This window comes from Bos indicus x Bos taurus, chromosome 2 (genome assembly GCF_003369695.1).
Source record: "Bos indicus x Bos taurus breed Angus x Brahman F1 hybrid chromosome 2, Bos_hybrid_MaternalHap_v2.0, whole genome shotgun sequence".
NCBI classification, from domain to species: domain Eukaryota; kingdom Metazoa; phylum Chordata; class Mammalia; order Artiodactyla; family Bovidae; genus Bos; species Bos indicus x Bos taurus.
The window spans coordinates 107,219,570-107,466,187 of NC_040077.1; the positions used below are offsets into that span (position 1 = coordinate 107,219,570).

At 54.9% G+C, this 246,618-nt stretch overlaps 13 protein-coding genes across 46 annotated transcripts in view; 9 read left to right on the forward strand and 4 right to left on the reverse strand.

Annotated features, from left to right (window-relative positions):
* The window catches only part of DNPEP (aspartyl aminopeptidase), a 12,935-nt gene extending 10,921 nt beyond the window's left edge, over positions 1–2,014 (reverse strand). The window contains exons 1-6 of the mRNA XM_027514155.1: positions 1,928–2,014; positions 1,232–1,325; positions 1,057–1,145; positions 848–961; positions 549–674; positions 198–328 (exon numbers count right to left, since the gene is read on the reverse strand). Of these exons, the coding sequence (XP_027369956.1) occupies positions 198–328; positions 549–674; positions 848–961; positions 1,057–1,145; positions 1,232–1,325; positions 1,928–1,933 (560 nt within the window). The 5' untranslated portion in view covers positions 1,934–2,014. The remainder of the gene's footprint in view (positions 1–197; positions 329–548; positions 675–847; positions 962–1,056; positions 1,146–1,231; positions 1,326–1,927) is intronic.
* Positions 2,015–32,948: 30,934 nt separating this feature from the next.
* Positions 32,949–40,156, forward strand: DES (desmin). The gene is made up of 9 exons (XM_027514159.1): positions 32,949–33,723; positions 34,709–34,769; positions 34,891–34,986; positions 35,106–35,267; positions 35,438–35,563; positions 35,975–36,195; positions 37,481–37,524; positions 39,062–39,144; positions 39,356–40,156. The coding sequence occupies exons 1-9, from the start codon at positions 33,146–33,148 to the stop codon at positions 39,395–39,397; spliced, it is 1,413 nt and encodes a 470-aa protein (XP_027369960.1). The 5' UTR covers positions 32,949–33,145; the 3' UTR covers positions 39,398–40,156.
* A 6,552-nt stretch (positions 40,157–46,708) lies between these two features.
* Positions 46,709–105,463, forward strand: SPEG (striated muscle enriched protein kinase). Of its 13 annotated transcripts, none has more exons than XM_027514163.1 (43): positions 46,709–47,336; positions 55,055–55,097; positions 56,027–56,061; positions 56,628–56,717; positions 56,800–57,136; positions 59,972–61,272; positions 63,325–63,468; positions 63,849–64,031; positions 74,027–74,202; positions 74,431–74,519; positions 75,566–75,741; positions 78,205–78,465; positions 79,599–79,757; positions 79,858–80,047; positions 80,162–80,385; positions 83,090–83,209; positions 83,448–83,552; positions 84,142–84,348; positions 84,739–84,862; positions 84,975–85,150; positions 87,698–87,810; positions 88,099–88,267; positions 88,510–88,606; positions 88,707–88,907; positions 90,213–90,270; positions 90,821–90,898; positions 91,005–91,183; positions 91,712–91,738; positions 92,355–92,507; positions 92,670–92,712; positions 93,987–94,055; positions 94,293–96,294; positions 96,792–96,923; positions 99,999–100,115; positions 100,267–100,434; positions 100,533–100,655; positions 100,805–100,972; positions 101,098–101,713; positions 102,188–102,427; positions 102,508–102,731; positions 103,566–103,641; positions 103,866–104,015; positions 104,390–105,463. In XM_027514163.1, the coding sequence occupies exons 1-43, from the start codon at positions 46,949–46,951 to the stop codon at positions 104,580–104,582; spliced, it is 9,924 nt and encodes a 3,307-aa protein (XP_027369964.1). In that variant the 5' UTR covers positions 46,709–46,948; the 3' UTR covers positions 104,583–105,463. The 13 variants fall into 13 exon arrangements, with proteins under 13 accessions (XP_027369964.1, XP_027369982.1, XP_027370067.1 ...); XM_027514181.1 differs by having other exon boundaries at positions 46,710–47,336; positions 56,800–56,959; XM_027514192.1 differs by lacking the exon at positions 46,709–47,336 and adding an exon at positions 53,974–54,054 and having other exon boundaries at positions 56,032–56,061.
* Positions 105,464–105,902: 439 nt separating this feature from the next.
* Positions 105,903–110,082, forward strand: SPEGNB (SPEG neighbor). Its single transcript, XM_027554097.1, is given in 8 exon segments — positions 105,903–105,912; positions 107,674–107,769; positions 107,877–108,006; positions 108,629–108,939; positions 109,539–109,567; positions 109,569–109,683; positions 109,863–109,967; positions 109,970–110,082. Coding segments are annotated over 8 exon segments (825 nt in total). The 3' UTR covers positions 109,999–110,082.
* Positions 110,083–110,666: 584 nt separating this feature from the next.
* Positions 110,667–117,670, forward strand: GMPPA (GDP-mannose pyrophosphorylase A). 5 transcript variants are annotated; one of them, XM_027514398.1, is made up of 14 exons: positions 110,667–111,025; positions 111,605–111,665; positions 111,771–111,868; positions 112,785–112,888; positions 113,151–113,337; positions 113,700–113,759; positions 114,821–114,951; positions 115,611–115,625; positions 115,982–116,116; positions 116,223–116,320; positions 116,487–116,533; positions 116,742–116,834; positions 116,945–117,113; positions 117,385–117,670. In XM_027514398.1, exons 2-14 carry the CDS (start codon positions 111,626–111,628, stop codon positions 117,483–117,485), a joined length of 1,278 nt encoding a protein of 425 aa, XP_027370199.1. In that variant the 5' UTR covers positions 110,667–111,025; positions 111,605–111,625; the 3' UTR covers positions 117,486–117,670. The 5 variants fall into 5 exon arrangements, with proteins under 5 accessions (XP_027370199.1, XP_027370204.1, XP_027370190.1 ...); XM_027514403.1 differs by having other exon boundaries at positions 111,611–111,665; XM_027514389.1 differs by having other exon boundaries at positions 110,667–110,962.
* Positions 117,671–122,840: 5,170 nt separating this feature from the next.
* Positions 122,841–147,956, forward strand: ASIC4 (acid sensing ion channel subunit family member 4). Its single transcript, XM_027514375.1, is given in 13 exon segments — positions 122,841–125,420; positions 125,422–125,502; positions 125,505–126,128; positions 141,736–141,802; positions 141,805–141,879; positions 141,968–142,095; positions 142,285–142,447; positions 142,939–142,995; positions 144,672–144,825; positions 146,241–146,332; positions 146,408–146,487; positions 146,804–146,908; positions 147,091–147,956. Coding segments are annotated over 13 exon segments (2,001 nt in total). The 5' UTR covers positions 122,841–125,159; the 3' UTR covers positions 147,205–147,956.
* Positions 147,957–148,117: 161 nt separating this feature from the next.
* Positions 148,118–153,644, reverse strand: CHPF (chondroitin polymerizing factor). Its single transcript, XM_027514362.1, has 4 exons — positions 152,939–153,644; positions 150,907–151,480; positions 150,230–150,409; positions 148,118–149,818 (listed from the first exon to the last, which is right to left on the reverse strand). The coding sequence occupies exons 1-4, from the start codon at positions 153,250–153,252 to the stop codon at positions 148,559–148,561; spliced, it is 2,328 nt and encodes a 775-aa protein (XP_027370163.1). The 5' UTR covers positions 153,253–153,644; the 3' UTR covers positions 148,118–148,558.
* Positions 153,645–153,660: 16 nt separating this feature from the next.
* TMEM198 (transmembrane protein 198) lies at positions 153,661–159,803 on the forward strand. 2 transcript variants are annotated; one of them, XM_027514431.1, is made up of 6 exons: positions 153,661–153,744; positions 153,863–154,094; positions 154,408–154,612; positions 156,769–157,344; positions 158,339–158,541; positions 158,916–159,792. In XM_027514431.1, exons 3-6 carry the CDS (start codon positions 154,447–154,449, stop codon positions 159,051–159,053), a joined length of 1,083 nt encoding a protein of 360 aa, XP_027370232.1. In that variant the 5' UTR covers positions 153,661–153,744; positions 153,863–154,094; positions 154,408–154,446; the 3' UTR covers positions 159,054–159,792. The 2 variants fall into 2 exon arrangements, with proteins under 2 accessions (XP_027370232.1, XP_027370238.1); XM_027514437.1 differs by lacking the exon at positions 153,661–153,744 and having other exon boundaries at positions 153,751–154,094; positions 154,443–154,612; positions 158,916–159,803.
* Positions 159,804–159,939: 136 nt separating this feature from the next.
* OBSL1 (obscurin like 1) lies at positions 159,940–182,662 on the reverse strand. Of its 8 annotated transcripts, none has more exons than XM_027514302.1 (21): positions 180,935–182,662; positions 179,089–179,358; positions 178,745–178,996; positions 178,277–178,579; positions 177,801–178,097; positions 175,616–175,888; positions 174,267–174,539; positions 173,381–173,653; positions 167,996–168,268; positions 166,944–167,219; positions 166,576–166,863; positions 166,108–166,383; positions 165,235–165,504; positions 164,819–165,091; positions 163,552–163,818; positions 162,765–162,877; positions 162,075–162,231; positions 161,742–161,903; positions 161,353–161,457; positions 160,780–161,049; positions 159,940–160,302 (listed from the first exon to the last, which is right to left on the reverse strand). In XM_027514302.1, the coding sequence occupies exons 1-21, from the start codon at positions 181,944–181,946 to the stop codon at positions 160,280–160,282; spliced, it is 5,706 nt and encodes a 1,901-aa protein (XP_027370103.1). In that variant the 5' UTR covers positions 181,947–182,662; the 3' UTR covers positions 159,940–160,279. The 8 variants fall into 8 exon arrangements, 7 of the variants coding, with proteins under 7 accessions (XP_027370103.1, XP_027370093.1, XP_027370132.1 ...); XM_027514292.1 differs by having other exon boundaries at positions 159,940–160,687; XM_027514331.1 differs by lacking the exon at positions 166,108–166,383.
* A 201-nt stretch (positions 182,663–182,863) lies between these two features.
* INHA (inhibin subunit alpha) lies at positions 182,864–185,936 on the forward strand. Its single transcript, XM_027514423.1, has 2 exons — positions 182,864–183,236; positions 185,076–185,936. The coding sequence occupies exons 1-2, from the start codon at positions 182,975–182,977 to the stop codon at positions 185,894–185,896; spliced, it is 1,083 nt and encodes a 360-aa protein (XP_027370224.1). The 5' UTR covers positions 182,864–182,974; the 3' UTR covers positions 185,897–185,936.
* Positions 185,937–202,059: 16,123 nt separating this feature from the next.
* On the forward strand, positions 202,060–216,903 carry STK11IP (serine/threonine kinase 11 interacting protein). Of its 4 annotated transcripts, XM_027514458.1 has the most exons (25): positions 202,063–202,141; positions 202,322–202,394; positions 205,080–205,285; positions 205,500–205,574; positions 205,851–205,946; positions 206,326–206,433; positions 206,559–206,630; positions 207,667–207,793; positions 208,055–208,158; positions 208,273–208,368; positions 208,618–208,659; positions 208,844–208,990; positions 209,161–209,245; positions 209,793–210,101; positions 210,244–210,449; positions 210,753–210,869; positions 210,968–211,142; positions 212,736–212,966; positions 213,055–213,158; positions 214,074–214,171; positions 214,270–214,448; positions 214,656–214,737; positions 214,942–215,012; positions 215,511–215,758; positions 216,475–216,903. In XM_027514458.1, exons 2-25 carry the CDS (start codon positions 202,334–202,336, stop codon positions 216,622–216,624), a joined length of 3,189 nt encoding a protein of 1,062 aa, XP_027370259.1. In that variant the 5' UTR covers positions 202,063–202,141; positions 202,322–202,333; the 3' UTR covers positions 216,625–216,903. The 4 variants fall into 4 exon arrangements, with proteins under 4 accessions (XP_027370261.1, XP_027370253.1, XP_027370259.1 ...); XM_027514445.1 differs by lacking the exons at positions 202,063–202,141; positions 202,322–202,394 and adding an exon at positions 202,506–204,721; XM_027514452.1 differs by lacking the exon at positions 208,618–208,659 and having other exon boundaries at positions 202,062–202,394.
* An 11,418-nt stretch (positions 216,904–228,321) lies between these two features.
* SLC4A3 (solute carrier family 4 member 3) lies at positions 228,322–243,008 on the forward strand. 7 transcript variants are annotated; one of them, XM_027514472.1, is made up of 23 exons: positions 228,322–228,414; positions 229,147–229,290; positions 229,630–229,792; positions 230,379–230,653; positions 230,777–230,892; positions 231,291–231,490; positions 233,095–233,243; positions 233,401–233,581; positions 233,991–234,126; positions 234,409–234,592; positions 234,978–235,077; positions 235,541–235,725; positions 236,316–236,541; positions 236,726–236,944; positions 237,464–237,612; positions 237,782–237,976; positions 238,437–238,655; positions 239,226–239,315; positions 239,826–239,992; positions 240,450–240,703; positions 241,046–241,215; positions 241,370–241,543; positions 242,673–242,999. In XM_027514472.1, the coding sequence occupies exons 2-23, from the start codon at positions 229,240–229,242 to the stop codon at positions 242,748–242,750; spliced, it is 3,681 nt and encodes a 1,226-aa protein (XP_027370273.1). In that variant the 5' UTR covers positions 228,322–228,414; positions 229,147–229,239; the 3' UTR covers positions 242,751–242,999. The 7 variants fall into 7 exon arrangements, with proteins under 7 accessions (XP_027370273.1, XP_027370277.1, XP_027370283.1 ...); XM_027514476.1 differs by lacking the exon at positions 228,322–228,414 and adding an exon at positions 228,452–228,514; XM_027514467.1 differs by lacking the exon at positions 228,322–228,414 and adding an exon at positions 228,788–228,989 and having other exon boundaries at positions 242,673–243,008.
* LOC113900378 (translation initiation factor IF-2-like) lies at positions 228,596–229,156 on the reverse strand. The gene has a single exon (XM_027554107.1). The coding sequence runs from the start codon at positions 229,154–229,156 to the stop codon at positions 228,596–228,598; it is 561 nt and encodes a 186-aa protein (XP_027409908.1).
* Positions 243,009–246,618: the final 3,610 nt, after the last annotated feature.

Sequence of the window (246,618 nt, forward strand, 5' to 3'; positions counted from 1 at the left end):
CTGGTCCCTCAATTCCCAGCTCCCTCTCAGCAAAGCAGAGCTCTCAGGGCCCTGGACATCTGCTGGGTCCCTGGGGTAGAACTTGACCATGGCCACTGTTAGGGAGTGGTCTCTGAGATCCCAGCAGGCACCCCCCACCATCACCCACGCCACACCCTCCCCAGCTCCAGGCCACCACCACCTTCACCCTGTCTCACAAGTGCATCTCCATGTTGGGCCCAAAATTCTCATTGACATTTCTCTGCAGGTGGATGGCCAGGTGCGGGATGCGAAGAATGGGCCTGTCCACGTGCACCAGCCGCTGCTCCAGCCGGCCTGAGGTAGGGCACTGTGGCCAAACAGGCAGGGTCAGCCCAGGCTGGGGGGCCCTGCGTCCGCAGCTGGTTAAATCCCCTACTTCACCCAGACTAACCAAGGTGGTCCTCTGACCCAGGCTGCCCCTTCCCCCCTTCCCTGGGGGGCTCTCTGCAGGTTCCCTGAAGGGGGGTGACAGTCATTCTTCAGGCAGCTGAAGCTCAGGGCCTCCCAGATCCAACCCCAGTCCCCACCTTGACAATGACACGTCCAGCCAAGGTCAGGTCACGGTCAAACCAGGTGCTCCAGATCCCACCACCATAGGTCTCCACACCAACCTGCTGGAAGCCCACCTGGCTGCGGCGAGAGCGCCGTTTCACCTGAGTGGGACAGCCGGGAACAAGTATTCAGAAAAGGCCAGGCGGCATGATTTGGCGCCGAGAGGACGGGTAGTGTGACACAGAAGGGCCCCAAGAGTGGAGGAAGGAGCTGACAAGTCTTCTCTGCACACCCCCTGATGCCTCCCTTCTCCCGGGAAGCCCCTCTTCCTTACCCGGAGGCAGGGACTGTCCGTGTGGGCCCCAATGAGGCTGAAACCATTGCCGGGAACGTACTGGCCCCCCACAGCAAATGCGATGATGGTGGAGGAGTTCCTGGTCAGGAAGTACTGGGGTGGGGGTTTCGAGCTGGATTAGCCAGAGCACAGGACTTAGAGCCCCAGCCCAGGTTCCTACCTCTCCGCCCCCACCCCATCCCCAGTACCTTGCTCTCCGGCTTGATATCCCAGCTCTCGGTCTCCTTGAGTTCATGGAAGCCGGCCTGGAGGAGGCGACTGCGGCACTCGGCCACCGCTGTAGGGAAAGAACCCTCTCACGGTTGATCGAAGCCGGGAGGAGGCACACCGGCTCCCTACCCGCCCCCTGCCCTGGTCACTCACCGTGGAAAGGAGAGGGGCTCCGGTTGACGAACTTGAGCAGTTCCCGGGCCGCGGCCTGAACCGCCTCTTTGCGGGCCCTGCCGCTCATGGCCACCTAGGGGACGGGGGTCGGGGGGGGCGCTCATACGCTTACGAGGTCTAAGACCCCTGACCCATCTCGGCTTCGGGAACCTCTCCAGCCAATCCCCACCGAGTGAGGGCTCGCAGGCTCAGACCTCGGCTTCCGCCCCTTTCCCCACACCAAGAGACGCAGAAGGCCGGGCTCCAACCCACCGGAAAGTATCACAACCCTCCCGCTGCGCTCCGGGCCCAGCCGGTCCCAGACGGCCCGCCCCCTAATCCGAGTTTCAGTCCGGCCCCACCAAGTCCATCCCCACGTGACCGACTAGCTGGAAATCCCGGTCAGTTCCCAAACTCTGAGCTCGCAATCAGAGGCCCCTAACTCTGAGCGGGCCCGTACACCACGTGCGTGACCCCACCCCAGAACCAAAGCCCTGTCCCCTAGGGAACACCCCACCTGGGTCTCACCCCTGAACAACCCGGGAAGGTAAAGTCACTTGGGATCAGACTTTCGGTTTCGTTTAGGGTCGAGGGGAGCCCCCCACGTCAGCAAGCGCGCTGCTGAGCTTGGACCCGGGCGGGCACCTGGGCGGGTCTAGGATCGAAGTTCGTCGGGGACGAACAGAGGCCACCTACCTGCATGGCCTTACTTGTGGGCCTGCGTCCGAGTGCCCGGCCCCTGCGCACAGCCCGCCCCGACTCCCGCCGCTATAGCCCCGCCCCGGCCCTGAGGCTCGCCCCGCCCCGCCCTCCGCCCCTTCTACGGGGGTGGCGGACGCCCTCTGCCGACCCGGAGGTGCTAGGACAGCCTGGAACGGCCGGCCCGATTCTTTAACCCCCAACCCCCAAGTTAGGGAGTCCAGGAGAAAACGCCTCCGCCAGCTCACCTGGTCACCTGGGTGTTGTACAAAGTGCTCTCTCTCCCCACAGGCACTCTGGTGGTAATAAAAGCAACATGGTTAATGTTTATGGAGGGCTGACGATAAGTTTTAGCTTTATAATAAAGCTTAATGCGCTAGGTAGTTTAATCTTCATTGCCCTTTCAACTTTATATCTTTACCGTCCCTGGTCAGTGAACTAGATCTCGAAAGCAGCTGTGAAGAGAAAAAAAAAGGACAGAAAAAGACAAACTCCATATATTCTTGTAGGCAATTCCAATATTCCTATGTCAAGAGTGTTAAGTAGCAATTTTTAAAACCCAGGAACACATTTGGTTATAATGGCCATCACTTTAAAATCTACAATCAATGCTGCAGAGGGTGTGGAGAAAAGGGAATCCCCTTACACTGTTGGTGGGAATGTAAATTGGTCTATCCACTAGGGAGAACAGTATGGAGGTTCCTTAGAAAACTAAAAGTAGAGCTAACATACGGCATATGCCCAGCAATCCCACTCCTGGCCATATATCTGGAGAAAGTCATATTTCAAAAGATACATGGGACTTCCCTGGTGCTTCCGTGGTTAACCAGACTCTGCCTTCCAGTGCAGCGGATGTGGTTTTGATCCGTGGTCGGAAACTAAGATCCCACATGTTGCAGACAACTAAGCCTGCGCCACTACTCAGCAACAAAAAGATTCCACATGCCACAACTAAGACCCAGCACAGCCAAATCAGTATTTTAAAAAAAGAGAGAGAGAGAAAAGATGCATGCATCCCAATGTTCACTGCAGCCCTATTTCCAATAGCTGGGACATGGATGCTACCTAAATGTGCATCGATGGATAAAGAAGATGTGGTACATATATACAATGGAATATTACCCAGTCATAAAAAAACCCAATAATACAATGCCATTTGCAATGAGAAGGATGGACCCAGAGATTGTCATACTTAGTGAGGTAAGGCAAAGAAAGGCAAATATATGACATCACTTATATGTGGAATCTAAAAATATGCTACAAATCAACTTATTTACAAAACAGAACTATGGTCACAAATGTAGAAAACAAACTTATGGTTCCCAAGGAGGAAGGAGGGGAGGGATAAGATCAGAGATTGGGATTGACGTATAAACACTGCTGCTGCTGTTACTGCTAAGTCGAATCAGTCGTGTCCAACTCTGTTCGACCCCATAGATGGAAGCCCACCAGGCTCCTCTGTCCCTGGGATTCTCCAGGCAAGAACACTGGAGTGGGTTGCCATTTCCTCCTCCAATGCATGAAAGTGAAAAGTGAAAGTGAAGTCGCTCAGTCGTGTCCAACTCTTAGCAACCCCATGGACTGTAGCCTACCAGGCTCCTCCGTCCATGGGATTTTCCAGGCAAGAGTACTGGAGTGGGGTGCCATTGCCTTCTCCAATATAAACACTACTGTATATAAAATAGATAATAAGCACCTACTGTATAGCACAGGGAACTCTACTCAGTACTCTGTAATGATCTATATGGGAAAAGAATCTTAAAAAGGAGTGTATATATGTATATGTATAACATTCACTTGCTGTACAGCAGAAAGTAACACAACATTGTAAACTATACTCCAATTTTTACTGGAGTATAGTTAACATTAAAAAAAAAAAAAAAAAACCCAGGTCCTTGCCTAGCCATTGACTCTGATCAGGACTCTTGATGGTCCCTAGGTTCAACATAGGGGCCAATTACCAGGGGTGTTAAAAACATTCCAGGGATTTCAGGTTGATGGAGCAATCTGCTGTTTATGTACTGGAGTAGGAATATCAATGGCAACCCACTCCAGTATTCTTGCCTGGAGAATCCCAGGGACGGGAGCCTGGTGGGCTGCCATCTATGGGGTCGCACAGAGTCAGACACAACTGATGTGACTTAGCAGTAGCAGTAGCAGGAATGTCAAGGGAGTGAGGAGTAGTTGGAAAGATCCTGCGGCCCTCAATTCAAAGGAATAGATATTGCAATGTCGTATTCAGGAATATGAGCTTCCCTGGTAGCTCAGCTGTTAAAGAATCCACCTGCAATGCAGGAGACTGTGGTTCAATTCCTGGGTTGGGAAGATTCCCCTGGAGCAGGGCATGGCAACCCACTCCAGTATTCTTGCCTGGAGAATCCCCATGGGCAGAGGAGCCTGGCGGGCTACAGTCCATGGGGTTGCAAAGAGTAGGACCCAACAGAGCGACTAAGCACATTCAGGAATATACACACTAGGTGATGGGTTAAATTCATGGCGTTCCCTCATTGTTCCCTGGAATGCCATTATGTATAAAAATTCACTGCTGAGTGGGACATGAAGAGAACATTCTTGCTCTCTGAGGAGCCAGAGGCTGGCTACTGGTGGAGGAACACATTCAAGGACAGTGACAAGAGCAAAAACAGGGATGCAAACAGGGTAAGGGAGGGAGACTTAGCTCAGAACTCTTTAATGTTCTGATCACAAAGAAGAGTACTTGTTCACAGCAATTGCAAATCAATTGTACTTGAATAAAAAATAAATAAAAACAATTCAAATAAGTAAAATGTATCATGTTTTTAAAAAAATACACGTTAATGTGAGCAATTCAAATATCAATAAAATGCAAAACTTAAAAAGTGAAAGTGAAAGTAAATGTTTGAAAAATTGAACATCCAGTCTTAATAAAAACAAAACCAGGGAATTCCCTAGCGGTCCAGTGGTTAGGACTCCACACTTTCACTGCCAAGAGTGCAGGTTCAAGCACAGCCGAAAAAAAAAAAAGAACCACCAAAAAACCAAACAAAAAACAAAACCAAAATCCTCTCAAGAAAACGAGAAGAGAAAGGATAAAGGCTGTTTTCCAGAAATCTAGAGCAGACATTGTGGGGAAATACAGAAGTATCCCTGTTCAAATCAGAAGCTGATGAGCTGTTATCACTGGTAATCAATGTGGATCCGAAGTCAGAGCCAGTGCCAGAAAACGATTTTATATGTAAAAGCATAATCTGTCCCTATTTGTGGGTTATATTTTTTTTACCAAGGGCTTCCCTTGTGACTCAGCTTGTAAAGAATCCGTCTGCAATACAGGAGGATCTTGCTTTGATCCCTGGGTTGGGAAGATCCCCTGGAGAAGGGAATGGCTACCCACTCCAGTGTTCTGGCCTGGAGAATTCCATGGACTGTATGGGGTTGCAAAAGTTGGACAGGACTGAGCAACTTCCACTTTCACTTTCGTAATTACCAAGACAATAAACTGACGAGCTGTTAGAACTGGAAGAAGGGGTGGCCTGATTTGAAAAATCATCGGCTTTCCTGTACAATAATCAAACAGAAAATATAATCATAAAAAGGTCCTATTTACCAGAACAAGAGAAACTGTTAAATTACTAGGAATGAGCATCTGTGTGACCCAATCTCAAGTAGCCAGGGAAATGCATGTTAAAAGTGAGATAGCATTTTTGATTTGTCAGATTAGCAAAAATGAAAAAGATTGGTAATATCAAATGCAGGAGAAAGCCTGGGGTCATGTATGTCTTTCTACCCAATTCTGTGGTATAAACACTCCCTATGGCTAATTCTAGACTGCCAACATGAACTGAAAGTGGAATTGAGAAGGAATTTGGAAAAGCAAACCATTGTGTAGATTTCTACCAAACGGATGCAAATAGACACAAATAACCTCAGGAACATAGATTTGTAGTAAAATAATTAAGAAAGTGATGATTTTTGAGTATTTATAACCTCTATTTCAATATAATTTCTTTGGTTGTTAAGTTTATATAATTTCATTTTTAAGGATTGCTGTGTTTAACAATAGGATCACAAAATTCCTAGAAATTTGACGGTCAGTTCTTATGAGCTGGTCCAAGCTGACTCTAACACACCACTTCGCCCATACTCTACACCTCTGTTCTGCAAGGTGTGATTGGTTGACCTGGGAATTTTTCAGAAATTCAGAATCTCAGGGCTTACCTCAGATCTACCAAATCAGAGCTGCATGTTAAGGAGATCCCTAGATGATTTGTATTCACATAAAAGTTTGAGACAAAATGTTTCAGATTTCCTTGTGGCACTAAGAAATGATGTGAGGTCAATCTTGATGTATTATGATAGGAAAAAGTACCAAATATACTGTTGAGGGAGGAAAAGAGCAATTTCCAGAATAATGTTTATAGGACAAGAGTATTTTGGTAAAACTCACACAATGAGCTAAATTTCTAGATTTTATATAAATATGTATGTAAATTCATGGCAATGTGTTTGGAAGGAGAGTGGCCATCTCTGGATAAGGAAATGGCATTGGGTGTGAAGTGAAGAGTCAAGAAGGGACCTCATCTATCCAAAAAATGTCTCTGAGAATCAGTCTTGCCTTCAGCCTCCTCAAGAAAATCTTCCCCACCAGTCCTTATCTGGTGTTTACAATGCTACCATTTATTATTTATCTTTTTGGTTGAACAACTATTTAAGTGCAAATGCCTGTGTTAACACAGCAATCTGTTACACATTTCAGTGTGAGTTGATTTGATATGTGTGTCCTTTCTGATCAGTTTATGAGAGATGGTTCCTACGTAGTAATTTGTCACATAATACATTTGGGATAGAGAAGACCAAAGCAATGCTGTAGGGAGAAGGCATTTAGAGTGAGTGTGAGTGTGTGTGTGTGTGTGTGTGTGTGTGTGTGTCCTGCCCTGTCTGCTAAAATGGGTACAGTGAGAAGCTAAATCAGAAGACCTTGATTTCCTGATGCTAAGACAGTCCTGGGTACCTCATAGCTGGTAGATATCTCGGTTGTTTAACTAAGTAAATAATTCACTTCTGGGTCTTGCATAACACGGCACAATTTGTTCTCTTACGTCGTTGTTGGATGGCCACTTAAGTTTCCAACACGTGTTTTCTGCTCAAGTCCTGTTTTCCGAGCAAGACTCAGCTGTGTAAGATCTACAAATCCCAGAGTGCCTGGAGGAGAGTTGCTCAGGCAAGATTATAATTTTCAACCAAGGCTGCAGGAGGGAGGTTTGAAAAAGCATTTTATTTAGTTAAAAAGAATGAGTGCCTGTACAGGTACAACTTCCAAGATATATTATTAAGTGAAAAAACAAGTGGTGCAGAATGGCAGTTATGGTGTGCTGTCATTCATGTGTATAAATATCCGACTACATATTCCTACATGTTTAAGACATGTCAGGAAACACACAAAAAATGGTAACTGACTCTAGGAAGGAGAAAAGTGATAGGTGAGAGTTGAGGGTAGAGGGAAACTTCCTTTATCCTATGAAAAGGATTCCTATAAATCCTTCTGCAGTTTTTGAATTTTTTTCTATGTGTGTACATAGTAAAGCTTTTAAAAAGTAAATACGAAAAAGTTTTTTTAAAAAAAACTAAAACTGAAACTAAGAAGTAACAGGTGGCAAAATAATCTTTGAGTGCTTTCTGTGACTAAATGTTTGTCGTTTCTGCACCGTGATTGAGTTGGTAGCATTTGTTGGTTAGGGTTTAACCCTACAGCTTTCAGTTAAAAAAAAAAGCCCCACGTGAGGCTTCCCTGGTGATCCAGTGGCCAAGACGCTGCACTCAATGCAGAGGGCTTGGATTCGACCCCTGATCAAGGAACTAGATTTCACATGTCACAATTAAGAGTTCCCAGGTCCCAACTAAAGATCCTGCATGCCACAACAAAGACTGAAGATTCCACACGCTGCAGCTAACACCTGGCACAGGGTAATACATAAATACATATTTTTAAAAATTAAAAAATGCCCCCCCCAAAGCTGTATTACCCTCTGATATGGAAATTGTCTTTTGATATTGATATTTTAAACAAAAAATAAATTGGGAATGAGACAGGAAAAGCTTCAGAAAAATGTACTCAACTCTGTTAATTCCTTACCCGCACATGAGCTAAAAACTATTGATCCTACCTCTTCCCTATTCCTCACTCCCCTCCTCTTCACTCACCTCCAACTCGGTACAACTCATCTGCTCCATCATTGTAATCACTCCCTTGCACACGCCTCCAGTCCTTGGCTCACTCTAGGTTTGCTTACTTGCCTGGCGAAAACCCTGACTGACTCAGCCAGCTCCCCATGCCTCATGTCTGTACCTGGCACATAGTAGATGAATAATGAATATTTATTAGGTGAATTAATTTTATTTTATTTTTTCTCTGCACTATGTGGCTTGTGGGATCTTAGTTCCCTGACCAAGGATTGAACCCGGGCGCCAGGAGTGAAAGTGTGGAGTCTTAACCACTGGATATTGACAACTGTGTGCATGCTCAGTCGTGTCTGATTCTCTTCAACCCCATGGGCTGTAGCCTGCCAGGCTCCTCTGTCCATGGAATTCTCTAGGCAAGAATCCTAGTGTGGGTTGCCATGCCCTTCTCCAGGGGATCATCCTGACCCAGGGATCTAACCCAGGCCTCCTGCATTTTGGGCAGATTCTTTACTGTCTAAGCCATCAGGGACTCTATCCTTTGATACAGCAACTCAAACCTTAACATTTATCTTCAGGATTGAAATGCAGGTACACAGATTCAGATGTAAACTGCTTTTTCAGTGTAGTGTCATTCAGAATAGTGAACTGAAACAACTTAAGTGTCCAACTACAAATGACTGGCAAAAGTATTATATAGCCATGTGAGAAAATATTCCACAGTCTTCTAATTATTGTTGTTATTTAGTCGCTCAGTTGTGTCCAACACTTTTGCGACCGCATGAACTATAGCCCGCCAGGCTCCTCTGTCCATGGGATTTCCCAGGCAAAGATACTGGAGTGGGTAGCCATTCCCTTCTCCAGGGAATCTTCCTGACCCAGGGATCAAACCCTTGTCTTTTGCGTCTCCTGCAATGGCTAGTGGATTCTTTACTAACTGCGCCACCTGGAAAGCCCCTTAACCACAGGACTGTTGAGGAATAAAATTTCTGTTATTTGTGAGAAGTGCCTCTCATCCCACCACAAGGAGAAGTCCTTGGGCCACAGCTAGAGTAAGCCTGCGCACCCCAGTGAAGCACCCACAGCCCACAACTAAGACCCAGTGCAGCCAAAAAGTAATAACAAGAAATGGTCCTCATAGAATAATCCCCAGCAATAAAAAGGAACAAACTACCGCTAACCACAGCAACTTGGATGGATCTCACAGGCATTACGCTAAGCTAAGAAAATGACAAAATTATAGACTTGGAGAACAGAGGAGTGGTTGCCAAGGGCCAAGGAAGGCGGAGAAAGGGATGGGCGTGACTCTCAAAGAGCACCACAGGGAATAACTTGATGGTGGTGGAATGGTTCCACACCTTGATTATGATAGTGGTTGCATGATTACACATGTGATAAAGTTTGAGAGATACCTGTTGAAATACAGGACACCCAGTGAAGTTTGAATTCCAGATAAACAAAGGATAACTTCTTAATCTAAGTGTGTCCCAAAGAGTGCATGGGATTCCCTGGTGGCTCAGACGGTAAAGAATCTGCCTGCAATTCAGGAGAGCTGGGTTCATCCCTGGGTTGGGAAGATCCCTGGAGGGGGGCATGGCAACCCACTCCAGTATTCTTGCCCGGAAAATTCCATGGACAGAGGAGCCTGGTGGGCTACAGTCCATAGGGTCACAAAGAGTTGGACACAATCAAGCAAGTAACACTTGCACTTTCACACTTACACCAAAAACAAATTTTTAACTGAGTGTCCTGTATTTGTAATATCTGGTAATCTTGGATAACATGACATAGAACTATACACACACACTTCCCCAACATCATCGGCCCGGTTGTGGTATTGTATTGTAGTCGTGTAACAGGGAACCACTGGGGGATATCTGATGAAGAGTACATGGGGCCTCTCTATTTCTGCAGATGTGTAATTGTTTCAAGATAAAAAGTTTTTTTTTTTTCCATGACCCTCCAAAGAAAAACAACTGTTTCTGTTGGTGATTAAAACAAAGAGATACAGGGAAGTGCTGCTTATTAACCTTGGGAGTTTTACGGGGCACTGTAAAACCAGAACTTCACACCAGTCTTGAGGTGTTTCCCTCTCAAATGTCAGTGACCTTGTTTAGTTACTGACAGTGTAACAGAGTGGTTATGTGCGAGGGCTCAGGATCAAACACCCCTAGGTTCAAGTTCTGGCTCCTCTGTCGATTGGCCATTGCAGTGCTATGCTGGAGGCAGCTCACGCTCCCACCCCTTCCAACTCCACATTCAGTGACAGCAGGCTGGTGGCTTGAGACTGGCCTGGGAGAATCCACACTACGGTGACTAGCACATCCTACAAACCAGGGCTTTGTTTTCCTCCAGAAAGCAAGCTGTTAAACATTTACCATCATACCAACATCAACAGATGCTGAACCTCAATTCCCTCATCTGTAAAATGGGGGAAAGTGAAAGTGAAAGTTGCTCGGTCGTGTCTGACTCTTTGTGACCCCATGGACTGTACAGTCCCTGGAATTCTCCAGGCCAGAATACTGGAGTGGGTAGCCCTTCCCTTCTCCAGGGCATCTTCTCACCCAGGGATCGAACCCAGGTGTCCTCCATTGCAGCCAGATTCTTTACCAGCTGGACCACAAGGGAAGCAAAATGAGGAAAAGTAAGAGTAATAAGATAACGTTAGGAGGATTAAATGACATAATGTGTGTGAGGTGCTTATCATTAAGCCTGGTCAAATAATAAATGATCAATAAATGTTAGCTATGCTTACACCCTGCTATATGGAAAGTAGGTGAACAATAAGGACCGGAACTATATTCAATATCTTGTAATAACCTATCATGGAGAAGAATCTGAAAAGGAATATATATATATATAACTGAATCATTTTGCTATACACCTGAAATTAACACAGAATTGTAAATTTATACTTCAATTAAAAAAAGATTAAGAAAAGCATGTTGCTTTTTAAGCATGTTGCATGCATGCTAAGTCACTTCAGTTGTGTCCGACTCTTTGTGACCCTATGGACTGTAGCCCACCAGGCTTGTCCATGGGATTCTCCAGGCAAGAACACTGGAGTGGGTTGCCATGCCCTCTTCTGGGAATCTTCCCAACCTGGGGATCAAACCCACGTCTCTTACGTCTCCTGCATTGTCAGGCAGGTTCTTTAACACTAGCACCAACTAGGCAGCCCAAGAAAAAGTTAGCTATTATTATTTCCTCAGTCTTATCTCTCATACTAAACTGTGAGCAACTTGAGAGCAGGTTTATGCCTTACTCACCTTGATATCTTTAGTGACTGGCACAGGGCCTGAAACACAGTAAGTGCTAAACAAACATTTGGGAAATTAATGAATAAATCACAAATAGTAGTGACTTGAGGTGCTATACCTCCAGAAAATGTGCATTTTACCAGAGGCCTTTAATCTTGGAGGTTTCAGGCCCTGTGGCAGGCTGCCAGGGAGTTCTGGGAAGCACTCACACCCCCAAAACTACTGTCTGCCCTTGGAGACCTGACCCTGACCTCCTAATGTCCCTCCCTGCCCCCTGCTGCCCCAGCTGATGCCCCCAGGTGGTGGGGACAGGCCCTTAGCTCCCCTTCTTCCGGGAGCCAAGATGGAGTGAGCATTGCTGGCTCTGAGCCTCTCTTACTGGAGGTCATTTAATCCTTGCAGGATTTGTCCTGTTTATTTTAGTGAACAGGGCTGTTTACTTTCAGTTCGTATTTCTAGGGGTGCTGCTCATTTTGCTTCCCTATTATTTACTCTTTGCAAGCACTTGGGTTTGAGTAAATATGTCTATAAAGTCCCAGAGACTGGCTTATTCTGTGTCTGGTATTTTAATGGCCTTTAAACAGTGTCTGCTCAGGTAAGCATTTTATAGATGAGTCGAAAAGATAGAGAATTCTGTTCTCGGTGGCCACTGATTCCTTCCAAGTGACGGCTGGCCGCCAGTAGCCTCTAAATCATGGCTTTTCATCAGTAATACAATATCAAAAGCCGATACCCATCTCTGGACAGAGAAACTAGCCAACCCTGGTCAGTCAGACATGGGACTCGGGGACTCTGGTAGGTATTTCCACCCTAGGACAGTGCTTAAGGTAAGAATTACTGAGTGTTTTTTAAAATGCAGATTCATGAGCCCTACCCTTGAAAATTCTGCTTTGAAAGATTTACACGAAGGCCCAGTGATGTGCGTTTTTAACCATGCTGCAAATAATTCTATCTTTAGACATTCTGAGAAACACTAGATTCTCCAAACCAAGAGTGTCAAGGGCAGCCCTTGAGCACAGTGCAATGCTCAGGGATGACACGGGAGAAGCCAGGGAACGAGATGGGGCTGTATGGAGTTATTTCCATTTTTTTTTTTTTTTGGCCATGCTATGAGGCTTTTGGGACCTTAGTTTCCCAACCAGGGATTGAACCCACACCCTCAGCAGTGAAAGCGCCGAGTCCTAACCACTGGACTGGAGTTATTTTCATCACCACTTAGCTCACCGCTATGCCCAAGTTAGCCAAGAGGACAGTGATTATGTTCTGGGAAGCCACTTGCTCAAGGTCTAGTGTGTCAGCAACTTGAGGGTCCCTGCCTGAAGTCCTGGTCATCTTTTTATCCCCCAGGCAGTGCATGGCTCACAGCTTGGCGCTCTGGACTGGCTGGGGTGCTCCCACCAAGACAGCCTTAGGACACAGGCCTGGTTACCTCAGGGTAGCCTGGGAGCCAGTTGTTGGGAATGGACGTGGCAGAGAGGCTGAGTGCCATGGTCACCTGCTGCCTCCTCTGGAGCTGAAGCTAGGTCTGTTGGAGGTCGAATGGGCACCACCAGCTCCTTCTCCTGCTTTGGCTCCTCTGCTGCGACCTGCAGGGTCCTCGGTCCATCCCACAGGGCCCATTATGACATCATCAATGCAATCTGAAATAGTAAGGGCCTCACAGCACCCGGGCTTCAGGGGGTAGCCTACTGTGGCCCAGGGTCTAAAGGATAACCCTTGACCTGGGGGAGGCTGTCCTGTATTCCGGGGGCTCCATGGGTCCATATCCAACCCCCCTACCTGCAGAATGCGAGCTCCAGGAGGGCACAGCCCACATCCACTTTGTTCAGGCTGAATCCTTAGTATCTACTGACACATAGTAAGCACTCAAAGATTTTTCTGGGTACAAGAGTATGTGAATGAGAGGTTTGGCTGGCTCCAGCCATCCATTCATTTATTCACTCGACAAGCATGTTCTGTGGCATCTGTTGCAGGTCAGGCTCTTGTCCATCTGAATAAAACTCGTTTCCTGCCCAGAGGAGCTCCCAGCCTGCTGGGAGGATGCTGGAGACACATCCTTTGTGTAATGTTCCCTGACAAGGGCTCTGAGATCTAAGGGAGATGGGGTTGTAGGGAGGAGCACACAGTAGCAACGACAGGCCCTGAAGACAGAAAAATGGTATGTGGTCTGGCAGGATTTCCCCTGCCTGAGTCGGCGAGCCCCATCTGCCCCAGGCCCCCGTCTGTGCTGACAACCAGGCTGCTTGTTTCTGCTAATATTGCAGCAGGGTGCATCTATAGAGGCAATCTATAATACACCATTTACAGCCATAACTAAACCACAAAAATCAATTCCCAGCGCTCACTCCCATCAACAAACATGCTTGCAGGGCCTCGTGAGTGTGGCACACAGCTTTAAGGAACCACAGGAGATACAGGGATGAAAAAGTGAGGATTCTGACCCAGGAGGCTTTGAATCTCGCTGGGGAGACATGACACATGGAAATGAGATGATGAGCCATACCGAGTGAGAGAGTGTATGCCAAGAAGTGGATGAAGGTTCTAGAACTGCAACACGCTAGCCACCAGCCACCTGAGCATCTTGAAATGTGGCCAGTCCCAATTGAGAGGTGCTATAATGGCAACCCACTCCAGTACCCTTGCCTAGAAAATTCTGTGGATGGAGGAGCCTGGTGGGCTACAGTTCCTGGGGTTGCAAAGTGTCAGACACGACTGAGCGACTTCACTTTCACTTTTCACTTTCACTTTCATACGTGTAAAATAATGTATACATTGGATTATGACAAAATATATATCTCAATTTTTGACCACTGCTTACATGCTTGAAATAATGTTTTGGGTGTATGTGCGTGCTTAGTTGCGTCTGACTCTGTGACCCCATGGACTGCAGCCTGCCAGACTCCTCCGTCTATGGAATTTTCCAGGCAAGAATATTGGGATAGATTGCCATTCCCTTTTCTACTCCAGGGGATCTTCCTGGCCCAGGGATCCAACCGGCATCTCCTGTATTGGCAGGTAGATTCTTTACCACTACACCATCTGGGAAGCCCAATGTTTTGGATACATTGTGTTAAATATATGATCAAATTAACCTCACTGGTTTCTTTTACTATTTTAAGATGTAGCTGCTAGAACATTTGAAATGATGCATATGGCTCCCTTACATTTCTGTAGACAGCACTGGTCTAGGAGTTGAGGGGACCCAGCGAGGGACCCTGTGCTACTAGATTTGAGAAGAATTCTGAGGAAATGCAACAATGAGGAGCAAGCAACAGGACACTGAGGACAGGTGTGGGAAGACATTTGAGCAGTTTGATCATGAAGGAGGGAGGAGGGCAGCTCGAGGAGGCAACAGAGGCCCATGAACCATGCACGCATCACTGTGCCCTCCCTTCCTTCCGTTCCTGACATCTTCCAAAAACATCGTGGTACCTCCAGCCACCCTCCGACTCAGTGACTCCAGAAGGCTCCTTCCTCTCCATCCTGGACAATGGGGAGCTGGCCTGTGAGCTGGGCTTACATGCTAAGTATTGGCTGACTCCCAGCCCTGGGGAAAAGGGCAGTGGTGGGGGAAGGTAAGGGAGCTCGGGTATCCCCACGCTGGTGGAGCTGGGAGTGTGGTCAGTGTTTGCTATGGGAAGCAGTGTGGCCTGGGAGGAGGCAGTCAGCCCTCAAATCTGGCCAGACAAAGCTTCCCCTGTGGACACATTTCATTAGAGGAAATCAGGCAGCCTGGATCTGATGTTCCTGTGTCTTCCCTCCCACTCAGCCACACAGAGAAGCCATAAACACTCAAATGCAAGGATTAACTCTGCGTGTGGTGTCTGGGACACTGTGCACAACTCTTGGTGGCTGTGTTTGTGTCTCTGTTAAGATTGATCTTTTTAACCCCCAGCACCTAGGATGTGGGGCTTGCTACACAGCCAGTGTTCAATAAATATCGATGTATGGAGGAAGGAAGGAAGAAAACAAGATGGGGAGTGGGGAGAGGGTGAGGGTGGAAGGAAAGATAAAACACTCATCTGTCACAGCGCAGAAGTAGCCAGTTGGAAGGGGTACACTGTTCTCCGTTAGTCTTGGATGTGGGCAGCATGAGGGGTCTCAGGCCAGATCCCACGTGTCCAGGTCAGAGCAGAATGGATGCTCTCCATCACCCTACCTCCCTGTCACATGGCCTTGGGCCCCCAAGCTTGGAGACAGTGTCTGTCCAGGCTGTAACCTTCCTGGGATAAAGCTCTGCTCCTAGTCTCTTAAGGCCTCTGTAAAAGGAAAGATAACGTGAAGAAATCGGGGAGGGCTATAAGCCTGATCTGGAGGTAGGGCTGGCTTGAGTTAGTTCCTGGACCAGCAAAGGAAGGACTCCCCAAGCACACCGGAAGCCTGCAGTTTTTCCACACGGCCACTGGAGGGCACTTCAACCTTGAAATAGCAGTTGTCCGCCTCGAGTCTTTGGAGAGCCCAGATTCAACAAACGTTTTAAAATTATCACAATAATGATAGCTCTCCTGGTTGAATATCCAATGAGGGCCTCAACGCCTTAAACATATAGCATCTCGTTTAATATTCACTACGATTATGTTCAATTAGCTATTTAGTAAAAATCGAGGCTTAAAGGAGCCAAAGAATTTACCTAACCACCCCCTGCTGCTGCTGCTGCTAAATCGCTTCAGTCGAGTCGGACTCTGTGCGACCCCACAGACGGCAGCCCACCAGACTCCCCCATCCCTGGGATTCTCCAGGCAAGAACACTGGAGTGGGTTGCCATTTCCTTCTCCAGTGCATGAAAGTGAAAAGTGAAAGTGAAGTCGCTCAGTCGTGTCCGACTCCTAGCGACCCCATGGACTGCAGCAGACCAGGCTCCTCCGTCCATGGGATTTGCCCCTAGCTAAATGCAATTTGGGAATAAGAACTTGAACCCAAGCCCTTGGACACCCATCATAAATAATGAATATACATGAAGCTGAAAAGGAGACTGGACAGAAGCAGAGAGTCTGCCACACAAATATTGTCACTGAACAATTTACACATACATGAAGTTGGAAGATGGCTTACAGATACTTTGTACATTTTACGTGGTATTGTTCCTTTTTTTCCACTGGAAATGATGTTATTGAATAAATGAAGTATTTCACAATTTATGATGTCTTAACTTGGAGAAGGCAATGGCACCCTACTCCAGTACTCTTGCCTGGAAAATCCCATGGATGGAGGAGCCTGGTGGGCTGCAGTCCATGGGGTCAGGACTGAGCGACTTCACTTTCACTTTTCACATTCATGCATTGGAGAAGGAAATGGCAACCCACTCCAGTGTTCTTGCCTGGAGAATCCCAGGGACAGCAGAGCCTGGTGGGCTGCCGTCTATGGGGTCGCACACAGTCAGACACGACTGAAGCGACTTAGCAGCAGCAGCAGCAACTTGGAGGAAATGAAGTCATTGTAATACAAGGCAGTTAAAGATAGTTTCATCAAACACTTAAACAGCACTTACCATTCTCTGGGAATTGTTCTAACCACCTTGTGTCAGGTAACTCATAGCCACTCTGTGAGGAATGCACTATTATGATCCCCATTTACAGATGAGGAAATGGAGACCTAGAGAGGGAAGCAACCTGCCTAGGGCCACATGGCTGGTTTCAGCCAGACCTGGGATCAGCGGCCCAGGCAGTCTCCAGAATGAATTTGGGAAACCAGGCTGGAGCTGGCCCTTGAGAGAAGAGAGGGTAAGAGTTTCCTAGGAAGTGCGCTGTGGAGGGGAGGGTGTTTCAGGAGGAGGGAATTAGCACCAAGCGAAAGCTCCGACTAGCTGGGGAAACAGGCGGTCAGCAGTCAGGATCGTCTCAGGCCTGGGCTTAGGAGGCCAGATGGCTAGGCTTGCACAGCCAGAGCTCCCTGGGGCCTCCTAAGGCTGGGGAAAAGAAGAGGGGTGCAGCAGGAGTGCCTAGGATGGGGCCAGGACGGGGGTGCTCCGATGCAGGGACGAGCCGAGCCGCCCTTCCCCCACCCCACCCCTCTCCAGGGACTAACAGTTTGGGAAGTGCGGCGTGTGCTCAGGAAACGGTCGGATTGGATTACAGGGAAGATTAAAGGAGCTAAATCGGGCTTGGGGCTGGGGGAGGTGTCAGAGAAGGGAGCTGCAAAGGGCCAGCGGCTGGACGATCGGGGTGGGGGCAGGGATCCCACATCGGGCCGGAAGCCCTCTTGACCCCAGTAAGGCTGGAATGTGGGATCACCAAGCCAGGGCCTTCCCATTTTGAGGGAGCTGGGGGAGGGGAGGGGCAGAGACCCGGAGAACCCGGGAGGGAGTTGGCGGGCTGAGTCCCTGGAGGATGTGGACGCAGACCTAGAGGTCGAGGAGGCGGGGAGAGAAAGAGGAGTGACCTGGAGGGGAGGGGAGGCGAGCTGAGACCAAAGATGGGGCCAGAGATCGGGGGCGGGGTGGGGGGCGAGGGAGGATCAGAGGGCGGGGGGGGGGGAGACAACTGGGGGGCGGGGGGAGGTAGAGGGGGCGGGGGGGGGGCGAGGTAGAGGGGGCGGGGGGGGGGGCGGGGGGCGGAGACCGCCTGAACTGAGAGGGCTTCTAGCGATTCCAGCTTGTCCGGCTGGCAAGTAGGGGGCACAGGTTGCCTGTCCAGAGTCGGTAGGGAACCCGTTGCACTCCACAGAGAAGCAGCTGGAACTGGGCCCCCGGGGCGCCCTCCTGCCGTCCTCGCCCCCACCTTTTCCATCCCCTACCCCAGCCTGAGTGGCAGCACCGGCTGCGGCCCCTCCTAGCCCCCAGGGCAGGTGGTCAGTGGTCTATTCTGGTACCCAGGGTGGCTGGGGAGCCAGAAGAAAGGCGGAGGGGGTGAGGTGGGGGTGGGGGAGGGTGTGCTGGCCCTTCTTTTCGAGGCTGGATGGGGAGGGGGCAATGGGGAGGGCTCTTTGGGACAGTAGGGGAGGTAGATTTCTGACCACTGCCGGCTGGGGAGAAAAAAAATTATAGTGCTGTTTTCAACAAATTGTATCTCTCAGGACCTTTAAAATTGGGAAGCAGAATGTATGCCCGGCCTGAGAGCCGGGACAATGGAATCCCCAGCAGCTGACAGTGGACCCCAGAGTTTCTTTAGAACTTGGAGGACACAGGACCAAGCCCAGCCCCCAGTCCCAGTCTTCCAGGCAGCCTCTCAGAGAGAACTGTGGGTGCTGTTGTCCCAAACCTCCTCCCAGGCCAGCGGGGGGCAGTCTGGGGCCAGGGTGCACTCAGGGGAGCCTCTCCAGCCTGGGGGGGAGCCCCAGTGCCTGATCGGCCTCAGGGTGGCACAGGGCAGAGTGGTCCCTATATTTCCCAGATAGAAAATCTTTAGTGCTCCACCCCAGTTCCTGTGAGATGAAGGCCAGAGTCTGCTGCTCTTTCCAAGCCCAGCTCCATATCTGAGGGCAGTGGGGTTGGGGAGAGAAGCAGGGCCGAATGTCGAGAGAGACTTGTCCACTGGACAAGGGACTTTTCAGTGGAGATCCCCAGCTAGGGCCAAGTTAAAAGGGGAAGGACCTAGAGCTGAGCCTGCCAACGCGGTTTATGGCAAGGCCTTACTGACCACACAGAGAAATGAACTGGGTTTCTAGGAACCATGGGCTAAGATTTGAACCTTAGTTCAAGTCCAGACTTTGTTTTTACTTCCTGTATAACCTTAGGGAACTAATCTAACCTCTTTGAGCATAATGTCTATAACTGAAAAATGAGGTTAATAGTTACTTCCCAGTGTCATGAAGATTGGAGATAGTAATTTTTACATAGCAGGTATACAGAATACCATGCCAAATATACAGTTCAGTTCAGTTCAGTCACTCAGTCGTGTCCAACTCTTTGTGACCCCATGGACTGCAGCACGCCAGGCTTCCCTGTCCATCACCAACTTCCAGAGCTTACTCAAACTCATGTCCACCGAGACGGTGATGCCATTTAACCATCTCATCCTCTGTCATCCCTTTCTCCTCCCACCTTCAATCTTTCCCAGGATCAGGGTCTTTTCCAGTGAGTCAGGTCTTCGCCTCAGGTAGCCAAAGTATAGGAGTTTCAGCTTCAGCATCAGTCCTTCCAATGAATATTCAGGACTGATTTCCTTTAAGATTGACTGGTTGGATCTCCTTGCAGTACAAGGGACTCTCAAGAGTCTTTTTCAACACCACAGTACAAAAGCATCAATTCTTCCGCGCTCAGCTTTCTTTATAGTCCAACTCTCATATCCATACATGACTACTGGAAAAACCATACCTTTGACTAAACAGACTTTTGTTGGTAAAGTAATGTCTCTGCTTTTTAATATGCTGTCTAGGTTGGTCATAGCTTTTCTTCCGAAGAGCAAGTGTCTTAATTTCATGGCTGCAGTCACCATCGATAGTGATTTTGGAGTGCCCCCAAATAAAGTCTCTCACTGTTTCCATTATTTCCCCATCGATTTGCCATGAAGTGATGGTACCGGATGCCATGATCTTAGTTTTCTGAATGTTGAGCTTTAGCCAACTTTTTCATTCTCCTCTTTCACTTTCATCAAGAGGCTCTTTAGTTCTTCTTCACTTTCTGCCATAAGGGTGGTGTCATCTGCATATCTGAGGTTATTGATATTTCTCCCAGCAATCTTGATTTCAGCTTGTGCTTCATTCAGCTGGAATAATGCATGATGTCCTCTGTAATAAGTTAAATAAGCAGGGTGACAATATACAGCCTTAACGTACTCCTTTCCCGATTGGAACCAGTCTGTTAGTCCATGTCCAGTTCAAACTGTTGCTTCTTGACCTGCATACAGATATCTCAAGGGGCAGGTCAGGTGGTCTGATATTCCCATCTCTTTAAGAATTTTCTATAGTTTGTTATGATCCATACAGTCAAAGACTTTTGCATAGTCAATGAAGCAGAGGTAGATGTTTTTCTGGAACTCTCGTGCTTTTTCAATGATCCAGTGGATGTCAACAATTTGATCTCTGGTTCCTCTGCCTTTTCTAAATTCAGCTTGAACATCTGGAAGTTCACGGTTCACATACTCTTGAAGCCTGGCTTGGAGAATTTTGAGCATTACTTGGCTAGTGTGTGAGATGAGTGCAATTGTGTGGTAGTTTGAGCAATCTTTGGCATTCCCTTTCTTTGGGATTGGGATGAAAACTGACCTTTTCCAGTCCTCTGGCTGCTGCTGAGTTTTCCAAATTTGCTGGAATACCGAGTGCAGCATTTTCACAGCATCATCTTTCAGGATTTGAAATAGTTCAACTGGAATTCCATCACCTCCAGTAACTTTGTTCACAGTGATGCTTCCTAAGGCCCACTGGACTTCATATTCCAGGATGTCTGGCTCTAGGTGAGTGATTACACCATCGTCGTTATCTGGGTCATGACGATCTTTTTTGTATAGTTCTTCTGTGTATTCTTGCTACCTCTTCTTAATATCTTCTGCTTCTGTTAGGTCCCTACCATTTCTGTCCTTTATTGTGCCCATCTTTGCATAAAATGTTCCCTTGGTATCTCTAATTTTCTTGAAGAGATCTCTAGTCTTTCCCATTCTATTGTTTTCCTCTATTTCTTTGCATTGACCACTGAGGAAGGCTTTCTTATCTCTCCATGCTATTCTTTGGAACTCTGCATTCAAATGGATATATCTTTCCTTTTCTCCTTTGCCTTTAGCTTCTCTTCTTTTCACGTCTATTTGTAAGGTCTCCTCAGACAACCATTTTGCCTTTTTGCATTTCTTTTTCTTGAAAATGGTCTTGATCACTGCCTCCTGTACAATGTCACGAACCTCCATCCATAGTTCTTCAGGCACTCTGTCTATCAGATCTAATCCCTTGAATCTGTTTGTCACTTCCATTGTATAATTGTAAGGGACTTGAGTTAGGTCATACCTGAATGGTCTAGTGGTTTTCCCTACTTTCTTCAACTTAAGTCTGAATTTGGCAATAAGGAGTTCATGATCTGAGCCACAGTCAGCTCCCAGTCTTGTTTTTGCTGACTGTATAGATAGAGCTTCTCCATCTTTGGCTGCAAAGAATATAATCAATCTGATTTCGGTATTAACCATCTGGTGATGTCCATGTGTAGAGTCTTCTCTTGTGTTGTTGGAAGAGGGTGTTTGCTATGATCAGTGTGTTCTCTTGGCAAAACTCTGTTAGCCTTTGACATGCTTCGTTTTGTACTCCAAGGCCAAATTTGCCTGTTACTCCAGGTATCTCTTGACTTCCTACTTTTGTGTTCCAGTCCCCTATGATAAAAAGATATCTTTTTTGGCTGTTAGTTCTAGAAGATCTTGTAGGTCTTCATAGAACCGTTCAGCTTCAGCTTCTTCAGCATTACAGGTCAGGGCATAGACTTGGATTACTGTGATATTGAATGGTTTGCCTTGGAAACAAACAGAGATCATTCTGTCGTTTTTGACATTGCATCCAAGTACTGCATTTCAGACTCTTTTGTTGACTATGATGGCTACTCCATTTTTTCTAAGGGATTCTTGCCCATAGTAGTAGATATAATGGTCATCTGAGTTAAATTCACCCATTCCAGTCCATTTTAGTTCACTGATTTCTAAAATGTCGATGTTCACTCTTGCCATCTCCTGTTTGACCACTTCTAATTTGCCCTGATTCATGGACCTAACATTCCAGGTTCCTGTGCAATATTGTTCTTTACAGCGCCGATTTTACTTCCATTACCAGTCACATCCACAACTGGGTGTTGTTTTTGCTTTGATTCTGTCTCTTCATTCCTTCTGGAGTTAGTTCTCCACTGATCTCCAGTAGCATATTGGGCACCTACTGACCTGGGGACTTCATCTTTCAGTATCCTATCTTTTTGCCTTTTCATACTGCTCATGGGGTTCTCAAGGCAAGAATACTGAAGTGGTTTGCCATTCCCTCCTCCAGTGGACCACATTTTGTCAGAACTCTCCACCTGACCTGTCCATTTTGGGTGGGCCTATATGGCATGGCTCATAGTTTCATTGAGTTAGACAAGGCTGTGGTCTATGTAATCAGTTTGATTAGTTTTCTGTGATTGTTTTCATTCTCTTGGCCCTCTGATGGGTAAGGATAAGCTTATGGAAACTTCCTGATGGGAGAGACTGACTGAGGGGGAAACTGGGCCTTGTTATGATGAGTGGGGCAATGTTCAGTTCAGTTCAGTCACTCAGTTGTGTCTGACTCTTTGTGATCCCATGACTGCAGCACGCCAGGCTTCCCTGTCCATCACCAACTCCTGGAGCTTACTCAAACTCACATCCATCGAGTCAGTGATGCCATCCAACCATCTCACCCTCTGTCATCCCCTTCTCCTCCTGCCTTCGATCTTTCCCAGCATCAAGGTCTTTTCCAATGAGTCAGTTCTTCGCATCAAGTGGCCAAAATATTGGAACTTCAGCTTCAGCATCAGTCCTTCCAATGAATATTCAGGACTGATTTCCTTTAGGATTGATTGGTTGGATCTCCTTGCAGTCCAAGGGACTCTCAAGAGTCTTCTCCAACACCACAGTTGAGTAAATCTTTAATCCATTTTCTGTTGATGGGCGGGGCTGTGTTCCCTCCCTGGTTTTTGACCTGAGGCCAAACTATGGTGGAGGTAATGAAGATAATGGCAACCTCCTTCAAAAGGTCCCATGCATGTGCTGCTGCACTGAGTGCCCCCGACCCTGTAGCAGGCCACTGCCCACCCATGCCTCTGCCAGAGACTCCTGGGCACTCGCAGGCAAGTCTGGATCAGTCTCTTTTGGGGTCACTGCTCCTTTCTCCTGGGTCCTGGTGCACACAAAGAGTCTGTTTTGTTTGTGCCCTCAAAGAGTCTGTTTCCTCAGTCCTGTGTAAGTTCTGGTGGCTCTATGGTGGCGTTAATGGATACCTCTTCCAAGAGAGCTTATGCCATACCCAGGTCTGTTGCACCCAGAGACCCTCTCTCTGCGGCAGGCCACTGCTGACCCAAATCTCTGCAGGAGACACTCAAACACAGGTCTGGCTCAGTCTCTGTGGGGTCTCTGGGTTCTGGTGTGCACAAGGTTTGTTTGAGCCCTCCACATGAGGGTATGGGTTTTGATTCTAAAAGCAATTTCGCCCCTCCTACCATCTTCCTGGGGCTTCTCCTTTGCCTTTGGACATGGGGTATCTTTGTTTGGTGGTATCCAATATTCTCCTGTCAATGGTTGTTCAGCAGCGAGTTGTGATTTTGGAGTTCTCTCAGGAGAAGATGTGTGCACGTCCTTCTACTTCATTATATTCTTCTGACGTATACAGTAGGTGCTCAATAAGTGGTGTGTGCTCAGTTGTTCAGTCTTGTTTGACTCTTTGGAACCCTATGGACTGTAGCCCACCAGGCTCCTCTGTCCATGGAGTTTTCCAGGGAAGAATATTGGAGCAGGTTGCCCTTTTCTCCTCTAGGAAATCTTCCTGACCCAGGGATCAAACCCGAGTCTTCTGCATTGATAGGTGGATTCTTTACCACTGAACCACATGGAAAGCCCTCAGTAAGTGGTACCTCTGCTATTATCAGAGGCAGCATAGCCTGTGATAGAGAGCTTTGGAGTTAGGCAGTCTTGGCTATGAATCTTGGCCTCTACCTGCTGTCCTAAAGCAAGAACTCAAGCCAGACTGGACCTCCAGGAATCAATTTCCTGTCGGTCCAAACAGGATAAAATATTAGTAATGGCTGGCACTTACTTCACACTCACTGTGTGCTAGGCTGAGTGCTAAGTGCTTTACAGTCCATTTCTCATTCAGTCTTCCCCAAACCCTATGCTATTATAATCATTTTACAGATGAGGAAACTGAGGCTCAGAGGGGTGAAGCAACTCACCCAAGAGTGGTAGATCCAATCTGAACCCAGGCAGTGGCCCAGGAGCTGCTCCCCAAATTCCTCCCTTTGTCCCATACCCCTGCAAAGTCGAATGGAACTTGGGCCATTGGCTGGCTGTCTGGACAGGTGTGAGAAGAGTTCTGTCTGGGGCTATAAAAACACTGAAGGTTCAAGAATGGGTATCTTCTGGGACTTCTCTGGTGGTCCAGTGGTTAAGGCTCTGCATTTCCACTCAAGAGGCTCAGGTTTGATGCCTGGGCGGGGAACTAATCCTGCGTGCCTCGTGCAGTGCACCCCTCCCCCAATTAATTAGTTAATTTTTTTTAATGGCCATTTTCTGGAACCCAAGACTCACTTTCATTGTGTATTTGGAAAATTTGAAGAATAAGCATCTGACCCAGCAGTGAAAACAGCTCAGGATGCTGTAATGGGCTGTGGTCTGGAGTGGCAGAGAAGACCGTGGGGTCTGAGTGGACCCCAAGCTGACTGTGACTCAGCTGGCTGGAGGAAGAGGAGGATGATCCTATAAGGCTATAGATAGCAACTGTGCATAGTGGCCCCGTGAGGTCATTGCCAGCCTGCTCAGGCTCTGTTTAAAGCACTCCACAGCCTCAGAGGGATGTAGGAAACCTGGAAAGCGCCCAGGACGGCAGGGATATGACCAAACTGGAGGGGTTGAAACCAAAAACAGCCTATGAAGAAAGATAAAAGGAATGGGGATAAATCAGGCAGAAGAGAGGGGTGAGTGATGGCACTAAGAATGGCAGGAGAATCCTGGGGAAGAAGGGAAGCTCTATTTCTATATCTGGGTTAAGGTCTAAGAAAGAAGGAACTTACATTTCAGCAGACAGGTTAGAGTTAGGCCCTGAGTGACTCTCTAGAGTGTGAGTCCATAGGTAGGCAGAGAAACCCATGAAATCTCCTTTCACAGAGGTTGGAGCAGGGCTGGGTGCCACCCTACACCAAGCTCAGCTGCTCCCAACTCACCCTGACACCTTCCCACCCCAGTTCTCACACCCCTGCCCCTCCTCCACCCTGATAAACCCTGGTCTGATCAAGGACAGTTTTCTCTTATTCTCCTTGGGTTTCAGCTGAGGGGACGGTGCATATTTGTGTTGGAAAGAGAGGGCTCCCCTGCCTCTTCAGGAAATGGCTCAGGACTGAGGGGACTTGGAGAATTCAGGGGTATCCCCCCAGATGGCTGGGAACTGTGGGGAGGTGGCTGGATGTGGTGGGGGCAGCAGTGTACCAGGACAGCTGAGACGCCAGGAACCCATGAGGAGGTGGGGGCTGTGTCTGTTCTGTGGGGCAGGAACAGGTGCTCACACAGTGAGGACGGAGCCAACAGAGACAGGGGAGGCAGGAGGAACCTGCGGGGAGGGAGAATGTGTCTCTACGGAGGAGGCTGAGTCCATTTCTGCTGGCAGGTGTAGCTGCCTCTCATCAACACACGGTGGGGTTGGGTGTGTTCTAGGTACGCGCCAGTGTTTGGATTTGGCTTGATAGGAGTCTGTCTGAGCAAAAAGGCTTCAGATGAGGCAGCCCAGGGAGGCACCTTTTCATAAGAAAGGGCCTCTCTCCCTCCTCTTCTGGGGGTCAGAATAGGGAGGGACATCCAGGATATTTCATTTTAAGCAAGGAGACACTGCAACCCAGAGAGGAGATGCAACCAGTCCAAGGTCACACAGCTTATCTGGGGCTGGCCAAGACTCTGGCCTCCTAAACTCCCAGCCATATGCTGCTCCCAGGGCACCAGGGTGCCTTCTTGGGGACCTTCCCTTCATGCTAGCAAAGCTCCCTCCTCTTCCTTCAAACTGACTTCCGTCTCCATCCTCCTCGCCTCAAACCTCTTACTGATTCAAATAACACCTGAAAGCTACCAGATGCTCAGAGTCCACAAAGCACTTTCACCTCCATTTACTAGCTCCTCCCTTTGAGGTTCAGCCTCCCTGTCCCCACTGCCTCCTCCCCAGCCTGCAAGGCAGCCTATAAGGAGGAGGTGAGATCAGCCTCAGACTTCTCCTACTTTGGCAGAAAACCCGCAGCACTCCATGTCTGTAAAAGGAGCGTGGGTCAGGAGGGGGTTGGAGCCAGCCTGTGAGGCCTCCCCAGAGAAGGAGCTAGGTCAGGGGTGTGGGGTTGACGAGGAGGAGATGTGGGAGGAATTTATAAGAGCTGGGGTGGGGGTACCATGAAGGAGGGGTCCCAAGAGAGGGTCTAGGGTCAGAAGGTGGAGAGAGGTGGGAGAGGGAGGCCTGGAGGTCTTAAACCAGTGAGATGCAGAGGGTGGTGGATGAGAGGGGTGATTGCTGGCTGTGGGGCCAGGGGGCCAGTGCAGGGGGGAGGCCGGGGTGGCGGGGGATGAGTCTCAGGGATAATCCTGACGCCACCGTTCCAGCTGGGCCCCCCAACCCAACCTCCCCCGCGGTGATATCAGGAAGAAACAATTGCCTCTGGACATTCCTTCCCTTTTACAGTCACTCTAGCTCCTCAGCCGCCTGTGGAGGTTAAGCAGCCCTACAGCTGAGAGGAAGATGGGGGGGCAGCATGGAAGGGACTGTTGAGGGCCGGGTCTCTGGGAGCACTGAGGCGGGGATGACTCTGCCAGGGACCACTCAGTGTCCCACCCCCTGGGCCCAGAGACTCAGGATGTCAGAAGCTGAGGGGGCTCTGGAGATGACCCGGCCCAATCCCCTTTCACACCTGGACATGTGAGACTAGGCAGGAAATGGGACTTGCCCAGGGGGCACAGATGGTTAGTTGGTGAACCTCCATGATAAGCATCCATATCTTAGCCTCTGGCTGACTGCCCCACCTCCAGACCCCCTTGCTTGGGTCTCCCACCTGCCCACCAAGTGCTGAAGCTCAGGCAAGAGCCAGGGTCCCAGAATCCACACCTGCCATACTGTCCCCAAGCTCTGACGCGGTGGCTGTCTCCTGACCCAACCCAGCTTGGAATAGAAGCACCAAGATGCTGGGAAATAGAAAGAGGAGGGTGGGCCCTGGACAAAGGGACACAGGCAACCCTGGAGGTGGGGGTCAGCTGGTGGAGAGGGGGTGCACGGTGGGGAGGCACCAGCACTGTCTTGCGTCTGGGATCCTGGAGTAGACCGGGGCTGGGGGATGCTCCCAGACAGGGCAAGGTGGAAAAGTCACTTCTGGTTGTCTCCTTTTTGACCTCTTTCATTTTTTCCCTCAATTCAGATGCCCTGTGGTGGCCAAGTCGGTATCCCCATCCTGGTGATTCATCCATATCAGCTGCCTGCCCCCTATCCATGCCATCCATGGGGCCTGGGAGGCCCTATGGTACCAGGGCCCTTGTCTTCTAGGGCACCCTCCATGAGGTTCAGAGATCTACCCAGGCATCCACAAGCCCTCCAGTCACTGAGTTTAGAGGAAGGCAGGGAAAAGCTTGGCAGTGTCACCCAACAAAAAAGAGGCTGTGTGAGGTGAGCCCAAAGGAGAGGTGAGTGAGCTAAGGTTAGCAAGATGGGCCAGTTTGGTGGGGCTTTGGAGGCTAGGATGAATCTGGGTTTTGCTGGTCCATTAGTTTAGGGAAGGGAGAGAATTGGGAATGGTGAAATAGGCAAAGTCTCCAAAAGATGTGAGCACTACCCCGAAATATTTGAAGTTGGATCTCTGAAAGGGATTTCTTTTCGCTCTGTTTGGTTCCCAGGGCAGAGTAATAGGTATAGCAGAGACATCTCCTGGGTTCAAATATAAGGAAATGTTTCAAACAGCAGGGCTGTCTGTTGTCCCATGACCAAGGCATGTTATTTACCCAATACTCTTTGTGGAGTGGAGTGGGCACCCTGGAGACACTGTGTCCCCAGGCAGTAGAGGGATTCAAAGTGGAGCAGTGCTTGCTTGAGTCACAGTAGAAACGATTTAAGCCTTAACTGAGAAGTGGGTGTGTGGGACTGGTTGACCTCATGACCTATGAAGTTACTTCCAACCTTAAGTTTCCAAGACTCTCCAAGGTTGGAGTAATGTGGGAAGATTTCAAGCAAACATCAGGACTGACTTCCTTCTTTAACTGATTCAACAAAATATATTGGTAATGTGCATTGTATTAAATACAAGGGGACTGTACCATGAACACACATTTATAAATTGTCCCCCTTTTCTGGCAAATGATGAATGAAAAGGTCTGTCTTGGTGGACCTTCCCATTTCCAATATCACTTAGCTCCAGTGAGAGATATGACCATAAAATAATGTGATACCTTACCAAAAGAATAAAATGCCTTACCAAACTTTATATATTCAGAAGTTTGTCCCGGGACTTTCCTGGTGGTCCAGTAGTTAAGAATCCACCTTGTAATACAGGGGACATGGGTTTGACTCCTGGTCAGGGAACTAAGATCCCACATGCCAAGGAGCAACTAAGCCTGTGTACCACGACAGAAGAGCCCATGCACCACAGCTAGAGAAAGATCTCTCATGATGTAATGAATATCCGATGTACTGCAACTAAGACTTGACAGCCAAATAAGTAAATATTTTTTAAAAGTTTTGTTCCAAGGATGTTCATAGCAGCATTGTTTATAGTAGCAAAAGATTGGAAATGTTTATCAATAAAAAATTGGCCAAATATGGTAAATACGAATACAAATGTGAAATACAAATGAGGATATTAAGAAGAATGATTAAGAAGAATGACTCAAAATCTCCCAATAAAGAAAAGAGTAAGACAAGATGACTTCCTTGTTGAATTCTACCAAACATTTCGGAATTAACACCAACCCTTCTCAAAATCTTCTAAAAATTTGAAAAGGAAGTATTTCTTAACACATCCTATGAGGCCAGCATTAGTCTGATACCACAGCCAGACAAAGACATACAAGAAAACAAAGCTACAGATGTATATTCCTTACAAATATTAATGTTAAACTTCTCAACAAAATGCTAGCAAACCAAAATTCAACAGCATATTAAAAGCATTATACACATGTTGACATGGGACTTTTTTCTGGAATGCAGGAATGGTTAAATACATGAAAACCAATCAGTATAATATATCACATTAACAGAATAAAGGGAAAAACCCTCATTATCAACTTCATCTATAATAGCATCAAAAAGAATAAAATACCTAGAAATAAACATAACTAGGGAAGAGTACTGTTGCCTGGAAAATCCCATGGATGGAGGAGCCTGGTGGGCTGCAGTCCATGGGGTCGAGAAGAGTCGGACATGACTGAAGTGACTTAAGAGTAAGGCTTGTACATTGAAAGCTACAAAACATTTCTGAAATGAAGACACAAAAATTGAAAGATATCCAGTATTTATTGATTGGAAGACTTAATATTGTTAAGCTTTCAATACTACCCAAAGTGATCGGCAGATTCAGTGCAACCCCTATAAAAATCCCACCAAAAATTTTTTTAAGAAATAGAAAAATTCATTCCATTTAAAATTCAAAATGGAATCTCAATGGACCCCTCATAGCCAAAACATCTTGAAAAAAACAACAAAGTTGGAGGAGTCACACTTCTTGATTTCAAAACTTATTACAAAGCTATAGTAATCAAGGCAGTATGGTACTGGTGTGAGTACAGATACCTAGGTCAATGGACCATAACAGAGAGCCCAGAGGAAAAAAAAAACTTCAAATATATGGCTAAATTGTTTTCAATAAGAGGAAAAGGACAGTCTTGTCAACAAATGGTGCTGGGGAAATTATCTATCATATAATACTCATATAACGTATTAATATGAAAAAGAATGAAGTTGGACCCTTATACTGTGTATGAAAATTAATTCATAATGGATCAAAGACTTAAAACTGTAAAGCTCTCAGAAGAAAACACAGGGGATAACATTCTTCACATTGATTTGGCAATGATTTCTTGGATATGACACCCAAAGCATAGGCAATAAAAGAATCCATAGATAAACTGGACTTTATCAAAATTAAAAACTTTTGTGCATCAAAGGATACTATCAAGAGAGTGAAAAAGCAACCCACAGAATGATACCTTCTGCATTTTATGCTAAGTGCATTACCCATCCAGATAAATTATCATTATTTTTAGCATGTCTAGTTCTAAGAAGTCCCAAGGGGAGTCTAAACTCTTCCTTCAGTGGTGCTGCCTGGTTAGGAACATGCTCTGGAATGCTGCTCTTTCACCTGCCTTCCAAGCCTCCAAGTGTTGTTTTGCTGCCCTCCATGGTAGCAAATCCTTAGGGGTGGAACCAAATTTTGGAAACAGCTCCAAGTGGTTCAGAGCCAAGTCTGGTAGATGTTGATTTTGACTAGAGAATACATGGTATAATTTATTTATTTGCTTTCTGTCTCATTTCACTAAGGAACTGAGGCCTCAGGCTGGTCCAAAGGGCAATTTCCTTATGTGGTCTGGAGACTGTTCACAGACAGGAGTCCCAAAAGTGTTCTGGCCTCTTTAGTGTTGTGGAAATGGGCGCACAGTCTCCTTACAGCATATTAGCCAGGGTTGTTTTGATTACAAATGGCAGTAGCCAATACCAAGTCTCTGCAGTTTAAAAAAAAAAAGATAAGTTTATTGGCCCCAAACCCAGGAAGGATACTGGGGGAGCTCACAAAATGGAGAACTGAAGAACCAGGGTCCCGGGAGATGGAATTTAGGACTTCCAGCCTCACATTCTCCTTTTCTCTGGGTGTCTCTGCTGCTCCCGGCATGCTGACCTTTTTTTCCCTATGCCAGAAAGACCTCCCCAGTGGGTAGGAAACATGGTTGCCAGGCTCCAGTTTAGTAATCCCAGTTCCATGTATAAATTCCAAGGTGGGTCTCTGATTGGCCCTGGTCAGGTCCAGGCCTGCCCCTTGAGCCAACTGCTGCAGTCAGAGGGATTCAGTTATAAGAGTGGCTGGGAGCTGACTCACCTGTCCACTCATGGACAGGTGTGTCTCATGGACATGTGTGTTTGTGTGCACGCAGCGTATGTTAACAAAATAAGGGGATGGGAAAGAAATCTTTCAGGCTACTTTGAACAAGGACAGTGCTGCCTGTCCAAAGGGACATGCAAAGGAGTCACATGGTCTCCCCAAAATTCTCCAGGAGCCTACAATCTAGTTTGGGAGACGAGACACAAAAATAACCAGAACACAACAGCTTGCACTGACTCGAAGGCTGGATAAGAATATCTGGAACTCCCCACCCACCTCATAAGCTTGTCTCTTGGATAAAAATTAGAAACTGAATGTGAAAGGGCTTTGCAAAGACAGCAGCAACAAAGCTCTTTGCAGTTAACCTGGCACATTCACACATACCCTGGGGACAAAGCATGGGCTCTGGAGTCAGACTGCCTCAGCTTCCTGAGCTGCAACATGGGAAGGGTACTAGCTCTTACCTCACAGGGGTGTCAAGAGAATTGGGGATCACGGGTGGGAAGTGCTTAGCAGAGTGACACACGGTGGGTGCTCAGAATACACAAGGTAGTAATTGTTACTTGAGCCTCTTCAAACCCATAGTCGGTAGACACCGCCAGGGTGACCATTCATACATTATAGTGACGACACAGAGAAGGGAAGGACTTGCCTGCTTGTAATTACATCTTCAGGTGATGGCAGAGCTAAGATAAGACCAGACCTCTATTTCCAAACTTTGCATTCCTAAAGGGTCAGGCCTAAGAGAGACCTGAATAGTGCCAGGTGGAGCTTTGGAGAAACAGCCAATATTCATGGAGAAGCGGAAATGTCCTTAGGGGTCAGCCAGTGCCTTGTACTAAGGAGGAGACCTTAGTACAAGGGATGGACAAGCCCTATTCAGGGCTTCTCTGCTGGGGGCTTGGAGCATGAAGAGGGTGGGAAGTGATTGGGGCTCATCGCCTCAAGCCTTCCTCCACCATCTGATACCCATGTCTCCTCAGGTACCCGACCCCCACCCCCCCAGAGCTCCTCTCCTGTGTGCTTGTTTCCCGGACTGATGCATTCTCCTCTATAAATACCAGCTCTGGTATTTGGGGTTGGCAGCTGTTGCTGCCAGGGAGATGGCTGGGTTGACATGAGGCTCCTGACAAAACACAAACCCCTGGGGGTGGGGGTGGTGTGAGGAAGGGGGATGAATCAGAGAGGGGGTGGGGGTGGGCTCACAGGGACAGAAGCCCAGAGAAGTTGGCAGTGTGGGGGTGAGAGGACACAGTTATAATTGTTATAATTGGAAACTGAGAGCCTACCAGGCCCTTTCTGGAAATCACCCTGTTGTTTGTAAACTTGAGGCTGCACCCTCACTGGCTCACTGGTAGGGGTGGGGTGGAAAAGGACCTTCATGAATCCAGAGGGAAACTGAGGCTGGGAGCTGGAACTCAGATGCTAGTGGACATACCTGAGGAGGTGGGCTCTGGTGGGGATGGCTGCCTATCCCAGGGAGGCCTTCCCATCCTCCCTGCCTGTCAGAGACGCTCCTCCACTAGGCCTGGCTGGGGCATTCCTGGTCTTTGTCTGAGCCCTCCTAAATGTTTGCCACTTTCGGAGAATCTTTAGGGAAAAAAAAAAAGGTGATTTGCAGACTGTCTTGGAAATAGGCCTTGTCTCTTCAGGAAATGACCCAAAGTATCTCTTTGGAGCCAAAAGAAGCCCCTCAAACTAAATAGAAGCCTCTCCCCAGCTCTCTCCGCTGATCACCCCAGGACCAGGGAGGCAAGGACTGAAAGGGGGCTGGCCGGGGGCTCCAGACATGTTTGCGCCCGGGTGAAGCGGCTGGCAGGCCTGCCCACCTTCTGCCCTCCTAGGTCCGCCAGCCTCTCCCACACCCCGCAGGGGCCCCCACCCACCCGCCCGCTGAGGGGCTCAGTCCTACTGCGGGGGAGCTGGCCTCCCCGCCCCCACGCCAGGGGCCGCCCTTTCCTGGCAGGACAGCGGGATCCTGCAGCTGTCAGGGGAGGGGCGGCGGGGGCTGATGTCAGGAGGGATACAAATAGTGCGGACGGCCGGGGGCCCTGTCTCCCCTCGCCACATCCACTCTCCGGCCGGCCGCCCGCCGCCTCCTTCTCCGCGCCGCCCAGCCTCGCCCGCGCCGCCACTATGAGCCAGGCCTACTCGTCCAGCCAGCGGGTGTCGTCCTACCGCCGCACCTTCGGCGGGGCCCCCAGCTTCCCGCTCGGCTCCCCGCTGAGCTCGCCGGTGTTCCCGCGCGCGGGCTTCGGCACCAAGGGCTCCTCGAGCTCGGTGACGTCCCGCGTGTACCAGGTGTCGCGCACGTCGGGCGGGGCCGGGGGCCTGGGGGCGCTGCGGGCCAGCCGGCTGGGTTCGACCCGCGTGCCCTCCTCCTATGGCGCGGGCGAGCTGCTGGACTTCTCGCTGGCCGATGCCGTGAACCAGGAGTTCCTGACCACGCGCACCAACGAGAAGGTGGAGCTGCAGGAGCTCAATGATCGCTTCGCCAACTACATCGAGAAGGTGCGCTTCCTGGAGCAGCAGAACGCGGCGCTTGCTGCGGAGGTGAACCGGCTCAAGGGCCGGGAGCCGACGCGCGTGGCCGAGATCTACGAGGAGGAGCTGCGCGAGCTGCGGCGCCAGGTGGAGGTGCTCACCAACCAGCGCGCCCGCGTCGACGTCGAGCGGGACAACCTGCTGGACGACCTGCAGCGGCTCAAGGCCAAGTGAGCACCCGCAAGCGCCCTCAGAACCCTCTCCCTCTCCAGGGGCCGGGCACGGGAGGCTAAGGCCTGGGGCTGGGTCCAGTGGTCAGTACCCCATCGTACCCAGGATGAGGATGGTCTAGCTGTGTCTCCGGGGGAGGGGGAAGAGACGCCATGCCTCTCCCTGTGCTCTCAGGCTGCAGACGAGGCTACGGTCCCAATTTTCTTGGGGACATCGTGGAGTGGAAATGGGCGACCTTGGGAGACCAGGTGCTTCTTACAAAGCATCTTAAGATGCTCGGGGTTTGTTTCTGGGTTCAGGTGGGCACATGGAAGGAGAAAGGAGGCCCATAGGCAGTGGGAGGGAGAGGACAGGTTGGTAGGAGACAAGGAAATCTGGGGCCAGCAGTAGCTCTCAGTTCTTCTGTGATGAAGCCCTGTGGTTGGGGGTAGAGAGCGGATCTTGACCCCTGGGCCAGACTTAAGCTTTATAGGGAGGATGGATAAGCTGGAGGAAAGGAGAGAGTGAGTTGGGGGGGCGGGGGGAGAGGGGGAGACGCAGCCCTCAGACAGATTGGAACACTGATTGTGGCTCCACCAGGCTCCCTGTGCTTCAGGCAGCAAGAATAGAGCAAATACTGGTGGGTCCTGCTTTTCTGTCCAAGTGATCACTGTTCTACCACCCAGGTCACAAACGTTAAATGAGCACCTACATGCGCCAGGCTGGGGCTGGGGCCTGGGAACCCAGAGGTGGATAAAATAAGAACCGGGAGGTGGACAAAATAAGACGCAGTTCTTAATCCCAGGGAGGTCACAAACTAGCGAGGACATGGACTTCCAGGGTGTGGCTCCAGGGCAGAGATTGGGCCACTTCCTGTCCCCTCCCTGTGTGGGCGGGCCCTCCTCACTCTATTCTGAGCCCACTCCCTGGGCAGCCCCCAGTCAGTCTTCTCCCCAGCCTGTTTCATCCTCACCATCTGTCTGTCCTTCTGCCTGTGTCTACCAGGCTGCAAGAGGAAATTCAGCTGAAAGAAGAAGCGGAGAACAATTTGGCTGCCTTCCGAGCCGTGAGTCCTCTTGGGTCTCCCAGCTGCCTTACCCCTTCTGTCCCCTCTGTGTCACGCCTGGTCTCCCTCTGCAATGCCCGGGTGATCAGTGTCCCTCTCCCTCTCACTTGACCTTTCCCAGGACGTGGATGCAGCCACTCTAGCTCGAATTGACCTGGAGCGCAGGATTGAATCTCTCAACGAGGAAATCGCGTTCCTTAAGAAAGTTCACGAAGAGGTACTATGCCCTGGTGAAAGCGGCTGGAGCGGATGGTGGTGGTGCTGGACTCGGGGAGTGGGGTTGTGAGGGTACGTGTTGGGGCTGGTTGGGGACTGAAGCCTAGCCATACCCTGCAGGAGATCCGCGAGCTACAGGCCCAGCTTCAGGAACAGCAGGTCCAGGTGGAGATGGACATGTCGAAACCAGACCTCACAGCTGCCCTCAGGGACATCCGTGCTCAGTATGAGACCATCGCGGCCAAGAATATCTCGGAAGCCGAGGAATGGTACAAGTCAAAGGTGAGACTCTGGCAGCCCCTCTGTCCCCTCAATCCCAGTTTGGAGGTATTTCCTATGGCTCCATCTCTGGGGAGGAAGGTGAGCCCAGGGTCTCCATGCTTCTTTGCCCACCCCTTCCTGTATCCTGCATCCTCCCTGTCATCTCAGGGACCCTCTCTCTTTGCCCATAGGTGTCTGACCTGACCCAGGCAGCCAACAAGAACAATGACGCTCTGCGCCAGGCCAAGCAGGAGATGATGGAGTACCGCCACCAGATCCAGTCCTACACCTGCGAGATCGACGCCCTCAAGGGCACCGTGAGTCCCTGCCCACCTTGCCTGGCCCAGCCCTTCCCATCTGCAGCTTACGCTCTGTGACCTCAGGCGCATCACACACCCTCTCTGGGCCTCTGTCTCCTCATATCTACCACAGGGGTAGAAACAGACAGGTGGACTCCCAGGGGGGCTCTCAGGAATCGTGGGACTCCTGCGTGGAGGCAGGAAGGGTGGACAGCCATGTTCCCTTGTATCAGCTGTATTCTCTGATATTCCACATAAGGCTTCATTTGAGTTCCGAGTTCCCTGGCTCAGAGGACTTTGACAAGTCCTCGGCTTGGCTATCTGGGGTACCTCCCAGCCCGGAGACTGTGCCTCTGTCCATCCTGGGCCCCCCGTGTCCCCTCGACCACCAGCACAGCCCGTCCTTGACCTGGGCACCCCCTCCTGCAGAACGACTCACTGATGAGGCAGATGAGGGAGCTAGAGGACCGCTTTGCTAGTGAGGCCAGCGGCTACCAGGACAACATTGCCCGCCTGGAGGAGGAGATCCGACACCTCAAGGATGAGATGGCCCGCCACCTGCGCGAGTACCAGGACCTGCTCAATGTCAAGATGGCCTTGGACGTGGAGATTGCCACCTACCGGAAGCTGCTGGAGGGCGAGGAGAGCCGGTGAGGGGCCAGGCAGAGGCTGGCCGTGGGCTCCTGGAGGGGGGTGCATTGAGGGCCCCTTCCTGCCCTGAAGCGGGGCTCAGGATCACCATCACAAGATCTAGAAGCAATATTATACAAGAGGCCACCACTGCGCTGATTACAGAGAATTAACCAAAGCCACCTGGGTAAAAAGTGATTTAATTAATAGCTTTTATAAAAAGAGAAATATAAGTATTCCCATATCCACCTTCAGAATTAAGAACCAGCAGCATAAAACCATATTCAGCAACTAGTAATAAAACATTACTGCCAGTCAAGGGAGAGATGGAAGCAGAGCTGGGAGTGATGAGGAAGGAAAGGGAGGGGGCAGATAGAGATGAATAGAGACAGATGGAGCTGGGACATGATAGGCTAAGAGAGAAGGTGCAGAGATTCATGCTCAGAGGGTGCACACACATGCATGTGTACACACACACGTGCTCACAGGAAAAGATGCAATGACGTGCTCAGAACAAATCACCTTTAGACACAAAAACACCATGCAACCAGAAAGGGACACAAGGGAACCTTCTTCGTTGATGGAAATGTTCTATATCTTGATTTGGACTGGTGGTTACATGGATGTAGACACTGATCAAAACTCACTGGATTGCACTCTAAAGATCTGTGCATTTCACTATATAAACTTAACATCAATTCAAAACAGATCATGTACTCAACAAAATGATGCCCACTGATGCTCACAAAAATGATAAAATCTGAAGTTTACAAAAATCAGCTGACATATTTAGATACAGATTTATAGAGAGGAAGATTTCAGATACTGTAGAATAATATCCTCATATAATGACCCCTTCAGGTAGCTAAGGTCACACTGCATTTTCCCAGCTGTAGGCATAAAGGGCGGGTGGCAGTTCCTGGAACTTGCCTTCCTGTGAGTGGGCCAGAGATTCCCAGACTGACTGGAGGGTGGGCACATGCAGTGGATGTCATCCACAGCTCTTGTTGATACACCCTGCAATGCCAAGGGCAAGAAAGGAATCTGGGTACAGTGGAGGGTGCAGTGGGGGTCCTGGTGTCATACCAGCAGGTCAGAGAAGGACTGGGGTGATCCTTCCAGAAGGGACAGTTCCTGGGACAGCTCGAGTGGGCCTTTGGCCCCATGCCCCAAGCAGTGTTGAAGTCAGTGGGACTGGGACAGCTGAGGATGGTGTTTACAGAGGATCAGGGCAAGTTTTGAGGGGTGGTGACGAGAGAGATGGCGGGTCCTAACCCTTTGGGGGCCTGGTCTCTCTCCTTTTAGGATCAACCTCCCTATCCAGACCTTCTCTGCCCTCAACTTCCGAGGTGAGTGCGTGTTGGCAAGTGGAGGCTGGAGTGGCAGAGGGTAGGAGACCAGCATGAGCACTGCCCAAGGCCAGCCAGGAAGGGAGGATACACCATAGGGACAGGGATGGGGTCTGGGGAACAGAAAGGGGGCTGCAACGGGAGAATGGGGACATTTAGGTAGAGGCATCTTCTGACAAAGGGAGCTTTTTATTTTATTTTTTTAAATTTCACGGTGTTGTATTGTATGACCATGTCCCCTGCATCTTCTGGGAATATTAAGTGGCCAACAGTTTCTTTTTCCTAATATACCCAAACTCTGAGGAAGTACCAGGGTATCCTTGGGGACCTGGCGGCAGAAGCATCTAGAACCCTATGCCTGAGCTACAAGGCACCCACCACTTATTGTCTGTTTGACAAGTTGCCAAGCACCCCCCACTGCCCTCCAGCTGCTTATTGAGCATTTCCAGCTTTCTGGAGCAAGATGTTGGGTGCTTGCTTTAAAAAATGAAGCCAAACCTTAGCAAAGCCAAACAATTAAAAGAACGAACTCCTAGGGCATTCTGCCATTCTGACATTAGTAATATGCAGATCGAGTGGCTTTCCAACCCCAGAGAGCAGAAAAACATGCTCTAATGATACATTAGGAAAGTAAGTTGGAGTCCTTGGCAGCTTCGCCTTTCCTAGATCAAATCTTTTATATATTCGATGTTCATTTTCATCAGAAAAAAATACATGCTGTGCTCCACCGAGTTGCAATGTTCATCACAGGCTGGCTGACTGCTAAGGAGATTTATGAACACCAAACTCATAACACCAAGGACCTAAATTTGACCCTTCCAATAAAACTCAGAATGGCTCTTTTCGGTTAGCAGTTTATGCAGATATCAAGTGTGAGCCTTGCATTTAAAATCGCTTAATGCTTTTTCAAGTCAATAGTTCTGGGCCATGACAGGGCAAGTACTGCTGTTAACGTTCATTTCACAGTGGGGAAACTGAGGCATGGAGGGACAAGTGACTGGCCATCCGCGCAATAAATCAGTGACTGATTCCTGTCCATCTCTCTTTCATTAAGACATCAAGTTGTTCATCCGGAGATAAAGGAGGCTGGGTACCAAGAGATCCTTCAAAAGAGTGCCTTGGTTCTGGGCTCTAGGGTCCTAACTGTCAGGGTACCCTGCAGGGATTCCTGCAGGGATCTCTTGGGGACCAAGGGTGGAGGGGGAGTGAGGAGGGGTGTCGGTGGAGGGGGGACTGCTGGGTGGCCTGGGGCCTACGTGATCCCTCACCCTCTTGAACCTGCCAACACCTGGAGCACACCCCTTGGCTCCTTGTCTTATCTCAGCCCTGGGACAGCCCCTTGGGTCTGCAGAGCCACCTACTGGGTGCTGGGCACAAGGACAGGTGAAGATGTTTTGCTGAAAAAGTAACAGGCCCATATTGAGGGGGTGGGCATCTTCCGGGCTTTGCCCAGTGAGACCAGGGAAGGACTCCCAGCCACAGGAACAGCCCAGGCCTGGCCTTGGTCAGGCTGAGTGTGTGGATGAATCTGTTACAGAAACAAGCCCCGAGCAGAGGGGTTCTGAGGTCCATACCAAGAAGACGGTGATGATCAAGACCATTGAGACCCGGGACGGGGAGGTGAGTGGTCTGCCTGGTCCCCTTACCCCTGAGGTGGGGGGGCCTGTGGGGTGTGTCTGGGGGGGCTGTCAGCCAGGTGTCTTCTACCAGCCGTGCTGCTGGTTCTGCCTGGGGGCAGAGGGGTCTGCCACTCTGGGGAGGAGGTGTCCCGGGGTCATGACTCCATTCTCTGGCCAGCCCTGGGTTAGACTGGGTTTCTCTTCCTCTCCAGGTCGTCAGTGAGGCCACACAACAGCAGCATGAGGTGCTCTAAAGCCAGAGGCTTCTCTGCTGCCAGAGACCGTGCTCACCTCTGTCCTCACTGCCTCCTAAAGCCAGCCTCCCTCCATCCCAGGGCACCACCCCCAGCCACAGTGCTCCCCTCACAGCCTCTGACCCCTGCTCACTGCGACCACCCTTCCTGGTCCCCACAGGGGACATGGCCCAACCCTCCCAGGCACAGGGAACCCCTGCCGTGTGAGGTCTGGATTTTGAAGTGAGGGGGCCTGGCCCTGGGCCGCCCTTGGAGTGTGCTAGACAGGGCCAGGCTGGAGCCAAGACATGGCAGTGACCCTACCCTTCCCACCTCCGTGACCTCAGGCTCTAGCATATGGCTTTGGAGGGGACTCCAGAGTAGGATGTAGGAACCCCTCAGGGTCAGGTCAAGCCCTGTGGACCTCCCCACTGCCCCCGCCCCGGCCTGAGTCAGAAAGGCAGCATCCTCAGCAAGCCAGGCAGGTAACTGGGGACATAGCCCCCCTGTGGTTACTGGGGGGCTTGAGACTGACCCCATGGTCCCTTACTTTCCCAAGGTGGGCTTACAAAGCAGGGGCTGCAAGAGAGAACCCCCGAAGGTGCCAGATGTGGGAGCAGGAGATGCAGAAAGAGAGAGGGTGGGCGAGATGCTGGAGCGAAGAGGAGAGAGGAGAGAGCGGTCTCAGGCAGGTGGTAGGGGGGCCCACCTCCCCGTGCCTGCCCCTTCCCCGCTGCAGGGGCTCTGAACAGAAACAATAAAAAGATAAGCACAAGCCTAGCACGGCCCCTGCTGTTTTGACTGCCAGGTCTTCTCTGAGAGAGCCCTGTCACACTATGTCTTTTTTTTTTTTTTTTTTTAATATTTTTTGGCCACATAACACAGCATGTGAGATCTTAGTTCCCTGACCAGGGATCAAACCTGTGCCCTTGCAAGGGAAGCATGGAGTCCTAACCACTGGACCACCAGGAAATTCCTTGTATCACCTCTTGAGGTGAACTGTGTGCTGCCCTCCTGACCAGCCAGACTGTCCCCCAGGGCCTGCCACCCCTTCTATTCCCAGAGCTTTGCAGCCTGGCTGTATGTGTGTAGCATATGGGGGAGGGGGCTTTTGTTGGGGACTCACACATACCTCTTGTTACGCCCCATTACCAGGACTGCCCCCACACACTGCTCTGAAGTAGGGCTCCTGTGGTCCTTGCCTAAGGTAGCTTACACCCTCTTCCCACTAAACCTGGATCTTCGAAGCTCCAAGGCCAAGTCAGGAAAAATAACCTTGTTAAGAAAAATAGAAAGCTCTATCTCATCCTTGGAGAAGAAGACTCACTGCTCTAAAAAAGATGTCAAGTCATCCTATGTTAGCTTATAATTTCAGTGTAATACAATCTTAATTAAAATGACAAAGGGAAATTTTGGGAGTATTTGGAAAGATAGGAGGGAATGTAGGACATATGGGAAAAAAAATCATAAAACATTAACACAGATATCTTAAAGGTTTCCATGGGGAAACCTTAATTATTCAGTACTGGGCATGGTAGCCATGGACAGGGGCAGCAGTGAAATCTGTCTTTTCACTCCTTTCAAAAAATAAATTCCAGGTGGATCAGAGATTTAGGAAGCTTGATGGATCCATGTAGGTCTCTGTCTTCCAACCACCCCTCATATTTAAGAGGTTACCCTTTAGAAGCGGGAAGAGGGTAGAGATCACAAACATGATAAATTCGGACAGTTTGTAAGGGAAATAAATCCAACAGAGCTTTAGTCCTAAAGTCCTTAGTATGCTGTTCCTAACTGGCTTTTTCCAGAAGCTTCCAAAAGCCTTTCTGGTGTCTCTTTCTCCCCCTTCTTGGATGCAGCCCTGGCTCATGAGTTGCCAGCCCCCCCACCCCCACCCCGTAACTTGTGTGGTCCCTCCCTCCAGGGCTCCAGGAAGGACCCCCTTCTTCAAGGTATGCTATCCTTCATCTTGCCCCGGGAGCATCTGGGGCTAAACCCCATGTCCCCCACCCTCCCTTCCTTTCCCTGCAATCCTCCAACAGAGTGAACCCTGAAGGCCCCAGAACACCCCCCCACAATCAACCCGTGGTGGACCCCCAACAGAAATGAGCAGGAGCATTTCCTGTGCACACTGGGATAGAGGGGGGCAGCGCCTTCTTATCCTGAGCCTATGAGGGGCCCTGGAATCTGAGCTCCTCTCTGTGTGAGAGAGACTCCTGGGTGAGGTGGGCCCACGTGGGCATGGTGGTGTTCGTGTATCTGTGAGTAACCTCCGGAGGCTCTCAGCTTGCTCTTCCCCCTGAATGAGTTCTGAGCACTCATCTACCCCACAAAGGATAAAGGGACATGAGGTCAGAGAAAGGCTTAGGGGCTTCCTTACCTTCCCAAAAAAGGCTTAGGTGCAGACTGGTCACTAGAAGGAGAAAGTGGAGGACTCTTTAAGACTGGCAGACCCAGATCTCAAAGGCCCCCAGGCCATGACTTGCCCCCCAGAAAGTCCCACATCTTGACCAGCTGTCCTAAGGCTACACTTGAGTGTCTCTGGGGTCTAAGAACACACTGCCTCTTAGGGGGCCCCTTCTTGCTGGGACAGCTCTGAAGGTCAGAAAGTCCTTCCTTCTCACACACATTTGTCCCTGTGATGGCTACCCATCTGTCCTCAGAGAAGGGAGGAGGCCCAGGGGAAAGCATGGTCTGAGTCAAGCCTTCCTGGACTGGAGCTTCTGGTTCTAAGCCCTCTGCTTTGTCTGTCTCCTTGTGGGTTGGACCGTGACCTAGAAATCTGGGGCAGAGGAGATGCATGTGGCCTGATCCCAGAGAATGGACAAAAATAAACTGAAAAAGATCTGGGTCTCTGGTGGTCATACACATACACCCAGATCTTCAGTCTGCACCCACACACACTGTGTGTATCCCTGTCCCCTCCATGGCTAAACCTCTCCCTACTCTTTGGGAACTGGCATCTGAACACTGAGAAATAAGATGGTTCAGAGGGCTGACCAGCTTCCCACCATGGGAGCAGCTCCAGACCAACTCAGACCCTACCTGAGCAGGTGGAGTGGGAAGGATTGTGGAGGCAAATATGTCTATAAGCCAAGAACTGACGTCTCAGCAGGCCCTTTCCTATCCTGTCTGTCCACTCTGGCTATCCCGCCACCCCTGCGCCTGGAGACAAAGCATTCCACTCACTCACCACTTCTCTCGCTCCTCCTCTGACCACCAGCCTGCCCAGGACTCATATGCAAATCATTGACCTTTGATTCAACACCTAAAATGTCAGCTAACCAAGGGCAAGGTTTTCATTCATTTTATTCACTACTCTTGGTGCCTGGAAGAGGGCTTTGTCCATAGAAGGTGCCCATCAAATATTTAAATACGTGTTGAATGAATACCCGCTGGGCACTTTTATTTACTTTTCTCTAAATTAAATATTTACCAGAAAGGTTGACGGTCCCCACTTCATTCACTGATTCATCAAACAGTGAGCTTTTGCCATGTGCCAGGCACATGGTGCCTCATTATGACTTGGAGGAATCTCCCGCGGCCCAGAGAGATGGGTGAACTGCCAAGGTCACACAGTGTATCATTGGCAGAGGAGGACGGGGGCCCCTGCTCCTTGGCCTCCAGAGAGCAGATTTCTTTCCATGACACCACAGGCTTGTGATTGCAAAGCAGGGCAGACTGGCAGCACACACCAGCTGGGCGCCAGGCCGCGGGGCACTGTGGGGCCGCTCTGAGGGACAGATGAGCGCCTTGTAGCCAGCTGGTCTAGGTGTGGGCCCTGGCAAGGGCTGGAGGGCTTCCGGCGTCACAGCCAGTGCGGGCTCTGCCAGGAGAGGGCGCCCGCGACTTGCCAGGGCCTGTGCCCTCCTGACCCAGGCCCGCACACTCATTGCCCACACCTCAGCGAAAGCCCCCATTATGCTCATTCAACCAGGAGAGAACGAGCCACGTTCCAGGCTCTGTGCCAGGCCCTTTTAAATAGTTAATATTTGTTTTAATATTTAATATAATAATTTAAAGCCATCACAACAACCTAAGTCAGATCATGTAATTCCTCAGCTCAGAATCCTCTGAGATGGCTTCTCGTTTCACTAGAAATAAAAGGGTCATGGCCTACAAGATGCTAGGCTATCTGGCCCCCGCTGCGTGTCTGAACTCATGTCCCTCTAGCTCCCCCACACTCCCCCCAGCCCTGCTCTTCTGGAGCCTACAGGGCATATGCTTCCTGGAGCAGTCCTGCCCAGACTTCTGCTCCATTTGGTCCTCACCCCTTCAAGATTGGCTCAACAATTTCTTGTGAGGCCAATTCCTACCACTCTGTTTCAAACTGCAAGCCCCCCATCACACTCCCATCTTCCATGTGTGTGTGTGAAGTCACTTCAGTTGTGTCCAGCCCTTCATGATGTTGTGGACTGTAGCCCACCAGGTTCCTCTGTCCATAGGATTCTCCAGGCAAGAATACTGGAATAGGTTGCCATTTCCTCCTCCAGGGGTTCTTTCTGATCCAGGGATCGAAACCGAGTTTCCCGTGCCTCCTGCATTGGCAGGTGGATCCTTTACCACACTAGCGCCACCTGGGAAGTACCCCCTCCCATCTCTCTTACCCTGCTTCATTGCCCCAGAATACTTATCTTCTACTGATCTTTATAATTTGTTTCCCTATAGTTGTCTCCTTCCTTGAATATAAGCAACACGGGGGTAGGAACCCTTGTCTGTTTCTTTTTTTAAAATTTATTTATTTTTGGCTGTGCTGGGTCTTTGTTGCTGTGTGCAGTCTTTGGGGTTACTCTCTAGCTGCGGTACATGGGCTTTTCCTTGTGGCGGCTTCCCTTGTTGCGGAACACGGGCTCGAGAGCACAGGCTCTGGTAGTTGTGGCATGGGATTAGCTGCCCTTTGGCAAATGGAAATCTTCCTGGACTAGGGATCAAACCCATGTACCCTGCATTGGCAGGCGGATTCCCAGTGACTGGACCACCAGGGAAGTCTCCTTTGTCTGTTTTGTTCCCTGCTATTTCTCTAGAGGCCAGCACAGTGCCGGGCACACAGGAGGAACTAAAAAATGTTTGTTGAATGAATGAATAAACCCTGAGTTGGGCTACTCCCAATTTATAATTGAGGAAACTGAGGCTTAGGGATGTTAAATAACTTGATCAAGATCACAGAGTTAATTTATTCAACCAACCAGCCGACCACCTACCACAGTCCATGCAAACTGTTGAGGTATAATGCTAGGAAGTTTGGGGTTATTGGTTTTTTAAAAATAGTCTCAAATCTTTCTTTTAGTCTTGGTGTTCCATGTGCTTACAATGTCTTCCCCCGCTCCCCATTTTTACTTTATAGAATTCAATTTACGTTTGAGAATTCAACATCTGTGGTAGCCTGAGTTGGTGGAGAGGGCATGGTTGACTATGAAGGAGATGCTCAGGCCCATCTTTAGGGTGATGAGACTGTTCTGTACGGTCCTGGGGAACCAGGTGCACAGTCGTCCGCATTTGTCAAAACCAGCAGAACTGCACATCACGAAAAGTAAGCGTTAATGTACGTAAACTAAAGCCAAAGATTTCATTCCTCAAGGCTCTCGTCCCTGTAGATATGATCCAGTGTTTACACGGTTTCTTCTCTGCCCTCTCCGTGTACACACAGACACAAGCACACTTAGCCTGCCAGAATGACAGTGGGGGTGGGGAGGGTTGGCAGGGAGGGGAAAGGGTAACTTTCTCCCTCTAATGACTCCCAGCTCCTCCCTGCTTTTCCCAAGCCCATCCCTCAGGGCTCAAAGTCAGGTCTGGCTCTCTCACCTAAACTTTTTTTAAGCTTTTTATTTTGAGATCATTGTAGGTTCACTTGCAGTTATAAGAAACAGTACAGAGAGATCCTGTGTATCAGTCACCTGGTTTCCTCGAATGGTAACATCTTAGATAACTCTAGTACAGTATCACAGCCAGGAAACTGACATTGATACAGTCCACCATCTTCTTCAGATTTTATCAGTTTGTGCTCTCATTAGTGTGTGTGTGTGTGTGCAGATATTTGGTTCTATGAAATTTTATTACATGTGTAGATTCACACGACTACCACCAGAGTCAAGACACAGATCGTCTCATCATAAAACTCTCACTTAGACTTTTAAAAGCAATAATGTCCTCGCTTGACATTTCTCAAAGTACAGTTCTCAGGTGCATCAGAGTAACTGGGCCAATTCCGGGGCCCTCCCAGGGCCCCATACTTTACATGCACCTCTGGGAGTGGAGCTCGGAAAGCTGTGCTTTTAACAGAGGCCCATGGACAGGGGAGCCTGGCGGGCCATGGGGTCGCAAAGAGTCAGACACGATGGAAGCGACCTAGCACAGTACACAATACTTTAAGAACCACAGGTTCTAACTGGCTTCCAAGCCTCCCATCTCAAATCCACCCTCCCCACTGTGGCTGCCAGAGGGATCCTTCTAAAAATCAGCTCTGACCATATTATCCTACTGCTTAATGCCCTGCAGTGCCCTACCTGCATCCCCCACCCCCACCCCAGGGCCATCAGGATAGAGACTTTAGGGAGCAAAGGGTCTCCTGTCAGGACCCACCTCTCACCTCGCCCACTGGGGTTCAATCCTTGCAGACTCCTCTGATTCTCCTTTTGGCTTGCTGGGTGGCTTGTGAGATCTTCCTTCCCCTACCAGAGCTCAAACCCTGTGCGCTTGGCAATCAAAGTGTGGAGTTCTAACCACTGGACAGCCAGGGAATTCCCCAGACTCCTCTCATTCTTAGCACACATCATCTCCTTTCATCATGCTCTGATTTTGGTCAGGCTGTTCCCTCTGCCTGGAACCTCCTTCCCACTCTTCTCTGCTTGTTGCAACTCTGTACAACGACTCAGTTCTTACAAATGAGGATGTGGAGGTTGAGAGATGTTTGATGTCATCCAGCAAGTAAGGGCAGGGACTAGCTGGGCGGTCCACCTGACTCCCTGCTCCAGGTCTTACTGTTCACCACGGCTGTCATGGAGGCTGGGGGAAGCCACTGGTCCCTCCTCCCCAGCCTCTGCTCACCTCCACTTGGGCCTGCTTGCCCATCTGCCTCTCAGAGGTCTCACCCGGGACCGTCTCTCTCTCTCTCCCCCAGCCGCTTGAGGCTGGGAATCAGAGACCCAGGAGGAGGGAGGAAGGGAAATGGGATTTAGCCCAAGGGTAATCCGACTCCATGAGTGGGTGGCTGGGGGGCGGGGCACACCGCAGGGTAGGGGGCTTGGAAAAGGCCTCAGGGACCCATATAAGCCAAGGGAGGGGGGCGACGGGGACTCCTAAAGGGGGGAGAAGAAGCAGAGTAGAGTCCAAGTCCCCTCCTCTGCTGCCCCCTTCCTGCACTGCTCCCTCGCAACCCGAGCCGGGGGGCCTAAAAATAGCCCCCGAGGCGCAACCGCGGCCGCCCCGGTGACCTTCTGTGTAGCACAGGCCGAAGGCGGGCGGGCGGCAGGAAGGCAGGGCGCCGGCCCCCCAGGACTCATCTCCCAGGGCAACATCCCCCGGGTGCCCCCGTGGCCGTCCAGTTCCGGCGTCTCCCCAGCTCAACTCGCAGAGGCCATGCAGAAAGCCCGGGGCACGCGAGGCGAGGACGCGGGCACGAGGGCACCCCCCAGCCCCGGGGTGCCCCCGAAGAGGGCCAAAGTGGGGGCCGGCGGAGGGGCGGCGGCCGCGGTGGCCGGGGCGCCGGTCTTCCTACGGCCCCTGAAGGACGCGGCGGTGTCTGCGGGCAGCGACGTGCGGCTGCGGGTGGTGGTGAGCGGGACGCCCCAGCCCAGCCTCAGCTGGTTCCGGGATGGGCAGCGCTTGCCCCCGCCGGCCCCTGAGCCCAGCTGCCTGTGGCTGCGAAGCTGCGGGCCGCGGGATGCCGGCGTGTACAGCTGCAGGGCCCAGAACGAGCTGGGCCAGGCCTCCTGCGAGGCGGTTCTCACCGTGCTGGAGGTCGGAGGTAATGGGGAGGTGGGGGCCAAGCCGGGGGGAGGGGGGTGCTCACAGGTAGAGAAGGTTACCCGGGCCGCCGCTGGCTCGGGGGAGGCATCTGTTCATCCAGCCTTTTTCCGGGTGCTCTGGCTTCTCAGATGTGCTGACCCAGGAGTGCCCGTCAAGAGGAAAGTGCAGGGAAAGCGGGTGTGAAGATAGAGAGGCTCCCCACAGGAAGGTCAGAGGTTAAGGGTCAGCGTTTGGTAAGCCAAGCCTGAGCCCCACTCAGGCCTCTCTGAGCATTGCATAGTGGGAACTCTCCTAGTTTCCCTGTAGAGAGGGGCCTCCTGGGGAAACTGTTTTCACCGGCTCTGATAATTTAGATTCGGAATCCACCTCTTCAGACATGCCTGCATGTCTGAAGGAGGAGGCGGGCTCCCCTGATCTGGCTGTGGTGTTGAGGGGATGGGTCAGAACTCCTCATAGTCCATTGCCAGGCCAGGTTTGTGTGGTCAGCACTAGGCAGGTTGGAAGGGGCCAGTGGGTGGACAAGTACGGATAGGGTGCAGAGCAGCAGGACAGGGTGCAGAGCAGCAGGAGGCAGAGCCTGGGTTGAGGGTTCCCAGCACATATGGAGGGGAGTGCCTGAGAATCCACACGCAAGCCCGCCGTGTGCATGTGCATGGGCGGGCAGTGCAGGCGTCTGGTGGTGCCAGCAGATGAGGGGCTTGTGGAATTGGTATGGGAAGTGCATGGGCCATGTCTCCCCCAGGTTCAGAGGGCATGGAAGGGGGCATGGCCCTGCCTGTGTGTGTGAAGGGGTGGGTGATTGTCCTAGGTGGAAGGGAAGGGGCATAAGACTGAGCCCTGTGCTCAGGGTCCTGCTGGGGCTGGTGTGGGTGCAGGCCAGGGCCGAATTTCCTTGGGTCAGTGTTTTCGGCTTCCTTTTTGACTTCCTCAGCCCCTAAACCAGTTCTTCTCTAGGCTGAAGACAGAATCTCAGCAGATTGAGTCTTAAGCAATAGAATTCTGAGGAAGAAAGCTGCAATTGGGGGAGATGGCAAAGAGCTTGAAGATCATGAGTTTGTCCTGGTTCAAGAGGGAATTCTCACTCCGGCTGGGTAGTGTCACATAGGGGGACATGCTGAGGGGCTGAGGAGGAGGCATACCGTGCTCCCTGGGTATAGCGAGCTGCACAGCTCCAGCATCCTGAAGGAACTCAGCAGCTGGAGGGTAAAGAAGGCTGCAGGGTGCAGCTGTCGGAAGCTGGAAAAGAGGCTCGGCCTCCCTCTGCCAGCATCTCCACTCTCTCCCTAGCTCTGCCTTGCCCACCTTCCTCTTCAATGACCGAGAGGGCCGAGGCTGGCTTGTCTTGGTTGGCTTCACACCTGGCCAGGTACAGGCTTTCCTCGTACCTGCTCTGGGGTCAGGGGCTGGGGCTCGTCCTGGCAGAACTCTAAGCTGGGAGACGATGGGACTCCTTGGGGGCCTTTGTTCAGGGGCAAAGGGGACTGAAAACAGAACATAAATAAAGGCACAATTGATAGGTTGATGAGAACACAACTTGGAGGAGAGAGATACGGGACAGAGAAGAAGTGCTGAGAAGGATCCTGGTGTCATTATGTTTGTTTAGAGTCAGAAAGGACCACAGAGAACTGCAGGTCCACAGGCTGCAGCTTTAAGGGTGAGGATGCTGTGGTCCAGAGCAGAGGGGGAGGCCACGACTAGCTGTCTGCTTAAAGACAAACAGCTAGTTATGCCCATCCCAGATCTCAGAACCCAGTCCTCTGAGTTTGGGCTCTTGGGGCCTTTTTACCTCTTAAGTTCTGGAGGGAGGAGAGAGAAAAGGGAGAAGGAGCTGTCTGTTGTACGGAGGACCTTTCTGAAGATGAGAACCTCCTTGCCTGCCCTGGTCCCCCAGAGTGGGAAGGGTGACAGGATGCTAGAGCCTCCCAGCCCCTCTGGAATCCAGGTGGCAGGGTCAGCAGAGCTAAGCCCTGGCTGGGCAAACCTAGCCAGAGGCCCGGAGGCCAGAGGCCCGTCTGCAGGCTCTCTAATGGAACAGCATGTTTGAAAGGCTGGGGTGAGGAAAGGATCCTGGGTGCTCGGGGACTAGATTGGAGACCTTTTGCCACTCATGTCAAAACAAGAAGAGGGGCTGCAGCAAGTCACATCTGAGAACTTTTTCATACTGGTAGAAGCTTTGCCCCAGTAGCAGCTTTGCAATTATGATTCATTGGTAATAAGTCTTAGTAGCAATTTTTAATAGTATGAATAGCCACTATGCTGCTGTGTGGCAGGCAATATGCTATCGTACCCTTTGATATATCATTTAAGTCCCACAGCAACCCTAGGGAACCTGAGGCCCAGAGGGATTAAATGAAGCACCTTGGTTGTACTGATAGGAGGTGGCAAGGCAGGAATGGAAGCCTGGGTCTGTCCCACTGCCAAAAACCACATGCTTGACTACTATGCCCCTCCCACCTGATTGGTGAGGGAGGGGCTTTGCTTTGGTGATGTTGGCTGAGTCTGGCTTCCTCCTCTTCCTACTGCCCACCCTCCACCAATCCCTGCCCAGTGAGAGGTCTCCATCAAGGTCAGTTGGGCAAGCAGCTCAGCATTGCTCAGACTTCCTCATGGAAAACTTTCTTGGTTGGGATCAATAGCAGGAGGACTTCAGGGTTCTCGAGGAAGTCCAGCCAGGATCTGGCTGCAGAGAGAAGCAGGCAGTTTCCTGGCTGGGATTGCCGTCTGGCTCGGCAAGACGGGGTGATGCTAAGGTTCCTGGCACTTCTGAAGCCCAAGATGTTAGCTCAGGGATAGAGGGATATTGGCATGGTTGGGGAAGCTGGGGCCTTGAGAAGACAAGAGGGCTGCAGGCTGGAGAATTTGAAGGATGCGAAATAGGAGGGTGGGATTTGGGGGTATAGAAATGAGGAAAGACTAGGAATAGTGACGATGGCAGAGATGCAGGATACTTGTAGAGTATTTAACATGTGTAAAGCACCCTATCTCATTTCAGTATTTAGTCTTCTAAGTTCCAGGTTACTGTTATGACCATTATACATAGAAGAAAACTGAGGTTCAAAGAGGGAATTTACCCAATGTCACCTGGTGAGTGAGGTGGCAGACCCAGATCTGAGTCTAGGTCCACAGTGCCTGTCCTCAGAAAGAGAAGCGTGGGGAGACTGAGGCCAGGATCTAGCATTGTAACTATCCCTCTTGTCAGTATCCCCAAGTACCCTTCTGCCAGCATCTCCACTCTCTCCCTAGCCTCTGCTGTCTCCAAAATAGGCAGGCATTCTTCTCTGTCAAAACATCAGGCTCCCATTTGGATGGGCTGAGAAGCTATGTGCCAGTCAAGTAATCAGGGCAAGTGCCACCCTCAAAGCTTGGGGCATGTGTGACTGGAGAGGGAGGCCTATACTGAAGGGTGGGGGTTAAGGAGGAGAGAGCACAGCCAAGGGAAGGCGCAAGCTGACAATGCTCACCGTGTTTGGCAGTCAGAAGTCTCATAGCCAGGGCCTGGGGGACCCTGGTGCCAATCAGAAGGGCCAAAGTCAACAGATGGTAGTAAACCACGCAGGGGACTTGAAGGCATGGAGAGGAGAGATTAGAGAGAAGGAGGCATTTAGCAAGAGAAAGGTTGGGGACTCCAGCAGGAGCTGCCTGCAGCTAGATGGTGCAGGATCATCTTTTTCACCTAGAATGTGGACAGTGTGGAAGAAAAGCTAGGAGGAAGCCAGCATGGAGTTGGGAATGGGTATGGAGAGTGGCCCCTCCATTCATGCTAAGTCCTAATTAGGGAGAGGAGGAGGGGCCAGATCAGGAGCAGTGAGGAGCCCTGGAAGGGAAAAAAGAGAATAGAGAGGCTGTAAAGTCAGCCAAAGCCCACACAAGAGAACTTTCCTAAAGTGAGGGTAGCCCTCCCAGGAAGATCCTGGGTGGAAACAAGATGGTCACGTCTCCAGTTTCTAGAAAAGGGTCTGGGTCAGAACAGAGATGGGAGGAAGGCTGGAGAATGACCTGCTCCAGCAAGACTCATAGTCCCCATCCCCCCACCCCCATCCTCACTACCAGCAGCTCTGTGCCCCCACCCATGTGCCACGTGTATGGAGTGCCCACCGAGTGCCCGTCACTGTGCTAGGTGCTTGAGATTTATAAGTCAGGGGAGGGGGAAAGACCAAAATCCCTGTCCTCTTAGAGATGACATTCCAGGGAGGGAACACATTATGCATGCAAAAATCGTAACTATATGAAAATTATATAGTATGTCAGAAAATCAGAGCAGGGTGAGCAGGAGGAAGGAAGGGAGAAGACTAGAACAAGGCAGGGAAGAGTGGGGTGTGGGTATCTGGCTCAATGGAGGCTCTTTGTGAGAGATGAGGCGTGGCTTTTCTCTGGTTAAGGGGACCTGCAAGCGGGGCAGAAGTTGGAAGTCTGGTTTGGAGAAATGGCAGGGTGGCCCAGCTGCCCAGCCTTGGAAGAAAATGGGGCGTTTAGGGGCCAGCTCGGGGAGGCCCACCCTGAAAGTATGCTCCAGGCTGGCCTGTGTGGGTGAGCGGTGCAAGCCCAGAGCAGGAACAGAGTCTCATGGGCCCCTCTTCGGCCCAGCTGTCCCGTCACTCACGCCTGCTGCCCATTGGTTATTTTTGCTACGGAATGTGCCAGCCCCTCGGATTCTCCTGGGGAACAGGGGCTCAAGTTACCCCCTCTCCTCACTCAGCTCCCACATCTGTGAGTGGGTGTGTTTGGGGGTGGGCAGGGAAATCGCCTATGTGTGTCCCGAGTCCTCCGGCTGGAATTGATAAAGACATACACGTGTCCCCCTCTCACTGCATGTCCTGTGTGTGTGTCTGTAGGTGCAACCTCTGCTTCTGGGGGTCTGGGTAACAGGACCACCTGCAGGCACTCAGAACGTATAAGACATGACCTAAAACTTTCAAATAAAGAGCCATACAACTCAAACAACTTCAGGAGCCAAGTAGAAACTGAAAAGGAGAGAGGTGGTCTTGTCAGCAGTTGAATTTGAGCAGGCTTGCCCCACTTAAAATATTGTACAGGCTGAACAAAACTCATCAGTTGGCTCAGTATTTATTTTGGACCCATGCTTTAAAGAAAAAAAGTTAGGGGTCCTCCTAACCAATCAGCATATGAGGTTTTATGGCATGATGCTCAGTGACTCAGTCATGGTGCCTGGGTGAGAATCCCGGGATCCCAACTACAGGCTCTGTGACCTTGGGCAAGTAACCTCTCTGTGCCTCTGTGTACAGATTGAGTTTATTCGTATCAAGTGCCTAGGCCGTTGCTCCGTATGTGCTAGGCATGCTGCCAGTGTTAATGATAATGACTTTGTAGTCACATCTCAGCAACCAGGATTGGCACTACTTGTGTGGACTGGGGTGGGAATTCGGATCTGGGCAATCGTGGAGGCACAGAACCTGTGTGGCTTTGGCTAAGTGATAGGACTTGTCTGAGCCTTAGTCACTTGTTGATTAAATGGAGTCAGTTACATGTTCTTAAGAGTTTCAAACTCACAGGGTTGTTGTCAGTGAGGTAACGATTATAAAGTGCCTGAAGTTGCTCAGTCATGTCTGACTCTTTGCAACCCCACGGACTGTAGCCTTCCAGGCTCCTCTGTCCACGGGGTTTACCAGGCAAGAATACTGAAGTGGGTTGCTAATCCCTTCTCCAGGGTATCTTCTGACCCAGGGATCGAACCCAATTCTCCTGCATCGCAGGCAGATTCTTTACCATCTGAGCCACCAGGGAAGCCCTGATAAAGTGCCTGGCACTTAATAAATGTTTAGGAAACTTAGTTATAATGATTGTGTGTGGGGGGGAGGGGTAGCATTTTGTGCAAGCAAAACATTCATGGTGCCAAATGCCAGAAGGATAAAGAAAATTTGATGTGTGCTCACCCATGAATGAGAAATTGGGTTATATTTGTGAATAACAGGAAAATCTCTGGGCATCTTAGCTCGTGTGTGTGTGTGTGTGTGTGTGTGTGTGTGTGTGTGTGTGTGTGTGTATGCCAGGGTGCAGGGACAGAGGACCTACAATCAGGGAACTTGAGGGCCTTCTCTGACCTTCCTTAGCAGCCTGAAGGGGTTCGCGTTCTGGGTCCAGGTCACTAGGAGGACCCGTGCCCTGTGTATGCTCCGGGCGCCCCCGCCCGGCGCCGCGGCCCTGCGATGTGTCGGGTACTGCCTGGCAAGGCGGACGCGCGCGCATGTTTGTGGAGTGAGCCAGTGGAGATGCGGCTGACCTTCTGGAGCGGCCCCGCGGGAGGCGGGGGGGGTGCGGTGTGGACGCCGCGCTGGGCAGCCAATGAGCTAGTGGCCCGAACTCTCCTAGGGGCCACTGCACCCTTTTCTGTGCCTCAGTTTCCCCATGTGCCCAGGACCCAGGAGGCCGATGCGGGGTCGGGGAGCCGCGAGGCAGGTGATCGCCGCCCCCGGGGACGCAGGGCAGCCGGCGAGGGAAGGGGCTCCTAGGGGGGTGCGGGCTGGCGGGGGAAGGGCGGGCTCCGGCCGCCGCCGCCGCCGCCGCCGTCTTCCCCACGCCCGGGCTCCGGCGGCCCCGAGGCTCCTTCCGCCACCGGCGCCGGCCCCCGCCAGCTCCCCGCCTCGCCCCCGGCCCCGCCTCCGACTCCGCCCCGCCCCCGCCCGTCCCCTCCTCGCCCGGCCGCCGGCCCGGCCCCCTCCCCCGCCATGAAGAAGCTGTGGGTGAAGAAGCGTTTCCAGGTGAGGGCTCCGGGGGCGGGCGGCGCCGGGAGGGGGCAGGAAGGGCTGGGCGCCCCGGAGGGAGGGCGGGTCGCCGCGGCGGGGCCCGGGGGAGGGGGCGCCGGAGCCGAGCCTGCCCCACCCCGGCGGCCGAGGCGGCGGGCAGGGCGCGCTCCAGGGGGCTCCCTGGCCTACGTCAGGCCCCTCCCCGCGCCCAAGGGCAGAGCCCCCGCCGCCCCAACCCCCAGCACCCGCGATCGCCGCGACCCCCGGGGAGGCCCCCGCAGCCACCCTCGGCGTGGAGCGCCCACGGGCTTCTGTACCACCTCTTGCCTCTGTCCAACCCCTCCGTGCCCCTGGCTGGCTCTCCCCAGCCCCCTACTCCGGTGCCTTCCATCTTCCGGGGCTCCTGGAAGCAACGGCGCAGGGATCCGCGCTGAGCTCAGTGCATTCCACTAGCCCTGCCCTGTCCTCCGTGGACCCGGGCCTCCTTCTTGCTTTCCTGAGGCTCCCGTCCTTTGGAGGACCTTGCCCTCTGCCCCCGCATCACCCTCCTGCCCTCTTGACACCTATCTCAGGGGTGTCTGTTCTCCCCCTCCACCCCCCCCCGCCCCCATAAGGAATCTGTGTCCTTGTCCTTCCATCTCCCAGTCATCCAAGCATGCCCCCCACCCCCACCAAATTTCTTCCTTCACATCAGTCAGCCTATCTCTGAGAGTGTCGCTCAGGTCCCCAGTCCTCTGACCAGCGTTTGACCCTTAGTCCACCCTTCTTCCTCCCCAGCTCCTCCCCAGAGCCTCGCGGGAGCTCCAGGGGGAGGGCTGACAAGCAAGGAAAACTGGAGATATTTATTCCCTTTAGGGGAAGCTAGCTGCCGGGGTCCCTTCCGCTTGCTCTGCCCCCAGTGGCCCCTGGGCCGAGTTTCTGATTGATACAGAGCTTTGGACGAGAGGTATAGGGAGGTCGGAGCATCAGGAGCGAGCCTTCCCCTCAACTCCTCATTCTGGCTTTTCTCTTTCAGAAAACCGGCCACTCCCGCCGGGCCTTTGGCCGACTCACCCATGGTGCGTGGACCGTGAGCTGCCTGCTCTAGCCCGTGCACACTCCTCCTCTTGGTCCATGTCCCTTCATGAGGCACCCAGGCCTGAAGACGGCCCATGAGATACAGAACCCCCATATTCCCCCACCCACCTAACTGCTTAACCACCTACCCACCCACCCAAGAAAGCCCCTTGCAGCTGAGAAAGGACCTAGCAATAGGGGTGGGGGTTAGCTGGCACACCCCCTCATGGGTCCCGGACTTATTATTCTTCATCTGTGGGCCAGGTGGGGATGAGTTAAGTGCCATGCTTCTACAACCAGCACGTGGCTCCTGCTTGTCATGGCATTCAGGGAGAAACTGAGGCACAGAACCTGATAGAATCTGAGAAAGTTAAAAGAAACATGCCCAAGAAACTTTGCTCCTAGCCTGACCACATTTTTGAGGACCATTCAGCAGTAGCAGAGAGGGTTTGGGAAGAGGGTGCAGGTCACGTCATGATGCCAAACAGATGGAGAGGTTCTTTTGAGAGGTCAAAGCACAATGCAGATATTGTACCAGAAGGTGGGCCTGACCCCTAATGGGGGGCCTGGGTCTGTGGCTGGGCTGAGTACAAGTGGGTGTATGTGTGTGTACGTATGTGTGTGTGTGTGTGTGGCCAGTGGGAGCACCAGTGAAAGTGCAAAGGTGCAGAATCACTGGGGTCATTGGAAGAATCTCCCAAAGCACACTGGCTCCCCAGTGCTGGGCCCACTGGGGCCGGCAGGCAGTCAGCGAATGAGAGGTGCTTTGCTCATCCCAGGTGTCTCCCTCCCCCAACTCCCATCCCCACAAGGCATCTTTGGGCACCAGGTACCCTGATGGCCCCTCTGTCCTGCCTGTCCATCATGCCCTACCCCACAAACGCTCTGATAACAGTCTGTCCATGTCTCTCTCCTGCTGCTCCTATGGAAGCGAAGTTTTCCGCTCCTGCAGAAAGCAAAGTTACGGTAGGAAACTGGCTCCTGCCCTGGCCCTCCACTCCCCTGCTTCCCTGCCCAACCCCGGCCTCTCCTCACCCTGCCTCAGCTGCACCCTGATGTGTTCCGGCTGGTTTGGGGTGGAGGACAGGCTGGCCCTGCGGTTGGTCGAGTGCCCTGACAGTACGACTCTGAGGTGACTCCCCTTTGTTCCTGGGTACCGGAACCCAGACTTTAGAGCCTTGAAACGTAGGATCTTGTTATTTGGGGGGCTGTGTGGGAACTTAAGTTATCACTGGCGGAGAGGAGGGGGAGGGGCTACAGCCCTGCAGTCCATCAAGTGGCTGGGTGGGGGGACTGCAGGTAGCTTTGAGGGCACTACCACGGAGGCAGGGGTGAGGAGCCAGAGGACCGGCATGGGAGGGGTGACCCCGAGGCTCCCAGGATGGGCAGCGGGATGTGGGGAGCTAAGGCGAGAAAGGATAGATGATGGAAGTCCTGATGGCGATGTGGAGCCTGCTGCGGGGGAGGCAGGAGGGAAGAGTCGGAGTCAGGGGGAGGGAGAGCCCTGCCCACACAGACCCTTTCTCCTCCAGACTCGGAGACAGGCGAGGATGACATCAGCGACGGGCAGGGGACCCAGCGCCTGGAGCTTCGGGATGATGGGGCCTTCAGCACCCCCACGGGTGAGCTCTCTGGGGTGCACACAGAGCCAGCAGGTGGCCTTCCCTCCAAAGGTGCCTGGCTTCACTGTGTTCCTCTCTCTAGGGGGCTCTGATACCCTGGTGGGCACCTCCCTGGACACGCCCCCGACCTCCGTGACAGGCACCTCAGAGGAGCAAGTGAGCTGGTGGGGCAGCGGGCAGACGGTCCTGGAGCAGGAAGCGGGCAGCAGGGCTGGCACCCGCCGCCTCCCGGGCAGCCCAAGGCAAGCACAGGCAACCGGGGCCGGGCCACGGCACCTGGGGGTGGAGCCGCTCGTACGGGCATCTCGAGCTAATCTGGTGGGCGCAAGCTGGGGGTCAGAGGATAGCCTTTCGGTGGCCAGTGACCTGTACGGCAGCGCATTCAGCCTGTACAGAGGACGGGCGCTCTCGATCCACGTGTAAGTAACGGCCTTACCTGGGCCCTTCACTGTCCCACCTCACCATGCCGTCCCGCACTGCCCCTCACCGTCCATTAGCCTCCACACCCCATGTCCCCTGCACCATCCATCCCTCTGTGCACTTCTCCACCCCCCCACCATTGCTTCCTCTCCTGGCCCCAGCTGCCCACTCTGTCTTCCTACACAGCTCCATCCTCCTCCTGTTCCATCACCACCCACATGCTCCTGCTCCCACCTGTCCTGGCTCACTGTGCCATCTCCATGGTCTCGTGGACCCCTATCTCCCTTCCTTGTCTCCCGCAAGATCTCCACTCTCCCGGGGGCCCTCTCCTGCCTCGCCCATTCAGGCTCCAGTTGTCCCCAGGATCCCCACTCCCCCCCCCATCAGGGGCCCCCTCCGTGCCTGCTGTCTCAGCAGCTGCTGCCTTTTCATCTCTGCACATTCCTGTTCCCATGTGGGCCTTTTTCTGGGAGGAACGGAACCTTTCTGCACGGCAGCTCCCGGGAGAGCAGGAGGGAGCGAGCGAGAGCACAACCAGGAGACAGAAGAGAGCGAGGTGGTCAGGGGGTTGTTGGGGCCAGGGGCCTGGGAGAGCAGGGGGATGTGAAGTGTGTGGGCCGCAGGGGGCTGGGGCAGGGTGGGGTGGAGATTGGGGGGTGGGGGGGCTAGGCTGGAGGCAGAGGGCTCGGAGTGATGGAGGTGGGGGCATGTGAGGACCCCATGTGGGAGACGCCTCAGGGTGGGGTTGAAGGTGGTCCTGGGAGGCTACGGTGAGGAGCGGAGGTGTTGGAGTGAGATGTTGGAGCCGGTTTTGGGTTTTGGAGATGTGGGACTGGCAGATACAGAAGAGAGTGCTTTGGTAGAAGAGGGGAGTGGCTGATGAGAGAGGTTATCAGGGGGCATTTGGGGAGCTGAGGGGGGCCTGATTTGTGATGGGTATGGGTGTGTGTGTGGGAGGTACCACCATGGAGGAGAAAGAAAGGGCCTGGTGGGGGGAGGCCTTTTTGTGGATGGCTGAGGTGGCTGGTGGTAGGCAGGGAAGAGGTCTGGGGGCAGGTGCAGAGGAGGCGCCCTTGCTTTATCTGGCTGGCATTAACCAGGCGCTCCCATGCCCTGGACTTGCCTTTTCCTTCCCTGCCTTTCTTTGCCAGGCCCCAGCCGGAGCCTGGAGTTGCTATGGCAACTTCCGAGGAACCCATTTCCTTAGTGATGTCTGTGGTACACAGGCTGGCCTGGAGCTTGAAACTGCCAGCAAGAGATCTCCTCTGCTGTCCCCAATTTCTCTCCCTGCCTCACCCAGTTCCCAGAGGCCGTTCCTCAGGGACTCTGCTGTCCCTCCCCCAGAGTAGACTCTGCCTCCCTGCAGGTGGCTGGTTGAGGTTTTTCTCCCTAGGGCACTCTAGATTGCATGCCCCCCACCCCCACCCCATACCCTGTTGGAGGTGAGGTTTGCTGTGTAGGTGGCTGACCCAGGTAGCCTGACACTAAGGCGCTGGAGAATTTATGCTTATGGCCAATACCATACTTTTTTTTTTTTTCAATACCATACTATTTCTCCCGTCTCTGTGCCCCCAGAATTCCAGACATATTGGAGGGAATAAGGGCTTAGAAACCAGACTACTGGGCTTTCAATCTAGCACCAACTATTTCCTAGCTATGTTACCTTGGTAAGGCACCTCACCTCTCTAAACCTCACTTTCTTCATCTGTAAATGGAGATAATAACAGTCCTTGTCGCAAAGGATTGTTGTGAGGATTAAATGACTCAATGCATTTTAAGCATTCAGTACATGCTTGACACACAATAAGTACTCAATGAGCCATTTCATAAGTTTTTATTAAGCTCTCTCTAATGTGTTAGGTAGGATGCTAATATCTCCAATTCCTTTTCTCGCTAATCTCTATGTTTGGTGTGCCCCCAAGAGTCCAGATGGGGGAAACTGAGGCCCAGCTCTTGGGCATCAAAGTTCTGGAGGTGAGAGGGGCAGTCTGGGGCTGCCCAGCTCCTTTCTTCCTCCTCTTCTCCCACACCCACTGTTCAGGCCCACACAGTAGTTATTTTGGAGCTGAGTTATTCCTGAGCATACCCCTTTGGGGAGCTTCTGTGTTTCTCAGGGGGTGGTTTCCAAGGACTCAAGGTAACTTTCCCAGGGGCAGGACAAAGTCAGAGGCCTTGTACCGGGGGCAGATTAATCAAAGGCACGGGAACCTGGGTACCCTCGTCTCCCACTCCAGGGACCTCAGCTGTCACCTGCTGTCAGCACTGGTGCGGGCACAGGTCTGAGGAGCTGTTAGGCAATCCCAGGGATGAGGGTATTGCTCCTGGAAGGCGTGTGCCTGTTCTTCCTGGGGCACAGTGAAGGGGTATGCCCTGCTGAGGAAGGGCAGGGCTGTGGGGGCCAGCTGGGGGCAGGAATGAGTGGGAGGCTGAATTCCTGAGAGGGCCCCGCCCCATCCCACCCTCCCGCCTTCCCTGCCCACTTCATCTTTTGGGTCTTCAGCCTCATCCTCCCCCCCCCCCCCCACTCAGTTTCTGTTTGTGCTGTTTCCCAGCTTCTGGGGCTGGGGAGAGGGGGCTGGCCAGAGCCCCTGGGACTGAGTCTGTTCCTGGACCCAGCCACCAGCCCAATCTTCCGGGGCCAGAGCCGCCAGCCTCTCCCCAGCACCTGCTCTGGCTGTGCCTTCCTCTTGGCGGGTGGGGGGGCGGAGGACGGGCTGGCCGATGTCACCCCCAAGCCTTCCCAGCATGCCCACCGCCCGATTCCTGTCACGACCTGAAGGTCTGGGAGGGGAGGCCCCCTGAATCTCCTGCCCCTCTTCGTCTTGGTCCCGCAGCAGTGTCCCTCAGAGCGGACTGCACAAGGAGGAGCCTGACCTTCAGCCTCAGCCCGCCAGCGAAGCCCCCCGTCGCCCAGCCCTGCCGCCCCCCTCCAAATCCGCGCTGCTGCCCCCACCGTCCCCTCGGGTGGGTAAGCGGCCCCCGCCGGGAGCCGGCGGCCAGCCCCTGGCCACCCCCACGCCGCCGCACCGGCGCTCTCGGGAGCCGGTGCCGCCCGAGGACGCCACCGCCGAAGAAAAGCGAGGGAAAAAGTCCAAGTCGTCCGGGCCCTCGCTAGCGGGCACGGCGGAGTCCCGGCCCCAGACGCCCCTGAGTGAGGCCTCGGGCCGCCAGTCGGCGCTGGGCCGCTCCCCGAGGCTGGTGCGCGCTGGCTCCCGCATCCTGGACAAGCTGCAGTTCTTCGAGGAGCGCCGGCGCAGCCTGGAGCGCAGCGACTCGCCGCCGGCGCCCCTGCGGCCCTGGGTGCCCCTGCGCAAGGCCCGTTCGCTGGAGCAGCCCAAGTCCGAGGGCGGCGGGCCGTGGGGCACGCCCAGGGCCTCGCAGGAGGAGCTGCGGTCCCCGGCGGGCAGCGTGGCCGAGCGGCGCCGCCTATTCCAACAGAAGGCGGCCTCGCTGGACGAGCGCACGCGTCAGCGCAGCCCTGCGTCCGACCTCGAGCTGCGCTTCGCCCAGGAGCTGGGCCGCATCCGCCGCTCCACGTCGCGGGAGGAGCTGGTGCGCTCTCACGAGTCCCTGCGCGCCACGCTGCAGCGCGCCCCGTCCCCCCGAGAGCCCGGCGAGCCGCCGCTCTTCTCCCAGCCCTCCACCCCCAAGACCCCGCGGGCCTTGAGCCCCGCCGCCGCCCAGCCGCCCCCTGCGAGCGTCGCGGAAAAGCCCGGGGATGAGCCAGGGAGGCCCCGGGGCCGTGGGCCAGCGGGCAGGACGGAGCCGGGGGAAGGCCCGCAGCAGGAGGTTAGGCGCCGGGACCAGTTCCCGCTGACCCGGAGCAGAGCCATCCAGGAGTGCCGGAGCCCGGTGCCGCCCCCCACCTCTGAGCCCCCCGAGACCAGGACGAAAGCTCCCCCGGGTCGGAAGCGGGAGCCCCCGCCGCAGGCCGTGCGCTTCCTGCCCTGGGCCACGCCGGGCCAGGAGGGCGCTGCTGTGTCCCAGACCTTGGAGAAGAACAGGGCGGGACCCGAGGCCGAGAAGAGGCTGCGCAGAGGGCCAGAGGAGGACGGTCCTTGGGGGGCCTGGGACCGCCGAGGGGCCCGCAGCCAGGGCAGAGGTCGCCGGGCGCGGCCCACCTCGCCTGAGCTCGGTAAGGCCTCGGGGAGGGTAGAGAAGGTGCTGAGTGAGACCTGGGTGGGAGCATGTCTGGAAGGAGCGAGACTGCTAGGCAGTTGCGAGGGTGCGGTTTCAGAGGAAAGGCACGGTCCCAGGTTCCAGTTTGAGTGAAGGATTGTTGAAGGCCCCTTGTATATGACCTGTCCGATGGTGAGAGTGTGAGAATGTTTTGATGGAGGCTGGGCGGAGCGGAGCTGTGAGCAAAGATCCTATGTCCAATGCCTTCTATAACGTCCCTTGGGTCCAGTGGCCTGCTGGGCTGTTGGGTCAAGGATCTAATGGTGGGGGGAAACCCTCCACACCCCCACTGGTCTGTGGGGGAAGAGACCAAAGGCCATCTCAATAAGTAATTGATCATGTCCCTCTTACTGTTAAGCTTAGGGCCAGCCAGTTCTCAGTACTGATCTTCTCATCCCCATACATCACCTGACCCATCAGGGCTACTAAGATCTCACTCAGCCTCCCTTCTAGCCTCATCCCTCCTATCTTTTGAGTCCTTGCGTGGCTGAGCTGACTGTGATCACATGCCAACCAGTGTGTTGTCGCCCACTCCTGTGGATGGGGCCAGTACCCCAAATGCCTCTGCCCCTAACTCTGCTCAACTGAACATCAACTGGTGCCACTTCTGGTGCGAGACTGAGGAGCCATCCTCAGCTCACTCCTGCCTCTGCTGTTTTTCCAGGCCAGATATGTCAACCCCCTGCTCTTAGGACACTGTTGGTGTCTCTCTCAGTGCACTTAGCACTCCTCCCCCGCTTTTTTCATCACATTATTCTTCATTTTAGTAGTACTGTCTCAAAATCTTTAGAGATGACTAGGTGCCTATTCATCGTTCTACTAGCCACGTTATTGAGTGTCCACAGCCATGTTCCAGGTGTTGTGTTAACTGGGTGTGTTACTTTATTTTAATCTATATGCCAGTTTTATAGGATGTTGGGTGTTATTTATCAGCTCCATTTTACAGATAAAACTGAGGCACAGAGATTATCTAACTTGTCCAAGGTTTTGTACCTAGAGAACAGCATAACATCTTCATGGCTCTTTTGGCTACAGACACTGTGCGTTACCTAGCTCATGGGTTGTGTTAAGTCACTTTAGTCGTGTCCAACTCTTTGCAACCCCATGGACTGTAGCCTGCCCAGGCTACTCTGTCCATGGGATCTTCCAGGCAAGAATACTGAAGTGGGTTGCCATTTTCTTCTCCAGGGAATCTTCCCAACCCAGGGATTGAACCGGCGTCTTTTAGTTCTCCTGCATTGGCAGGCGGATTCTTTACCAGTATCGCCACCTGGGAAGCCTGTTATCTAGCTTATAGAAGGTCAGAATTAGAAAATACCCAGAGAGAGTCACGACCGTGGAGTTTTAAGGTCTCTTTGTGCGTAGGAGCTCTCTTCCTGTGTGTGTATGGTCTCTTCTGTAAGCAGGGACTGCCTCTTATTTCTTATTGTGTCCCTGGTACCCATACGGAGTAAGTAGTAAGTGCAGTGTTACTGTTTGGTGAATGGACACAGTCAAAGCTGATCTTCATGAGGCCTCTCATGGCTACCGGAAGCACCTGCTGCTCCCTTTTTAATCCAGTGGCATCACTAGTTTGACAGTTTACCACACATTGCCCTGTCACACTAGCATTGCTTAGGTCTTGGGTTGCTATTGGCTTGTTCTCTGTTTGGAAGCTTATGAAGTTGTGTCCTCCTCAGACCACCTTGCACAGGGCCTGATCTATGATCACTGATGACTGATTTGTGTAAAGACAAGCACAGTGCAGTCCCTGTCGTCCTCCAGAAACCAGCCTCCTAACTGTGGCTGAAATTAAGCAGCCAAACCACCATAGAGTCCCGCCGCCCTGTTCTGTTTGAGAACTCCCTTCTGTTTTCCTTTCTTCCCTGTCTCAGGAGCTTCAGGAGAGAGACCCTTTGGTCTCCAACCCTTGCCTTCCAGAAGGCCCTCTCTTTGGGTTTGCCCCCTCTCCCCCAAGTCATTCCCACAGGGACATGTCCCCTTACCCTCTCGCCCATGTGTCCTGCAGAGTCTTCGGATGACTCCTATGTGTCTGCTGGAGAAGAGCCTCTGGAGGCCCCTGTGTTTGAGATCCCCCTGCAAAATGCAGTGGTGGCCCCAGGGGTGGACGTGCTGCTCAAGTGTATTGTTACCGCCAACCCCCCGCCCCAAGGTGAGCTCTAGGCCTGGGGTCAGGCTAAGATTGAGAGAAGGAGGGGAGAGTCTCCCTTCCCTGCCTCCCACCCCAGTCCTTGGGGGGAATGGGAGGGAGGGGGTACGGGGAGTGGGCGGGGAGATCATCCATTCCATGGGGCTGGCCAGACTGCTGTGTCGTGTGTGTATGTGTGTGTCTGTGTGTGTTAGTGGGGTCACAGTCCCTTGAGAGAGGGGAAGGTGGGCCTGGACTTTTGTGACTGAGGGGTCAGTCCTCGGGATTCCCTGGGGTGGGGAGAGGAGTGCTGTGGGCCCTGTGTGGGGTGGGGTGGGGGGAGATTGGCCCCAGTGGGCCCCTGTGGGCAAGGACAACCTGGTCACCCCGCTGCTTCCCCACAGTGTCCTGGCAGAAGGATGGGTCCCCGCTGCGCAGTGATGGCCGCCTTCTCATCCGGGCAGAAGGCGAGCGGCACACCCTGCTGCTCCGGGAGGCCCGGGCCGCCGATGCCGGGAGCTATGCAGCCACTGCCACCAACGAGCTGGGCCAGGCCCGCTGCGCTGCCACGCTGGCCGTGAGACCTGGTAGGGAACCGTGGGCCCTGGGGCTGGCGGGGGTGAGCCACTAGTGACCCTTCCCACTCCTAGCCTGGTGCTTGGGCTCTCAACCAGTGTGCATTCTAGTCCATTCTCCTGGGTTGGCTGCTCTAGTGCAAGCATTTTAAATGGCCCTGCCCCCAAGGCAGTGACCAAATTCCCAAGGCACATGCCAGAGACGCCAATTCATGAAGTCACTGAAGTGTGTCTTCCGACATCCTCTAAACGCCCTCCTTCCATGGCAGTTCCCTGAACCAGGTTCTGTGGGGAAAGCAAATTATCCTTGAGTCTCAGAGATAAAGAATCTCCTTGCTCAAGGGTTTAAAAGCCATCAGGAGTCTTCTGAGGTCATTTTCTCTCTAGAATGGTCACCTCTATTCCCACCTCTTGTAAAAACAGATACTTTTAAGTGCCACAACCTTCCCCTGCTCCCTTGCTCCTTCAGTTGAACCCAGAGCCCGAAAGAAGATGCATCTGAGAGTACCTCTTGGGATATAGCTGAGGCTGCCTCGTTTTCTATTTTTATGAAAGTCCTTTCTTGGTGTCGGACTACTTCCTATGGATTTGAGCCCGGTTTCTTTCAGGTTGAGGACTGGTGTTGGTGTGCATTGCCAGTTCAAGTCATTCAGGTTGCTGGGCTGACAAAGTGCTGGCCCTGGGCAGTGGGGTGGGGTGGGGAGGTGAGAGAGGGTAGGGGGTGTTTCAAAAGGAAACGTCGAGCATGGGCTGTAGCCTACCAGGCTCCTCCGTCTGTGGGATTTTCCAGGCAAGGATACTGGAGAGGGTTGCCATTTCCTTCTCCAGGGGATCTTCCTGACTCAGGGATTGAACCCGGGTCTCCTGCATTGTAGGCAGATGCTTTACCATCTGAGCCACTAGGGAAGTTCATTAAGGAGATTACCACTGGGCAATCAACCTAGGTCAGCGGACCTGGGATAGAAGACAGTGCAGGGTAGATGAACCTGGTCCCTAGACTGGCCAAGCGGTCTCTTGGTGTTGTGAGATCCTGGACTGAGAGACATCAGAGCCCTGCAGGAGCCTGGGAATTAGGCGGGCAGGGGGAAGGGCTAGGCGTGCCTGGACAGGGAGTAGTACGCCTTGTTCTGTCCTTTACTTTCACTCCATGCTGCTGGGGACAAGATTACAGAGCCTGTTTGCTGTGGTCCTGGGTCCTCAGCACCTTCACGATCAGAGATTAGGGAGTTCTTGGCAGTGTCTGGCCTGAGTCCCAGTCCAGCATTAGGTCCTTTGGGTTGCACCTGTCTGGCTTTGCAGGCCTGCAGGTCTGCCTCTTCCTTAGCTTACATCCCCCTTCCAGGAGCCCATGAGTTAGGTATTCTCCTTCTGCTCGCCCCTCCCACCACGCTGAATCATACCCATCCCTCCACTGCATGCTTCCGTCCTTCCATCACCTCCGGGATCTGGCTTCTGACTCAGCTCCCCGCTCCTCTTTGGGGGCCCTGGCCTGGCTCCAGGACTCCGGTCAATACCTGGCTTGGGCTGAGATTTGGCCGAGGGTTGTATGTGCGTGGTGGTGGTAGTAGTGGGGGCAGTTTGCCTCAATACTGGCTCAGGGCCATTTGAAAGCCTTTTAAGGTTGGGAAGGAGGCTTGGGGCAAGGCAACTGTCAGCACTTGACTGGGAGTTCTATGTTCCGCCACATGGAACCTCCCTGCACTTTAGTTTCCTCGTTTGTAAACCAGAGATAATTATACCATCCTCACGAATGAAAGCAAATGTGTGAACGAGCTTTATGAACTGTAAAGCTGTAGACAAATGTTAGTTGTTAGCATTATTAAGGGGTGATGTTGAGCACAGGAGCATGGGTTTCCAGGAGGCTCCCAGAAAATTGCCTCTTCCTTTTCTGCTCTTCCTTCAGCCTGCCTGTGCCTTGGGGACTCCTTCCCTGCCCTCCCCAGGCCTGCGGCCCACAGCCCCTCTGTATTTCCCAGTCCCTGGGTCTTTAGCCCGCCACAGCATCTCTGTGCCTCCTCCAGCCTGGGGGGCCAGAAAGCTTCATCACATGAGTCAGCCGCACCAGGCACTGTGGCCACGGAGCAGTTCCCATAAGCCAGGCTGGCTGGACGGCCTCAGGGCTTGAGGGACAAGCACGTGAGTCTAGACGCGGCTGTCGTGGAGAAAGCAGATTTTCTTACCCTACAAGGCGCTGTTTGGTCCAGAGCAGCTGGACGGGGGCCAGTGGACCTAGAGAGCAGCAGGAATGGGCGGAACCTGTGGGTGGCACAGACATTTGGCAAGGGAGGGGGTCCCAGGCCTGGAGTCTGTGGGGATTGAGGGGGTGGGGCAAGGGAAGGGTGTCAGGCAGTGTGCTGTGGCTGGGGTTGGGAGTGTGTTGAGGGAGGGAGGGTATGGTGTCTTGTAGGAAGAGGTCTCTTGGAGCCACCTTCCTTTCTTGCTCCTTCTGGCCCCCCTTGGTAACCAGGGGTGGCTGCCCAGTGCCCTCTTGGGCTTCCTCCCCTCAACAGGACAAGCTTTTGAGATCCGACAGATCTCAGTTTCTGGTTGGGAACTTCAGGAACGGGGGTAACTGCAGAACAGAGTTGCATGGGTGCTGGATTTGCAGGGCAGAGCCTGCCCTCGCTGCCTCTGCAGCCCCACCCCAGCCCTGGTTCCCTCCCCGCCCGCCCCACCCTGCTGGATAACTCTGTGGAGACCCAGTCGTGCTCCCAAAGGGAGTGTGTGTGTTGGGGCGAGTGGTGGGGGTGTGTGGGAGGTGAAGCTAAGCATTCTCAATGCTGCCCACATCCATCACACGTGCATTTACTGAGCACCAACTGGGTGCCAAGTGCTTCATGTCTCTGAACAGTTTCTTGTGTTTGGAGAGTGCCAGATACTTTTTTACAAACCCTTTGACATTTCTCCCTTCACTTGAGCTGCATCCCACCACATACACCCCTTGGAGAGGAACATTTCCGGGAGTAACATGGCGGCTTTACAGACGGGATGATGAAAGGGTAAAGTGGCAGAGTTCCACAAGGGCAGCAGCCTTTACTGAGCATCTGTAATCTGCTTCAGAATGTTAGAAGCAACAGGTGACTTAAAGCGATGGAAACACTCACCCATGAAACATAAATTTAGCATGGAAGGCAGAATAAGGTAACATGCTGTTGTTCCGTCAGTGAGCTGTAGCCGACTGTCTGCAACCCCATAGACTGCAGCATGCCAGGCTTCCCCGTCCTTCACGTCTCCCAGAGTTTGCTCAAACTCATGTCCATTGAGTTGGTGATGCCATGCAACCATTTCATCCTCTGTCACCCCCTTCTCCTCCTGCCCTCAATCTTTCCCAGCATCAGGGTCTTTTCCAATGAATTGGCTCCTCGAATCAGGTGGCCAAAGGATTGGAGCTTCAGCATCAGTCCTTCCAATGAATATTCAGGGTTGATTTCCTTTAGGATTGACTGGTTGGATCTCCTTGCTGTGCAAGGGACTCTTCAAGAGTCTTATCCAGCACCACAGTTTGAAAGCATCAGTTCTTCGGTGCTCAGCCTTGTTTATGGTCCAGCTCTCACATCCACACATGACTACTGGAAAAACCATAGCTTTGACTATACAGACCTTTGTCAGCAAAGTGATGTCTCTGCTTTTTATGTGATCAGGTCTTGTGTTGACTGGGTTCTCATATGTAATACAACCCTGGGAGGTAGGCTTTATTATTATGCTCCTGTTGTTGTTGTTGTTCAGTCGCCCAGTCATGTCTGACTCTTTGCAACACCATGGACTGCAGCACGCCAGGCCTCTCTGTCTTTCGCCATCTCCCAAAGTTTGCCCAAGTTCATGTCCGTTGCATCAGTGATGCCATCCAGCCATCTCATCCTCTGACGCTCTCTTCTTCTGCCTGGAGTCTTTCCCAGCATCATGGACTTTTCCAGTGAGTCAGCTGTTCACATTAAATGACCAAAATACTGGCGTTTCAACTTCAGCATCAGTCCTTTCAATGAGTGCAGGCTTGATTTCCCTTAAGATTGACCGATTAGATCTCCTTGCTGTCCAAGGGACTCTCAGGAGTCTTCTCTAGGACCATAGTTCGAAGGCATCCATTCTTCAGCTCTCTGCCTTCTTTACAGTCCAACTCTTAATATGAGTTGGGAAGACCATAGCCTTGACTATATATGGACCTTTGTCAGCAGAGTAATGACTCTGCTTTTCAGCACACTGTCTAAGTTTGTCATGACCATGTTACAGATGAGGAAGTGGAGACTTGGGAAGCTTTAGCAAATTGCTCCAGAGCATCACTGATCATAGAACTTCCTGTGATGATAGAAACGTTCTTACTTGCCCTAATAGGGTAGCCACTAACTACAGGTGGCTGTTGAGGACATGAAAGGTGGCCAGTGTGACTGAAGAGCTGACTTTTTTGTTTTATTTCATTTTAGTTAAAGTGCACTGAAATTGTCTCAGGCAGCTGGTGGCTACCCTGTTGGGTGCTCAGCTCTAGGAGCAGAGGCCGCTGGAGGCCAGATCATGGTTTGAAGCCCTGTTCCTGGGTCTCCCAAGCTTGTCCTCCTAATCACTGCACTGTACCATCCCCTCTTCCGCTACCCGAAAGGGGTCAGGGTTCGAGGCACAAGGGTAAAGTTGTGCTCTGGAGCTCCCAGGGCGGGGGGCAGAGGCTGTCCATGCCCCCTGTGGGTGGGTCAGCCTGGGGGAGCGTTTCTGTGCTTCTTCTCTGGCTCCCCACCTTCCCTTCGGCTATAGTGCTGCTTTGTTTCCCTGCGTGCCTGGTGGCTGTGGTCAGCTCACCCCCACTGCAAGCTCTGGTCAGGAGGAGGGGAGACATGGGGGATTCACGCACCCAGGCCTCCATCCAGCTGCCTTCAGCCCTCCCCTCACACACAGGTCTTCTATATTTGAGTCTACGGTTCTAGCATTTTCCAGCTGAGCCTTGGCCCCAGCTGGTGGTGTGTTCTCGTCTACAACGCAAGGATCACTTTGTAACTCCTGGGCTACTTTCATTGGTAAGATTTGTGAGGGTCTGTGGGGCTAATGATTAGGCTAAGGACATTTGGGCCAGAAGATAAGGCTTAACAAAGCTCATTCTGGTCCTACCAATAGGACCAACACTATCATAATAGGGAAGAAGTGGTTTATTGGAGGTCATCAGTGTAAAAAGAGAGGAAGAAGAAATCATGGTGCCAACATCTGCTCCCCCACCACCCCCCTGCTTCTTCTGGCCCCTGGTCTTGGTCTGTTGCTCCAGAATCACAAGTTTTCCTTGGGAAGGCAGCAGCTGCCCATGGAGGGGACCTTGAAATGCCACACGGCCCTTCTGTCCATCTTTGCCAGCGATTTGGACAGCATCTAAGAAAGCAGTGTGGTCCCTTGACCTGACTCAGCCCACTGCCACACTGCTCTCTACCGGAAGCAAGTTGCCCCACAAAAGCTGCTATCCCAGAGTGGGAGTCATCACGCACAGCTGGCAGAAGAATGAGGGGGTGTCCAGTGGTTAGGACTCTGTGCTTTCACCACTGAAGGCCCTGGGTTCGATCCCTGGTCGGAGAACTAAGATCCCACAAGCCATGCGGTGTGGCCAAAAAAAAAAAAAAAGAACGGGGACCTCATCCACCGTTAGTGCCAATTTATCTAAACTTGCGGCAGCCCCAAGTACGGAATTAACCGCTTCCATAGCTAGGTCAGGCCGACCACGTGAAATTCTCTCCGCTTCCAGATCCATTTTAAGCCAAAACAGAAACACTCTCAGCACAGCCCTTCTCCTTCTCTAAGTGGGGACACTTCCTGGCAGCGCCTGTGGACGCTCCCAGCTGCAGGCCAGCCTGTATCCTCCCTTCCCTCACTTCCTCGGCGGGGTTACCCAGCAGACATTTAGAGGAATCACCTCTAGAGGACCTCCCGAGACAGTGCGTGTGAAGAGTGGGCTGTGAACAACCTGACCACATATGTCAGTGCTGTGAGCGTCCGGCACGTTACCCCTTCCTCAGGTACCTCCCAGAGCTCCCCTTTGCCCTCAGAGTGAAGGCTGCACCCCTGAAGCAGACCTTGACCCCCTGGGCCTGAGCATGACCCCGCAATGGCCAGAGACACTGACACTGTCACGTCCCACTTCTTTCTTCTTTACCTAGTTTTGAGCCAGAAGGATGAGCTATAGTTCACTGCACACGCTTTCTGCCTTTGAGCATTTGCTCAGCTGGTTTCCTCTGCCAGGAATGCTTTTTCCTACTTAAACCAAACTCTGAATTCTAATACCACCCTTCCATCAGTTCTCCCTTCTTCCCTGAGCCGAAAGTAACATCCTGTTCTCTGTATTCATCTGGCCCTTATCAGTAAGCCCCACTCTTGCCACCGTATTCATGCTTGATATTATGTCGTGTGGGTATCTGGTTTGTCATCTCAAGCAGCTGGAAGTTTCTTGAGGACACCACTCTTTTCTTCACCCCTGCCAGCCCTTCCAGTCATACCTGGAGGCCCTCCTGGACAGCCAGGACTGGAGTGGACCACCGAGATGGCAGTGAGGGTAGAAGCTTTCACAAACCCCTGGAAAAGCCTAGGTCACGTGCAGAGGCTGGGCGGGATGCGAATCTGCCAAGGGTAGTGAGGATCTGCCTGAGAGTGGAGGTTGGGATGGCAGTAGAGACCATAGAGTAGTGGCCCCAGGTGTGGACCCCAGACCAGGAGCATCATCATCACCTGGGGACGTGTTAGAGATGGAGGGTAAGAGCCCCAGCCAGACATACAGCATTAGAAACTCTGGGGCTGTGACCCAGTGAGCTGGGGTTTAAGAAGCTCTCCACATGATTCTGGTGCCAGGTGAACTCTGAGAAGCACCACCGTGAGTCAGGGGCCTTGTGCCAGGTGAGAGGCCAGTGAAGCCAGTCCTCCAAGGTTTGGAGCTTAGCCTTGAAGTTTGTTGGCCGGCTGAGGTGGGACTTAGTGATACCACTTCTTCGGGTTGTCCTCATCCACTGAGGGTCCTGGGGTCCCTAAATGTTTCTATGCATAAGAATCTCCCTGGGGATATGCCATTTAAAAAAATTTCTCCTGTTTCAGGAAATCTAATTTTTCGGGTCAGAAATCTATAATTTAAATAGGCTGCCAGGTGGTCCTGATATGGGTGGTTCAGGACCACTTTGAGAAGCTCTGATGTAGAGGCTTTTCATGTAGGTGGCTGTGACTGTGTCTATACCAGCAACACCTCTGGGGATGTTGAGATGCACTGGTCTTAAGAGGGAGAGCTCCCCGACTTGTGGGCTTCCTAATTCCCAACCCAGGAATCGAACCGGGGTCTCCTGAGTTGCAGGCAAATTCTTTATTAGCTAAGCTACCCAGGAAGCCACTAAGGGACTTGAAAGTGAAAGTGAAAGTCACTCAGTCATGTCCTACTCTTTGCGACCCCATGGACTATAGAGTCCATGGAATTCTCTAGGCTAGAATACTGAAGTGGGTAGCCTTTCCCTTCTCCAGGGGATCTTCCCAACCCAGGGATCGAACCCAGGTCTACTGCATTGCAGGCAGATTCTTTACCAGCTGAGCCACAAGGGAAGCCCAAGAATACTGGAGTGGGTAGCCTACTCCTTCTCCAGTGGATTTTCCCGACCCAGGAATCAACCGGGGTCTCATGCTTTGCAGGTGGATTCCTGAATCCCTTGATCACCCCATGCCCCAGGTGCTATTCCCCCAGCCACCACCAGGGGTCTCGGGCTCCCTGCAAACCCTGCTGGTCAAGCTCTAATTTCTGCAGTCTCTCTTTGGGCACTTGAGCTACCTCAGTGCTGTTCAACCTGCAGGTGACCCCAGAGGTCACCAGACTCCACGGAGAGGAGGGGGATGCCTGCCTCCAGGGGCTATGCCTGTGATCTCGGCATCAACTAGTGCTCAAACCCTGAGCAGATGCTCATCAAGTGCCATCCTGACTTCCCTCTCCCATCTCCATGTCAGGACAGCCAACCTGAATGGTGGGCCCTCCCCCCTTCTTCACTGGCAGCGCTGGGAAACACAGGTCATAGCTTGGGAATGTGGCCGCAGGGCGGGGGTGATTGCTGGCGGGAGAAGGCCATGTGACCTCTCCTCAACAGCTCCCCTGCTCTGCTGCTCTGTCTCCGAGCCCCATGCCCATCCAAGTGCAGATGGGTGCTAGTGGTGAGGGGTCACTGTGGGCAGCGGCCTCTGTCCTCCTGACTTGTCGGCTCTGGTGGGCAGAGAGGGTGAGGGATGTCGCCAACAGGTCCCTGGTAGAGCCGGTAGAGGAGGGGGCTGGGTGCAAGGCTCAGGAACCCACGGTCGCTGCGGGGCCACACCTGCCATGGCAGGACTGGAGAGGCAGAGTGGGGACTCTGGGCCCCTCAAGTAGAAGTCAAAGGTCCCGACAGCTCTCTGATCCTCAGCACCATGGAAGACTGGGCACGGCCCAGCTCTAGTGGTTGAGGCTTGGTGGTGTGGATTCCAGCATCAGGGAGCTTAGCCATTTAATGGTCAGGGAAAAGGGCATCATAGGGGCCGTTTGCCGTCAGTACCTCCTGTGGTGGACACGGCAAGACAAATGGGTCAGATGCGGGCATCTTGACTGCTGCAGCCAAGTGTCACTCTTCCCCTGGGGACTGAGCGCCCCCCCCCCCCACCCTTTGAGCCGAGGCACCATTAAGGGGGTTTCTCATTTGTCAGGGTCCAGAAGCCGTAAGGAGAGAAAAGGCAGATCCCGCCGCTTGGGAATGATCAGGGTGGCTAAATAGGGAGGCCGCTCTGCCCCTCCCCTCTCCTCCCCCTCCGCTCCAGGGCCCAGGCACCACCTCCCCCGGCCAGCTGCCTGCCTGCCACCCAGCCTGTCCCGGCCAGGCCAGTCCCTACCTCCTCCTTCCCCCTCCCCAGGCTCCTTCCCCTCCCCCTGGACCTCGTGCAGAGCCTCAGCAGAGTGAGTGGGGCTGGGCAGGCTGGGCTCCCGCTCCCTGGGGAGCCAGAGGGGTGGGCAGTGGGCAGGCCACAGGAGGCCTGGTGCCAGGACAGAGCCTTCAGGACAAGCGCCGGCTGGGGTCCGTGTGCAGAGTCTCGTGGGGTAAGTTGGGGTGCAAGCCCTGCCCCTGGGCGAAGCCAAAGGGGCTTGGGGTGGGGGACCAGGAGGAGGGGCCAGGGGGCTGTGGCAGATTCATGTCTGTATTTGGCAGTCGGATTGGAGCCAGCTCAGTGAGGCTGGGCCCTTGGCCAGTTGCAGGGGAGGGCGTCAGGGCCCTGGGGACACCCCTCTCCCGAAGCAGTGCTGGTGCCCCCTCCTCTTCCCCTGAGCCGCCCTTCTCTGTGGATGACTCAAAACTCTGCCTTCCTGGCCCCTGAGAGTTTGGGGGTTTGTACTCCAGGGCTGGGGCCAACAGGTGCCCCTGGGGTATCTGGGGCAGGAAGCTGAGAAGGGAGTGGGGGAAGGGCTGGCTGGACAGTGCCGCCTCATGGGCCTTGGCACTGAGGTCAGGATGGGGCTTGTCCGAGGTGTGTGTTCCTCTGCACCAGGCCCAGCTCACCCGAGAAACGGGTTTCCTGGTTGTGCCACTCTGGGGTCCAGAGCCATGACCTACCTGAACTGGGGGCCTGCAGTTCAATGCTGGGTTCCCTGCTCCAGTGGAATCCCAAATCTCCCACAAGGTCCAGGAACGGCCCCTCTGGGGCCTGAATTCTTTGCCCCAGGCCATTCCCTGTGGTTGCCCCACTCAAGAGGATCAGCAGGGTCAGGGTTGGGAGCTTCTGGCAGATCACGAGTCCAGGGCTCTGTGACAGGAAACACCTGGGCAAGGTCACAGCGAGTGAGTAGGAGCCCCGGGATGTGAAGTCAGGGCAGGGCTGGCCTTCTGAGCTTCCTTGGCTCCTGGGCCTTTACGGAGCCATGTCAACTCCTGGGCTCTGCGACTTTGCAGACCTTATCAGGTCCTTGACCCCAGACTATTCCACTAGCTGTCTCAGTCTCCCTGCCCACCCCACTTTCTTCCAGACATCCCTATGGCACTGTTTCTCCTCTGTCTCTCCTCCAGGTGGGTCAACATCTCCTTTCAGCAGTCCTATCACCTCTGACGAGGAGTATCTGAGCCCCCCAGAGGAGTTCCCGGAACCCGGGGAGACCTGGCCCCGAGCCCCCACCATGAAGCTCAGTCCTGGCCAGAATCGCCGTTCCTCCGACACTGGCTCCAAGGCGCCCCCTACTTTCAAGGTCAGACCCCCTAAGGCCAGCCCCCAGCTTCCTATTCCTTTGTGTGGCCCTTTGTTCTTGGGACCACACCAGGCTCCAGCAAGGCCTGGGGCTTTGTCCCATCAACCCTTCTTACCCAGAGTCGGTCTCCATCAGACTGGTGTGGAAGAGACCTCTGACCCAGGGTCCCCCTCCCCTAGGAGCCAAAGCTGGGCCCTGTCTCACCTGACACCTCGGGGTCCCCTGCAGGTCTCACTTATGGACCAGTCAGTAAGGGAAGGCCAAGACGTCACCATGAGCATCCGTGTGCAGGGCGAACCCAAGCCGGTGGTCTCCTGGTGAGTAGCAGCCCCTGACTACCATCTTCCAGCTTTGCCGGCTCTGGGCTGGGCCCTGTGAAGCCTGGCTTTGGGTGGGGGGTCAGTGAACCCTTTGTGGAATTCAGTCTGTCCGAAGGGGCATCATCCCAGGCACAGTGGGACCCCAGGCTACCATCCCAGGCTACCCGCACCGTGGCCCCACCCCTGCCCTGGTGTTCACACTCATTCAGGGCTTCCCCTCTGCGAAGGGTTTGGGTAACAGATGGTCTCCTGTCTGTCCACTTGGCGTGAATGACCCTGTGTCCTCTCGCTCCTGAAGAAGCTTCCCAACCCTCATCCCAACCTCAGCCCTGTTGTTTGACAACAGGGTGACTTTTTTGAGGCCTGTGCTGTGCCCAGCCCTGCACTGGGCCCACACTTAATTTGTTTCTGAGCTGCCAGTGTCCAGAGTTAAACTTGGGCCTTAGCTGCAGGGCTTCGTCTCAGGTGCCATTTGATGACTCATTTGGCTTAGGTTTCTATTGGTTTGGGTTCTCTTTTTCACTTTTAAATGATTATCTAGTCCCCAGTGTAGTTTTTTAACACTAAATTATTTCCTATTCCTTTTGGGAAGTGAGAAAGCTATCTCTCCATTAACATAAGTTAAAACAAGACAAAAATCTAAGGATTATCAAGAGCTGAATAGCTTGGTGTTACTCTTAACTGCAATTGCCCGGAAAATCCCATGGACAGAGGAGCCTGGCGGGCTACAGTCCACAGGGCCACAAAGAGTTGGATGCCCCTAAACGCACACACACACACACACACACACACACACATATGCAGTTAGGTTCCAAGAAGGGAGTGACCCAGGTGGGCAGAGGGTGTCTGGAAGTTCCTGGGGGGCAGGGGGCAGTGGTGGGATTGCGAGTCAAGGTGAAAAGCAAGCCCTGTAACCCAGGGGTACCCATGCCCAGTGAGACATATCTGGGGAGCGGACGAATGATGTTGGGGTGGGAGGCCTGCTTGGCTTTGCAGCCCCATGCTCGCAGGGCCCGGGGACTGAGTTCTCACCCTTCTGACAGGCTGAGAAACCGTCAGCCTGTGCGCCCAGACCAGCGGCGCTTTGCTGAGGAGGCAGAGGATGGGCTCTGCCGGCTTCGGATCCTGGCTGCCGAGCGGGGCGACGCTGGCTTCTACACCTGCAAGGCGGTTAACGAGTATGGCGCTCGACAGTGTGAGGCGCGCCTGGAGGTCAGAGGTGAGTACCTCACACTCTCTACAAACCCCTCACCCTGGCCCTGGCCTCATCCCTGCCCGGTTGCCAATTTTCACACAAGCTTAGTTAATGGCTTTCCACAACTGAAAGGGCCTTCGAGGTCCCCAGGTTCAGCTGCTCATGCTGTAGTGAGTAAACTGAGACCCAGAGAGGGGAGGCAATTTGCCCTAGGTCACACAGCAAATTATTGAGCGCTCAGCTTACTACACAGTACTGCTTTCCCTACCCTCCATCACGCCTGCTCCGGTGCCAGCTCGAGAGACCCTGCTTCCTGTCGCCGGCGGTCCTCATCTCACACTCTTCTAAGCCTTGGTCACCTTGCCAGGCCCCTTCCTCACACCCACTCCCTGCTCCTCTCTTGCTTCTTCCACCCATCCCATTGCTGTGTGGACGATACCGTGGTTGGGGGTGGCAGTGGGGAGTGTTTGATAGTCGGACCCGTCCGGAGGGGCCCTTGGAGTGACTTGGGCATGGAGCGTTGCAGGGACCCGGGGGTCGCCAGGGTGAGCAGAGCTGGGAAGACACGGAGAGGACTGGGCCCCCGGAGTTGGGGCGTAAGGACAGGTGGCCTCTAGGCCTCAGGACAGCAGGTGGCCCCTTGGGGCTGATGCTTTTCCTCCCCAGGGCAGGCCCTCTGCCTCACCTTCTACTCCCCACCTTCCCTGTGGGCAGTTCAGGGCCAGGAACCCCTCTCCCCAGCTCCACACTCAGCCACCACCCCCTCCTCCTGGCAGAGGCCAGCTCTGAGGAGCCCCCCAGCTCCCTATTGGAGCATGGACCCTGAGAGTCATGGTCACCTCCTCAGTCCCCATGCGCTTAGTGACCATGCCCATGCCTCCTGGTGCCTGGGGCTGCCACCTCTTCCATCTCTGAATTCTTTAGCTCTCCTCCTGCCCACCTCCCCAGCCCAGCCCCCTTCCCTGTCCTGCTCCTTCCCCCACCCGGCCCCCGCCCCCCAGGATCTGGCTCTGCCTTGCTTCTCTGTGTTAACCCACGTCTTGGTGCTTCTCTCTTTGGGATTCCTCCCAGTGTCCCCCAGGCGGTTGGGGTTCTCCTGACGCCTAGGAATGCCTTCTTCTTGGTTGCCCAGGGCCTCTGCCTGCCCAGGAACCCTGGAGACCTGGCCTCTGGCTGACTGCCGCCCCCTCCCCCCAGGGCCAACCTGGGCGGGGAGCCGAAAGTAGCAATGCCGCCCTGGCAGTCTTAAGAGGGGCCCTAGCCAGGTCTGCGTGCGTGTGCGTGCCTGTGCGTGCGTGTGCGTGTGCTGCACTAACCTGCCGCTTGCTGACTGAGGTTTTTGTCTGTACACAGGCGAGTGAGCTCAGGGGGCCGCCTGCGCTCCCCCCCGCTACCCTCCGAGCCGCGCCCCTGTCTCAGGCACCTCTCGGACCTCGCTGTGTTTCACTGCCTCCTGCCCACAGACCCTGCCGGCCCGGACCCTGTCCCAGCCTCCCCTCCCCTCCCCACCCACGCAGCGTCCTGGGACAGCCCATGAGCCCTTATGGACCCCCCTCCCCAAGCGGACACATGGTCGGGCAGGCTGGGAGCTCCCCCACGGACTGGGTGCCAGGAGGGGAGGGCGGCTGTGAGGGGTATCAAGACCACCCCCCAGTCTCTCCCCGAAGGGGAGCACCCAGCGAGTGCATGTGCTGCCTCTGCTATAGGCCCTGTCTGTCTTTCTGTTTGTCTGTCTGTGTGTCTGTGACAGTCAGGGAAGGATGCCCTCCAGCTGGCGTGGGGTCAGGCAAAGGGGGAGAGGACATGGCCTGGCGTCCGTAGGATAGAGGGAACCAGAGGGGCAGGGGGCTGTGGGCAAGGGGCTCAGGGGGCACTGACCATTCCAGAAATGGGTTTCAAATGGCACAATCCTTTCTATTTCACAAGAGACCAAAAGCCAGAGGCCCTTGGCCCTGTGCTGATGAGGAGGCCTGGCTGAAGCCTGGCCGTGGGCGGCAGGCTTAGGGCCCTTCGGGGCTCCCTTGTTCACTATCAGGGCCAGGGATGCTCTATTTGAGAATGAGAGTTAGCCAGGCTTGGCGCAGGAGTAGGGGCCTGCTGTAGTGGGTGTGGACATATTCAGAAATACCTGTTTCTTAGTTCAAATAAAGTCCAGTTTGTACCCAGCTGGTGTGCTGTGTCTTCTTTTTCCGCCGCCGTCTCTGTCCCCATGTGGCCCTCTCGGTTTTCATGCCCTTGATTCCCTCCCGCTTCCCCCGAGTTCCCCCTCTCTGGCCCAGGTGGGATGGCCATGCGGAAGCCAGGCCTGGGAGCCCCTTGCTATCTTGGCCTGCTGGGCGGGCGGGCTTTCCCTGTCTCCAAAGGAACAAAATGCATCTCTCTCTCTGTGTCTGTCTGTCTGTCTCTCTGTGTGTGTGCGTGTGTGTCTCCCTCGGCCCGTGTTTCTCTGCTCCGTGTGTGCCCCCTGTGGCTGCTTCCCCCACCCAGCACACCCTGAAAGCCGGTCCCTGGCCGTGCTGGCCCCTCTGCAGGACGTGGACGTGGGGGCCGGGGAGATGGCGCTGTTTGAGTGCCTGGTGGCGGGTCCCACCGACGTGGAGGTAGACTGGCTGTGCCGAGGCCGCCTGCTGCAGCCTGCACTACTCAAATGCAAGATGCATTTCGATGGCCGCAAATGCAAGCTGCTGCTCACCTCTGTGCATGAGGACGACAGCGGCGTCTACACCTGCAAGCTCAGCACGGCCAAAGGTAACTGCCCACTTGGGCCCTAGGGCTGCTGCCGGCTCCCAAGAGCTGGAGGGAGGGGAGTGGAAGTGTAGGAGCCCCGATGGTGCTGGTGCTGAATAAGACGACCAGAAAACGGGCCTCCATCTCTGGGGAGAAGAGCAGTGGGGTGAGAGAGTGCAGTACACCTGCCTCCTTCAAGGCAGCACCGGCAGTCACACCTGGCACAAAGCAGGTGTTTGACACGGTGTCAGTGTTCACTGTCGTTCCTGTTGGGGAGCCCACTGCCAGCGTGTAGCAACCACACCTGGACTGGGGTTCCAGTTCTTGCCTGGCCATATGGCAGCTGCGTAACTGGACAAGTCACTTCATTTCTCAGAGTTTTAGGCCATTCGCCTGTAAACAGGGATTGTGGTAATGCCTGCCTCGTAGCAGGAGCGATAGGGCTAATGAGATAATGTATGGATGGACAAAGCTAAGCACCTGGCGAAGATGGCGCCTAATGAATGTCTGCTGTTATTAATGACATCTCTGGCCTGGTCCCCGTCCTTGTGTGAGGAGCTGAGATAATGCCTCATCTGGTTGTGCTGATGTGCACCTAAAGGGGACACTGAGGCCTTTGTAAGCAGGAAGGGATCAGGTCAGCGTCAGGGGCTGCTGTTTCCCCAGAAGATTCTGCGTGCAGTGGTAGTGTGGGGCACAGGGGCATGTGCTCTGGGTCTGGGACGGGGGCGAGGGAGTGTGGGCACGACCTGGCCATAGAGGAGAGTTCCAAGGGTAGGGGGAAGGGGTGTGGAGGACGGAGTGGGCTTGGCTTTAGGCCCTTCTCTTAGAGCTGTGCTGAGGTTCACCCTGGGTGGGCAGGACGAGGTGAGGAGGGCAGAGCCAGGCCATGCCCTGGTCTCCCACGTACCCCCACTGACTGCCCCAGCAGTCTGCTCCCTACTCTCGCTGCCTACCAGCCTCTGGAGAAGGTTCGGCCTCTTGATCTTGCCCGTGGTCTCAGACTGGTGCCCCGGGACCTGGCTGGGCTCTTCACAGGCTCCAATTTTTGCCCAAGCTCCTTTTACCTGCCTAGCACAAGGGCGAGACTGGTGGGTTGGGGCGCCCAGGGCTCCACAGCCTTCCCTGCCTCAGTGCTGACCCCTCCCTGCCAGATGAACTGACCTGCAGTGCCCGGCTGACCGTGCGACCCTCGCTGGCACCCCTGTTCACGCGGCTGCTGGAGGACGTGGAAGTGCTGGAGGGCCGCGCTGCCCGCTTCGACTGCAAGATTAGCGGGAGCCCGCCCCCCTCCGTTACCTGGACTCACTTTGGTATGGCCCTCCACCCCGCAGATGTCGGGAGGGGGACCTCCGAGGGGTCAGAGGGCAGGGCCACTGTCTGAGGCTGCCGCCTGACCCCCATCCCTCGCAGGCCACCCCGTGGAGGAGAGCGAGAACGTGCGGCTGCGGCAGGACGGGGGCCTGCATTCGCTGCACATCGCACACGTGGGCAGTGAGGATGAGGGGCTCTACGCGGTCAGTGCTGCCAACACCCACGGCCAGGCCCACTGCTCAGCCCAGCTCTACGTGGAGGAGCCTCGGACGGCCGCCACCGGCCCTAGGTACCACCCCGGGACCCCCCCTGCCCCCGTGCAGCCAGGGCTGCCTCCGGGGGCCCCAGCCCTGTGGTAGGAGGTGCGACTCCAGGCCCCTGGGCCACTGTGTGGTTCTTACAGCTCCAAGCTGGAGAAGATGCCCTCCATCCCCGAGGAGCCCGAGCAGGGTGAGCTGGAGCGGCTGTCCATGCCCGACTTCCTGCGGCCGCTGCAGGATCTGGACGTGGGACTGGCCAAGGAGGCCATGCTGGAGTGCCAGGTGACCGGCCTGCCCTACCCCACCATCAGCTGGTTCCACAACGGCCACCGCATCCAGAGCAGCGACGACCGACGCATGACGCAGTGTACGTGTCCGGGAAGGGACGCTGGGGCTGTCCCCTCCAGCACCCTCTTTGCTTGCAAGAGCCCATCCCCTCTGCCCACCCTTGGGCCTGCCTTCTCTCACCTGATCAGGGATGGGGTGCCTGGGAGCCCACAGAGGCTATGGGGTCACAGCCTCCTGCCTTGAGCCCACCCGGCCCCCATCTGCTGGGTCACCACTCTCGGCCTCAGAGGCCTGTTAGCACTTACTGGCCCAGCAGTCCAGCCTGCTACTGACTGTGGCAAGTTACAGAACTCTCCAAGCCTCAGTTTCCTCATCTGTGGTAGGCTTGTTGTGGGAATTGAATCAGTTAATACACAGAGAGCACGTAGGGCGAATAGCAAGGGGCCACTGAGTGTTAAATGTCACTGTTACGGCTGCTGTTGTTACCATTACCATCATCCTTGTCGATAAAGTGATGCTTCTCACACCCTCCTGGAGAAATTCCAGTGAAAATCCTGACGTGGATAGCATCTGCATCAAAAGGATGCTTGGTCCAGGGTTGTTCAATAACAAATAAAGAAGAAAGAACAGCAGGAAAATTACAGAGGGACACATTTGGGTTGGTGTCCTCCTCCTCCTCCTACTAAGTCGCTTCAGTCGTGTCCGACTCTGTGCGACCCCATAGACAGCAGCCCACTAGGCTCCCCCGTCCCTGGGATTCTCCAGGCAAGAACACTGGAGTGGGTTGCCATTTCCTTCTCCAATGCATGAAAGCGAAAAGTGAAAGTGAAGTCGCTTAGTCGTGTCCGACTCTTAGTGACCCCATGGACCGCAGCCTACCAGGGTCCTCCACCATGGGATTCTCCAGGCAAGAGTACTGGAGTGGGGTGCCATCGCCTTCTCCAGGTGTCCTCCTAGCCTGGGGTATTTTCTCAAGGAGTATCTCAGTTCCATCCTTGAAGGAATCTGAGCCTCGTGTGAGAAGGTCTAGCTACGCCCTCTCAGACAGTGCCACCCCGCAACCCGTGATGGGTTCCTCTAACTGCTGCTGCAATGTGACAAAACTCACCTTTGGTAGGCACTTCTTGAGTGCCAGGCCCTGATGCTAAAGGCCTGACATGAGAATCCCACGTTCCTCACCACAGAACTGTAAGGCAAGTATTATGGTCCCTGTTTACAGACGGGAAAACTGAGGCTTGCAGAGGAACAGAGATTTACCTAAAGGTAGACAAATACCATCCGACTGCCTAACCAGGACATCTCCTGTCACCCGTGCTCCACTCACCCCTCCCATCCCCAGTGTCACCACCTTGGCTCTGACTCTCCCCTCAATCCCCATCCACCACTGTCTTTGCTCAGCCCACAGGCTTCCCATCTCCCAATCTGCTCTGAGGCCCAGGCTGAGCGTCTGTCTCAGGATCTGAGCCGGCGCCTCTGTTTCTGTCTGTATCTGGGGTCAGCAGTGGTGTTGGGCTTCTCTTCCTTTATAAATAGTGTCAGCAGAGATAAATGAATGGGTGGCTGTTCTGGGCAGAGATAACCTCTAAGAGCGGGGAGGGGTGTTTGGGGACGGCCCTGACGTCGAGGAGGAAGGACAGTGCACATCTCTTCCCCTTCATGTCCCTCTGGGGGATGGCCTCCTCACCATCATTCAGGAGGCACAGTGTAGGGAGAGAGCTTGGGAATCCAAGGGAACCAAGTTCGAGCCATGGCTTCATTGTCTATTAGTGGTGTGACCTTGGGACAAGTCTGTTAGTGTCTCTGACCTCATTGGTAACATGAGGACACTCTTGCAGGGTTGTTGAAAGGATATGGAGAAAGACATGCACGTCAAATATCTGGCATGGACTGGGCACAGTGCAAACAAATGTTATTGTAATTTATAATCTAATGTACTTGGCACTTACTGCATACAAGGCATTCAGTACTAAGCCTGGTGGGACAAATCAGCTCTGTCTTCAAGGAGCTTACGGGAGGCGGGGTGCATGCAAGAAGAGGAAGGACCACCCGAAGCAGTGTGGGCCGGGTGCTGGGGGTCCTGGGGAGGTAGTCAGAGATGGAGGGGCAGAGGGGACCAGGGGCATGGAGAGGAGTGCCCAGGGCTGGCACTCACTAAACTATATCTTGAAGGAGAAGGAGGCTTCAGGTAAGAGAACAGTCCAGAAGAGAGGAATTTTGTGAGCAGAGACCTGGAGATGGGACTCATGTGGCTTGTTTAGGGACCTGATGGTGGGTCAGAGTCAGGACATGGAAGAATAGCAGGAGACAGGGGTGGATGAGTTTGGACTGAGGGCTTTTGGAGGCCACCTGTTTGGCAGTAGGTGCCATGAAGGTCCTCACGTGGAGAGATCACATGTGATCACATGAGGCTGGTGGGGTGTGGCTCACGCAAGTGGAGGCTTTGATGGGCTCTGAGCTGGAGATGGGATGGGCAGTGGCTCTGAGGATGGAAAAGAGGGAACTGTCTGGGGTAGGAACCTGCAGAGGGTGAAGTGTAGTGGAGGACGATGAGGAGGTCTGGACCTGAGTGCTGGAGCACCAGGCAGGAGGGGCGGGGCTGCAGGTGTGGACGGGCAGCCTGGACCTAGAGTGTGGCTCCCTTCTGTGTCTGCCCTGCCCTTCTCTCCCACCTATAGCGGATTGTGGGGGGTTGGGGGTGAAGGACCAGGCCTGGATGGCATGGGCCCACCCTCCGGAGTATCTTTCCAGCTCAGGCCCAGTGTCATGTCCCTCCCCGCCCCCAGACAGGGATGTCCATAGCTTGGTGTTCCCTGCCGTGGGACCTCAGCATGCTGGTGTCTACAAGAGCGTCATTGCTAACAAGCTGGGCAAAGCCGCCTGCTATGCTCATCTCTACGTCACAGGTGAGGCAGGTACCCTCCGGTCAGCTGGGTACATAGCCTAGCCTCTGGCCCACCTGGGGACCTGGGTGAGGGCAGGGCCTCTGCACCAGCTCTCTTTCCCCTCCATTCTCTGGGGAGCCACCTGGCCTTGCCTGTGCCCATGGGGCTTTACCTCCAGCCTGTGCCCCAAGGCTTGGCGATCCCGTGGGGTGCTGGGGCCCTAAAGGACCCCCATGGACGGTGGACCTCTGGCTTTCAGATGTGGTTCCAGGCCCCCCAGACGGCGCCCCTCAGGTAGTGGCTGTGACCGGGAGGATGATCACGCTTGCATGGAACCCCCCGAGGAGTCTGGACATGGCTATCGGTGGGTCCCGGCCACATGGGGGCATGGGTGGGGGGGGGCATGGACAAGACAAGCTCAGGCAGGGCACCGGGGCGGGGGCCAGGAGAGGAAGGCAAGGCCAATGGGGATATACAGGTCAGAGTGGGAGTGGATGGAGCGTTGAAAATAGGACAGAAGTGGCTTTGCGGGCCCCCTCCCCACGGTTGACAGAGCCCTGGTGCTGGGTCAGGGGAGGAGGCAAAGCAGGGGCTGCCGTGTTGCCTTCCCTTCTCAGAGGGACCGGGTGCCTGGGTGGTGGTTCTTCCCCGTGCACAGCATTCTCCTGCTCTGTGCCTCAGTCTGTCTACCTCAGGTGGTAGCAAGGAATTAGAGCTAAGTTAAGCTCCCTCCCCGCCTGTAACTGGACCGCATGCCTGACACCTCATGGGCCCTGAGCCTTCCCCCGCCTGTGGCTGGGCAGGAGCAGGTGGGGAAATGGGCAGAAGTGACAGGAGAAACTGAGGCAGGTCCTCAGACCAGACTGATGATGAGACCCTGGGTCCCGAACCAGCAGAACGGGGGCGGGGAGCACCCCAACCAGGCCCGCCTCTAGCAGCTGCCTCCCCGCTAGACCCAGACGCCCTGACCTACACCGTGCAGCACCAGGTGCTGGGCTCAGACCAGTGGACGGCGCTGGTCACGGGCCTGCGGCAGCCCGGGTGGGCAGCCACCGGATTGCGAAAGGGGGTCCAGCACGTCTTCCGGGTTCTCAGCACCACCATCAAGAGCAGCAGCAAGCCCTCGCCCCCGTCCGAGCCCACGCAGCTGCTGGAGCGTGGTGAGCCTGGTGTTCCTGGAGGGGGGCGGGCAAGAGCCATCAGGCCAGGGGACAGGGTGTCCGTGGAGGAGGCTCCAGGGCTGATGTGGATGCAATAACTGGCAGGATTGGCATGGCTACACACGACCCCTACCTGTCAAGAGTGCTTCCTTCTCACTCCTGAAAGCTGCACGCACCAAAGTTGAGGCTGAGGCTCTGGGTCAGAGGAGGTGGGGGTCCAATCTCAGCTCTGCCGCTCCTGGCTGAGTTCCCTAGACGAGTTGCTAAACCTCTCTGAGCCTTGGCTTCCTCGTCTATAAAAAAAAAATGGAGCTCACGCGGTGATGGGGGGTGGATTCCGAGAGCAGTGGGTGCTGAGGCCCAGCACTGAGCCAGCCCTCCCGTTCGCAGGCCCGCCCCTGGAGGAGGCGCCCGCTGTGCTGGACAAGCCAGACGTCGTGTATGTGGTGGAGGGCCAGCCCACCAGTGTCACCGTCACCTTCAACCACGTGGAGGCCCAGGTTGTCTGGAGGAGGTGAGCCCGCCTTGCCGACCCTACTCCTCACATGAGGTGCCTGGCTTCAGCTGGCCAGGCTGACCTCCCTGAGGCTGAATCCTGGGTGACTGCCCTGTTCTGTGTCCCTCAGCTGCCGAGGAGCCCTCCTAGAGGCCCGGCCAGGTGTGTTTGAGCTGAGCCAGCCGGATGACGACCAGTACTCTCTTAGGATCTGCCGGGTGAGCCGCCGGGACCTGGGAGCCCTCACTTGCACTGCCCGCAACCGCCACGGCACACAGGCCTGCTCAGTCACCCTGGAGCTGGCAGGTGGGTGACCGCGGCCTCTTTACCTCTCCCTGCTCTGAGGCCCACAGCCCTCTCCTCACCCCCCAGATGTACACACCCACCTGACAATCCCAGGTGCCTCTGCTTAGGCTTGTCCATCTAATGGCTATAATAACTGCAGCAGTAGTAACAATAACAGTACTAGTACTAATAAGATATTTATTGAGAACCTGTATGTGCTAGGCTTGGTGCTGAGTACCTTACATTTATTATTTGTTTCATATTTAGATCAACCCTGTTAGATGGAATCAGCTATTACCTGCATTTTACAGATGGGGAAACTGAGGCCCAGAGAATGTGCTAAGTAACAGGCCTAGAGTCACACAATGTAATAAATCAGGAGCTGAGATTCAAGGCTGGATGCCCTACTCCAAAGCCAGACAGTGTTCCTAGCTCCTGTGTTAAATATAGCAGGAAATAGTACTTCCAGAATAACAAACTGGGGTGGGGCTGGGGGCAGGGTGGAGCAGTGCAGGGGGATGAAGGTGGAGAAAAAGGCCCAAGTGAGAGCATCTTATCACCAGACTCCCAGCTCTGGGATCCTGGCTGCTGCCCTTTTGCACAAGCCTGTGTGACAGGCTCTGTGTCACAGAGCCTCCCAACCTTTGCAGTGAGGTTTCTCCTTTCAAGATGCAGTCTCTCAGACCGTAGCCTGCATTAAGTAGTAATTGTCTTGTTTTCCAGTTTGTTAATTAACTCTAGACACATGTACCTGCCACTCAGAACTTTGGATCAGCGTGAGCTAAGCAGTTACCTGCTGAGTAGATAAGATTCCAAGCAAATGCAAAGAAAGTTACATTTTAGTTAGCACAGGCCACCCTATCACGGGATAAATGTACATCTTCTGGTGCTTTAAAAAATTGTTGAAGTCAACTTGAAACTTTCTGATCCTTTTGACCTTAGTAGACTGACCCCTGCCACCACCTCCACCCCATACCCAGCAGACTAGGGACCAGATTCCTAGAGGGTAGGATGGGCAGCTTTAAAGTGGGAGAGAGGTGGCCGTAGGGTATGTGAGGAGGAGATATGGGGGCCCTACTGGCCCTGCTGTGGATGGTGGCTGGGGTGGAGCCACTGATGGTCTGGGTTGCTGGTTTCCCTTTTCTGTGTCTTCCCCTCTGCCTCGCATCCTCCCACCCTACCCCACCCCACCCCCCGCCTGCACTTCCCACTCAGCCACCCCTTTGCTTCTTGGTTGTGATTTTTTCGGTTTTTTGGGGGGATTTTTTGGTCATACTGCTTGGCTTGTGGGATCTCAGTTTCCCAACCAGGGATCAAACCTGGGCCCCTGGAAGCAGAGTCCTGACCCCTAGACCACCAGGGAAGTCCCAACCACTGGCTCCTTATTAGTAGCACCTGTAGGATTCATCTTTCTTTCCAGGTGTAGGAAGAGCCCTGGGGTTTGGGGAGGCCCTGGATACTGAGAGAGCAGCAGCCAGCCTGATGGGACAGTGACTGAGGGAGACGGAGTCCCATCTGGCCAGGGCTAGAGCGGGCCTGGGCTTGGATCCACACCCCTTCCTGTTGTGCCCACCCCCGTCCCCCAGGCAGGTGGAATGGTCCCTTCCCTCCACACCCGGGCCATGGATGCATTTTCCCCAGGATGCTGTCCCTTTTGTTCTGTGCAGAAGTCGAGCTATGTGCCTGCGGCTGGGTGGTGCTCCCTGCCCAGCACTCCTGCTTTCCCCCCTACTCCCCTTAAAGCCCAGATCCTCAAACACTCAGAAAGGAGGGGGAGGGCACCAGAAGTTTCTCCAAAAAACACAAGCACATTGGAATATGTATTGAATTCCGTCATGAGAATTAAGAACTGCTTTACCAGGAAATAACATGATATGTGTGGAGAATAAAATCAGTCACATGGGGGAGAACTAAACTGAGAATCGGTGACTATTCATCTTGCCATCTTCCAGATGGTAGAAGGCCCCTTAAATATTTAAATAAGATTCAGAGAGAAAACCTCAAGATGGAGGCAGTGCCATCCGTGAACTCCACGCGGGGTCACAAACTGAGCCGCCCACCGGGCCCTGGATGGGTACAGTCAGAAGCCCGCAGTAGGACTGTGCTGGGGGCCACCACCCACAGGGGGCAGTGTCGGGCCGCTCCGCGACAGCCCATTAATGCAGTGAGGGAAGCAGCAGCTCAGGACAGCCAGTCCTGTTTTTCCAATAGAGGCAGGAAATCCAGATTTCTTTTGTGTGTGAAAATCTCCTAATTTCAAAGCTGGCCAATGAATCCTGAGAGCCCAACAAAGCAAGCCTGCACCCCCTGGCTGAGGTTTTCCGAGATTTGCAGAACATCACGTTTAGATTTACAGGGAAAGTGCTTGGTTCAGGCCAGGAATTCATGTTCTTTGGCCAAGTTTGAGAGCCCCAGGGTGGGGTGTTGGGACTCTGAGGGGTGCGGGAGGCGGGGCAGGGTCTGATGTTCTGCCTGAGCTGGTTGCTGAGGGAGGGCTCAGCGAGGGGCTGAGGAGGGAGGCCCTTGTGACCCCAGCGTTCTGTTTCCCCACCACCACCCTTGTTTCAGAGGCCCCTCGGTTTGAGTCCATCATGGAGGATGTGGAGGTAGGGGCTGGAGAGACTGCTCGCTTCGCCGTGGTGGTGGACGGGAAGCCCTTGCCGGACATCATGTGGTACAAGGTCAGAGGCTGGCTGCAGCCTCCTTCCAAGTGTGGGTGGTGGGGGGCGAATGGAGGGGTGAATTCCCGGGGGCTTGGAACGGGTCAGGGAAGCCTGGAGAGAGAGGAGGAGGAAGTGGGACCCAGAGGTGTTGGTGACGCTGGGAAACAAGGGTGGCGCCAGGCCCCTAGGGGAGCTAGCGCTAGACCCTGAGGGCAGGGTGAGACTGGGTCTCTGGTGTGGAGGTAGAACTGGGTCCCAGGCAGACAGGAAGCTGGGCCCGGGCTGGGGTGACGGCCACCTCTACAGGATGAGGCGCTGCTGACCGAGAGCAACCATGTGAGCTTCGTGTACGAGGAGAACGAGTGCTCCCTGGTGGTGCTCAGCGCGGGGGCCCAGGATGGAGGGGTCTACACCTGCACGGCCCGTAACCTGGCTGGCGAAGTCTCCTGCAAAGCAGAGCTGGCTGTGCACTCAGGTGCGTTGGAACTCAAGGGGAGCAAGGCAGAGTGCTCACCCAGGGATCCAATGATGTGGGCCCGCGCCTCCCCCCGAACGGGAATCACTCGCCCGCCCTTCACTCCAGACCACGCCCTCCTCCAGCCCCAGCTCCAACATTCGTGCTTCTCTTCTGTGTCTTCCGGCTGCCCGGCCTGGCCGAGTCTCTGCCCTGTCCCTCATCTTGTCCTCCCCACCTAACGCCAGGCATCTCTTCCTCAGCTCAGACAGCTATGGAGGTGGAAGGGATCGGGGAAGACGAGGAGCAGCGAGGAAGGAGGCTCAGCGACTTCTATGATATTCAGCAGGAGATCGGCAGGTGTGGGGCTCAGAGTGGGTGCGGTGTCTGGGGCCGATAGAGGCTGGGCCTGAGGCTCAGCAACAGCTGAGCCTTGTCCTCTCCTTGCATCCTCACCCAGGGGTGCCTTCTCCTACCTGCGCCGTGTAGTGGAGAGGAGCTCCGGACTGGAGTTTGCAGCCAAGTTCATCCCCAGCCAGGCAAAGCCAAAGGCATCGGCGTGGCGGGAGGCACGGCTGCTGGCCCGGCTCCAGCATGACTGCATCCTCTACTTCCATGAGGCCTTCGAGAGGCGCCGGGGACTGGTCATCGTCACCGAGCTGTATCCTGGGATAGGCTGGGCGGGTGGGGGACACGTGGCCTGAATGGTCCTTGGAATAGCCAATTAGCAACATGTTTTACACTTTACAAAGTGGTCCCGTCGACAACTGGGATTTCTCGAGGCACCTTTTTAAAATTTTTATTCATTTTTGGCTGCAGTGGGTTATTTTGTTGCTGCGTGCAGGCTTTCTCCAGTTGCAGCGAGCAGGGGCTACTTCAATGCACAGGCTTCTCATTGCAGTGGCTTCTCTGGTTGCGGAGCACAGGCTCTAGAGAGCATGGGTTCCAGGAGTTGTGGCACACAGACCTAGTTGCTCTGAGGCATGTGAGATCTTCTTGGAATAGGGATCAAACCTGTGTCCCCTGCACTGGCAGGTGGATTCTTAACCACTGGACCACCAGGGAAGTCCAAGACATCTTATAAACACTTCACAGAATGGAGTCTGGAGATGTGTGTGAAGACCAACATTTTTTAGCTTAAATTTACAAAGTACCTGATGTATGGCTGGCAGTGTTCTAGGAGCTTTACCAACATCTGTTTCATTATCATGTATACTTATCTCTTGGAATTTTATTATCCCCATTTTATAGATGATGAAACTAAGGTGTAACGAGATAAAGTAATTCACCCAAGATCACACAGTCGGCAAGAGGCACATGATTTTTACCATGGAATGCAGTACAGTATATCCAAACATTTGCAGCGACCCCCATTTCAGATGCACATTAATACTAGGCTTTATTTGGGAGGCTCTTCTCATACAAAATGGATTTTATTCTTTCATAAGAGCTGTAAAGTCACACTGAGGTAAGGATGCTGGGCAGCTGGCTTGTCACTGCCACGAGTAAGGTGACCATGTCTTACACGCTAGCCTCCCAGTCTGCACTGTTAGAACCCAGACCTCAGCAAAATGACAAATTTTTATGTGTCATGGGCCTTCTGGGTCATTCTCAAATACAGTCAAGAGGTTCCATCCACAGTCAACAAAATGCTGCTCTAACTTGAACCTTACAGACACTTCACAGGGTAGGTGAGAAGAACATTATCCCTATTTGACACCGGCAGGAACCTAGGCTCAGAGAGGTTAGGTGACTTGCCTGAGATCCCACAGCAAGTGAGAGTTCAAGCAGGGTTGTCCCATCTACGCACCCGGATGACAGGGGAAGGGGAAGATGCAGTTGATAACTGGTAGCAGATGTGCTTTTGGGGGAAAGAGAACCCTGTGCTGAGCTGGGACCCAACTGGAGCTCTGGGAGTGGGCCCAGCTGTTGGCACTGGTCACTGTTTCCTTGATCCAGGACATAGCTGCACAGAAGAGCTTCTGGAGCGAATGGCCAGGAAACCCACCGTGTGTGAGTCTGAGGTGAGGGCAGTGGGTGGGAGGGGCCAGGCTGGGCACCAGCGTTCACCCACCTGATCTCTGAGACCCGAGGGGTGCATCCCAGGTGTGCCATCTGTGGCCACAAACAGGCCAAGGTGGTGTGGATAGCACTGTTAGGCAGGCAGCAGACCCCCACACTGGGACTTGCACTGTCTTCTATAAATCTCAGCACCTACCCTGGCCTCCAGCTCTGTTGCTTCTCAGTCTTCCTCACATAAAGATCACTCAGACGTTACCCCAGAAGGAGCCCCATCCGGACTCTGTTCAGTTTCAGTGCTATCCTGCCGTATAGGGCTGTACAAATTGTGCACTGCACAATTCTACTTATTATCATGTAAATGGTGTCCTCCTCTAATTGTGCTGTGCTCAGCCTGTGCAGCTGTACATGGAAACCCTGAACCTCAGTAACCCCAAACCTATGTATCGGCCCCCTCCTGAAGGCCACTTCCCAGGCATAGCCTGGCTTCTTGCCACAACCCTGGTGGTGATCAAACATAATACTCCCTGGACTCTGGGCCTCCTGTCTCCACAGATCCGGGCCTACATGCGGCAGGTACTAGAAGGAATATGCTACTTGCACGAGAACCACGTGCTGCACCTGGATGTCAAGGTGCGATGCAGGTGGGGGTGGGAGCAGGCAGCACCTGTGGGAGCCAGGCCTCTGGGTTGTCCTCCCCTCGGCCCTCAGCTCTCATGTCTCGCCTTGTGTCCCACAGCCCGAGAACCTGCTGGTGTGGGATGGTGTTGAGGGCGAGGAGCAGGTGAGGATCTGTGACTTTGGGAACGCTCAAGAGCTGACACCGGGAGAGCCCCAGTATTGCCAATACGGCACACCTGAGTTCGTGGCGCCCGAGATTGTCAACCAGACCCCTGTGTCTGGAGTCACTGACATCTGGTAACATTGGCATGCTGGGCTTCTGGGGTGGGCCGGGGCAGCTTCCCCCCATGCCATGCTGAAGACTCACTCAGGGGCAGAGAGGAGCTTTACTAAGCCCGGATGCCTGCCTTCTCTGACAGTCAGCTGCTGACCTTGCTCACAGGGGTCTCCTGCCCTTGTTACCACCTCCCTTTCCTCCCTCAAGGCCAACCCAGCCACTCAAGGCCTCAGCCCTATAGTCCTGGGTGCCACACCTCCCCACCTACAGCCACCTTGCCTCACCCCCCAAGTGAAGCAGGCATAGTCTCTTGGTCCGCAGATTCCTCCAGACTTCCTAGGCCAGCCTTGCCATGATCCTTGAGTCCTCCAGGCACGTTGTGACCTCTGGATTCAGGGTCTTCCCCAAAGGAGGCTCCCCGTGCCTGTTTGTCCATGGCAGTGTTCACAGGGAGGACCCTTCCTCAGTAGATCAGCAGTAGCCAGAGGATTGCTCACTTCTGGTGGAGCGGGGCTTCCCTCTTACCGCTCACTCTCCTTTCCCCACAGGCCCGTGGGTGTCGTCGCCTTCCTCTGGTAAGAGCCCCTCTGCTCTCAGGAACCCCGTCTCCTAACAGTTTCTCGTAGAAGGCCCAAACGCTGGCAGAGCCTGGGGCAACAGAACATTTGAGGGCTGCAGCCTGCCCCTTCTCTTCCATGCCCTGGCTGCTTCCTACACTGGAAGGGGCCTCATAAACGTGGACACGCTGCCTGCGTGTCCAAGCTTTGTCCACCGCCATGTGCCTCCATAAGGGGCGGACACGCTGGTAGTATGCTTGGGAAGGCCAGTGCTGACTCATTGCCATTAAGACAGGGGACTAGTCCAGAAGACTAGAAAGGGAAGGGCCGGGGCTCCGGGGACATATCCCCTGGCCACAGACTCCTCACTGCAGGGACGGGCCGAGGCTGGGGGAGGGCTGGCACAGGTCTGCTAGAGCACGGGCCGAGGGCAGGGGTCTGGCTGCCCAGGGCTCAAGGCAGTGCTGCCATCAGGGGGCCGAATAGGGGCAGGACGGGCAAGTATCTGCAAGATTCTGCGCAGATTCACCCAGCGCCCCCTCCCGTCCCCAGCCCTGTGCTCCTGCTGGCTTCCTACTCTCTCCTCTCAGCCCCAGGCGCCCCACCCTCACTGCAGCCCTCTCCACCCATGCAGCCTGACCGGAATCTCCCCGTTCGTTGGGGAAAATGATCGGACGACATTGATGAACATCCGAAACTACAACGTGGCCTTCGAGGAGACCACGTTCCTGAGCCTGAGCAGGGAGGCCCGGGGCTTCCTCATCAAAGTGCTGGTGCGGGACCGGCTGTGAGTATGAGACCCAAGGAGCCTCCCCGCTGCAGAGTTCCCCCACGCCGCCCCAAGCCTTTGCCTGTAGACAGTCAGTCCCCCAACTCCTTAGTGGCCCCGTTTTCCCAAACGTTTAATGAATGAATGATAAATGCCTTTTTAATACTCCTTCCTTTACAGGAGGCCTACTGCAGAGGAGACCCTGGAACATCCTTGGTTTAAAGTGAGTCTTGTCTTGCGAAACGGTGGTAGAAGAGATGGAAGGAAAGAGAACGTTATTAGCAGCTCCATTTATTGAGTCCCTCCTGTGTGCAGTAACCACGATATGCATTTTATTTACGTATAATCTGTTAGCCTCACAATAGCTCTACAAAGGAAGGTATTATCACTCCCCTTTGGCTGATAAGGAAACTGAGGCTCAAATTGGGGTATCATGGACTGCAAGGCACAGGTCTGACCTGCCCCCTTCCCCGACATCCTAGGGATCCTCACAAGAGTTCTTCTTGGCTCTTGAGCCCAGCCCTGGGCCTCCTCACTCCTGGGGCTCACCTCTCTCCTGCCTTGGTCCTGCATACTGTGGTTGGTGGGTGGCCTGGCTGGTTTGTCCTCTTGGTTTTGAGCTCCCTATGGGCAGAGTTCTCACTCATCTTCAAACCCCAGCACCGCAGGGCATAGCACCAGGCAGAGGGAGGGGTTCAGCAAAGGACCCAGTAAAAGCAAACTGTTCATGGAGAACTGTGCTGGGTCAACAGAAGGCTGAGGTCATTCTGGTATCTGTGCTTGGAATACAAGCCTGGTCTCTCAGATCAGAAACGAGCTCTGAAAAGGACAGCCTGGGTGGGTGGCTGAGGAGAGCATCTGAGGTCTGGCCCACCAAGGCTGCAGATGTCTGGGGCTCTGGCTCTTCAGGAAGCCAGTTGGTAAACTGGGGAGCAGGTTTCAAGTGAGGGGCCTGAGCACAGGCCTCCCAGGACAGCCAGTGTACCATGATAGGGCAAGCCCTGGTGTAAGGTCTGGAGTCTGGGAGCCACTGATTTCCTCTCTCTGTACTTGCACTTGTGCTCAGTCGCTTCAGTCGTGTCGGACTCTTTGCAGTGCTATGGCCTGTAGCCCACCAGGCTCCTCTGTCCATGGGATTCTCCAAACAAGAATACTGGAGTGGGTTGCTGTGTCTTCCTCCAGGGGATCTTCCTGACCCAGGGATGGAACCCACATCTCTAACGTCTTCTGCATTGGCAGGCGGGTTCTTTACCACTAGCACCATGTGAGAAGCCTGAGGTGCCTCTCCATTTAGCTTCAGAGAATTTGTCCACATGTGGGCACCTTGACGGTGGGAGTTGTTGTGACAGACCCCCCTGGGAAGGGAGCCTGAGGAGCCCAGACTCGATGCTGCTGTATCTGCTGTCCCCTCCTGTGGACGTTATCTCTGCACTGCTGAAGCCGGAGCGTTAGGGTTGATGGAGGACTTTCCCTCAGGCCCTCTTTCTTGGTTTACAGGCACAGGCAAAGGGTGCAGTGGTGAGCACGGATCACCTAAAGCTATTCCTCTCCCGGCGGAGGTGGCAGGTAAACTTGGCTGAGCCCCACCTCTGCCTTCTTCTTCAACATGCTACAGCTTGCTCTAATGCTGCCTTTTCTGTCAGATGCTCTCACTTCTGTGCATCTATCTTCATACACTTTTTAATTCTCTCGGCTGCCACGTCTGCCTGCGTTAGGCCTTCTCCCCTGAGGATGAGGTGGGCCTGAGTGGGTCAGTTTGGCCCCAAAGGGCCCTCAGGTCTGACTCTGGTACCCTGTCTCCAGCGCTCCCAGATCAGCTACAAGTGCCACCTGGTGCTGCGCCCCATCCCGGAGCTGCTGCGAGCACCCCCGGAGCGGGTGTGGGTGGCCGTGCCCCGAAGACCACCCCCTAGTGGAGGGCTGTCGTCATCATCCGACTCTGAAGAGGAAGAGCTGGAGGAGCTGCCCTCTGTGCCCCGACCCCTGCAGCCTGAGTTTTCGGGCTCCCGGGTGTCCCTCACTGACATTCCCACTGAGGATGAGGCCCTCGGGGCCCTGGAGGCTGGGGCGGCCACCCCCATGGACTGGCAGGAACAAGGAAAGGCCCCCTCTCAGGACCAGGAGGCCCCCAGCCCTCAGGCACTCCCCTCCCCAGGCCAGGAGTCCCCGTCCGGGCCCAGCCCCCGGCGGGCAGAGCTCCGCAGGGGCAGCTCGGCTGAGAGCGCCCTGCCCCGGGCCGGGCCGAGGGAACCGGGCCGGGGCCTGCACAAGGCAGCGTCCGTCGAGCTGCCGCAGCGCCGAAGCCCCAGCCCGGGGGCCACCCGCCTGACCCGAGGAGGCCTGGGTGAGGGCGAGTATGCCCAGAGGCTGCAGGCCCTGCGCCAGCGGCTGCTGAGGGGTGGCCCCGATGATGGCAAGGTCAGCGGCCTTAGGGGCCCCCTGCTGGAGAGCCTGGGGGGCCGGGCTCGTGACCCCCGGCTGGCGCGGGCAGCCTCCAGCGAGGCAGCACCCCACCACCAGCACCCACCTGAGGCTCGGGGCCTGCAGAAGAGCAGTAGCTTCTCGCAGGGTGAGGCAGAGACCCGGGGCCGGCACCGCCGAGCAGGGGCACCCCTTGAGATCCCCGTGGCCCGGCTGGGGGCCCGCAAGCTGCAGGAGTCTCCTTCCTTGTCCGCCCTCAGCGAGGCCCAACCACCTAGCCCCGTGCGGCCCAGTGCAGCCAAGCCCAGCACCCCTAAGTCTTCAGAACCTCCTGTGGGCACCCCCAGTGAGGCTGCACAGCCTCCAGCACCCCAGCCTGCCCGAGAGAAGGCCCCAGAATCTACGCCAGAACCAGCTCGGGGCCCCAAGCCCACACAGCCCCCCACAGCTCTGCAAACCCTAGCGCCTCCGCTCACTCCGTATGCGCAGATCATGCAGTCGCTCCAGCTGCCAGGCCAGGCGCAAGGCCCCCCACAGGGCGCAGTCGTATCTCCTACATCTCGGTCTCCAGCATCTCGGTTGGAACCCAAGCCCCACCCGGCTGTGTTCTCCAGGGTGGCCTCCCCACCTCCGGGAGCCTCGGAGAAGCGCCTGCTGCCGGGAGCCGGAGCAACCCCAGGGCCAGCCGAAAAAGCCCGGGTCCCGGCGGTCCCCCGCAGGCCAGGGAGCAGTCTCAGCAGCAGCATCGAGAACCTGGAGTCGGAGGCCGTGTTCGAGGCCAAGTTCAAGCGCAGCCGGGAGTCGCCCCTGTCGCGGGGGCTGCGGCTGCTGAGCCGCTCGCGGTCGGAGGAGCGCGGCCCCTTCCGCGGGGCTGAGGAGGAGGACGGCATTTACCGGCCCAGCCCGGCGGGCACGCCGCTGGAGCTGGTGCGACGGCCCGAGCGCTCGCGCTCCGTGCAGGACCTCAGGGCGGTCGGGGAGCCAGGCCTTGTGCGCCGCCTCTCGCTGTCGCTGTCCCAGCGTCTGCGGCGGACCCCGCCCGCGCAGCGCCACCCGGCCTGGGAGCCCCGCGGCGGGGACGGCGAGAGCTCGGAGGGCGGCAGCTCGGCGCGGGGCTCCCCGGTGCTGACGGTGCGCCGGAGGCTCAGCTCCACGCTGGAGCGGCTGTCGAGCCGGTTGCAGCGCAGCGGCAGCAGCGAGGACTCGGGGGGCGCGTCGGGCCGCAGCACGCCGCTGTTCGGCCGGCTGCGCAGGGCCACGTCCGAGGGCGAGAGTCTGCGGCGCCTGGACCTCGCGCAAAATCAGCTGGCGGCCCAAGCCGGCGCCGCCACCCCTTCCGCGGAGTCCCTGGGCTCCGAGGCCAGCGCTACGTCGGGCTCCTCTGGTGAGAAGGGGCCCCAGGGGGCGAAAGCGTAAACAGGTGTGGTGGGATCTGGCGGGGGGGGGGCGAGGCTGGTATGTCAGGTGCGGGGAGAATGAGAGGACCAGGGACTCCCAGCGCAAAGAAGCGGAGATATTTCTGGAGGCCCCCAGGACAGAACTGGCAGGACTAGGGCGGCAGAAGGCTGAAGGATAGAGGCTCTTGCAGGAGCCGGCCGGTGTCGAGGCTTAGTCGCTTCGAGTCTTTGTGACTCTTTGTGGCCCTATGGACTGTGGCCTGCCAGGCTCATTTGTTCATGGAATTCTCCAAGCAAGAATACTGGAGTGGGTTGCCATGCCCTTCTCCAGGGGATCTTCCCAACACCCAGGGATTGAACCCTGGGTTTCCTGCATTTCAGGCAGATTCTTTACCGACTGAACCACCAGGGAAGGGTCAGGGCTATAAGTTCTCTATTCCCTGGTAGTGGCTGGGCAAGTGCTCACAGGCTTGGTTCTTCACAGCTCCTGCAGAAAGTCGAAGCCGCCTGCGCTGGGGCCTCTCTCGGCTGCGGAAGGACAAGAGGTTGTCACAGCCTAACCTCTCTGGCAGTGTCCAGGAGGATTTGGGTCACCAGTATGTGCGCAGTGAGTCAGGTAATCCAGGCCTGCTGGGTGAGTAGCCCCCTGCGAGCCCCAGGGAAAAGTTACAGCCGGGTATAACTTGGCTACAAGTTGTAGCTTGGAGGAGCCCTGGCAGTGGTGGAGGGGGCCTGGAGTCAGGAAAGAACAACAATCATCATAATTGCTTCAGCTGCCATTAATTAGCAACACCAAGTGTCCTTTAAGCACTTAACAAGCATTGCCTCACTCGCCCCTCGAACATTGCTTAGGAGCTAGTCTTGTCATCTGCCTATTTTACAGGTGAGGGAACAGAGGCTTAGCCATGCTAAGTAGCTTGTCCAAGTCACAGAGCTGGTAGTAAGTTGGACTGTATGACCCTCTGCACCCAGAGCCCAGAAGTGGCTTTGTGATATCGTACTAATGCCTTTCTTTGGCCAGCTGCCCACCCCCACCACACAGAGGTCTCTGTCCCTGGGTGTGATTCTGATGGAGCTCAGGATCGGACTCCCTGTCCCTCAGCGCCCCCTGTGCTGTGTGTACACAGGATTGTTGTGTGTGTTCTCATTTGCGTCTGACTCTTTGCGACCCCATGGATTATAGCCCGCTAGGCTCCTCTGCCACGGAATTTTCCAGGCATGAATACTGGGGTGGGTTGCCATTTCCCGCTCCAGGGGATCTTCCTGACCCAGGGATCAAACCCTCGTTTCTTGAGTCTCCAGCGTTAGCAGGCAGATTCTTTACCCCCTGAGCCATCTGGAAAGCCTGTGAACGTGCTCCCAAAGACACTCTTTCTCTCCCAGCCTAGAGGCCCACAGTCTGGACTGTGCCTTCAACCTTCCATTTCTCTATAGCCCTGAACACCCGATCGCCCCTCCCTATCCCCTCTGCCCCCACCAAAGGCTCTGCACACAGACAAGCCACCTCCGGGGCTCTTTCCTGGGGGGAGCAACACCTGGGATATGCCCTGGTCTATCTCTCTGCCCACGTCCCGGGGCTACGGCGGGGGAGGTATTTCCCCCCTGGGTCACCTCAGTCCTCCCCTTGAAAGTGGGGAGCATTACTCACGGATGGCAGAAGTTCAGGAGGCCAGGGTTTCCAGACCAACCTGCAGAGAGGAGCAGGCCCACCACACCAGGCTACATGCAGGGCCTTTATCAGTCATAGATCTCTTCTCCAGTTTCCGATAAAACTCCTCAGAACTGTTCCAGATGCATCTCAGCAGGGCTCATGACTGAACATGTGACCTCGTCCCTCCTTGGCTGGTGGTGGGGGAGTCTGGGCATCTCACTCTAGGCAGTGGGTGGAGGGGGCTGTAGTGAGGGAAGAGGAGGGAGGGAGGCCGGCCGGTGGGGGCAGGGGCAGGGAAGGAGGGGTGGGGGGTGGGGGGTTGCGTAGAGAGAGAAGCCAGCCCGAGGCCTGGGGACAGTTGATCCCTTTCCACCTGGGGCCCCCCCTCCCGACTCCATGTTGCTTGTGCAGCTGGTTTCTTGCCAAGGCCATGTCTCCTTACTTCATCCTCTGCCCCTCTCCCCTCGGGAAGAAGGCTGTCCCACGTCCACCTTCCCAAGTCGGGCTGGCCCCTGGGAGGATCATGAGTGGGACTGGCAGAGCTGGACCAGGGTCACTTTTCATCTCTCCTTCTCCTTGGCTCCGTCTCTCTCCCCGCTACCCAGTATCCTCCTTGATCTGAAGGTGGTCATTGACAAAACCATATTCCCTTTATGTTGATGGCACCTGGGTGTGGGAGCCCTCCTAGGGGAGCGCTGGGGTACAGTGGGAAAAGGGGCAGGCTGACGTCCTGTCAGCCTCTTCTGCAGATCCTCTTCTCCCAGCTCATCCACATCCCGCCCCCTGCTGGTTCCGCAGACAGGCAGGAGCCAGGGCTCCCAGGTGTATCTACCTCTCAGTCCACATGAAAGAAATCCACCCCCCACACACACCACTACCATCACCAGACCAGGATGGGATTTTTCTAAAAAGACATTCCCAGGGAGCAGAAGTGCAAATCCTCAGGGCACTAATGAGCCACAAGGCCAGCAAAGACCTGGAGCAAAGACAGTAGCCATCTGCAGCCCTGCCGTGGGCCCATTCACCAGCCTGCTGTGAAGCCAGCTTTGCTGAAACAGCCTCTTTGGGGGTCTGTGCTGGCTTCTCCACTGGGCATGTTAACGAGATAATAATCACAACAATAGAAGCTAGCATCTATGAGCGTTTATTATATATTAGACATCTGCTAAGCGCTTTACTTGCCTCTTTGAATGCTCATGACAACTCTGTGAGTTTGGTGTTATTTTCCTCAATTTACAGACATGGTCTAAGGTCATGTAGACACGGTGTCTTTCCGTTTCAAAAGCTCTCGCCACTTAGCTGATCTGTAGGAGGGTGTAGAAGGTCTGGGACAGGTGCCCCAGACCCTAGGGGGGACAAGGGATGGGGGAGACTGACACACTTTCAGGGTCTGCCCCAGGTTTGCCTTGACTTTAGGTCTTTTGAAATTGCACATTTTGACTGAATGTATGTTCAGTCTTGGGAGTCTCAGTTCAGGTCACCAGCTCCTGTCACTTGTCCTAATGTACCCCAGAATGAATGGGTATTGCAGGAGCTTAACCATTGTAGTTTTTCAATATTTGTTTTCATCTTATTTAGCAAGTGCTTATAGGGACTTCCCTGGCATTCCAGTGGTTAAGACTCTGCTACCACTGCAAGGGGGCGCGAGTTCAATCCCTGGTCAGGGAACTAAGATCTTGCATGCCGTGCAGCATAGTCAAATAAAAATAAAACAAAACCAGGTGTTTGTAGAGCACTTACTTAGTGCCAAGCTGTGCTTAAAGTGACTTACAAACATACAAGGTAGCAACTACGACATGTCTTCAATAATCAGTGAAGGGAAAAGATAGTTATACACACAGCAAGTGCCTGGGAAAGTCATGCTCACCCCAAAGGAAATTCTCAAAGGCAAGACCTCCTTCCCCCATCTGCCTGGGAAGAGATGGCCTTTCACTCTGCCCTCTGCAGGCAGTGCTAGCTCTCACATGCCTCCTCCCCTCCATCAGCGGTGAGGGAGCCGGGGTTCCCGCAGACCCATGACCATCTTTGCTGTCGCTTCAGACTTTCCCCCAGTCTTCCACATCAAACTCAAGGACCAGGTGCTGCTGGAGGGAGAGGCAGCCACCCTGCTCTGCTTGCCGGCAGCCTGCCCTGCACCCCACATCTCCTGGATGAAAGGTGAGGCGATCACATCTCCTCCAGAGAGAGAGGAGTAGGCAGGTGGCCCCACGGCCAGGGGATGTTCAGCGGGAAGTGGCAGCTGAGGGGGCCCAGAGGACACATGTGCTACTTCACTCTGCAGCCCGTCCTTCTCCTCTTTTGCCCGCAGACAAGCAGTCCCTGCGGTCAGAGCCCTCGGTGATCATCGTGTCCTGCAAAGATGGTCGTCAGCTACTGAGCATCCCCCGGGCGGGCAAGCGGCATGCGGGGCTCTATGAGTGCTCCGCCACCAACGTCCTTGGCAGCATCACCAGCTCCTGTACCGTGGCTGTGGCTCGTGAGTCCAGGGCAGGGACCCAGGAGGCAGTGATGTGGGTGGTGGGACAGGACTCGATGGGGTGCAGGGGCTCACTGGGGCTCCACTTCTCTCACCAGGTACCCCAGGAAAGCTAGCTCCTCCTGAGGTGCCCCAGACCTACCAGGACACAGCACTGGTGCTCTGGAAGCCGGGAGACAGCAAGGCGCCTTGCACATACACGCTGGAGCGGCGGGTGGATGGTGAGGGACTGGCAGGCTGGTCAGGGGTGGGGGGCAGGTGGAGGGTGAAGTTGGGGAGACAAGTACCTTCCCTGAGCTCCTCACAGATGGCACTGGGAGCTTGGGCCACCTCTTCTGTGGCCTCAGCCCCTGCCCCATGCTGCCTGTAGGGGAGTCTTCCTGGCACCCCGTGAGCTCGGGCATCCCCGACTGCTACTACAACGTGACCCACCTACCAGTCGGCATGGCTGTGAGGTTCCGTGTGGCCTGTGCCAACCGTGCTGGGCAAGGGCCTTTCAGCAACCCTTCTGAGAAGGTCCTCGTCAGGGGCGTGCAAGGTCAGTGGGATGGCAGGGGTGGCCAGGGAGGGCAGGGTTACTGAACTCCAGGTCCAGCCCCTTCTTGGAGCACCTGGTTTTGCCCCTGAGGCACCATGGTGATGGTTTTCTCTGTCTCTACTTAGATTCCTCAGCTCTGCCATCTGCTGCTCACAGAGATGCCCCTGTTACCTCAGGGCCAGCCAGGGCCCCGCCTCCTGACGCTCCTACCTCACTGGCCCCTCCCCTGAGCCCCTCCCCAGCTCCTGCTCCCCCAGGCCCCCAGGCAGCCCCTCTCGGCCCTTCATCTTCTCCAGCACCCCCCAGCCAGGCCTTGTCCTCCCTCAAGGCTGTGGGTCCACCACCCCAAACCCCCCCACGAAAGCACCGGGGCCTGCAGGCTGCCCAGCAAGTAGAACCTACCCCACCCAGTGCCCAGGACTCCCCAAGTGAGCCCAAGTCTTCCGTCCCTGACACTGGGACCCCCATCCCAGCCTCTGCCCCTCAAGTGGTGAAAACAGCCTCTTCCTCAATGCCCCTGTATATGGTGACCTCCTTTGTGTCTGCACCACCAGCCCCTGAGCCCCCAGCCCCCGAGCCCCCTCCTGAGCCCACCAAAGTGACTGTGCGGAGCCTCAGCCCAGCCAAGGAGGTGGTTGGCTCCCCTGGGGGTGGTCCCCCCAGGGCTCCTAAGCCAGAGGGCACCACTCTTCGACAGGGCCCTCCTCAGAAACCATACACCTTCCTGGAGGAGAAGGCCAGGCAAGCGGGACCAGGGCTGGGGGAGGGAAGGAGGACAGAGGTGGGGAGTACATGGAGCTTTGGCAGCAACAGGGGTTCAGAGAGAAGACCAGCCTGGCTGGGGAGTTGGGGGTGCCTGGGAAGATGAGATCTGGGTCCTTAGCCTGAGTAAGTTCAGATTTTCTCTGTGCCAGGCGTCATGCCCAGTGCTTTGGCCTCGTGATCTTAATTTTTACAACTGAAAACTAAAGAGGGACGTTGCATTATTCCATTCCATGGATGGGTTGGGGAGGTTACAGGATATGCCTGAAGTGCCGAGTCAGTGAAGAGCAGAGCTGGGACTCAAACCCAGGATCCCAGGAGTGAACTCCAGGGCCCACCCTGGGAACCACAGCATCCTTGCTCCCAGTGGTCCCTGCTTACCCTCTGCTTAGTTGGCACAGTTCAAGTGCTCCCTCCCTCCTCTGAGCCTATGATATGCCCCCCAATGCATAGGGGTCGCTTTGGTGTGGTGCGTGCCTGCCGGGAGAATGCCACCGGGCGAACATTCGTGGCCAAGATTGTGCCATACGCGGCCGAGGGCAAGCGGCAGGTCCTGCAGGAGTACGAGGTGCTGAGGACCCTGCACCACGAGCGGCTTATGGCCCTGCACGAAGCCTACATCACCCCGCGCTACCTCGTGCTCATCGCCGAGAGCTGCGGCAACCGGGAGCTTCTCTGTGGGCTCAGCGACAGGTGGCTGGGCATCTGGGCGGGCAGGGAGCTGGGGTGGGGGAGCTGGGCTCGGCTGTCCCCTGACACCCCCATCCCTCCAGATTCCGGTATTCAGAGGATGATGTGGCCACCTATGTGGTGCAGCTGCTACAAGGCCTGGATTACCTCCATGGCCGCCACGTGCTGCACCTGGACATCAAGCCAGACAACCTGCTGCTGGCCCCTGACAACGCCCTCAAGATCGTGGACTTTGGCAGTGCCCAGCCCTACAACCCCCAGGCTCTGCGGCCCCTGGGTCACCGCACGGGCACACTGGAGTTCATGGGTGAGGGCACCATGCTATCTAAGGGGGGAATGGGGTACTCGCAAAGGGGCAGCAGCCAGGGCTCACCCCACTTCACCCACACACGTGGCATTTATTGAGTGCTTACTGTATGTGAGCCGCGAATTAAGTCCTTTCCATGGATTTTTTTCAATTTTTCTTCACAGTAGCCCTGGAGATTGGCATAATATTACCTCTATTTTACGGATGAGGAAACAGAGGTGCAGGGAGGTGTTTGTTCAGTATCAGTGTACATGGTAGACCCAGGATGTGATAAACACAGGAGAATTGATTATTAATTTATATAAATAAGGGAAACTAGCTACCATTTAGCTACCTGCTAAATACTCTGTTCATCATCTCCATTCCCTAGAATAACTGTGCAAGCCACACTTTACAGAGGAGGAAACGGAAAGCCAGATGGGTTTAGTACAGTGCTCAGGGTCCTGTCACTAGAAGGGGCAGGCTGGGATTAGAGCCAGCCCAGCTGATTTCAGAGGCTCTTAATCTCGGTGTTGGCCATACTCTTCGTGAATGAGCGCCTACCTTTGGAGCTGATCTGAGACAGCTTGTGATCATCTGCTTCTTAGCTCCTCTGTAGTTCTGGGGACCCCCACACATACACATTCAGTGCCTGGGATGATTCCTCAGGTGCCCCAAGTCTCGCCTGGGGGCCATGCAGCCCACCAGTATCCGGGGCCTGCTGCTCTGCTTGTACCCATTGTCTGGTGACCTGGGCACCGTCCTGCTTCCCAAGCCCCCAGTGGCGTACTCTGCCTCTCTCTGGTCCCTTGCCACCTGGAAGCTGGCTCACCATGGGCTCTTGTCTCCTGTCAGCTCCTGAGATGGTAAAGGGAGACCCCATCGGCTCTGCCACGGACATCTGGGGAGCGGGTGTGCTCACTTACATCATGTGAGTGCCCCCAGGCCCCACCCTCTGCCTGCACCCCCACGTCCCCACCCACACATGCATGTGCACTAGTCATGCACACATACACACATGCATGTACACACACAAATATCCAGGTATCCTTGTCCCCGAGTGCTGTGCCCCTAGAAATCCCCACACTACTGTCCCCCTGGACCTGTGAGTTGACCCTCAGTCTGCATCTCTTAACTGAACTGTCTCCTCTGCAGGCTCAGTGGACGCTCCCCATTCTATGAGCCAGACCCCCAGGAAACAGAGGCTCGCATTGTGGGGGGCCGCTTTGATGCCTTCCAGCTGTATCCCAACACATCCCAGAGTGCCACCCTCTTCTTGCGAAAGGTCCTCTCAGTACATCCCTGGTGAGTGGGTCTCACACCTGCCAGCCTCCCAGCATGACCTTCTCCCAGCCTCACACTGCCCTGGCCCAGCCCACACCTAAGCCCCCCAACTCCTACCCCACACCAATAATACACTGCTGCTGCTATTACTACGGTTACTACGCCTACTTCTCCTAAGTGGCTGTTCTGCCACCATTTAAAGCCCGTAACAGCCCTATGACACAGGCAGAATCATTGTCCCCATTTCAGAGACTGGGAAACTGAGTCCCAGAGATGTCCAGGCTCATTCCCTAGGGATGAATCCAGGATTGGGAGTCCTGTCTCTGGGAGGGTGGAGTCTGTCCTCCTCTGGGAGCCATGCCTCCAGCCTCACTGTCCCTGGCTTGGCCTGGCAGGAGCCGGCCCTCCGTGCAGGACTGCCTGGCTCACCCGTGGCTGCAGGATGCCTACCTGATGAAACTGCGCCGCCAGACACTCACCTTCACCACCAACCGGCTCAAGGAGTTCCTGGGCGAGCAGCGGCGCCGCAGGGCCGAGGCCGCCACCCGCCACAAGGTGCTGCTCCGCTCTTACCCAGGCAGCCCCTAGCGCCTCGGACCACAGCCCGGCCTTGCGGGCTTCGACTTGGGGTTCCCGCTGACGCCCCGGGACATTCCAGGGCCCCCGTGGAGCCGGGTGGGCCCAGGGGGGCTTCGGACACCACCAGCACCAACATCCGGCCGGGCTATTACCTCATGGACCTGTGGGGACAGAGACCCTGGGCTTCGGCCAATGCCACCCAGCTGGAGTCAGAGCCGGAGACCCATGGGCCAGGCTGGGTGGGGTCAGGATCAGGTCAAGAGGGACAAGGAGGGAATGGGCAAGTGAGGAAAAGAAGCCGAGGCATAGGGAGGGGGAGACTCTATGGAGGTTCCGGGGGAGGGAGACTGAGCATCTGGGGGAGAACCAACCCAAGAGGGTGTGAATGAATGGAGAGGAGGAAATGGGGGAAGCCCGGGGTGTCTACAGGCCAGGGGCTGGGAGTGTCACTGAAGCAGGAACAGGACGTGGAGACAGTGCCAGAGAGCCAGAGGCAGTATGTGAGAGAGGGCAGCGAGGTGGGAGAGGGAGAGGAGAGAGGACTCAGGTGGGGGCGCGCGGCCAGCTGCCAGCCTCCCCAGAAGGAGAAGCGTGGAGGGCTGAAGGCTGGAGGCGGGGTCTCAAGCCAGCAGCGCTTTCCTCCTATCCCGGTGAACGCAGCGCTGGGCCCTCTGCGCTGGCCCGAGGATGTCCCCACCGCCTCTCTGTGGCCTTCACCCTCCTTCTCATTCATATTTATTTATTTATTGACTTTTATGAAGTCTCCCTGCCATCCAATCCCTCTTGCCTATGTTGTCCTGACCATCCCCACCCCACCCCCAGCCATCCAGCTGTCTGTGCAGCTGTCTGTCTATCTGTCACAAGGAAAATAAAAACAGCAAGCAGCAGGACCTATGTGTGTGGTCTATGGGGAGGGATGACTGGGGGGTACAGCGCGTACACAATGCCAGGGTACTGGGACGGGGCATTCCAGCCTTTTCTGGACCAGTGAGAACCGAGGTATACCACCTAGCACCTTAGGACCTTCCTCCCCTGCCCTCTGACCCTCCTGGCCCCTCACCTGTCCCTTATTTCTTGAGAAAGGAAAGATGTGGGTGTGTTTCTCCCTCTAAAGTTTCTGAAATCCTGGCAGGACCACTGAATCCCCACCCCCAGCCTCTAACTATATGGGTGGCCCCGACTTCTTCTCACATGTTCCATCATCGCAATGGGAGGATGCTGGGCTCTGGAAGGGACCAGCCCACACCCCCATCCTGGCTCAGCCTTCTTCACTCTGTTCAGGGGACAGGGCAGCTCTGTCCTGACCCCTGGAGCAGAGGGGGTTTCATCATGATGATTGGTGAGAGCAGATGGTGAAAGAGCTGTAGAGGAAAGCAGGGCAGGCTCACGCGCCCACGCTCTGTGTCAGAGCACCAATCAGCACACTCACACCAAACAGCTGTGAGTGCCGTCAGTGCGCCTGCTGCGATGGGGCCATAGATAAGGATTTTCTTGGGGCCCAGGGACACTAAGTCTGGCCCTTCTTATTCCCACGGCAAGCCAGGGATCCACTGGGTGCTAAGGTACCTTGACTCTAGCCGCCCTCCTGCAGTGCCACAGAAGGATCACTGGGTCCTGTAACTGGGCTGCCCTGCCCTGAGGTGGATGGAGGGGGAGCCAGTTCTTGTGTCCAGAGGGACTGTGCCCCACTGTCCCTCCCCAGACTGAAAACTCTGTTCTTGGCCATGTAAAAGGAATAAAGCCTTTCACCGTGAGCACATTGAGCTGGTGCTGGTGTGTTGCTGATCAAGTTTGAGGCTCCCTTGGCTGTAGTCCAAACCACCTTTTGCCCAGCCCAGCCTCTCTGGCTTCTCAGGACACAAGGGAAGAGCCAAACCCCATCATCATAAAATAACAGAATATTAGGGCCAGCTGGAAGGGGCCAGAGAGCCACCTTTACCACCTGCCATTTTAGCGATGAAGATATACAGTTTGCCTGTGAGAGTCTCTAATCCCCTACACACTGCAAGTGTTTTCATATAAAAATGAGGTGCCTGAACTCATATCTTGATAAATGGTAAAATTCTTCTCCCGTCCCCCCTCTGATCTTGAGCTTCCCTCTCATCTCCATTGGAAATGGCATGTGAACTGCTTGTTCCAAACCTGGAGGAGCAAAGGTAATTTATGTCAACAGAGCCGTGTCAAAACTGCTCTGATCAAAAGCTGACAGCGCTCCACACCTGGGCAGGCAGTTACAGTGAAGGGAAGCAAGGCTTATCTAGTGCCCTGGCCTGGGTGGACTGGACTCCAGGCAAATCTTAGAGGAGTTAGCCCCCTCACCCCTGGTGGTCTGATGCCCCTATACACCAGCTTATGCCCAGGGAGGGAGCTTGGGCAGACCTAGAGGGTCAGAGTCAGTGCCAATCTCCAGGGACAGTGTAGCGCAGCCAGACCCTACGATGTCCCGTGGAGGGGAGTGTGGGAATGGGGCAGCAGGAGGGGTGGCTGTTCTCAAAAATCCTTAAGGTCCCTTCTAGGTTTATCTGTTTACCACCAGGAGGCACAGCGTGGAAATGACAACCCTAGACTCCTGGGGTTGGGGGGAGTAAGGTGTTTCCAGATTGGTCCTGACTGCCACGTGGGCCTCTCATAATTGGCTAGCTGGACAGTGAAGCCCATCACCACTCTGGCTTTATTCAAGGGCACCTCCAACAAACACTCACACCCCTTAACTGACTGTGTCCAGGACCCACATGTTGTCTCTCTCTCCAGGGACTGACCTGAGTGTAAACTTCCCCAGCAGGGAGCTGAGTCTCCTGTCGACCTGAAGCTGTGCCTAGTTCTCCTGGAAGTGAGATGGATAGCCCCTGCTCTGGGAAGGGGATGGGGCCATGCCCAGCTGCCCAGCTCTCTGGGTGCTGACGTGTGGTGCACCCCAGAGCCACCCAGGTTTCCCCTGAGGGCTGCCCCAGTGGCTGAGCTAGCATCCCAGGCATCCTCAGGCTAAATAAGGAGACTGTGTGGGTCAGGGAATGGAGGCTGGGTCCCCGGGGGCTTGGGGCAGCCTCGCCAAAGAAGGCAAGGAGGGGAGCCATGTATAAAACCTGGGCCTGGGGCTGAGCAACTACCTGTGCCCTGGCCCTGCCGTTTGGAAGGCCATGCCGCCTGCCACCCAGCAGGGTGAAGCTGAGCCCTCACAGCGAGTCTAGATCTTCAGGTCAGCCTAGACACTCTCACATAGGGGGATGTTCTGAACCTACAGGGAAAAGGCTGAAATTCGGAATCTCTGTGTCAACCTAGACCTCTTTGTTTCCTGCTCCCCAGCTCCTGCCAGAAAACCAGCGGCTGTGTTCTGCTCCGCTGCAGCCCCTCCCCCTGGATGTATGCTGGATATCAATGACCCCCAGGTTCAGAAAGCAGCCATTCGCATCCAGGCCTCTTACCAGGACGACAGGTAAGGGGGAGCTCTGGAGAATTGCTGGAGGAAGGGAGCTGGAGCTGCAGAACGCTCACGACTGCATTTGGGGGATGGGGGTAGACTGTATTTGGGGGGTTGGGGAGACTGATGCTGAAGCTGAAACCCCAATACTTTGGCCACCTGATGCGAAGACCTGACTCATTGGAAAAGACTCTGATGCTGGGAAAGATTGAAGGCGGGAGGAGAATGGATGGATGGTTGGATGGCATCACCAACTCGATGGACACGAGTTTGAGTAAGCTCCAGGAGTTGGTGATGGACAGGGAAGCCTGGCGGTGCTGCACTCCATGGGGCCGCAAAGAGTCGGACACGACTGAGTGACTGAACTGATACTGACTGAGCACAGTGTCATGTACCTGTAGGGTCACTGGACTTAGAGTAGAGCGGTTTCTGAGGGGTGGAGGGGTGGCTGCCAGAGAAGACAATTTTACTAACAATTCAGGAGCGGCTGCCTTCCCTACCCACCCCCACACGTTTAAGGGTCTAGTGGGCTGGGTGGTGGATGGGGAGCAAGGGATGCTGTACGGATGGACAGGGCTGCAGGTGGGCCCGGGCCGTGTCATGAGAGCTTGGGGCCTGACTTGGACCGTGCGGGTAGGTCCTGGAAGGAGCTGCGCGAGAAGGGGCCACCGAGAGTGTTGGAGCCGCTGAAGGACGTGGTGCTGCTGATGGAGGGCGGCGCGGCGAAGCTGACTTGCCGCGTTTCGGCTTTCCCGGACCTATTCATCCGCTGCGGCAAGGACCGCAAGGAGCTGCGCGACGGGCCCAAGTGTCGTTATGTCTTCAAGGACCCTGACGTAGTGGCACTGGTGGTGCACGATGGCGAGATGGCAGATCTGAGCCAGTACAGCGTGAACGTAACCAACCCCTTCGGCCAGTGCTCCGACTCGGCGCGTATCCTTGTGGAAGGTACTACGCGCCCTGGGGGCAGCGTCACCGCGCGGAGTAGCACCAGTTGGCGGGCGCCCACAGCCTGGTCTTGCTGCGCTTACCGCTGGGCCTCCCCGAGTCCTCCTGGGGATGTGGCCCAGCCCCCGCACAGCCTGAGCCGCAGACCAGGGCGCAGCGCCGGCCGTGCGCGTACTCCTTTCCTACCCACAGAATTCCATCCCATCCAGCCTATGAAGTCCGCTAAGGGCTTCAGTCACGCTATTCCAGGGCCCCAAGGTCACTGCGAGCCAGAAGCAGAGGCAGGGTTAGAGCCCTGGTCTTCTGGCTCTCAGCCCAGGGCAATTTCCGAGGCATCGCTAGATGTGCGAACATTTCCAGATTTTCAGCCCTAGAATCTCTATTGATCCTTCTTCATTAACCTCTGCGAAGGGCGGGATTAGTCCCGCTTGACAGTTGAGGAGATGATGCCCCAGCGAGGTTAAAGACCTGCCCACCATCACACAGCGAGCTTAAATCCATCTAGTATTTAGAGATGGGTATTAGCTGGGGAGGTGATGCCCTGCCTGCCTCATCTCTAGGTCCTTTTACTGGGTGGCAGTCCCTCTCCCTTCCTCTAGTTCCAGCGAAGATTCAGAAGAGATCGGATAAACACTAAGGCGCGCAAAGGCGCCAAGGTAACGCTGATTGCCGAGATCCTGGGTAAGCCTGCGCCCGACGTGGCCTGGGCCAAGAACGGGGAAGAGAAGAAGACTACAGGTGAGGGCGAGGACTTGCGCAAGGACAGCACCTGGAGCGGGAGCTTGGGCGGGGCGGGGGTCCAGAAATTGGCGGGAGTGGGACGGGGGCGGGGAACTGGGAGGCGAAGAATGGAGTTCAGTACCCCGGGCGGAACCCGCGTAAACTGACCCCAGGCCCTGCCCTCCCCTTCTTCCCATCTAGAGTGTTCTTTGAGATCGGCAGTACCACCGCGACGCTGACTATCCGCCAGGCCACGCCGGAGGACAGCGGCAAGTACGAGGTGTAAGTGGAGAACAGCCTGGGCATGGACCATCCATCGCTCGCGTGGATGTGGCCTGAAAGGAACCCTCAGACCCGTCGCCCTGGCCGGAGCCCCGGGTGGGTGGGTCAGACCACCCTCCTTCATCTTGCTTAATAAAGCTGCTCTCTGACCCTCGGCGTCTATTCTGTTCTTTTGAGACGCCATTTCCCCTGCACTTGCACCCACGCTTATTCCAGATCAACACACCAAGGTCACAGAAAGTTGGGATCAGAATGTTTGGAAGGTGCCTAGTCCAGTGGTTCATTTTGCAGACAGGGAATCTGAGATATGACTTCTCTCACGGTCAAAAAGTTCCTGCACTACGAAGTCTATCACTTGCCTTCTCTTCGTTTGCATAGCTCAAGCCCCACCTTCTCCTGGGGGATTTGCACTCTGGCCCCGTCCATCTCAAGACTGGCCACACTCCCTCAGGTCTCTAGCCTCGCTCTTCCCTGGGACCTGGCTCTCTGCTTTGGCTGATACCCCTGGGCCTTTTCCCAGACAGCTCAGGACCTAATCTTAAATTCCAATCTCAGTTTCTCAGGCTCCATTCTTCTAATTTGGATCCGGCCCACTAGATTCCTTGGCCAGGCCCCCGTGCTCTCCCATAAATCTCACCTCCTGGCTCTTGGTAGAAAGCAAGAGGATAGTTAAGAACTACAATTCCCAGCAGACTCTGCGAAGGAGTTCTCGCGAGTTGCGAGAAGACACGTGCGCGGAAGGAGTGAGCAGTAGCGGGCGACAGATCTAGCGAAAGGGGACTAGTGGTAAAGGGAGCTGATGGAGGGGTGCCGAAAGGATTAGCGGGCAGAGGACGGTAGACCGAGAGCGGCTCGGAGGTCTCGACTGGCTCTCCGCCCTAACGCTCTTGTGTTGGTACCACAATCTCTGGCTGCGCGAGGCTAGGATTTATTAGTCAGTTGTGGGGTTCAGAGGGTCAACAATCAGTTCTCCGAATCCAGAGATTCAGTACTTGTCGTCAGTATCGGTGCTCAGGGCTTGGTAGGTTCGGTGTTTGGGACGCTAAAGGAATCTGTCTTTTGATTCGGGGTTCATCACCTAGAGGTTAGTTTTAGGATTCAGGTTCAGCCTATATAGGTTTATTTTAAATTGAATTTGGGATGCATTATATACGCATCAGTGTTAGTTCAGTACTTGGGAGGCATTCTTAGGATTGTAGTTAGATATTTGGGACTCAGGGTATGAGGTTCAATATTCAGGGTTCACTGTTGGGGTACAGGGCTTAAGATCTAGTCAGGATGCAACAATTGGGAATTGATGGGTTTGGAGTTTAGGTTTCTTGAGGTTTGAGATCTGAGAAGGGTGTATCTTGCTGAGTTTCTGAGTTTGCTGAATCTGAGGCCAGAGAGAAGACTGTTAGGGGTCAAATTGTGGGGTGTGAATTTCAGAATTTGGGTGGATTCATTGTGGGGTTTGAAGGCCAGCTGGAGTCTGGGCTGGGATTTGAGTTGTGTGAAATATATGAGGTGTTGTGTCCCGGGCAGGTGCATATTGAACTTTGGATTTACATCCTTGGAGAGGGCTAAGTGTTACTATTTGGGGTTTGGGGCCTAGTTAGGATATGAATCAGGTTCCTGGGTTGAGGTGTGAGATCTGAGCCTAACTTCTCTGTTGGGATTTGAGGTTTAGGTAGCAATCGCCATCATGCTCAAAGCTGTGATCCTGATTGGAGGCCCTCAAAAGGGTGAGGAGCCAGGGGAATGAGGGGAGGAGGTTGGGCTGAAGTGGTTGACTGGGTGGGTGCAGAAGGAGGCAGGAAGCTGAAATGTGCTTCTTTCTCCTCTCCCAGGGACTCGCTTCAGGCCTTTGTCATTTGAGGTGCCCAAACCCCTGTTTCCTGTGGCGGGGGTGCCTATGATCCAGCACCATATTGAGGCTTGTGCCCAGGTAACCCCATAGGCTCTCCTCTCCCACTTCACTTCCTGCTCATCTCCTTCATCCATATTTCCCCCTTTTCCAACCATGACTTTCCCACAAGGCATAACTTCAGGGACCACCATTTACAAATGAAAATGTGAATGTTGCCCCCTGGAGTTGTTCTGTACGGATGCCCTTCTGTCTTCCCCTAACCTAGTCTCTCATCTGGCCTCGTGCTCAGATTCTGCTCCTATTTTTAAAGCATGAAATGTGAGATCAGGCAAAAATCTTAGAGACAATTTAACGCTGTAGCTGGGGGAACCTTAATGATAGCAAAGCACAGAACTCATACCTTTGCTCACTGAGGAGCTAATTTCTTTATTGCTTTTGGTATTGAAGCAGGCAGGGTTTTATTTGAATCTAGTTTCTACTTGCTGTAAGAACATGAGCAAATTTCCTAGTCTTTCTGAGCCTTAGTTTCCTTATTTGTAAAAACGGAGATGATTAGACCTGCTTTGTGAGATGGCAAAGCTTGCAATCATGTTTGTAAAGTGCCTAGTATAGTATAGGTGCTTGATAAATTATATCCTCATCTCAAGCTCAGGTTGACAGATAATAAATATGGGGTGCGGGGAATGAATGGGTTATTCTTTAACACAGCTTGGTAGGCAAAATCTTCCCTAGGGTGAGCCCCAGTTCAGATGTGAGAGGTCAGGGGATAATAGAATAATAAAAGATGAAAACATCAGGGACTGAGACTTTCTCCAAACTTCCTCATTGTCCAGAGGAGGAAACAGGCCAGAGTGGTAAAGTGAGTGCCCAGGGGCTCACAGCTGAGAAGGAAACTGTGGTCTCCAGACTTCGCAGCCAGCACCCGGGATTTCTCCCCGTTTTCATTCTTTCCTATCAGATATTTTTTTCTTCCAACCTCTTCCTTTATGCCTAGGTCCCTGGGATGCAGGAGATTCTGCTTATTGGCTTCTACCAGCCTGATGAGCCCCTTACCCGGTTCCTGGAAGCTGCCCAGCAGGAGTTCAACCTTCCCATCAGGTGTTTGTGCCCATGGGTGGTGTGGGGGTTGGGGGGCAGTGCCCTAAACTTCTGGTTCTTGGGAGTGGGGTCCATCCACTGGACTTTACCTCACACACTAGGAGGATTTTTATTGGGGCATCTGTGAATCCCTGAGTTTATTGAGTTTCTCTGTGGACCGCAGGCAGGTGTACCTATGGGAGCAGGAGGAGTCAGTTACCCAGGCTCCTCATATCTGTCTCTTCTGATCTCACTGAGCTGGCCCTGGGGTCCCTGGGGACAGGTACCTGCAGGAATTTGCCCCCCTGGGCACAGGGGGTGGTCTCTACCATTTCCGGGACCAGATCCTGGCTGGAAGCCCTGAAGCCTTCTTCGTGCTCAACGCTGACGTCTGCTCCGACTTCCCCTTGAGCGCCATGTTGGATGTCCACAGACACCAGCCACACCCTTTCTTGCTCCTTGGCACCACGGTGAGAGGGCCCTGGGGGGCTGGAAGGTGCCAAGGGGGTGTGATCCAGAAATGTTTCTGGAATGCAGGGGTCGGGGAGGCAGCCCAGGGGGTTGGACTGGGAATGGGTGTCAGGATGGAGTTGTGCTAGAAACCCCAGGAGCAGTGGAGATGGCGGTGGAGATCCCAAGCCCTTTGGCTGCTCAGCCGCAGGGAGCGGGTGAGGGGGTGGCGGCAGCTATCAGTTCTCACCCTTGCTGCAGACAGAAGCCCTGTCTGCCGTGGAGATGCGTGCCAGGTGCTATAGGAGAGGGAAAGAAAGACAGAGGAAATAGACCCTGCTGCTCTGGAGCTAGCAGGTCACTGTCTGTGTGTGTCTTTCAGGCTAACAGGACACAGTCCCTCAACTATGGCTGCATTGTGGAGAATTCACAGACGCATGAGGTGAGAGCAGAGAGGGGGCTGGCTGGGTGCTTGCTCTGGGAATGAGAACATGGTGATGAGTGAATGAGGCATGAGATAGGAGACAGGCGTGGGAGGAGGGGGTGAAGGGCCTGTGTGTGTCATCATTCTCCAACCACTCCCCCTCTGGAAATGCTGCACCACTCTGGGGTGGGCCCCACTCTTGTCAAACAGGTGGGGTATGTCCTCGGTTGTTCATCTTGTACCCCTTCTAGAGAGATTGCGAGAGTGAAGGCGTCACAGATAAATGATTGGGGTGCTATGAGAGCACAAAAAGAGGCCCAACCCAGCCTTGCCTGGCTGGGGGAGGGGAGGGCTACCTGGAGAAGATCTGTTTAGATGAAGGAGACGGGAATGCATTGCATGTAGAGGGACCGGCATGTGCAAGGGCCCGGAGGCAGGAAGCCACGTAGCGTCTCCAGAATTACGGAAGTCAGAGTACAATCAGCAAGGTGGAGAGTCTCTGTCATTGTTTGTGAAGCTCCCTGAGCCTGACTTTCACATACCCCTTTTATTTGTTCCAGCTTTAGTATTAAAAATACATGTATACACACATGTGCATGCATAAATTTTATTTTGAAGTTTTGAGCTAGGCACTAGCTAGGTGTAAGAAAAGTAGAGCTGAAGGACAATCCCTGTTTCTAAGGATCTCAGACTAGTGGGAAACCCAGCCATCACAAATGATACTAGTGCTGTGTGAGGTGTGGCCAGAGGTCAGGGGTGCCCGGATCTGAGAAGCCAGCTCTGGGGCAGAGTGGACTCACACTGGGTTTTGAAAGCCTAGTTTTTCAGATGAAGAGATGGGAAGGGGCATTCCCAGAGCAGGTATGCGATAGCATGGAGTTGTGTTCCGGGAACACTGGGTAGTGGGGAGGAGAAAGGCATGTAGTTCAGACTTACCTTGAAGGTGAAGGCCAGCAGCCGGGGGCAGTCTGCGTTGCAGGAAGACCACTCTGGCAGCAGGGAGGACCTGGAGCTCAGGGGGTCTTAGAGGTGGTGGCAGTGGCCTCTCCTCCCCTAGCCCCAGCCTACTCTGTCCTCAGGTCCTGCACTATGTGGAGAAGCCCAGCACGTTCGTCAGTGACATCATCAACTGCGGCATCTACCTCTTTTCCCCAGAAGCCCTGAAACCCCTCCGGGATGTCTTCCAGCGAAATCAGCAGGATGGGCAACTGTGAGGCAGGCCCCATGACCCTGTGACCCCAAGTGCCCCTGGTCACAGACCACCCCCCCCGCCACCTGCCCCCAGTCTCTGCAGGCTCCACATCCACCCGCTCACCTTCCTTGTCCTTCTTGTCTCCACTTGTCATCTCCAGCCGAGCCTCCCTGTCCCTCCCTTCCTAACCTCATTCTGTCCCTCTTCCTTATCCATCTCAGTTCCTCTTCTGTCACTGCCTGCCCACTCCCCTCCTGGTCCATTTCTCTCAAGCCCTGAGTGTCCCAGAGATGCCTTTCCGAACAGACGGCAACACACACACATGGGTGCACACAGGCGTGTGTGTGTGCACACATGTGCACGCGCGCGTACACCCATACTCTCAGGCCCAGGCTCCCCCTGGAGCACAGTGCCCCGGAGCCCTGTTCATCATCAGCCACAGCCCAGGGTCGTCGTCCTAGGCTGGGACCTGCTCCTTCTGTGGATCCGTGCCTTCACTCTCTCCTCCCCTGCCCATCTCCCATCTCATGCCTCATTCACGCATCACCATCTTCTCACTCCCACCCATCTCTGCTTTTCTCTCCATCTCTCCTGGCCTCTCTGTTTCTGCTGAGCTGGCATCTCCACCATCTCTCTCTCTCTCCCTCTCTTTCTGTGACTGTCTCTGCCCTCACCAGCTGCCTTCCTCTGGGGTGAGTCTGTCTGTGTTTCATTCCATCCAGTTGAGAGGGAGGGCGGATGGCGGGGAGAATGGGAAAAGTGGGGAGAACCTAGGTCTGGTCGAACTCCCTCTGGATGTAGGGCAGGATGGGCAGCAGGTCTGTGCCTGGGGACATAGCAACTCGGGGGGTGGGGGTGGAGAGAGGCGGGTGATGTGTGTGAGGGTGATAGGAGAGCTTCCTGAGATGTGAGCATCCTTCTGGAGCAGATCTGACCAGACCTGGAGAGGTGGTGGGATTCTCTCTGATCCCTGTCCCCAGGAGATTGTGTTGGCCCCCAGTCGGGCTCAGCTGGGGAACTGATGTCAGCATCTCTCCCTCTGTGCCAGGGAGGACTCTTCAGGCCTATGGCCCGGGGCAGGTACCATCCGCCTGGAGCAGGACGTATTCTCCGCCCTGGCCGGGCAGGGCCAGATCTATGTGCACCTCACTGACGGGATCTGGAGCCAGATCAAGTCCGCAGGGTATGGGAGTGGCCTCTGATGGGGTGGTTGGGTCATCTGAGACTTTGGGGCAGTGGGCGCAGGCCCTGCTGGCCCCTGAGCCCCCATTCCACTTTCTGGCCCCCAGCTCAGCCCTCTATGCCTCCCGCCTCTATCTGAGCCAGTACCAGCTCACTCACCCAGAACGCCTGGCCAAGCACACGCCAGGGGGTCCACGGATTCGAGGTACCCATCCTGCCCCAATCCATAACCTTTGCCCCCCAGCTCAGCCCCCCTCCCCTCTGAGCTGTGACTCCTGGTCACAGATCCAGAGGTGAAGTCTCAGTCCCACACTCCCTGAACCAAGTGTGGTTTAGGGGCATTTGCCCCCAGTCCTTTCTTCTGCTTCTAGGAAATGTTTACATCCACCCGACTGCTAAGGTGGCCCCATCGGCGGTGGTAAGCAGTGGCCCAGCCCAGAGGAAGGGAGGAAGGGAGGTGGCCATCAGATGGTAGGGCGGTACAGATTCTCCCGAGCTCAGGGTGGGGTCTCTCCTTCGTGCACAGCTTGTAGGGTGGCCTCAAGCAGGTCCCTTCCCCTTTATCTTTTCTGTGAGGGGACTGGATTTGGGGCCCTCCAAGGCCTATGGTTGTGCTTTCTCCACAGTTGGGCCCCAACGTCTCCATCGGGGAGGGGGTGACCATAGGTGAGGGCGTGCGGCTCCGAGAGAGCATCGTCCTCCACGGAGCCACACTGCAGGTAGGCATCCAGGCCCACGCTGCCCACGTGGCACCCCCAGAGGCCAAGTGGAGGAGTGCACCCCATGGGCTGTGCATCTGGCCCCTCACTCCCTTCGTGCTGTTTGTCAGGAGCACACGTGTGTTCTGCACAGCATCGTGGGCTGGGGGAGCACCGTGGGGCGCTGGGCCCGTGTGGAGGGTACCCCCAATGACCCCAATCCCAACGACCCCCGAGCCCACATGGACAGTGAGAGCCTGTTCAAGGACGGGAAGCTGCTGCCTGCCATCACTATACTAGGTATGCTTCCCGGGGTGCTGGGCTGCGAGAAACTTCCACAGGTGATGGCCATGCCCTGTGGGAGCGTTTGTGTGCCTGTGTGTCTGTGTGTGTATTCCTTGAGCAAACATTTACCCAGTATCTGCTGTGTGTCAGGTCCTGTGTGAGTCGCAGGGGGCACAGATGGGCAGGGAGGGGTCCCCCCCACCCCCAGATGGCGGTGGCCCCCAGCTCATTGCCCCTCCCCTCCCCTCCCCACGGCTTCTCCCTGGTGCCCTGGTCCACACTGCAGGCTGCCGCGTCCGGATCCCTGCCGAGGTGCTCATCCTGAACTCGATTGTTCTGCCACACAAGGAGCTGAGCCGCAGCTTCACCAACCAGATCATCCTTTGAGGGGGCCTGCCAGAAGGCCCCCCTGAACTCCCATCTGCTCCCCTGAGGCTCCTGCCTGCCTGCATGGCCAGCCTCTGTCCAGGCAGGCTCTCCACACGCGCACTTGCAGGGAGCAACGTGGGTGGTTGGAGGACTCTGGCCTCCCTCTCCACTCCCTAATAAACCCGGGTGAACCCTGGAGCCAGCACGGACTCCGCTTGTGCCTGGGCCGGGGGTGATGGTGGAAGGGGGGCAGCTGAGTCAGGCCCCCCCACATTAGCATTTAAATTGGAGTTGTTGCTGCGGGCTCATGAATAATGAATCTGGAGCCCTGGTAAATTTCCCCCTCCTACAGCCTCAGCCTCTCTGCCGCTCTGGAGGAAGGCCCTCTAGGCTCCTAGCCTGCAGGCCCTGCCTTCACCCAGATGCTGGCTCCCTGTTCCCCTTCACTGGGCCTGGCTCAGGCTCCGTAGTGTAAGGGTTCCAAGGGGAAGGGGGAGGGATTTCAGTTGGCCAGTGGGGTGCAGGCGGCAGGCATGGGAATTGGGCCTGGGAGCCCAGGGCCCAAGGTTGGATCACCTGGTGCCCGGTCTCTTTGGTTCCTGCCCAGTCCCGGCCCGCTTTCCACTTTGCCAGCTCCATCTGCTCCCAGCTTGGCTTTTGGCGGGATGGGGGTATTCTCCCCCGCCCGAGGCCGGATCTCTTGTCTTCTAGTCCCTGGCAGGCAGGATGGGCCTGAGCTGCTGCCTTTCTCTCCAGAAGCACAGTGGGAGCTACTCCATTCTGGGAGGGGAGGAGCCCTGGCCACCTCCCACACTCTGGCTCTGCCCTCTTCCGGCAGGTGGGTGGGTAGGTGGAGGGTTCTCAGTCTTCCTTCCACATTCCTGAAGCCCCAGAGAAACCCAGCTCTCTCTGGTGTTCACCCGTGACCCCCGTGTGCCCCTCCTGGTGCCCCCCCCTTTCCCCAGCTGTGGGTGCAGAGCTTAGTTGCCAGATGAGCTGGTAATGATCGTAATCTGCTAATTGAGAGGAATCTAATTACCCGAAGAGACTGGGGGGGGGGTGCAGGGCGTGGGTGGGAGGGAGGAGGGGGTCCTGGCAGCCAGCAGGGGTGGCAGGCAGCAGGGTGCTAGGGCCTTTATCAAAGCCCAGGATTTCAGAGCTTTGGAGCTGGGCACTTAGAAAGATGTGCTTTCTTTGGGGGGGGGCGGAGCTGGGCTGAGGCTGACCTGGGGATTGGGCTGGGTGTGACCTCCTAGCCCTTGGAGGCCCCTGCAGGCAGAGTCAGAGCACCTGTGAAACAACCTTGGGGTTTCAGCACTCCTGATCTACAATACAGTCTGCCTTGACTCAGCTTCTTGCCTCGTTCCCACTCCTGGTCCCTCCAGTCTCTTCTCCAGGCCGGACCTTCTGTCGCCTCTGCGTAGGGTCCGCAGGGGGCTGCAGATGGCTCCTCTAGGCTGGGGTCAGCCCCTGAGGGAAGGGCTGGGAGAGGGGTGGGCCAGGGGGCCAGGGGCCCGGTCCCTTCCTCTCCACCCCCAGTCCTGACCCTTCTGTTCCGAGTGGTTGGCAGAGGCCATGGCAGCTTCATCATAAATATGATAATTTAATTATTTTCTCAGCAAAACACCGTGAAATCCAATAAGTCTGTGTCAGGCCCTGGCCCCCAGGAACCCCCTCCTGGGCCCAGTGGGGGTGGGGGCGGGGGCAGGGGCAGTGTTAAAAGTGGAGGGGGCTAGTGAAGCTGAGGTCTCTGTGGTGTGCCCCCTGCCCCAGACAGAGCAGGTCACTGTTGTCTCTGTGCTGAGGTGCAGAGGGGGCTTCTAAGGAGAGAAGTTCCATTGCTCTCCACTCTCTTCAAGCCTAGTCTGTCTGGGAGGGGCCTAGTCCCCCTCCACCCCTAAGGGAACATCCCAGGACCCAGCACGTGGGAGTGTCCGGTGGGAATGTCCGGCCTCCTGAGGGGAGAGCGCTGGGGTCCCCCTTCACTACCTCCAGGACCTCACTGGCCCTGTAGGGGTAGGAGGGTGCTGGCCCCTGGGGAGAACGGAGGGAACTGGGGTGGGAAGTATGGGATGGTGGGGGAGGGATGCGGGGGAGGGGTGCGCTCCTGCCATTAGCGCTTTTTTTTTCCAGTTTCCATAAAAAGATTATTCTGTAAAATCAGCGAGGGGGAGCGAGCTGGGGGCCGGGTGGGGGGGGGGGCGGCGGGTCCCTGGCACCAAGCTGGATGGGGTGACAGGAGAGCTGGGGACAGGGACTGAGGGGACTGAGCGTGGAGAGAAATTTGGACGGGCTTCAGGAGCCAGCCAGGGGGAAGAGGCCGAGCCAAGAACACAGATTGGGGGGAGGCCGGCCAGGGTGGGGTGTGGCGGGGACCGGGCCTCCTTCCCACCCCCGTCTCCATCCCCTCCCCCTGGCACTTAGCAGCCATTATCGGGGGAGCAGATTGCAGCCCCTCCCCCTCTCCGGGAAGCCGGCACAGCTGGGGCCCCGCCACATCTGCCGCATCAGCACGGAGCACAGCTGGGTGTGCCCAGAGCCTCGCTCCTCAAAACACGACGTGGGGGCGGGGGTCCAGGGAGAGCCCAGACCCCCTGAGACAGACACACTGACACCTCTGCCAACAGACACAGACTCCTGGAGGCGAAGCTACACCCACCGCCACACAGGCTCCCTCGTGCGCGGAGACGGAGACGGGAGAACTGACAAACGTGCAATTACTCTGCCCCGCCCGCCGCCCTCGCCCCTTCCGCCGCCTCCTCCCCTTCCTTCCCTCGGGGCTCCCCTCCGCCGCCCGGGCCACCTCTGAACCGCCCTCGGCCCTCGTCCGTAGGGATCAGGGATTTCTCCCTCCCCAGACACCCTTCAGGAAGGTTTGCAGAACAGGTGGGTGGCGGGTGGTAAGGGGCATCGTGTCTGAGGCTTGAGCTGGGAGAAGCCACTGTCCCTCTCCGTGCCCACGCCCTTACCCACAGAGAAATCCCCCCCTCCGAAACACTGGTCCTTGCCACCCTGGACGTAAGTGGGAGTCTCCATCCCCCGGTGGGCTGGCGGGGCACCCTTGATTGTGGTCAAGGTCCCTTGTGACACGGTTTCCACTGGCCGCCTCAAGGAGGCGCTTCGTGTCCAGTCCAAGTTCTAATCAGAGCTCGGAGGCTCCCAGGGCCGGCCCCTGCCACCCGCCTCCCCAGCAGTCTTCAGTAGCCTCCCACTCCCAAGGAATGTCCCTCTCCACTCAGCTCTGCTACCCCGAGAGCAGCGTATGGGGGCTCCATCAGTGGCGGAAAAGTCCCCCACCTCAGCAGAGATGAGCAGGAAGACTCCGTCCTCTCCCCACTCCTCAACCAGGCGACGACCACGTCTGGTCTCTGGTTAAATCCTGCCCCCTCGCAGCCCTAGTTTCCCGCACTCATCTTCTGGGCCCCGGGGTCCGGCCCTCAGCCCTCTCCTTCTCGCCTCCCCCCACCCCGCCCCCGCCCCCGCCCTGGCCCCTCGGAGCTTTAATCCCTCCCGCTGCCGTACCGCCTTATCTGCTCCCAGCAGCTTTCACTGCTGCAAAGCCCTCTCCCCCCTCCTTCCCTGGATCTTCTTCCTCCTCCTTCCACGTCCTCTCTTCTCTCTGACCACCCCCCCACCCAGGCCTGCCTCTGCCTCTCAGGCCCCTACGATGACTCCTGGCTGCCACCAGATAGAACGCCAGTGCCCTTGGCCCTCTCTCCAGCCTCAGCTCCGAGGTTGCCAGCTGCCTACCCGGCCCCACATTGGCTTCTCCCCACCCCAACCCTCCCGCGACAGACTCAGACTTGGTCAGCTTCTGACCAGCCGAGATTTTGCATCTTTCTTCCCTCTCTGCCCTCCGTTCTCTGTCCCCCGCCCCTTGTTCCTCCAGCCGCCCCCTCGATCTCAGACGTGGTCCCTTCAACCTCTCGTCACCGACTGCCCCCACTGCCTCTACCTGGGCGGGCCCCCAAACCGGATGCGGGGCTGTCGGTGCCAGCCACAGGAGAGGAGTCAAGGCCGGGCTGACCCGGCCCTCGGACAGAGTAGGGGGTGCGTAGTGCTGGTGGCCAGTGGGGGCAGGGCCCGGTGGCGGGACGCTAACCCTCTTCAGTTGCCTCAGATCACGTCCGGGCCTCCCCACCCCCTTCGCTGGGACTCTCATTAACCGCTTCTCCTGCCTCGTCCGCGGCATAAATAACCCAGATAAATCAGCCGCCGTCCGCCCCCCGCCCCTCGGCCCCCGCACAGCCCGTTTGTCACCGCTGCTCGCTCACCAGCCAGGACTGGCCCAGTCCCGGCCTCCGCCCCCCGATCCGTGTCCCTTTCCCACCCACGTCTGTCCCACACTGGCTGGTGCCCTGGGTGCCCAGCAGAGCCAGGCCTGGGACAGGTATCAGCTGGGCTGGGCAGGGTGGCAGGGGGTGTATTCTGGAAGCTGAGGGTAGCTCGGGGCTCGCTCTAGGACCATTCTGTCTAGGAGTTTGGGGGTCATGTCACCCAGGCTGGGAGCGTGAGACCCACGAAGAGGGGGGGTAAGGGGCAAATGCAGCTTAGCTTGGGGGTCCCGGCTGGGAGAAGAGGCAACCCAAGGCCTGGGGGCCAGGGGCAAGATAGCTAGGAACCCCCAAACTGGATCCTGAGAGGCCTCCAAGTCTACCTTCCGGAGCACTTTGCCCAAATAAAACCTCCATGCCCCCTACCAGGGGCTCTGAGTCAGAACCCTCCGGCCCTCCCTCACCTATCCGCCCCCCATTCCCAAGCCCTGGCTGGTCAGGCTGTACAGATGCCAATCTAATCGCTGCCTCAGTCCATCCACCGAGCTCTCTCTGTCGGGAAGCCTGCTTCAGCTGGGTGGGGATGGGTGGAGAACTGGACTGGGGAACAAGTCTGGGCAGTGGGACCAATGGGAGGGCGGAGGGCGGGCAGAGGACGACTGGCTAAGGCTTCACGTCCGGACCCTGCCCTCCCCCTCCCCCCAACTCCAACCCCCCAACCTGCACCCACATTCCCACCCCCAGAGTCCTGGGCAGCCCCTCCCCCCTTGCTTACACCCGGCCCCTGTCCAGCTAGCCACACTTGGCCCTGATGCTCACTGCAGGGGGCAGCCGGTCCCCTGGGAGTGGGTGGGAGAAGCACAGGGGAAAGGGAAGGGGGAGCTTGGGCGCAGGGCTGGGGGTGGGGGTGGGGAAGAAGCTGGGCCGGGCCCCAGGGACCAGCTGGGCAATGAGCCGGGGAAGCAGCCGGGAGGCTAAATGAGGGAGATTATCACCCAACTGCAGCCGGGCAGAGAGGGAGGCAGGCAGGGAAGCGGGGAGAGGGAGGGGAGAAGGGACGGGGGGCCAGAGGGGAAGGGGGTGTAAAGGGGATGGGGTGGAGTGACAGGGGAGGCTGGAGAGATGGGGGGGAAGACCAAGGGATGGGCTGGAAGGACATGGAGGGGCTCCCACTGAGCACAGCCATATTCCCGGGATCTGGGAGACTGGATGGTGGGGACTTGGGAACAATTGGAGACAGCTGGCTGTGGGGCAGTCGGGGGGCAGGGGTGGGGGCGCTTGCGGCTCACTGCTGCTCCACTTCGCAGTGGCCTGGAGCTCCCCTCACCACCCTCTGCCCTCTGCCCCCTTTATCCCCCCCACACCAGGTTACCACCCGACTTCACTCCTGCTAGAGGCTGAAGGCTTCCTGACGCACCCTCAGGAGGAAAAGGGTGTGCTTTGGGCTCGCAATGGAGGCCAGTTATGTTGGGGAGCACAACCTGTGTTCACAGGACAATTTAGTAACACACACGGAGTCCTGGGCGGCAACCAGTGCTGGGGAAGAACTTGGGGGTAGCTCCCCGTTTTCTTGGCAGAGCCCCAGACTGAAGTAACCTTAAAAAAGCAATTAAATCACCTTTAAAAAAAAAAAAAAAAAACCCAGTAAAGAAAAATCAATACCAGGAGAAAAGGGGAAAGAGAGGCTGGGGAGGACAAGGAGGTGGGGGAGGAAGGCTGGAAGGGTCTAGTGGTCTACAGGGAGGGGTGAGCATGGCAGAGGCAGCGATGAGGGCTGTTGGTGGTCACTTGGCGACTCTGAGTGCTAACTCAGCAGCTGCTCTCAGTACCAACCCCTGTCCCCTCTGGGACTTGGCCAGACAAAGCCCCTGGCCCCCAGGAGTCTGAGACCCTCAGAGTGAAGGAGCTGGCCCAGCCAAGAGCCCCTGAGGAAGCTACTTTGATGAGAGGCTAGGGCCAACCCCCGCAGGGTGCCACACAGGGCTGGGGTTGTGTGTGTGTGTGTGCTCCACGCTTGGGTGACCTGCAATGGACACGGCCTGACCTGGGCTTCCAGCCAAGAGTGTGCAGAGCCCTTCCCTGCCCCCCTGGGGAGCCACCCCGGGCCCCTTTCCGGGGCAGGGCAGGCCTGCCGCAGGGGAGGGGTGGCTGCTGGGCAGCGGGTGGACCTCAGGCTCTAATCCCCGGCTGCTGCCGTTTCCCTCAGATCGATTCCCTTCTCACTTTTTTTTTTCAGCTGCTGGTTCCACGGCTCGGATCGATGGAGCCGCCTTCCCCGCCCCTCTGAGCTTCCTCTCCCTGCTGCTCATTAGCGCCCCGATTAATCAGCGCCCCCTTTCCTCTAGGGGACAAGTGCTTCTTCTCCCATGAGGGCTCTCACTTTCACACAAGGCCCCCCGCTCCCAGGGCACAGGCAGCTCACTGTGACCACCCCACCCTGGGGGTACCCCGGCATCGTCCCTTCTGGGCCAGCCACCATAGGCCCCATCCTGCCTCTCCTCAGCTAGGCATGGCCACCCCAGCGCTCTGCTCCTCTGCCCCTCTGCCTGGCACCCCCTGCGCCTGCTTCTTTAGGATTGCATTCCCTCCGATTCAAACCCAGCACATCTGGGTTCCCTCCAAACCCCCCATTTGGGCTTTTCCTGACCTCCATGCCATACCCTCTCCCCACGTTATACATCCTCTGCTCCCTGGCCTGGCCACCCAACACGTTCCCTGCCCCCACCACAGGCCTGGCTGTGGCAAGGGATTTGGGGAATATTTGGGGAGGCAAAGTGGCCACAGATGCTTATGCTGGCCAGGGTGCCCTCTATCCCAGACACAGGAGAGACTGAGTTTGGGGATGGAGATGAAGTGGAGGAGAGGGCAGCCAAAATTGGAGAGCGGGCAGGGGCATGGTGGATGTTAAGTCTGGAGCAAAGCTCTAAGGAAGTCAAGTATCTTAATGGAGCCATCACTGACCCCTTGTCTGTCTTGCCTGCCATTCTCTGCCCTCCCCTCCCCTCCCTCATTCAAACAAGTGGCTTTCCCAAGGAGTTCTTTGGAAGGTGCTGTGAGTGGGGTAGCGAGGTCAGGAGGTGCTGGTGTTAGGAGTCAGGGAGGCCAGGAGGTGGGGAGATGGAGTTGGCTGACCCTTCTCAGGGTGTGGTCCAGAAAAGTGGCAGAATAAGCTAAGGACTCTGGGTGCAAGCCTCTTCCCTGGTGGCCTGGGAGTGGGGCCAGGTGGAGACCCCATGCGTGACGAGGGTGTAGCAAGAGTTTGGGGGCCTCCCGACGAGGTCCCAGGCAAGGACCGGAGATCCCTGTCCTGGGCTGGGGGCTGCCCCCCTCCCCTGGCCTGGCTCCTGCCGCCCGTGCCGCCGGTGAAACGCTGTTGACATGTCCTGAATTATTAAGCACGGGGTGGGCTCCGGAGCACATGCTGAGCGGAGCGGCTGGGGCTGCACGGCGGCGTGGCAGAGCAGCGCTCGCTCCCTCGCTCACTCGCTCGCTCGCAGGGACACACGCAGGGGCTGACAGCTGTGCTGGTGCTGATAAGGGAAGCCACAAGGAGACGATCGAGGAGAGAGACAAGCGGCAGCAGAGGCAGCAGAGGCAGAGGCATCATCAGGGCTGCGGAGCTGCTGGGAGTGGGAGTGACTCCCCCACCTCGGGCCCCCACCCTGTCCCCATCCTCTTCCCCGCTTGCCCTGAGTTTAGAAGAGCCGCTGCTGCCACCGCCGCCACTCCAGAGGGCACCGGGGGCTGCTGGCCAGGGAGGGACAGGGGCAGGAAGGCTCCGGCTGGTCCCAGCATCTGGGGACAGATGCCGATCGAGATTGTGTGCAAAATCAAATTTGCAGAGGAGGATGCGAAACCCAAGGAGAAGGAGGCAGGGGATGAGCAGAGCCTCCTGGGGGCCGCTCAAGGGGCAGCAGCCCCCCGGGACCTAGCCACCTTCGCCAGCACCAGCACTCTGCATGGGCTGGGCCGGGCCTGTGGCCCAGGCCCCCATGGACTGCGGAGAACCCTCTGGGCACTGGCCCTCCTCACCTCTCTGGCTGCCTTCCTGTACCAGGCGGCCGGCCTGGCCCGGGGCTACCTGACCCGGCCTCACCTGGTGGTGATGGACCCCGCTGCCCCAGCCCCGGCGGCCGGCTTCCCCGCCGTCACCCTCTGCAACATCAACCGCTTCCGGCATTCGGCCCTCAGCGACGCCGACATCTTCCACCTGGCCAACCTGACCGGGCTGCCCCCCAAAGACCGGGACGGGCACCGTGCTGCCGGCCTGCGCTACCCGGAGCCCGACATGGTAGACATCCTCAACCGCACCGGCCACCAGCTCGCCGACATGCTCAAGAGCTGCAACTTCAGCGGGCACCACTGCTCTGCTAGCAACTTCTCTGTGGTGAGTCCTGCCAGGCAGCCTGGCCAGCCTAGGGTGGCCAGAGGCTGGCGGTGGGGGTGAGGGTGGCGTGCAGGGCATCCTCGACAGGGCTTCCCCTCCTTCTGCCGCCACAGGCTGGCCTCATGTCACCCCCCAGCCCGGTGTTTCCCTTGGGGCTCCCCAGCAGGGAGCAGTGGACGCTCCTGGGGGCTTACCCAGCGGCTGCTGCTGCTCCTCCACGGGCTCTCTGGCTGCCGCAGCGCCAAGGTCTGGGGGGCCGGGGGTCCTGGGATGGGCTCACAGGGGCCTGGAAGCCAGTCAGCTTGCTCGGAAGGGATGCACCAGGCCATAGCCAGACCAACTGACCCCTGCTTTTCTCTTACTCCCCTTTTCTTCTGTGGTCGCTGGATTCCTCCCCCCCCCAACCCCCACCAAACAAGGGTGATGGGGAGAGCATGTCTGGGGGCTCCAGCAAGGGAGGGACTCGGGGCTGCGTCTTGGGGAGCCGACCCGGCCGGCAGACTGGATAGAGCCGATCTTCGCGGACACTGGGTGCCAGTGTCTCCCGCTGTCCCTGTCTCTCACACACACCCCCTTTCACGAACTCCCTCACACATCTCTCTTTCATGCTCCCCTCCAGCTTCTCCCGCGGCCCAGGCCCTCCCTCCATTTCCTGGTTCTTGCTGCTCCCTTGCATGGCTCTAGCTCTTACACTGAGAATCACTCATTCACTCTCAGGAGCTTGGCTCACCCTCACTGCTGCCCCCGGCACACACGTGCATGCAACACACACACACACACACACACACACCTACCACATGGGGACATAGTTCCTGCACACTCTCTCACTCACACTCAGCGTCCCTGTCGCTATGCTCCCGTGCACACCTGCACACCCACACACGCATCCAGAGCTACTCATCCACGTGCCCACAGCCCAGCCCTTACTCAGCTTCCCAGGACAGGGTCACCCCCTGGATGCCGACCCATCTTGTGACCCCAGCTACCTCAGCCCCTCCCTGCTCTGTCTCACATATGTGTGAATGCACGCAGACACACACACACACTCTCACGTGGAGGCGTGGAGCTGCCCTCCCATGCACACCTCCCATAATCCAGGTGTGTGAGGCGTGTGTGTGTGGGGAGGTGTGTCTTGTATGCTGTCTGTCTGTTGGTGCTCCGTTCACCCACAGTCACAGGCTGTCTGGTATTCCCAGGGCTTGGGATGCTGTCCCTGGTCCAGTTTACTCCTGGCATTATGCATGTGTGGAGCGTGGGGCGTGTGTTTTCATTCTTGTGACCGTGCCCAGCACATATGCAAATACATGGCATCAACATGGTGCCCATCCAGCCCAGGCTTTAAAGCCAGCCCCAAACGAGGCACTCTTCCTTGTCGTGACCTGGGCCCCCCACCCAGGGTCTCCTTCACTCACTGCCTCAGTAGCACCAGGAAATATGCTCCAGCCATGTTCCTGCCCCCACCAAGCCTGCAGCCTCGGGGTCCTCCTGCCGTGGGGTGGGGGCAGTGGGTAGAAATGGAGGAAGGGACGAGAAGGAGGATTGTGCTGAGAGAGGAATGGGGCGGGGGTGAGCACTAGCCCTGTGGTCCAACCACACACTCCTTCTTCCAGGAAAAATCACTGCTCTCAAAGCGATTGTCCCTAAGGAGTGTGTGAATGTGGCCTCTTGGGTCCGAGGGGCTGCTCCTGAGACATCCCCACCCCTCCGGGTTGGTTGGGGGACAGAGCCCAGTGTCAGCAGGTGTTGTTGGGGCAGAAATCAATGGGGGCTTTGTGTCCCTGAGTGGGAGTTTGTGTCCCAGGCCCCAGTGTGGGGGTGGAAGGAAAAGGGGAAGAGCGATGAAACCTCAGTGGGGAGGGAGAGATAGGGGTCGAGGAAGCAAGGTGAGGGAGGCCAGAGGTTCCTGCCTGGCCTCCAGGGAAGGAGGACGTGCCTGGAGGATATGGGAACAGGGAGTCCCGGGATCAAAGCTGGTGAATCCCTTTGAATGTGGGCATGGCCAGGCATGGGTGAGGGTGGATCTCCCATAGGCCCTTTGCGATGGAGAGAAATGGACTAAAGATTGTGGTTTTCTGCTCTGGATGCAGCAGGACAGTGAGGGGCAGAGGAGCAGAGCCAGCACTCGGGGAGAGGAATGTCCCTTGGACCCATCTGCCCCCGACCCAGCCTAGGTCCTGTACCTGTCTCCCAAACCCCAACCCCCGTGTGCCAAGTGGAACTCTTCCCTGGACCTGGCATTCTAAGGCTGAGTCCTTATTGCCAGCTTAGCATGGTCTGGCATTATGGTTGGGATGGCAGGATCCATGGCAATGGGGAAACTGGGGGTGTGCTGTGTGGGCAAGACTGGAGAAGGGGTACGGAAGACAAAGACATCAGGCTCTCTGATGGGGACTTGAGGTCACAGTAGACTCTGGTGAGAATGTGGAGCCCACGATGGGGATTTGGGATCCATGGAGGGGAGACAGGTACAGGGATCAGTGATGGGAACCTCCAGCGCATGAGTGCTGAGACAGTCAGTGACAGCGATAGATGGGGTGTGGGTAAGGGGCTGGTGTGTGTTTTCTGCTGCTTTCCCCGTTTTCTCCTTCCCACTCCCCACTCTGCTGTGACCTTTCCTCCGAATCCAAGTTAATAAATGTCACATTTTCCAGCCTATTTTTACTCTGGGTAATGCACCCTCCCCCAGTCCCCTCAGCTGCAGCTCTTGCTTCTGTTACCACTGCCATCGCTCTCACCCCCTGCTCCCTAATGTCCCCTCACCAACTCCCAATCAGTCACTCAATCAACACGGAGTTCTGAGCACCTATTATGTGCCAGGCTCCCTGCCAGGTGCTGTGGGGGCAAAGAACAAAGAACGGGGGAGCCCTGGTCACCAGTCCCTGTCCTCAAGCAGCCTCCAGTCTCGTGGTGGGGCGGGGACGGGGAGACTTCAGAGCTTAACCAACCATGCAAGAGTTAACCAGCCATGCAAGCAGTGTCAGGAGGCGCCAGGATTAATTGCCAAACGAGGTACATGGATAGTGAGAGCCAAGGTTCGGAGAGGCACTCTGCTGAAGAGGGCTGGGAAGGCTTAAAAGGGATGAGGCAGGCTGGGCTAGGTCTGGGGAGGAGGGGAGAGGGGTGAGAGAGGAGAGGGCTCCTGGGTGGTGGGGGATGCTCCCACCTCTCCACCCATACGCCCCTCCACCTAGCTCACCCCATCTCTTCTCTTTCCTGCCCCCCGCCTCACCCAGTCTCATACCACCCACCTCCACCTCCTCCTTCCATCACCACCCATATACTCTCTCTTCATCCTTGATTCCTACCACCATCAGCTCCCCAACCCCAGTGTGCCAAGCCCCATCCATACTTTCCCAGGCTTCGGCTTGCTCTGAGCCTGCCCACTTACTAGAAGGCAGAAATCACTCTTTCTCCTTAGGCTTCGTTTCTTCAGCTGTAAAATGCAGCTCTAAAACTCAGCATCTTCTCTCATCTGGGGATTGTACAGTGAAGCAATCAAGTGTGTGGGTTCTGGAGCCAGACCACCTGGATTCGAACCTTGGCTGTGTGGCCTTGGAGAAGTCAGAAAGCTGCTGTGAGCATCCACTTCTGTATTCGTTAAATACAATAGTAGAACCTAAAAAAAATTGGGTGCTTGTGATAATCAAAAGAGATGGCTGTAAAGGGCTTAGCCCACTGCTTGGCACACACACACGTAGTGTGCACTCAGAGTGTCAGCTGTTAGAAACACCACCACCCCAGCTCCTGGCCCTCCTTAACCTGACTGTTCCCAGCACCACCTGCTGTTTTCCAACCCGTGTGCTGGCATCTTCGCTGCTCTCCATTACCTAGCCTTGCTCCTCTCCTGACCCTCGAGCCTGCACCCCCACTCTGTCATAGCATCCCCATGTTCTCCACCCCTCCCCAAGATTCAGGCACATGTGTGCATGCAAAGGAGTGCACACACTCACGATCCATGCTGACACACAGAACACTCTGTGATGATGGAAACGTCCTGAATCTGTGCTGTCCACGGTGGTCGTCGCTAGCCACACTGGCCAGGGAGCATCTGCGGTGTGATTAGCATGACGGAGGACCAACATTCCATTCAAACAGCCGAGCGTGGCCAGTGACTGCGGTATCAGACCGTGGGGCTCCAGGTGGTCGTGGGGATGGGGTTCAAGCTGCCAGGTTGGGGAGGATAGGCTTTCCAACTGGCATCACAGGATATGAAGTGGTGGCGGTGGGCTGTGATCAGAAGTCTGGCCGTCTACTAAGGTCCCAGGTTGAGCCAAGGATGGGGCCTGTGCCTCGGGACATCGAGGTGTCTGCTCACCATGTGAGCAGGTACACCTTACTTCCCGGGTGTAGGATGTGACCTTGGTCTTTTCCATTCTGTTGTCTGGAAAACTTAGGCACGGGGAAGGTGGAGAATCCCTGAGGAGGTAGAGGGAGGCCAGCTCGTCTCAGTTTGTCCTTTGGGGTCTGGGCAGCCCCCCGGCGGGGCAGGTGACCAGGGACCTGTGTGCGCTTCCCTGTCTCTATCCACTCTCAGACTTCCCTCCCCATCCCAACACCCCTCCCCCACGCGCTGGTGACTGCCGTGACTATTAATCACTCGCCCTGTTCTCTTCCTCTCTACTAATCAGGCACAATTAGACAAGGCCTCTTCCAGCTGGGCAGTCCCCCTCCCTGCCCTCTTCCCTCCTCTCCCAGCCCCACCCCAGCTGCCATCAGGATGGCTCTGAGGCAGAGGGAGCAGCAAGTCGCCCTCCATCACTCTCTGGCTGCCCCAGCCCCCAGTTGGAGGCTCCTCCACCATCTCCTGCCTTCAATCCAAGCTTCCACCTGAACCCAGTACCCCCTTCCCTGGTATGGTCAGGCCAGTACTGACAGTCTCTGCACCTGCTCCTTGATTGTGGCAGGGGCTCCTCCGCAGATATCCCAGCTCCATAACTTTGCCTGAAGCCACCTCTCCTCGCCCCCTTGACTCAGGAGGGGAGAGGGTTCCGGCTGAGCCTGGTCCAGGCCACTATCTACCATATGAGCTGCCTCTGACCCTCACTGCCAGTCACCCTCTGTGCCCACCAGCCCCACCTTCTCCCGAGGCAAGAACCGGGAGAACATTTAACTCAACATCTAGTTCAGGGTTGGTCCTGCCTTTCACCCAGTAGGGAAGGGTGGGGGGTGAGAAGGGAAGGTCACTTACCCTTGAAGGGAGCAGCAGCTTCTCAGCCTCACCTGACTATTGCCCTCGGGTCAGGATGCCCAGTGTTGGGGGTGGGGGGGTGTCTTCCAGTTTGTCCAGAGAAGCCTAGAGTGTTGATTACTTTAATTAAAAATTTCTTGATTAAAAAAATAATCCCAAGAGCTACCTACAACTTGGACTGCAGAACTCAGTGAGCCTGCCCTCCCCACTGCGGGCCCCATCACTGGCTGCTGCCCCTCCGGCCCACCTGAAGGGGGCGCTCTCAGCCTGGGTACCTCCTACTGGCTAGTGGCGTTGCTGGGGGGGATTTAAGTGGCGTGGCCCAGACACCGCGGGCAGGCACTGTTACAGTTACCCAGGGCTGGTCTGCAAGGGCAAAGGGGAGGGCCGTGCCCCACCCGGCCCCACTCAGCAGCCCAGTGGCCTCTTTATTAATCAGGAATCAGCCCCGAGCTGGGCTCATTATCAGCTCAGCTTCTTGTGGCACTGCCGGAAGATGCTGATTAGCATTTGAAGAAATGGCCCCCGCATTCTTGTCTTCCCTCTGTCTCCCCTACCTGTGCTTCTTCCGGGACCCCCACCCCTGACCTTATGTTCCCTCTCCTGGCTGGTGGCAGGGCCGACTCCGCCGCCAAGCCCAGGCTAGGGGCAAAAGAGATCAGGGATTTGGGAGGGGGAGCGGCAGGGAGGCAGGAAGACTTCAAGGAGCACTCAGAGTGCAGAGCTTCAGGGCTACTCAGTTTGGGGCCCCGAGTCAGTGAGTCCCACGGGGGGAGGAGGAGGGGGAGTGAAGGCGGGCTGAAGACTCAGGGTGGTCTCGAGAGATGGATAGCCTCCCTGGAGGAGGGGGGTGAGAGGGCAGCTTCAGACTGAGTTATCAGTGTTTCCCTGCCCTTCCAGGCTCTCCCAGTAATGCCACCTCCTTGGAGCAGTGCGGGGAGAGGGTGGGACAGTCAGAACCGTGGACAGGAGGCATGAGAAGTTTTTTTTGGGGGGGGGGGAGGGCGGTAAATCCCGCAGGAGGCTTAGGGTCTTGGAGCCATCCCACATGAGTGGGGGTGGGAGGACAGAGACCCCCAAGGGGTGGAGATCAGAGGCTTCAGAGTGCAGTTTTCCAGAAAAGGGAGGGGTGCCTGCAGTTCTTCCCCGGCTCCCAGCCCCCAGGCCGGGGCTGGCAGCACTGAAAATCCAACCCACCCCCCAAATGTTCACTATGCCCTTGGGACACCCATTTTGAGTCAGAGGGGGAACAGTTCCAGAAAGACAGGCAGAGGCTGCAGCCGCCGAGGCAGCAGCGAGAGAGTTCAGAGAGGAGCCACGGGATGATTAAGGGGAAATGGAGGATTGATTTAGGAGGAAAGATTAAAGGAGCTAAATCCGTGGCGCTTGGCTCAGCGGTGACTAAGCGTGGACAGGATAATAGCTTACAAATGTGTGAAAGGTGTAAATACCAAACGGGGGGAGGGGCGGCGGCTCGGCGGCCAGGGGAGCGGGGCTGGGGGGCTGGGGAGGCCCCCGGAAGGGCAGGGGACACTCGGGCGATGGCCCCGTAGAGGGCTGGCTCCTCTCCAGTGGGGATGCAGCGCAAGCAAACGGGGATGTCGGGGAGCCCGGGTTCCCAGCAGGGATTCCATTTCGGGGGCACAGCTTCGCCGGCCTGTGCTACCTCCATGTCCCACTCTCGCCCCGCTGAGGATCTGAGGCCGCGGGTTCAAATCCCATCGGAGTCCCTCCACGGCCCTGGGCACCCCGCCTTCCCCTCTGCAGCCCTCCCCTGGGGCCCCCCGCCCGTCCCCGGCCGAGGAGGGCGGCGGGAGGCGGGGTCTCCCTCCGCGGTGGAAGCCTTTGGCGCGGCTGTGTGCGGAGGTCACTTTGCCGAGGAGCCGGGAGCCGGGGGAATGCAAATGAGGCAAACCCAGGGAGGAGAGCGGAGGAGCCCGAAGGAGACGGGAGGGAGGGAGCCCCGGCTCCTTGATGGATGCCTACCCCGCGGGAGGGACGAGGGAGGCGGCGAGGAGCGCCAGGCGGTGGGTGCGGCCCTCTGGGTGCGCGTGGGCCCGGCCTGGATGCTCCGGTGCACCCGCGAGGTGGGGGCGATGGCACATCCACCGTCTCACTGCCGCTGCCACCTTCTCGTTCCCGGCTCCTGAACTCCCGCCGGGCTACGGGTGCGATTCACTGTGCAAGCAAACTCTTTTTAACTACTAACTTTGCATCGAAGGCTGGAACATCAGGGAAGGACTTCGTTACAAATTAAAAATATTCCTGCCTGCAAGACTGGGGCTTCCCTGGTAGCTCAGACTCTAAAAAAAAAAAAAATCCTCCTGCAATCCGGGAGACCTGGATTCGATCCCCTGGAGAAGCGAACGGCTACCCACTCCAGTATTCTTGACTGGAGAATTCCAGGGACAGAGGAGCCTGGCGGGACGCAGTTGATGGGACTGAGCGACTTTTACTTATGCAAGACTGCTTTCTAGGGTTTAAGGCCTATGCGGTCGCTAACAGGTCCGGCTGTTTACCTGGGCCCCGGGGGCCGCCTTCTCTCCTCCGCCGTGGAGACACGGCGCTCCCTGAAATCGCCGTGTTCTCCCACAGACTCACGTGCTCCTGCTACCGGCTCCAGCTCAGCAGCTACACAAGGCCTTGACTGTCTCGTACTTCTCCACCACTGCTCATGCATTTACATTTGAACAAACATTGTGCCCATTTCCTGCTAGACTCACAATCACCTATACCTTGGAGAAGAAGTCGCCTTGAAAAGTACCTGGCGGCTGGGGGCTGGGGTGTGCTGCGTCATGGTCCCTGGGGTAGGGAAGGGGGCCAGGTTTATGGGGTGGGGGTCGTGCGTGCTAAGTCCCTTCAGTCGTGTCCGACACTTTGCGACCCTGTGGACCGTAGCCCGCCAGGCTCCTCTGTTCTTGGGATTCTCCAAGCAAGAATACTGGAGTGGGTTGCCATGTCCTCCTCCAGGGGATCTTCCCGACCCAGAGATCTCTTATGTCTCCTCCATTGGCAGGTGGGTTCTTTACTACTAGTGCCCCTTAGGAATCCCTTAAGGGGGAGGGGTGGAGGTGGGGTATGCTCCCTGGGTCTGACTGTTCTGTGATCAGATGCCCTTCCTGGGTGGGTTAGTGCTCTTGCTCTGGGAAGCTTGACTCTCCAACCCAAGTTAAATTCCTGTTCCACAGTCATAGGACTTGGATTCGTCCCCCTATCACAGCTCACATCCCAGCTACTAACATTTGCTTGTCCCGGGGATTGTTGGTTTTGTGTGCTTTGTTCTCCACTGTTATACACCTGGCTCCCAGCACTGGTGCTCAACAAACACTTTTGGAATGAATAAATGCCTCTGGGGCCAAACGGCCAACTCCTCCAGGGCAGAAGCCAGGGATTTTGTTCTCTGAATTATCCCCAACAGCAAGCACAGTGCCAGGCATACTGTACAGGCTCAAGGAACAGTGTAGGACAAGGACGCCTGATGTGAACGCCCGCCACTTCAGGAGCTCCTCCTAGTCTTTGGGGCTGTGCCAGGTGTGTATCAGTACACAGTGGCCTTGAGCACAGAGTCCCATGCCCCTGACCCAGTCCCCTCCTCTGCTACCTCACGTGACTCTGGCTTGCTCTACCCTCTCCGGTCTTCCATTGTCTTGTCTGTAAAATGGAGATGTTAAGACATCTCCAGTAGAGGGTTTTTGTGAGAATTAAGGTCCCTGGGTTGGAAAGATCCCCTGGAGGAGGGCATGGCAACCAACTCCAGTATTCTTGCCTGGAGAATCCCATGGACAGAGGAGCCCAGCAGTCCTACAGTCCATCAGTTCAGTTGCTCAGTTGTGTCTGACCCTTTGCGACCCCATGGACAGGGTTGCACAGAGTCAGACACGACTGAAATGCCTTAGCATGCATGCACACAAGGAGTTAATTTATATAAAAGGCTTAGGACTGTGCTTGCCACAGAGTAAGCACTGAATAAATGTTAACTGTCGCTATTATTTATGTATTCAATACATTTTTTCTTTTCCATTACACCTCCGACGATGCCTATTATTATTCCCATTTTACAGAAGAAAAATGGAGGGTCAGAGAGGTTAAATGACTGAACCCGAATCTCACAGACAGTTCAGGGCTGCTGGCCTGCACCCTCCTCTGGTAGGACAGCCAGATCTCAGAGCCTGGGGGTTTTGCTTTGACAGCATTTCATCCTCGCCCACAACTGCTGAGAGAGCCTTTACTAAGGGGCATTGTGCCCAGTGAGAATGGGCCCCGGAGGGATCCAAGGTCAAATGGCTGCCCCAGTTGGGCTCCCCCACTTTCTTGAGCACCTTGCATGCATCTCTCTGGACTTACCTCTGATCCTCACTGTGAACCTCAGGAGGAGGAATTACCATTACCCCGTTTACAGAAAAGTAATCTGAAGCTCAGAGAGGTTAACTCACCACCCAAGGTTGTTTGTCCAAGGCTGGTGGCAGAGCCAGAATTTGAACCCTGTTCTGTTAGACTTCAAAATGTGCACCCATTTTTGAACCTTAAGAATCTTATGTGGATCCTTTCCCAGCACCGCATCTGCTGGCCGATCTCTGCCCCAGTTTGAATCTTATTGGCCTCCACAACACCCTCATAACTAATACTGAGGCCTCATGTATGTGATTTTACCTTGCAAATGCCTGTCACCTACTTCATCTCTTTTGAGACTTATTACCAACCTATGCGATAAGGCGAGCAGGAATTTCTGTCCCCACTCGACTGATAAGGAAACTGAGGACAAAAGAAGTCAGTAAATCACTTTACTAACCAAGTTACACAGCTGTCACTGGTGGAGCAAGGGCTGGAACCAGGGTCTACTGACCTCCAGGATGCATAATGGAGGTTAGTGGACAATGCTGGGGCCCAGTGGGGGTTGGGGGCTGGGTACTAGTTCTGAATGTGCCCTCTTTTTTCTGTATGCCCTTGGGTATGTCCCTTGCATCTCTAGGCTTCAGATTTGGCCTTTGTACAATGAGGCTTTGGACTGAGTGACTTCCCAGTTCTGACCAGTGAAGACACCCCAGGCATTTTGAGTTGGCACGGTCTTCCCTGGTGAGGACAGAGAAGGAAGAGGCTTTGAACCTGGATGCTTGGGCTACCCCTGAGTGAAGCTGGGGCTGAAGAGCCATCTGACCTGGGATGCTAGTTACGGTCCATGGCAGATGAAAACATAACCCCTTCCACTGGCTACCCTGGACCCCTGGGCACTATAGGATTAAGGGGAGTTCGTTCCAGGGGCTGAAGTGAGAGGCATGGGGCTGGACCGGATCAAGGGAGGGCTGATGGAATTTGAAGGGATAAAGCTGCCGTGGAAAAGAGGGGTGGGTGGAGGTGCCAAGGCCTTGGCAGAGGCAGGGTGCCCAGAAGGCACTGGAGATAAAGCCCAGGCCGCAGATTAGTGCTGGGATTAGCCCAGCCTCAGCTGCTCCTGGCTGCTTCTTATCTCCTGGAGGCCCAGAGCCCTTTCCCCCACCACTCTAAGCCCTGGCCTTGCTAATTGCCTGTTAACCCCGTGGGCTCCATGATTGTAGGGAGGATGAGGGAGTGGGAAAGGGTGAGGGCAGATAACAGCCAGCCAGCCAGGGAGAGTTTTTCAAGGCAACCGGAGCTGTGGACAGATGGAACTCAAGGAGCTGAGAGAGAAGCCGTTGCTCAGAGGAGCACGCTCTGGACAGGTCTCTCCCAGTCTCTGGTCGTTGGTCATCATCTGGGGCAGACCCAGAGAAGCAGGCAGGGAGAAGGAGGGACTCTTGGTCAGGGAGGTGGTTTGGGCCAGAGAAAAATCAAGAGGAGGAAGACAATAGTCAGACACTGGATACCTTGTCTAGGGGATAGACAGGGAGAAAAGCAAACAGGTAGAGATGCAGTGGGCAAAAGAACAGAGGCGGCGGGGGGCAGGGGACGGGGGGGGGGGGGGGGGGGGAGGTGGGTGTAGCCAGGCCAATGGGAAAAAGGCCAGGCCGGGGGATGGACAGGTGGGCAGAGCGCATGGGGCAGAGACACAGGCCAGATGAATAACTGATTAGATGCTGAGGACAGAGAAAGACTCAAGAGGATGCAGAGAGGCTTGAGAGACAAATTGAGATCAGGGGATGGGGAGGCTAGAGAGGCAGACAGACCCAGGCCAATGCTGAAGGGGAGGTGGTCCGAGAGGGATAGGCAGAGGGCTGGCAGGAAGTGAGTTGGGGGAGGGGTCCAGGGGTCTGCCTGCAGTGCCGCAGACACAGTGCTGTCAAGAAGCTGTCCAGCCCCGCCCAGAGGGGCTCCGCCCACGTCCAGGGTTGGGGGGGGCGGTGGGGGGGCAGACCTAGGAACGAGGGCAGACAGCAAGGGAGGGCTGAGAAGAGGGAGCACCAGGCGGGAGAAGGAGGTGTTGCTGGGATGGGAACAGCCTGAGAGGCTGAGGCTAGTGGTGGCAGATCTGGAAATAGCCCGTCAGTCCATCAGGGTACATCCTGGCCCAGGACATGCCTCTTTCCGTGGCCGGACTCTGGAGCCTCAACTCCTGCGCACTGACCCTCCTCTGGGGCCAGTCCTTGGGGAGAGCACGGTGGACAGCCAGTGGGAGCTTGTGGCTGAGCGGCCGTGCCGTCTCCATGGAAGAGTCTGTGGACTGTGCGGCCACCAGGGTTCTGCCACTTAGGAGCCAGCAGCTCTACCCACTGCTGCCTGCCTGGCCCAGGGACCGTCTCCAGGGCAACGCTCTGCTCTGCCCAGCAGTGGGGCCTGACCCAGGCGGTGCAGGTGGCCTGGCTCTGCCAGTCTGGCCTGTCCACTCCCTGCAGAGCATTGTCCATCAGACCCAGAGTCCTTCCACCCATCTTCCTTTGTCACCTTCTCTCTGCACAATCGCCTCGAGGGCAGAGATACCAGGTAGCCACCCCCATCTGAAGCCATTGGAGCCAAAGCCTTCCCAGTTGGCTCTGCCCTGCACAAGGGTAGTCTCAGTGTCATGCAGTCTGTGTGTGTGTGTGTGTGTGTGGTGGAAGGATCAGGTAGGGAGGCGGCTCTGGCCCCACCCAGGTTCAGACTTGAGAGACACAGGTTCGATCTCTGGGTCAGGAAGATCCCCTGGAGGAGGGCATGGCAACCCACTCCAGTGTTCTTGCCTGAAGGATCCCATGGATGGAGGAGGAGGCTGGCAGGCTACAGTCCATGGGGTCACAAAGAGTCACATACAACTGAAGCGACTTAGCAGGCACTGGGGATACCAAGATGGTATCCCAGCCTGGGGCCTGGGGCTCCCAGCCTCAAGGAGTCCACGGTCCCAAAGAAGAGATCATGACAGTGCCCAGGGGTCAGGGTCAGTCGCTGCACGCTGGGGGGCACGTGTGAGCAGCTCCCTACCAGGGTCCCCATGCAGCCCGGTACCTTGTTTAGCTGCCCCACTGGAACCCACACTGAAAAATGGCTGCAGCAGCAAAAGCTGATTCCAGCATCTGCTTGGCTCAAAATAGGAAGGAGGTGAGTGCTTTGAGAATTGGGGCAAATGCTCACATATTCTCCCCCTTCTGCCTTTCCCACACCTCTGAGGATCCAGCAATCTTGCCCCAGCCCTGTTCAAAGCTCTCTTCCCTCTGGGGACATGTTGTGAAAACACAGATCTAGAGTTGGGCTGTCTTGCTGGACTCTGGCCCTTTTGTCTAGGGGCTTTTGACCCACCGTGTGGTCTGCAGACCAGTGGGTTGTTAGAAATGCAGAATCTCAAGTCCTGCTCCCCAACACACGTTTGCTGACTCAGAACCTGTCTTTTGACAAGACCTCTAGGTGCTCGGTGTGCAGATTAGAGTTTAAGAAGCACTGCTCTTGGAGACCTTGGCAAATCAGCCAACCTTGGGACCTCAGTTTCCTCATCTGTAGGATGTCGGGTGGTTGTGAGATTCGACTGGAATTGGAAAGAGTGTGAGAAGCACTGAGCGCAGTGCCTGGGGCAGAGCGAATGCTCTGGGACTGTCTACCATGCCCACTCCTGCCCCACTGATGGACACAGCAGGGAGCTGGGGCAGGGGTGTGACGGAAAGGGTCAATGACGACTGGAACCCAGCAGCCGGCATGGGTGCAGAAGGCGGAGGGGAGAGACAGGTGAGGGACTTAACCGAGAGGCAGCAGATATGGCAAAGAGAGTAGGGAAGGTGTAGAGGAGTGGAGTGAATGGGACGGCGGAACGGAAGAAAAGGGGTTGAGTGTTGAGACTCCAGTCTCATTTCAGCTGGATGGGGCCGGGACAGGGGCTGGGACTTGGGGCGGGGTAGGCTGGGAGGGGAGTTGCCAGCACTGGATGGTAGGAACCCCTGAGTCCTACATCTATCTCAGTCAGCTCCACCTCTCCCACTGACTAGCTGTGTGACCTTGGGCAACTCACATCACCTGTCTGAGCTGCGGCTCCCTCATCTGTAATCATCAGGCTAATTAAACCTGCCTGATACCAGGGTGGCCGAGGAGATGCAGTGGGGCGGCAGACGTTGCTGTGTTTTGTAAACTGCACAGTGCTTGTTACTGCGTCCTTTTGTTTTGAGAATCTGAGGCGGGGTGCTTGGGTGATAGAAGAACTGTCTGAGAGGGAAGAATTATCAGGATCATTAACCTAGTAGAGATAGGAGGGTGAGACAACCCTGCCCCACAGACGGGGGCAACCCAGGCCCCCAGTTCCTAGAACTCTTCACTCCCACTGTCTTCAACCCAGCCCTCCCCTTTCCCTGGAGCGAGGTGTTTAGGAATCTTTTCCCTCAGACGGCCTCCTCATGCCTCTCCTCCCAGCTTTCACCAGAGTGAAAATGTTCCCGCGGAGAAGGGGAGAGAGAGAGATTGAGTGCGCTGACCTCCTTACCCCCAGAGAAGGTGCTGCCTGTGATGGGTTTGACCCGGGGGCTGGTCTCTGTGGGGTGAGCCCGGCAGGGGGGAACCTCCATCTGCCTCCCTTCCTCAACCCCCTCCCCAACCCCAGCCGCTTGCAACTAACTCCCAGCCGCAGCTCTGTCCCCGCCGGAGCCTCGGCTTCCATCTCCGGGGCGCCAGCGCCATCTGGTGTCCATATGGGAGAACTCTCCGCAGAGGAAACCGGGGATGGGCTTCGTTCAGCGCGGGTCGTCTTTTCTGGAAGCATCTCTTGTGCCCTGCACTGGGGATGCTCCACTCACTGCCTCTGTGTAGCATGAAGTCGAGTGAGGGATGATGACCGCTGCTCAGGGAGACAAACAGATAAGCAAGGTTATCTGAAGTCTTGATGAGTAGTTTGAGCAAACCCACAAACACACTGATCAGGGAAGGGTGACACTGAACATGGGTGTGGCCTATGAGTGTGCATCTGAAGAAGAGACACTTAAGCTCAGGTTTAAAAGATGAGCAGCTGGGCCGTGCCAGCTGGGTGGAAGGGAGCATTCCAGGAAAGGGAACTGCAGGAACAAAGGCCCTGGGAGAGATGGTGCTCCATAAGTTTGAATTTGTCATGGAGATCTCTTTGCAGGAGAGAGGCAAAGGTCACCTCTCATGGAGACTTTCAGGCAAGGAGGGAACTTGGCTTTATTCTCTGGGGAATGGGAAGTGGTTGTTGGGTTTTAAGATGGCAAGTGACTTGATTGGATTTCTGCAGTTTAGAATGAGCACTCTGGCTACCATGTTGTGAATGGCTTGGTAAAAAAACCTTAAACACGCCAACACTCAGTCATGTCTGACTTGGAAGGTAGGGGCAAAGGCCTAGGGACACTAGGGACACTAGTTCGGAGCCTGCCGCCATGGCCAGAGGCAGATAACAGTGAAAGTGGGACATGAGATGGAAGGAAACTGGATGGATTCTAAATAGATTTCGGAAGTAGAACTGCCAAGATGGCTGCTGGATTAGATGCCTGGTCGCCCCTGTTCCGTATCTGAGCAACCAACTTACCAGAAGAGGGAGATTTCAGGGATTCTGACTCTAGAAACTAGGTTGAGAGCGGAGCCCTTTACTCAGAAGAGGAGAAGGAGTCAGGAACAGGATTTGGGAAAACATCAAGAGTTCTGCTATTGATACGTGAAGCTGGAAAAGAAAAGTGAAAGTGTTGGTCACTCAGTTGTGCAACCCCATGGACTGTAGCCCACCAGGCTCCTCTGTGCATAGGATTTACCAGACAAATATACTGGAGTGGGTTGCAATTTCCTTCTCCAGGGGATCTTCCTGACCCAGGGCAGATTCTTTACTGGCTGAGCCACCAGGGAAACCCCATTAAGCTGAAGGTGCATTCTAATCATTGAAGAGAGGATGCCAGTAGAAAAGATGGAACTTGAGGGAGCAGCTGGGCTGTAGGTTGGTTGCTGGGATATAGGACAGGGGTGACCAGGCAGGTCTGGTGGCCCTTATAGACCACCAAAGCTTAAGGGATTGTCTTTCATCCTGCACCCTGCCCCTCCTCTCTCTCACCCCAGGTCTATACTCGCTATGGAAAGTGTTATACCTTCAACGCGGATCCGCAGAGCTCACTGCCCAGCCGGGCAGGGGCATGGGCAGCGGCCTGGAGATCATGTTGGACATTCAGCAGGAGGAGTACCTGCCCATCTGGAGAGAGACAAGTACGCAGGCGGGAAAGGGACAGGGGCTCCAGCCGGGGTCCTCTGCCTGCAATGAAGGTTTCCTAAGGACCCCATCTCCACTGTGCAGATGAGACATCGTTTGAAGCGGGCATCCGAGTGCAGATCCACAGCCAGGAGGAGCCACCCTACATCCACCAGCTGGGCTTTGGCGTGTCTCCAGGCTTCCAGACCTTCGTGTCCTGCCAGGAACAGCGGGTGAGCATGCCCAACTGGGTCCTGGGTTGGCCATGGGGTGGGGCCTTTGGGCCCAGAGAGGAGGCTGACCGGATCTGCCCTCCAGAAGCTCACATCCCACCAGCCCTTCCACAGCCTTTGCTGGGGCTGTGGGTGCTGGGGGCAGGGTAAGACTTCTATGCGTGACTCCATCGTGCCCTGCCTCTTCAGCTGACTTACCTGCCCCAGCCCTGGGGCAACTGCCGAGCGGAGAGTGGGCTCAGGGAGCCTGAGCTTCAGGGCTACTCAGCCTACAGCGTGTCTGCCTGCCGGCTGCGCTGTGAAAAGGAGGCCGTGCTTCAGCGCTGCCATTGCCGGATGGTGCACATGCCAGGTGGGCACCCCACCCCCACCAGCCCTGCGTGCCACCCTGCCAGGCTCCAGAACCTCTGAGGGCAGAACACTGCTCATGTGCATGGGGGCAGGTACATGTGTGTGACACACGTGTGCATGTGTCTACCCACGTGAGGGTGCCTGGTATGTGTTTGGGATTTTGTGCATGTTTTCACATATGCATATGTATCTCTGCACACATGTACTTGTGTAATCTGTACTTGTGTATGTGGGTTGTGTGCACGTGCTTCATCACGTGCATGTAAATGCATGTGCTTAGTTGTGTCCATGGAAGCGTGCGTGGCTTGCATGCATATATGCACGCATACATCTCCATGCTTCTATGTACAAACACGTACACATTCGTGCATGCACATATATGCACAAACACCCACATGTGTGCACATGAACATGTGTGCCCATATTTGGGAATATGCGCTGTGGAGAGTGGATGGAACCATAGACTCCAGGAATAATCTTCTCTCCTTTCAGGCAATGAGACCATCTGCCCGCCAAATATCTACATCGAGTGTGCCGACCACACACTGGGTCCGTGCTGCCTTCTCGCCCTGCCTCTCCGCCCCACTCCTCTTCATCTCTCTGTCCACCTTTCTCCTCACTGCCTTGGCTCCTCCCCTCCCAGTCTCTTCCTGGGGGTTTTCCTGGGGGCTGAGCCTTATCCCATACCTCCAGGGGTCTGAGGACCTTTGCAGGTGTGGTACTTGGGTAAGTGAAAGCAGCGGGGTGGGAGGTTGCCGAGAACCGGAACTGAGAGTGAGGGGCGGGGCTTCTCATCTTGGTCCAGCAAATGAACTTGCCTCTCTGGGAAGGGGAAATGACTTCTCTCTTGGTGTGAGGAAAGGTGCATTGCTGGCTATCAGTGTGGGTAAGGCAACCCCTTCTGTCCATAGATCTCGCCTGATCCACACTTCATTCATTCATTCATTTATTCATTCTACAGATGTTTACAGTCTGCGCTGGTGCCAGAGGTAAGAATGGGAATAAGAGCCCTGCTCTGTGGTGCTTACTACCCAGCAGGGGTGTGGACGGGCATCACAATGCAGTGTGTTAGTCCTTGGGTAGGGGAACCTCAGCGATTCTGTGGGGCCCCAGCAAAGGCAGGCAGCCCCACCTGGGCAGGAAGGGAGGATTTCCAGAGGAAGTGACATATGAGCTGAGGCTTGAAGGATGTAGAGGAATCAGGCTGGTGAAGAGGGGGACCCTTCTAGGCAGTGGGAGCAGCTCTTGCTAAGATTTGTGGCCAGAGAGGGCACACATGAGTCTGGGGCCTTGAAAGGTCAGTGTGCGCAGAGGAGGCTCTGGGAAGCCAACAGCGGCTTAAGGCCAGGCAAGAATGCCTTCTGCTTTTACAAAGGGGACTCTGATGAGATGCAAGGATGGAAAGGTGAGGAGGAAGAGAGGAGGTAGACTAGACTCAGAGTGACTGGTCAGGAGCTCACTGAGGAATCTAGATGCTGGCCACAGGGGCGGGCTTAAGATCTGGGGGCAGAGTCACACCTTCTCTGTCCTACTACTTCATCTTCAGAGGGGTGACTGAAGAGTGTTTCATGAAGAAACAGATGTGAATGGGGATAAGGGGACCACAGGAGGTGTGAGACTCCACAGAACTAGGGGCACCCAGAGAGGGACCTGTGACTGTCCGAGATGGACAGGAGCTGGGAGCTGGGGCCACGAGAGGAGAGATGCAAAGAGGGCGGGGAGTCTAGGTGACGCATTTGGCAGAGGTCAGCTTCCTGGGACAGAGCAAGGTGGGGAAAGTGGATCTGAAGGGGCGAACAGAGAAAACCCAGCACACTGAGCACAGGATCTTGCCCACTGTCTGTCCATTCAGTCATCTACTCATTCATCCGTCCACTCACCCATCCTCTCCAAGCCCCTCGTGTGTCTGTGGCCTCACATGATTGATTAGCTCTGGTTGGTGGGCTGAGCCCTCCCTCTAAGCCACGAGGACCTCTCCGCCCCAGGGGGCTGGGCAGCAGAGGGAGAAGGAATGTGCTGGGGGTTCTGCGTCTGCCCACTTTCTTGGATGGTCTGAAACTGAACCTGGAAGCCGGTCTCCTCCAGGTGGTGCCAGAGCTGGTCAGAACCCGCCCTCAGTGTGGGCGTGCCTGCCTCAGGACCGCCCCCGAGGCTTCCTTCCAACAGCTGGTGGGCCTCTGGGGATCCTGCCCTCCCCCACTGCACTTGGTGCCTCTGTGTTGCAGACTCCCTGGGTGGGGGCTCCGGAGGCCCGTGTTTCTGTCCTACTCCCTGCAACCTGACCCGCTACGGGAAAGAGATCTCCATGGTCAGGATCCCCAACAGGGGCTCGGCCCGGTACCTGGCAAGAAAATACAATCGCAACGAGACCTACATACGGTATGTGTGTGTGTGTGTGTGTGTGTGTGTGTGTATGTATGTAATGGAGACCACCCTCAATAGGTCTAAGTGTATGATGGAGGCTAGGAATGGATTGCAGCTTTGTTAATAATGAGCGTTCTGCCAGGAATACCTTTCAGGATCTTGATCTGTTTTTTTTCTAACTAACCCCTGCCCACCCCAAGTCATATCCATTGTCTCTGCCTCCAGGGATGCCCTTCAGAGCCCAAATGCCTTTCATCTGAGCTCCCACAGCATGCTCCCATATCTCTATCGTTGCATTAACCTGCTGTTTTAGAACCCTCTGTTTGCGTGTCTTTCTGCCCCAGCAACCTGGGAACTGTTCAGTGCATGTCCAGTTCTGTGCAGAGGGAGAGGAACTGGAAGGGATGGGGGAGGAGCCGGGTGGCCCACAGGTGGCCCCACTGAGCCCTGGATCTGGTACCCTGCAGCCAATCTACAAATGCTGAGCATCCTCTGAGTGCCAGGCCCAGCGCTGGGCCCTGTGGGGATAGAGATGATTATAACTCATGCCACAGTTTGTGGATGAGGCCTTGTTTGAAAGTGTTCTTAGGCCCCCAGGAGAGACAACTGCGGGTGGGGTAAGGGGAGCAGGGGAGGCATGAGCTGGGCTTCTGTGGACCCCGGGTTTGGGTCCATGAGAAGAGGAGGGAGGGGGGAATCCCAGTTAGAGATGTGTGGGATGCTGCAGAGACCCGTCTGAGAATCAAGAAGGCTGTGTGGAGAGAAGCAGATAAGAGCGCAGTTTGGACAAGAACATACAGTGCGGCGGATCATGGGCAGTCTTGAAAGTCTGGAAGAGGAATTATGGAGTGGACTGCAGGGTAATAGGGAGCCACTGAAGGTTCTATGGGGCTTCTAAGGTGGCGTTAGGGGTAAAGAACCTGCCTGCCAATGCAGGAGACACAAGAGACTCAGGTTTGATCCCTGGGTCAGGAAGATTCCCCTGGAGGAGGCCACGGCAACCCATTCTAGTATTCTTGCCTGGAGAATCCCTTGGACAGAGGAGCCTGGCAGGCTATAGTCCATAGAGTTGCAAAGAGTCAGACATGACTGAAGTCACTCAGCATGCACGCACGCCCACACACACGAAGGTTCTACAGAGGTACGGGGATGAGGCAAAGTGAATGCTATTTGCTGCTTTAGAGAAGGCAGGAGGGAAGGCAGGCCTGGGAGTTTTGTTTTGTTCTCCCAGGCCTTTTGCTAGCCTTCAGAACATGAAGCTAACAGGAATCTGGGCCTGCTTCTCCTCACAGCCTTTGGGAGCCTGGGGGTGATCACCAGCTTCTCCGTGCAGGGGCCTCAGATCTGGGTCTGCTGGGTCTGGGATGTCCCACCAGCTGTCTCCTTGAGACGATGGCCCCTCAGGGATACCCTGCTTCCTGTCTCTGCAGAGAGAACTTCCTGGTTCTTGATGTCTTTTTTGAAGCCCTGACCTCTGAGGCCATGGAGCAGCGAGCAGCCTACGGCCTGTCAGCCCTGCTGGGTGAGCCTGGCTCCGATTGCACGGGGATGGAGCAGCCCAGCCTCCTTCCTCTGACCCTGCTCTCGCGCTCCCCAGGAGACCTCGGGGGACAGATGGGACTGTTCATCGGGGCCAGCATCCTCACATTGCTGGAGATCCTCGACTACATCTATGAGGCAAGGGATAGGGGCCTGGTGGGTAGGAGGAGGGGCTGGGGGAGAAGCAGAGAGGCCCGGCAGGCTTTCTGGTAGACCTGGACTGGCAGGAAGTCAAGCTCAGAGTTCTTTACTAGCCCTCCCTCCTCCCTTGACTGGCCAGAAGGTCTGAGGGCAAGGAGGGGCAAAGAGAAGGGGGATGGGGGAGGAGGGCTGGGGTGTCCCGGTGAGGGTTTGCTGGGGCAGCAAGTCCTATGTGGTGGGGCTGGTGAGGCCCGTCCTTCTCCTCTAGCAAGTTTCCTGAGTCCACTGCTGTCCCCCTACCCTGAACCCCAAGGTGTCCTGGGACCGACTGAAGCGGGCGTGGCGTCGCCCCAAGACCCCCCTCCGGACCTCTACTGGGGGCATCTCCACTTTGGGGCTTCAGGAGCTGAAGGAGCAGGTGAGGATGAGTATGCAGCCAGTGCTGTCTCCCAGGACTGAATCCCCCGATAACCTCTGAACTAGCCCTCCAGGGTGGGGTTCCTGGAGCCTCTGCCCCCCACGGACAAGGGAAGGCTGGCTGTGAGAGGCCTGCGGGCTTCACTCAATCTCTCCCTGTCCCCCTCCCTCTTCACCTTGCAGAGTCCCTGCCCAAGCCGAGGCCGTGCTGAAGGCGGGGGTGCCAGCAGCCTGCTCCCCAACCACCACCACCCCCACGGCCCCCCAGGAAGCCTCTTTGAAGACTTCGCTTGCTAGAATGGTGCTGTGTCCTAAAGGACCCAGGAGTCTGGGACTCCTCCCTGGATCCCCACTGTAGACTCTGGCTCCCGGGACAGGAGGCCAGGGGAGAGGGGTACCCAAGGCTGAGGGAGTGAGGGCGGTGCCCACTGGAAGGGTGGGGACTCTCACTCACCCTGGCGCCAGCTGCTTTGCACAAGGCTTCCTCTTGTGCACACCCTCCTCCCCCAGGCTGGTGACCAGGGAGAACTGGAGACTAGGACGTGGGCCCCTGTGGAGGAGAGAAAGGCTGAGGGAGGAAAGAGGGAGGAGGAGAAAGGGGCCCACCCTAGCAGGAGTGGAACCCTCTGTACATTTGTATATATTCAGGGAGGACAGGGTGGGGCTAGGGTACCGATGTAGAAAGCGGGTGGGGTGATGGTGATAGGGGTGGGTAGTTTAGGGACAGCCAGGGTCCTAGCCCTGCAGTGTCAGCAGGAGAGGGCAAGCCCCTCAGGACTCAGGACAGCTGGGCTGGTCCTGCTTCCTGCCCCGCTCCAGACCCAGCTCCTCTTTCGGCAGGAGAGTGGGTGATCCAGCCGGCCTGGCCCAGCTCCCAGTTTCCACTGCCCCAACTCCACTCCCCAAAGCCTGCGCCACAGGGAGCAGCAGCTCTTCCAGACCTTGGCTGAGCTTGGGGGTGGGAAAGGGGGCTTCCTCAGGCCTCTCTGCTTCCGATCTGGTTTTATAAAGTGCTGACAAAATTGGGAATAAAGAGGTATTAAGAATTCTGTGTGTGTATATGTGACTAAGCTGGGAGCTGGGGCGTGGCAGGGCACACGCATGACTCGGTCCCTTGGAAGAGGAAATCCTGACCCCAGCCAGCACCAGGGAGCCTCCATCCTCAGTCCTCCCTGCCCCCACACCCATCTTTCAAAGACTCAAGCACCACTAGTCCACACTCAGCCAGTTTATTAAAGTCAGGGAGCTTCATCAGGAATGCAGAGGGGAGAAGATGGGAGATGACCCACCCTCCTCTCTCAGCTACCCTTCTCCAACAACTCATCTGCAGCCCAGGTCCCCTGGGCTGACCCTAGGAGGTGGGGCTGGCGTCAGGCAGACTGCACTGCATAAATACTCGGAGACCACAGCCTGAATCAGCAGCGTCAAGGGGCCAGGGAGACGAGATTTGGGGCAGAAAGAGGTGGCTCCAAGGGTACCTCTTCCCAGGCTTGCTCTGAGCCCGAGGGCGACCCCAAGCCAGAGAGAGGGGCCCCTGGGGTCTGGGGCTGCGGCCAGCCCTATCCTGCGAGTCTGGCAGGTAGCTCCGGGTGGCTGGGGGAGGAGCGGGGCGGGGCGCCGCCTTGCCCGGTGCCGGGGGCGCAGGGCGGTGTCAGGTGCTGTTGCCCTGCTCCTGCTCAAAGAGCAGCATGGCCAGCTGCGTGCGGGAGCCGAGGCTCTCGAGCGCGCTCTGGCGGCAGCGGTGGTATAGGTCTTCGCTGAGCCGCGCACTGCACGTCTGTGCCCGATAGCGCTGCAGCAACGCCGGCTCCACCGCCCGCAGCACATGCAGGCTGGAGAAACGCAGGAACAGCTCGTACACATCCAGGCTCTCCATCAGCTCCTCCTCCTGGTCCGAGGACGCTGCCAGCCGTGCTCGGGCCGCCACGTAGTCAGAGTTGTAGAAGCAGGTCTCGGTGGCCGCCTGGCGATCGAAACGGCCTGTGTCGCGGCCCAGTTCGGGGGGTCCCGGGCCCTGGGGTGGGGCCACGGCCGGGTGGAAGGCCTGGAAGTGCATGGGAAAGAAGGCCTGCCAGCCAGAGATGGCATGCATGCGGCAGCGGTTCAGGAAGTCAGGCGTGAGCACCGTGTCTGGCCCGGCCAGCAGGAACAGCGTGTCCAGCGGGTGCTTCTTGGAGAGGAGATCCATGAGGCGCAGTGGTGAGGGTGCGGCTGTCTGCACGCTGAGCCAGGGCACCCGGGCACCGGGGAAACGCCGCTCCAGCTCTGCCACATGGGCCTTGACGGGGGCAAAGACATCGGCGTGGGCCGCCCGCTGGGCCTGTCGGGGCTCATACAGTAGCAGTAGGGTCAGGGCTGCGGCAGCATCGCCAGGCTCCAGCGCCGCCGTGGCGAAGGCCTCCAGGAAGGCAGGGGCCAGGTCACGCTCGGCTGCGGCTAGTGGGAGTAACACAGTGAGACGCGAGGCCTCGGTGACGTAGGGCACGGGCAAGATCTCCACACGACTCAGTGGCCGTAGCAGCTGCACCCGGCGGGTGAGGGGCCGGCGGCCCCCCTGGGGGGTCAGTGCCTCCAGCTGCAAGTCCAGCGTGTACTCCATCCCCCGGGCAGGATCGAAGCGTCGGTAGCCATTAACCAGTTGCTGTTTCTGGAGCCGCAGGGCTGGGTGGTATCGGCGGTTGAGCTCCTCTAGGGCTGCCCCCAGAACGTCCGCCACATCAGCCCGGTCAGCCCCACGCAGCGGGCAGCGTGGGGAGCCATCAGCGCAGGAGAAAGCATGTTGCTCTGTGAAATAGTCCCAGCGCAGCACCTCAAAGCGGGAGGCGGGGCGAGACGGTGCTGGAATGCCCACTGGCCAGGCAGCTGCCCGCTCCCCATCCGCTGCCAGGCGGCTGGTGTTCTGGATCTCCCACTGGGTTGGAGAAAGAGGCCATGAGCCAGGCGCGGACCACGGGGGCCAGCACGCAGCCGGGAGGCTGGGCAGGCAGCACGTGGCACTCAGCACAGGTCCCCAGTCCCTTGCCAACCTCGGCCCACTCAATGCTCCCACCTGTCCTTTACCCAGATGGGAGGCAGCCTAAGAATTAAATTGGAGAGGCTCCTCAGAAAAGGTAGAAGCAGACAGGGACCAGAAAGCAGGGATGCTCTGATTCTTGTGCTAATTTTTTTTATTTTCCTGGGATCTCTGAGACCTCTTAGGAAACCTCACTCTCCACTCTTCACCCCCTACCCCCTATCCTCCACCTCCTACCCTCCACACCCCCCTACTCCTAACTCCTCACCCCCCAAACTCCCTACCCCTCACCCCCAGCCCAGACCATACCTGTAACTCCTGGATCTCCTGGTATGTGCGTTCCAGTTCAGCTCGAGCAAAAGCCTTGTGCAGCTGGTACATGTGCACAGGGTCATGGACAGGGTGAGCAGTCAGGGCACTACGGAAACGAGGGTCCCCCTCCTGCACGGGCTCCCCAGGGCTCAGCTCCAGGTAGCTATAGTGGACCCCCTGGGGAGAGGAAGGGAAGTGGGAAATACGAAGGGACAGTGCCCTCCCCCCCAATATTGTGTGTTTCATCTCTCCATCCTATGACCTGTTGTGGACTTGGGGTCAGAATCCTGTGGGTGTCGGCCTACCTTGACCAGTTGTGAGCTTGTGTGACCTTGGGTAAGCCTCTGTCAGTTCATCTGTGAAACAGGCATGTGTCCTATCTCAGAGCTGTCCAGGGGCTCAAATAAAATAATAATGGCCAATACCAAACACCTACTATGTGCAAGCCTCCCTTATTTTTTCTAATCCTTATAACAAGCCTGAGAAATAATTATTTCCATTTGTATGGATGAGGACGCTCAGGACATTCAGTAACTTACCCAAGGTCACAGGGATAGAAAATGACAAAACAGCATAGAAACCCAGGCCTATATCTCCAACCACCCCCTCTGCCTCTCAGGGGGAAGTGCAGACACCCAGATGGGAGGCACCAGTGGGGTGGCTTCTCTTCCTACCTCGTGGTCGCCAGTGCAGCTCACCCCGGTGGCATCAAGGATGCAGCGGCCCAGCCACTCATCCGGGCGCGCACTGACAATGTCATTGCGGCAGGCTTCCAGGTGGGGGCGCAGCTGCTGCAGCAATGTGCGCGACAGCAGCACCCCAAAGCCCCCGTGGCAGTAGCGGCCTGGGGCAGGCTCTCCACCGATGAAGTCCTGGGGCCGGCCCAGATAGAGGTGGGCAGCGGCTGCCAGGCTGAGGCGGCCGACTAGGCGCGCCAGTCCGTGCGCCTCAGTGTAGGTGGCATCGGGTACTAGGAAGAACCAGTCGAAATCGTCGCCGTGCTGTTCCAGCAGGTGGCGCAGTGCCAGGTGCAGGTGCCCAATGGGCCGCTCCTCACCTAGTGTCACCACCGCCATACCTGGTGGTGCCCGGCGGCCCCTCGAGCCTGTCAGGAACACCACACGCTCTAGCCTGTGCCCCAGCGTGCGGTTCACGGCCACGCCCAGCGTAGGCAACGTGGCCTGTGAGGTCAGCACCGCCACGAGCAACTTCTGCCTGATGCCCAGCTCCGTGCTGATGTAGCGGGTCCTGGGGTGGGGGAAAGATGGCCCAAGGTTATCAAAAAGACAAGTAGGGCAGGCAGAGGGTAGCATACATAGGCTTCAGCAGGTCATGTCCTCCATGGGCCTGTTTCCTCATTTATGATAGAATAACTCTTCTAGGGGTCACGAGGATTTAAGGGAATTGTTGTCCTTACCTACCCAAGTACTTTTAAAACGGAGATAGTATTATCCATGCAGATACGAGAGATATATTATGGGTCTCATTCTCTAGTTTGTTATTTAGTAGTTGAATCTTTGAGTGAGTTATTTAACCCATCTAAACCTTGACTTCCCTGGTGGCTCACATGGTAAAGCATCTGCCTATAATGCGGGAGACCCAGGTTCAGTCCCTGGGTTGGGAAGATCCTCTGGGGAAGGAAATGGCAACCCACTCCAGTACTCTTGCCTGGAAAATCCAATGAACAGAGAAGTATGGTAGGCTACAGTGCATGGGGTCCCAAAGAGTTGGAAGCGACTTTTCTTTCACTTTCACTTTCAAACCTTGGGTAGCCTCATCTGTAAAATGAGATGACTGTATCCCTTTAAAGCACTTTGCCAAATTCTTGGCACATAGGTACTGCACACATCATGTACATATTTATTTCTAAAAATATGCCATTATACCACAAATACATCACAGAAATGATGTAAACGGATAGATGCCATTGAGGCATAGTGAATGTGTTTGGGGGGGCTCAGGGATTCAGAAACTTATCTTCCATAATACGGAAGGTAAGTTGAAGAATTGGAATTTGAACTCAGTGTTACTTAGGAGAAATTATTTCAACTCATAGGCAGAGGCATTAATGGGATGGGTACATCATCCTTTCCCCACAAACCTCCCTCTTTCCCAGATGCCCACCCAGGAACAGGAGATACAGGTAAATCCTTGTTGGTGTTTGGTCAGTAAGTCATATCTGACTCTTTATGACCCCATGGACTGTAGCCCGCCAGGCTCTTCTGTCCATGGGATTTCCCAGGCAAGAATACTGGAGTGGGTTGCCACTGCCTTCTCTAGGGGATCTTCCTGATCCAGGGATCAAATCCAGGTCTCCTGCACTGGTAGGTGAATTCTCTTACTGCTGAGCCACCAGGGAAGCCCCCACAGATAAATCCTAGTTCTCTCTTTTCTCTTTCCCTCTCTCAATGCACCCATTCTATATACTAGTCATTTCTCTAAACCTAACACCCAGTGAGCCCTGAAGACCTTTGAGGGTCCAGGGGGTCAAGCAGGTCTAGGTCAGAGGCGAGTGAGTTCTGCCCAGTCTGGATGGAGCCTCCAAACCTTCCCAGGGAGCAGGGCCATCGGAAATGATCGGAGCCCAAAGACTTCCTGGCTTGTCAGACCCTTCCTTCCGGGGCCTGATCCAGCCCCAGGCGGCCTCCTCTGCGCACCCATCCCAGCCGGTTCCCAGGGGGTGGGGCAGGCGGATCCAATCCTTACCTGACGGCCTTTTTGGCGGCCTGGCCAGGCTGTGCAGGGTGGTAGGGCAAGACACGCGGCTCCCAGTTCTCCCCGGCGCCTGCACCGGCCCCGGGCCTTTCGCGCTCCGCTCCGGGCTGCACCGAGTTGGGCCGGCGCGCCGCATTGGTGTTGCCGCGCGGAGGCAGCTCAGAATCTCCGGGCTGGGGCGGCCCTGGGCCGCAAGGCTCCTCCACCCAGGTGACGCTAAGCAGGCTCAGAGTGAAGCCCAGAGAGATACCCACGGCCACGGGCCCCGCGGGCCTCAGTACCGACAACAGCAGCGATGCCCGCATGGCGCCCGGACAGCGGGCCCCCGGCCCTGGAGCAGCCCCAGAGCCGCAAGAGGAGGCTTCGAGGGGGCGGGACCGGGGAGGGGGCGGATCCGGAGGTCCCGAGCCAAGCGGGCGGGCCCCCTCCCTCCCCTCCGAGCAGGGCCAGCCGCCGGAGCGGAATCCCCTGCGCCGCGTTCCTGTGCCCCTCCAGCTGCCGCTCGGTACCGCGTAGGGTCCCGGCGCTGGGCGCGGGAGCCTCCGCCGAGGCCGCCGCTGTCCGACGTGTCACTGGAAGGGCCCCGCCTCCGGGGTGGGGTCTCGGGCTCCAGCTACCGGAGAGGGAGGAGAAGGGGGAGGTTAAAGGGGAAGGACCCCCGGAAGTGCCCCCTCCTCAGTGAGGGAGAGGCAGACGTCGGGGGCGGAGTCCCCTACCTCCCCCCGCGGCGTGGTTGGTGCGTCCCCTGTGACGTCAGAAGCAGCCCGCCCCTGCCTGGATGGTGCGCCCTGAGTGACGTAAGGAGCAGAGGCCGGAGCTGTCCATCAGCACCAAAGGCCGCGGGCGGGCTCAGGGCATGGGGCCGCGGCTCTGGGGCAGCCCGAGCCCCTGCTCCTGCTTCTTTCCCTTCCCCAGGCCCAGCCTAAGTCCCCGGACGTCGCGGGACTGGAGTGCCAGCCGGTGTTGGAGGCGGAGCGGCGTCGCCGCCGCGCAGGGACCGGTCCCTCCGGCCCAGCAGCCCCCTTCCCCTCACCGCGGACTTTTACCGGACCCCAGTCAGCTGGAGGCTCTGGCGCCCGGCGACCGCGGCCCCTCCGGCCCCTGCACAGCCTCTTTCGCTCAGAAGCTCAGGTCGCCTCCAGCCCAGGTAGATCTTGGATAATCCCAGATTTAACCGCCCACAGACCAGTCTCCTGGCTGTCTCCTCACCGGCAGCACGCTGCCCTCATCTCCCCTCAACTTAGTCCCCCTTTTAACTTCTTCATCCCAGCTCCCTCTAGCCAGGCACTTTTCCCCTCTTTTGTCTTTTGTCCCTTACTTCAGGGATGCTTCCAGAGCTGTGTAATGTGGGCACCACTCCTTTGTCCACTGTATCTTTGCCTAGTTCTCCACTCCCATCTCACCCTCATCCTGGTGGAGACCCAGGACTCCTCCTTGACCCCCAACTTCCTCTCTGTCAGGCTGACGTGGGAGGGTGACTCCCTTCTGTTCCCAGCACTATGCCGGGCACTGTGGCAACACTTCGGTTCCAGTTGCTGCCCCCGGAGCCAGATGATGCCTTCTGGGGAGCACCCTGTGAACAGCCCCTGGAGCGCAGGTACGAGGCACTTCCAGCGCTCGTCTGCATCATGTGCTGTCTGTTTGGAGTCGTCTACTGCTTCTTCGGTAAGACCCCATCATTCCTTACTTGGGCCCCCCCTGTTTCCCCAAGTTATTTTTCTGAGGCACCTCAAACCTTCTTTGGAACTTTACCATGAACTATCTGTCTTTTCTCTTTTTTCATCCCGTACATGTTTGTAGATCATTTAGACTCTAGATCCTAGAGAACACAGGTTTTGATTTAGGTGTGCTTGGATTTGAACCTGGTTCTGCACTTTACTAATTACAATGCCTTGGGCACATTAACCGTTCTAAGCCTCAGTTTTCTCATATGAACAGTGGAAACAATGATATTTGTCTCACACGAGGTTGTTGTGAAAATAATAAACACTCAATAAATAATAGCTATTGTGGTGAAGACGTGTTTGGGTCACTATTCTAGGTAGGCACCAAAAACATTTAGAAGGGTGAGTTAACATGGTCCCTTACCATGGGGCATAATGTCTAATGAGGGAGAGACTTCTGGCATATTCATACCTGCGATATATATTAGAGGGAGCTAAATGGTGATCACATACATGGAGATATATATACAGGCAGGCTCCAGTAATCAGTGCTGCTGTGGATGGTTGTCCAGGACACGAGGGAGTTTGGTTGGATAGGCAAGTGGGGGCTGAAATCCAGTCCATGCTCCACTTGCCAAACTCTAGAGCTTGGTGCAAGGCTGCTTTGCCTAGAGGAAGGCACAACTTTTTCTAATTTGCACCAAAGTGCCAGATGGTCTAGTGGAGTAGGTGCCCAGTGACTCTATAGCAAGAAGTACAGAACTTCAGATAGGGAAGTGAGGTTTATTGGCTGAGCATCCAGGGAAAGCCTCCAGGCAGAGCATTACAGGTGGCTGGATGAAGTGCAAAGGAAGCTTGGAGGTCTGAGTTCCAGGTTGGGCAGAAACAGGGCAGGACTTATGCTCTGCAGCCTTTACACCTCCCCCTAGAATGGCTGGGTAGTAGGCAGGCATGGAAGCCAGATGGTCCCTCTCTTTCCACCTCCAAACTCTGGGCTGAACAATTGCAGAGTGGGCAGGAGGAAGAGCCCTTCTATAGGTTCAGGACACATTCTGGGTCTCCAAGGAGTCTGTGTCACCTCACCCCCTCCACTATTTATACCCAATCCCTCTACAGTTGCCCAGTGCAGCCTGCCAGTCCTTCTCCTGGGCTTCCCTGCCCTGTGGCTCTTGGAGGCTCTCACTCTCAGGCTCTTGGACCCTTTGAGACATTGTGCATGCCCTACTCCTTTTCCTGATCCTAGAACCTCCTAGACTCCAGTGCTTCCTCTCATTCCTAGCACTGATTCTCTTTTTTATAACCTTTCTCTTTGGCTCTCCCTGATCATTTGACTCCCATCTCTGACTTCCATCTTCTCAGCTTTTCCGGGTCCCTCACACTTCCAGGTACCCTTACTGGACCTAATGGCCCTATAACCTCCATTTTTCTGAAACTCCACACCACTATTTGCCCTATAATCCACTTTGACTCCCTATGGCTCCTTGTGAACCCTATTGACACCCCCACCAAGCTATCTCATTACCTTCCATCCCTCTGATTCTATTACTCCTAACACAGGGGAATCCCTATGACCCTGTTGTCTGTTTGCCCCCACCATGATCTCAATGATTCCATTTTTTCTGGCTTCAATATTATTACCCTCTCTCAAAAACCCTTTAATACGCTCAATGATCCCACATCTGTCAATTCCCCTGACCTGAAAAGATTTCATCTTTCTGAACCTGTGTGACCTCATCTCTCAAGTTCTTTCTGACTTCCAAATACCTCATCCCTCTGAACAATCCCACCCTAAGGACTCCAGGGATTTTATTGGTCTTCTATCTGTGACCCCAGTGACCTCTCTCTCTGACCTCTATGATTCCAAAGACCCTAGTGACCCTGTAACTGATACAATGAACTATCTCTATCTCAAAAACCCAACATTCCTTTCAATGACTGTCTGTTTCCCAGAGACTCCCAATGACCTATCTCTCTGACCTTCCTTGATCCCAGTGGTCCCTTCACTGTTGCCCTCAGGACCCCAGTGACCCCCAATTCTCTGAGCTTAGTGTCCTGCCTCTGGTTCCCCTGTAATTCCTTGTTCTTGACCCCTCTGACCTCCTACCTCCAGCCCCGTGACCTTGTTTTGGCCTCTCACTAGCCCCTGTTTCCCTCCAGGTTACCGTTGCTTCAAGGCAGTACTCTTTCTCACCGGGTTGCTGTTTGGCTCGGTGGTCATCTTCCTGCTGTGCTACCGAGAGCGGGTGCTGGAGACGCAGCTGAGTGCTGGGGCAAGCGCAGGCATCGCGCTGGGCATCGGGCTGCTCTGCGGGCTGGTGGCCATGCTGGTGCGCAGTGTGGGCCTCTTCCTGGTGGGCCTGCTGCTTGGGCTTCTGCTTGCCGCTGCCGCCCTGCTGGGCTCCGCACCCTACTACCAGCCGGGCTCTGTCTGGGGCCCCCTGGGGCTGCTGCTGGGGGGCGGCCTGCTCTGCGCCCTGCTCACTCTACGCTGGCCCCGCCCGCTCACCACCCTGGCCACCGCGGTGACTGGTGCCGCGCTCATCGCCACGGCTGCGGACTACTTTGCCGAACTGCTGCTGCTGGCGCGCTACGCGGTGGAGCGTCTGCGGGCTGCCCCTGTACCCCCCCTCTGCTGGCGGAGCTGGGCCCTGCTGGCACTGTGGCCCCTGCTTAGCCTCATGGGCGTTCTGGTGCAGTGGCGGGTGACGACCGAGCGGGATTCCCACACGGAAGGTGAGAGGGTACATGCCAGGGTGGGCATGACAGACATGGGTGGTTGAGTGGGGGGATCTGAGCTGTTGAGGATGGGGAGGGAGCTGTAGGCACCAGCAGCAGAAGGCCTCAGTTGAGTTACAGAGAGCTGACTGGCTCAGGGTCTGGGAAAGCAGGACCTCAGTGCCACCGTCCATGCCACAACAACAGATGGAACAGCGGCTCTGTGCCAAGCCCCTTCCAGGCATCTGGGGATGCAACAGAGACAAAAATGGAAAAGGCCCCCATCCTTCCAGGGTTACATTCAGGGTGAGGGAGACAGACAATAGGCAGACTAACAAGATAATTCCCATTGTGTGGACTGATATGAAAGAGGTGTGCAGGATAATGTGACGTATGGACAGGGTGGCCAAGGAGGGGTGTCACATGGAAGAGGTGACATTTAAGCAGAGACCTGAAGGATAAGGCACCAGCCATACAAAGAGCTAGAGAAGAGGGAAGAGCAAGGGCGAGAGCCTGAGAGGGAATGAGCTTGGCCTGGTGAGGAGGTGGGGCGGGAGTGGGGGTTGAGGGGGGGCGACTGTGTGGCCACAGTGGGCCATAATGAGGACTCCGGATTTTATTAGAGGGCTGGTGAGATGCCATTGGAAGTTTAGCAGGAGGGATATAAACTAATTAAGTATCTTCTGGCTTCTGAGTGTAGAAAGCATCAGGGAAGGCAGGTGTAGAAGGGGAGCCAGTGGGGAGGCAGCTTAGTTGTCCAGTTTAGGGATGATGTTGGCCAATCTAGGTGAGTCACCTATGACTCCAGACTGGGAGAGGGGTAGGGTAGCAGCCCGGAAGAGGTACCTAGAGCCTAGGAATCTTCCCTAAAGACCTTTGGAAGAAAAGACCTATGGGAAGCCCTATCTGGCAAGTGGGAGACCAGGAAAGTAAAGGAGGAGAGGTTTCAGACCAGGGGCATCTGGGAGCCTATGTGGGCCTCTGAGAACCTGCTCTTCCCCACCCTTCGCAGTGGTCATCAGCCGGCAGCGCCGACGTGTGCAACTGATGCGGATTCGGCAGCAAGAAGAACGCAAGGAGAAGCGGCGCAAAAAGAGACCCCCAAGGGCTCTCCCCAGAGGCTCTCGGGCTCCTCCGAGGCCTGGGCCCCCTGACCCTGCTTATCGGCGTAGGCCAGTGCCCATCAAGCGCTTCAATGGAGACATCCTCTCCCCGGTGAGCACCCCGAGCCCTTCCCTCCAGCCCAAGTGGGGAGAAGGGGGTGTTGGACTCTCTGTCCAAGCTGGACTGGGCCTTCCCCAGGGCTGGTCACTGTCTAGAAGGCCTAGGACTTGTCCACCACCATAACCCCCGTAGTTAGGGGCCTGATGGGTAACGGGAAGAGGTGACCTGGGTGTGGATTTTAATGAGGCATGGTACAGGGAAGGGTCTCAGGGCTGTGGACTCTGGGGGTGGTGAGGTCCCAGACCGGCAGAAGACCAGGATGGGTCTCAGGCTTGTGATGGTGCAGGCTGAGGCCATCTGCCTGGGTGGCTTTCAGGGCAGGGGTCCGCAGTGGCACTCTCACACCTGTGTTTCCTCTCCCACAGAGTTACATCCAGAGCTTCCGGGATCGACAGACTGGGAGCTCTCTGAGCTCCTTCATGGCCTCACCCACAGATGCGGACTATGAGTACGGGTCCCGGGGCCCGCTGACGGCCTGCTCTGGGCCTCCAGTGCGGGTATAGCAGTCCAGCTGCTCCTGCTCGCCTACACTCATCGGTCACCAGCTCTGCCGGCTTGGGGAGGCCTGCTGGGCCGAGGCTCAGCCCACCTGGCCTTGTGCCCTTTGGCTGTTCCTTTCCCTACCCTGGAGAGGGATGGCTTGGCCACCAGATGGGAGGACCTGCTCAGGCTTGGCCTGGCCTGAGGAGAGAGCCCCTCCCAAGCTCCCCAGGAGTTCCTGAGGGACGCGAGTGTGAGCCCCACTGGGCTGTGCTCAGGGTTGTGAGTGTGTCGCCTGTGTGTGTGCGTGTGGAGGGGTGGGCTTGGAGGGGACCTTGGGACCCTTGCCTTAGATTTCTGATTGGTAGGGCTTCTCCAAGGGTGGCCCCACCTCCTCACCCACTGCTGGGGTCCCATGGGCCAGTCTCCTGCATGTCTAAGTGGAGGAGGTCTGCCTTCCTCCCCCATCACCTCCACTTCTCAGCCAGACTCATCTAAGGCTTCTTGTCCTTGTCCATGGGGCAGACTGCAGTGGTCCTCACTCTAGTCCCCTGTCCTCTGCAAGTCACCAGCCCAAGGGTAGTGGCAGGGGATGGGGTGGAGGGTGCTGCTCTGGCCTGGGTCTGGCAAGGGGGCTAGGAGGAGGGGGCTTAAGTGCACGGTGCATGTCTGGTGTCTGTCATGCCACTCTGGACACCTCATGCTTCTGTCTCCTCCCACCCCACCCTGTTTTACATCTTTTATAAATGTGCCAAACTGTGAGGCTTCTGCCAGTAGTGGTGGTCTTAATGGCTGGCGCTTCCAGGGGCCAAGATGGAGGAAGCACTGCAGGCTTTGGTTCCCTGCGTCACTCACTCTGCGGGGGCTCCAGGTGAGTTCTGCCCTCACATGTCACACAGACAGCCAGGAAAGGAGCTGTAACTTTTTTTATTGTCTTCCAACACCTCGGGTCCCCTCCCTCCCTACCCGCTCCCAGGGTAAGAGCATGTGCCCTCCAGGCTGTCTGAGGGCACCTGCCTGGCCTGGTTCTGGCCTCCTAGCTACCTGCAGAGGAATGACTGTGAGTGGGGCTGGGGAGACAGTGGGTACCACATTCCTCTCCCCTGGAAGAGCCTTGGTACCCACACAGGAAGAACTGAGCCCTCACCCTCTGACCCACCCCTTCTAGGCCTGTCAGGGCTGGAGCAGGAGAGTGGGGGTGGTCAGTCAGAGGTGGGGCAAGGCAGGCATCTGAAGGGAACGCAGGAATTCAGGTGGAGAGTGTGGCATCTCCTATGTGGAAGAGGAAAGAGATGGGACTAGCTCAGAAGCCCTCTGCACAGGCCAAGGTGGAGCTCGCTGAGATGGGGGAGAGCAGAAGATGAGGGACAGGTCGGGGGCACAGACCCAGGGCCAGCAGGTTGGAGGGAGAGGAATTTGGGTACAAATGGGGGTGTTCAGGAGAGATGAATGTGGTCCAGCGGTGGGAGGGAGGGAGGAGAAGCTCAGACAGGCAGGGATGTAGCAAGGTAGGAACAGCTGCCCGGAACCAAGTGGTTCCTGTTGACACCACAGGGCTACTTCCTCTTCTCAGCCCTGGCTGTGTGATCTCCTGCCTCCCCACTGCCCACCTCCAACACATCTCAGAACCAGCTTGACATCCCAAGTCCTGGAAAACCTGTGGGAGGTGTGTCTCAGCCCACCAGCTCCTAGGAGACACCTGGCCAGCCGGCTCGCCTCATTGACCTGTGCCCAGTCAGCTTTACTCACCCTCTACCAGCAGCCGTGTGTAGGCGCTGTCTTGGCCGGCCTGGCAGCAGTAGGTGCCCTGATCCTCAGGTCGAACGTCATGGATGACCAGGCTGTGGGTGGGGCCGTGGCTGCGCAGCTGATACTTGTCTCCCGGGCACAGCTCAGCCCCTTCCCGCAACCAGCACACTTGACCTCCCGGCCGGGACACTGTCACCTCCAGCACCGCCCGGCGACCGACCAGAACCGTCTTCTCGCGAGGGGGCCGGCGGAGCATCTGCAGAGGCAGTGCTGGGGGTGGAGAACGAGGGCTTATTAAGTTAATAGGGACACGCACGACCCCAGGAGAGACGCATCTTCCCTCCCGCTCTGGCCTCCATTCCTGATCTTAGATCTCTATGCCACCAGCCCATTTCTCTCTATCTTCAACCCCAAGTCTCCTCTTCCCCAGGAAACGCACTGCCCTCTGTGACCCGCCTCCGGAGAGTCTCTCGAGGAAGGGGTGGGGAGGCAGGTTTCCTCGGACCGATCGCCAGCCTGGCAGTTCCGGGGGAAACCGTGTTCACTCCTGGTCGTCCCTGCCCCAGGTCTTACCCTCCACCTCCAGTTGAGCCACGGACTGGGCGGGTCCCGCCTGGAAGCGGACCTCACCAGCGTCCTCGGCGCGTAGTTCGCTCAGCACCAATATGTGTTTCTTCCCTGGGGGTATAGGAGGCGCTAGCGAGGCCGGAGCCGCCTCTGGGGAGGGTGGGGGGATGAGGGTGGGGCCAGAGTAGGTCCCGGGGAAGAACTGGGATGCCGAGGGGAAAGAGGGGTGGTCCTGGACGGACTGAAGAGCTGGAGGTCAGGGAGAGGCGGAGAGACAGCTTCTGGGGCCGCAGGGCGGAACTCATCGGAGCTGGAGGTGGGCCTTTGGGCGGGGTCTGTCTGAGCCGGAGGGATGGGGCAGCGAGGGGGCCAGAGTGGGTAGAGAGTCGGCAGACCTTCCTGCCGGATGCGGACGCGGCCTCCGGGTCTCAGCGGGCGGCCTCCGAGCTCCCAGCTCCCAGCTGTCTCGACCTCCGACACGGTGCACTCGAACGTGGCTCCGTCGCCTTCCCGGGCGCTCACGGACCGCAACTCAGAGAGGACAGACACCTTGCGCTCTGGGGCGGAGCCAGGGGGCGTGAGGAGGGCGGGCCTGAAGGGGGCGGTACCAGATCCCGCCCACGCCACGCCCCCTCCTTAGAGGCAGCGTAGCGAGTCCCCTGGGCAAGTCCGGTCCGCAGCCCCGCCACCCACAGTAGAGCCCGGCCCGGGCAGCACCTGGTACCCACCGCGCACCACTAGGTGAACGGGCCCAGTTCGGGCCATCCCCACCACGCAGCTGTAGGTCCCTGCGTCCAAGGGGCTGCAGCGCCGCAGCTGGAGAAGGCGGCGCGTGCCGAGGGCCTGGAGCCTGAGCCGAGCGCTGGGGGTGAGCGGCTGCCCATCCTAGGGGCGGGGGTTGCAAAGGGTCGGGGTGAAAACTCGGCCGGGCACAAGCGGCCCCGGCCCTAGTAGGCGGCGGCGCCCTCTGTTGATACCTAACACTTTCGAGGCACGCTTATGCTACGGGGTAGGGCCCTCCCGCGCCTTCTGGGCCGCGCCAGGAGTCTCATTGTGACGGTGTCACCCTTTGGGGACATTTGGTCTGAGGAGGGGCGCCATGGACGCGGGAAGCCGAGAGTCATGTACCAATCATGTCAGCAATGTGTGTGGATTCTGGAATCAGGAAACCTGGATTCAAATATGAACTCTATGTCTGCCCTGGGGCAATACTTCACTCCACTGAACATCAGTCTCCTTAGAGATAACAAGATCATAAGACCTGCCTCATCGGGCTGCTATAAGGTTAGAGGCTTAAATGTAAAGTAAACCTTAGCACATGCCAGGCACATGGCTTACTGAGTAGTAGTTCTTTCTGTTGGGGCATTGTTACTGCTCTCATGATGCTGAGGTGGGCTGGGCTGGGGCTGGGCTCTGACCTTCTCCCAGGTGACATCAGCCAAGGTCTGGGAAAGTGCACACTCGAACGTAGCTGTGTCGCCCTCGGTCACTTCAAGGTCCTGGAGCCCCCGCACAATGGTCACTGGGGCCTCTGGGAGTGGGAGAAGGAGGACACACTTGGACACAGGGGTCACTGATGGGCACATTTAGACAAGGTGATCAACAGAGGCCACCGGTGAGTGGGGGGCATGCTGGAACAAGGGGTCCAAAGGGGATGCTGATCAGTGGGGGACACAGTGAGATCAGAGGGGTCAACAAGGCAGGAATGGCCAGCTGGGGATGGGTCACATTTAAGGTGGTCAGTGGGGGACATGGTGGGGCCAGAGTGGGAGAAATTGGAGCAGAGATGTCACCCAAAAGCAGGCATGGTCACACTGGCTGGAATGGACAGGAGACACTGGACAGTGAGGGACACCACGGGTTCAGAGGAGCAATGGGGGGACCCCAGAGTAGATGTGGTCAGTGGGGAACACACCAGGGCTGCAAGCAAGAGAAGGGGTCACTGAAGCGGAGTTGCCCACGGAGTCACTCTTTGGCACTGTTGGGGCTCAGTGACTAGAGGCCCACACTCAGGCAGGCAGAGAGAGCTGCAGCAGGCAGTGGTGGTCAGTGGGCTCACACAGGTAGGGCAGCCACCAGGGCCACATGTGGCGAGTCAGGGCATCACACTCTGGTAGGGAGGTCAGTGCGGGCCACACGGGTAGTGGGGTCAGTAGAATCACACCGGAGCAGTCAGCAGGCAGGCAGCAGTCCTAGAGGCCACACCTCTCACGGTGAGTCTGGCTGCACAGCGCAGTGTATCCGCAGTGAAGGAGATGCAGCCCGAGTCGGCCAGGCCCAGGCCTCTGAGGACCAGGTGGTGAGCGTGGCCCTCGGCCTGAATTTGGCACTTGGGCCCCGGCTGCAGCCGCACTCCACCCCGGGCCCATTCCCCAGTCACCCCCTCCTGGGACAGCTCCAGTTGGAAGGTGGCACTGCCCCCCTCGATGATGGTCACATCCTCCAGAGGTTGAAGCACCCTTAGCTGCTTTGCTAGTGGGGGGAGATGGGGAAAGAGGGGGAAATGAGGCCCTCCACATCTGGGCAGGGCTTTTGGGAGCTCCACACACCCCTTGGCTCTGTCTGCCTCTAACCCCTAATCTAGTAAGACCCTATGAACAAAGTTCAGAACCAGGGAGCAGGAAGAAGGGAGTGAAACCAGCCAGATGTGGGTGGAGAGAGGGGCTTACTGGGGTTAGGAGAGGGGACACATGAAGGGGGTGATGTGTGGTTGTGGGGTGAGGAGTTGGGGTGAAGGGTGCTGTGACACTGGAAGGAGCCCAGAATTTAAAATCAGACACAGCAGGACTAGACCCCAACTCTGCCACATAGTTTGCTATGGAACCTTTGGCAAACTGCTTGAACTCCCTGGGCCTCAGTTTCCCCAACTGTACGAGGATAATAGCCTTGAGACATGGGTTTGTTGTGATTGAATGAATGAAATAAATCAGAAGAGAATACACATCCCCACCAACAACCGTTTACCAAGTTGTGTGTGGGTATTTCTCATGTTATCCCGATTAAGTTTCTCAAAGACCCTTTTTAAAAGAAAACTTGGCTCAGAGAGGTTAAGTAATTTGCCTGAGGTCATACAGTTGATAGAGGGCTCCATCTTTGGGGTGGGGGTGCTATTGCTAACCACCCCTGCTTCTCAGATGGGCTCGTATATCCTGGGGCAGGTGACTGACGGATAAATATGGCAAGTCTTTCTGAAGTATAATATTTATGTTTATAGCAAAGCCAACTTGGACGTATGAAATGGAAACCAAAATCCACAGGGACTTCTACGGTAAATAGAAAACAGTAGAAAGAGAAGAGTTTTGTTTTGGGCAGGCTGCTTTGGGTCACGCTCCTGGGGGTCAGCCAGGGCTGACCTGCCTTGCTGGCGAGGGGCACTTTGGTGTTGGGGGGGGGTGGTCTGAGGGGCCCTGGCCAGCCAGGAGAGGCTGCACCATGGGGAAAGGGAGGCGTTAGGAGAGGATGGGGCACTCACGCCTCACGCTGAGCCGGGCCAGGGTGCGGTCGTGGTGGCTCTCGCAGCCGTAGGTGCCCTGGTCGGCCAGCACAACGCAGTGGATGAAGAGGCGGTAGATGTGGCCGTCCTGGGCTGTGGACAGGCGGGAGTCAGGGGGCAGGGGCGCCCCACCTCGCATCCAGTGGACGGCCCCTGCCGCCCCCACGCGGCCGGTCTCCACTTCGAGGCACACGTCCTGGCCTTCCTCCGCCCGCACGTCCTGCAGCCGCCGCAGGAACAGCAGCTCCGTTTCTGGGCAGGAAGAGAGAGCGGACCATGGAGCCTGGTGGGCCGAACCCCGGCTCCCTCTTCTCAGGGACTGGTCTCCTAGCAGGGCCAGGGCTGGGAAAACAGGTTTAGGAACAGGACTTGTTTCGTCTCCATCAGGACCGAACCTCGAACGTGCAGCCGGGCACTTGTGGATGTGCCCCCAGCTCGGGCAGTCACAGTCCCTGCATCCTCGAGCCGGCAGCTTCGCACGGTCAGTGTGCGGCTTGACCCATTCTGGGTCATCTCTAGCTGGGGCCCTGGAGTGACAACGACCCCATTGCGCAGCCAAGTGATGTCGGCATCTGGTGGGGAGACTTCACACCGGAACGTGGCGTCATCCCCCTCATGGACAGTGAGTGGTGTCAGCTCCGAGATTAGCTTCACCAGCGGGGGTTCTGGGGGCAGAGGGCAGGATCAGACAGTGAGGGGGGCTGGGTCTTTCTACCGCCACCCTCCTCAGCCCCTCCTCATCCCCAGTAACAGGCTTTCACCCCCCAGTTATTAAACAGAATCTTCCTGAGGACCAGCTGTGTGTCAGTCATGAGCTGTTTTGAAGGACAAGATGTCAACTCCCTGCCTGCCACTCCTCACCACCTCGTCTCCATGCTGGCCGGGCACCCACCTTTCTGACTCCCTAATAAAGACAGATCATTTAGGACAGACCCTGTCAATCTCATTTAACTGTCACAATAGCCCTACAGGCCAAACGCTATCCTCCCTCTGGGGACCCGGGGCTCAGACAGTCTAAGCAACTTGCCAGTGTGTCACACAACTACTGGGAAGGAGACTTGAGACTGGAACCTGGGGGGTAGACTCCAGAGCCCTCTGCCCCTCCTTTTTGAGGATTCCTGGAAAGGGGAGCCCTGAGCCCTCATCCATGCGATAGCTGTGCATGCATTGGTGGGCAGCGAGGTGGGTGGGGGCGAATGGTGGGGGGTTGGCGTGAGGCCCTTAGTGGGGGGGCTGGGGCCCCAGGGGAGTGAGGACGGCACTGTTACCTTCCACGCTGACGAGGAAGATGCGGCTGTCCTGGGGCGTGTCGCACAGGTACTCCCCAGCGTCCCTGCTCCGTGCCCCCCGCACCCGCAGCACCTGCCTTGCCCCGTCCTGCTCCAGGTGCACCCGCCCCTGGCTGGCCAGGCGCTCCCCGTCCTTGTACCAGCGTACAGGGCCCCCTGGCCCGGAGAGGCGCACCGCCAGCTCTAGGTCCCCACCTGGGGTGCTGCGAACCCTCGTCTGGGCTGCCTCGGGGGCCACCACCCGCACGGGGGGCTCTGTGGGGTCAGGGCCGGGTGTCATTGGGAGGGAATGGCTCAAGGGCTGGGGAGGAGGGTGGTGGGAGGCCAGATTGGGAGAGGGACTGAGAGCCGTGGGGCAGGGGCCGGGGGCTGGGTGCACTAGAGAGGGGGAAGACTCAAGGGTTTAGGGGCGAGACTCTCAGGTTTCCTGCCCAGGGCTATACTCACCAGCCACTTGGACGGTGAAGCTGAGGCTGGGGGCCCCCGGTGCTGCCCCACACTGGCAGGTGTAGAGGCCTGCGTGGGCCAGGTCTGCAGCCCGGATGCAGAGGACGCGGCGGGGTCCTTCGGCTCGGAGCTCCAGGCCCTCGCCTGTTTGCACCGGCTTCCCGTTATGGCTCCAGAAGACCAGGGCACCAGCCCTGGACAGTTCACAGCTCAGCACCACTGGCTCCCCGGGGGCCACGCAGAGCGGGCCAGGGGCTGCCTCTGGGGCAAGGAACTGGACAGGGGGCTCTGGACAGAGGGTGGGTGTGTCAGCTCAGTGATGCCCCCCGCTCCCGCCTCCCAGACCCGGGCTGGCCAGGAGCACCCACCAGCCAGGCTGATGTTGAAGGTGACAGCTTCATCGCGAGTCTCACACACATACTCCCCGGCGTCCTCGGGCTGGGCGTGGGGCAGGGTCAGGGTGCGGGTGGGTCCCTCGGCACCCAGTTGCAGGGCATCCGATGCTTCCACCTCCAGCCCATCCTTGTACCAGCGCACCTGGGACCCAGCTGGGGCCACCTCGCAGCGCAGCTCCACGCGCCCCGGAGCCCTGAACTGCAGGTCCAGCGAGCGGGCTGCTGGGTGCACAATCCTCTCTGGAGGGGCTGGTGGGTGAACAGAGACAGAATCGGGTGGGTTCGGCCTCTACCTGTCTGACCACTGGTTTCTCAATCCTCTCCTTTTGCAGAGCAGCTCTTGGGAAATGGTACCACCTACAATCCGTAGGCACTTACTGTGTGCCAGGTGTCATGCTAAGGACACTACAGTTCTTTTCTCAGCTACTCCTGACACTCCCTATTTCTGCCTTCACTTTATAGATGAGGACCTGAAGCCTCTTTATAGGGAACTGACTTGCCCAGGGTTGCATGGACAGGAAGAGGTAGACCCACACTCACAGATCTAACCCTAATGCACAGCCCTCCCTACCCCTCCATTTCCTGTCCCTTTTTCCTGTTTTGCCTCTGAAGAACTGATCACCACCTGAAAAACCACCTGTTTCCCTTATTTGCTGTCTGTCTGCTCTCACAAGAAGGCAAGCTCCATAAAGACAGGTTTTCTCTCCTTCGTTCATTACCGAATCCCTCAGCATCAGAACAGTGCTGAGCAGATCAGTGTTTGTTGAATACACGAATGAATGAGCTCTCCCAATTGTTGGGCTCTCTCCACCAGGCCTCTGGCCACTGTCCTGACCTGGTTTGGGCAACTCAGGGCTCTCTGATGGCTGAGAATGAGGAGGCTGGGAGGGAGGGAAGCCTGGACAGGGGGAAAGTTGTGTGTGGCACACAGGGGTCCTGAAGGTGCAGGAACTGGGAGGGGTGGGTATCTGTCCCTCAGCCTCCTGCCTCTCTTCCTCTCCAAGGGGGTCTCGGAGACTGCCCACCTGTGACAGTGACAGTGTAGAAGGCTGAGTCGTCTCCGGCGTCGCATACGAACTCGCCCCCGTCCTGGGGCTGGGCGGCGGGCAGCACCAGGCGACGGTGGGGCCCGTCGCTCTCCAGCACCAGGGCCTCGCTTTCCTCCACCTCCAGCCCGTCCTTGTACCAGCGCACTGGGGCATCCTCCCGAGACAGCTCACACATCAGCACCACACACTCCAAGCTCACGGCCACCAAGGTCACCTCGTCCCGGGGGTATAGGATGCGCACTGGGGGTTCTGCAGAGTAGGGACAACCACAGGCTGTCACAGACTCACGGTCAGCCTCCCTGGAGCCGTCCGGCAGCATGAAATCCCGGTTGCCCAAATCGTTAAGAGTGATAAGGATAGTAATAGGTCCAAAATCAGTTCTCTGAAATCCCTGGGGCCACAAGTGTGCTGGAATGTGCTGGAACCATCCAGAATGCTTCCAATTCTAGAAATGGTGCATTTATCATATAGCACATACTCCCCCTCAGCCCCTACTGTGGACCCCCCAGAATCAATCATATTAACATCTCTGCAGTGTAACATATGGAGATACACCCTAAGCAGGATAATTTAAAAGTGCAAATAGCTTCACAGAGTTAAGCTCAGGTTTTACAGAAATAACTTTTAATACCAAACGTACAAAAAGCCTTTTGATTTTAAGTGTTTTCTTTCTTATTTTGGTTTCAGGATTGTGGATAAGGGATGGCAGATCTGTAATAGTATTGGTAAGTACTTATACATTGTTTGCTAAAGTTCTAGGACAGTTGTAAGCACTTTACACCCTGATAGCAATCCTAGGGAGTACGTACTGTTTTAAACTCATTTTGCAGATGAATAAACTGAGGCACAGAGTGGTTAAACAACTTCCTTATGGTCACAGCTGGCTACACCTACCTAGGGCAGGAGGAAAAACCACCATTCGATAAAGGGAAGCTCCTTATTGCAAAATTCAGACTTAAATTGAAGAAAGTTGGGAAAACCACTAGACCAATTCAGATATGAGCTAAATCAAATCCCTTATGATTATACAGTGAAAGTGAGAAACAGATTCAAGGGATTAGATCTGATAGACAGAGTGCCTGAAGAACTATGGAGGGAGGTTTGCAACATTGTACAGGAGGCAGATCAAGACCATCCCCAAGAAAAAGAAATGCAAAAAGGCAAAATGCTTGTCTGAGGAGGCCTTACAAATAGCTGAGAAAAGAAGAAAAGCGAAAGGCAAAGGAAAAAAGGAAAGATATACCCATTTGAATGCAGATTTCCAAAGAATAGCAAGGAGAGAGAAGAAAACCTTCCTCAGTGATCAGTGCAAACAGAGGAAAACAATAGAATGGGAAAGACTAGAGATCTCTTCAAGAAAATTAGAGATACCAAGGGAACTTTTCATGCAAAGATGGGCACAATAAAGGACAGAAATGGTATGGATCTAACAGAAGCAGAAGATAATAAGAAGAGGTGGTAAGAATACACAGAAGAAAAATATTCATGACCCAGATAACCATGATGGTGTGATCACTCACCTAGAGCTAGACATCCTGGAATGCGAAGTCAAGTGGGCCTTAGGAAGCATCACTATGAACAAAGCTAGTGGAGGTAATGGAATTCCAGTTGAGCTACTTCAAATCCTAAAATATGATGCTATGAAAGTGCTGCACTCCATATGCCAGTAAATTTGGAAAACTCAGCAGTGGCCACAGGACTGGAAAAGGTCAGTTTTCATTCCAATCCCAAAGAAAGGCAAAGTCAAAGAATGTTCAAACTACCCCACAATTGCACTCATCTCACATGCTAGCAAGTGAAATCGCTGTTATGTCTGACTCTTTGCGACCCCGTGGACTGTAACCTACCAGGTTCCTCCATCCATGGGATTCTCCAGGCAAGAATACTGGAGTGGGTTGCCATTTCCTTCTCTAAGGGATCTTCCCGACCCAGGGATTGAACCTGGGTCTCCTGCCTTGTAGGCAGACGCTTTAACCTCTGAGCCACCAGGGAAGCCCCACATGCTAGCAAAGTAATGCTCAAAATTCTCCAAACCAGTACATGAACTGTGAACTTCCAGATGTTCAAGCTGGATTTTGCAAAGGCAGAGGAACTAGAGATCAAATTGCCAAAATCTGTTGGATCATCGAAAAAGCAAGAGAGTTCCAGAAAACATATACTTCTGCTTTATTGACTACACTAAAGCCTTTGACTGTGTGGATCACAACAAACTGTGGAAAATTCTTAAAGAGATGAGAATATCAGACCACCTTACCTGCTTAAGAAGCAATAGTTAGAAATGGACATGAAACAACAGACTGGTTCCACATTGGGAAAGGAGTACGTTAAGGTTGTATATTGTCACCCTGCTTATTTAACTTATATACAGAGTACATCATGCGAAATTCCAGGCTAGATAAAGCACAAGCTGGAATCAAGATTGCCGGGAGAAATATCAATAACCTCATATATGCAGATGACATCACCCTTATGGCAGGAAGTGAAGAAGAACTAAAGAGCCTCTTGATGAATGTGAAAGAAGACAGTGAAAAAGTTGGCTTAAAACTCAACATTCAGAAAATGAAGATCATGGCATCTGGACCCATCACTTCATGGCAAATAGATGGGGAAACAGTGGAAACAGTGAGAGATTTTATTTTCTTGGGCTCCAAAATCACTGCAGATGGTGACTGCAGTTATGAAATTAAAAGACGCTTGCTCCTTGGAAGAAAAGTTATGACCAACCTAGACAACATATTAAAAAGCAGAGACATTACTTTGTCAACAAAGGTCTGTCTAGTCAAGGCTATGGTTTTTCCAGTAGTCATGTATGGATGTGAGAGTTGGACTATAAAGAAAGCTGAGTGCCAAAGAATTGATGCTTTTGAACTGTAGTGTTGGAGAAGACTCTTGAGAATCCCTTGGACAGCAAGGAGATCCAACCAGTCAATCCTAAAGGAAATCAGTCCTGAATATTCATTGGAAGGACTGATGTTGAAGCTGAAACTCCAATACTTTGGCCACCTGATGAGAAGAACTGACTCATTTGAAAAGACCCTGATGCTGGGCAAGAATGAAGGCAGGAGGAGAAGGGGATGCCAGAGGATGAGATGGTTGGATGGCATCACCGACTCAGTGGACATGAGTTTGAGCAAGCTCCCGAAGTTGATGGACCAGGAAGCCTGGAGTGCTGCAGTCCATGGGGTCACAGAGTCGGACACAGCTGAGCGACTGAACTGAACTGACAGACTCTGCCAGTAGTGGTAGGGATTCCAAGCTAAGGCTTGTAGGAAACTCAGTAATGAATTTGCGTCTGTGCCTGAATTCCCTGGGGATGTTAAATGCCGATTCGAGTTCATCTCTAACTGCTCTGGAGTGGTCAGCCTTTCACAGAAAGGAGCGATGTCAATGTGGGAGGTGACAAGGGCTCTGAGCGCCGGGCTGCCCAGGCATCTACGCACCTTGGAGGTCTCCCCTAATCGTCTCCAAGACGCGGAAGTGCTCCTTCAGCATTCGGCACCCTAGTGGCTGGCTGGGGAACTGCTAGCTTCCCGGTCTAGGTCTTTGCAGTGGGGAGTATGGGCAGACATGCCCACCAGTGTACATCCAGCTCTTGCCTCTGCCTCCCTAACTGGGCTTGTTCTAATAGTCTGTATGATGCAGGTTGGTTCTCTGGGTCTACCAGCGCCATGAGATGTTGGAGTGTGGCTGCCTGAATGGTGGGGGAAGTGATGGAGGCAGTGGAGTGTAGATGGCATGCAGCCATGGGACTGGGGAGTCTGCAAGGCTATGGGACCTCAGCTTGGCATCAGACCTGATTCTCCTGGTCCACAGCCAAGGTGGTGTGTTGTGCGAACTTACCAGGAAGAATCTTGTGTTTTGTGGGGAGGCTAATTATGGGCTGGAATATGTGTGTCTGCAGCCATGATGTCTGGCTGGGGAGGGAGCGGTTGAAGGCAGCCACTACAGAACAGAATATGTGCAGAAAGGCCTTTTTGGCTTTGTGGCTTGTGTGTTTCAGGCTGTCCTATCTGGGATGCAGGGAGTTGGGAGGCCCTAAGTAGCTCAAATCTAGGCTGAAGCTTTGTTTCTAGAGCAGGTCAGTGGGGAGGGCAACCAGAAGGTGCCGGCATCGGGATGGTCGCTCCAGTGCAGCCGCTGGGTTCTTCAGTGCCATCCAGAGCCACCTGGGTTTTATACTCCCCGCCCCGCTCAGGTACACACTGTGATCGGCGCCATGAGCTGCAGCCCCAAAGTTTCCGGCAATGAACCATCATTTCCGTAATCATCCTGTGCCTTCCTGCTTTGAACCTTGACCTCTGACCTTCAGTCCAAATCCAGACCCCCACTTAGCTAACTCAGCCCCTGCTCCAAATATCTGTTCTGAAGCTACTTCCTGCCTGCTAGCCAACCAGGTTAGCAGCCCCCAGCCCTGAGCTCTCACTGCACCTTACTGCGACACTCCCTCTAAGACTTAAGGTGTTTGGCTTTCCTGCCAGGCTATCCACTCCTGCAGGGATGCACGTGTGTCTGCGAGCTACCGAGTGTCCAGAGCCTGGCCCAGGACTGGCTCCTGCGGATGGCACAGTGACTCTCCCCGAAGCCCTCCCTGACCTCCTGTCCGGCTCTCTTGAGCCCTCTTTCCTCCACGGCACTTGTCACGAAGTGTCACCGTACATTTATTTGCGTGTTTATTGGTTAAACACAGGGGTCGCAAACTCAAATGCCCACAGGGGCCAGGCTGAAGCAGTCTAGGAAGGGGAGCAAAAAAGAACAGTGGGGGATGGGGGTGGGTGTGAAACAGAGGAATGTGGGCCCCGAATTATGGGGGCAGCTGCTACTCAGCGCCAGCTGTTCGTCGCCAAGGGGGGAAGCGGGACCAGAGGCGCCGGGTCTTCGGCTTTTTCAAGAGGATGCATAACTCCGGGTTGTTATTGGAACTGTCCTGACTTTGGTATGACTCTGCAGGCCAAACACAACACACCTGTGGGCTGTATGAGGCCCGAGGGACTGCCGGTTTGCGACCCCTGGTTAACGGCTGCACCCACCCCACCCCCAGCTAGACCGGCACCTGTCTGAGAGCAGGGACCTTATATGCAATAAGCATCAGTGACCCACAGCACCTGGCCTGACACATATAGACTGCTCAGTAAGTGAGCTGGTGGAGCACAGCTATTCCTGGCTTGGGCGCTGGGGAGGAGCCTGCTTCCTCCAATAGTGACCCCCGGATCTTCTGGGCAGGGACCACCCCCCACCACCACCTCCTGCACCTGCAGCCCCTCCTCCCTGCCCCCAGTGTGCTAGCTAGGGGCTATGTGGCCAGCTCCCCAAGGGCTCAGGGCAGTCCTCTGATGACCCCGGGGGTGGGGGGTGGACCCACACCTGTGACGGTGACCGTGAATGAGGCGGATTCGTCATCGATTTCACACAAGTACTCGCCCGAGTCCTCCAGCTGAACGGCGGGCAGCACCAGGCGGCGCACTGTGTCCTCCTTCTGTAGGAGCAGCGCAGGACTCTCCACCACCTCCTCGCCATCCTTGGTCCAGCGCACCTCGGCCCAGGGCCGGCACAGCTCGCAGGTCAGCACCACGCGCTCCAGGCGCACGGCCGCCACGTACACCTTGCCGCTGGGGTACACGATCCACGAGGAGACGTCTGCAGGACACGACACAGCCGTGGCTGGGCATCTGGGGCTGGGGCCGAGGTGCCCGGCCACCTTGCCCGATTCACGCCTGTTCCCTACTCCTGGAAAGGACCAGGGCTCACAGCGGCTCAGATGGTTACTCAAAGCTAACCATGACATGACCACAAAGCACAGCAGGGGTGTAGCGGCACGGTGGGGACCGTGGTGTCAGCCTCGCCTGTGGAAACTCTCCCCATTCTCTGGGTGGGGACAGGGCTATACGAAGTGTGAGGTTGGGGAGAGGAGAGTTGGGTGCCCAGACGGAGCTGAGGTCTCCCACAGGAGACTTTTAACCCCTCTAGTGCTCGGGTCTCCTCACCCCACACTACCCTACGGCTCCCCTCGGAGGGCCTTCAGGAGAATAGAGAAGGTGGGCTTCCCTCTGCCATGTAGCTATGACTAGTGCGCTTATGACAATGCATTTTCTGCAGTGGCTGAACCTCAGCGTGCAGACCATGGGTTGGGGGGAAAGGGTGGGGTGTGATCGGCTGGGGGGGGTTGGGAATGGTGGCCCAGGAGTGTGCCGGCTGTCCAGGCGGGAGGAGGGCACAGCTGCCCCATCCCGTGGCCTGCCTGGAGCCCCACCTGTGATGGTCACGGTGAAGTAGGCGCGCTCGTCTCCAGCGACGCACTGGAACTCGCCCCCGACGGAAGGCTGGGCGGAGGGCAGCACGAGACGGCGGTGGGGCCCTTCACTCTCCAGCAGCACGAAGTCACTCTCCTCCACCTCCTGTCCGTCCTTGAACCAGTGCACAGGAGCGTCCTCCCGGTCCACCTCACAGGTCAGCATGACACACTCAGAGGTTATGGCGTGCACAAACACATGCTCCCGGGGGGCCACGATGTGCACTGGGGGGTCTGGAGGGAGCAGAGATGGGGTCACACCGACACCCACACATGGAACACCTGAGTCCATGGTGGTGGGTGAGGTGTCACAGGTCAGTATTGCCGATCCTGTGGACAGGCCTGGGAGTCCCCAGAGGATCCAAGGGTGCTGGGTGGGGGGAACACAGAGGGCCTTTGTCTAGGCTGAGAGGAGGTCATTGCTTGCTTTGGCTTTTACCAGGAAGCCCGTGGTGGGCTGGCCCCAGGACAGGGAGGAGGTAGGAGGTGGGAATGACTCAGTGCTGTCACCTTGGGGCAACACCCCCTACAGGTAGTGAGTTCACCATCACAGGGCACATTCACGCAGGGGCAAAGGACCTTTTGGCAATGGGGCCATAACAGGATTTCCACTCAAAGTGAGAAGACTGAGCTGGTTCAGTGGTTCCAGAGTTGTCCTCCTAGAGTGGATCTCAAAGCTTTGTCCTGGATATTCGGGCTCTGGAGGCCTGGGGTTGGGGTGGGGGGTGGGGAGAGGCTACGCACTAATAATAGGTTTCCTGATATTAGTCTCTGAAGCAGCCAGAACATGGACTGGCTTCCAAGAACCTCTGGACCACTGCACCTAAAGCTTTCCTTTGACCCTGACCTCCTGCGGCGTGGGATAAGCAGTCCTGGGTGTGAACCCAGGTAGCGTAGTTGCTGGCTGTGTGATTGTGAGCAACTTGCATAACCTCTCTGAGTCTCCGCTACTTCATCCATGAGTGGAGATATACTGGCTCTCATGTAGCCTTGAATGTTGAATGAAAGTGTACATTTCAAGTATCCAGCACAGGGCTTGGCTAGCAAGTGCCTAACAAATGCTAGCTCCCACCTCCCCTGCCCTTCATTGATTTGAGGTCCCCTCACATCCCTCCCAGCAGAGGGTATATGAGGGCCAAGTGTGCTGGAGGGTGGTGTGGGGGCAGCGTGATCTGCAAACATGTCCCCTGGCCCCCTAGGCCCTCCCTGGAAGGGACCCTCAAGCGGGCAGAGCAGGGGATGGGGTAGGATTGGCATAGCCCCCTGGGTCAGCCTCGGCTGGGGGAGCCTAGGCTGCCTCAGTCCCTGACCTTGGACGGTGACGCTGAAGAAGGCTGAGATGCCTTCTGTCCTGCACTCGAACTCGCCGCTGTCCTGGACCTGGGCCTCGGGCAGGATTAGGCGGTGTTTGCGCCCGTCCATCTTCACCACCAGTGACTCGCTCTCCTCCACCTGCTGCCCATCCTTGTACCAGCTCGCTGGGAAGTCCACCCGGGAGAGCTCACAGGTCAGTACCACCCGATCGGAGGTTGTAAAGGTCAGCGACACCTTGTCCTGGGGGCTCAGGATGTGCACGGGACTCTCTGCGTGGGGAGAGGTGTGGTCATGGGTAGCGCCCTGGTTGTGCTCTGCTTACCCAGTGAGCGCCCCACTGCAGGGCATGTGCTGGGGGAGGGGGCTGGGCACATCAGGCTAGATGACTGTTGTGATGCATTTGTTGGTTTTAAAAATTCTTTTTGTGCTTACACACCAACTCTCAAGAGCAGTGGTTTTAGTGTGCATTAAGAATTCCCAGAAAGCCTACTGAAAATGCAGATTCCTAGGCTTTGCCCCTCCCCCTGCCCCAGCATGCAAGGGTCAAAGAATCTGCATTATAAACCAGCCCTCAGCATGACTCTGACATTGGTGAAAGTGTTAGTCACTCAGCCTTGTCTGATTCTTTGCAACCCCATGGACTTCTCCAGGAAAGAATGCTGGAGTGGGTTGCCATTCCCTTCTCCAAGGGAGATTCTTGACCCTTCCTGAGCTGATCGAATCCAGGTCTCCATCATTGCGGGCAGATTCTTTACCGCCTGAATCACCAGGAAAGCCCAATGTTAGTGAAAGATTAGTTGCTCAGTTGTGTGTCTGACTCTTTGAGACCCCATGGGCTGTAGCTTGCCAGGCTAATCTGTCCATGGAATTCTCCAGGCAAGAAGGAGTGGGTTGCCATTTCTTTCTCCAGGGGTTCTTCCCAACCTAGGGATTGAACCCAGGTCTCCTGCATTGCAGATAGATTCTTTACCATGTGAACCTGGGTTGTATTTTAGTAATGCTGCTCTCTTTGTGGGTATTTCTTACTTGGATCTCCTCCTGGGCTGCTGCAAGCTAACTGCCTCCAGGCCCTGTGCGTGGACACTGAGGAATTCTGTGACTGGCCTTACAAATTCCAGCAATGGTGCAAATGCCAGTGCATTCCCTGAACTTTCAGACTCCTGCCAAGAACTCATCCTCAAGGAGGCCTCATTCCCTCTCCTCTCCTCTTTCCTCAGGGTGGCAGAGTGCAATACTGCAGCCAGACCGCCTGCGTTCATAATCCAGCACTAGCACTTCTCAGTTTTGTGACTTCGGGCAAGTCACTGGACCTGTGTCTGTTTCCCCATCTGTAATGGGGATGACAAAAGAACACATCCCGTAGGGCTGTTGAGAAAGTGAAAGAAGTGAAAGTGAAGTCGCTCGGTCGTGTCCGACTCTTTGCGACCCCGTGGGCTGTAGTCCACCAGGCTCCTCTGTCCATGGATTTTCCAGGCAAGAATACTGGAGTGGGTTGCCATTTCCGTCTCCAGGAGATCTTCCCGACCCAGGGATTGAACCCAGGTCTCCCGCATTGTAGGCAGACGCTTTACCATCTGAGCCACCAGGGAAGATTTAGGGCTGTTGAGCAGTCTGTGCTAATTAATATATGTAAAGCAATTAGGATTGTGCCTGGCACACAGGAAGTGACTCAGATAGTGTTAGCCATCACATGGTAGGGCAGGAAGTGGTCAGGGACTAGGGGCCAAGGTCTGTGTCTTTAAGATGACAAACATGACCGAATTCTGCAAACCACAAAGTACCCCTAGAGAATTTGGATATGATGCTGGTGAAAATAACAAGGAATCTCCTATACGGGCTTCTCTGGTGGCTCAGACGGTAAAGAATCCGCCTGCAATGCAGGAGACCTGGGTTTGATCCCTGGGTAGGGAAGATCCCCTGGAGGAAAGTATGGCAGCCCACACCATGGAATCCCCATGGACAGAGGAGCCTGTCAGGGTCGCAGAGTCGGACACGACTGAGCGACTAAGCACGGGTTGAAATTGGACTTCTGGATCCCTGAGTGCTCTATCTGAGCTCACCTAGGATGCTCCTGACTCCTGGCTCAGATGTGAGAAGCACGAATAGCGTGTGCCTCATTTTGCTAACGGGACTTCTATGTCTTGACCCTATCTGCTCACCATGGTCCCCACCAGTACCAACCTTGGATGGTGAGGGCAGCTGAGTCCTGCACACCTGGGCAGCTGAAGCCGATCAGGGCCCCACTGTCCTGATGCCGGACGGCCTGCAGGATGAGCCTGTGCTGCAGGCCATGCTGTTCCACCCGGTACCGCAGGGGCCCCGGCCCCACCTGGCCCTCTGGCTCGTTACTCTTGAGCTCCTCCCCGTTAAGGAACCAGGTGCCCTGGATGACGGTGGAGAGATCCAGGGAGAAGACGGCGTCTTCCCCATCATACACCTGCACCTCCTCCAGACCAGCCACCAGGCGAGCTGTGGGCACTGAGACAGGGACAGAGCACGGCCATCAGAACCAGGGGGCTGGCAGAGGGCACAGACTGGCAGGTAGATGGCATATAGCTAGAGAGAGGGGGGAGCGCAGGGGAAGGGAGGAAGAGTGATGGGGAGGGCACAACTTTAGGTACAGCCACTGACAGCCTGGGCTGACAGGACCAACTCACCCAGGTGAGCAGACCCATGGAACACCACGTGCGGGCTGCGGCCGTGTTCACTGACGGTGCAGACTCGGAAGCGGTAGTCACCCTCGGTCGGCACGCAGTCCCCGGGCACCTCCACGGCCCCGGCTTTCTCAATGCTGAAGCACTGTACCCAGTCTTCCGAGCCCACCTCCTGCCGCTCCAGCCGGTAGATGAAGGGGGTCTCGGGGGTGGGGTCTGGAGGCTTCCAGGTGAGCAGGACCGTGTTCCTGTGGCCCTTGAACATCTCAGCCAACACTGGGGGTCCTGGGGGATTGTGCTTGATGCCTGAGACAGAGGCAGGGTTTGCATCCGAGCCCTGTTCCAGCCTCCCACATCCCTGGGACCTAAAGTCAACTTTGCCAACCCAGACTCTGTCATCTGGTCACCCTCCTGCCCTGACCGTCCTGTCCAGCCCTTAAGGAGGTTGCCTAGGGGCTTTGGGGCCCTCACATTTGACTCTAAGCAGAGTGGTGGTCCGGGAGTTGCCCAGACTGAAGGTGACCTCCCCAGCATCTTCTCGGGTGACCCCTGGAAGGACCAGGGCGTGCATGTGGCCTGAGCTGCTCTGACAGGTGGCCGGCAGGTCCTCTCCGTCGCGACTCCAGCGTCCCTCCACCCCAGCCTCGCGTGTCTCCACCAGCAGCACCGCGTTTTCGCCCTCAAAAACGTCGAGCTTCCGGGGCAGCCGCTTCAGGATGGGCCCTGAGACAGGGATGGGAGATTATCAGCCCGTGGACTGGGCACCGGCCTGCCTCTGTCTCGGCCTCCCCCATCCCCGCCACCGGCCAGCCGACCTTTGACTGTCACGTTGGCCACGGTGCGCACACGGCCGCGCATCTCGCACAGGTAGACGCCGTCGTCGTCCGCCTTCAGCCTGTGGATGATGAGGCGGCGGACCGTGCCCTCCTCGATTTGCTCGTACTTGCGGCAGGGCAGTAGTCGCTGGTCCTCGCGGAACCAGGCAGTGGGAATGCGAGAGTTGGGGACTTTACACTCCAGCACCGCAATTCCATGCTCTCGGCCCTCCACGTCCTGCAGCGGCCTAGAGAAGCGGAGGCGGGGCTCTGTGGAGAAGAGAGAGACCAGAGAAGGCTCTGGAGAGGGCCCCGACCGGGAGAAAGACCCTCCTCTGTCACCCACTGCCTAAACCCATGGTAGCTCAGGCCATTTGCTCTTCTCCCAGAGCTAGTAGCGTTGTATACTCAGAGAAATCCTCAGAAGGGAAGTCAGATGACCCGAATTCTCGTTGACCCTAACACATCACCCTGATCAAGGCCATTTTCACGATGCTGGGCCGCAGTTTCTTTATTTGTAAAGCAGAGAAAGGGATAGAACGGCTTGGGGCTGTTATCAGGGATTTTCAAAATGTTCTGTGGGGCCCCTCATGGGCACCACACACAATTCTGTAAGGGTTTGAGTTGAACTTCATTTTGAAAGTACTTCAACCACTTTTAAAACTGAATTTTACAAAAAGAAAGCATGATGACAGAAACGGCCAGTGGGGTCACTTGGGCTGCTAGGGGAACGGCCGCCTTGTCACTTGGCTCTGGGAATCTCGGCCTTCGTCCTGGACTTTTCTGTCCTCAGGGGGTGAGAGTTCAGCTCCGCCTGGCTGGTTTGTGCACATCAAACTGTACCCAAGAGGCCACCAGCCGTGGTACAGGTGCCACATGCTTGACTGCGTGCCAGGACAGACTCGGGAGATTTGCCAACTATTTTTCTCTGAGGGAAAGAGTTGGGTAATAACTAGTGAAGGTATTATGCCGTGAGTTGCGATGAACTCCTATTATGGGCAGCTTTAACTTCCAATGTGAATTTGGCGTGTTTTTCACCCCTGACTTTTCTAGTTATGAGCAATGTAGTGTTTATTAAATACCATTGGGGGCTCAACTTTGAAATATAAATTTCCTCTCCTTCACTTTCTTCTTCTTGCAAACCCGGAGAGCAGTCTAATGACAGAATAGTCAAAAATTGGGGGGCATTTTTTTTGCCCTCAAGTTTTCTCCCTTTGGTGTGAATCGGGAGTTTATCAGTGTGACACCTGAAGCTACGCTTTCCCCATGGGGCTCAAAAGCTAGACCCAGTTATGAATGGTTAAAATGTGTGTGCTTAATAAGACAGATCCCTTGTTCTCATTGACTGACTTCATAAATATATGTTACAAATTTGGATTTAGAAATTTACACCCATAAAATGATTCTTTTATATAATACACTGGGGCCCCAATGGGGTTTCCACTGGGGAATGGGTGGTGAGATAACAAAACCCCATTGGGGAATGGGTGGTGAGAGAACAAAGAGGCTGAAAAACACTGAACTACAAGAGTTGTAGGTCCCTTTGGGTCATTCAGTCATTCCTTAAAGGCCTTTATGGAAGAGTGGTTTTCCACCATCTGCCTCAGAATCATTTGGAGAGCTTGCTAAGAAGTTCCTGGAGCATACCTTGGAGACGTACTAAACGCGAATCCCTGGGGGATGGGAGGGAGGGAGGTGGGAAATGGCATTTTAATATTCAGCCTCCCTTACTCCTCGCTGTCTTCTAGGCACTGAGTGGGGCTGGAGTTAGTGGGGTCAGGGAGGGCGCTGGAGGCCCCTCGCCCCGGCCGCCCCTGGCCCCGGCCGCCCGGGGGCGCCGTGGTACCTTTCACGTGCAGCTGCACCGCACTGAGCGTCTGGCCCGCCGAATTGCGCGCGGCGCACACGTAGAGCCCACGGTCCTTGGCCTGGCAGTACAGCACCTTGAGCACAAAGCCGCCGTCTCGGTCGCGGTACATGAGGCGGCGGCGATCGGGGAGCAGCGGGCGGCCCTCCCAGTGCCATTCAATTTCTGGCTCCGGCTTGCCCATCACGTAGCAGCGGAACTTTGCGTGCTTGCCCTCGTTCACCCAGAAGGTCTTGGGCGCGCACTTAAGCGGCTCCACCACGGGCGTGGGGGCCTCGTCGGGGTCCTCGGGCGGGCTCTCGGGGGTCTGCTGCACCTGCAGCAGCGCCCCGGCCCGCGCGTGGCCGTGGGCATTGCGGGCGTGGCACACGTAGACGCCCGAGTCGGGCAGCCGAGCCGCCAGGATGCGAAGCGCCAGGCTCGCGCCCGCGCCCGCGCCCGCGCGGCCCGGCTCGAGGGAGAAGTGGCTGCTGTCCCACACTTCGTCCAGCGCCATCCCATCCTTCTCCCAGTAGAGCGTGGGCGCGGGGAGGCCCCCCACCTGGCACTCCAGCACCACCTCCGCCCCCCGCAGCACCCACTGGGACCGGGGCCCCGTCAGGAACACCGGGGCGCCCTCTCCGGCTCCGGGCGGCGGCAGCGGGCGCTCGGCGAGCTGGGGCTCGGGCTCGTGGGCCGGCGGCTCCAGCACGGTGACGGCAGCTGCCGCGTAGGCCTCTCCGGCCGAGTTGCGGGCGCGGCACACGTAGACCCCAGCGTCGGTGGGCAGCGCCCCGCTCAGCAGCAGGCAGTGCTCGGCGCCGTCCACCGGGAAGCTCAGGCGATCGGAGGCCGCCAGCTGCTGCCCGCCCTTCTCCCACACGACAGTGGGCGGCGGCTCCCCCAGCACCACGCACTTGAGCTCGGCCTCCGCGCCACTTACCACCCGCACGGGCCGCGGGAAGCGCAGGAAGCACGGGGGGCTCCCCTGATCCCCCGAGCCCGCCTTCATCGTGGCGGCGCAAGGGCAGGCCGGGAGCGGCGGCGGGAGCCCGGGAGGCGGGGCGCGTCCGGGGACTGGGCTCCGGGACCCGCGGGGCTCTCTGCTGTCCGCCCGCTCCCGGCTCGCCTCCTTACCCTCCGCCCGGAGCTGCTGCTCTGCGGCTGCGGCGGCGATTCCCGGGCCGGGGGCCCAGGGCTCAGGGGGGAGTCCTTCCTGTTTGCCTCTCCAGCAAGGGGCCCCGCAGCCTCCCCTGCCTGCGGCCTGGCTTCCTGCTCCGGAGAGCCGGCCTTCCCAGCCCCCTCCCACAGCCAGGGCCTCTTTCCCCTCCTCCCTCCCACCTCCAGCCGCCAGGTCCCCAGCAGTCCGCCAGAATCGGGCCTGAGTGACAGAGAAGCCTGCAGCTGCCAATCCCAAAAATATTCTCTGATGACACAGCTGGAGAACAAGAGCCCAGACCAGCTCCTCCAGGCTAAGTTTAGAGCAGGCGGGACCCCTGCCCCCCGCCCTAACCCCAGTTCTAGCCCCCGCCCCGGCCCTTCCCCCTAGGACTGGCCCAGCAGCTGCTGGGTTGAAAAGGGCCCCAGGAGGTTCGAGGGGCTGGCTTGCTCTGTCTCCCTGACAAATAACGCTTTTTAGACCTGGCAGACCCCCAGTTAACAGGCTCCTGTCCCATCTGGTGTCACCTCTGTGCTGGGTTGTGACACTGTGTGACTCTGTGTGGAGAGCGAGGGTTTGTATGTGTGGTTTAGGTCACTTGGGGTGAAAGCCCTCTCCAGCCCCTCCCCCACATTCCTGGCGGGAGTGGGAGATAAGGCTCAGGGCCACAGACATCTGCGTCAGAGATAGGAGGTCTCAATGCCATGGGCAGGGGCAACTCGACTGCGGGGCGTGGGAAGGGCTGGGGAAGACTGGGGTGAGAAGGGTAGAAGAGGGCGGTGGTGGGATGGGGAGGGTGGAGTGGGGAGGCCCTGGGCAGACCCTGGCAGAAGGGGCACAGGGCAGGGTGTGGGTTCCCAGTGGGCAGGGCCAGGGGAGCTATGTGGCTTCAGCTGCTCCTCTTGCTGCTGGCCCCTCAGGGCGGGCATGGCTGTCATGGGCTGGAGCTGGACCGGGAACTTGTCCTGGCCAAGGTGAGGGCCCTGTTTCTGGATGCCTTGGGGCCCCCACCGGTGACTGGGGAAGGTGGAGATCCTGGAGTCAGGCGTCTGCACCGAAGGCATGCCGTGGGGGGCTTCATGCGCAGGGGCTCTGAGCCCGAGGACCAAGATGTCTCCCAGGCCATCCTTTTTCCGGCTGCAGGTAATGAGGGTGGGGGTACTGGCACCTTGACTCTGACAAAGAGTGTGGTGTAGCCTGGGTTCGGGAGCTAGGCAGGTTGGGTTGAATCCCAGACCTGACACTCAGCTGACTTTGCAATAATGGACCAGTTACTAAACCTTCCTGAGCCTCTTGTCTCCTCATCTGTGAAAAGTGCCATAACGCCTACATTTCAGGATCGAGTGAGATGGTATATCCAGAGTGCCCGGTTCATAGGAGCCATTTGCGAGATAGTCGTCTGGGAGGCCGAGGGTGTCTAGGGACAGAGAGATCCGGGCGTGTGCCCCTTCCTGCCATCTTTCCTCCTACCTTTGCTTTTGCTCCCTGCTCCAAACATTGTTTCTTTAGCCTCAGACAGCTGAGACTTGAGAAGATATCAGGGATGCGGGAGAACAGTTAGTTGGGAAATTAACCTACCTTCCCTTGAATTCTCTTCTCATCTCCCCAGTCAGTTGCACTGACTCAGTGAGTAAAGCCCTCCACTGGCTGGACCTTTTTGTAACCTGGCTCACTTTTCTCTCAGAGAGGATGCTCTGCCTCCCTGTGCTTCGGGCCCCAGGCAGCACAGTGAATGTGGCTTTAGGATCAGGCAGAATCCCAGCCTGGGCACTTAGTTTAAGGGCTTTTCATCTGGCTCAGATGGTTAAACATTTGTCTGCAATGTGGGAGACCCAGGTTCAATCCCTGGGTTGGGAAGGTCCCCTGCAGAAGGGAATGGCAACCCACTCCAGTATTCTTGCCTGGAGAATCCCATGGACAGAAGAGGCTGGTAGATGGGGTCACAAAGAGTCAGACATGACTGAGCGACTAACACTTCTCATCTGCAAAATGGGTCAGTTGTTGTGAAGTTTATAGTGAGATGTTCCACATAACAGTACAGCCCCAATTGCTAGTTCTTTAACTCCTGCTGGTTCGTGACTGTTTGATGCAGTCTATATACTTGTCAGGGTAAGTATGCCAACTGCATTTTCTTAGAAAGCACTGTCCTTGATTCTGAGCTGAATCCTTTCTCCTCTGCCCCATCCCCTTCCTCCTCCTTCTTGGTGTTAACCTTTATAGAGTGGAATTATTTTAAAGGGTTTCTCATGCAGTATTTCTGACATGAGTAATATAACAAATGCCTGTGTACATAGCATTCAAGGTACCATTTCATAGTATCAGGTAAAAATTTAAATAGAAACTAACAAGTCTAAGCAATGGTGAAGGGAGAGAGTGCAGGGCATCTTACACATCACTGATGGGAATATTAATTGGTAAAACCACTTCAGAGAGAAGTTGGCAGTGGCTGGCATTTTTGAAGTCTTTTAATGCTGAAGTAACACATGGGGATTTTCCTAAAGGAAATCAGTCCTGAATATTCATTGGAAGGACTGATGCTGAAGCTGAAATTCCAATACTTTGGCTACCTGATGCGAAGAACTGATTCATTTGAAAAGACCCTGATGCTGGGAAAGATTGAAGGCGGGAGGAGAAGGGGACGACAGAGGATGAGATGGTTGGATGGTATCACCGATCCAATGGACATGAATTTGAGTAAACTCCAGAAATTGGTGATGGACAGGGAGGCCTAGTGTGCTGCAGTCCACGGGGCCGCAGAGTCGGACACGACTGAGCGACTGAACTGAAGGGAACTGAACACGTGGGGGGGGGGGGGCCTCTGTTAGTTCCCTGAAGATTGGGGAGGGTCCTGGCCTCTGGCAGAGTACTTCACGTGGCGCCTGGCAGGCTTGTGAGTGGCAGCCAGATCCCTCCTGCTGAGGGGGAGGGGTCCCAGGTTTTGCCGATGGGGGCTGCCCTTTCCCTTCCCTCTGCCCCCTGCAGGTGCCAGCTGCGGGGATGAGCCAGATGCTGGAGAGGCTGAGGAGGGCCTCTTCACGTATGTGTTCCAGCCATCCCAGCACACACGCAGCCGCCAGGTGACTTCGGCCCAGCTGTGGTTCCACACAGGACTGGACAGACAGGAGACCGCTGCCGCCAACAGCTCTGAGCCCCTGCTTGGCCTGCTGGTACTGACATCCGGGGGTCCCATGCCTGTGCCCATGTCGCTGGGCCAGGCCCCCCCTCACTGGGCTGTCCTGCACCTGGCCACCTCCGCCTTCCCTCTGCTGACCCATCCTGTCCTGGCGCTCCTGCTGCGTTGTCCTCTCTGTTCCTGCTCCACTCGGCCCGAAGCCACCCCCTTCCTGGTGGCCCACACACGGGCCAAGCCGCCCAGTGGAGGGGAGAGGGCCCGGCGCTCCACGCCCCCACTGCCCTGGCCTTGGTCTCCCGCTGCGCTGCGCCTGCTGCAGAGGCCTCCAGAGGAGCCCGCCGCCCATGCCGACTGCCACAGAGCCGCCCTCAATATCTCCTTCCAGGAGCTGGGCTGGGACCGGTGGATAGTGCACCCTCCCAGTTTCATCTTCTACTACTGTCATGGGGGGTGTGGGCTGTCCCCCCTACAGGACCTGCCCCTGCCGGTCCCCGGGGTGCCTCCTACCCCTGTCCAGCCCCTCTCTCTGGTCCCAGGGGCCCAGCCCTGTTGCGCTGCCCTCCCGGGAACCATGAGGCCCCTACACGTCCGCACCACCTCGGATGGAGGTTACTCTTTTAAGTATGAGATGGTGCCCAACCTTCTCACCCAGCACTGTGCTTGCATCTAAGGGAATCCCGCTGTGACAATAAATGACATAGTGCATATGACTTGGTGTGTCTTCTCAGGCTTCTCTGATAAGTGTTTTTGTCGGGGTGAAGTGTAGGCCCTGGGAGCATGGGATTGTGGGGTCTCAGGTCACTCAGCCTCACTTGATCCAGGAGATGGGGGTTTGCCAGCAGTAATTGGATGTGTATCTGGTGGGAAGATACCATGCTTGGGGAGGACAAATAGGTGCTGTCAGCTCAGGAAAGCGACTCTGGAGCCAGAACTGGCCCTCGTACAAGTTGGCCCTGATGTGTCAACTGGGTGGTCTGCCATGCACACCTCATAGTGCCTATGCCCAAGTGTCATAACCACCGCCACTCTGCCCTAGCTGATGGACACCTAGCTCAAGGTCAGGTGATTTATAGAATGGCCAGAGATTATGGCTTTGGGGGCCCCACTGAGACAGATGTTCAGAGCTGTCCAGGCGTTTCCTGTGCCTGGGATGTGGGTGACATTTGAGGGCTGGGGACACTTTACTGAGGGGTACAGGGTTCTCTACTAGGCCAGTTAGCAGTGTTGCTAGGGAAGTATCACATATCTGAGACAGAGAGAAGTGAGTGCCACAGAGTAACTTTCACAAAGCTAAGGGTATTCTTTTTAAATGACTGCCCTGTATTCTAAAGTTATCCTTCATGTGTGTGTGTCAAAGTGTCATTTCTTTTATGATATTATGGTGACGGTAGATAGCAGTGTTTTTTTTTTTTTAATGTGTTTGTTTTCAGATTTTTACTTAACAAAATTAAAACTTGGCAATTCGAATTTGGATCCTAAGATTTTTCTTTGTAATTTTGCTGCTGAAATCTGTGAAATCTCAAAATCTGAAATCCTAAAGTCTGGGAGTCACTGGTCTGGGCCTCCTCTTCCAGAGTCTCCAAGGCCTTTGATTCCACTAGCTTAGCAAGTGAGGAAGAAATGTCCACCCCTACCTAAGAGGGGCCAACAGTGACTAAGAAAATCTGTGTCCACTCCTGGCCATGAGACCAAGAGCAGGAGACTTCGGAGATTTTCCCTGTTCCCAGTGGTAATCATTAGAGACACTGAATAATCTTCATTCAGAGTCCATTTGAACAGAAAATTCAACTCAAACTGGCTTAAACCAAAGAAATAAAATTAAAAAACCCCAGTAGCCTATGACAAGTCCACAAGCACAGCTGACTAAATTACAGCTCGATTCGGGGCTCAAAGATGCTCCCAGGATTCAGCTATAGGCTCCAAATCCCCTGGGTGGGCTCCATCTCGTCTACGGCAGTCTGGGGCAGACCCAGATGCCCAAGTGACACCACTTGGTCTCGTGGGAGGGAGTCTGCTTACAGAAGTCGCAGGTTGGGTCTTGGTGGCCTGACTGTCTTGATTAGGGTCATGTGCTCCTCCAGGAAAAGCGGGAACAGAACAAGTTAATGATTCAGAGCATGAGGCCCACCCCTGGAGTCCAGAGCCTGAAGCATGAGGTGAAGTTATTCTCTGCTTCCCCTCAGCAGAGTGCAGTTACCACACAAGGGGTGGGGGGTAGATGCTGAGAGAAAGCACTGTTGGTTTTCTTTGCCATTCTCAAATCTAGCCCTTTCCCTCTCTCTACATGAACACCATTTTGCCATTTAAGCGGCAGTTCTTTTTCTTTTAATTGAAGTATAAGTGATATACAGTATTGAGTTAGTTTCAGGTATACAGCAAAGTGATTCAGTTATATACGTATTATACTTTTTTCAGATAATTTTTCATTATAGGTTATTTCACGGTATTGAATATAGCTCCCTGTGTTATGCAGTAAATCCTTATTGCTTATCTAATTTACGTATATAGTAGTTTATATCTGTTAATCCCATACTCCTATTTTATTTCCTGCTTTCCCTTCTGGTAACCATAAGTTTGTTTTCTATGTCTATGAGTCTGTGTCTGCTTTGTATGTAGATTAATTTGCACTATTTTTTTTAGATTTCACATATATGTGATATAATATTCATTTTTCTCTTACTTCATTTAGTATGATATTCTCTAAGTCCAACCATGTTGCAGCAAATGACATATTTCATTCTTCTTTATCACTAATATTCCATTTTATATATTTATATATACACACTACATCTTAAGGGCTTCCCAGGTGGTTCAGTGGTAGAAGAACCTGCCAGCCAACGCAGGAGATGAAAGAGACTCGGGTTCAATCCTTGGGTCAGGAAGATTCCCTGGAAGAGGGCATGGCAACCTGCTCCAGTATTCTTGCTGGAGAATCCCATGGACAGAGGAGCCTGGCAGGCTACAGTCCATGGATCACAAAGAGTCAGACGTGAATGAAGCAACTTAGCACACAATACATCTTAAACCAATCACCTGTTGATGGGCACTTGGGTTGTTTCCATGTCTTGGCTATTGTAAATAGTGCTGCTATGAACATTGGGTAGATGTATCTTTTAGAATTAGAGTTTTTGTCTTTTTCTGTACATAGGCACAGGAGTGCGACAGCTGGACCATATGATAACTCTATTTTTAGTTTTAAAAGGACCGCCCATAGCGTTTTCCACAGTGGCTGCACCAGTTTACATTCTAAAGGGCCATTCTTGATTGGGCAGCTCAGCAGCCTCCTTACTCTAAGCAGTCACTTTCTACCTCTCCAGTCCATGTCCCACCTGGTGCCCAGGGGTAACTTCTTTGATGATTTTATCCCTTAGGTGACTTAAAAACTTGTCTATACAAAGTTAAACCTGCTTTGTGTGGTGTAACAGCCCTTTCCAATAGATCTTATACCTGTCACTGCAGCCTTGGAGTGATACAGCCATGAGCTAAGGGATGCCAGCAGGTGCCACAGGTTAGGAGAAGCTGAGAATAGATTCTCTCCCGAAGCCTCCGACAGAGCCTGTGATGTGTTACTTTACCTGGCAAAGTGGCCTTTGCAGATGTGATTAAGGCTACTACAGACCCTAAGATAGGGGAGATAACTGTGGATTATCCTGTGAGCCCAATATAATCACAGGAGTCCTTAAAAACAGAGACTCTTTTATGGCTGTTGTCAGAGAGATGTGATGACAGGATAGAGTCAGAGAGATTCAACGTTGCTAGCTTTTAAGGCAGAAGAAGGGGGCCAAACATCAAGGAGCAGAGACAGCTTCTAAGAAGCTGGAAAGGCCAGGAACTGATTTTTTCCTTCAAGTCTCCTGAAAGGAAAGCAGCCCTGCTGTCACCTTGATTTTAGCTCAGGGAGACCCAAATCAGGCTTCTAACCTAAAGAACTGTAGGATGATTAATCTGTGTTCTTTTAAGCCACCAAACTTGTGATGCTCTGTTATGGCAGTTAACAGAAGACTAACCAGAAATAGTGACCAAAGATGAAGTGGCATCTGGGAAGAAGAAAAAGCTTTTCTCTGCTTCCTGATGTAGTCTGTCTCATCCAGGAAATACTTGGCTCCAGCAGAATTTCGAATATTTATGTGGATCATTCTTTAGATTCAATATGTTTGATTAATAATACATTCCTGAATTTCTACACTAGTTTTGTCTTGGAGTAGAATATATTCTGGGTTGAACAGTTAGAATGAAAGTGAGGAAGTGAAAGTTTCTCAGTCATGTCCTACTCTTTGCGACCCCATGGACTATACAGTCCATGGAGTTCTCCAGGTCAGAATACTGGAGTGGGTAGCCTTTCCCTTCTCCAGGGGATCTTCCCAACCCAGGGATGGAACCCAGGTCTCTCACACTGCAGGTGGATTCTTTACCTGCTAAGCCACCAGGGAAGCCCAATATATATGTGTGTTCCCTAGAAAAATGTGTTCAGTGAATAAATGAGTGTGATCAAGACAGGCTCTGAAAGGGACTGTAATTACTCTATTTTCAATCGCTGTTTAGGGACTTTCTTGGTGGTCCAGTGGTAAAGAATTGCCTTCTAATGCACGGGATGTGGGTTCAATCCTTAGTTGGGGAGCTAAAATCCCATATTGTGTGGGGCAACAAAGCCTGTGTGCTGTAACTAGAGAGCCTGCACACCAGGAAGAGCCCATGAGCCACAACAAAACCTTGCACAGCCATAAATAAATAAATAGAATGTTGTTTAACACGTCTTTCCAAGGATTACTGACCTTAATGTCTTTGTGTTTCTAGTTTATGATGGTAGTAGCTTTACATGTAACAATGCCAAGCTGTATTTTTTGATCTGGGTAATATATATTGAAAGAGGAGAGTGAAAAAGTTGGCTTAAAGCTCAACATTCAGAAAACGAAGATCATGGCATCTGGTCCCATCACTTCATGGAAATAGATGGGGAAACAGTGGAAACAGTGGAAACAGTGTCAGACTTTATTTTCTTGGGCTCCAAAATCACTGCAGATGGTGATTGCAGCCATGAAATGAAAAGACGCTTACTCCTTGGAAGAAAAGTTATGACCAACCCAGATAGCATATTGAAAAGCAGAGATATTATTTTGCCAACAAAGGTCCATCTAGTCAAGGCTATGGTTTTTCCAGTGGTCATGTATGGATGTGAGAATTGGACTGTGAAGAACGCTGAGCGCCAAAGAACTGATGGTTTTGAACTGTGGTGTTGGAGAAGACTCTTGAGAGTCCCTTGGACTGCAAGGAGATCCAACCAATCCATTCTAAAGGAGATCAGTCCTGGGAGTTCTTTGGAAGGAATGATGCTAAAGCTGAAACTCCAGTACTTTGGCCACCTCATGTGAAGAGTTGACTCATTGGAAAAGACTCTGATGCTGGGAGGTATTGGGGACAAGAGGAGAAGGGGACGACAGAGGATGAGATGGCTGGATGGCATCACCGACTCGATGAACTTGAGTTTGAGTGAACTCCGGGAGTTGGTGATGGACAGGGAGGCCTGGCATGCTGCAATTCAGTTGGACACGACTGAGCGACTGAACTGAACTGAACTATAGTGGAGGTAATGAAGATAATGGTGAACTCCCAAAAAAGATCCCTGCATCTACTGCTACAGTCCCTGCAGCAGGCCACCACCAAACCACACCTTCGCCAGACTCACAGACATGCACAGGCAAGACTCCTGTGGGGTCACTGTTCCTTTCTCCTGGGTCTCGGTGCACAAGGCTCTGTTTGTGCCCCCCAAGAGTCTTTTCCCCAGTCCTATGTAAGTTCTGGCAGCTCTATGGTGGGGTTAAAGGTGACCTCCTCCAAGAGGACTTATGCCATACCCACACCCAGAGCCCCTGTCCCTGCAGCAGAACATTGCCAACCCGTACGTCCACAGGAGATGGTCAAACACAGTTCTGTCTCAGTCTCTGAGCGACTGAACTGAACTGAATATATAGCTAAATCAATAAGTTAAAAGATGCATAATTTCTTAATAAGAGAAATAATTATTGAATGATCAAACTAGTTCAAAATCAGAATACAAATACTTTTCAGTATATATCACAAAAAATTTATTTTGACTAAAAGATTTCTTAATGGCTGTTGGTCAAAACATTATAGAGAAACTTCAATGTAAATTCTACCAAATGATTTATCAAAAGGGGTTTTGTTCATTTTTTGCCCCTGCAAACAAATATTGTTACATTAACACTGAGCTTGTAACAAACTGGTTTGCCTGGATGTTTAAAAGTTTCAACATAAACCAGCCCTGCAAAATGGAACATATTTATCTCGAGACCTCCTCCTGGTCCAAATGTATCTATACTAAGGCTGGAAGATAGAATAACAATAAAACCAAAATGCGTCTGGAAAGTAATAAAAATAATTTGATTGCTTTTATGCTGGAAGTATTTTTCTTATTAATACAGCACACCATCTTTCTGATCTGCTACTGCTTGGATAGCAATAATATTATTTTAGTTGCTGGAGTACCAAGGCATGAAGAATTACCTGTTTCTTGTTGACTCTCTGGAAATGAAGGCCAAGAATAAGTAAAAAGTTGCAAATTCAGGACAGAGTGTACAATAAAGTCTGGAACATCCAGGATCCTGGGTGTAATGTTGAATCTTTGTATCAAATGACTCTCATTGGCTAACTTGATTGGAATTTTTGTCATTGGCACTGAATTGTTAACAGGAACAACTGCATTAAGTACTGACTTCTTTTCTGGGGGGAAGGTGTATTAATGATTTCAGGTGTAAGGCTTCCAAGTTTTTGCTTTATCTCCTAAAAGCCTCGAATCTTATTCTAGGTTATATGTATTACTGATCGTGATACTCCTCTGTACCCAAGTTCATGTGGCCACTCTGAACCAGTTGCAGAAGCTCCAGAGGAATTTCTTTTGAAATCTTCTGCCAGCAATGCCAGTTTATACAGATGGCTAATGAACACACAAAAAGATGCTAAACATCACTCATTATTCAGTTCAGTCAGTTCAGTTCAGTCGCAGAGAAAATGCAAATCAAAACCACAATGAGGTATCACCCTCCCTTACATGGGTCAGAATGCCATCATCAAAAAATCTACAAACAATAAATGCTGGAGAGGGTATGGAGAAAAGGGAATCCTCCTGTACTGTTGGTGGGAATGTAAATTGATACAGCCCTATAGAGAATAATATGGAGATTTCTAAAAAAACTAGGAATAAAACTACCAGATGACCCTGCAATCCCATTATTTGGCATATACCCTGAGAAAACCATAACCGAAAGACATAGGTATCCCAATGTTCATTGCAGCACTATTTACAACATCTAGGACAGGTACCGCACAGTTGCACTCATCTCACACGCTAGTAAAGTAATGCTCAAAATTCTCCAAGCCAGGCTTCAGCAATGTGTGAACCGTGAACTTCCAGATGTTCAAGCTGGTTTCAGAAAAAGCAGAGGAACCAGAGATCAAATTGCCAACATCCGCTGGATCATCGAAAAAGCAAGAGAGTTCCAGAGAAACGTCTATTTCTGCTTTATTGACTATGCCAAAGCCTTTGACTGTGTGGATCACAAGAAACTGTGGAAAATTCTTCAAGAGATGGGAATACCAGAGCACCTGACCTGCCTCTTGAGAAACCTATAGGCAGGTCAGGAAGCAACAGTTAGAACTGGACATGGAACAACAGACTGGTTCCAAATAGGAAAAGGAGTATGTCAAGGCTGTATATTGTCACCCTGCTTATAACGTATATGCAGAGTACATCATGAGAAACACTGGGCTGGAAGAAGCACAAGCTGGAATCAAGATGTCTGGAGAAATATCAATAACCTCAGATATGCAGATGACACCACCCTTATGGCAGAAAGTGAAGAGGAACTACAAAGCCTCTTGATGAAAGTGAAAGAGGAGAGTGAAAAAGTTGGCTTAAAGCTCAACATTCAGAAAACTAAGATCATGGCATCTGGTCCTATCACTTCATGGGAAATAGATGGAGAAACAGTGGAAACAGTGTCAGACTTTATTTTTTGGGACTCCAAAATCACTACAGATGGTGATTGCAGCCATGAAATTAAAAGACGCTTACTCCTTGGAAGGAAAGTTGTGACCAACCTAGATAGCATATTCAAAAGCAGAGACATTACTTTGCCAACAAAGGTCTGTCTAGTCAAGGCTATGGTTTTTCTAATGGTCACATATGGATGCGAGAGTTGGACTGTGAAGAAGGCTTAGCGCCGAAGAACTGATGATTTTGAACTGTGGTGTTGGAGAAGACTCTTGAGAGTCCCTTGGACTGCAAGGAGATCCAACCAGTCCATTCTAAAGGAGATCAGTCCTGGGTGTTCTTTGGAAGGAATGATGCTAAAGCTGAAACTCCAGTAATTTGGCCACCTCATGTGAAGAGTTGACTCATTGGAAAAGACTCTGATGCTGGGAGGGATTGGGGGCAGGAGGAGAAGGGGACGACAGAGGATGAGATGGCTGGATGGCATCACTGACTCAATGGATGTGAGTTTGAGTGAACTCCAGGAGTTGGCGATGGACCAGGAGGCCTGGCGTGCTGCAATTCATGGGGTCACAAAGAGTTGGACATGACTGAGAGACTTAACTGAGGACAGGTAAGCTGCCTAGATGCCCATCGACAGATGAATGGATAAGAAGTTGTGGTACATATATACAATGGAATATTACTCAGTCATAAAAAGGAACACAGTTGAGTCAGTTCTAATGAGGTGATGAACCTAGAGCCTGTTATACAGAGTGAAGCAAGTCAGAAAGAAAAATGCAAATATCATATATTAAAGCATATACATGGAATCTAGAAAGATGGTACTGATGAACCTATTTGCAGGGCAGCAATGGAGATGCAGACGTAGAGAACAGGCTTGAGGGGACACTGGGGGAAGGAGAGGGTGGGACGAATTGAGAGAGTAGCATCGAAACATGTACATTACCATATGAAAAATTATATACCCAGTGGAAATTTGCTGTATGACACAAGGAGCTCAAATCTGGTGCTCTGAGACAATCTAGAGGGGTGGGATGGGGTTGGAGGTGGGAAGGAGGTTTAAGACAGAGGGGATATATGCTGATATAAGATGGAAACCAACACAATATTGTAAAGCAATTATCAGTCAATTAAAAATAAATGAATAAAATAATGCCAGTTTAAAGGATTTATAATATTAGTTGCAGAATTTCAGGCATACATGCAAAGACAGTTACCCTTCTCGTAACAGACTTCAGAAATTGAACATTTGTTGGGTCATTGTAAGGACTCAATTCTCCATCAAATAAATTGAAGCTGCTGCTTCACAGTTTAAGCAGAATCTAACATCTGGCTGCTGATTTTCTCCATTGATGTATTCAGATCACTTACAAAAGGAATGACCCAATCTCTATCCTCCACCTGTAGAAGACTTAGATTTCTCATGACCCAAAGTTCCTGAGGCTTCACTCAGCGGGGCAGTCCCATGTTCCCTTGCCTCTTTAGCTTATTCACCATTTTCCCAGTAGAAAGTTGAATTATATGTAATCCCCTGTATCCATGTTCACTTGAATAGAACCTTAACGATGAAATGATGTGGTGATGCAATGACGTGGTCGTCAGCTCCTTAAGTGAATGTTTTCCCCAGTAGTGGGAAAAAGTCTGTGGGCTCTTAAAGACTAACTTTAGGTCTATCAGATTTGGAAGATTTGCATTTCACTTTGTCTTTATACAGTTCTGCTAATTTATTTCTTGATACATCATCACTTTGGATGTTTTCAAGTTTCCTGGCAAGATCTTCATACTTTTATTAAATTCTGCAAATCCTGTGCTTGTGCGGGCCACAGCTCTGAAGATTTCCTTTCCTACTCTTTGGCAAGGTGCTGCCTTCACCATCTGCCACCAGCTTCTGGCTTCTTGCCTTTTTAATGTTTCTCCCCACACCCTTCCCCCCACGCCCCATTTTGTCTTACTCTTTAGTTTGAGAGGGCTTCCCTGACAGCTCAGTTGGTAAAGAATCCACCTGCAATGCAGGAGACCCTGGTTTGATTCCTGGGTTGGGAAGTTCTTTAGTTTGAATAAATTTACTGAAATCTTTGCTGACCATTGCTTTTTACCTTTTTCTTGGGCTCATTTTTCTTAGTATTGACCTACTTTCTTTTATTATTTATTTCAGAATAAGTCTGTAGGTGATAAACTTTCTGAGTCCTTTGCAACATAAAAAGTCTTTTTATTTTTGCAATTGAATGATGATGGTTGGGCTGTGGGTATAACTCTAGAGTCAAAGATTTTTTCCTCTGAATTTTGAAAAATTTTCTCTGCTTCTTGTATCCTGGTTTTCAATGAGACTTAATGCTCATACGATTCTCATACTTTTGTACTTCATCTATTTTTTTTTCCCCATTGGAAATTTTCAAGATTTCCTCCTTATCACACATCTGAAATTATGTCACACTAAATCTCATGTTAATTTGTAAAGGAGATCCTAATTGGCCTTTGATGGGACCTTTCAAACTGAAGATTCATGTTTGGTTTTTTTCCTTCATTTCTATGATATTTTGTTCCTTTGTGTATAATTTCCTTTCATATTCTTTGTATTTTCTCCTTCAGAGCCTTATTATTAGCTGATGTTGAAAGTGTTAGATCAATCCTCTGGGTATCTTAGTTAAAAAAAATAAAATACTTTGTATATTTGGTGTTGAGCTACGTGCTGAAAAAACACATATTTGCTCAATCCTTCTGGTCACACATGTATCCTTTACCTGGGCTTACTCAAATCACTCTTTTGAGCATTTCTGTTGCTTCATAATCATGTTCAATTTTTCAGTTGATAAGAAAAAGTCAGTGTGATATCTTTTTCCACCTAAGAATGTTATAATTCTTCTAAAGTCTTGTTTTCGCTCTATGATTTATTTCACTGCATGAAAGTTCCTCTACGCACTGCTGTCTCTTTTACGATGCTTTCTCCCAATGTTTGGTAATTATTAGTTGGAGGCTCCTCCTTTACCTCAGATTCCTGTATGACTATACACTCTTTAGCAAAAGGGGTATGAGATAATGTCACGATATATACAGCATCATCTTGTCAGTTACTCGGGCAGGGGGATATACTCAGAGATAGGATGTTTCAGCAGCTCATCTTCCACAATCAGGTGCTCCCTTTTTCTCCTTTATGTCACCAGTCACCAAGAACACTGTCCTTTTTCTCCATCTGACAATCTTATATCCACTGCTCCCACCTGAAGGCATATACTCCTGCTGGAATTTTGTGGCCCCAGGAGACAAGAAGGGAGAGAATGTGTGGAGTGGCTGACAGGCTGCAGCATGCTGAATAATCAGTGCGCTGTTGATGACTCCTGAGGCCGGGAGCTCCCGGGATCCACCTTCTCTAGGCATGGCATGCTCTTGCTGCTGTTTTCAACTCATTCAGCAGTCTACTGTTATGCACATTTGGGGCTGTGATCTTCTTGTCTGTCCAGTTTCCATTTGCCATCCTTCTTTCAGGGACTCCTCATGGTTTCTGGCCCACTAAGGGCCCTCCTTGTTATCCAGGGTAATTATGAATTTATTTACCTACTTTTATATGTTTTCTGTTATTTCTAACTATCTGGGATGAGAGGGAGAGGCTGCAGCAGGAATTCAGTTTCCAGTCTGGGATGAGACCCATTTCCCATATCACTATCTCTACTATAACATGCATCACGCTTGTGATAGGCAACATAATGGCCCCTCCCCCCAAAGAGGTCTATGTCCTAATTCCCAGAATCTGGGCAAATGTTACATGTACACTCTAATAAATTTATACAATGTTATATGTCAAATTTATTCAATTAAAAATGTTATGTTATATGGCAAGGGAGAATTAAGATTGTAGATGGCACTGAAGTTGTAAATCAACTGACCACAGAATAAGAATATTTTGGAGCACCCAGGTGAGTCCAATGTAATCACAATGATCCTTTTTAAATAGAGAAGAGGAAATCAGAAGGGTCAGTGTCAAGAGTGATATGATGTGAAAAAGAATCATTGCTGGCTGTGAAGATGGAAGGGGGCTGCCCGCCAGGGATGCAGGCAGCTGGAAAAGACGAGAAAACAGATTCCCCCCTGGAACCTCCAGAAAGTAACAAAGCCCCCAGGACACTTTAATTTTTAGCCCAGTGAGATCCATTTTGGACTCCTTATCTTCACAATTATAAGCTAATAAACATGTGTTGCTTCAAGCAACTGTTTGGTGTCATTTGTTACAGCAATGATAGGAAGCACATACAATGTTGAGATGTGATTGCTGGAGTCTCTTCCACCACACTGGTGGCTCTTGAGAACAAGAGCTGCACTGTTGTTGTCTATATCTACCCCCAATGCAGCACAGAATCTGGCACATAGTCAGGGCTCAGTAAATACTGGTCGAATGAGTGAAAGAGTTAAAGAGTGCTCTAAGTTTGAGGTTCTACAGAAGCTCTGAGATTCCAAAGCAGGCTCTGCCTTTCCCCTTACCTCTGTCCTGGAGACCCTAAGCTCTCTGATCTCACTTGTCTTTGTTTCACTTTGGAGGTTTTTATTGCTATTCTATTTGCAGCTTCTTCCCTTGCTGCGCACCATTTCTTTCCTCTCTCCAGTCTTGCATGTAGGCAGAACTGAGATGGCAGACACTTGTCACATATGTACCTGACTTTGTCAACAGGTCTTATATGGGTTATGCCTGAAACAGTGATGTCTGCTTTCTTCTCTTCTCCATAGCTGCCTCCACTCTCACCTCCTATCAGGCTTTTGCTGTTTTCCCATGAGCTTGAACAGCGAATGTAGTTCTCATACCATCTTCTCCTTTTTGTGTTCTGAATTAAACCCAAGGTCAATCTTTTTATAGCCCTTCTTAGTCCTCTTCTCAGATGATTCCATGGGCTGCCAGGACAGATAATGAAAAGAATTAAAGGCACTCTCAGGTGACCTCAGGTTTACCATAAAGCCACTCAGGGAATCCCTCAGTGTACTTTGTGCAGAACTGCAATTCCTCCTGGGCTGGGTGACCATGGCTGCTGCTGGATCACTGAAACATTATTTTGCAGCTTCTCAGCCAGCTGTTTATTCTCAGGCTTTCGCTGATTTCACATTGAACTTGCCTTCTGCTTCTCCAGCTTTCCCTCTGTGCACCTAACATTCAGTCTCTCCTGTAACCAGGCAGGATGGGCTTGCTTAGTTGTGGTCCAACGCCGAGTTCTCAAGCCAGATCTCCAAAACTGCTGATTTGTCCCATATGTTTGATTGTGGTGACTCGGTCAGTTCCTGGACCAGTCTTTTGTGGCTCAGTCTGGGAGCAGAGCCAAGAGACATGATATGTGGTTCTAACATAGACTGCCTCTGACCACTGAATTCTGGGGCTGTGGGTGCCAGGCACACAGACTAACTAGTACAAACTCTTTTACCAAAATCTACTTTTGGAGGTTAATATTTGCACCTCTTCATTCCCTTCCATGTTCCCCCCAACCCTTGCCTTTCCACTCCATGAAGATACCTAGCTGATGAAACAAAGCATCTAATTTTACCCTTCCTACCCACAATGCAATTTCAAGTGTGAAATTTTCATTACAAAGGAATCCTTAGGTTTTGGTCATCTGATCTGTTGTAGGAGGCTGTTGCACCAGAGTGGTGAGGTCCAGGTCAGAGACGAGGCTCACGTCCTAAAGATGAACTATTACTTCTGTTCCCCATGGGCAACAGTCCAGGGGATTGCATGATCCAAGGCTGCAGAAACAAACACGCACTGGACCAGGATGCTGAGGTTTACATTCTCTGGTGGCTGATTTTGTCATTCTTGTATGAAGATACCTTTCCTTCCTTCTCTCCTTCCTTGCTGCCTAAGCTAGTCACCAGCATAACTTCCTTTACCCCTTTAGTAACAAGCATTTTGCGGATGCTACCCCAGGGAACTTGAGGTGTCAGGGAAGCTAGCAGTGAAAGCTGCTTATAGCTCACTTTCCTCCTCACACAATAATATGGAGATGAAACCTGATGCACATTTCTGATTTTAGGTGGAGTGTGATTCCTGTGGCATAAAACTCAGAAGGGTGTTTGTAAATTAAGAGCATAATGTCATAGCATTTCTTTGAGAAACATAATTTCATTCATGATAATATGGAAAAGTCCCTGATGCCAGGAAAGATTGAGAGCAAGAGAAGAATGGGGCCACAGAGGATGAGACAGTTAGAAGGCATCACTGACTCAATGGACAGGTAGTGAAGTACAGGGAAGCCTGGCATGCTGCAGCTTTTGGGGGTGCAGAGTCAAACATGACTTATCGACTGAACAATATGCAATTATGCAGTAGCAAGGCCTGTATATTATTTTCTAAGAATAATTTTTTTGAAATGACATTGCATGTTTTTTAAATTAAGATAATAATTCTTTAAGAGGTGAATTTGAATTCAAACTTTAAAGAGTCCTTAGAGTTAATTTTTAAAACAATGTTTAGCTCTTTGATCCTCCTGGAATTTAATTTGTGTGATGTAAGGTTAGGAACTTAAGTTTTTTTCAGATGGAGAGCTAGTTGTTCCAAAACTATGGAACAACTCACATTTTTATACCATTAAAGTCAATTGGAGAGGAAATGGCAACCCACTCCAGGATTCATGCCTGGAGAATCCCATGGACAGAGGAGCCTGGCAGGCTACAGTCCATGGGGTGGCAAGTTGGTAATGACTTAGCAACTAAAAAGAGAAAGAGAGAGTAAAAAAAAAGTTGCCATGTAATCTTAGTTGTTTCTGTTGATATTTGTCTATCTCTTTGTCAGTATCATGCTGCTTTGGTTACTGTGGCTTCATAGGTCACTCTGCTATCTGGTAGGGCATGGCCCTCCAAGTGCCTCTTGTTCTATTTTCTCCTCAAAGCTTCTTGGCGGTGCTCGTATGTTTAGTCTTTCAGAGGAATTTTAGAATCAACTTGTCAAGTTCCAAAATCTTACCATTGACATTTTGATGGAAATTACATTAAATTGACATCAGTATAATATTGAATCTTTTCATTAGAACATGTTATCTTTTCAATTACTTAGGTCATTCCTAATGTCCTTACAATTCTCTGGTTTTCTTCATATAGATATTGCACATTTCTCAAAATATAGGTGTATGCTGTCTTTTTTTTTTTTTTTTTTCTGTTATGGTAAAAGGGTAATTTTTTTCCCTTTAAGACTTTTAAGTTTTTGCAAAGGTTCTGTCTTAGTCCAGGTCCTTGTGGCAGCACTTTACAGAAATACACTCTAACTTGGAAAAAAGGGAGTCAGGTGGGGTGGGGAGAATTCATTGGAAGGTGGCCAAGGCCTCCCCTCCAGGCAAGGGCAGAAAGGGGAATGGGCCTCACAGAGGGCTGGGAAAAAAAAGCTGCTTAGTCTCTTGTTGCTGCTTCTCTTAGGAGCTATTTTCTTCTTCCAGTTAAGCTTTCTTTGCTGCTCTTTGCTCCCACTTTTACATTCAAGAGGATGCAAAACAAATCTGGTGGGGGTTGGAGGCGGGGTGGGAGGCTACCCATATGAATGGTGAAGAACTCTGTGGGCTGGAGAGGCACACCTGAAATTGATTTCAAAGCACTGCAATGTCAGAAACATCAAAACAATCTGTCTCTTCTTGTCTAAAAAGGTTAGAATTAGCAGTAGCCCTATGGGAGAACCCACTCTCTAGTTTCAGCCATTCTCTAGTTCCAGGCCTTTGATAAACGGGGACTGACAATCATCACCTTTATGGGATTAATAATCAACAAAAATATATTGAGGTCCCACTGTTACTTTATATTTGTATACTGCTTTGCTGTTCATGATGTGCTTCCTCTGTTTCACTTCTTTTAAGCTCTGGGTTCAAGTCACATATAGTATGCCATCGTCGCTAAGTTGTGTGCTTTAGAGGCATAAGTTGCCATTTCGAATATTTTGTCTTCAGAAAAGAAGACCCTTCAAATTTTGTAACTCGGAATAAAAATGACTATGACCTCATTCCTACTCTCAACTGGCCTACCACTAATTTTAAAAATAAATCAGAAGATTGGGCATTACATTAAAAAAAAAAAACAAAAACCCTCCCTGAAAACAAGAAATTTTGTTAAAGAGGCATTGCATTACTCGTTAATTCTGTAGTCGACGTCTGTATTTCACCGGGTCTAGGTGAAAGCTACAATGGGAAGTCGGCAGTCTTGGGCCTATCGGTTACTAATTGAATGACCTTCCCAAGTAACATAGGCTTTTGTGAATCTATTTTCACATTTTCACACTCGAAACAATAACTTTTAAATTCAAGTGTTAGGAGTCGAAACAAAGGAAAAATAAAGGACGTGGTGCACGTGGAGCGTTACGAAGCTAATGTGAGAGGCTGATATTCACGAAGGAAAAAGAAAAGCGAGTCTGGAGGAAGATGAAGGAAAAAGGGTCCAAGGGACCCCAGAAATGGCACCTCTGCCAGCCCCAGCTCTTTCACACAGATGTGAAAAAACTGCCTCCCATGGCGGACACGCTCTCCTTTAACTGAAAAAGGAGTGTTTGGATGAGTCTTTTCCTCAGTAACAGAACACTCCTTTTCTCTCAACTGTGCTTCCCCGCCCAGTCTGCAAACAAGGAGTCAGATTTTCCTCACTGACCCGGAGCGGCCCCAGCCGAGCTCAGTGGCTGTGTCAGGCCTTGCGGGGACCACAGAGGGGCAGGGACGGCGGAGGCCCAGCTTGGGATTGGGGTCTGGGCTCCGGCAGCTGAGACGCGAAAGGACCGCCTTCGCCCGAACCAGCGGGCACCGCCCCCATTCGACACGTTCACACGACTTACCGCGTGGTTTCCGGCAGCGCTGGCTTACTTTTCGGCCGTCCCTTCCGAGCGCCTTTCTTCCGGGGCGGGACTTCCTGTCTATTATTGATAGGCGCCCGGCTGTAGAGCTGGTGGGAGGATCACACAGGAAGGTCAGTCTAGCTGGTCAGGCCTTATGCTCTTTGAAAGGGAACCAAAGAGGAGCTCTTTCTCGCCCTCTTGTTTGCTTTTTTTTCTCCGCGAGGCTTCGGTTTGCGCGGACGTCCTGGCGTTTTGGCACTGCTACCACCTGAAGCTCTTCCGCTTCCTCCTTTCTCTGGCTCCGCCCCCAGCGTCCTGTGGCCATGACGACCGCCCCGCGGGACTCTCTGGTGTGGAAGCTCGCGGGGCTTCTGCGCGAGTCCGGTGAGTGAACTTCCGGTTGGGCTGAGGCTGGGCGAGAGGGGGAACTTCCTACGTTCCAGAGACATTCCTCGTTAGGAGTCATGAGGTTACAGCTGTTTAGGGTCACGAGGGTTTGGGTGTCAAAGAATTAATTTCTCTACTCCTCCCAGAGTTTGTTCGCTCTGTCGCTCTTTGTCTTTGACTGTCTAAACCTTAGCCATCCTTCTAGGCCAAACTTGGGTGCCACTTGCTTCATGCGTTCTCTGATACTCAGAGAGGGGAGTGATCGTTACTTGGCCGTAAACCCTTTTAGACCAAGGACTAGTCATAATTGTTGATCTGTGGTGCCGACTTAAAAAAAGCGTTATTTGGGCAAAATGAGGACTATAGCCCATGAGCTAGCATCTCAGATGGCTCTGAGAAACTGCTCCAAAGAGGTAGGGAGTAAGGTCAGTATATATGTGAGTTTGGTGGAGAGAGAGTAAATGCTGTCAAGCACATATTTTTTGCAGACCGTTTCTGCTAGTGATGAGCAGCAGTTGTCACCACGAAGGATGTTAGTGTTTTTATGAGGAGTGCTAGATGTAAAGAGATACAGAAGAATTGGGCTCATAATAAAATTGGCTCCTGAAAATATGTAACTATCTGCTAGGTTTTTTTTGTTGTTGTTCCAGAGCACCGAGCTCCTCATTTCTGCTCTCCACCCTAAACTTTTCAGGGGGTGTCCAGAATCAGCAGCTGCAGTAGCACATGATTTAATCCTTGTAGAGGTGGATGACAAGTGCCAATGGCGAGTGCCACTTTGTAGTTGACAGTGGCAAAGCATGAAGTATAGGATAATTAAAAGCCCCTGGGTTGGAATCCCAGCTCTTTCAAACATGACCAAATTGTTCAAGTTTTCTGAGCCTTAGATCTTCCTCACCAGCAAAATGGGATAAGGATTGTACTTAACTGAAAGATTGCTATGGGGATTCATTTTAATTCATATAAAGCATTTAGAACAGTGATTGCATATATAGTAAGCACTCAAACTTGGTAGTAATTATTCTAGTTTCTTTCTTCTGAGCCTAGGCACAGTGGAGCCATTGTAGTTGTTCAATAATGGTTGGCCTTAGTTGTAGAAATTCTGGCTGACTTTGAGAACAGATGGAAGTAACAACTTCCTATCAGATTTATGATCTCAATTGAGATTCTTAACTTTTCTGCGCTCCAGTTCCCATATTTGTAAGATGGTATTGACAGTGCTTTTTAGGAGATTTTGGTGAAGTTTAAATGAAATAACGTGTGTCTGGCACATATTATTCAATGTTAGCTACCTTTTTATCTCTCTGCACTCCTGTTGATGGTATCTGTATAGCATTTTTACTTTCTGGCTTGTAGTATTAACTGTGCACATGTCTTACCTCCTCTTCTAGACTGGGAGGCTCTTTCGGGGTAGGGAGAGTCCTTGAACCTTATCTGTATCTATCCTTACTGTCTAGTACATAGAAAATCCTTCATACAAGGGTGTAGGATTTGATAACTTATTTAGCAAGAATCTGACTTTGTTCCAGAGGTTAGGGCTGATGGGGGTGTGTGTGTGTGTGAGTCCATGCACACAGGCACGCAAGTGACTAAAGGTGTAGCAGGAGGGAGAGTGTTGCAGTGATGGAATAGTTTTATATCTTGATTGTAGTAGTTACAGGAATCTACATGTAACAAAATGGCATAGAACTATACACCTTTTCCACAATGCTAATTTCCTGATTTTGATATTGTACTCCACATAAAATAAAACCATTGGTGGTTACAAATAAGGGTATGGGGATCTCTCTGTATTATTTCTGCAAAATCGTTCTAGTCAATCCTTATTTTTTCCAAGAAACTTAAAAATCTCTGTACCTACCTTGTAGTTGCACTTGTACTTATTTTTATTGAAGTATAATTTATTTACAGTGTTATGCCAAGCTCTGCTGTATAGCAAAGTGACTCAGTTATACACACATATACATTCCATTCTTTTCTACTGTGGTTTATCACAAGGTATTGAATATAGCTCCCTGCTCTGTACAGTAGGACCTTGTAGCTGTATTTTTTTAGATGCAGTAATGAATACCAGAAGATGCCCTCAAGGACAAGAGAAGGCAGTTTTAATGTGGAGAGCAGTAGCAATATCTTAGTGCTTAAATGAGTGGTTACTTTTTTGACATGCATTTTAGTGTTGTTTGAAAGTTTCTCTAAGTGCACATGTTCCTTGTACAATGAGACAAAGAAATACAGATAAAACTTCTCATTCACTCTCATATAAAGTGAGTAATTACGGTGAAGAGTTCAGCAGCGGTGCATGCTGAGAAAGCTTCCTGGAGAAGGTGGGTCTTGGGCTGGGCAGAGTGGAAGGGGGTGTGTCAGAAAATGAGGAAGCTGCAAACCAGTGCTGTTGCCAGCACTATGAGTATGCCAGACTCTTTTGAGCAGAAGACGAAGGGAAATTTAGAAAACCTGGAGTCTTGTAGTGAAGCAATCTATCAGGCGGAAAAGTTAGGACGTTTTGAAAGATAGAGGAGAGCCATGAAGACTTGAGCAAGGAAGAGTGGTGAAGTTTGATCCTTGTGGAGAATGGGAACGGGTCTATGAATAGGAGGGGGTGTATCCTGGGGTCGTAAGTCTTAGAATAAATGGAAAGAGCCTTTTCTTATGTCCTCCTCTTGTCTGCCCCTCTCCCTGTAGGGGATGTGGTGCTGTCTGGCCATAGCACTCTGACCCTGCTGACTGCCACATTGCAGCACCTGAACCACGTATTTGAGCTGCATCTGGGGCCATGGGGCCCTGGCCAGACAGGCTTTGTGGCTCTGCCGTCCCACCCTGCTGACTCGCCCATCATCCTCCAGCTTCAGTTCCTCTTTGACGTGCTGCAGAAAACGCTTTCACTCAAGGTTCTGGGGTGGGGATGGGGTCGGGGGTACTGAGAGCACAAGAGAAGAGTGGAGGTGGGGTTGGGGGTGTGGCATGCATGCACAAAATCTACAGGGCCCAGACCCAGGTGAGGAGAGAGATGTGCTTGGCAGTGCTAGGGAAGAGAGGCCAAGGAAAGGGACATGTGCCAGGCCTCAGTGACCTGAGTAGTTTTTTTTTTGTTTTTTTTTTTAGCTGGTCCATGTCCCAGGTCTTGGCCTCTCAGGGCCCATCAAAATTTTTCCCTTCAAGTCCCTTCGGCAGCTGGAGGTATGGGGCACTGGGGGATGTTGGTGCACAAAACCCAGCTTGAGCAGACATTTGGGGCAGAAACAGGGAAGTGGCCTCTTGGTGGGGTGTGGGGGGCAGACCGAAGTGTGCTTGTTGCTCTTCAGTGATGCACCACCTACTCTTCCATTTAAGGCTGCCCTGAACCATAGGTGGCTTTGTCATCATTCCCCTCCTCCCCACTGGGAGGTGGGGATGAGACATCTGTCCTCTGAAGTTCAGTCTCCCTCCCTCCCTCCTTCCCTTCGCTTGCTCCAGCTCCGAGGTGTCCCCGTCCACTGCCTCCGTGGCCTCCGTGGCATCTATTCCCAGCTGGAGACCCTGATCTGCAGCAGGAGCCTCCAGGCATTAGAGGTAAGGAAGGTCAGGGGCAAGCCCGGCAGCCTTGTCCTGAGGGACGTGGAGGACCAAGCTCTGATGTTCCCGCTTCTCTGCAGCCTGCCCTGCCTCCTGCTAGACAGTGTCTTCCCTCCCTCTGCTGTGTTCCCACAGCCCTCTGTGCCTGTCTAGTTTAAAATCACACCGAGCATATTGTATTCAACATTCTCACGTCTACCTCCCCCGCTGCTCTGTCTGCTCACATTTTTGGGAAGGGGGCATTGGGCTTTTTTTAAGTCTGCATCTCCAGACAGAGCTCAGTATATAGAGTGAATGCATGGCCAGGTGACAGAGCGTGGCCTTGGTGTGGTGGGGGGAGGAGAGTGGAGGTAATAGCACCCGCCTGTCTGCGCAGGAGCTGCTGTCAGCCTGCGGTGGTGACCTCTGCTCTGCCCTGCCCTGGCTGGCTCTGCTGTCTGCCGACTTCAGCTACAATGCCCTGACCGCCTTAGACAGCTCCCTGGTGAGCGAGCCTCAGGAGGGGCTTTGGGAAACTGGGGAACGACAGGCATGGGCCCTTAGGGTGGAGGGCCAGTTGGCTGCCTGGGGACGTCTGATTTTCTGCTTCCCATCCCTATCCCCCCTCAGCGTCTCTTGTCAGCTCTTCGCTTCTTGAACCTGAGCCACAATCAAGTCCAGGACTGCAAGGGCTTCCTGATGGTGAGTATGAACAGCCTGGCTGGGCGGGTGCCACCTGGGCCTCCACTTGTTCTGCTCAGACATTCTCTTCTAGACTCCTTTTGCTCCCACCTTGCTCTTGGCCTCCCACCTGCCACCCCCCTGCTTCCCCACCCCTACTCCCCATGGAGTCGCATCCTGGGAGGCAGTACTCTTTGGAGGCACAGACTCTGGCATAAGACAAACCAGTGTTCAAACCTCAACTCTTAATCTCCGTGGGACAAATTAGTTAACCTCTCAGTTTTTTTATCTGTAAAGTACACGTCATAGGAGTACCTACTTTTATAGTATGAAAATTATTGTGAAGAGTATCTGATATTACTTAGCTCAGGGTCTAGCTCAGTAAAGGGTAGCTTTCATGATGAACTTGAAGAATCCTTTTCCCATGTCTCTCTGTCAGAGATAAAGCTGGATTCTGGTTAAAATGGCAAAAAACTATTGGTGATATTTAATTAGTAGTAAAACTATTTTAATCAGTAAGCTTTTCGGTATGAACTGAACTCCAGTTTGATTTGTGCAGAGGTGAGCATTTTCAAGGGAGCATGAGGCAGTGGGAAGTGGGACAGTGGGGGCTTGGGCAGATTCTCTCTTTGACCAAACCCTAGTCGGGTTCCCCTGAAGTTGGCAAAGTGGACGTGTACGAAAAACAGGAAGGGGCGTTTGTCCATGTGAACCTGTCTGGTTTGCTAACTGGCTCTTGTCAAAGCCCCACGGAGGCAGAGAGCCGGGCCCTATCTTTCAGGTGTTGTCTGAAGCAAACTAAATCCTTCTGCCACCTTGAGTTTTCCTGGGCAGTGATGTCAGGGGACTGGGGTGATCATTCCAGAGCTGTGAGAAACGGGTACATTTGTTCGTCTTAATGTGGGGGTTGATAGAGGGGCAGGTGAAATCATTTGTGCTGAGACTCTGTAGTCTTTGTAGGCCAAGTTTGAGGCCTAGTCAAGAAGAGGATTCAGAGAAGCCTGGCCAGAGTGTGATCAAGGAGAGACTGTTACTGCCCCCCTCCATCCCCTCCCAGGATTTGTCTGAGCTCTGTCACCTGGACATCTCTTATAACCACCTGCGTTTGGTGCCAAAAATGGGACCCTCAGGGGCTGCTCTGGGAACCCTGATTCTGCGGGGCAATGAGCTCCAGAGCCTGCATGGTGAGTGGGGGAGTATGCTGGGGCAGGGGAGCAGTCCAGCATGGAAAGGAATGGGGGCAGTATGAGACTCAGGGTGGCCTGGGATCCGTGTGCCTACCAGAGCCTCCTGCAGCCTTCAGACAGGTGTGGGATGCCCAGGCTGGCCTTTCTGCCATGCCTTCCCCTGGCACGCCCCCTCTACTCCACCCCACCCCACCCCAGCCCCTCCACCCTTGCTCACCCACAGCCTTGCTCACACCTCTCCTCTCATCTCTGCCCCAGGCCTGGAACAGCTGCGGAACCTGCGGCACCTGGATGTGGCCTACAACCTGCTGGAGAGACACAGGGAGCTGGCACCGCTGTGGCTGCTGACAGAGCTGCGCAAGGTGAGGACCAGGCAGCGGGCTTCGTGCCCTCCTCCCCCCGTGCTGAGTTGGTCAGCCCCCTTACTCATATAAGGAGGCTCCAGGCCCACCTCAGTCACCTCTTCCTGTGCCCAGCTCTACCTGGAGGGGAACCCTTTGTGGTTCCACCCTGAGCACCGAGTGGCCACCGCCCGGTACTTGTCGTCCCGTGCCAGGGACACTGCTGCTGGGGTGAGTGGTCTGCCCATGCCCGCTCTGCGTTCCCTTTCCTGCCTAGGCCTCCTTCACCCCTGCATGCTCTTGCCTTTCCCCACATCCGTTGGTGAGGGACCGAGGCCTCAGGCTGCTGGCTTATTATGCCTTTCCCCCTCACTGAAGCTGCTGGTCCTTACAGGACTAGGAGGGCTCCCAACCCTGGCTAGGGGCTCCCCAGAGTGTGTGCTCCCACCGACTCTGCCCTCCCCTTTTATCTCTGCTCAGTTCCTTCTCGATGGAAAGGCCTTGTCACTGACTGATTTACAGGTTCGTGTGGCGGGAGTGACGGGGCGGAGGTGAAGGAAGGGCGCTAGCCAAGGGAAACAGGGGGGTGTCCAGGAAGGGTCTGTCCGATCAGCTGGAAGGTAGGCCCCGTCTCTCGGTGAGCATGGGTGGAAGAGGGGTGCGCCCTGGCTCTGACCTCTGTCTCCTTCCTGTTGTCCCATGCCAGACCTCCACGTCCTCGGGGCTCAGCACCTCGGTACCACCTCCGCCCTGGCCAGTGGGGAGTACGATCGAAACCTCCGGTGGCCCTGACTTGAGTGATAGCCCCTCGTCAGGGGGCGTTGTGGCCCAGCCTCCGCTCCGCAAGGTGAAGGTAAGTGGGGTCCTAGGCTGCCTCATGCCTGGGCCTGGGTGTGTTTACGGGGGCTACAGAGGTCCTGGGAGTGGTCAGGGCATGTCCTTGCCTGCGGGTGGGTGTTCTGGGTGGGTTGGGTGGGAGGCCACTGGCTTTCATAGAATGTGGGGTCTGTCTCCCAACCTCAGAGCCGAGTCCGCGTGAGGCGGGCAAGTATCTCGGAACCCAGTGACACCGACCCAGAGCCCCGGACACTGGACCCCTCCCCAGCTGGTGAGTCAGCCCGTGCCCAGCCCCCCGGCCTCAGTCCCACGCGCTCCAGTCTTCTAGTTGGGAGGACTTCTCTTTTTGGTGGAGTGGAACATTGCGGGGACCTCGTCATCCTTCCTGTTTCAGTCTGGGGAAAGGAGAAGAGACTGCTCCTGGGCAGCACTTTCCAAAGGGTTTTTCAGGGAACGTTATCTTTGTTCGATGTCAGCGGGTCGCATAATGAGAGGATCCTGTGGCCCCATCAGTTTGGGAAAAGCTGGGTTAAACTAGAGGACGTCTCCAGACCTTAAATGCGCTGCCCTGTCTCTTGAATCTCTCTAAGCGGCAGGCGCTTTGTGCTTCTGAGTTGCACGTGACCTCAGTGTTGCATAGAACTCGCTTCAGCACATGCTGCCGAAAGGGCAGACTTCGGTTTCCCTCTGAACTGGCCGTCCCCTGCCGCCACACCCCCTTTTTTACCTCACCCTGAGGAGCACGCCCATAAGATGGGGCGGCTGGGGGTCATGGTGGGGCCGGGCTTGCTAAGCCGTGTGCTCCCCCACCTGCCCAGGGTGGTTTGTGCAGCAGCATCGGGAGCTGGAACTCATGAGCAGCTTTCGGGAGCGGTTTGGCTGCGACTGGCTGCAGTATCGGAATCACCTGGAGGCCTCTGCCCTCAGCACGCTGTCCCCGGACGCCCCGAGCCCAGGGCCTGCACCCAGCCCTCCACCCCCTGAGAAGGAGTCTCCACAGGAAGTGGCAGAGGAGGTCTGGCCGGAGCCGGAGCCTCGGGAGGAAGAGGATCTGGAGAAGCAGGGAGAAGAGGAGCTGGAGAAGCAGGGAGAAGAGGAGGGAGGAGAGGAGCAGAGTGAAGTGGAGGGTGAGTGTTCGCTGGCTGTGAGGGGGCCCGGAGCCAGGTGGTGGTCGTGTGTCCGGGAGTCGGGAGAGCCCAAGGGTGGGGACGGACGGCCGCCCCATAACAGGGGCCGCATCACGGTGTCCCACTCTCCGTCTCTCCTCAGTGGAGCTCTGCCGGCCCATATTGGTGTGTCCCCTAGAGGGGCCCGAGGGCGTGCGGGGCAGGGAGTGCTTTCTCTGGGTCACTACGGGCCACCTGTTTGAGGTGGAACTCCAAGCAGCTCGAACCCTGCAACGGCTTGAGCTCCGGAGTCTGGAGGCAGCTGAGGTAGAGGCAGAGACCCAGACCCAGAGCGAGCAGGTGCCTGAGGTGAGTGGTAAGGACCAGGGCTTCTGGGAGGGGTGCTAGGCTTTTTTTTCTGGAACTGACTCTTAACAACCTGGTCAGGCACCGGGCCGGGGTTTCCCATACTCTGCCACTGCGCTTGGAGCCGGGGAGGGGCACTAAGGGGGCAGAGGCAGGCCCCAGGCGGCTTGGAGGCTTGGCCGAGGGGCAGAGCTCCTGGGCTGCAGCATGGCTGTCAGCAAAAGCATTTTTGTGGAATCTAGAGCGATCATTTGCATCACACTCTCAGCATAACCCTAATCCCACTGACCACCTCTTCCTGTGTAGAGTTCAGATCCACAACCCCAGGGCCCCATCCTTGTTCTCCGCTTCTCCTACATTTGCCCCGACCGGCAGCTGCGTCGCTACGTGGTGCTGGAGCCGGATGCCCAGGCGGCTGTCCAGGTGATGGAACCTAGCGCGGGGCCCAGGCAGCTGGGGGAGGCTGGAAGCCTGAGGACTCGGGTCCTGCTCACGGCTGTGTCTGGCCCACCCTGTCTCAGGAGCTGCTAGCTGTGCTGACCCCAGCAGCCACCTCTCAGCATCAGCTTGAGGAAGCGGGGGCCCCTCCAGGGGACAGACTCCAGTGTCTGCGCTGTGGCCGTGAGTTCAAGCCAGAGGAGCCCAGGTTGGGGCTGGATGATGAGGAAGGCTGGAGACCACTGTTCCGGAAGACAGGTACCAGCCCTGCCCCTGACCTCAGTGTCCATGCGCCTCCTGCTGCTTCAGGGAAAATGGCTTTGAGCTGGGAGTGTGGAGGGGGAGCCCTAGGGAAGAAAGGAGCGGGGGCCAGCTTTTCAGCCTGGAGGAAGAATTAAAATTGTCTGCCTGCCACATTTACAAAAAAAAACTACATCCTCTTTTTCTCTTAAGTCAGGAAGTACAATCTCTGTAACTGCTTAAATATACCCATTATTTTTCCATAACTTGGAGCATTTCTCTCCTTTTTTTTGGCTACTATTTCAGAAGCCACGTAAAACATACGAGCACTCTCTGCAGTGCTGGGCTGTCTGGCAGCCGCAGTGGGATGCTGTGTGAGGGGGCTTAGGTTGTCCTTCCCTGACTGACCCTGTGAGTCACTTGAGTAACACTTCATGGCATTTCTTCACACCCTGTTTGTTAAGATGACAGATTTTTCCACTGCAGACCAGTCAAAAAGCCGTGTCTTTGAAGACATTGAAGAGGAAAAAAATATTCTTGGTAACACCTGCACTGAAATGTTTGATTTTTATTAATTGTGTTTTTTTTTTTCCTGGAAGTAGCTGAAATAGGGATTTAAATTTTATTCAGAAACTGAGCCCTCTTCATTCATTCTCCAACCTGAACTTGCCTGGGCAGCTGCAAGCCCAGCAGTACAGTGTGTATAATAGAAACAGCCCTGCCCTGTCCCAGACCCATCTGTACTCCAAGGGTCGTGTGGCCCTGGTGTCCCTTCCGTGGTGCGTTAGTCTTGTACATTCCTTTGTGCTCCGCTGTCTTTTGATCCGAGCCTCAGTCTCCTCCTCTGAGCAAAGGAGAGGATGGACTTGGCCCGTGACATGAGGAGGTTTCAGTGTGACGGAACAGCACCAGGCACCATGCCTGGCTCAGAGCCGAGGTCTTCCACACACAGTAGCTGCCACCTTGACCCCAGCTATATGGCCTTGACAGGGCGCATCAGTGACTCCATCTTTGCTTTCCTCACTTGCACAATAGGGTCAGGAGAGTTTCGATACAGCTGTCGAAGGGTCTAGCACGTTCCAGCATGTCATAGCTACTCAAAGAGTGTCTCTTGTCTCGTCGCTGATCTGTGTCAGGTTTCTTTACCCAATTCAGTTCACTCGTCCTGACAACCTTCTAGGATTGTCATCATTCCCATCTCACAGATGGGGAACCAAGCACAGAGAACCTGGAATTGGACCCTTATCTGTTGTTTTCGGGCTCTCAGACTTCAAGTACATGCCCAGCCCAGGGCTGTGGAAGGGGCCTTCAGTAGGGCCTGAGTGGGTGTGGCCCTCTCTGAAAGGGCCTCCTGAAATGAGAAGGCAGGTGTATTGAGCTTGTGGGCCTGCTCATCTGTCACTGGGATGGGGAGTGATTGGTCAGCAGTTTGGTCTGCTGAGGGCATCAGGTCGGGTGGGAGCACGGGGAGCATGTGAAGCTAGAGATGGGGCCCAGGTGAGTCCCAGAGTCGGGAGGGAGTATTGTGAGCACAGTGGGGCGGGGTTGGGGGGAAGGATGTTATGTGTGTGTATGTGTGTGGTTGATGAGCTGTGTCCATCCCCCCTCCAGAATCATCTGCTGTGTGTCCATACTGTGGCAGTGATCACGTGGTTCTTCTGGCCGTGTCCCCGGGAACCCCCAGTGGGGAGCGGAGACAGGAAGAGCAATCCATGGCCCCTTCGCAGTCCCTGAGCACTGTCCACGACCCTCCTGGCCACAGTGACCCCAGCAACGGGGCTGGCAGTGCCCCATCCCAAGCCCTGGCCTCCCATGACCACCACAGTTGGAGCCTCAGCCCGCGTGAGTCTAGGTGAACAGAGACAGGTGGTGGGGGGGGAGGGGTGTTGGAGTGGCCCGGGCAGGCTGATGGCCCACCACTCACCCCCAGCCCCTGAGCGCTGTGGCCTCCGCTCCGTGGACCACCGACTCCGGCTCTTCCTGGACGTCGAGGTGTTCACCGATGCCCAGGAGGAGTTCCAGTGCTGCCTCAAGGTCTGTGCCAGCCTGGCCCTGCCCTGTGCCCCCCTGCCTGTTTCCAGCACAGCAAACTGTCTGGGCAGTCACTCTGGAGCCACGAGGCTCGGCTTCCAGTTTGAATGCCGGCAGTGACTCTCAGTGTGGCTGTGGACCTGCTCCTTGGTGTTTGCACCTCCGAAGTCTCCCCTTTCCCATGGGGAGGACCCTGCTCACCTCACAGGGTGTGGGGCACACATGGGAGCCAGTGTCTGCAGGCTGTCTGGCGCAGCCTCTGGATCTGTGAGCGCTTGTGGGACACCGAGGGCCTAGAGTACCGCAGTCTTGCTCTCCATTGTCCCTCCTGGTGTGAGGAACAGGCAGCCACGATGAGGTGTGCCTGTGCCGGAATCAGGCTCAGGTCCTTGATAGGCATGTGATCCAGCCTGTGGGGGCCTGGGAAGCCTCTCCTTCCTGCGGGATGAGTGACGGGAGGGAGAAAAAGAGTGTTCTAGGGAAAGGAGGCAGCAACTGCTCTAAAGCCTGAGAGGAGCTCGTGGGGAGAAGTGACTGAGCAGCGCAGCCAGGGTGAGCGGGGCAGGTGTCCTGAGAGGAGCCTGGAAGCATCATCTGGTGTCTGCCGCGTAGCTCGGACTTGATCCCACGGCCTCTGGCGCCTCTGAAGTCTGGGGATCTGGGGAGTGGTGGTGGGTTTTGTATTTGGGGGCAGTCGTCCTCTCAGAGGGTGGGCTGGAGGGGGTGAGATGGCGGTCAGGGAGACCTGCTCAGAGCCTGACGTGGGTCCGAGTGTAGGCGGGGCTGTGGGCTAGAGAGCGAGGCTGACGGAGGTGCCGGATGGCTGAGCAGTATCCCCAGGACACCTTGGTGTCCCCTCAATCTGCCGGCCGCCTCTCTAGTCCTCTCTGTTTCTTGCCAACCTCCTCTTCCCCTTAGGTGCCGCTGGCGTTGGCAGGCCACCCTGGGGAGTTTCTGTGTCTCGTCGTTGTGTCTGACCAAAGGTTCTACGTGTTGAAGGTGACAGGGGAGATCTGGTGAGTGGGTGGGGCTGCTGCCAGGGAAGGGCCCGGGCCCCCATACTCTGACTCTGCTCTCACTCTTTCCTGCCACTCTGCCCTCCCCGTCTCCACAGCGGGCCCCCAGCTAGCTGGCTGCAGCCGGCCCTGGCCGTTCCCCTGCAGGATCTGCGGCACATAGAGCTGGGCCTGGCAGGACAGAGCCTGCGGCTGGAGTGGGCAGCTGGGTCAGGGGCCTGTGTCCTGCTGCCCCGAGAGGCCAAGCGCTGCCGGGCCTTCCTGGAGGAGCTCACCGGTGAGAAGGGGCAGGGGGAGGAGGGAGGCTGGGGCCGGGGGCTGTGGACCGCAGTGCCACGTGTGGCGCCCGCAGTGAAGACAGACGGGTAACAGGACCCATCCCTCTTGGAAGTTCTGCAGCATGGAGGATGGGAAGGTGTGGAGAGGTTGGGATGGAAGAGCCGGAGTCATTGAGGGCTCCCTGTCCCCGGCTGGCTCTGTCCAGATGTCTTGCAGTCCCTGCCCCCAACACGGAGGAGCAGTTTCAGCGCCACGGAGGAGGAGGTGACCCCTAAGCACAGGCTCTGGTGAGTTGAGGAGGGGGCTGAGGCCAGGCTGAGGCCCAGACAGCTGCTCGTGGAGCACAGCCCCTCCACTCACAAGCCCCGGGTGGAATCTTGAGCGCCCGCGCCTCCTGACCTGGGCCTGGCCTTCTCCTCACTCCACCCCACTGTGGCTCTTCCCACCCCGTGGCTGACCGCTCCTTCCTGGGCCTGCTGCCTTCTCCCTAGGCCACTGTTGAAGACAGAGTCTTCCTCGGAGCCTCCCCGGTTCTTCTACCTTCGAGTGTTCCTGGTTGAAGGTGAGATCTGGCCCGGGCCTTCCAGCCGTCCAGCCCCTTGGCGCCTCTTCGTGCCTTTGTAGTAATTCAGTGCCAGGATGTAGACTTCCACCCAGTAGCAGTCTCAGTGTCCCGGCCTCTCTGGAGGGTCCAGGGCATGCCATGGGGTGTCTTGTTGCTCAGGAATCTTTGCTTTGGGGCCCAGGCTTTGTGGGAAGTAGAGCAGATCATCTCAGTCTGCCCTATCCTACCCTTTTGGTGAAGGGGAGAGTGGGTGCATCTTTCTGATGTAGGGGTGGGAGTGGGGCAGGTTCTCTCTGACTTGGGCCTCAGAGGTTTTGGAGGCTAGAGATCCCTGGAGTTTGGGAAAGTGAGAACTGTGGTCCCCAGAGGCACAGGCCTTGCTGTGGCCGCCTCACTGTGGTCACTCCTCCTCTCCGAGCAGCACTGGGACACCAGCCCGGGGATCTGGCTCTTCCATGGCCTTCTCTGGGCCTCACCCTGTCTCTTGTACCCTAGGACCGGCTACCTGCCCTGTGTCCCTGTTGCTGACTCTGTCCACCCTGTACCTGTTAGATGAGGACCCTGCAGGGTCCCAGGCAGAGCCCCCTCCTCCAGCAGCGTCTGGCGAAGCATCTGAGAAGGCCCCACCCCCCGGGCCAGGCCCCTCAGTGAGCGTCAGGGAGCAGCAGCCCCTCAGCAGCCTGAGCTCTGTGCTGCTGTATCGCGTGGCCCCAGAGGCTCTGCGGCTGGTCTTCTACGACGAGGTGTGGAGCGAACGAGAGAGAGGGGTGGGGAGGGGGTGGTGAGGGGCGGTGCGGCAGGTGGGTCTAGGAAGTCTAGGATCTGGGCTCTAGGGAACCTAACCACAGGCAGTCGTGATGGCAGGGAACGCAGAGAACAGGGTGCTGGGACCTGGGAGCCTATTGTGGGGTGTGAACAGTAGCGAGGAAGCAGTTACGGGCGGTGGGAACACTGTGCCCTTGAAGCCCAGCCTTGCGTGAGCTCGGAGGCCCTGAGGAAGCAGCCGCCACTTGGAGTTTGTGTCTCTTTGGGCCTGTGCGCCAGCCGTGTGATTTTTACAGCCTCTACGTGAGGAGGCAGTATGGTTTTTAGCTCAGTTACAGTTGAGGACTCTGGGGCTGGGGGGATGTTAACCAGCGGGCCCAGGTCATAAATGACAGAGCCAGGAACTAAGTCCCAGCGACTCCTTGGAGTTGACTCTAGAACTGAGAGTCTGAAAGCAGGAAGGATTAAAGACACAAAGTGGTAAACGAGAAAGCTCTTTTGTGGGGTCATCCATCAGTGCCAATTGGGTTCTGTTTTAAAAGCTCAGAGTCAGGATCTTTTCCGGAGAGAGACAGGCCTGGGGTCGAGAAGAGGCCTTGAACCGGGAGGGGCAGTGGGTCCTCCTGAGACCCGCCTGCCCCGCTGCTTGGGCACGGCCCTCGTGTGTCTCACCTCACTGCTGCTTGTATGCCAGGTGTCCCGGCTGGAGAGCTTCTGGGCACTCCGCGTTGTGTGTCCGGATCAGCTGACGGCCCTGCTGGCCTGGATCCGGAAGCCCTGGGAAGAGCTGTTTTCCATCGGACTCCGAACTGTGACCCAGGAGGCTCTGGACCTTGACCAGTGAGGCTGCTGGGCTCGCCCCGCCCCTGCCGTAGAAGCCACCGCTACAGATGTCCTCTCTCCAGACTCTGGCCACTGACTCGTCTGGGCACTGGCCAGCAAGGCCCCAGCTGACCCCCAGCGCACGGGCAGGGTGAGAGGACTAGTCTGGCAGGGACTAGTTGACCTGGCCCCAGGGGATGGGCCAAGTGGTCAGGAGTGTTTCTCCTGTGCTTTCCTCAGGTATCAATAAAGCTGTTTCCATTCCAGATGCCCTAGGGGCACCTGGATGTGTCACTTGTGAGGCCTGGTGTCCTCCCACTTCTTACAGAAACTGCCCTGCCCGTGGCTCTTCCATAATGGACCAGCCAGGCAACCTCATTTGAACTGCGACACTAACCATCTTCCAACCCTGCTTTGGCTCCACCGATGGGATCAAGTTGGACTCCTACCCACGGGTACTCGTCCTCAGCCAGCAGCGCCTGTCATGTGACCTGGCGAGGAAATCCCTGCCCAGCCAACAGCTGGGCCAGTTAGGTTCCCACTCTCTCGAGTTTCAGCTGGGGACTAACGAGCATCTCAGGCCACTGGTGGTGCAAGCTGGAAAGGAGTGTGACTGGGGAGCGGGTGTGTAGAGCCGGGCTGTGGAGGGAGGGCAGGCGGGCAGGTATCTGGGGGTTTCCATCCCTGCCTTCTTCTCTCCTGCACTGCTTTGTTCAGCTCAGGGCCTGGGTGGGTTGACCCCACTGCTTTACCTGTGTCTCCACAGCCATGGTGAGTGGTTCAGGAATGCCCATGGTTTGGCCTCCCAGGCCTCAGGCCTGGCTTTTTGCCAGAACATCCAAGAAAGAGGCAGGTTTCCCCCAGGAGGGCTGCTGAGAGAATAGACCTGCAGCTGCTGATCGTGAAAGGGGAGTAACCAGGCCGAGAGAGGGAGTCAGAGCTGAGGTAGGTGGGGTGAGTGAGGCCAGGTGTGGGTGGTGTCCATGGAGTCCTGGGGTCAGATTGTGCCCAGAGGCACATAACCCTGGAATTTTAGGTTATGTGAGCCAAAGGAGACCTGTTTGTTTCTTTTTGGCTTTAGCTAATTTGAGCCAGATATGAGGCACTGAAAGGGTCTTCTCTGCATACACCCCTGCTCTGACTTGAGGCAGTCTGAGTAGGGATCTGTTTCCTGCATGCAAGAATAACCCAAGGGGAGTGGTGGTACCCATATATTTGTGTACAGGGGTCCTGTGAGAGGACTTGAGAAGGGAGTGTTGGGGACTCCCTTTGAACTCCTGAGCCCGGCTTGGGCTGAGTGTGTGTGTGGTTTTGAGAACTAACAGATGGGTTTCATTTTGGGAGCATGTACGTGCCAGGCACTGAGTTCCGTGCTGATAGTCTGCTCCATGCAGAGGTCCTGGGAGACAGTGGCATCTTGTTACAGGTGAGGAAACTGAGGCTGTGAGGAGGTGAATGACTGGCCATGATCCCGTCAGTAAGTAGAGGACACCTGATGATGTCCAGGCTCAAATGACTTCAAACCTGGGGTGTCAGCAAAGCAGTGTAAATGTCCTTTAACAGAGGAATGGATAAAGAAGACATGGTACATATATACAATGCGATATTACTCAGCCATATAAAGGATGAAATAACAGTATTTGCAGCGACATGGATGGACCTAGAGATTGTCATAGTGAAGTATGAGACAAATACTGTATGATATTACTTTTATGTGGAATCTAAAAAAACGGTACAAATGAGCTTACTTCCAAAACAGAAATAGAGTCACAGATGTAGAAAAAAAATGTTCAGTGACCGGGGGAAAGCAGTGGGAGGGATAAATTGGAAGATTGAGACTGATACACACACTCCTATATACAAAATAGATAATAAGGATCTGCTGTATAGCGGAGGGAACTCAAACTGTAATGGCCTATGTGGGAAAAGAATCTGAAAAATAATGGAGATGCATATGTATATAACTGATGCACTTTACACCTGAAGCTAACGCAATGCTGTAAATCAACTACACACCAATAAAAGTGAAAAAAGAATAGGGCTGATGACACTTGCTCAGGTGTTCCTTGACTGGAGGAGGAAGCTGGCCCAGAAGATCCTGTGGGCCCGTAGTGGGGCCCAGAGGCCAGCTGAGAGGGTGCTGGAGAGTGTGCAGGGGCCACTGCAGAACGGGATAGGCCTGGCCCCCATGTGGGGAAGCGAGCAAGTTTAAGTCGAACCGATTGTGTTTAAATCACTGGACTGAGTTCACTGGAATGTTAGGCTAACTTTTCTATTGGTTAGAAGTGGGGACTCATTACAAAGATTAAGTTGAGTTATAGAGGAAAAAGCACCCCCAGGTGCTCCTAAGGCTTGGGGGGCAGGGAGCAGACAAATTCTTCTGGGGTCTGGACCCATCCTTGACCCAGCCAGCCCTCTGCAAACTCTGGGTCCTGGGAGAATGGAACTACCGTCACTCAGCCTCAAGCCCTCCTCATGAATGGCTGAAAGTCCTGTCTCCAGATCCTTGGATTTTGAGGAGGGAGAAGAACTGCTGGGCCCCAGCGGGGAGAAGGCATTTAGGGTAGTTAGGGTCACTCTTGGCAGCTCTGCCTTTCCTGACCTCTGTGTGGGTCAGCATCGTCTGTCTCCTGAAGCAAGTGCATTACATACTCATTCATAAATCCACTGATGGGATGCGTTCATTCGTCCGTTCACTCAGCAGGGGTTAAAAGAACACAGGTTCTACCGCAGAGCCCATTAGAGCATACCTCAAGAGAGGTTCTCCAGTACTCATGAATGACCCCCATGAAACAGCTGCTCTCTGGGCCAGGACGGCAGGGTGGGCGTGGTGGGGCCAGGACTTAAGGTTTGGAAATTTACAGAGGAACACCCCTAAACAATCCTCACCTGTCACAAGATGCCATAGCTTAGTGAGCGCTTACTACGTTCCGTGCATTGCTTAAAGCGTCTCATCTTCCCAGGCGTTTCTCATATTCCTTTGGTCAAAAGATACAGAGCTGATAAGCTCAAGAAAGAGCCTTCAGTGTATAGACGTGACCCAGACCTGAAGGCTGGTGCTGAGGCTCCAGAGACGGGTTTTTCCTGTTTCTTGGAGCCAGATGGTTTCTGTCTTCCCTTCCCTGCAGGGCCCTAGTGTGTACTGGCAGGAGAGTGGGGGTAAAATCGTGTGAATCTGAGAACTGGCCTGTTGGGAAATGCTGGCCAGTGGAGGATCCCTCACTGACAGGCCTGCAGAGGCTGGAGGGGGCCCAGGGAAGACAGTGCAGAGGTTCAGGAAATAAGTTCACCTACTTCTGTTTTGCTCAGAGCTGGCCTGAATTTTTAATTGATGCAAATTAAAACTTCCCAAAAATACTAGTCCACTTTCTTGGCAGTGAGCACACCCCCTTCCCCATTAGTGATTTGGCACCATCTGCAAACAGGAGTCCGTGCTGGTCCTGCCGAAGGCCTTCCCCAGCTGCCGGCCCAGAGTTGCCTTTCAGGGAGGCCGGGTCCGTGGACAAGCACATTCCCAGAAGCCCCATTGGGTCATGGTCCGGATGGGGTAGAATAATCTCCAGTCATCTCAGAGTGACCTGGAAAGCGGTGTGAGGCTGGGGGACCTGAAAGAAAAGCTTCATCCGTTTCCTCCTGCTTAAAATCTCTGGGCTTGTTTTTGTTTTCTGTAACAATTTAACAAGTCCTCTGCACTCTTTGTCCTGGGGATGCTGTTTGGTGAGCCAGAGGACAGAGGTGCTGGTGTTGTCCCCCGAGGCCATCACACTCCTGGGAGTATCTGACCTTTAGCCCTGCACCCCACCTGGAGGAGGTGCCGGGACATTACTCCTCCTCTGACGGACCACAGCTTTGCCACCTGGCACACATGCATAGGTGTTAGTCAGCAGGACTTGCCTTCTATACCCTGAACTGACCCCAGGGATAGGTTTGGCCATTCAGCCTGGCCTTTCCCTTCCAACGAGTGCTTATCGATTGCCTGTTTGGCCTTGGGCTTGCCGGCAGAGCAGGCCTGAGGTGGTGGAGAGAAAGGATTTGCTACCTGAAATTGTACATAACAACACTATGTCACATTTTCTGTAGAAACAAGGTGAGAGAGAGTGAAATAGACATTCACATTTGCTTCTATTTGTATTAGATTATGGAGGGAATAAAAGCATTTGGGGGCTTCCCAGGTGGTGCTAGTGGTCAAGAACCCGCCTGCCAAGGCAGGTTAGATGTAAGAGTCGCAGGTTCGGTCCCTGGGTCAGGAAGATCCCCTGGAGGAGGGCACAGTAGTTCACTCCAGCATTCTTGCCTGGAGAATCCCATGGACAGAGGAGCCTGGCAGGCTTCAGTCCATGGAGTCACACAGTTGGGTACAACTGAAGCGACTTAGCACACACACACATTAAATATTTTATTAAATAAAAGGTGGGTGAAGATGGGACAAGGTAGATGGAGGAGAGGGGTGGTATTGGGTGTTTTTTTAAACTTTTTTATTGAAAAATATTTTAAAACTCAATGTATTATGATTCAAAAATTATATTAAACATTTTTATGAGGTTCTGGGATGGGGATCAGTGGCCAAACTGAGTGATGTAAACTTTGATTGTGAAGACTTAGGAAGAAGGGGAGCAGGTCAACTTGAAAACCTCTCCCTCTTAATGGGAGAGGTATTGTCTTTGCTGACGGGTCACATCACGTGGAGTGAAGGGTGGTGTCCTCCTTTGCCAAGATGCTGCAGTGGCTTCTAAGAAGACCCTGTCCAGATTGGTTAGCTGTGGCTGGAACCTCAGCTGCTGTTCTGTGTGGTTACTTTGCCCATCTCTGGGTGCGTGCAGTATTTTGCACTCACCTACTCGAGTCAGCATGTGTGACGGTCATACATGAAAAGGCACAGGGGATTTAGATCCGAAAGATCCAGGATTATGTCTTATCACACTATTTAACCATAGTAAGGCAACTTGCCCTTACTGCTCTGTGGCTCCTTCATCTAAAGTGAGGGGATAAGACTAATCAATAACTTACCCAGGTCACAACATTGTCGAGTGTGGTGATAGACATGGAAGCGCTAAGTGGACCATGAGGCAGTAAATAGATGCTGGTTTTAAAAAAGCCTGCCTGTTAGTTAATACAACATGCTTTGTTGCCTAGAAAAGCCCTTTGTAAGCAGAGAGGAAAGACTGCATCTTCTGCCTGGGTGTTTATGAGTGGCTATTCTCCAGGGTGCTTCAAAGGGAGCCTCAGACACTGCCCGAGACATGAGTAGGCCATGACATGTTTCTCTTGGCCCATACTTGGTCATTTGATCATCTTGAAACTAGTGACTTCTATGCCCTCCACAGAAACATTCTTCAGTTTATTAGTTACTATAGTTACTTGGGCACTAGCCTTCAATGCCATGACATTATTGAACTCTTAGAAGTGTGCTAGGCTCTCTGTGAGAAGAGGGTGGGATATGAGGCTCTGGCTCTCAAGGGGTTTACCTCCCAGGAAGGGACTGGGGAAGGGCGCCTTGGAGCTGGGTCATGAGGATGGGAAAGATTATAAAAGGAGAATGTCATCGTAATGGCCATCTACTTTGTTCTACTTGGAGAAGGAAATGGCAACCTACTCCAGTATTCTTGCCTGGGAAGTCAAATGGACAGGGGAGTCCATGGCGTCGTAAAGAGTTGGACAAGACTGAAGTAACTAAGCTCTAGACCAGCACTTTGTTCAAATCATTTCATTGACATCGTTGCACTTGCCTGAAGGAAAAGTGTGATCTCTAGTTTCCAAGGGAGGAAGCTGAGACTCAGGTTAAGAAAGGTGATTCTCACCAAGGGGATGCTGGATCCCAAACTCATGATCTTTCTCCTTCCATGAAGCCGTATACCCTCATATACCTTCCAGGATACCCACCCTCCAGTCCTTTTAAACTTGTCTCCTTGTGGCACCAGGTTCCTGGGCTGCCACATCCCACCACCATTCAGATCCTCAGCACCCAAATCCCCACACTGATGCTGTTCTTTCCCACCACGGGGCTTTTCCAGAGCTCTTCCTTCTGCTGTGAGTGCTTCCCCTGCTTCCCCACCCCACCCCTCATTGCATGACTGATTCTCACCGTTCAGGTCTTTGCATAACTGTCTCCTCTTCACAGAACACGTTTTTAACTTCGCTACCTGAATGTTCCCTAAATGCGCCTTTCCCCCCATGGCGCTTGCCCCATTTGATAATTAATAAATTTATGCATTTGCTTGCTTATTGTTTGTAAGGTGCCTAAGGGCAGCGGCCACGTCAGGTTTTCTTCACTGATGTGTACCCAACACCTGGTGTAGAGCATAGCGTGAGTGTGTGGGTCTCAGTTTACACACTTGGGGTGCAGGAAACATTACAACATTTTCAACACAAACTTTTATTTCAAGTCCCCATCCCGTGGGGTTGGCAGGACTCACTGACCGCCTCCTCCTGGCCCCCCACCTTGGGGTGTGGGGGAACCTCCTTCTTTGCTGATGGGGGAAGGCAAAGAGTAGCTCCTCTACCTCCCTCCTCGCCCCCAGCTCCTGGCCAAGACACTTCGGGTCTTGCCAACCTTTTCTTTTTCTTCCTCTTCAAACTTTCCTAGGTTTCCCAAGACTTTGGCTCTGAATGAACAAAAGGCAGAAAGGCTCACTGGCTTTCTGTCTCACCCATTTCCCCCAAATAATGAAATCTAAAGCAGGCTAGTTGTCTGGGGAAGGAGAGCGAAAGGACCTAGACTCATGTCAAAATGGCACCCCAGCGCAAATGACTCCGCACCTCTGGAGCTGAAAGGTGGACTCTGTAGGGTGAGAGCCCAAAGCTGGATCAGGTTTTCTGAGGGACATATGGACTACTACAAGATAAACCACTGCAGAGTAACAACAATAGTAAATAAGAAGAATGACATTTATTGAGCACCTATTCTGTGCCAAGCATTGAACTGGCATTTATATATAGCATCTCTTAACTCCAGAGTCTGGGCTTTTTATCAAAGCCATGTTGCTTCTCTAGTGAAAAAAAAAAGGTCTTGTTCACCATGAGGCTTGGGTTTCCCTGGTGGCTGAGACGGTAAAGAATCTGCCTCCAATGCAGGAGACCTGGTTTCGATCCCTGGGTTGGGAAGATCCCCTGAAGGGAATGGTTACCCACTTCAATATTCTTGCCTGGAGAATTCCATGGACAGAGGAGCCTGGCGGGCTATAGTCCATGGGGTTCCAAAGAGTCAGACATGACTGAGTGACTCACATACACATACATAATGAGGCCAGTCAACAGCATTCAGCACTGGGTGGTCTGTTCTGGCAAGCAAGGAGGAGATGCTATTGGCAAGAGGGAATTCCAGGCCAGTCTCAGTGACAGCGTGGAGCTACCTGAACCCACACTTTACCGTCTTCCAGAAACTCTTCATCCTGCCAAGTTAGGGTTATAAATGCGAAGATTGGTCCACTGGCCAAGGACTGTCAGGACCTACCTGGTGGAGGTAGATTTTGCAAAACATCTTTGTCTTCTCTGAGCTGATGTGGTTGGTAGCTTCAGTTTGGCTGCAAGACACATTGCCCGTTGAGATGTCAGCCCATTTTCACTCATTTCCTGTGTGTTACATTTCATCATTTTTCAAACTGCAAGTTACCTGAGGGCTTTTGTGTCTCTGCTTTGTAGTAGTATTGAGGCTAGTTTAACGTTTATCAAGCCCTATGTGTCAGGTACTGGTCTAAGAGCTTCACACAGAGGAGTTCATGTCATCCTCTTAACAACCCTGTTCTTTTTTTTGTTGTTGTTTGTAACTTAAAAAATGTTTTTGGCTGTGCTGAGTCTTCGTTGCTGTGCAGGCTTTTCTCTAGTTGCAGTGAATGGGGCTATTCTCTAGCTGCGGTGCGCAGGCTTCTCATAGCGGTGGCTTCTTTGTTGCAGAGCATGGGCTCTGTGGTGCTCCGGCTTCAGTAGTTGCAGCACGTGGGCTCCGTAGTTGTGGCTCTTGGGCTCTAGAGCACAGGCTCAGGAGTTGTGGTGCATGGGTTTAGTTGCTCTGTTGCCTGTGGGATCTTCCTGTACCAGGCATCAAACCTGTCTCTCCTGCACTGACAGGCAGATTCTTTACCACTGAGCCACCAGGGAAGCCCATCAATCCTGTTCTAATTGCCATTTTGCAGATGAGAAATCTGAGGCCCATAGAGGGTAAATAACTTGCTCCAGGTCATGCAATTACCAGTGACTGGTCTATGAACTGGCGCTGCTTGATCCCTCCCCTGTATGGCTTCTGGTAGCAAAGATGTGGTCTCCTTAAAAAACTCGTCTGGGAAGTGAGTGGTATATTTCAGTTTGTTCTCCAGGCATGGAAGGTTTATTTATTTATTTGTATATTTTTGCTATATAAATTTGTGTATTTGTATATTTCTACAAAATATATTTTGTATACAAAATTATTGTATACAAATTTGTATGCAAAATCTGTATATTTATTTGTATATAAATTTATTTATAAATATAAAAAATGTATTTGTCTCCACTGGGTCTTTAACAGCTATGGGAAGGCACCAAGGTGTGGTGGTGGGGGGGCAGGGGGCACTGTAGTGTATGCGGATAAACATTATACATGGAGCCACAAGCCCTCGGGTTCAATTCCTGGCCATGCTGGCTAGGAGCCTTTGACCTTAGGCAAGTCACTCGCGCTTCCTGAGCCTCACTTTTCTCGCCTGTCAAATGGATTAAGATGCTCTACCTTAGAGGGTTGTTGTGAGTGCATGAGAATATGAATATTAAAGTGGTTTGTACCTAAATTTAGGGTGATGAAATGATCATGGTTGCTAACTTTACGTTTTTTTTTGTTGTTGTTATTGTTGGCTGCGCCGTGGGGCCCATAGGATCTCATTTCCCTGACTAGGGATTGAACCTGGGCCACAGCAATGAAAGCCCAGAATCTTAATCACTATGCTAACCAGGAATTCCCATTATCTTAAAAAAATTGTTTTTTATTAAAAAAAAAATTGGTCTGAAACAGCTGGGGCCATTGGCATTTTGTTCTCCACCCCAGAAGGAGCGATGAGTATGGGTGTCCAAAGACCCTCTAAGGGGAGATTTCACTCCATCTCACTCCCTAGGGGCTAGGGGATAGAGGAAGGGGCTTGCAGAGCTGGAGACCAAAGCTTCTGACTGGGGGCAGAGTGGGGAACTCCCCAACTGGGAAGAGGATGGGAGTCTGAGGGCCCTAGGAAGATGAGACCTGTGCTCAGGCTAATCCCTTGGGATGATGGAGCCTCAGAGGGATGCCTTAAGGCATCAATATCCAGGGACCAGGTTGTCAAAACCCTCCCTAAGCTGTCTCAGTATTAAAGTACTGCCATCTGACTTTACAGGCTAGAAAATGGAGCCTGAGACCCCGAGAGAACCAGGTGTCAGAGGGTCCTGGGAAATGTTCCCAAGGTGGGGGACTCCCAGGTTCCTATGTACCTCTGAGCAAGGGTAGGCTCCACCAAAGCACAGAAGGTAGAGACTTGGAACTGAGTTACCTGGCTCAGAGGGATAAGGGACTGGGTCACGTATTAGCATGCTGGGGCTGCCCTAACAAAGTTCCATGAACAAAATGGCTTAAACAACAGAAATCTGTTGTCTCACAGCTCTGGAGGCTGAAAGTCTGAGATCAAGACACCAGCAGGGCTGTGTTCCCTCTGAAGGCCCAGGGGAAGGATCTATTCCCGGCTTCTGGTCATTCCTGGGCTGGTGGGAGCATAACTCCAAACTTCACATGGCATTCTCCTGAGTGTGTTTGTGTCCACATTTCCCCTTTTTATAAGGACACCATTCAATACTCTGGTCACCTGATCCCAAGAGCCATTGGAAAAAAACCTGGTGCTGGGAAAGAAAGATTGAAGGCAGGAGGAGAAGAGCGTGGTGTAGGATGAGGCGGTTGGATAGCATCACTGACTCGATGGACATGAGTTTGAGCAAGCTTTGGGAGACAGTGAAGTACAGGGAAGCCTGACGTGCTGCAGCCACATGGTCACAGAGTCAGACACAACTCAGCAACGGAACAACTTTCATATTAGAAAAGGAGCCCACCCTCTCCCAGCATAACTTCATTTCCAAATAAGGTCATCTTTTACTCCTTGGAAGGAAAGTTATGACCAATCTAGATAGCATATTCAAAAGCAGAGACATTACTTTGCCAACAAAGGTTCGTCTAGTCAAGGCTATGGTTTTTCCAGTAGTCATGTATGGATGTGAGAGTTGGACTGTGAAGAAAGCTGAGCGCTGAAGAATTGATGCTTTTGAACTGTGGTGTTGGAGAAGACTCTTGAGAGTCCCTTGGACTGCAAGGAGATCCAACTAGTCCATCCTAAAGGAGATCAGTCCTGGGTGTTCATTGGAAGGACTGATGCTGAGGCTGAAACTCCAATACTTTGGCCACCTCATGCGAAGAGTTGACTCATTGGAAAAGACTCTGATGCTGGGAGGGATTGGGGACAGCAGGAGAAGGGGATAACAGAGGATGAGATCGTTGAATGGCATCACCGACTCGATGAACATAAGTTTGAGTGAACTCCAGGAGTTGGTGATGGACGGGGAGGCCTGGCATGCTGCAGTCCATGGGGTCGAAAAGAGTCAGACATGACTGAGTGACTGAACTGAACTGAACTGGAGGTACTGCGGATTAAGATTTCAACCTATGAATTGGTGGTGTGTGTGTGTGTGTGTGTGTGGTGGGCAGGGGAGGGTGCACAATTCAACCTGTAACAGATGGGTCTCACACCCTGAGTTTCGGGGCATAGTTCACACACTCTACTTAAACCCAGCTGACTCTCACATGGGCATCTTGGTTCACTCTTTCCACACCCTATGAGCCTGGAAGGCTGACCACCTCTCCTTTGCTGAAAGAGGTTGGGAGTAGTAACGGGCGGCAGCCGGGACATACATTGAAGATGCCCTGTCAGCAACCTGCTTCCCGGCTGTGACCATGGCAGGGTCACAGCCTCCCTGACTCTCAGCTGTGATGAGGTCAAGAGGAGGATGGAGAGGGCCCAGACTGGACAAAGTGCTCAGCTGATTCTAGCTGCCTTCCCCTCTCCCTGCTGTCGACTCTGAATGTAGAAAATCTTCCTTCAGGTTGAGTGGAGACCCAGCTGAGGGCAGGGCTGTGTGGGTGTGTCAGTTGCTCGGTTGTGTCCCACTCTTTTGCGACCCCATGGACTGTAGCCCACCAGGCTCCTCTGTCCATGGGATTCTCCAGGCAAGAATACTGGAGTGGATAGTCATTCCCTTCTCCAGGGGATCTTCCCCACCAGGGATTGAACCCAGGTCACCTGCATTGCAGGTAGATTCTTTACCATCTGAGCCAGAAGGCAGGGCTGGGAGAGGGTAAATTACAAGTCCAAGGTCACAGGGTTAAACCTCTTCTCCCACCCGGAGCCCATCACGCCCAGCACCCTGTACTCCGCCCGCGATGTTGGTTTCCCTCTCCTGGGTCTGGCCAGTGCCACTCTCCCCTGCCCATCAGCTCCATCCTGGGTTCTCCCTGCCACATCCTCCTAAGTTCTCCTAAGGATTCAGGGACGCGTCTTCATCAGCTGTACAGCGAGGGGAAGTTAGGGACATGGCAATGTGCTAAGTGCCATTTCATCCAGACCCCAAGGGTCAAATTGGGATCCAGTGTCGCCTTCCAGAGACTTTGCCCTTGGGAAAGGAGAAGTGACTACTTCAGGGAGTTGGGGGGGGGGGGGAGGGGGGCGGAGGTTGAGGAAACTGAGCCAGAGAATCTTAGAGCTGGAGAGAACTTTGGAACGTCCTGATTACAGGCCCTTCTGGCTACGATGGAGAAACCAAGGCCCAGGGAGGGGAGGTAACTGCCAAGGTCAAATGTTGGGCGGTGCCCGGCAGCAGGAGCCAGGCATCTGGGGCTATGTCGGGACCGGAGGGACAGGTGGTGCAAGCTCCCCCAGGTCTGCGAGCTCAGTTCTCACGGTCGGAGGGGCTGGCGTCTGCGGAGGGGTCGCCTCCAGAACTCTTGCGGGGAGGGCAGGCTAAAAGCAAGGTTGATGCGTGAATCTGGGGATTGTGGGAGTGGAGGGCGGCGCACCCGCCCGGGGCAACGAGTGGGGCACGGGAGAAGGGGCTGGTGGAAAGGTGGGGTCCTGCGGGGGCCGGTGCGTGGGAGCCGAGCTGGCCGGGGCGGGGTGAGTCACCGCCCGCCCGCTCCCATTGTGCGGCCCAGCAGCGGCGGCGGAGCTGCGGAGCCGAGCGCGAGGAGGTGGAGCCGCGGGCTGCGGGCTCCGGCGCCTGCGTCCGCCCGACTCCCCGCGGCCGCGGGCGCCCCCCGGCCGTCCGACCCTGCGTGGCGACAGGCCCCGGAGCCCGCGCGGGAGGGAGATGGGGCGCGGCGGCCGGCCCAGGCCTCGCACTCTCCGGAGCCCCGAGGTACCGCAGGGCGGGGCGGGGCGCGGCGCGCCCGGCCCGGGGGTTGTCCGGGGTTCGGCGGGGCCTGGATGGGCGCTGGGGAGGCCGGGGGGATCCGGCTCTGGAGAGAGTGAGGGGGCGGCGGCGCGAGACTCCTGACCCCGCCCTCCTTCCCCAGGGCTCCCCATTAGGTTCGCGCAGCGCCCCCTTCTTCTCACCCGGGTCACGGGTCCCTCAGTGAGTCCGAGCCTCCCAAGCTGCTTCTCCGGACATGGCCAACGGAGTGATCCCGCCACCCGGGGGCGCCTCCCCCCTACCCCAGGTGACTGATGCTCGCGGGGGTGGGAGAAGAGGAGGGGGAGGGACCGCAGGAAGAGGCGGGGGTGTCCTCTGGTCGATTCTGTGACCACCCCGCTCCCGATCCAGGGATGGAGCTGGGCAGGGATATGGAGAAGGAGGGGGGTCTTTTGGTATTTTTCTGATCTGTTGACTCCTCTGGTCCCAAGCCCTGAGAGCCTGGGAAGTTGACCCCAGTCTGGGCCTCAGGGAGTAGAAGATGGGGTCTGCTGGTCTCCCCCACCTCCACCTGGGGCTTGGAGTTGGGGTAGGTGTGTCAAGTTCATGGATCGAGGGTCCTTAGGAGAGGCTGCTGGGTCTGCAGGTCCGGGTGCCCTTGGAGGAGCCACCTCTGAGTCCAGACATGGAGGAGGATGATGACTTGGGCAAGACCTTGGCTGTGAGCAGGTTTGGGGACCTCATCAGCAAGCCCCCGGCCTGGGACCCCGAGAAGCCCAGCCGCAGCTACAGCGAGCGGGACTTTGAGTGTGGGTAGCCCGGGGACCCCTAGTGTGGCCGCCCTCACCACCATCACCTTCATTTGCCACCATCACCGTGCTCACCACTGGCTGGGTCACCCAGGGCCATCTTATGCTGGACGCTGCGCTGGGCCACCACGCCGTGTTAAGTCATCCTGCCTCACTCACCCATCACCTGTCTGCCTGCCAGGGGAGCTGGGCCCCAGACACAGGGGAGATGTAGGGAGATGGGCCGGAGGCCGCTCTTGGTGACCTTCATCTTCCTCAAGGCTCTGTCCTTCCTCTGGCCCTGCCCTTTCCTCTCGGCCACCTCTCCTCCCCTCTTTGTTTCGGCTGACTCCACCTTTACCTTCCTTGCTGTATCCTGGCCTCTCATACCCCCATCTTCCCCTCTCCATCACTCCATCCCCCCCTCTACCAGGCCTTACCCATGACAGGCTGTGGATACAGGTGTTGGGGGGAGCCTGACTCTGGAGGAAGGACCAGGGTGCCCTTCTTTGTGGCCTTGAGCTAGAATAATAAGGTGTGTGCCCCTAGGGTGGTGAGGGGCCCCCTTCTGCTGTGGGGGCCCCAACCGGCTCTCCTGCACCCCCAGTTCACCGACACACATCCCACCACACCCACCACCCGCTCTCGGCGCGCCTGCCTCCACCCCACAAGCTGCGGCGACTGCCCCCCACCTCTGCTCGGCAGACCAGGAGGAAGAGGAAGAAGGAGAAAACCTCTGCTCCCCCCTCCGAGGGGACTCCTCCCATCCAGGAGGAGGGGGCAGCCGGAGTGGACGAGGAGGAGGAGGAAGAGGAAGAAGAGGGGGAATCTGAGGCTGAACCTGCAGAGCCCCCACCCCCAGGGTCCCCAACAAAAGCAAAGGTAGGGACCCCTGAAGTGGGGCTGGCTGCTCAGGGAGGGGCGCGGAGAGGAGGGGAGGCTTGGCAGTTGGGGGTTGGGGCTGAGTCGGGGCACGGACCCAAGGCACACACGGTTTATCCACAGTTCTCCATCGGAAGTGACGAGGATGACAGTCCCAGCCTCTCCGGGAGGGCTGCCTTCACCAAGCCCCTGCCCTCGGTGGGCCCGAGCTCGGACAAGAGCCCCCAGCACTCTGTCAGGTACCGGCCCCTGGCCCAGCCCAGCGCAGGTCCCAGGCTCCTTCCTGAACCCCAGAGAAGAAGCTGGGAGGAGACGAGAGAAGCGGGCAGAGGAGGCAGGCAGGGCGTACCCCTTCTCTGCACGAAGGACCAGGAGGGTTGGCAGGGACAGTCTTCCAGGAGAGAGAGGGTGTCTGGGTGGAGAGGAGAATGGGACAAAGAGGACCTGGGGACCTGTGTGATAGGCTTAGGAAGGTGGAGATAAGCTTTTTCTCTGCCCAGGAGAAGCCTGTGTTTAGTCCCCAGGGGGGCCAGTCCAGCCCTGTCCCAAGCTGGGGGAGGGCAGGGGAACCCCCTCACCTGGCCCATCTCCATCGAGCTTCCCTGCCAAGTTCAAGGCTGCCGTGTTGCCTCCTCAGCTCTCCTAGTCCCCGGGCCCGCGTCTCCCGAATCACCGGAGAGAAGGGCCGACCGTGGAGCCCGTCGGCCAGCTATGACCTGAGGGAGCGGCTGTGCCCAGGCAGTGCCCTGGGCGGCCCGGGCAGCCCAGAGCAGCAGGTGCCCACTGACGAGGCAGAGGCCCAGATGCTGGGCTCTGCGGACCTGGACGATATGAAGAGTGAGTGACACACACTCCCAGGGGTGCCCAGCCTGTGAGAGACCTTGGAGAAGCTTGGTGCGCTCCCCTACCCAGGGCTGAGCCCCCTCTGCAGTATCCCTGCCTGCTGGAATGTGGCCAGTGACAGGGAGCTCACTACCTCACCAGACTATGCCTCGGGTGCCAGAGCTGAGATTTCCCCTGATGACACCCCTAGCCTTCCGTCCTGGTTGTGTCCTCTGAGTCACCCCTGGAATGAGGCAACCCCCACATGATGTTTAGAGACATCCTTGTACCCCCTCTCCCGAGGCTCCTCTCCTTGGGGCAAACTCTTGTTAACCCCCTCACCCCGAACCAGACCCCTGAGTCTGGGCCACTCATCTTGTGTCGGGGCCCCCTTGCTCCCACCACACCACCCTCAACTGGGCCTGGCTGTGATCTCGGCACATTCCTTCCATCTTATCAGTGCCCTGGTTTCTGTGCCACCTGTCATCACCCATGGGGCACTGTGCCCAGGCCAGGGGCATCACCGACCCCTCCCTCCTCCCCCTTGGAACCACAGTGTGTCGGGGTAGGGGGAGGAGTTGGAGGGAGGGCTTTGAGCTCAATACGTCATGGAAAGTTGCCAGGGCCTGAGGACAGGGACAGGAACAATCCGATGGCAGCAGAAGCAGCAGCAGGAGCAGCGGTGGCAGCGGGATGGGGGGGCCAGGGGGAGGGCGTGTTTACAGACCCAGCGTGGGGGCTGGGAGCATCGGGGAGCAGGCTTGGGGAGCTGGGGAGTCAGGGTTGGGAGGCCTGGCCACTTGCAGCTCTGGTCGGACCAAGACCACCGCTGTCCAAGCTCCTATCTCTCCGGAGAGCCAGGGCTCTGGGAAGGAGCAGGGGCTGCAGACTCAGCCATCTAGGGGATGACGAGCCCACTGGAGGAGGTCACAGAGCCCAAGGGGGCATCGAGCCCTGGGGCCGGGGACACTGAGGGCCAGGTCCCTGGGAGGGCTCCAGCCCCCAGCCCTCAAGACTCGCTGACCTCAGAGGACTTAGAGATGTTTGTGCTGGACTTTGAGGACTATGACCTGTGGGAATCCATCAGGGGCCAGCTGAGCCCCATGGCGGGGGAACTGGCTTGTGAGTAACTGGGCTGCTGGCCTTGTCCCGGCTCCGGGCCTGGAAGGGGTGCGTGGGGAGAGAGGGACGGAAGCTCTGCCTGACTGTACCCACGCGGGGGACGTGGGTGCCAGGGGGCACAGGCAAAGTGCTGAGGGTGCAGAGCCTGGGGACTTACGGTGGGTCCTGGCTCTACAGATTGAGAGGCAGTGGTCATGGCAGGGGCTGTGGACCAGGGTGGGTGGGGGTCTGCCTTTTTCCTGTGGCTTAGCCAGCGTCCCCTCTGTGACTTTGGACTAGTCCTGTCCCCTTTCTGAGCCTCAGTCTCCTCATGTACGAAATGCGGCCCCCCACCCCGGACAATGTGGTTTTGTTGGCATAGCCCCTGGGTGACTGTGGCGCCCCCCCACCCCCCGTCCCCCAAGTAGACTGGCTGGGTGGAGCAGGGGGAGCTGGCCATGACCCCCGGGCGGCCCTGAGCTGGTGCCCTGGGATGGCAGAGCCCACCTTCTCCGCAGGTCACCGGCTGGAGGACAACCCCGGCATGCGGCGGCACCTGGTCAAGAAGCCGTCTCGGACGCAGAGTGGGAGGGGCAGCGCCAGCGGCCTGGCCCCCATCTTGCGCAGAAAGAAGAAGCAGCAGCAGCTGGACCGGCGGCCCCATGAGGTACCTGACCCTGCAGGGATGGGCCTTTCGGTTCCTCTCGCCTCTCTTCCCACCTTCTCCCTCCCTCCCTGCCTGCCTGGCCCATCACCCACATCCCCAGGACGGCCAGGCCCACCTGGCGGCCCCCCAGGCCCTCACCCTGGGCACCCCACCCCAGGTGTTTGTGGAGCTGAACGAGCTGATGCTGGATCGCAGCCAGGAGCCCCACTGGCGGGAGACGGCCCGCTGGATCAAGTTTGAGGAGGATGTGGAGGAAGAGACGGAGCGCTGGGGGAAGCCCCACGTGGCCTCGCTCTCCTTCCGAAGCCTGCTGGAACTCAGGAGGACCATAGCCCATGGTAGGGGCGCTGCAGAGCTCGGCCGGTGCCAGGCTGCCCAGCTCCTGGGACGATGCCCTGGGGCCAGGCGAGGCCTGGCTGCCCCTCGGGAATGTGGGGTCCGCACAGCCGTATTCTGAGGGCCGGGGCTGTGCCTGGGGACCTGGTTCTATACCTGGTGCACAGTAGGTGTCTGTCCAGGCAGAAAGCCAACAGATGACCCCTTTCTGGGCAAGGAGGGGCCGTGCCCTCACCCCGTGCTCTCTTTTCCCATCCCATGTGGAACTGTGTATCTGCCTGGGCACATGGGATGCTATGCTCACCCAGCATACTTGCCTGCCCTTGGGGGAGCAAGGCCACTGAGGGGGGGGGGCGGTGTGTGTGTCTATATCTAATGGGAATGAGATCCCTTCCCTGTCTGTTCTCCCAGGGGCTGCCCTTCTCGACCTGGAGCAGACCACTCTGCCAGGCATCGCACACCTCGTGGTAGAGACTATGATCGTGTCTGACCAGATCCGGCCGGAGGACAGAGCCAGTGTCCTTCGCACTCTGCTGCTGAAACACAGGTGCCAGGCTGGAGCGCCAGGGAGAGGGGATGGCCTTCAGGTTCAGTTGCCTTCCAGGAGTGCAGACTCTCTCGAATGGCTCTTTCCAGTCTGCTTGAATACCTCAAGTGACAGAGAGCTCATTCCTTAACCCATTAGAAAGTATCAACCATTAGAAAGTTCCTTCTTACACTGAGGCAGAGAGAATGGAGGCCCCAACCCTCCATATCTAATTTCCCCATGACCTCAGGCCACCAAGGGCCTCTCCTGCTCACCTGCCTGCCCCCTCTGCCCTCTCTCCAGCCATCCCAATGATGACAAGGACAGTGGCTTCTTTCCCCGAAATGCGTCCAGCTCCAGTGTGAACTCGGTCCTAGGAAATCACCACCCAACCCCCAGCCACGGCCCTGACGGCGCAGTGCCCACCATGGCCGATGACCTGGGGGAGCCAGCTCCACTCTGGCCTCACGACCCTGAGGCCAAGGAGGTCAGTTGCTTTGCTCTGACCTGGGCTGGGAAACAGCAAGGGTTTCATTGAGTGGATCAGGATGGTTGGATGCTTGGTGCCAAGCTAGGCATGGAGAAACAGGAGGTTTAAGTGGGATCATGGGGCAGGGCCAGGGGAGCCACTTAAATAAAGCTGCGGTGGTGGTGGGACTTGGAGGAGGGGTCCAGATCCTGGGCTGGTCTCCTCCTGATGTGGGGCACATCACCAGGAGCCCCCACCTTGGCTGGGTTGGGGGTGGTGCAGGGAGAAAGCAAGACCCAGATCCAGGGGTTGGAGGCAGAGCCCAGGCCTGGAGCGAGGGATGGGAGGGCCTGCCACGGCCTCCGGTCTGGGTCCCAGCCCTATTCCAGTTCTGCGTCCTCAGAAGCCCCTGCACATGCCCGGGGGAGATGGTCACCGGGGGAAAAGCCTGAAGCTGCTGGAGAAGATCCCTGAAGATGCTGAGGCTACTGTTGTGCTCGTGGGTAAGGAGGGCTGGGCGCTGGGGATAGGGGTTATAGGGCGTGGATGCCTCCACCACAGTCTGCTTGTCTTGACTTTGGCCTGCAGGCTGTCTCTTCCATTCTAGCCAGGCCCTCAGCCTGCCCCTTCTCTTCCTCTCAGCCCATCTTGCCCCAGCCTTTTCTTCCCTAATCCTCTGTCTGCTTCCTGTTCAGTTTTCTGCTATCTTGGCCTGCTGCCAGTCCATATAGCACCTTTGTGAGAATTAGACAAAGGCACCTCTTCCTTAATACCCTTGATTTCCACCTGTTGGTAAATTATAATAAATATACAAGCATATAAACAGATAGGGCTTCTTTAGATTGGAGTTCCTTTATGCAGTGTGCAACCTGCTCAACAAGTACATGATGGCCCCAAATATCCCCTGCAGGGCCTGCCTTGACCATTCCCCCTTGCCCAGCACCCTGCGCCTTGCTCTCCTTCCAGGCTGTGTGCCCTTCTTGGAGCAGCCAGCGGCCGCCTTTGTGCGCCTGAACGAGGCTGTACTCTTGGAGTCTGTGCTTGAGGTCCCTGTGCCAGTTCGCTTCCTCTTCGTGATGCTGGGGCCGAGCCACACCAGCACCGACTATCATGAGCTTGGGCGCTCCATTGCCACCCTCATGTCTGACAAGGTGGGTCTTGTTCCCTGGAGCCCTGTTTGTCCCTTTCACTGCCCCCCAGTGGTACCCACGGATGCAGGGATGCTACGCCCCCGCTGGGTGGAGGCAGTACTCTGGAGTGGTGGAAGAAAGGGAGCCTTGGGCTGAGGCACAGGGAGGTGGATGCAGGAGAGAAGCCCAGACTCTGAAGCTTTGGATGTGACAGGAGACTTGAAAGGGAGGCAGGATCCTCCAGGGCTTGGACAGGAGGGCCCTCTAGCCAGGGATGGTGTTCGAAATACTGACCAGCAGGCTGTGGGCACTCTCCAATCAGAATGGAGGTTGGATTGGTAAGGCCATGCCGGGCATCACTGTTGCATTGTGGAAAAGTCTGGAGACTCTCCCAGGAGGATAGAGAATGCTCCTCCGGGTGAGGAGTGGTATTCAGGGCCGTGGCTCCCTGCCAGAAAGGACCTGAGTCAGAGCTCTGACCAGCATCCTGGACCTGTGTGTGTGGCTGAACATCCCCCTCTTGCCTCTGGCTCTGTGATGGCCCAACACCTCCTCCCTGAAGGCCCCCCTCCCTGGGCCGTGGGCTGAGGCCCTGCCTCTCCTGCCTCCAGCTGTTCCACGAGGCTGCCTATCAGGCAGACGACCGGCAGGACCTCCTGAGCGCCATCAGTGAGTTCCTGGATGGCAGCATCGTGATCCCCCCGTCCGAGGTGGAGGGCCGAGACCTGCTGCGCTCCGTGGCTGCCTTCCAGCGCGAGCTTCTCAGAAAGCGCCGGGAGCGTGAGCAGACGAAACCCGAGCTGACCACCCAGGGCGGCTACGTGGCCCCCGGGAAAGGTCTGACCCTATGGGGCCCGGGGCCCCCTGCACCCATGTCTCCCTGGCCCCATCTGACTCCTGAGTCCCGCACTCTGGCTTCCAATCCCTGACCCATGTCTCTGCCCTGGGACTTGGGCTGGGAAGGATGCGGCCCAGGGCCTGCTCCCAGCACAAAGTTCCAGCAGCCCCTGTGTTCCCCCAGAACTGTCGATGGAACTGGGGGGCTCTGAGGCCACCCCTGATGATGACCCCCTGCTGCGGACTGGCTCGGTGTTTGGGGGGCTTGTCCGGGACGTGAAGCGCCGGTACCCGCACTACCCCAGCGACCTGCGGGACGCCCTGCACTCCCAGTGCGTGGCCGCCGTGCTTTTCATCTACTTCGCTGCCCTCAGCCCCGCCATCACCTTCGGGGGGCTGCTAGGTGAGGGGCAGGAGGAGAGGTGAGGGGACTCAGTGTCACCTGCAGCATTCCTGGGCCAGGGGGTCCCATGGTCACTTCTAGGATGCCTGTAATGTGAGAGGGAGTGGGGCATCCGGTCACCACCCTGGGGGGCTGGTGCTGACGGTGCTGCTGGTAGCCCTGTCTACCACTCTGGGGGGCACTGCTCTGTATTTCCTGGGTCCCCAGGTTAGGGGAGGGCTTCCCTGGTGGCTCAGATGGTAGAGAATCTGCCTGCAATGGGGGAGACCTGGGTTTGATCCCTGGGTTGGGAAGATTCCCCTGGAGGAGGGCATGGCAGCCCACTCCAATATTCTCGCCTGGAAAAATCCCTATGGACAGAGGAGCCTTGCGGGCTACAGTCCATGGGGTCGCAAAGAGTCGGTCATGACTGAGCGACTCAGCACAACACAGCACAGGTTAGGGGAAGCTAGTTGAGAAAGGGGGGCCAGGTGGAAGGAGCTGGGCAACAGCCATCCCACTGACCTCCACTCGCTCCAGGGGAGAAGACGGAGGGGCTGATGGGTGTGTCTGAGCTGATCGTGTCCACGGCTGTGCTTGGCGTCCTCTTTTCTCTGCTGGGGGCCCAGCCGCTGCTCGTGGTCGGCTTCTCTGGGCCACTGCTCGTCTTCGAAGAAGCCTTCTTCAAGGTGACTGTCACCCAGTCCCTCCCCAGGGGCCACCTGCTCTACCTCGCACCCCTGGCCCAGGTGATGGGCCTCCGGGGTGGCTCCCTCCACTCCCTCGGGGTTCACCTGTCCCGCCTGTCCCGTGGGGCCCTGACAGCCCGGGTAAGTGCCTCTCTCTGCTGATCTCTAGTTCTGCCGGGCCCAGGACTTAGAGTATCTCACGGGCCGTGTGTGGGTTGGCCTCTGGCTGGTGGTCTTCGTCCTTGCCCTAGTGGCCGCGGAAGGCAGCTTCCTGGTCCGCTACATCTCACCTTTCACCCAGGAGATCTTCGCCTTCCTCATCTCACTCATTTTCATCTATGAGACCTTCCACAAGCTCTACAAGGTGGCAGCCCCCAGAGGTCTTGGGGGTGGGTTTACGTGGGGGCTGGGCAGCGCCCTGGGTAGGGTGTGGAGCACTGGAGGGGGAGGGGACAAGGAGGAAGGGGGCTGTGGGCCCGGGGCAGTGAGGATGCTCTCAGCCAGATCTGAGCTGAAATGCAGGAGTCAAAGCCAGAGGTTTAAAGTCTGGGATTCGCCTGCACCGGTATGGGAAGAAAGGGGAAGAAAGCACCCTGTCAGTGCTTCTGGGCTGGGGGTCCTTGGGTCATTGTGTGTAGGGGAGCGGCATGGATGTGTGTGAGATGGAGCTGGATGTCCTGTGTTACATTGCCTGGTCAGGGGTGGGAGGGAGGGGCCCAGGGAGGGGCCCGCCCTCGTCCTTGCCCTCACAGGTGTGTACTGATGCTGTGAAGTCAGGCTCACCTGCCCAGGTGAGCACTGGGGCAACCTTGTAATTCACCCAGGTGTTCACGGAGCACCCACTGCTGCCATTCTACCCCCCTGAGGGAGCCCTGGAGGCGGAGCTGGACCTGAATGCGAGTGCCCTGCCCCCCACCGAGGGGCCGCCGGGCCCCAGGAACCAGCCTAACACCGCTCTGCTGTCCCTCATCCTCATGCTGGGGACCTTCCTCATTGCCTTCTTCCTGCGAAAGTTCAGAAACAGCCGCTTCCTGGGCGGCAAGGTGCGTGGTTGGCAGGAGTAGGGCCTGTAGAGTCCCCGTGGGCGTCCCTCCATTCCTGCTGGCACCATCGGGCTCCGCTCTGGAGAGGAGAGGCTCCTCCCTTCTCCTGGTCATGGGAGAACACAGCCAAGTCCGTGTAGCCCCCTGCCCCTGTCTGAAGTCCTCAGAGAAGTGTGACCAGGAGACTAATGCCCTCCTGGGTTGGGTGGGCACCTGTGGGGTTTAAAGGGACAGGTCAGGAGACTTCTGGCTCCTGCTCAGGTTTCCCTGGTAGCTCAGCTGGTAAAGAATCCTCCCGCAGTTCAGGAGATCCGAGTTCTATCCCTGGGTTGGGAGGATCCCCTGGAGAAGGGAATGGCAACCCACTCCAGTATTCTTGCCTGGAGAATCCCACGGACAGAGGAGCCTGCTGGGCTATAATCCACGGGGTCGCAAAGAGACATGACGGAGTGAATAATGCTGCTACTACTGCAGGCTCAAGAAGGGTCTGGGTAATAAACCCCCATGTCAGTCTCCTGACTCTCCCCTCATCCCCCTCGGACTCCCTTCCCCTGACTGGTCCTTCTCAAGGCTCGCCGCATCATCGGGGACTTCGGCATCCCCATCTCCATTCTGGTGATGGTCCTGGTGGATTACTCCATCACAGACACCTACACACAGGTGAGTGAGCCCCGACACCGTCTGGCAGCTGGTTCTCATCCCCAAGGCCTTGAGAGGGTGGCTATAACAGGTCCCCACTGCCCCAGCAGCCAGTCAGGGCTGGAACCCAGCTTCCCTAGTGGAGCTGCTACATGCTGGTGCCGCACAGGGGTGGGTGGGGGGTTTCAGAAGCAGCTGCAGAGGACAGCAGGGGGTCTGGGGCTGTGTGTGACCCTAGTCAAGACTCTTGGGAGAACCGGTGTGGGACTGGGGGCAGAAAGACAGATGCCCCCAGAGCAGGTCTCCTGACAGCTCCTCTGGGGCTCAGGGAGAAGGTGGATCATTTCCTCATTCACTGCCAGACCCTTGGAGGGACAATGACTTTGGAGGATTACAGAACTAATTTTCCCCAAAGCTGTTCACACCCCAATTCCCTGGAGCCCTGGTGCTGGGGACACAGAGCCGGGCAGGAACAGCTGCTATGTGGAGTCACTGGCGTCCCTGAACCCGGTCTTCCTTCTGGCCGTGCAGAAGCTGACGGTGCCCACGGGGCTCTCGGTGACCTCCCCCAGCAAGCGCACGTGGTTCATCCCGCCCCTGGGCAGCGCGCGTCCGTTCCCGCCCTGGATGATGGTGGCGGCCGCCGTGCCCGCGCTCCTGGTCCTCATCCTGATCTTCATGGAGACACAGATCACCGCGTGAGGGGACTGGGCGGGCCCCGGGCGGAGGAGGTGGGAGAGGAGTGGGGTTGGGGGACTGGCAGCCCCCGGGGGACGGTCCCTGGACCTGGGCACGGTGTCCCCGTGGTGCTCTGAGAGGGTATCTGTCGCCACCACCGCTTGCAGGGTGGCACTTGACAGTCCTCAGAACACCCTGGCAGCAGCATGCTCTCTCAGTCTGTGATCCTCACATGTGTCTCATTTTGGTTAAACCACAATGACGTGGTGAGAGTTGGCATCTGGCTTTTGTGGTATTTGAGTATCCACAGTATTGGGAATTTGCCTCAAACTTGCTTAAATGTGAGAACTTCAGTTTGAGAGCTTGGAAGAGAAAGCTGGCAGGTCCTGGCGGACAGCCTCTGCTCTGCATGTCCTCTGCCCACTTCTGGTCCCTGCTGGGTGTGCCCACCCACCCCTCACCCCTGCTCTCCCCCAGGCTCATCGTTAGCCAGAAGGCACGGAGGCTGCTCAAAGGCTCTGGCTTCCACCTGGACCTGCTTCTGATCGGCTCCCTGGGTGGGCTCTGTGGCTTGTTTGGGTTGCCCTGGCTCACAGCCGCCACCGTCCGCTCGGTGACCCACGTGAATGCGCTGACTGTTATGCGCACTGCCATTGCGCCCGGCGACAAGCCCCAGATCCAGGAAGTGCGGGAGCAGCGGGTCACTGGAGTGCTCATCGCCAGCCTTGTAGGTGAGAGCTCCCACCTTGTAAAGCTCCGGTCCCCACCCCACAGACTTGCCTTCTGGAACCTGAAATCCTTTCTCCATCCCCGACTTGACCCAGATCTCTTCTGAGTTTCCAAACGCATCATAAATAGCCCTGGCTCTGACCCCATACCTGTTCCTTGACACTCCACGTGCTTTTTGCCTTGGTTCTCTGTCCTTGGTTCTCTGTCCGGCTCCATCTTCTCTAGATCTCAGTGACTGCACAGGCTCATCTGTCTCTGAAGGCGCTGTTGGAGGGGTCCTGTGGGTGTCTGTCTCCTCCTCCAGGCTTGTCCATCATCATGGAGGTGTCTATCTCCTCCTCCAGGCCTGTCCATCGTCATGGGGGCTGTGCTACGTCGGATCCCACTGGCCGTGCTCTTTGGGATTTTCCTGTACATGGGGGTCACATCGCTGTCTGGTATCCAGCTGTCCCAGCGTCTATTGCTCATCCTCATGCCGGCAAAACACCATCCTGAACAGCCCTACGTGACCAAGGTAGGGCTGGGAAGCATGGAGATGGGGAGATGGGGTGATGGGGGGACTCCGAGGGACCCCAGCGCTGGAGATGGACTTGATGACTGGAGGATAAGTTGGGACCTGCGGAGCTGAGTCCCTAAGGATGTGGTGAGACCCGACACCTGTTCCCCAGGTGAAGACCTGGCGGATGCACCTCTTTACGTGCATTCAGCTGGGCTGCATCGCACTGCTCTGGGTGGTCAAGTCCACGGCGGCCTCACTCGCCTTTCCCTTCGTGCTGCTGCTCACAGTGCCTCTGAGGCGTTGCCTTCTGCCCCGGCTCTTCCAGGACAGGGAGCTGCAGGCGGTAAGGGATGGTGCTTGGGTCTGTCTTAGGGGGCCTGGGTCCTGGATTCAGGGAGGCCTGGCTCCCAGTCTCTTCTGTTGTGTGACTGATCTTCTGAAATCTCAGTGGGGCTCCTGGGTTTCTGGTAGCTCAGCTGGTAAAGAATCTGCCTGCAATGCAGGAGACCCCTGTTGGATTCCTGGGTTGGGAAGGTCCCCTGGAGAAGGGATAGGCTACCCACTCCAGTATTCTTGGGCTTCCCAGGTGGCTCAGTTGGTTAAAAATCCACCTGCAATGCGGGAGACCTGGGTTCGATCCCTGGGCTGGGAAGATCCCCTGGAGGAGGGCATGGCAACCCATTCCCGTATTCTTGCCTGAGAATCCCCATGGACAGAGAAGCCTGGCAGGCTATAGTCCATGGAGTTGGAAAAAGTTGGACACGACTGAGTGACTAAGCACAGCACAATGGGGCTACTAATTGATTCTCCCGTATGAAATTGTGATGATTAAACACGAGTCCAGGTAAAGCAATGAGAAGGGTGGTTTGGTGTGAAGGAAGCAGAGGCTGTTGGAGACAGTTGTGAACAAAACACACAGCTAAGGGACGGGTGGGGTGGGTGGCGTTGAAATGCATCCTGAGCCCTGCTTCGGTCAGCTGGAGCAGGAGGCCTCACTCCCCAGGATCTAATGCCTGATGATCTGACGTGGAGCTGATGTAATAATAATAATAGAAATACTGTGCACAATACATGCAATGTGCTTGAATCACCCCGAAACCATCTCTACCCACCACCCCCATCCTTTCTGTGGAAAACCTGTCTTCTGTGAAACTGGCCCAGGCTGGGATCCTCTGAGCTAGAGGAAGGGACATCTTTTTGAAAACTGTCCATTCACACATGGTGTACAAAGGCACCCCAGGAGCTCGGAGCACCAAGAAAGTTTTTCAATGTGGTGGCTCCTATCATCATCATTAGGAGGCGTCACTAGAGGGTGACCTGAAGCTTTTGGCCAGAGGGAGGTGCTTCAGCCTGGGGCCATGGTCCCTAAAGGTCTGGGGCAGTGAGGGCTGCCATCCAGAGGAGGAGCTGATGAATGGGAGGCGGCAAGCCCACTTCCCCTGCCTTTCCCAACTTTCTACTCCCTTCTACAGCTGGACTCTGAAGATGCTGAACCAAACTTTGATGAAGATGGCCAGGACGAGTACAACGAACTTCATATGCCCGTGTGATCCTCCACCACGGCGCCGCTGGGAGACCCTGACACCTTAGTGATCAACACCTGGGCCCCAGTCAGAGCCCAACCCCAGGGCCAGCTGGCTGCTCATGACCCAGAGACGTGCCTGGAACCACTACCGTTGCCTCGACCAGAAGGACCCCCTGACTCTACCCTTGGCGCTGACCTCGTCTCACCCAGGTCCTTTCACAGACCAGACCGGCACAGGCTTTGAGCTCATTATAACCACACTCCTTGTCTTGTGTCTGCTTCACTTTCTTGTTCCCTCTCTGGTTTCTCGGGTCATGCTTACCATCTGGAATTGGAAGAATTCTGTTTTCAGGGTCATCAAAATCAGGGAGAGTTTTGAGGCAAGGACAGAATTCTTGGGGGAAATGGAGAGAATGGAGACCATAGAAGGTCAGAGATGGGCCTTATCACCCACCCCCAACCCCACCCCCTACTCCTCTGAAGTACAGTTCAGCTGCTGGAGGCTCAAGGTCTGGCTTAAGGTCATTTGCCATTAATGCAGCCCCAGTTTAGAAGGGGAGGGAGGGAGAGGGGAGAGAGAGCAGGTTGCTCTGCTTTAGCCTCTAGGGAAACCAGAGCGTCCCAATGACTGTGGAGCTACTGAGGGGAATGGAAAATGTTTTTCTTTTCGTCATCCTTGACATTCCGAAGAGCAGGGACAGTAGCTGCCCAGTCCCCTAGACGCCAGGGTGGAGCTGGATTTGGGGTCCCTGGACCATTTTAGATTCTCCAGGCTTAAAGGAGAGGCAATTCTGGGACTCCTGAGGCCACTCCTTGTGCAACAGTCTTTGTTAGGCCAGAAATAACCTGGGAGGCCTTGAGGAGGGTGCAAACTGGGAGCCCGTTGCGTCACAGTTACTAGGCAACCAGCAGCGTGCTTTAGCCGTTAGTCCCTGTGTTGCCCTCTGGTGGCCGCTCTCTTACACTGCAGGCCCTGTCCGGTCTGCGCCCGGGAAGCACTGCCACCTGGTGGACCCGCTGTGGTCAAAGATCCCATTCAAGTACATTTAGTTCCTCCTAGGGAAACAACCGGAGAAGGCAATGGCACCCCACTCCAGTACTCTTGCCTGGAAAATCCCATGGACGGAGGAGCCTGGTGCGCTGCAGTCCATGGGGTCGCTAGGAGTCAGACACGACTGAGCGACTTCACTTTCACTTTTCACTTTCATGCACTGGAGAAGGAAATGGCAACCCACTCCAGTGTTCTTGTCTGCAGAATCCCAGGGACGGGGGAGCCGGTGGGCTGCCATCTATGGGGTCGCACAGAGTCGGACACGACTGAAGCAACTTAGCAGCAGCAGCAGCAGCAGCAGGGAAGCAACTCCTAGGCCTTCCCTGGTGGCTCAGTTGGTAAAGAACCCAATTGCAATGCAGGAGACCTGGCTTTGATTCCTGGGTGGGGAACATCCCCTGGAGGAGGGCAGAGCAACCCACTCCAGTATTCTTGCTTGGAGAATCCCCATGGACAGAGGAGCCTGGCGAGCTGTTGTCCATGGGGTCGCAGAGTTGGACACGACTAAGCAACTAAGCATAACATAGGGAGACAAGAGGGTGGGGCAAAGAGGTGTCATGGACTCCCGTGAACACCCGAACTGGGATGCCTCGACCCTACGTTAACGACTTCCTCTGGGGCTGGCCCAACTTCTTCCTTCTTCTTTCCCCATTTTCCTCCCAGATGTTCAGGCCAACAGCTTAGAGCCCTGAAATTTGGAGAGGGCATAGAGAGCTGTGAGACTGTTCTGTTCATAAGGAAGAGAGACGCCAGGTGTCCCTCCAGCTGTCCTCGGTTGTCATTCAGACTTAAGTATTAATGTTTCAGTCCAGTCGGCTGCTTGAGTCTCTGGCGCCATGAAGGCCTCCAATTGCATCTGCCCTCCGTGAAGACAAAATTCCTTTTCCCTTAGATGGGCCAAGGGCAGGTGGAATTGCTGAGGAACTTCGCCAAGGAGCAAAGTGAAGGTCAAATATAAACTGGGACAGAGGCATGCAAAGCCGATACAAAATGCGGAGATGGCAGAGGCCACACGTAGATATAGCCTTGGCAGAGATGCTTTGCACGCAGGACCCTGTTCCTTTCCTGAGCTCTAAATCAGGTCGCCTGGTCCCATCTTCTGGGCCTTGGGGCAGCTTCCCTGTTGGGTCTTGGGGATGCTAAGACGCCCACGGGAAGGAACCAACTTCTATCAGAACACCTGAGAGGAAGTAGTGACCTGGGACCTGAAATCTCGGCTCTTCATTGGACAGAGTTTGTGTCAGTCATCTCTGCCTGGCGAGTAACTGAGAACTGTGGGCGTTGCTCAACTGGAAAACTGAGAAACTAGGGGGCGGGGCCTTTGGAAACTGAATGAGTCTTCAGTTCAGTTCAGTTGCTCAGTTGTGTCCGACTCTTTGCGACCCCATGAATCGCAGCACGCCAGGCCTCCCTGTCCATCACCAAGGGTCAGGTGGCCTCCAGTATAACTAGGCCCTCGAGGCCTCAGTCAGAACAATGTGGATGATGATTTAGCTGCTAATTCGTGTCCGCCTCTTGCGACTCCACGGTCTGTAGCTCGCTAGGGTCCTCTGTCCATGAGATTTCCCAGGCAAGAACGCGGGCGTGGGTTACCATTTCTTTTTCCAGGGGATCTTCCCAACCCAGGGATCAAACCCGGTGTCTCCTGAATCCTAGGCTGAATCTTTACCAACTGAGCCACCAAGGAAATTAGGTGAACAAATTTCAGTGAAAGATTGAGCGAATTATAACCTCTGGATATGGACATCCCTTCCCAATCCCCTCCATGGGAAAGGACACGAATAATGCCTAAGAGCTTGGAGCCTTAGAGATCATCACCTTTACCCTCCCCTTCCCCTACCCCTACCCCAGAGGGAAGACGACTGTAGGGAAGGAAGTGCAAGGCCAGAATTGGCCAACATAAGCGCTGAACTGGGCCTGCGTTGGGGGGAATTCTTTCTCACCCAGGATGGGGGTCTTTGGAGGTGCTGAGACCACTTAGGGGGCTGAGCAGCTCACAGGTTTGCCAGGGATGGGTCCCTTGAGGGACGGCCGAGGACAGAGGGAGAGTGGGTGCCAGGGTAAGACAAGGGGAATGGGACAGTGACAAACACACAGAAAGACTCGTGGCCTGGCCTTTCAGAGATCATTCAGAGATCTTTGCGTTTGGAGACATTTGGAGTGTGTCCTGAGGCCTTGGCGGCATCTGTGTTTTCTCTGACTTTCTCTTTACTGACCCTTCAACTTTATCCCCCTGAGGTCTGCAGCTTGACTGAGGCTGCCTTCTTCCAAGGGTGGAGGGGAGCCAAGGGAGAGGAGCCCATGAGGTCCTGGTGGTGCAGCTCTTTGGGATAAGGGCAGGTAGAGGCCATACTTCTGAGTGACGGGCTCCACCACCTCCTGCTTTACAATGGAAACAGCTTGGCAAGTGGGCACATCTGGGATGGCCCAGGACCCTTCCAATAAGGAGGAGAGTGGGCTCATTGCCATCTTAGCCCTTCCCCTTGCAGCTCTCTGAGCAGGGATATGGCCGCATTCTGGGCAGCTGCCCCAAGCTTTCAGTATCCTTGGACAAGTTCAAGTCCACTTCAGGCCCAGAGAAGGGCTAATTCTTTCTTCTCCTCTCAGCAAAGAGGGCGGCTGGTGTTTCCTTGATCGGTGCTGAAGATTCAGCTCACTCGTGACTTTGATGCCCCTGTGAAAGCTTTTGGCTGTCAGAGCTCATAGACCATCTGCTTGGATTGCCCTGGTCGCCTCCCTCAGGGCACACAGCCTGGCAATAATGTGTCCTGTTTGGCAGCTCGTGTGACATCTCTTCTTGTATCGTATCAGGTGACTCAGATAATGATCGTGCCTGTTGACA

Excerpts from the sequence above, each read along its gene's own strand:
- DES (XM_027514159.1), top strand. The coding sequence starts at position 33,146 with ATGAGCCAGGCCTACTCGTCCAGCCAGCGGGTGTCGTCCTACCGCCGC. Across the intron at positions 35,564-35,974 it reads TCGACGCCCTCAAGGGCACC|AACGACTCACTGATGAGGCA; the intron begins GTGAGTCCCTGC and ends CCCCTCCTGCAG. Across the intron at positions 39,145-39,355 it reads TTGAGACCCGGGACGGGGAG|GTCGTCAGTGAGGCCACACA; the intron begins GTGAGTGGTCTG and ends CTTCCTCTCCAG.
- SPEG (XM_027514163.1), top strand. The coding sequence starts at position 46,949 with ATGCAGAAAGCCCGGGGCACGCGAGGCGAGGACGCGGGCACGAGGGCA. Across the intron at positions 55,098-56,026 it reads CTTTGGCCGACTCACCCATG|CGAAGTTTTCCGCTCCTGCA; the intron begins GTGCGTGGACCG and ends CTCCTATGGAAG. Across the intron at positions 88,607-88,706 it reads ATTCAGCAGGAGATCGGCAG|GGGTGCCTTCTCCTACCTGC; the intron begins GTGTGGGGCTCA and ends ATCCTCACCCAG.
- GMPPA (XM_027514398.1), top strand. The coding sequence starts at position 111,626 with ATGCTCAAAGCTGTGATCCTGATTGGAGGCCCTCAAAAGG. Across the intron at positions 116,534-116,741 it reads AGGTGGCCCCATCGGCGGTG|TTGGGCCCCAACGTCTCCAT; the intron begins GTAAGCAGTGGC and ends CTTTCTCCACAG. Across the intron at positions 116,835-116,944 it reads TCCACGGAGCCACACTGCAG|GAGCACACGTGTGTTCTGCA; the intron begins GTAGGCATCCAG and ends GCTGTTTGTCAG.
- CHPF (XM_027514362.1), bottom strand. The coding sequence starts at position 153,252 with ATGCGGGCATCGCTGCTGTTGTCGGTACTGAGGCCCGCGGGGCCCGTG. Across the intron at positions 151,481-152,938 it reads GCCGCCAAAAAGGCCGTCAG|GACCCGCTACATCAGCACGG; the intron begins GTAAGGATTGGA and ends CCCCCACCCCAG. Across the intron at positions 149,819-150,229 it reads AGGAGATCCAGGAGTTACAG|TGGGAGATCCAGAACACCAG; the intron begins GTATGGTCTGGG and ends TCTCCAACCCAG.
- TMEM198 (XM_027514431.1), top strand. The coding sequence starts at position 154,447 with ATGCCGGGCACTGTGGCAACACTTCGGTTCCAGTTGCTGCCCCCGGAG. Across the intron at positions 157,345-158,338 it reads GCGGGATTCCCACACGGAAG|TGGTCATCAGCCGGCAGCGC; the intron begins GTGAGAGGGTAC and ends CACCCTTCGCAG. Across the intron at positions 158,542-158,915 it reads ATGGAGACATCCTCTCCCCG|AGTTACATCCAGAGCTTCCG; the intron begins GTGAGCACCCCG and ends CCTCTCCCACAG.
- OBSL1 (XM_027514292.1), bottom strand. The coding sequence starts at position 181,946 with ATGAAGGCGGGCTCGGGGGATCAGGGGAGCCCCCCGTGCTTCCTGCGC. Across the intron at positions 162,878-163,551 it reads AGCCAGACTCACCGTGAGAG|AGGCCCCAGTGACCATTGTG; the intron begins GTGTGGCCTCTA and ends TCCCACTCCCAG. Across the intron at positions 160,688-160,779 it reads CACACGGCTGCTGGTAGAGG|GTTTTCCAGGACTTGGGATG; the intron begins GTGAGTAAAGCT and ends CACCTCCCACAG.
- INHA (XM_027514423.1), top strand. The coding sequence starts at position 182,975 with ATGTGGCTTCAGCTGCTCCTCTTGCTGCTGGCCCCTCAGGGCGGGCAT. Across the intron at positions 183,237-185,075 it reads CATCCTTTTTCCGGCTGCAG|GTGCCAGCTGCGGGGATGAG; the intron begins GTAATGAGGGTG and ends TGCCCCCTGCAG.
- STK11IP (XM_027514458.1), top strand. The coding sequence starts at position 202,334 with ATGACGACCGCCCCGCGGGACTCTCTGGTGTGGAAGCTCGCGGGGCTT. Across the intron at positions 205,286-205,499 it reads AGAAAACGCTTTCACTCAAG|CTGGTCCATGTCCCAGGTCT; the intron begins GTTCTGGGGTGG and ends TTTTTTTTTTAG. Across the intron at positions 213,159-214,073 it reads AGTTCCAGTGCTGCCTCAAG|GTGCCGCTGGCGTTGGCAGG; the intron begins GTCTGTGCCAGC and ends TCTTCCCCTTAG.
- LOC113900378 (XM_027554107.1), bottom strand. The coding sequence starts at position 229,156 with ATGGGGAGCCCTGGGGAAGGAGGGCGGGGTCAGGAGTCTCGCGCCGCC.
- SLC4A3 (XM_027514472.1), top strand. The coding sequence starts at position 229,240 with ATGGCCAACGGAGTGATCCCGCCACCCGGGGGCGCCTCCCCCCTACCC. Across the intron at positions 233,582-233,990 it reads CAGGAGGACCATAGCCCATG|GGGCTGCCCTTCTCGACCTG; the intron begins GTAGGGGCGCTG and ends CTGTTCTCCCAG. Across the intron at positions 240,704-241,045 it reads GCTCATCGCCAGCCTTGTAG|GCCTGTCCATCGTCATGGGG; the intron begins GTGAGAGCTCCC and ends CTCCTCCTCCAG.